This window comes from Chroicocephalus ridibundus, chromosome 18, assembly GCF_963924245.1.
Source record: "Chroicocephalus ridibundus chromosome 18, bChrRid1.1, whole genome shotgun sequence".
In the NCBI taxonomy this organism is placed as follows: Eukaryota; Metazoa; Chordata; class Aves; order Charadriiformes; family Laridae; genus Chroicocephalus; species Chroicocephalus ridibundus.
Genome location: NC_086301.1, coordinates 1,914,634 through 2,202,991, shown reverse-complemented (window position 1 = coordinate 2,202,991; position 288,358 = coordinate 1,914,634). Strand labels below are relative to the sequence as shown.

General features: G+C 43.3%; 1 protein-coding gene and 1 long non-coding RNA gene across 3 annotated transcripts in view; both read left to right on the top strand.

The window, feature by feature from the left end:
• PTS (6-pyruvoyltetrahydropterin synthase) overlaps nucleotides 1-2,924 on the top strand; it is a 4,887-nt gene extending 1,963 nt beyond the window's left edge. Inside the window, exons 4-6 of the mRNA XM_063355231.1 lie at nucleotides 758-814; nucleotides 1,135-1,205; nucleotides 1,715-2,924. Coding sequence (XP_063211301.1) covers nucleotides 758-814; nucleotides 1,135-1,205; nucleotides 1,715-1,856 — 270 coding nt within the window. The 3' untranslated portion in view covers nucleotides 1,857-2,924. The remainder of the gene's footprint in view (nucleotides 1-757; nucleotides 815-1,134; nucleotides 1,206-1,714) is intronic.
• Nucleotides 2,925-77,271: 74,347 nt separating this feature from the next.
• Nucleotides 77,272-279,337, top strand: LOC134525008 (uncharacterized). 2 transcript variants are annotated; one of them, XR_010073662.1, is made up of 4 exons: nucleotides 77,272-77,386; nucleotides 186,702-186,768; nucleotides 245,039-245,150; nucleotides 278,589-279,337. It is a non-coding gene; the product is annotated as an uncharacterized LOC134525008 (long non-coding RNA). The 2 variants fall into 2 exon arrangements; XR_010073663.1 differs by lacking the exon at nucleotides 278,589-279,337 and adding an exon at nucleotides 255,474-255,898.
• Nucleotides 279,338-288,358: the final 9,021 nt, after the last annotated feature.

Below are 288,358 nucleotides of genomic sequence, written 5' to 3'. Positions count from 1 at the left end.
AATGTATAGGCTCTGGTCAGACCTGTGGGGCACCTTTGGATCACTATTGAGCTAAGGGAGGCTTAGCACTTCCAGTAATTGATTCTCTCTGCTGTTTTATCGAGGTATTTTGCTGCAAATATAAAAGGAAATTCTGCTTTTGCAGTCGTTTTTCACCCTTCATCCTGTCATTGGTCTGTGTATTCTGCAGAGTGAGTTGTTCAGACTTTGGTTTTGATGTTTTCCGAACAACTTTTTGAAGATTTCCATTTCATAGGAAAGGGGGGTTCTATTCAGATCTGAAACTAAAATTTTGAAGCCTCTTCTTTCTCTACGTTCGCCAAATAGGCTGTGAGCTACACCACCTGATTTTGTTCCTGGAGCTGTTCCTTCTCCAGATGGGAGGATGCCCTGAGCTCAGGCTGGTCTCTGTTTTGTCCCTGGTTGTTCAGCCCAGCAGTTTATGCCTGTTTTCCTGCTTATGGTCATGCTAGATTGTTGCTTGAAGACTGAGTGTTTCAGTGAGATTTTCGTCCCTGGTGTCAGCTTTTAGGAGAGAGTGGAACCACTGGAGTTGTTTGTATGCTGTACCTAGCCTTTGGGAACATAACAGGAGTAGAGTTGGAACTCAGCGTGTGAAGGTGGAAAGATATTCTTCTTATGGCTCAGATGTTGTGAGCGCACAGATACTCTCAGTCAGATTTGTACAGGCTCACGGCAACCTTGGTAATAAGGATGTGTAGCTAGACTACTAAGCTCACTATTGTTTTCCCTGCAGATTGACCCAGTCTCAGGAATGGTTATAAACCTGACAGACCTGAAAGAATATATGCAGGTAATAGCACTATTTTCCTACACATCTCCTGGGAGAATTGGTTAGAGCTTAGCAATTTGTCTAGTACGAGGGTGGAGACACGGTGAGTTGATGATGGTAGGAAATAAAGAAGAAATTAAGGAATGATTTAAGACTAAAAGGCATTGGCATTGTGATGGGAGGCAGTACCATGTCTCCAGCTAGAAAGTTAACACGTGGGTGTAGGGCTCTTATTCTTTTTTTACATACTGTTGCCTTGCTCCAGTCCCATTTGCATGGTAATTTGAACGCTGACTCCACTGACCAACTGTCCCAAGATTGTCACTGTTTTCTTTCTGCAGGAGGCAATCATGGAACCGCTTGACCACAAAAACCTGGATAAGGATGTGCCATACTTTGCTGAGGTTGTGAGGTGGGTGATGGAGACTCCTCGGGGCATTGACTGCAGGGTCAAAGAACAGTCTTCAAGGCTTAGTGCTACCTCTGAGAGAGCAGCTTTGATACCTTTGTGTGTAACACACCCGTGACACATAGTGGTGCATGTCAGGTGCTGGATGCCTGCCTGCCTTCCAGCCCTGCTGCTATGCAGCCTGCCTTGCTGTGCCGGGCCGATGCAGGTCTGCCGGGGCACCTGCCATCCCACATACACAGGAAGGCACCACTTGCTCACACGCGAGGAGCCCTTTGTGGACTGCCACTTGTCACGCGAGCAGCTTGGGGAGACAGATAGGACCTCTTAATTAGACCTTGTTTAATCCATGTTTGATGGCAACAGTTCAAGCCCCGCTTACATTCAGGGTCATCATGTGAAAGCTGCCCGCATGGCTCCCTGTGGCCTTTAGCATCCCCCCTCGCCTGCTCTGGGTACAGTCTCAAATATCATTACTGTCAGTTCTGAATCTGCTCATGTTTCACTCTTAGCACCACCGAGAACGTTGCAGTATTCATCTGGGAAAACCTCAAGAAGCTCCTGCCTGTGGGAACTCTTTATAAAGTCAAAGTGTATGAAACAGACCAGAACATTGTCGTTTACAAAGGAGAAGAAACAATCTCTGAGAAGTGAAATGGGCTTCAGCCCAACTGGTCAGAAACTCTGCTGCATAATCAGATCAGTGGATTACTTCAACCCTGCTCGCTGTATTTCCTACATCTGGCTATTGGTTATTATTACATAAGGACAAGAATTCTTGCAGCAATCTAGCAGTTTGGGTTCTCAGAATTTGTTGATTTGTTTGCTTTTTCTCAAGACATTCCTGCTTTGCCAACCCTAACTGCCAAGCTGATGTGAAATTTACAATTCTGCCATGTTAAATAAAGCAGCTTTCTAAAGAGGAGGCAGCCTGGCAAAGTGTATATCCTGTCCAGTCACAAAAGGCTTTGATTTTTCTCTAATTAGACATTGGATTCATTTATGATTTTTAATAGCTTGGGCTTTGGTGTTGTTTTGCTTCTTGATCAAATAGAGAAACATTCTGGAGAATGAGGACTACACAATTCGCTTTTTTCATTTTTCTTCTTTTTTTTTCTTATTCCTGTGCTACAGGCTCATTTCTTTTTGCGGCTAGCTGGTATTTCTCCATGTAAGGAAATGGTATACTAAGCAATATCTCTTGCTACAGGAGACTTTCCATTCTGCATCTGATCATGGACAGCTGAAATAGGGGAGAACCTGTGGTACCTTGAGTCCATATCCACTTGAAGCCCCCTGAAAGCTTGTTGGCACAAGTAGCCAGATCAAGTGTGGTTTTCTTAGGGAAGTTTTGAGTTCCATAGGAACAGGATCAAACTCTGTCCTTTCATCTTTCTGGAGAAAGCAGTCTGCTCAGGTTTGTGCTGTGATGATCATCAGTTACTTGGTATTTTCATCATCAGAATGCGACATTGGGAAGGCCTTGTAGAGAAAAGAAGCACTTGGTATGCATCAGTCATCAGGGCTGCAGGTTTCTGCTGTCACTTGCAGATTAGGAGATGCAACAGTGTTTGGCATAGGTTGTTACAAAAGGATGAGGCTGTGTGATGAGTTTAAATGAACACTAACCAGGTTATTCTGAAGATTCCTGAAATTGTAGGCATACTGTGAAAGCTAAGTGCTGGAAAGGGAGTGCATGTAAAACCAGTTAGGGAACAGTTGCTGTATAATGCCTGTGGTTAAGAGCCATAAGATCAAGTGATAGTACTGTGCATGATTATCACATGAGCAATGTCCTGAAGAGTAAGTAGGTATGCCCATGAAGAATAACTTAATGCATATCATTAAAAAGTGATATCCAGGGTAATAATTCCCTTGCTTTACAAGGAAGTTATGCATGTGAATAATGGTAGCAAACAGCATCATTCAGAAAGGTTTAATGAAGCTTGCCTAATAGTTAACCTTGGCCACAGTCTACTACAGGCTGAGGGTGAAGTATCCTTCTGTAGCTACCAGTTCTGCTAGAAAGTAGTTTTTACTCTTCCAAAAAATACTTTGACTCTTTCTTTTAAATCGTGACTGTTTTATGTGAGGACAATTCTGTGCTGTCTCCTGCATTGATCCATCTTTTTTCAAACTTTCTGGATGAGCTTCTAAAAGCGAATGGTAAGAAAAGGATGGAGATGAGGGATATTCCGACCTTCCCTCTGGCAGAGGCAAAACCTCTGCCATGGGATCTCCAGCATTGGGGTTTTGTTTCCCTCTTAGAGATAGTGCTTTGGTGAATAATTGGCTGAAGGTTCATTCCAGTGTCACACAAGTAGAGAGTGCTCCATGCATCAGAAAAAGGGGATGCACTGTTGCTCCTTCTCCCTCCTTTTGTCCCCCAGATGTGGAACCAGTCAGCTTTTTTCAGTGTGGGCTCTGGCCAGGGCGGTTTTGAAGCTCTTCTGAAGGCTCCTGCTGTTCTGTAGTTCACTAGTGTGATATGTCATTCCGATTTGCTAAAATGGTGTAAATCATACTGGGTGGTAGCTGATGATGATGATGATTCACAAAGCATTTGGTGTCTTCAGTGAGTCATGGAGACTAAAATAGATCATGTGGTGTCTTTATCAGAAGGGTAATTATCTCTTGACTTTGTTGACACAAAAACATGCAAACAAATGGTTACATCTATATAGCACAGCCCTTTGCTATTGTTGGGATGAAGTCGGGTGCTAGGCTAGAAAAAAATAGCCCACATTCCTGATCTTTTAGTGCAGTGCAACATATCCCAGACAAAGTCCCGCAATAGCTTGGGCATTTATATTGCTGTGTTGCATGTTGGAGATGTATCCATATCCTTTATTTTGATCTCTCCGGTTTAAATGGCAGCAGATCTGAGGAGATGGATATAAATTGGTTGACTGGGTAGTCGCTTGGGTGAAGGGGGTTGTCAGTATCAGAGCTGGAATTGTAATTGCCTACATCCCAATAAATTATAGTGTATTCTGTCCCTTCTCCTGCTTAGTGGGGTCTTGATCTTCATAGGTACACATGAACTCCATGCAGAGAAGTCTCTGTTGGAATCAGCCTCCAAATTCACAAGTTAGGGAGGAAGGAATTTACTAACATAATTAAACATTAAGCATCTCTGTGCTGTAACTTAGTTACCGAGTGATGAAATTGTTTGAAGGATAACTGTTCAGGGTCCAAGACAGCAATTAAAAGGACAAAGCTGGTCCCAAGCAGAGCTAGTGTAGGAGCAAGACTTCCAGCTTTAGTGCACATAAATGTAAATAGCAGTATAATGATGCCAAGACCAGAAAAGTGTCGTGTTGTGTTTAGTAGGGAGTGAGGGGGAGGACCCAGTTCTGCCTACCTGTCACATGTAAAAATAAATCATCAGGTTATATAGAAAAGGAGGAGTGCCAGGGCAGGGACTGAGTGAATGGGGAGCCTGTGCAAGAAGCTGACCATGTCAGTTCTTTGCACTGCGTTTATGTTTGTGTTGTGCTTCAGCTAACAGGACCATTTAGTTCTGCCAGCTAGAAGCAAAGCAAAGTTTGAGGCTGCTCAGTTTCAAAGGAAAGCTGTTTAGCAGCAGCTCTTCTTTTTTATTAATTGTTTCTAGGGAGCATTTTCCCATTCTGCCTCAGTGCAAGGAGAAAAAGTCATCTTCTCCTTTCTGCGCTTGAAACACAGCGACCACAGGAGGACTGTGGGTTCAGCCCCAGCTTTTGCGGTGTGGGGAGTGGGAATTGATCATTTTCCCATGATGTCTGAAATGATGAAACGGCGCAGAGCAAAAGGGACTCCATTACAAAAAGATCAGCAAAGCGAAAAACAGCAGCTAGGACTAAGCCAAGTTCTGCCACTCAGTCTTACACGCCACTCCCTAGGCTGTTATTTATAGTTCATTGTAGCCCCAACAATGATAGAATTCATAAATAATCCAAGCATCGCTTCTGATGTGGGACTATGTGTGGAGCCCCCCTCAGGAGCCGTTCCTCCAAGCAGACAATCGTCAGTATCTTATGATTACCAAATTGAAGTTTGCCCCTGTAACATGGCCCATCCCTGTCTCTGCCCCAGAGCTCCCAGCCGAGAGCTGGAGGACTGACTTGCTGGCTAACATTTTCCTAGCTGCTCACTGCACGTTCCTCGTTTCCCGGGGGCCCTGCCTGGGGTGGGTGTCTGCAGAGACACAGGCCCAAGATGGGAGGAAGCCCCGGGGCCCTCAAAGCACAATTCCCTCCTCCTGCAGGCAGTCATTGTTTAGGCTGTCCAGTAACGTGTCAAACTGTACTTTTAGAGCTCATTAGGATGTTTGCTCCATCCCTGGCTCTAACTACCAGCAGTAATTAGTGATTGGGAGGCCAATTGAAAGTAGAGCATAAGGCCACAAGGGAGAGTGGTGCTAGTGAAAAGAACAAGTGGGGCAAGAACAAGTTAAAGGGCATTTTGTGGCGCTCACCCTGCAATGAGCATTATTTGTCCTGTGTACTCAGTGACGCCAGGGCCTTGGGGAAAGAGGGTATGGTCATACCACATATGTACAAGGGGAGCTGTTTTATGGCAAAGACATGGTTTGGGCCATTTTAGATGTTTGCGTGCTTTGCCCACTCCAATGTTCTTTTTATTGGTGTGGGTGTCCGTAAGTACAATAGGGTCATTAGGAAAGCAGGCTTTTACTCTACCAGGAGTAGGACTCGTTTATTCAGACACTGATGAAGCACTGGTTTGGAAAACTTGACTGCTGGTCTAAAAGTTATGTAGAAATGTCTGTGGACGTGGCAAAGGACTAAACAATGCTGTCCCAAGACAAGGGACCTCTGAGCCAAACGGTCCTGCTTCAGATTTGTAGGTATCATCTGACTCTCCCTTGCTATTCCTATCCCTCCCCAATGGGCTGCTGAAAGATTAAACATTGCCATATTTCCACCAGAGAGGGACGGGTGCAGCCAACAAGAGACACAGGGCTAAAAACTACATCTTGTTCTGCACAGTGAGATTTTGGAGTGATGTAAATTAAGAAAATAATGCTTAATAATGATTGTTGTGTTACTCCCAGAATGAGTGGTACACTTTGTCCTGCTCTATCTACGGTAAGATATATTTATTAGAACTGAAATCTGTAGTCCAAGAAGTTGGGGTGGTTCTGCTGATATTTTTGAGACAGTGTGCATCATCTGGGATAGCACAACAGCTATTAAAAGATCAGGAACTACAGGAAGTCAGTGGAAGGGTGGGAAAATTTTTAATGGAGATTTATCAACTTGCTGTAATCACTCTGTTAATTATTAGTCAATGTTTTAAAGCTAAATACTTCTAGTAACAGATTTCTACTCATGGTTAGCTCAAGATTTCATAGATGTGTCCTGAAGGACGGCTTCAGGGCTCATCTGATAGACCCTCAGAGCCACTTTTTCTCTGTAGATGGTGAAGCAACTGTCAGATGCCATGTCATTGACTTCATACCACCCTCCCCCTGGCAGGCCCTCTCAGAGGTTGTTCCAAATGTGCAGAGCAAGGTTCTATGCTGTGCTGGAGAAGGAACTGAGTGATTTACAAGACCAAAGGAAAGAAGTGTGTTTGTCTTAGGCTATTTCAGGCCGTGGATCAGACTGTCAGTCCCTGTTTGCCACCAGCTGTGGAGTCTTTCAAACAATGACCCAACATTTACCCAGTGTGAGACCCAGAGACTGTCACAGGAACAAAGGTTGAACTGAGTCACAAGATTTTGGGTCCTGGGTGAGTTGCAGCTAGCAGAAGGGAGTCCAGGACTGAGAGACCACAGAGCCCCTGGATCCAGCGGACCTGGCTGACTGGCAACGGTGAGCCTTGACCTCCTGCACCACAGCAGTGCACTTTAATGCTGGCTGCTCTTATGGGCGGCTCTCTGGCAAGTGCTGGAAGTGGGTGGGGGACACAAACTGTCTCATTTGCATGGACCTTCCTCATGTCAGCCTATCTGGCCATGCATGAAAGCATTGTGGCTTTCTCAGAAGTGAAGACAGGCTGAAGAGCTAGAGAGAGAGCTGCCAAGGGGGCATTTTCTAGGAGAAAGGGTTGTCTTCTATGTGATGACTCATTTGTCCTCTGCATGCATCCACACAGCTGTAGGACCTCGTTGCTCTCTGCCATATGTTTCTGATGCAGAGCTCACAAGTTCAGCAAAATACTTTACATCCTGACCCAGATTCTGTGGTGGAGTGGCTCCGTGGTTGCCTTTGGGGCAAAAAAGGCAGACCTGGGCAGCTGTCCTGGTGGCAGGGCCAGATAATATGGCATGTTTTTGTCTCTTGGGACAGTTAGCTCTGAGTCAAAGGAGGGTCTTGCTTTGCTTGCACTTCAGGGTGCTAGTTCTTTTTTTTAATGTTATTGACAGCTACTATGTTTGGCTTTTTTTTTTTGTTATCTCCAGCAGTTTCTCGTGTTTTAGTCTCAGTAATGTCTTTTACCCACTGATGTGAGCTTTTGGGTGTTGCAGGCCTCACCCATTATTTCCCTTCGTGCTAAAGCAAGGGAGTTTCCATATTTGGGGTTCATATTCCCAGTTACGATGCAGTACTCTTTGCACTCCTTTTCCTGGTTATGTTTATGAAATAAGTTTTACCAGGGAAATTAGACAGGGATGTAAAAGGAAATGCTAGTATTTTCTGCTGAATAGTGTAAAAGTTAATGAGAATGCTGCTGCTGCAGCTTGTCAATGGGACAAAGCCCGCAGGAGTTCACCTCTCTGGAGATGAACTGCACTGCTCTGAATGCCCTGCACTGATGCATAGTATTGTAAATGGGAGTTCCCACAAGGATATTTAAAGGAATTTCATACGTATTATCCAGGGCAAAGAGCTGTAATCTTATGAGACAGATGTATCAGCAGTGAGATTAAAATTGAACAGTAGTTTACAGCACTAATTAGAATTTTATTGTGTGTTGTGTACTGCAGTAGCAGAAGGTACAACATATTCAGATCTCTGCTAATTTCCCTGTCTGCGAAACAGATGCCAATTTTAATAGCTGGACCCTAAAAATTTATTTCTACTAAATTCTGTAGAAACATTCCCTTAGGACATCACTCCAGGCACTAGGTGGTTAAAATTTTATATCTGAAATTGTCCTTGGGACTTCTGACTTTACAAACCAATCACTGTACAACCCACCAGGAAACAGGAAAATCAGTGGAGATTAGTATGAAAGAAGTGAAAGTTTACACTTGCACTGAGAAGCCTAACAGTATGAGAGGGAGGAGTATCTTTTCTTTGATGCGAACCATGGCTTTTTGAGATAGATTAGATTTGAACAAGCAACAGAGTTGAGTAAGGTGCTCCCACTTTAAAGCAAAACCAACCTTAGCAGGTGGGGGAGAAGGGGACTGATCTCTGGAGTCAACAGTTACAGACCACTGTTGAATCACCTTGTGTTGGGTCCAAGGATAGGTGTCAGCAAATTTGCCACTGCATACTTCTCCCTCCTTGGTATAAAGCTGAGCACAGCTATTGCAAATTGTGCCTGTCTTGGTTTGCACCCATGCCTCTGAGTTGCCAAACTGGTGAGTGCCAACCAACTCAGGCTGATGGGTGGCGTCAGCTCTGAACAGCTGCAGAAACCAAAATGGTCTAGAGAAGGTGGGTGGGGTGAAGGCAGGACTACCTGATACCATGCCCACCTTTTGGGAGAGGCTGAGGGGGCAGACCAGGGTACCCGCTGCCTCCGCATAGGGCTGAGTACGGGCAGCCAGTCCCTGTCCCGGTAGCTGCCTGCAAAGGGCTGAGAAAATGGGACAGTGCTGAAGAATGGATCAGATGCCCAAACCAGGTGGAGAAATTAGGTAATGCAGTGGTTGTATTTAGTATTTCCAAATAAACTGCACCTCTCAGTTTATTATTTTCCTTCCTGGCTGAGAGGGTGCAGAGGTTCAGGAGGAAAGAGCAAGCGTCTGTGTGTATGTGTATCCGTGTCTGTGTGTGATGCTGGGACCAGAGTCTATTGGGGCAGCCTGACCCTGAGCACTGGAGCTGCATCTTGGGTGTCCTGAGTTGGCTTTACACCAATGGGAAATACCCAATGGGAAACAGAGCCTGTTCCAGTGTCTGAAGAACCTAATGACTCTTGATAAGCATGAAAGATAACACAGCTTTGAGTCCTTTCTCCTTCCTCCCTTTGAATTGTATGTGGGCAAATACTCTTTGGAGGAGGAGGACTCTGAATGAAAACCCTGCGGGCTTGTTTATATGCTGAGTTGGTTGCTGTCATCCCTGCTGGGTACATACACTTAACTGGGCCCAGAGAGTTTGCACACGGTGATAAAGCAGGAGCTTTTGTTTTAAAGCTTGCTGTCATTCCCATAAACGTTTAAGGGCAGATAATCCCTTGGCTTGGAGCTGAGGCCCTGGAAAGGCTCTGGCAGGACCACCACTGTCCTTCCTTTGCCCTCATTGCTGTCTGCGGTGGTCAAGGGCTGCCCAGCTAAAGCACAGTCCAGAGCAGGGCATACAGGCACGTTGCACCCGCTCACCCTTTGGCCCTGGAGGGCGCGTCTGATGCTGTCAGAGGAGGATAATGGAACATCTGTTGAAAAATCTGGGTAACAAAAGCAGATCTGTGAAGCAAGACAGGCTTATTTGCATCGTTTATAACAAATAAGAGCCAGGTATTTTCACAACTGTCCAGTTTTAGCTATTAATTTTTCAGACAATTGTGTAGGAAGAAAAAAATCCCCCTTGAACCACACCTGATGTCTGAATGCCTGAGAAATACAGATGGTCAGGGACAATTTCATGCTGTTGTGCCCAGGTCCTCTGTTAGTTCTCAGGAATATGAAGGCTCCTCTACTGTCAGGCTCTCAATGCTCTGGAGTGAACCTTTCATCACTTGGTAGTTAGAACTCATTCAGCAGAAATAAGGGCTAATTGTAGGCACATCACAAACTCTGGGCTAGTAAGGCCAGGTTAAAGCTAGCTCTCTCATCCACAAACATTAAAATACTGTTACAATCTGGAGCTCAGTCTTCTGAAGGGTAAACAGCAAGAGGATTAGTGGGGCAGGGAGATGCCTTTCTGACCCTGCCCTTCACCCTGTACAGGATTGCAGTGTACAAGCCTCACCTTTATTCGTGTCTTTATGTGCTCATCTGTGGGGTCAAAGCCAGATATTTCACACTATTTAGAATCATTTCAACCCCTTTGCCACATCACAATGAAGCCAGGAAATAATGTTAGGTGCAAGGGCCAAGTTTCATTCCTTAATTTATTTAGATTAGTTTAAGAAAAAAATTACTTTCCAGAAGTTTGAAAATTCCCAAGTAAACACTATGCATATAAAAATACAAACAATAATAATAAAATCAAGACATTCAGTGGCCCACACAATCTTGCCCTACAGCACGATCAGCTGTTGATTAAAAAATGAGAATAAAAAATACCCACCCCGCCATTCTAGAAAGCCAGAAGAAAACCAGAGAAAGTTTATAAGACATCCACCGAAATAACAAAATTTAGGGGATGCCGGACCTAATAACAATGTGGAGCACAAATTCCCAAGTCCTGGGCCTTTATGGAGGATACCCTGCCAGTAGGATCTCCAGCTTGTCCTGGCGAGGGGGTCTCCTTGCACCTAAGTGGGTGCACTTATTTGGTCTGTGCTTGCACTGGAGGTTTTAAACTGGCTGAGGCGTGTGAATCCTAAACCCATAATTTCTCCTCCCGGTCTCAGTTCTGCTTCCAACAGTTTTGGTGAATATACTGTGGGGGACTGTGCCAGGCTGTCACTGAGGCACATATGCGCACACACAGACACACACAAACGCATGCTGTGAGTGCAGGTCTCAACCTGCACAGCCAAAAGCAGACCTCTCCTTGAGCTTCTCAGCAGACCCTGGTACCCTGGTGAGAGGAGGGCTTTTTGCCTCTCAGCATTTTCATGCTTTTTTTGCGCTTCATAGAACCCCAGGCGATGAGGAAGGAATTAATTCACGCAGCATTCCTTTGTTAGATGGGGTCTGCTCTTCACCGTGTTATGCTTTTCTAGCTGAAAAGCTAGAACAGAGTGATCTCTGACTTGCTTTGAAACATTTCATGTTGCTGAGATTGCTGGCCCTGGGCGAGGGGAGTAAGGGGAGGATCAGCTCTGTGATCAAATAGACCTTTATAATTTAATGTAGAAGTGCAATTACCATCCTAATACACAGAAGAAGTGAACAGTTTTCCTGAGTAGATCAGCTGCCTGCCCTTCTATGCATTCTGAAGGGAAGGAGGAGAGGTGCAGCACAGCTGGGTCATCTTCTCTTCCTGACTTCTAGGAGAGCAGTTTACTTGTGACAAGGAGCAGCGGCAACTGAATGACAGCAATGAAGAAGGAGCTGCTCTGAACCACGGAGACGGAGTTGGGGGTGGTGGTTGGTGGTGCTGTGGTTGTTTCTAATTCTGAAATGGAAGGAAACCTCCAGGGTTTATTAGAAGTCCAGAGGACCAGCTGAGCTACAGACCTACTCCAAGAGGCTGCATTTAACTCTGATTTCTCAGAAATGAGGGGTCAGACCCATGGTAGGGGAATGGGATGTCTGAATACATCCACTGACATCAATGGAGCATCATCAGCATAGGCTTAAGGCACCTCAGTGGTAGAGGATTCTCTGGAGTACCAGAAACATTATCTGTGATGGCAAAGCCACAATTTCCACTTTGTATTTGCATGACAGACTGAATAGGGGGATGAAGCCTGTGCAAGTACCTGCAGAAATAAATAAGCCTGTCCTCTCGTTTGTAGCTGTTTATTGTTCCTTAAAGCAAAAAGGAAGCTTGAAAAGGTTTTAAGTTCAATGTTATAACCTGAAAAACCTCTAGCTCGCTCTAGCACTCTAGTGTCTTCGCCTCGTCTCCTGCCTGTTGGAGAGATGAGGTATTCTTCAGCTTTAGGTACACCGAGTCCATCTTTCCCCTCCCCCAAAACACCAGAGCACAAATGAAGCCCTTGCTTGATGTCTGTTTTCACCCTGCTGTTTGAACTGCCCAACTGAAGCTTATTTACCTTTGTTCAGAGTCACAGTCTTGAACTCGGTGGAGTTATCAGTGAAGACAATATACACCCTGTGGAAGGAGGGAAGGGAAAGGATACAAAGGGGGCATTAAGAGCAGATAGAGACAGAAACTATGAAGTCAGCCTGAGCTCACTTATATTGCCCTTCAGCCATATTGCACTTTATTTATTTTTTTTCTGGTAACATCTGAAACACTGCTTCTTAGTTACACTTTGGCTGCTTTTCTGCCCTTCTCTGGACGGGATAGAAATGCCTTGTAACAGGCTGGCCATATATTGTGACCATCTGCTCCTCATAATTAGAATCACTATTGTCATGATCTATTGCATTCTTCATTCCCGCAGATAAGGCCAATCAGGCTAATGGCTATGGTTGCCTTTGACAAATATTTCCCACTGATGCAACTCCATTACTGTTAGTGGAAACAAGAGGGGTGACCAATCCATTCATTTCCATGGAACTAATCTACATCGCTACTAATGTGAGCAAGTCTTTAAACTACGAGACCATCCCTGGGGTGACCTCTAGATATAGCTTTGCAGAAAATGTTTCCATGGTATTTTCAAGAGAAAATCCGGAGAAGGCTCAAGAGGTTTATTTCAACACCTGCTTTAGAGGTGGGCTCTTGGTTCTGGGTACTGCCTAGAACTTACACAGGCAAATACTGTCCCAGCTGAACACTTAAAGGTGTAGTATAGTCTTACCTTATTTCCGTGGAAGATACGTTACTGTTTGGAGATGTCCAGTTTGTTGCCTTCTGAGTGGCATTTAATATTGCTGTGTCAATAGCATTGCAGTTGTCCTTGTCTTCCACCTTCCATTCTCCAATGGAGTAGTTTTGTGGGGATAAGGCTTGCAGTAAATATTTGGACGCAGTCTTGCTGTCAGTGTGGTTTCTGTTGTCCCTTATTGTAACTGGAAACAGAGCAAGTTAGACAAAATAAGTTGCCTGTTCCTTAAGACAGCCCTCTCCAGACTCCATGCCTTCAGAGTTTTTCAGACGAGGAAGTATTTGCTCGCAGTGCTCTCTCTGTGACACAAGTGCACTGGAAGCCTGCAAAGAGAAGGTGATGTACTATAGTCCTCCCCCAACCACAGGAAGAAGAACCCCCTTATCGGCCCCCTCCTTAGTTAGGGGATAGACTAGGAGGAACTCCTCAGTCAGCAGATTCAGCCCCTGCTATGGTGGGTACCATATCTGTAAGCCAAACCAGAGGTCCTTGTGAGTTAATCTCTTCTGGATTCCGTGCAGATGGCAGAGGTGGAGAAGCTAAAGGGGACAAGCTTTTGGGCAGTCAGTTCCTCCCATCTTCCCTTAGCTGAGTGTGCCAGACCCCACCCTTTCTTCACCACGTCTCTGCTCCGGGTTGCTGTTTCACAGCTGTGACGAGTCTGCACAGTGTTGCTGCATATCATACTTCTGTTGCAAGCAGAAGTTGGACAATAAGCAAATGAAGCAAGAGGATCTGCTTGCCAGGAGCAAGCGACTCCCTGGCTGGGTCTCCCAGCCAGCCCAGGTTGCTGTGTGTGCTGTACTGCCATGGCCCTGTTGGCCCTTAGCACCCTTCAGGTCAGGACTATTTCAAATAAAAGCTGCCAAGACTGTCAGAAGCTACAGGCTGATGCGAGTGCGACAAACTTGAATTATGTGCTCAAACAATGAAATAACAGCAGTGAACAAAACACCCCTCTATTAAAAAAACACCCAACTTCAGTGGATGCACCTTGGGTGAGATCTGAAGGAATCTGTGCCAATTTTACACCAGCAGACTACATCCTCCATTGCAGGGAGGGATCAGGATGTCTCTCCTCCACTATTTTCTCAGCATTTAGGTTTTGTTGAACCTCAGGGCAAAGGGAGATTAGTTGTCAGGTCTGGGAAGCGGGGTCAGGCTGCCATTTACTCTGTGGCTACGTCCTTTGCAGTATTAAAAGCCATTGTCTATGATTGATGCTGAGGATCTGTCACCAAAGTAACCTTGTCTTTACAGCCATTACTACTGAGAAGGGCAAATTCTCAGGAAGAAGGAAAGGGAACAAAACCGCAAAACAACTTTCCCCCAAATTCTGTTTTCAAGAGCATTCAAGTCCTTCTATGCAAGTTTAGGCAAAAAGATTAGGGGAGAAAAAAGACCCTAAGGAAAAGAGAATTTGGGACCAACCCTGTAGACATGAACATGAAATAGGAACAAAGAAGTAACAAGTAGTGCCATTTAACTATCTCCTGCTTGAAATAAAAATAATAATAATAAAAAAAAGTGTTAGACCTCACACATTTTAAACACAGCTGAGAACAAAACAAGACTTGAGGAGCCAGCTGGGTTAGGAGCAGAGGAGACATATGCCTGTGCAGTGTGTAAACTGAGATCTAGACAGAGATGGCTTACCTAGGTACGTTGTGTTTGCCTTGTATGCCTCAGGAGTTATGATCACAGTGAAATTGCTTGCAGATGCATTGTGGAGCAAATTACATCTGTCTGTCTGTGTATATGCTGGGATGATTAGAGTCCCAATGAAGACGAGTTGCACCGAAAAGAGGAAAGTTGCCATGATCCACTTTGATGTCTCTGCTTCATGCACCCACACCTGGGAACTGAGAAAGCCTCACACTTTACAGCCTATTTATACTCTGTTTTTGATGAGGTAAATGCAAATATTGCATCCTCCCCATCCAGCTCACATGTACACACCCCCAATGGGAGGTTTCACTCATGCTTTTAGAGATTACTTCCTTCTACCTGCTTAGCCTCTGAGTGAACTCAATAAAATAAAGGGGTGACCAGCTGAGGGATTAAAATGGACAGTGTGCATGTCACTCAGGACCCAATGGTCTGGAAATCAAGTTTCTGCATGCCTACATTTCTTGAGCTGTCTTTGCATGGTGAACACCATGTTCTGTCCTTGCATGCTCATAGTTCCTGTAATGTCTTGCAGAAGCCCACGTTCTGGAAATGTGGAGGAGCATTTGCAGTCCTGTTTCCCGCCCTGGGCCAGGCTTTCCTTAAAGGCAAAGCAACTCCACAAAGTGGGGAAAACCCAGCAGGAGTTCATCCTTGCAGAGATGTTCAAATATAGCCTCCACTCCTGCTTGGAGAAAGCTGGGTAGTGAAGGGCCAAGAGCCTGTGAAAGGACCCTGGACCATAACTCCCTTTCATAGCACTTCACTGATGAACACAGCATGTTCTTTTTAGGGGGCAGATCATTTATGTGATTCTTCTCAAGCGGCATCATGACAAGTCATTTTGGCTGTACCCCTCAAATAATATTATATGAAAAAAAGATTGAGTTTCTCTTTTCACTCCTTCCTCTTGCCTGGATTTCCCTATTCTCCCCTGCAAGCCATTGGCTGGGGTTTCAGAAGCTGATTTTGCAAGTGCTCTTTGAGTCTCTGGGGTGCTGCTGATGTGGAATGAGTTATATCAGTGCTTGTGAGAAAGGGAGAACTGCCCCATTTCTGTGAGCAGGAAGGGTTCCTCCCACACGCTTTCTGCCTTGTTGGGAAAGGAGCAGTGGGTGCAGTCCAGAGCAAAACCTAGGGTGTGTGATACCCAGTAATTAGAGATGGTGATGATCCTGAATCAGTTCCCCTGAAACAGAGATCACTCCAGATGAGCTGGATCCTCAAAAAGGAGAAGGGTATGGCCTTTCTTTCCCCCTGTCTGCTTTACACTTGCAGGCATACCATTGTCAGTCCACAGGAAGCCCCTGGAGGCATTTTTGATGCCCTCATGCTTTTGTCAAACCCACCTGCTCTGCTTCATCCCAGACTCTGCTGAGTCACCTGTGTGGCTGGGTGAGTGGGAGGTCTGGATTTCCCTCCCTGTGCTCATCTTCCCTTTTTCCAGCCCCAAAGCACCTCACCCAGGCAGGCCTCACCACCCTGCCAGTGGCCTGCAGGTTTAGAAAGAGGTTGTTGTGTTAAATGTTTCAAATAAAAAAGTTGAACAGAAGTGGGAGAAAAAGGGCAAATGCGAAGAAAAGAATAGGTGAGTTCAGGACAAACAGTAAAAGGAGAGCAGCAGGAAAGAGGCTAGAGAAAGAGAGCTGATACGTGTTTAGTGATGGTAACATTGGTTGGAGGTAAATTTGACCCTAAAGCAGAGGGTGTGGAGAAACTGAGCTTTTCTGGCTTGTTAAGTTCACATAAACAAATACTCCTGCAGGGCCTCATTTCCTTGTGGTTTTCTTCCTTGCCTTCTGCCCTACTGTGAGCTTCTCTGGACAGTGTCTGTGGCTCCACTGATGCCCAGCATCAGTGGGCAACACAGTGCTGAGTTCAGAAATTCTCTGCATGTTTCCCCCAATGCAGAGAAGCAGAAGAGAACGCTCTAAAGGGACCGCAGGGCTGCAAGTCCCCAGGAAATAGGAACTGTTCTCCTCCACTTCTTGCACAACCTTTTCTGCAACTACCTTAAGGAACACGGAAAGTAAGTCAGCAAAATGAGAGCAAATGAAACAGGGAAAACGCAAATAAAAATGGAAGCAGAGGATTTTGCAAGCACAGCTTCACTTCTGATGCTATTTGCCCGTGGCAGTTTCATCTGAATTCTCCTTGCAAAAGCTCGTGTCATCTTTCAGTTGGTGAGGATGACTCAATATCACATCACTGGAACAGAGTTGAAAATAGGTATGTTTGCCTCTCAGAGAGAATTACTTTTGGAAAAGAAAAGGCAGGATGGGATTGTTTCATATACACAACAAGGAAGACTCTGCTACAAAGACTTATCCAGCGCAAAAGAGATCTTTGTAAACGATGATGCAAGTGACAATTTTTATTACGTGATGTGCACTCAGTGGAATTTTTCAGTTTTATTCCTTATTGGTTCTTGAAGAGGTTGGACTTGCCATGGGAAAGCAGGAGCTGAGGCCTGCCTTTGGGAGGGGATATAGCCAAAAAGCTCTATCAGGAGGGGATCTCTCCGAAGCAATAAAATATTTTTAGCCCAAACGGTAACTTCATAGTCATTAATTTAGCCAGGGATAAGCCAACGTAATGAAGCAACTCAAATGGGTGTGAAGTGCAATGGAGCAAGGGCAGGGAGTAGAAATTACTCAGGGAGACTCACATGCGTGTTACAAAGAGGCATTTGAATCAGAGGACTGATAAGGAATCTGAGCTTCCAAAGTACCCAAAATATTTGGGCAGAGCAGTAGGACAGATGGAGCAGAATCTGGCAGGGCCTAGACTGCTCAGCTGTGCTCAGAGTAGCATCGAAAAACACTCCCAAGGAGCTGCAGGACCCTGACCAGGGCCAGCGGGAGCCTAGCACACCTCATGGCCCCTCTGGCTCTAACAGAAACAGAGCCAGGGTGGGGAAAGCAGGAGCTGGCCCCTTCCAGGCTGGCAGCTGAGAAGTCTGATTTTCAAATGCCGAAAGAAATACAACCTCTGGGTGACAAGCAACCACTGGGCTCCCCAGCCACAGTTCTAATCTGCAGTTCATCAGTAAACTCAAGGATGGTTTGGAAATCATTTAGGGGTGTTTCCCTGTCTCCCACCCGCACTACAGGTGTTATGCCGTATGGAATGACTTGGGGTTTATTCCCGCTTGGCAAGCAGACAGAAGTTTTTCTCTTGTCTGTCTTTCTCCTTGCTAGCACAAGCGGTGTGGTTCCTTCACTATTCTGTCTTGTTGTGTATTTGTGGGCAAAACTTAAACTGTGTGTTCCTGTCGATGCCATGCTGGGTGGAGGTGGGCAGGAGCAAGGAGACCTCAGACTACAGTACTCACCACCACCACTCACGTGCTGAGGGAGCAAGTATGAGCACGGAAGACTCAGACTCCACATTGCATTTCTCTGTATTCCCCGGGGGAGTGACCCATGAAGTACTTTAGAAGCTGCAGCCCCCATGACTCATGTCTTCCAGTGGTTTCTGAAGGCCTGAGATGACGATCTGGCACCTAGGAGTTGGGAGGGAGGTGTCTCAGCAGCTCTCTTGCTGTATACAACCAGACTTCTGGGTCTGCTCGTCCCTGGGAGATGTCAACACAGCTCTTTGAGCCTCTCAAAAGTCTCCATCTCTACAGACCACGAGCTCCTGGAAGCCTGATGCTATCTCATTCTATCAGCGGGGCCTCATGGTGCTGAGCATCACCAGGAATGGGAATGGAGGCAGCCTGGCTCAGCTCAGCTGTACTGACTGGTGCAGACTGTGTCTGGTCCAGGCTCCCTTTCCCTTTTTGTCTTCCCCAGAGTTAAATGAATCTTCCTTTTTGTGGGTGGAGGACTGGAGTCCCCAGGCAAACAGCAGCACTTTGAATTCAGGGCTCTGCTTCAGGAATGGAGGTGAAACCCTTCAGTGTATTGGCTGAGAGTTAACGGTCTGGGGGAGACCAGATGCCAGGAAAGCGAAACCTTTTCCTCCCACATGCAACCCAGTAGGAGAAAACGGCAAGTGAGGGGGTGTCTTTTTGGCAAACTGCAGCAGTCTTGCAGACAATAAACAATTGCATGCAGCCACCTGGTTCAGAGCGTGTAAATGGCTCAATTGGATCAGGCTGTCTCTCTGACACTGTGGTTGCAGCAAGCAAAACTGTTTGGGTCAAGCATAGGCTAAGCAAGGGGCAGGGCAGGGTGCTGAGGAAAGAAAGGAGCAGAGGCAGCAAACACAGAGAGTTCTGTATATTCCCTGTCCTGCTGGTGGATGGGACAGTTTGGTCTGTGCTGCAATTACTCTGCAATTACAACAGGGCAGCGCAGCCTTTGCCCCAGCACAACACTCCCTCCCATGACTCGGGCATCCTCTCCACCTGGCTGCTGTCCCTGCATGGCAGAAGGGGAATCTCCCCAGCTCAGGGCAAGGATAGGTATGTTTCCTCTGAGCTCATCTACATGGGTTTATTTGCTCTGGGTGAAGGACTCAAGTCAGTTGAGATTTACTGGTCTGTTTTGCAAACTGTTTCGTAAACGTAGGACATTTTTTACTGCTTAGACTGCTGAGCTGGACTTAAAAGATTCCTTCTCCTGCACACGCCAGTGTGGGGTGACTTACCACTGCTGGGATAGGCTCTGCACCTCTGGTCTGTCCACGGGCTTTGGAGCCACCAGTGTCAGAGCAGTTCTCTGCAGCTTCCAGGAAGCAGATGGAGGGCCCTGTGTCACACACCACCTCCTGCCTCCATACAGGAGAGGAGAGAAAAAGAGAGAGGGAAGGGAGTAGGGCAGGTAGGGCCTTGTGGCTCAATGGAGTTGCAGGTTGGATGAGGAATGCACTTTGCATCAGGAAGGAGCTGGGAAGCTGCCAGTCCCCCCACGTGTCCCAGGTTTGCTGCAAGGAAACACCTCAGTCCTGGTCCTCTGCCAGCTAGGCTCTCAGGGTGTCCCTGGCATGGGACTTCCCACAGACAAGCAGCAGAAGGAACCTTCAGTTTTAAGGCACTTTATCCTAGTCTGTTAGCCCTGAAGGGGCTTTATCCTGGCTTGAATAAGAAAAGGTGTATTGTTCTCTGCGTTTGCCTCTGAGGGATAAGGTCCTAAAAGCCTCCTTGTTATCCACATCAAAAGGGCTGTCTGGCTGCAGGGAGAGAGAGGGCAGGTTTGCTCTAGCAGTTTGCAAAGGAGGCATCTGCTTTGAAGGAAAAACATTTTGCAAAAGGGCACTTCCCTAAAGTGAGCAGTTTAACAAGGGAATTTTCCTGCTTGGCCTCCATTGCTTCTTTGTATTTCCTCGTGTGAACTTCTAGCCCCCTGTTCTCTCCTCTAGTGGGTTTTACAGGTAGAGCTTCCCATCCTGTTGACCTTCTGGCAGCCTGGCCCCTTCTTCAGGCAGCTCCCTCTCCTCCTGCCCTGAACTCACAAGATGCTTCCTTTGAGAGGGTGGGAGGCAATGCAGGGTGGGATTGCCTGGGGAGGCAGGGAAGGGTGGGCAGACCTTAGTATGTTTTGACCTATGAGACAAAACATGCATGAAGTTACATCTCATCATGCAAGGCCTGTTGCTGAAGGGTATGTGTAGCACTTGGGTAAATGGAGCCTGGTCAGTCTGGAGCAATAGGCTTGACACATCCATATGCAAATGGGCACTGCTTGCTCATGCAAACCTGCCTAAGGCAGAAAGGTGAGACAGACCAGGTGCAGGAGCTTTCCTGGCAGGTATGGAGGGGTCGCTGCAAATCTCTTGTTTTGCACTGTGGACAGCCCAAGAAGTTTGTTCCCCAAACGATCCTTGATCACAAGAGATAGGAGAAATAAATAGCATCCAGGAGTTTGTTCTCTCTGAGACTTGAAGGTCTATAGAACAGTGACTAGGTTTACTTGCCTCCTCTACTTCCTCTCTCCCCAAAATGGAGATGAGGTCTCTGCTCTCTCCTGCAGCCCACCCCGACCATAGTAATTCCTGTCCTCTGTTTATGTCTGCTGAGCCTTTCTGGAAAGAAAGCCTTGTTGGCTGTCCCGACGCCACTACTGCAGTCCTTCCTGTTTCAGCATTTGGATGCTTCCCTGGGGTTTACACTGCAGTCCCTTCTGTCTCCAAACCTGTCCATGGGAAAGGGAGAGAAATCTGTCCAGAACAGTGCAGGTGTTCCAGTGCTGTCTCTAGCCAGGTTTGGTCTGAGGACAGACCTGGTTTGGGGTGCAAGTACTTGAGGCACCTTCTTGGGGAACAGAGTTTGCTTAGGTGGGATCCGAGCCCTGCACATCCAGAGCACAGCAGGAGCTCAGCTGGCAACACGCCCCCGTGTCACATGGCTTATTTGCCTTCGGAAGGAAGTGTGTTTGTATAGAAGCATTATCATGCAATGCAGAGGGTACACCCCTTTTTGCAGGCACAGGCACAGGCAGCTGTGAGAGGCTCCCGCGTTGCAGGGGGTCTGCAGCCCCAAGGGTAGGGATTTGGGACATTAGCCCTTGGGAAAAGCAGCTGATGGGAAAAGGGTGCCAGATGGAGACAGGCTGCCCAGGAGATGGCAGCAGCTTTCCACCAGCTGTGCCTGGGTTTGCTGTCCTGGTTCTGGTGTGTGCTGGCACAGGGCAAAGAAGAGGGATGGGTAAAAACCTGCCCTCCCTCTGCCTGCCCCACTGCAGAGGGGCTTGGCAACCACTCCAGCTAGGCCCAGCACACCTGGGAATGTGGCCACACTGTAGATGGGTGCTGTCCCTAGAAACTATCTTCTGTTCCTTGGTGGCTGTGTGGAAGCCTACACAATTTGTTAAATTAAATGTTAACCCCAACAGTGAGTCTCTGACGCAGCTCAGTGAGAGGAGGTGTGGAGAAACACTCAGCCCGCACATTTGCCCCCACATGCTGGCTGCTCCCTCTCTGTCCTGTGGCAGGGGGAGTTGAGGTGCTGGCACAGAGTGGGGAGCAGGGCAAGCTGCAGGGAACCTGGGTGCCAGGTTGCACCATGGCTCTGATCCGGCCCCACTGGAAAGCCATTTTCACCTGTGGCCTGATTTGCATCTTACACACACCCTGTCATGCAGTGGCAGGAGCAGGCAGCATCGGGCTGGAGGAGGCAGGGAATCTGACAAGCCCAGCCATGACTGCACACAAACAACCCTCGGGAAGGAGCAAAGGAAAAAGAAAGGATGTCTCTTCAGCCAGTTCTGCTTCTTGTGCTCTCCTTGTGTGGGCAGTCCATAGACCTCATGTCATCCATATCCACATTTCCAACAACGACCAAATCCCTGAGGTGTTGAGTAGGGTGCAGGGTGGAGTTGGGAAGGGGGATTCCTATTTTGTATTCATTGCAGGCTCTGAAGGGTGCTGTGGTTGGGTTAGGGGCTGAAAGGGTTAAGAGGGCTGAGGCTGAACTTCGCAGGTGTGAGTGCTACTGAGAGCATAAGTGGGGCTGGGGCAGGGCGGTGTAGTTTCTACCTCTGTGGCAGTGGAAGAGCTAGAAGTACTGGTTCCTGTGTTGTCATGGTAAAGGTGGGGGGGAAACATGGTATGATGGGAGGAAGCAAGAGGGGCTTTAAATGAGAGGATATGGCTGCAGTGGTCTGGGCATTGTAGTCTCGAGATGGAATTTGCCTGTCTTGCTCCTCTGCTCTTGCCATGACCAGCTTTGCCTTCAAGGGCTGGGGAGGAGAGTACCTTTACTAGTCACTGTGGTCCCTTCCTGCCTCCCAGGGGTGCATCCCTAAGTTTATTAACTTCCCTGATGCTCAAACTTCAGGTGGAGGGAGCAAAGTGGGGTATGCATAGGGAGGCAAGGTGGTGTGGGAAGCTGTGTTCATCTGGCATTTTTCTGTTGAAAGGCTATTTCTGGAGGTGGTAAAGAAGTGTCAGAATGTGCTGGAGATAGCTGAGGCCACAGCGGCCAGTTGTGGAGATGTTATAGGTCCCACGAGTTGGCAGGACCGAAGATTAGTCCAAGGACTTGCCAGCTCTGCCTGGGAGGCTGCTTCGAGTCTTGGATTTCGTAGCACGGTTGCACTGATGGCTTTAACTAGACAGCAGTGACCTCTTGTGAGAGCTGTGAGGATTACAAGCCACCCTGGCAGCTTCCTAGGCTTGCTCTTTCCAGCCCGGGAGGTGGTGGCTGGATGGAGAGCCTTCCTCCAGAGGCTGGTGCTCCTTGGCTGCCAGCTGGCAAAGGCTTTGCCAGGCTGGACAGCAGGCTGCAGGCTATAGAAGTGACAGGATTGCTAGGATGGGGAGATGGGGAGGACTGCAGGGGCCTGGGGGCAGCGTCTGGGCCTGAGGAAGCTCTGCTGCAGAGAGCATTGCTCAACCTTTTGGGTGTAAAACATGTGCTGAAGTCCTGATCCTCTGCTTAGGAGAGGAGCAAGTTAAATAGCTTAGGTACAAACTGTTGATCCTGTTTGTATCTGCCTGTAGGAAGAGCTGTGTGAGCAAGCGCAAGTCCCTGGCTTGGTTGTGCTCTGCTTTGCCTTCTAACTGTGAGCTCTCAGGGCAGGAATTGTCCTCCCAAACACGAGCCTTAACTCTGAGCTCATTCACAGCTCCAGATTTGCCCTCTGTGGGCACAGACATTTTAAAAACCTGTAGGGTTTTTCTGCCTTGTTACCTTTGCTGGCAGCGCTTGATAGGGCAGATGGGTCATATCAAAAACTGATATCTGAGACAGGAGACAGCACCTGGAAGAATGCCTGATGCTACTGATACAGCTGCAAAATTGAAGGTGGGCAATGAGCAATTTTCCTGGCTTCAGATCAACTCCATCTGGTATGTGGGGTCCTGGATAAGGTATCTGCAACTTTATCCCAGGAGGGTGGTTTCTAGCTTTCTGGTGAGATTACATTTATTTATGGCTGCTGCATTCTATTATACATTTGTCCTTCTGAACTTTATCAACAGGAAGATGACTTACAGTGTGAAAGGATGTGTCCAACCAGTGGTACATGTTTAATCATCACTTTCTAATGGTATTTGGGGATTTCCTATTTAATCATTAATTAATGTGCCTGGCAATTAATTCTGCAGGACTGTTGGTGCCCTGAGCACTGCAGAGTGGATTCTGAGCAGACCTTTCTTACTTTTGGGAAATTCCGAGGGGTAACAAAGTTGCTGTAATGAATTGCAAAAGACGCCAATTTCTTTCCTGGTTCCCTCTCACCACAAGTATGAATCCTTATTTTTTAAAACAGGACATGTGCATTTCACTTTTTGGTAGGCAAGCTGTGAAGGGTCAGGCACTGCAAAGGAAGGAAGGGAAAGAGAAAGCTCTTGCATTAAGAAAAGCTGCTACAAGTGGATTTTGTCTTGCATCTCTAGGCCATGACACTCCCACATCCTTGAGGCACTTCAGGAGGAGATCTTATCCCTGTTTCCCCACCCTAAGCCTCTGTAAGTAATGCAATGTGTGGCCTGTGCCTGGCTGCATGAGGTTGGCCACCTGGGCCATGCTCTGATCTTGCAAGTGCTGAGGTTGATGTATTCCTGGTTAGTGACTAGTGAGCAATCTATTCTGCAGTTTTAGCTGCTAGGAGCCCTTAAAAGTAAGTAGGTTAACAGGCACTGAGCTTGTGGAAGAGAGAGGGCTGCGTAATGTCTACTGAGAAAAGTGCATGCGTGCAAAAAAGTACAACGCAGAACTTGGCTCTTTTATTCATGCTTTGATAAAATGCTTCCCTCTGTCTCAGTGTACGTTGACCTGATCCATTTGTGTTTGTGGCTGCCAAGTTTGCACTGACTGAGGAGAAGAAAAAATAGAGGAGGAAAACTATTAAAAATGCTTCACTTGATTTGGGGATTCAGCACTGTCTTGGCTTACTGCCAGCTTCAAACACAGCAGCAGAGCCTCTTGTGTTTAGCTCCAAAGGAGTCCCTAATTAGTGGAGAAACTGCAAAGCTCTGAACATGTTTGGGAATGCGTTAGTGCAGTGGCCCCCTGAGGTTCGTTAAACAAATGAATTCAAAGCAGTCAAATAGCTAGGATCTTCAAAGTGACAAGGACCTCGGTCCCAGAGAAGGCAGCACAGCCATGAAAGCAAGCTGGCATTGCAAATAAAATGTTTTCTAAAATGGGTGGAATAAAGGCACCCAGATCTCTGCAGCACACTGGGGTTCCTGGACTCCCAGGCTTACCATGCTGCTCAACGTGAGAATATACATCAAAAATCCACTTAAAAGATTACTATTTAGTCTTAGCTACTCCTTCTCCTACAGCCCTCCTACCCACAGTCCTGCAGACTGCCTGGGCATGGAGCTATTTGTGTATATCTCCAGCAACAGAACTGATCCAGAGGTGAGGGAGAGCATATTTGGATGCAAATTATGTTTACATGCAGGTACTGATACACATACATACATACATCTGCCCAGGTACTGGAGAACAGCAAGGTCAGGGCTGGCTGTAACGGGAAGCACAATCCCTGCCAAACTATTTTAACAAGGGTGGCAAAACACTTATTGGCGGCAGTCTGTGCAGACTGGCACAAGCAGCCTGGTTCTCTGTGTGCAGTGGGATGGGCTCTGGTAGGTCTCAACGATGCTCCCTTGTTTGAGGAGTTACCTGTCCCACAGGTGCCCTGACTTTGAGACTCTCAAAGACGATGAGGAGCTGGGGCTCAGTGAGGTGGATGTTTCAGCTGACCCCACAGCATGGGCAATCAAGCTGAGGGAACAGAAATGTGGGGATGCTGCTTCAGCTGCAAAGGATGCAGCACTTACATCAGTGCTGGTCTTTGTTAGGAACATTTAAATAAGCTTAATACTCATCTAATTTGCTTGAATGGTGTAACAAAATTGTCCAGCACTGCAGTGATACTTTTAATCTGTAGAGTTTGAGGTGCTTTACAAAACAGTGAGCATGAGTCTTCCTTTTCTGCAGCTAGTGAAGCAGAGGCAGAGAGACAGCCAGCACTCGAGACAGCAGAAATCTCTATGAGGTGTGTATTATTCATTGGTCCATATGATCACATAGGTATTGGTGATTTATTCCAATGTAACCAGATGGATTTTTAAATGACTGAGGCTCATCAATTTATAGACAGGCCTGGACTTAGAGTCTTGCCTGTGTTTATATTCAAAAAGATGTAAGAAGAAACAATGCCAGGATGAGGATTTATAGATGCATAGATACAAAAGTCTTAGACAAGACCCGAAGTCTGTGCAAGACTGGGTCTAGTAACATGTGACAGGTATTAATGAAAATGTCACTACACCCAAAGTCAAACCAGAGGAGGAATTGCTCACGCTGATATAAAAATAGAAAACAGAAAGGATGAAGCCATAGACAAAACAGATTTCCTGGGGTACTGTTTCGCTCACAGAGTAGGAGGCATCAGCATTTACAGCCCTACCTACTTTCTGTGCCAGGTGGTTTGAACGTCCCTGATGCTGGCGGAGGCAGTGGGAGGCAAGGAACAGCTAAGTCAGCGAAATGAGGGGCTACAGGACCCCAGTGGCATTGGTGTAGGCTGAACTGGACAGATCTGCGGGAAGCGGGAGCCTCATAGGAGAAGGACATTGCTCTGGGGCTAGTCGGGAGGCTGATCAAAGACTTTGTGGGAAACTATGCCTCGCTCTCTTCAATCGTTCTGAATAAACACCTTGCACATGACCCAATTATTTAGAAAACAGAGCCTGTTTCATAACAAGTGTCCATTCACAAATGGTCTCATGCAGATGAGACTTGAACAGCCAGTGGCAGTGACACTTCTAAGGTAAGGCTGCAGCATTATGTTTGCATGGTGCAATATGAAGTGTTACCCAAATACCTCCAGTGCCTCCAAGGCACAATTACTGTTTCAGTTCCTTGCCCCTACATGAGCTGGGATTTCCATCAGTTGTGGTTAAGTATCATTCAGATGAAGTTTAAACTGTGTTAGGATGGAGAAGAGTGGGGGGAGAAAAAAAAATAAGTAGAGAACAAGGAACTGTTCTTTCATCAAGAGGGTACTAGGTTATTTGCCTTGTGCCGGGTTTGGACGCACACTTCTCATTTACTCTGCTACCTGCAGAGTTTAAAGAGTATTTTTAGTCTGTGGGGATGGAAAAACACGAGTGCCAGGACTGGAGAGTGGTCCCTGTCTGATGATGACTGCCTTGTGCAACAGTAGCATGGAGAAACTCAGAAGGCTGCAGCAGCTGCAGTGAAATGTAGCACAGGGCATTTCCCAAGGGTGCTGTGCTTATGGCTGTAGCAGAGGGAGGGCTGAGGTGGGTTGACTGCATGCAGCCTGGTCAGCCTTTGTCATCTCAGCCAGTCTGATTGTACTAAGGTCTGGGACAGGCTCTCCCTCACCAGAGTCCAAGTGCCTGGAGCACGCATGAATGATGTGGATGACTGCGGAACAGGCTAATGGTATGAGCAGATCAGCTGAGCTGTCAGTGATGGATGCAGGCCTAGGGTGGGAGAGACACCATGGGAAGAAATCCCTCATCAGGGGGAAATCAGAGAGCTGCTCTTGTCTTCAGTAAATCTCTATTGACCAATACCAGACTGTGCAATATGAGACATCTCCCCCCAGGGATGTGTCTGTTCCCACAGCTGCTCTTCCAGCAATCTTTTGGGCTCTGATTCAGAGAGATGTGTTTACTCTCTTCAGAAAAAATGTATCACATTCATATCCTTGCTTGCTTCTGCCCCCCTCTGTCACAGGATTTCCCAGCATCTCAGACTATGTGAAACACATCCCTTCTTCAGATTGAAAAAAGGGTAATTTTCTACTAGGGCAGCAAGATGCACAGTGCAGATTACAGTACTTGGTGGTGTTTTGGAGGAATGCTAGCATGTTCCTCTTACCATCCGACAAGTTCTTATTGGTGCATGGAAAGGATGAATAATTGGATTTCTGCAGGGGGTAGGCACATGGGCAAGCTTAACCCTCCACGGCTGCCCATCTGCTGCAGGGCAACCTGGAGAGGTCCTGGCACTGGGGGCAGCTGGCTCATCACAAAAATACCCCCAGTGGTACCACACAGAGAAAAACCTCTTCTCTTTGCTGCCAGAACCAGGAGCTCTGAGGGATGTGAAGCATTGAGAGGAGCCCTGGGTCAGATTTGGGGCCAGGGAGGAAAGGCAGGACATAGCCAACTGAGCAAAGGTAAGTGCTGCATGGACTAGCCACTCCATCTCTGCTCGTGTTTGGCCTTCTAGGGTGGCTCTGGTACAGGGCTAGAGAGTGTCAAAACAACCACTCTGGTTACTCAATGTATTAAAAGGGAACCCATCCATATCTTCATAATTTGGGTACTTTTTTTTCATAGTATACAACAGCATAAACCCCTCAGGATATACAAGAGTTAGCTGTAACCTGATTAGCCCAATCCCTGGCAGTGTTAGCAACACCTAGTTTACCTTCCCGAAAACCCATAGCCTGTCTCTGGGTTGAATGCAGTGCAAGATGGAATATGAGTTGCAACGATGTGTCTTCTTTTATGGTTTGGCTAAACACATTGCAGCTGATGAAAGCACAGTCATTTCTTTAAATTGTAGTTTAACCATGAGTAGCAAATCAACCTTCAATAATGGGAAGTCCAGCATGGGGGACCAATATCACTGCAGTATTTCTCAGCTCTCCTGTCTTCTGTGAGTCTCTTCTGTTTTCTGCTTGGGCACTGCAGAGCCTGACAACAATGATTGAGTAAATTGCTGGAGCAGAACAAAGTGTGCTCCCTTTTCCAACCAGAGAACACCTCTGCTCATTGTTGATAAATTGCATGTAAATTACCTGCTATTTCATAGGTGCTAACATTAAAAAAAGGTACAAAAATACTGTACCGCCCTGTGAATAGCAGTAAGATGCTCTGTATTCACTGGCTTTAAACAATGATGTTTGAAGGCTCATTTGAGAAAGATGCTGTGTTCCAGTGATACTTTCAAAGTTACACAAATGCAGTAAGGGCAGGCTAAAACACTTATTGTCCCTCTCCTGTTATTTCGCTTGCTGTGTTTACTTAAATTGGACACCCGTGGGGGTGAGGAGCAGTTTTGTTGGCTATTGGTACAGTACAAACCTCTTGTCAGTATTAATCCTTGTATTCTGTGCCTGGGCCGGTACTTTGGCAAACACCTTACTCTGCATTCATTTATTCACTTTCATTTATTCCTTCTCCCTCTTCTTTCCCTCTCTCCATCCATCAGCACAGTCCCATGCTGTTGAAAAGAAGTAACATGGGAAACTGAGAATTAATCCCAAAGCCTTTCTTGATACTCAATGAGCAGTGAGAGGCCGGTGATGTGCTACAGCAGGTGAACCCCTGGTCTCGGAGCCCCCTAGATCTAACCAGCATGTACAGCAGGTAGAGAGGAGGTTTATATCCACAGAACAGTAGTTTTGCTATCTTCAGAGAGAAAGCCAGGGCTCTTAAGAAGCATGGAGCCTGTCAAGTCTCTGATGGAGGAGGGCTCCAGCACAACAGACTCGGCTGGGCAAATCCAGACATAAATTGTAGTGATGAGATTTACTTGGAGTGGAGGATGTAAGGAGGGGTGCATAGAGCTTGCTTTTCACCACATGACAGGAGAACACAGTGGACATCTTGCTTGATTCACATTTCAGCTTCCTATCGGGAACAAGAATTGTATCTGTTTGCATACTTCCTTCTGGGTTGACCTGGATAACAGTGAGGACAGGATCCTAGGCCTTTATGGAGATCAGAAGTCCTAAAATTTCCTGGCTCTATTAGCAACCAATGCACCGTGTGAAACTGACCCTGATTCAGCGAATCACTTATGAGGTGTTTTGCAGTTTTGTACTTCAAGAGTGCAGCACTTCAAAGGAGCCTAACATGTTTAGGTTTAACTCTTAAATTTAGTGTTCCTGAAAATGGCATGTGCTCTGATAAGCAGGCTTTGTGGATTCTGTGAATGTCTACTCTGTCATGGAGAAACTTTTTCTTAAATGTTTTTATTCAAGAACCCCCACCAGATCAATGTATTCTGCTCTGTGAGCTCTGCAGATGCCCGGAGTTGTGCCAGTGCCAGCATACAAATTGAGGAAATAAACAGAACACAGCTGCCTTGTCCCGATCAGAGGAAGTGAAGTTATTCAGTTTGCCCTTTATCATCACCTACTTGTATTATTATGGTAAACACGAAAAGTTTCTCCTGAAGTCATTGTGTTAGTTGCTGTCCTGAGAGAAGTAAGGCTTGTCTTTTCCTTTAAGTATTTCCATCTGAGTAAAAGAGATACAAAGGCAGAGAAGACTTCTATTCTCACCTTCTTTTGCAGAGGTGGAAGCACGGGGTAGATGGATTAATTGATGTGCCATGGCCATAAAGGGGGTATATAGCAGAGCCAAGAATTGTTTCCCAATTGCCAGTCCTATACTTTAAGTGCACAGCCAACTTTCAGCTAAGCTCTGAGCATCTTTAAGCACAGCAAAGACAGTTGGCAGTTAACCTCAACAGTAACAACCATGAATAAAAAGGAGATCTGGCTCAGGAAGAACACCACAGAGCCTAAAGCCAATTAAAAAAAATAAAATACCTCCACATTTTGCACAAGAGAAGGACCTGAGCTGACTTCACATGAGAAGGACACTTTTGCCACTTTGAAACCTGGTGAATAATTAGAGAAGGGACTCCTGTCTTTCACTGATTTTGGGGGTTGTGGGATTCCCTAGCTGAAAGACTTGACCTGGTCTCTCTCCTGCTTTTTGGCTGGCACACTGTGATCAGTCTATTTGCTCCAGTTCAGCAGCTCTGGCCAGTCAGAGCTGGCTGTGGCTGATCCTTCTGCCTGTGGGTAAGATTTAGCATCTCCTCTGAAATAGCAGCATCCAGGAATGACAAACTAATAAACAGTACTATTTGGAGACCACATGTGAGCACCAGTGCTCAATTTATCAAAGGTGAAGAGGGACCAGAGTTAATTATATACCAAGAATTATATTAATATAACATAACGGGCTTTAGTTAAGCCTCTCACAGCCTGGTTGTTCAGTGCGCAAGTACTGGATGCTGTTAGTTCTCTGGGATGCAAATCTGTCTGACTTGCTGTCATGTCCTAGTGGAAAGTAAAGAGCTTGCCTTGTCCCAGGTTTTCTTTTCTGTTTGCTTTGGCCCAGGGATTTGCAGGTAAATCAGCTCTTTCTCATAGACATGTTTATTTAAATTTTAACTCTTGCCATTTCTTCATGTTTCTGTAATCATTACTAAGCTGCTGCTAGATGCAAGCTTGCTTCTTGGAAGTTTTGTTTAAGTGCAACTTCTGTCCTGAAGATACTGTGACTTTGTTTTCTCTGTCCTCACAGGCATCTTGTCTCTACTGCCTACCCCGGTACTTGCACTGACCCGTTTCTGAGGATAGTGGGTTTGTTTGCATTAAGACTTTTCAGTGCTGTCTGCTGGAGCTTATCACTCTATGGGCTCACAGTGGGGTCACGCCCCGGGCTTAGCACTCTGACAAAATACTAAATTACTGTGCCTTGCTGTTTCTGTAGAGCTCTAAGAAGGGCTACTGTAAGATTCCTGCTGGAGGATTTAGGGAGGAAGGTTTTGTTTCCCTCAGAGGGCAATGATTTCCCCAGATGAGAATCCTTCAGAGGCAAGGCTGGGGGACAGAGTCAGAGACAACCAGCTGCACGAATGGTAACCAAGGTGTCATCCTACATAAATCACTCTCCTAGTCTTACTCTAAATATACACAATACTTAAATATTGCAAATCTCTGCCAATCCTTCAATTTTATAAACTCTGCGGATTGATTTTTGCAATGGAATCCTCCCACCGCCAAGATCCAAGTTCATTTATATGAATTACATAGTGATTGATTTAATGACCTACTTTGAGTGCTATAAATTCCACAACGTCCATGCAATTTATTATTTAAATGCCATATAAATCATGCAGGACAGAGAAAGGGGAGAATGTTTGTGGAAGGGAATAGCTGGCGTGATGCCTGACCGGGAGGAAAACAAGGCATGGAGTCAAAGTGGCAAGCTTTCTGCTGTCAAGTCCTTTGCAAATCCTGTGACTCCTTCCTTCTCAATTTCTGCACATCCAGGCAGGCTCCTGCCAGGTGCTCTGGCTATGAGATGCCACTGCAGATTCAGTGCCAAGCCGGGTACTCTCAGGAGCTACCAGAGGAGAGAAGTGTGGCTTTTCCTGTATGCAGGAGGCCATAATGGAAGCATAAAATAGTCGATAGCCTCTGTGGCAAGTGTAGAAGAGGAGGAGTATGAGGAGAGCTTGTGTGCAGAGCAGCGCATGTGCACAGAGGAAGATGCTGCTTGAATGTAGATATTTTTTGATTGGTTCAAGACTCTTTCCTAATGCAGGAAAGGGCTGAAATCAGCATTTTTCTGCACTTGTACTGAGATGTGAGCCAACCCCTGTTCCCATAAAATAGCCTGGCTTAGCTCCTGTTTCTTGCAACAGCTTCAAGAGGAATTGTTCAGATTTCTTCAGCTAAATACATTGCAAGGGCATTGATTTACTCTAAAAGAACCTTAATGGTTAGTCAGTGAGCACAGAACACTAGAGAGGAGCCCACAGAAAAACATTAAAAAGCAATGTATGGTCTCATCTCAGCTGTATCTGAACCTGTTTGCCACCTTTCTTCTTTCTCACTCTTACGAAATAAGAAGGTGGGAACACATTCATATAGATGAAATTAAAGAGCTGCTTGCAGATACATCTCATGTTGGCAGTTGTGTGCTGGAGGAATAGCCTCCATCTAAAAATGCTCTAAATGGTTGCAAAGAGCTCTGAAAATGCGAAGACCCTTATAAATTATAATTATTATTGTTGTTGTTATCAGGTCTGCAGCAATGAAGCACATACAATTGGTGGTGAAGCTCCCCAGATGCAGACTAATGCAAAGGCACAGCACTCTCCTACCACTAAGTGGGTATAATCAGGATCAGTTCAGCTCAGCTTGTGGTCCCTTTGGTACCTGGGGCCAGACCTCGTGCTCTTGTGTGGCACCACCTTCTTTCTTCAGGAACACTAATTTTGTTTTTGTTAGTTGAGATACCTCCTTTTATGTACCAGGTCAAGAAAAGCATCAGACTGATTTTTTTTTTTTTACTCATGCACAAACTCATCGTAGGAGGAACTTTATGCCCTGGAGACCTTGCAGTCTCACTAGAAAAGATGAGTGGAAGAGGACTCGCATCCAATAACGAAGAACATAGCCTCCTAGTGACAAAGTCAGGAGCAAACATCCTGTGTGAGTCCAGTGGACGCTTTTGGACTGTCCAAAAAAATTCATCTTAAGTCAGCTGTCCATACATCTATTAACAAGCCTAACTGCATTTTTTGCCTGGGCTGCTGTGGTGAGTTTCCCTTCATGCCCGTTGAGTGCTATTGCCCCAGTGCAGGGATGGTTGGCTGCTTCTGTTGTAGGGAATTGTAGAATTTGCTTCAGCTGCTGAAAATTATCAGGCATTTGTCATTGAAATAAATTACATCATTTAAAAATGAGTACATTGCTGGTAACCACTGTTCCTATCGAGCTGTGCAGCCCGATTCATCTGCCCAGATGCAGCTTGAAGCAGTGTATATCTGAATGAGAACCTGAGGGGGTGGAAGTTGGCAAAAGCCCATTTCATTAGAGACATCATATTTGGTCCTGTCTCAACAAGCTTTTGTGTTGCTCCTTGGCATGCATTTCTTTCTTATCTGCCCACAAAAGACTTACTGGCATGTTGAACAATCTTTGGCTGTGCTGACTAATTGCGTGCCTTGTAATGCTGCCAAATGCAGGGTACGGTCTGTGTGTTCACATATTACTATGATATGAGGACACATTTACCTTGTTCTCAGGTAAGTAGGTTGCTGATAAATGTTTTCATCACACCTGTCAAACATACCTTTTTTTGTTCTAAATACAAAAAAACCTGCCCCTTCTTCAACCAAGTCTTCTCTGTGGTAACTTTATATGGTAACTTCGTCGAGAAATCAGGGAGGCAGGAAGACCTGTGCTTAAAAAGAGCAGAGGAGAGCCAGAAGGATTTGGAGATATTTCAGCCCTAATTGGCTTTTTCATTGGTAAAGATCAATTTGATGTGCTAGAAGATTTTCCTGGAAATACATCTATTGTAATCACTTCCATCGTGAGGATTTCTCAAGTCCCCCAAGGAAAATGAGCAAATGCTTGTGTATACATGTCCAAGCTCAGGAGCTGGGCTGTGTCATGCTCCATTTGTGTTGGGCTTACTCTCGAGCATATGCATTGCAGTGTCTTCTACCCTAGACCAGCAGTGGTATGAGTGGTGGCATGTTGTGGGATGCTGCTCTTCACTGACAGGGGATTGTCCCTGCCACCTTCCCAAAACCTAGCTAGGTGTACAAAGGTAAGATAGCCTTAGCCTGGGTGCACCATGGGAATGTGAAAGGGGAGCCATGTGCTGCTGAAACCTGGAAGTTTTCAGCTCTCCCTGAAAGAGGCCAATAAATATAAGAGGCTGCTCAGAGCTGTGCTGCTGGTAACCTCTGAGCACAGCCTGAGGGATGGGCATGAGCCTCCTTTCCTTGAGCCTTTACTTAGGAAAAGTAATCATTGATTTCGATCAGCAAGTTCTTAAAATATTAAACCAAGCTCTGAAGTGTTTCCCCCTGCAGCCATTCAGTTTGGGGAGGGGACAGGTGGAGTGATGTGAAGGAAAGGTTTGCTATTTTAGTGCCAACATGGCCCAAAGGCAGATTGATGCTTTTCCATCAGCAACATCGGGTCTATGCAACAGGTGCCACCTACCCCAGTCATACTCCTCCTGCCTTGGCATGAAAGGCCTTTAAGCAATTACTAGCCTTTAACCTCTTTCACCTTGCCTTGAGAAAAAACATCTGCACAAAATGGGCAGCAGGAGGTAATTTCACAGTTTGACAGCCATGACTTGGGAGACCCCCTGCCTCCTCCAGCTGAAGTCAGGATGATAACAGCCTTCCCTTCTTTGAGGGAAGTGAGAAAATATCAGCGCTGTCTTTATTTTAAAATTTGCTCCTTTTTCCTTTCCCCATTCTAATAAGAACTGCTGCATGGAATCAGATTATTCTTCATAACTGTTCCATAAAGCAGTCTGATGCCAGCAGAGGGCTATATCTTCCCCTCTGCCCTCTCCGCTCCTGCTTGCACCTACGTCTGATTTTGACATGAGAGAGTAAAGGTTCACTCACCAGGCAAGAGCATGTTCAGACCTGGAAGACTAAATCGGGGTATTTCTCTCCTTAGTAGCACATAATGGAGCTAGCTGGTTTCTTGCAGCGTTTAGCCTATCTTTACAGGAGATAAGGCCCTTAAATTAACATCTATATCATTTTATACCTTAGCTAGCTCCATTCTGTCTCACCAAACCTTTTCAAGCTTCTTAGATCTGGAATTTGAGGTAAATGGTCTGAAAATGTGATAGAGAATGGTAAAGACTTTTGGTCTGGCATGAAGCACAGCAGGTTGCATTCCTACCAGGGTAAATATGTATTTAAGCCCACCCACTGATTTCTTTTTTCAGACCGCATAGACAGAGTTAGTGCCAGAAAGGACCACTCTGCTGCTGAAGACGACCTGCTACAGAAACAGGTGGGAGAATCCCTGCCATGGGATCTGCCTGCCAGTTGCCAGGCGAGTTCTCCAGCTTTTGCATCAGCCTGATTTAACAATCGTAGCTTTGCTTATTCCTAATTATGGTACATGTCATGTAACAGCCAGCTTGGCTGCATTTAATCACAGTACACCTAACAGCATTGCCCCTTCTGCAAAGGAGAAAGAAAATACAAAATGAGTACAAGTGAGCAAATGTCCAATTATGTTGTCAGAGGCCCAGGTGTGAAGGGATGCAGTTTTTCTGCCTCCATAATTTGCATTGCGTGGAGCTGACTCTTGTTGCAGAGCTGGATGCAGTATCAGAGACAAGATGGGGAAGAGGTATGGAGGAGGAGACCGCCTGGCTTCTGGAGTGAGTGGCTGTGAGCGCAAACCAGCTCAGCAAAAGGACTGTTACCCCATGAAGGTGATTTCCCATTGCTGGGCTGCCTAATTCGCACATGAGTGCCTTGGAACAGGGGCTGTCACTGTCTGTGGCTAAGCAGATAATTCTGCAGATAACAGACTGTCTTTTCAGCTCTCTATCCACTTGCACATATTTAATTACATAATAAAATGGTGCTTCTTTATTAGAGGTACTTTTCCAGGGGAGGAAGGGGTAACCCGGCTTTGCTGGCTGTTGTCATTCCAGCAAGTGGCAGAGGCTGGTACGCTTCAGCCAGGCCCTGGGGATGAGCCAGGGTACAGCTTCCAGGTTGTTCCTCTGGGCAGCGTGGAACCCTGAGCAAGGCAGGAGCCATTTCTGTTCCCCAGCATGTCTGTGCCGGTAATGTTCTGGGATAGGTGTTATTTGCCTGCCTTAGTGGTGTCTGATCCCCCAGCTCTCACTGAGGAGAAAAGAAATGCAAAATCATTTGGCAATTTTCAGTAAAGTTCCAGATAATAATTTGAAAAAGGCTTATGTTACTTTCTGGCGGAGAGATGTCCCTTCCTTTTTCAAATGTGGAAAAGGTGTATATATAGATTTTGGCTGTTGTCAGAGCTGTTTCAGTATTCCACACACGGGCAGGTGGCTTACCAACACCTTGTGAATTTCTTTGAAGCCTTGCAATATTTGTGCGTTGCATCTCTTGCTTTGCAAGTCATTGCTGAAAATACAGGGATTTAAAAGGTTTCTAACCCTTATGACAACAGAGAAGAGCAGAGAATGCAACTTTCAGGACTGGAAACCAAAAAACAAATACAATTAACTTAAACTGATCAAGTTTGTTTGTGCGTGTGGTTTTTTTTTTTTTCTTAAATCTCCTGGTGTGACTTATGGTGTGTGAACTCCTGGGATTAAGGATGTTTCCAGGAACAAACAGGAATTTTCAGGCAGATGATATTTATCTTTGGGTAAGGGAATAGCACAGTAAGGAAGAAAAAAAAAAAAAAAAGTACAGCAAACATGCAAGACAGGCTGTCTCCTGCCTGGCTGATGGCAGCTCTGAGAACAAAACACCTGGTGAAATTAACAGAGGTGAACTTAGTGCTTCAAAGGAATAATGTTGAGATCCCCTCATAAGCTTGGCTATTATAACCCACGTTTGGCTATTCAGCAGTTGTTTCAGACAAAGTAGTTATTGGAGATGTGCGAAATCCTGGTGTGATAATGAAGCCTATCACATTTCAGCAGTAAAAATATAACCTGGCTTCACCATGATTGTTAAACACTCTTACTTGGACACTTGTTGTTTGCCTAAGGCTGTTACTGAGATTAAAGGCATGCTGTATTAGTTGCTGTCCCTTCAGTGTGTGTGTGTGATGTACAGTAATGGAAGGAATAGAGCATCATTGCTGCTGTTGTACTCTGAAGGAACAGGAGAAAGGCTTTGAGTTCCTCTAGTCGTTAAAGGGTTTCACAAACAGTTTGGGATCCTATTTAGGCACTAAAATCCTTGTGCAACTTTAAAAAAAATATAGGCACGTCTGTCTCTACAGAGGCTCTGGGCACTAGGCTATCTGAAGCCTGACTGTGAGTGCTGAGTGCTGACTCTGCACTTGAAAAAGGACAGATGAACTGCAGAGGACACCAGTAGCAGTGCCATAACCGGTCTCCTCTTCCCTATGTCTGTTGGTTATGTGAACATCAGCAGCTTCCATCTATCTTTTATGGGTGCCCCACCAGGATTAGGAGATTTCTGACCTGCCTTCACCAGTGACCACATACAGATTTTTCTCACAACTCAGAAAGGTACTTTTTTTTTTTTTTCCTGCATACTTCCCTGGGGCAGCTCAACTTCCTTGCTGTGTGGTTTGTCCTTTTAATGCATTCAGCTGGAGGAAAATTGTTCCTCTGTACAACACGGTGAATGCGTCATTCAGTTTAACCTCTTAAGGACTGGCTACTTCAGGATCTCTGTCCTTTGTTCCTTATCTTGTTCATTTGTCTCTTGGCTCCCTCTTCTCTGTTTACCCCTAAATCCAGCAATGGTCTTAGGCTAATGATTGTGGTCACAAGCTGCCTTAGAAGTTGCAGCTTGGAAACAAAGATGGTACTGAAGGAACATGCTAAATCAAAACCTGGGAAGGAGATCTTTTTATCCTCATTTTACGAAGAGGAATCTGAGGCTCTTCTCCACTTCTCTAAAGAGCACTGTTTTGTCCTCCATATTAAATAAATGGAGCGAGATGATTTTTTGTATCTTCAGTGAAGTTAGTTACCCTCATGGAAATATATTGACCAGGCCTATCCTGCTTGCCTTGGTTAGGAGTCTAAAGTTAGTAGGAGAAATGGATTAGGTAACATGACCAAGGTCATCCTGAGAGCCTTTAGCAGAAATGAGAACAGCTCCCTCCTGTCCCTGCTAATGGCGTATACTCAAAGGTCACAAGAATTTTTTTCTGTTTTCCTCTGCTGTCGTCATAGTTTTTAGTTGTATTTCTGCACTTTTGAAGACTGTTAATTAGCTCCTTTCAGAGCTCTGCTCATCACACATGGATTTTCCCATTTTAGCACACTGGTTATTATTTCAGGCTAGAGTAATGAGCAGAGGGAAGAAGATGTCATTTTAATGTAGGTTAAGTATTACAAAGTCAATAGTGGTTTTTTTTTTGTAATTACAGAATATAAAGAGGACAAATGGCTAATTGCAGAACATTAAGAGGACAAATGAGTCAAAATAGCTGAAGTTTGTGATGACCTATGCGAACCTTATTTTTATTTATTTTTAATAGAAAGTTACTTTCCTAAGGAAGTTTTTGGCACAAAGAATGTTCTCCTGTGACCAGTGGGCAGAGTCAGTGCAACCGCCACAGATTCTGTTACTCCAGATCTTTTTGTTTTATCTCACTGCAATCAATGGAGGAATTAAGCCCCAGTGAGTAAGAAACTACAGTCTGGAGTGAGTTGACGGTGAAGGATACAGATGATCTTGCTGACAACACTGAAGATAAAACAACAGATGAGATCAAAGAGAAACTGGAGGAAGGATTCAATGCAAATATAAAACCAGTTCCAAAGACTTTACACATCACCAGGAAAAACCTGCAAGCAACTGACCCAGATTTCAGGCATCACAAAACTCCTGGGGTGTGGGAATAGACACGTACTTAGTGAAATCAAGCAAACAAAGGAAGAAAAATCCCAGAACTTTTTCCGCCGTAAGGGTTTGTGGCTTTTTTTTTTAACCTTAAAGCAATTAAAGTTTTGCCAGAGATAATTGTATTTTCAGGAAAATGGTTAATGAACTGGATAAACAACAACAGCAGGAAGTGCAAAGCCAATAACTGTCCAGCTGTGATATACAGCTCTGTGTCTAATAGCAAACCCAAGGACTTCTATGAGGCGATACTGTGCTGCAGTCCCCTGGGTGCTAGAGGGGTCTTCGTCTGCAGCTGATTGACCCGAGAGACTGACACTGAGATACACAAATTAGATTTTTTTAAGACACGGGACAGGGTTTCTTTAAGGGCAGTTTCACATCCACCTCATGGAAAGCATGTTTGGTGCAGAAACAGGGGAAGGGGAAATATAAAGAGAAGACCGCACAAATGAGAGGATACATCTGCACTGGTTTGCATGCACCTTTGGTGCAGAAAAGCATGTCCTTCAGAAATGATTGATGGCTGAGTGTCACATATGAGCTTGCCTTTCAAGCCCTCTGTGCAAGATGCAGCTGAAACCGCACTGTTTGACTCGGATGGCAAGCAATTATTTTTGATAATGGAGGGGAAATCACTTTCCTAAATGGAGTGTGATAAGAAGTTCTTTTGTGGTTCTCTTTTCCATCTGCATAGTCTCATAATGGAGCAGCAAAGTCTATTGCAGCTTGGGGTCAGTTCTTGTTGAACGAAATGCCTCTGAATGCCTGTTTGCTATGATGAGGAGACAGGAGAGATACAACTGATATATGGGCAGATGAGATGACATCACACGAAACTTTCCCTCAGAATCTTCTAGCCAAAGGAAGTTTTCTTTTACTTCTTTTAAGCTGTGGAGGAGAAGGAATTGCAGTGTGGAGACTAACAGACATCAGGAATTGTCTGTGGGGGGGAGCTACCAGCAAAGCTGGGATGTGCAGAGTCCCAAGCTGATGGAAGTCTCCTGGGCTGATCTCTTCTCCAGACCCACTGAGTATCCCCTGTGAACATCCCAATTTGTTCTTCCCAGCATGCTCTCCTGGGCTTCATGGCCAGAAGGAAGACAGGACAAAACTCCTTACTCTTCCCTGGCTGCCAACTTCTATTGTTAAAGGAAATAACCAACACAAAATCCAGGGTGTTTGAAAAAAGAGAGGTAATTTTTAAGCAGCAGTCTTAAATATTAGGGGAGAAACAAATTCTGATATCTGCTGTCTGTGATGGATGGATGAGAGTGGGTCCGCTCTGTCTTGTGCACCAGTCACAGGTTGGCAGGCTGCCACAGTGGCAGCCTTTTCCTGACAGCGCCTACGATGATGCACCTTCCTCTTAGTTCAAACTGTTTTCTGATGGAAATTATACAATGCAGAGAAAGCTTTTGACAAAGTTAGGTTTCCTCAGAGCTGCATGGTAAACACCCTGACAGTTTTATTGGGTGTTCATTCCTGGAGACAGGACCTGGGTTGGGTTGTCAGCCCAAGTCTGATGTAAATTTTCAAGACAGCCCTAAACTACAGGAGTCAAGGTTTCATCTTGGAAAAAGAGACCAATGTTTTCTGACTCTATGGCTGCTCCTGCCTTCAACCTGGAAGAGACAGGCAGCCTTGCATAAACTCCATGTGATTAAACCTTCCACCTTCTGACTCCCCAACTCTTTCCAGAATGCCTGATTTCAGACTGAGAGAGATCACTGGGGGATGGATGTGGCCACATGTATTTTCTCCTTTTCTTGCTGCTCATTCTCTCATACAAAACACGTTAAGTTTCAGACTCTAGGTTTAGTAGCTGATCCAGAAGTTCTGGAAGCTAAACTGTCAGACTAGCCATCGCTAGGGCACTGCCCAGTGCTCTGAAGTTTGGTGTCACTACACTCAACAGACGGGCTTAACTTTAAGCAATCATTTCAACTCAGAGATTAGAAGCTGTTCAGAATCAGTATTCTGTGTGTTGCTGGTATTACCTTTCCGCAGGCACAGTAACAAATAGAGTCGCTGTGTCTCCTGGCATGGCCCACAGCCTGATTAATAGGATTATAAACAGCCTTGTCAATGACAATGGGAACAAGCCACCTGATAAACCCAGGGTAGGGGCTGCCTGCAATCTGGGCCTCAGTCGAGACTCTGAAAGGAGGGGATATTTTTTGTAGAGCTGGAGGAAGGGATAAAGAATTGTTTTAAGAAAGTAAAAGCAAAGCAGACGTTAGTGGGTGGGGGTTTTTGTTTGTTTGTTTGGGGTTGGTTGTTTTCTTTTGCCAGCTAACTGTATGCCTCTTGCCAGAAGAATTTGATTTTTGTGACTGACCTTTCTGCTGTAAAGAAAGAGGAGAGTCTGGTTTTCAGAAATAACAACCAAATCTCAGGTTATTTCTTTCTACTTTCCAGTGGACATTTTCCACCCCTCAAGCTCCCTTGAGAAACTGTCCTCCCCTTTTTTGGTAGAACTAATTTAGGATTTTTCAATCTGCTTCATCTGGGACAAGGCAGCTGCTGCCAACCACAGGCTTTCAGTGCCCTGTGACTCATGGCTCCAATCAGTCAGAAACGTAGCTCCTTGGCCTCTTGCTAGTCTCAAGGTGTTTCATCTCCTTTAACCACATTAGTATGGCCCTGCTTTACAGTGAATGCTGCTACTGAAATACTTGGCTGTTGGAGACAAAGCATGGGGCCATCACAGGCGCAGGCAATGCCAGTCCTCATTTTTTCACACTTTTTACTATTTTCATCTCCTCCTTACAGCTCTCTCCATTTTTGGTAATGTCTTTGGAGTGAGGAGAAGTAACTAGACCTGCTTTAAATGGAAAAAACTCCATGCCCTCTGGTAAAGCCTCACCTATCTTCCTTCAGGAGAAAATATCGACCAAAAGGAAGCGTGCAGCTATGAATTCCAAGGGAGGTGCATCACTAACTTCTCATTTTTTAAAAGTACTTGATAGTGCAGGACTCAAACTAGTTCATGCCTCTGTAATGCTACAGGCTGATCAAACATCATAGAAGAAATAGCATCTGTCCCAAATGTACAGGACAGCTGAGTGCTGGAACCTGAAAGCTGACTAGAAATTGCTGCCTTCTTCCTGTACATCTATGCCTAGGTATTTCTAGTTAGTTATACCAGCTTTCTGGAAGGTCAGTCTCTGAAGCCCATATTCATTATGGATGGTGCTCCACAAAGGCTGTACTGAGATCAACAGAACTGGTTTTGGACAGAGCTATATATGCTGCAGCACAAAGTTATGGGAACCAGGCTGAAATTCTGGCTCATTGGAGTCGATGGGACTTTTGCCATTGGTTTAATTGGAGCCAGAATTTCCTGCCGCTAACAGTGTTAAAAGCAGGCACTAATCCAAGGGCATGAATGCAGGGGTTTGCTAAAGCATTTATTTTAGCAGCAGGGCCCAGGTTTGCTGCTGCAGGAGCGCACTTGGTGCTGGTGTATCTTCCCAGGGACTGATGGGACGGTGGTGGCGTGAGCCAGTGTTCCCTGCCCCCAGAGAACAGTTGGCAGATCTGTTTGTGAAGTTCTCCTCAGACTTGGATTTTCAGATGGAGTCTCTGTTTGTTTGTGGTGGAGCGTTCTGCCATGTCTGGGGAGAGAGAACAGTGGCACGCGTAGCGTGCTCCTGACGCCCTTTACAGAGAAATCATAACGTATTAGCTACGAATCTGCCTGCACTATGTTTGTTCAAGTTAATAAATTATGCCGGAGAATAAATAGATGCTAAATTACATCCTGGCCTGGCCAGAACTTTCATTTTGCCTGTCAGGACTGTGTAATATTAATTATAGCCTGCCTCAGATGCCCTCAGGGAGAGCTGGCAAACGGCTGCAGCAGTCATCTGTGACTCTCCTAGCTCTTATTTGATTTTTCATTTAATCAATGCCCAATAAATCTGTAATCTCCTGAATCTGGACATCTGTGTTAAATGTATCCCAGGAGTGACCTAATTAAATTCCATTTTACACCATCCCATGATGGGACCGGACACTTGAATTTCTGCTTTTGTGGCATCATAGTAATGGGGAAATTTCCCCATGCTTGTCAGTGACGTTTGTGAAACCCAGAGACACCCTAAGAAGAGGATTTGGGGAATAAAACAGGACAAATCTTTTCAACAGTGTTGCTAGGGTTGTTTGCTGCCCGCTGTACACTCAAGGTGCTTTGCTTGCTAGGCACAGCTGCAAAAACACGTCCACTGGAAAGTGCTCCAAAGAAGAGCTGCTGTTCAGCTGAGCACATCCTGTACTGCAGTGTAAAGTGCAGCCCTTTCCTGTGAAATATCTATCCCTCTGGCTCGTCAGGGGCTGTGGGTTGTAGAGCCACCACATTTGTGTAGTGCAGTGAAGATGAGCCATTCCAGCTCTGGTTTTGGGTTGAAGCACTGTGTTAGGTTTGATGGTCATGTAATGATCCCTGCAGAGCAGGCCTGACTTCTGGAACTTCTCTTTGCACAGGTCAATAGCATGTTTAAGCAGGAGCCATTCCAAGTGCTTGCAGCATGAGGAGGCTGTTAATCTCTTTGAGGTGACCCACTAAAAGTGAGCATGACACACACTTCATTATCACAGCTTATGCAAGGAAATGATGCTTTTAAACCCAGCATAAAGACAGGGGGATGGATAGGCAATGCTTAGAATTACTGCACTGGGTCCCACGCCCTGCTTTTGGCAACAGCAGTAGTGAATATTTAAAGATGAATGCAAAAGCTTAGAGTATACGTAGTGCTGCTGCCAGACTGTTAGCGTCTTAAGGACTTCTGTGCTGGAGGGCACCTCTAGACCATCGCCTTTAATAGTTACTGATGACCGATAGAACAACAGACAGATTTCCTGCTCTCCGGTAGCTCTCTATCAGTCCTGACCACAGTGGCCATGAACAAAGGCATTTTATCCATGACTAACTTACTCCTCTCGACCTCTTAATCTTCAGAAATGCATGTTCTGGATAAAATGGATTAATAGGCCATAGTTTTCGTTTCAGATGAACAGGCGATAAATTGTTATGCTGAGGAATGAGATTTGCTGTTTGTATATGGTTGGTAATACAGTTTAACCTTCCTGTGGACTATTTTGTCCACTGAGCATTATCGGCATTAGAAAGAACAGATTTCATTATTTTATGGGTTAAGAATCTGATTTGTTTGCTTTGTGCTTCTTCCAATAAACTTTGTTTAATAAATGCTAGTTGTTCTTAATGCCTTAAATTAATTACAGTCGTTTTCACTGCCCCTCTGTATCTATGCTGCAGAAGAATCACCATGGCAACTTGCTCACCAGGGTGAACAGGCGCATTCAGTATTTCCTTGGACCTGATGGTTCACAGACAGCTCTGGGCCCAGAGACAGGACAGGCTGTTCTCTGCTCTCTTGGCTAATGGTTTGCAGGGTGAGGAGCCCAGAGGGGCTCAGAGCAGTGGGGGATGAGGGAGTCTTGGTGTTCCAGTATGAGCTGGGAGCAGCCCCCAGGTCCACCCTGCCTCACTCCGGGCCTCAGTTTCCCCTTTTGTAAAATAGAGGTGAACCCAGCTCCCTCAGGCATCTCAAATGCTTTGGGATCCACTGATGGAAAGAAAAATTGGTTTACTTCTCTCCCTCTGCTTTTGTGGATGGGATTGATTCTGTATGAGCTCAGGGCCCTCCAATTTTCCTACCAAAGGAAGCACAGACATCCCAGGTCCTAAGAGTTTGCTTATATCGGCAAAGGCTGTCATGCACAGAGGCCTTGGGCTTCTGGTTGGTATTGCATGGCCAGGAAAGTGCAGCAGAGATGCTGGAGGGCAGAAAGCAAGAGGAAGTTGCTAAAGCGAAGGAGGGAGAAGGCTGTGTGCCTGGTCTCTCTTGAACCCTGAGGGAGGAGAGGGGGGCTGGGGTGTGCAGGCTGGGGATGAAGCTGCACAGACTTCAGTTGAAGACAAAAGCATCCCACCTGGACCTGGGGGAAAGTAATGAACAGCTACAGCGTTTACATTTCTTAGGCGTGCTGCATCAAAGAAACCTAAACCTGGACTGTGGCTGAAAGGCTTTGCAGTGCGCATTTGCTCCTTGACTTGCAATCATCTGCTCTGTTTCCGCTTAAATTACACCTGCACACACTCTTTGATTTTTTCTCTTTGGAGCGTGCGCTGTTAATTACTGCCTGCACTGATTGCCCTAGGGAGACCTGGCAAATGGCTAGCACCAGGTAAATAAAGGCCAGGTGCCGGGATGCGAGGGCAGGCTGGCGGTGGGCTGGGTGCCTGGGAGCGCCATCTGAGGGCTTGTGGAGCTGGCAGAACTGGGGGCCACTGCCATTCCAGCACTTGGCGGAGGCCTCCATCTTTGGGGGTTGGACCAGGCGATCTTTGAAGGTGACTTCCAACTCAAACCATTCGATGACTCTATGATCTCTCCCTGTCCACAGCTCTGCTTCCAGGGCAAGCTGCCTTCTCCAGGCGGCCCAAGCGGAGGGCGGTGGCGGGCTTTCCCCTCCGTGCCAGCAGATGGCAATCCTTGACCAGGCAGTGCGCGGCCGGGCCGCCAGCCGGGGCGGAGGGGCAGGGAGCCGGCGGTCCCCGGGGGCGGGGAAGGGAGGGCGGCGAGCGCGGCTTCGTGGCAGCCCACATCGGGACCCTGCTCAGCCTTGCACCTAGCTCAGCCCAGGGAGCGGCGCGTTTTGCCAGCTGCTGGGCCGGGAGTCTGAGCATCCTCTCAGTGACGGCTGAAGCAAGCCCCGTTCTCGCTCCATTTTGGGGTATTGATCGGAGGAAAACCTACGTCGCACTTTCTTACCGATGTCAAGGGGAAGGCAGCCCTTCTCCCTTCCACCCTCTTCCCTGTCTACAGGGCTGTGGAGCTCATGAGGATGAGAGAGGTGTTCCTCCCACTGCTTGTGTAAATCGGCCCCCTCCAGGCTGTGACAACCCACATCCAATGGCCGGAGTTTCTAGTAGCTCCTAAGCAAGGGATTTGGTGGGTCCCAAGTAGCACGGAGAAGACTGGAAAGAGGGGGCTCTCAGAGATGCATGGCGTGGTTTTTTGTGCGACTGTACCTTGCAGCAGCAAGCAGCCAGGACCACTCAACAGCAGCGGCAAAGCCATGCTCCCCCGCCTCCTCCTGCTCTGATGGGGGTGGGCTGCAAGGGTTGTCTCTCATGCATAATTTACAGCTTTGCTGCAGCAATTCTGCAGCCGGCTTTGAAACTTTAATATGAAGGGAAGAAAGGCTGTTATTTTTTGCTCTTCTCGTATGCTTTGGGCAGGAGCCTTAAAGGGACAGAATTGAGATTAATAAATTGGAAAGAAGGAAAATAAAGCGACAGGTTGTCTGCAGATGTTTGAACAAACTTTCAGCGTACAATTCACCATTAGGGAAAGGAACAGCCAGGGGAAAGGTATAGGCGGTCAAGAAAGAGGGCTTTGCTAGTATGATGGGGAACGGGCAATTTGGGACCGTTACTTCAGTTCCTTGCTCTGACACGGATATCCTGCATGAACTTGGTCGAATCCCTTAGCCTTGGTCTGCCTCCGTTTTCTGCCTGTGCGGCAGAGGCACAGCCCCTGCCTGCTTGGAGGGCACTGTGCTAAGGAGTGCTGCCTGAGTCGGCTGTGGGTTCCACATGAACAGCAACTGTGGCCCAGAGCAGGAGTGCTTTTGAAGTGGGCAGTTTATGTGAGATACAAAGAGGCAAGGATGGGGCTGCTGAGTCACGTTAGTGATTAGACTGTACTGGTTCTTATACTGTCCTGCATTTACCTTCCATAGCGTGGGTTTCTCAGTTCAGTAGCTCCACTAGCTGGGGGAATATATCCTCCTCTTCCTTACTATTTGGTATTTCTTCATGGGCCAGTGACTCTGATATTCAGTGCTGCTGTTGTTGGGAAAACTAAATGAAAACATAGGGCAACAAATCAAGGAGCAATTGCTTCAGCGGCTTTTGATGAACTCTTTGCAGCTGAGCGTGAATTTTTCCAATGACTAGCAAGCACATGCATTTTTCCCATGACATTTGTTGCAAGAGGTACAAAGTCTTAAGTCTTGCAATTATTTTGTCTCTAAAAATCTTACCTGAAGCAGGGTAGGTTTTCCTTCTCCTGACAGCCACTCTGAATTTGCTGACACACATGTGAGCCTGGGAGCCCAGCTACCCTCCCCCCCCCAGCTTTGGTATTTCAGGGCTAGCCAGAACATCACCAGGGCATTGTCTCTGCCATTACTCCTCATGAATGTATCGGCAAAGGCAGACTCTGCAGCTTTTCTGCTAGGGAAGCTCACTCGCCCAAGAGCTCTGATGCTCTTTCAGGAGCACACAGGAGATTCCAGTTTCTTCAAAAAAATTTTGTATTGGTGGTGTGTGCCTGTGCGCTTGGCAGGAGTTTGAGATTGCTGGAGGTTACCATTCAGGTACAAGAGAAACAGCACTAACTACATTTTTAAGCAGTATTTGTACGGGCAGGAACATGGCCTAGAAATCTAATTGAGTCCAATATTTTGTGTTTTCTTAGCTTCAGAAGAGGGATGAATTGTGCCCTTTTCTTCTATGAGAATTTTCAGTTCTGGGTTTCTATGGTCCTGTTTAAAATGGCCTCCAACACAGAGAGTGAGTCTTTGCTGCAGATTCCATGCCAGGAACTCTTTTCTTGCTATGAAAAGCAGTATATTTTTAAATTGACTTGAAAGCGATTGGGCTCTCTTATTTTTGCTCAGCCTGTGCCTCAAAAATATTCATGAATTTTACACCAACATCTTGAAACATTTCTTGTCTCATTACATTAAAAACATTTTCCAGAGAATGTACAGGCTGTAGATCAACCATTTCTGGTACCATTATAATTTAAAAACAAGTAGGTATTGTATAACAGCAAATGTCTTAGGTAACTTCCTTCTGACAAGAACCCTCTAAAGGCTTGTCTGTCCAGGTTTGGACTAGCAGGATGGGATTCTTCTTTTGACAGATTTCTCTTACAAAACATTTTCAGTAGCATTTTTTATCTTGGTCCTTCTGGTTTTAGTACTGTGGATAAAATCTCCCGGGGTATTATTATGACTTGTGTGCCAGACGTTTGAGTCAGACTTTGATCACTCTGCCTGGAAGAGTTGAAGAAGTGGGACCTTTTTAACAGGTGGCAGAAGAATAGCAAAGGCATTAAGCTCTCATTCAAGTAGTCTGGAAGAAGAGGGGTCAGGCAAGTGTCTACAGAAGGAACCAGTAGTAGCAAAAAGGGAAAAGTAGGAAATCTACAATGCTGTCAGTGATTCTGCAGCAGATATGACTTTAGATCCTTAGGAGTAACAACACATTTCAGCAGCTGGGAGGAAGGTCAACCCTATCAAGTCACCTGCTCCACCACTGGATGTGCATTTCTCCAGCTCAGCAGCATGCAAAGCTCTCTCCTCAATACATGTGCATTTCAAGATACGCTTGACCTCCTGATAGCTCACTTAGCATGATCTGAAAAAACCCCAAACCTTCCCTTTTTTCTTCCTGGTGAAACAAGTATGGGAAGGTTTTTCTTTTTTTTTTTTTCTTCCTCTTCCGCCCCCCCTTTTTTTTTAAATTAGTGTCTAAAACTGACCTCAAAACAGCTGAAACACAATATCATCAAATGCAACCCTTGGTTCAGCTGGAAGTGATCAGCATCTGCATTTATTGCTAGGGAGCCACTGCCCTGGCTTTGCTTAGGAAACCTGACTGTTGCATCTAAGAGCGCCTGGATCAGCCCTTGTATGCAGCACAGACATGGCTGGTAAGTGGATGGTTTAGGGGTTTTATGCTGTCTGCAAGGCTTCACTCATCAGTCAGGAAATTGAACAGGTTAGTTCTTTTTATCAGCATATCTGAAAAATAGGCAAAGAAAAATAAAATCACAGAATCAAAAAGCTCAAAAATGAGCACATCTAAGAGATAAAAAGTACTTGGCTGCATCTCTGTAAAGCTACTTTTGCCTTGCTGTTTGAGACACGTTTCACAGGGCTTTTTAGAGCTACTTGTCCTTTAAATCAGCTCAGAAAGAAACTGATGCCAAGACTGACCTGTGCTTAGGGGAGACAGTCAGTCCCACAGACTGCATCTTTGTACCTTTTCTTCTTTGTCAATAGTTGAGATGGACTCCTGTTGTTAATGCACATGCTCTGGTGATGTTGGTCAGCCTTCATTACAATTTACCTACAGTAATAGGCTGTGAGTTTGATTATGTAAATTTCTTGTAAGTAGCCAGTGCAAATAAACCAGCAAAGTGTATCAGAATTTGCATTAAAAATATCCTAGTCATTAAAGTTGCTTGCAATTTCCTCCATGATCCACGGCTTTGGAAAGCTTTTTACCCCCCCCCAGTCCTACCAGTTAAAAGCATTTTCTGTCTTGGAGCCTGAGAAATGATCAGCAGAAAGAAATTGTTACTCTTAAGAGCCTTATTGCTTATTAATGGAGGTAATTAAATGGATCTAACTAAGCTGAGGATAGCATGAAGCCTAAGAGTGGATGTATAAATATTTCCTGCTCTGAATATTACACTCAAATTAATAAAAGAATTGATGTAGACAATGGCTAATGTCTGGGAATTGCTCTTGAGACTGTAATGAAAACAGTTGCCTCCTTTAAGCTTCCTTTCACTGTAACACAGCTAAAAATAGCCCAGGTTGATACTTGCAATAGAGCAGCTGTTGTGCAACAGCATTAGATGCGACAGAAACACCCAAAATAGATGAAGGGGTGGAGGGCTCATGCTGCTATCCTGCTTCTGACATAGCCGAAGGAAAGCAAATAGCTGTAGCAGAGCAAGGAGATGAGCTCTGCAGTGGTGCAAGGGAAGAGTTAATTGCATGGGGGAGTTAGCACTGTAGGGTGCTGTATCCACAGCACCTGGGATGGTGAGCTGCTCTGGGATGCTGCAGTCACCGAGTGGGGATTTTGGGAATTCTGGAATGAAAAACATCTCCTTTGCTCTCCTCTCTGTCTAATGTGGTGTTCGTTGGGCTTGGGAATGCGAGGCTGGGAACACAAGACAGGACCAAATCAAGCAAACACAGTGGGTGTGTTTTCTCTCTTGTCCCTGCTAAACGTGAATGAAGCCCAGCTCCCCTGGGTCTGAGGAGCAGGAAAGGATTTGAAACAGAAATATGATAGAATGTGCTTGAGTGATATCTCTGTGTAAATAATAAGAATACAAAGCATGAATGTTGTATTAGTGCCATTTCTGGTGAAAGTCTCCAGGGTTTCCAACTTGTTATAGAACAAAATGGCTTGGTGTTTGCACAGCAGTCCTGGGATGCAGCCCAGGCCTGCCTGCCTACCTCCTGCAGTGTGTGCAGCAGAAACGTGCCCCTTTCTGTGGCAGCTGCATCTTGGAAGAAGTACCAATCTGGCCTGGCTCCCCAAGAGGGTCTCTAGAGGTGGGTGTGGAAGGGCAACAGAGGTAAGGAAGATCAATACTCAGTCAATAAAAGCTAAGCTGGCCCAAAAACCTAATTTCTTTCCGCATTGCTGGACTTCTGCAAGGCAAATGGGGACCATGTTTTTTCCCCCCCTCTCCAAAGCCCCTGGTGCTCCTGAAGCTGTAAGGTGTGGTTATATCTTAATACCAGAGCCACATGTGCGCCAGAAATCAGACAGAAGGCCAAATGTCTTCCTCCCCCTGGCCCCTAGAGATGACTGCTCTCCAATGCTCCGCTACTGGGAGAAGGCTGCTGTGAGCTGATTTACTTTTTATTTTTTTTTTTAAAACCAGGACAGGATTGCTCAGAAACCACGGCTGACCTGTGGGTCATCCCTGTGTGAGGCAGTGTAAATATGCATATGAATGCATGATCTCAGTGGAGTAAGTGCTGGCTGAGCCCACCAGACAGGGTAGGGCTGGAAGGGGCAGCGGGCTGGGGGTGTTAGTATGTACATGGCTGTCTTTAGGTCATGCGGGAGGCCCGTGGCAGAGGTAGGAAGTGAATCCAGTGCTGTGCTCCCCACTCAGGTATTAGATCTCTTTGTGGTGGGCATAAGTGTGCGCTTGAGCATTGTTGCACCTACTGTGGTCTGAGCGCTTGTGTGAAGCTGCACTCACCCTTCCTCTAAGAACAGAGGCAGAGGAAGGGAGCTGAATTTCAGTCTGCAGGGGGAGAAGCGAAGCGAAGAGTCTGGGTTCGTCTGTGGGGAGGTGGTACTGGGAACTCAGAGCAGCCAAGTACGCTCTTGGGAAGGTCTGCACAACAGGAGTCCTGCAGGACTCCCCATGGAGGTGGGGAAATCATAAAGCAAAAGACACCCAATCCATGAGAAAATTGTTTAGGGAGGGTTTACTAATGACTCATTGTCATGTATCAGTTACTGTTAGTTTGTTCTAGTGTGTAAATTAAAGGTATACTTTGTGTGCAGCTGTGTGCATTATTAAGGAGCTGGAGCATGTGAATTTGCAAGAAAATGTCAGCAGCTCTTTTGCATCTGTTTACTTCATTGCATCTTGACTCTCAGCTCCTAAGTGAATGCTTTGTCACTTGCTACCTGTATCAGTCCCTCCTTGTTGCACAGTGGGAGCCCTGAGAGATGATACAAACAAGGCCAGGAGAGCATGGTCTCCAGCAAGCACTCTGTTTGCTGAAGACAAATGCCCTTCTCTCCTCTCTCTGAGCCCTGGGGCTGGTTCTCTGAGCTCTAACTTAGCCAAGCCTTTGTATAAAGTGTTTATAGTCTGATATACAAGGCAGTGAAAGCTGTGCCAATTGATTTCTTGATAACACTGTCTATTAATGTGTGGAACTGAACAGAAACGTTGCTCTTATTGAGATTGAACACTCGCATCTCACTCCTCATAATTTTGTACCATAATCTAGGAATGATTTTTGGGCCTCTCAGAGTACTGCAGTCTCTGGTGCAGCTACTGATAAGACATCTGCTCTATGATGTGTTCTATAACAAACAATTCATTACTGCAAAATGGACTTGCAATCATTGGCCCAGGAGCTTTGAGTTTAATATGGCATTCTGCAGTCTCACAAATCCTGCTCAGCTCTTGGGATTATGCATCACGCTTTCTATTGGTTATGAAACCTGAACTTAAAAAGACAACGGATATTTAACATGTTTAGTAATTTAGTTGACATATTTACCTCTCCTGAATTAGTCCATTTTGGAGACAAACACTAAAGAGCACAGGCTTATTATTAGAGATCAAAGTAGAGAGCTGTACTACCTCAGGAAATAATCTTCCTGGATGCTTCTGCCCTCACATTCTCATTTGAAATGTCACCGCCGGTATGTGGGGCTTGCAGGGGATTTGTTTGACTTCTTGGCACCAGGCCTGCTTCCTTTGGTCTGACCGTAGATCTTATCAAAAGAGAAGGTAGACAGCTTTTGCAGGGAAAGTGGTTGTTGCTGGACATTCACTGAAGAGGAGGGAAGCAGATAAGGATGATTCTTGCTTCCTCCTCCCTTTCCCTCCTTCCCAGCCTCTTCTTTTCAGGAAGGTGACAGCTCCCAAACTGAGAGTCATTTCCCTAGGGAAAGCTCACTCTGCAAGTAGCCGTATCTTACTCTTCAAGCTGGAGACGTGGTCCCCTGGCTGTAATCATCCACATCAGTCCCTTAGAAATGAACTCTCTGAACTCTCCCAAAAGTCCCACTAATTGTTACTTAAGCAATGATTGTGCACGGCTACTCAGACTGGAGTTTTACCACAGCCCTCAGAAAAAGACAGCTTGGTGTTTGCTCTTTTTTTGCTTGCCCTTTTCTGCTGCTTTGTGCAATCTGCTATAACTGAATGGCATGGTGGTTTGTTTGCTCCACCCAAGTGACTCTGCTTGGCTGGAGCTTCGTTGTAGCCCACTGAATCCAAGCACATCCGAGGGCTCTAATAATATCACAGAGCTTTGTGCATTGCTCAAAATCTCAGCTACTCTGTGTCATTGTGAGATATAGGCACTACTGATTTCTAGAGGCTGTGATTTAATGTGAAGATGGGGGACTGGAAGTACTAAACAATAGCTGTAGTTCAGTCTTAATGCAGCTCACTCCCTGTGAGGATGGAAAATTACAAATAAACTTCTCATATTGGCAAGAATAGCCCCTAATCCCAGGAGATTTACTTAGTTACAAATAAGTATTTAATGCAAACTGTTTCCTTGCCACCGGTTTGTTGGATTGGAGCAATTTGTTTGTCTTGTTGTTTTGTTTTTTAAATATGGAAAATGATCTGTCAGAGGAAGCAATGGAGGTGTCATTGGCATAGCAAAGAGGCTGGTGTCTTGGATGATCCTCGCTCAGAGCCCCAGGGCTGTCAAGCAACTGAATTGTCTCAGTAAGAAGGGAATTTAGGATATCAAAGACTCACCTGACAAGGGGACGGTCAGCTCCAAGTATTTTTATCCATGTTGTTTTGAACATGTCAGAATTGTTATTACTTGGTAAATCTTTGCTACTGTTTAAATAAACCTCCAAGCAAGGTCACTGCTTGCTAAATGTTCAGGTGTTTTCCTTCCACCCTTGATTAGTTCCTGTGTCCTTTCACTGCTTAAAAATGAATAGCAGCATTCAAAACCAGGTAACATCTCCACTGAGAGGGTTGGGATGGGGCAGCTGGGAGTCACATAGCCCAGTCCTTGCTCACACAGATTTGTGATACCAAAACAGAGGTTCCTGAGGAAATTCTCAGCTCCAGTAATTAGAAACATACTGGTTTCTAGCCTCAGTGGTCACAGCTTCTCAGCTAGTATAATAAGGGATTTCCTGGAGTCTTCATCCAGCTTCAGCAATGGAGAAAGTCAAGGGAAGGAGCATGCAAGGAGATGGTATGACACAGGACATGGCACAGGTATGACATTCTTCTTTGCCCATCTCATGGCCAAGAGCCTGATCTTGTGCCAGACGTCAGGGCCACAAAAAAAGCCATTGGGCTCCTCAAGTCCTAGGGGCCAGCAGGTAGCTGACCTTACTTGCAAGAAGCAAGTTAAGTGCCAAGTCTATTACAACAGACCCCAGATGGTAACAAAAAGATCTCCAAGTTTCTGATGCTGGAACAACTTGAGTGCCAGCTGCAGACATGGGAAGTGCACTGTGCAGACATAGCTGACATTGATGCAGCCCTATGTTATTAAACTCTCCTGACATCTTCCTTTTCTCTATGGAAAGCATTCAAACATGCGAGCGACACTGCACTAAAACAGAGGGGGGAGCACATGCTGCGACTGGCGCTGGCTCACCACCTAGCTGAGTCAAATCCTGGTGACTGTATTCATTAAGCTGTCCTTACTTCCAGTGAGATGCAATTCCTTTCCTGCCTGCTAGGTCACTGCAACAGAAACCAGATCTGTCAGGAGCTGCCACACAACAAAGGCAAGCATGATGAATACATATTAAAAATAACACTGGAAGCAATTAATGTTGGGTCCAACACAGTCGTGGCTGCTGCATTAGCACAGCTCATATTGTAATAATTATATCCACTGCTCAGACAGCAGGTTATGCTACCAAGGATCCCCTCGGGCTTTGCAAAGAAAATCACGCTGCATTTCCCAAATTGCCTGACCCCCATTGCAGAACTGCTGGTGAAATACATACATAGGCTTGCGGTCATAGCTTATTCTGCTGTTTGTAATTGCTTTAGTGTCACCTAGGATGCCCTTACTCTGCTTATCCCTTCCACAGGGATTGTTGTTTGACTGTGGGTTTGTACAGCATCTTGCACAGAGATTCTGATCTCTGAGGCACACTGTAGTCAGAGTGGCAGAGCAATAATGAGAAATAACACAGCTCATCTGAGTATTTGAATAATTCTGGGCCCAGAGAAACTGATGATAGCGACTGTCACTGGTGTTTGTTGGCTTGTGAGCAGCCTGCCTGGGTTTGCAGTAGTGGATGGAGAAAGGTGTCAGTGCGATTGTTCACCATTGCTGAAATGCAATTGACTCTTTGGTGGTGCTTGGTGTGTTATCCTGCACTTGGTTGTGAAGTCAGGGTAAGTGAAAGACCTGACCTCACACAAGACCTGAATCTTTCACTTCCAAAGCAAGGAGTGCTTACCAAACCCAAACATCTAACTTTTACCCAGTCTCAGTGGGATCCCTCAGCCCTCCAGCTCCAGCCTGTTTTACCTCATTCCTTTTTGATGCTTTCCCTCTTGCAAAGCCTTTCTTGTCATTTTTGATCAGCTGAACCCAAGGTCTTATGCAGCAGCCTTTCTAGTGTTTGTCTTTGCAGCGCAGACCAGGAGTCTTGGCCCAGTGTGCTGAGAGCCCTGGAAACTCAAGTCTTAATCTATGAACATCCTTTGGAGACCCAGAGAGGAGTGTGAGTTATCCAAAGTTCACAAGCTCCTTTAGGGAGTGCTAGCCAGACTGTTTTGTGCCTTAGTTCTGTGTTTGGTAAGAAAAGAAAGAGGAAAAAATATTTCTGCTGTGCAGCTGAAGGTATATCTGAGAAGGGACTTTTCTTTTGTGACTCTGTGGGGTGGTTTTTTTTTGTTGTTGTTTGTTTGTGATTGTTTTGTTCGGTTTTTTTCCCCATGCCTGACTGTTCAGGGACCTTGTAAAGTCAGGCAGATTTGTGCTGGCAGTCTTTCAGTACCCTGCACAGCCAGTACGCCTGCACAGATGTGTGCAGTGGCAGCCATGTGCCTCTCTGGAAGGGTATGGTTTCTAGCTGGACATGAATCATAAAGAATAAAGAACCGGACCCCAGAACTTCAGCCCTTACGTGGCCCCTCACACCAACAGCACATGAAGAAAAACATCTGATTCTCCCTGTCAGGGCTTCCAGAAGAAAGCCTTATCCTCCTTTTTTTCAGAGAACAGAAAGCAGATGGAAAGAGCCAATACAGTAAACAGACAATATGGGGAAACTGGAGCGTAACACTGACTGAGGGTAGAGGGCTGGGGGTCAACAGAGGTGAGGCCTTGGATGGGAAAGGAAATAATCTCTGTAAATGCCAGGCTCACCATTACTCTCGAGTTATATTTGGTTAGACAGCCCCTCACAGAAGTAGTAATAAGAGGAGAATGGAATAAAAATTCCTCCCACAGTAGCTTCTTGACTAAGATAGCAAGTGACTGAGCTGGGATGTGCCTCTGTAGCATGCTTCCAAAGTGTTTATGTCACCCTGGAAATGGCAGGGAGTTGTAGTTGACAGCAGCCTTGCAGTGAAAGGCTACAAGAGGTGTGTATACAGATGAATAAATGCAGGCAGGAATACATACATACTTGTGCGTCTGATTGCAGGAGTGCAAATGTGCATACCACTACACTGATGGATGTACTGGAGGGCACATGAAGTAGCAAGAAGCACGGTACTGGGTGGTACACAGGTGGGAGGGGGGCTTGAACATGTGTGGCTCACTGTGCGGACGTGTATCAATGTCAGAGCAAGCAACAGTGTGGGTACAAGCCTTAGTGAGAAAACAAATTTCTCCCTTGGCACAGTGAGGTCTGAACCGCATTCCTGAATGTCAGCCACACTTGCCAGTTACCTCTCAGACCAGAAGGAGAACAGATATTTTCTTTGCCAGAAATGGTAATGCTGAAAAGCCTGAAAGGCATAAGGGAAAAATTTCTGGGTTTGAAAGAAAGTGCTTTGGAGGTGTTGGATGCCTTTTTGTGCTGGGGCTATTAGCATTGCTTCCCTGGCTCTGCACAGGGTGCCCCCTCCATGGCCCCTGGTGTCAGCAGGCTGCTGAAGTCGAGCAAGCCTCAGGGAGCGCAGCAAGAACTGGCTCCTAAATATTTACTTGGAGGTGTAAATGTGGTTCTTCAGCTGGGACCTGGCTCTGTTACAGCCCAGTGTGGCATGCAGGATCTCCAATCTGTATTTGCAGAAGCGTGGCCATCCCCACGAAATTACCCTGAGGCTGTGCCAGCGTCTCCCACCCGCCCTGCCCTCATGTGCTGTACCTAGGCAGAGGCAGCAGGGCAGCCCCGGTGCTTTTCCTGGTGCCTGGAGCACGCACCTGATTCTGTCACACTACTCATAGAGATTGTCTTACTACAAAATCAATAGGTAGATGTTCCCTGCTGTGTGTTTATGCTGGGGCTGAAGATAAATCTAACTCATTTGGACAAATACACAAGGGAAAAGAATTTAGAAAGGAAAAATGCCTCGGTGATGTTCAGCTTAGCTTGTTGCTATGCAACATTGTGCTGTAACCATAGCAACTCCCAGAGAAGCACCTTGTACAGACCTTTTCTTCTGATACAGGCTGGAAAGAAAACGCAATAGAAATGCTGGGTGCCTCTCCACATTCGGGCAAGCGTGGGATCAATACCCCAAATCTGTTCCAGTATGCTGTGGGTTCACTTTTGCAGCTTGTGTTCCGAAGACTGGTTATTTTCTGCAGTTATTGTTTCACAAAAGGGTTGGGTTTCACTGCTTTCTAGACTGGAAGGATTTGCATTAAGGGGATCTGGACAGAACAGCAATAAAACTGCTGGGAACCCCACCAGACAGTAGCTACATGGAGCTACGTTGTCCTGTCAGCAGAATAGCAAATTTGATCTATGTTACTAGTCCTGGTAAAGGAGAGAGAAGCATGCCCTTGCCTAAGACTGTAGCTGCTCCTGCAGGGTCAGAGCAATTGAACCTGTCAGAAATAAATACCATCTAGTCTTACCACTATCAGACTCTTATCGCTTCCCCTGGGGGAAATGTCCCCAAAGGCAAACTCCAAATGAAAACAAAAAAACCTGTGGAAAATCAGAGATGGGAATGAGTTAAAAATAAGGTCTTCCTGAAAAAGCACAAAACGTGAAACCCTGCAGATCTTCCTTTTCCTGGTCTCCAGTCTGCAAACTTGGCTGGGGCGGAAGGTGGGTAGTTAGGTCAGCTCTTCACATGATAGCTCTCTCACATGATACTCAGAATAGAGAAGTCTCCTTTGCATCTTTCTGAAATGAGGTACGTGCCAGAATGCAGCTCAAGGCACATTGTGTTTTAAAAGATGTCGTAATTATGCTTTCTCACTGCACAAGGAAGGGGAGAGTTCTTGCTCCAGAGGTCTAATGCTTTTAGTTGGAGGGATGCACAATCCACAGGATAACATAACAGAAGGTACCAGCTGGATGCGCTACTGCAGAAGAGATAATTAAAGAGATTTTAAAGAAAAAGCAGCTTTCAGGAAGAACCAACATAGACAGAAGTAGGAGGCTTGGAGCAGAATATGATAAATGTTTGGGATTAAGCATTAAACCCAGAAGGGGAGAGTAATCTGGATCGTTCCTGAGGAGTAGGAGTGACTGACTGTCCATCTGGAGTGTTTCATGGGCACGTGGATGAAGTGAGCATGTTTCTGTTGGTAGTGCGGATGTGCTGATAGCATGCTAAAATAAGGATGTGTATCCTTCAGCCATAGCCTCTAAGGGGATCCCAAAACCTGTTGAAAGATAAGAACTGTGGTTGATAGGGCTAGTTTAACCAGCCAGATTTGCTGGCTAGGTTTATACTAGCTCATGGATTTTATTCTCCTTTGCTTTAAAAATTATATTGGGAAGTTAGCTCTGTAGTGGAGAGCAGTAATTACCCTCCAGGGAAAAGAAAAAGCCTGAAGTGGTTCTCCAGATGCAGAGCTGAACAGGAGGCAGTGATGAGCAGCCTTGGCTGCTATCTAGCCATAGGGGCATGGCGCTTTGCGTGAGCCCAGATTTGGGCAGCGGAGCTGTATGCTGGTCCCCTGTTGCTTCACCTCAAACTGTGGAGGCTGAAGTTGATGGGGTAGAGCAGATGCCTGACCAGGACCACAGCATGGTCACTCCCTGCTGGTAGGAGTCCTTTCAAGCTCAGCCTCATCAGATGCTCAGAAACATCCTAATTAAATGAACTGCAGGTGCAGATGTTGCTAAGCAACGCCATTATCATGCAGCAGCCATCCCATGCTCTCACCTGCTGGAGCTGCCTTCCCTCTCTCCCCAGGCAAAGTTCCCTCCTGGTTGACATAGGAAAATCTGCAGGGGCAGGTTCGAGGCAGGGGCTATTGCTTGCGTATGTCCAGTTGAACCCTGTTAGCTTCAGTTTCCTTGAGAAACCCCAAGCAGGGAAACTGCTCTTTGACTAGGGTAGTTTGCAGGTGCTTAAGAACCAAGCAGGCAAGCACAGCATTGGGCTGGGAAATAAGCAAAAGCTGCTGAGGTACAACAGGAGAGCCACTATGAATGTGAGCTTGGGTGCAAGACGTTGGCTAGAGGTGAGCCTGGGAAATGCACCCATTGATTTTCCTGGGCAAAGGCTAGAAAAAATTCAGACAGCATCTGGAGAGCAGTCCCCTTTGTCTTTCTCAATGCACTGCACTCATAGTTCATTAAATGCCTTCTAATCTATAAAACCTGTTAGTAGCACACTTGCAGTTCATCACCAGGCATTACAGGGCAGCCCCGGCTGAGTAGCAGGCTCTCTGAAGGGCCCCTGGGATGGGGGTATAGTGAGATGTGTGCCCCAAATGCACTGCCCTGTAGCATTACTGAGGTATCGTCCTCCTATGGCATCCTTCACTTCGTCCCATGGAAGGGTTGAGTCAGCAGCAACACACTAATTCCCTTTGGTGGCTTTCTGCTCAGTGAAAGCCCCAGCACTGACAGGCCTGGAATAAAGCTTCCCAGCCTCTGAGCAGGAACAAGCCAGTCAGTTGCATTGCTGTTGTGAGCGCTTGTGGAGTTAGCTCTAAGGTAGCCCTGAAGAAGGGGGTGGGAGAGGTGTTATCCTCTGCCCCCAATGCCCCAGGTTGCAAAGGATGGACTTCAGCAAAAAATCCAACCTCTTTTACGTCACAAGAATGGAGTTCAAGACAAAAGGCAGCTTAGGACAGCTGTGAGGTTATGTGGCAGGACTGACAGTCAGAATACCGCTGCTACTGCTGGTTCTGCTACCTGCCTGCAAGCAAATTCTCTTCTGCATCCCCCCACTTCCTTTTCTGCCAGCTTATTTGCTCAGGACTGGCTCTGAATATTAGGCCTATTCACAGTTAACCCAATATTCCCTTGAAGTCAAGGAATTTAAGCTTCTTCAGGCAGTCCTCTGAAGTCATAGGCCATGGATCAATTCTGACCGAAGATCGTACTTTTAGATAACACCTGTAACAGGGAGTGCTCATGTTTATCCCACTACGTAGAGGACAGGCTCCCACTCTCCTTGCTTCAGGAAAAATGGTGAGGTTCCTGCCCTGTGTCCCGCATGTGAGGAGAAGCTGTGCTGCTGGGTAGGTCTTGCAGATGTGGATGCCTTCGCCCCCAGCCAGACCCTATGTTTCACCTGTTAGGCAACCTCTAATGAGGTGCTTTATCTTTCCGTGCCTTGTTCTTCCATCTGAAGACTCAGGGTAGAAGTGCCAACCAAAACAAATTGCTTGGGGTGCCCAGGTTCAAGAGCTCAGTCTCCTGTTGATACAGGACGAAATGTTGTCTCTCCTTTGAAGTGCTGTTGTGGTAGATGTGAGTTCTGAGTTTCCTTCCCCAAACCACAGTTTTCCACCACTACTTCTGCCATTTTTTATGGCAGATGATATTTAGTCATTAACTTTTATTACAATAATAATTTTTTTATTAACTTTGAGGGAAGACTGTTTTCCAGGTGATCATTCTTCCACAAAGTTCCAGACCAGCAGTCCACAGCCTCACTCACAAAATTGAACTTCCTTATGCCAATATTTCACTGGCAGTAAATCCACCCATGCTACCTTGCCCTGCTTCTGAAAAGCCATGAAATTCTCATGCATCGTCAGTGAAATAACCACAGTAAAGAGACATATTAAACACAGACTGAAATTCAGTCTGAGACATTAGCGTTGCTAGGATCAAGATAATCAGTTATTGATAGTAAGAGATTTGCAACATTCAGTGAACAGCTGCTAGCTTAAGTCTTAACAGAGAACAAGTTAGAAAAGAAGCAGGTTTCTTTTTTCTTTGGTATTTGTCCACTATCTATAACATTCCTGAGTTTCTTCCAAGCTCAGGGAGAGGAGAGTGGCAGAAAATAATCTCCTCTTCACCAGTGCTCTAGGCCTAACTGTAGAGGATGGCAGCACCCAGGGACTCTGCTTGTGGCCTGATCTGCTGAATGTTGTCTCTACTTGAGACCTATTAGCAGAATATCTGAGTGCCCACCAGCATTGCATTGAACAACAGAATAATTGTCCCCTCTTCCTATCTTCATTTCCCACAGGGGAGAAGACTGCGGTGTGTTTGCTCAACTGTTCTGTTCACTGTTGTTTACAAATAAAAGTGAGGTCAGAAACTGTGCTTTTTCTTCTCTTGCTGAAAGGTGTTGGTGTTTCTTGGACTTTATAATTGGTTAGTGATGAGAAACAGTACATGTCCTCCAAATATAGGTATGTTTGTGGGATTATGATATTCTTAAAAGAAAAATCTCAAAGGAAAGTAGACACAGAAAATATTCTATGCAGTGAGAATACCATTTTCTCACTTTAAGCACAACAATAATAAAAGCAATTATGATAATAGTTGAGCTGCCCCTGTTATTTGCATTATGGAATCATTTGCATTAGTGGAGCATGCCATGCTGCGGAGTGATGCACGTTAGCATGAAAAGATGCAGTCGGTGCACCCAAGACTCTACAGTCCCAACAGGCAGAGGAGGGGAGGGAAAACAGTGATGCAGGCATATACCAGTCTCTATACTAGGTTGACAGCAGAGCTGAACGCTGATTCTAGCTTTACTGCTATTTGAGGTTGGCAGTAGCGCTCAACATCCATATTTCTTCTCCCTTTTGTTTTGACTGCAAAGTTGTGAAGAGATTTGTGGGGTCTTGTTCATTGTCTGGTTACAATTGGGTCCTTCCCTATATGTTTGTGTCTTACCACAACTCCCTGCTAGTTTGGGGTTTTGTGCTGAATAAATAGTGCCTGGGTATTTGATTTCTTTTTTTCTTTTAAACACGTTTGTGATGACAAAAAATTAAATTGCTTTGTGATGTTTGACAAATGTAATTTTTCAGGTTTGTTTTTTTTAACCATAGAGAAAGACTGCAAACTAAAAAAACCAAACCAGCCATCAACTCCAGAATGCAAGAAAGTACTTGACAAAAGTACATTTTATCAACAGAATGAAATTAGATACCTGTCAAAATACATTTGTTCTGAAAATAACTCTTCATACATTTAATTTTCCTGCATAAATAGATATTCATCTGCTCTATTCTGTCTGTCATTTGCTACTCGTGATCCAGCACTGACTGTGGGAGGGAAATATTTAAAGACATTTCCAAAGCAATAGGCAGGCTGGGTTTATATCATTTCCTCTGGCTTTCTTACCATCGTTCACTTTATTACGAATGAGAAGGGAAACATCTATTTAAAATCAATCCCATAATATTGTGTTCCAAAACATTAATTCCTAAATGCAAAATCCTGCTTGGTTTCAAGCAAGCGCTCTGTCAAATGAACAGCTCTTTTGATTTTGCTTTCCTAGGCAGGGCAGGGCTGCTTTTGGTGGCTAAGGAGAAAGGGAGACCCAGGATGGCCTCTGGGGAAAGGACTGTTGAATGGGAGCAAGGGAGCATTTGAAGACCATTTTCTAAAGGCTGGGTGCTCCCAGGTCTGTTACACTTGATTTGTTCGGAGAGCTGAATGCCTTTTGGTGAAAGACAGCCTGGGAATGCTAGAGATACACACAAAACTGGAAAATTAATTGGCTCCAGGGGGGCAGGCAGTCCTTGCTGTTCCATGGCTGAGTGTAGACCTGAGCAGCCCCTGTGTGCTGGGAGCTCAGCCATCTTGCCTTTGCCCAGGCTGAGGGGATGCATGAGGATGATGGGAATCTCCCCACTATGAATTTAAGGCTGTTTCTCCTGCTGGGAGCAAACTCGCATCCCAAAGGTAGAAAGGGTGCGCTGCTGTTGCCTTGCCCCTATTTTGCCTGAGAAGAAGCACACAGCTTAGGGCTCGATTCTTCTGAACAGCAGCATGTTTATTACTTCTCCCTCTACCACCATCTTCCTTTTAGCTGAACTGAGAATTCAGGCAAATGTTGTTACTTTCCTGTATGTCGCCTCTGTCCATGTTCCGGTTTTACTTTTCTGTAGCATTTAATAGAGCTTTTGCATAAAGGAAAAAAGGGATAGATCCGGAGCTGGAGAGAGGCGTAATCGCATCAATCAGTTGTGCTGCCTACATCACCGATACTTATCTTGCTTTGAAAGCTTCCCTAGCTGCCTTCTTGCCAAAGTGACCTATATTTATTTGGTACCCTTGTGTTCTCATTTGCTAGGCATAGGCACCAGCAAGGACTTTTCTGTCTGTCTCCCCCTCCTTCCCTCCCTCTCCCTCCTTTCTCCTCATGGTGTTCCATTTCTGAATTTGTATTTAAATGAAGTGGGAAGGTACAGGTGGGAACTGGAACTGTGTCCAGCACAGTAGCAGCCCATGCCTTGGTATGCATTCGGTCTAAGATCACAGGCCAGAGGCAGCCTAGACGCTGCTCCGATGCAAGACGCACACACTGCACAGTTGTCACTGCTGTGTTCCCTGGGGGACAGCATCATTCATCAGCATTTAAGCCTATCTGAGCAGTTTGCAAAAGTGAGTCTGGGTGAGTTCTGGTCCCAAACACCTCGCAGTTCAAATCAACAGGGCAGACCCTGCACGGGGCAGGTGAGGAACACATACTGCAGTGTGCTTCTGCCACCAGGGCAGGAATGGTGAGCGAGCCCTGTACAGCTCTAGCAGAGTGCTGAGGTGCGGAGAGGGACAGCGGAGGTGCAGGGTGGTTAACACGGCAGAGCCCAGGCCAGAGTCCAACTGATATAGCCCCGTTGAGCACGCAGTCTTGCTCTGTAGAGGTGGAGGAGCACTGCAGCAAAAGCATCATTAAATACGCAATTTGGAGTTGAAATATCCTTTATCAGAAATTTATAACTCGCATTAAATGAATCCATTCAGGTCCCAGTGAGAGTCCTGGCTGAGGGAGGAGATCATTCCCCAGGTTTATTTATACAGTTTGATAGCTTTTATGCCAGGTTAGTAAAAAAGAGTCTGTGCCAATAAAATATTTTCTCTGCTTGTAAAACTCGAGAGTGTTTTATCTGTGATGCTGAAATTTTGCTGCCCTTTTAGCTTTTTATGGGAAGTGGTGTCGGCAGGCACCAGAGTGGAGGGGAGGCCTGGCTCAGTGGGTCTGCATTGCACACAGGTGCCTGTTCTGCAGCCTCTCTCCCCAGGATCTCAAACCATCCCTTGGCATGTGCTGTTTTATCTGAACAACACTTGTTGTATTTGAGGGCTGCTTATGTGGGTGTGAAGAGTGCCTAGACAAATTAATGGAGGGAAAACTCATCAAGGTCTAATCATTTTCTGACTCATCAAAAATCCCTTCACCTGTCCAACACAAGTATATCGCCTGGAAGGCAGGAAGTAAAGGAGGTGAGATGCTGGGCCCTGGGCAAAGTCTCACTCTGTATTTGCCCTAGTCTGAGACCCTTTCTACAGAGGCAGGCATTCAGCTACATGGACTGTTGCTTTGTACTGATATGGCCTAGTTTATATGCTTACATTCATCCACTTGACTACACAGCTTGATGAAGCTCTGCAAGGTTTTCATACCAGCTAAGATGTGACAAGCAGCAACAGTGGTTTCTTTCTACTTGTTAATAAAAAGAAGAAAAACAAGTGGGAGAGAAAGAACCTGAAATTCCAATCCCCACAGGGCAGATTTAGTCCTGGCTCTCCCCAGACTGGGTTTACTGCTTGTGTAATGAGCACGCTTTATCATGGTAGTGATCGTGGGATAATAACAGCTCTAATGACAGTGATTCTATTGTAGTACAGTTTCTGCTGCAAAAATATTGTTTTTATGAAATTTACTGTGACTGGATTGTATCTGGGGAAACATTGAATAATAGTCCACAAAGTGATGCAGCAGGATGAGATAACAGAGCCGTCTGCTGCTGCTCAGTTTTGTGACCACCCCATTGTGGTCAGACCAGAGACCCGCACCTGACAGATGATGCTGTGGCATTCAGGAATAGGGTTCTTCCCCTGCTGTCACACTGTCTTCACCTGTGCTGAAAACTCATTCTCAGAAAGCATTAGGAAAATTTTCCCCCGGCTTCGAAGAAGGCTTTCACCTAGGAGAGAATGGCCTGCTCAGCAGCTGCTTCTACATTTTCTGTTCCTGTTAGCAGCCGAGGGACCTGCTCTGGAAGATGTCTCAAAGGCTTAGTGTCAGCATTAGTTTAAGTAGATAAAGGAAGTAGGTGTGTTAACAGTGACAGTATCCAAGAGAATGGGTTACAGGGAAATTTGTAATTTGACATGCTGTTATGTAAGAGGTTTTGTTCACGCTTCACCCAGATACACCACTGAAAACAGATGGATTAATGGAAGCATTTATCATTTATACGGAGAAAAATAAGGTGATCAAATCAGAATGAATTTTCCTTTCCTTAGAGATAGGAGAGCAATTACAGGACAATGAGTCTGCGGAGAACTGAGAGGGGCTATTGTATCTACACAATAGAGAGCAGAAAGAAAACTGAAGGAAAAAAAGAGCCAGAGGGGGAGACAGTGACAGAGAAAGAAACAGAAGAAACTATATTATCTGTGACAAGGACACAATGTAAACTTGCAACATCAAAGCGACAACAAAGGCATCACAGAGAGGGAATTTAAGCTGCAATACCTGCTGATAAGAGAGAACAGCGCGTGTGCTATGGGGCTACGGGAGCCCGCACAGCACGTGGTCCACCCCTGCAAAGGCAGGTGCCGGCAAGGAATTAATGCTGGCAAAGTGTTCAATCAGCTCCTGTGAGAGACTGCAAAGGATGTTGGGCATTCATGAGGAGCAGGGAGGGGGCTGCTGCAGGGAGGAAGAGTATGGGAAGCCTCTGGGCCCTGGCAATACCAGCTTTCTGTGCAACCCCAAATCTCCTTGGGATCTTGGAGTACTCTTGACTGCCTGTATCTTAAGAGTGATATTTTCCTTGCAGAGAAAAGCAGCATGAGGCCGAAGATAAACCTGCATTGTGGAACCAAAAGGAATAAGTCGCCACTGGCCACTTTTTTTATCTACGCTGACAGAGTTTCCTACCTTTTATATGTTGCTTTTACACCCTAATTAAAATCCTTTTGCACCTGTCAAAGTCTAATGCAATCAAAGATAAAACTGAGACATTCATGGCATTGGCTATCTGGTCACTGCTTAGGAGAACAGAACCTAGGGATACACGTTGCCTTTTCAAATGTGCAAGAATTTCTAACTTTTCACCATTTCCCATTCCAGGCATCCAGCTTTCTTGTAAATCCTGGAAATGTGGTCTAGATGATTAAACTAAAGAAACTCATAGGAAATACAAGTATTTTCTAATGTGAGTGAAAGTTAAAACATAATGTGCTCCAATGCTGCTTTTTGTTCTGCAAGCCATTTCTTGCCATCCATTCACCCCATGAAAGAATCCAGGAAAGTACAGTTAACGTAATGAGCCACAATTTCTAACTATGGAAAGCAGTCACCCACAAAGCAAAACCCAGTGAAACGCTGTATTACCACTATTTTGGTCAATGCTTGAACCCTTGAGTTCTGTGCACAACAGCCTGTGCTTCAGGCTAATAGCTGGATGCAAGCGCCCCAATCATTTCACTTTCAATGCTTCCTAATTATGTTTAGACCTGTTTCCACAGACTTCAGTGATATTTAGAGAGAACAATGTGGGGTTTGCTATGTCACAATGAATATACCGCTGGGCTGGGTTATCTGCTTAGTGCTACTCATGTGGTTTAACAAAGCAATGAGTCTGGCATTACTTTTATTTGCTCTTACTAACAATGCAAGTTGTTCTCACCACCTCAAATATGGAGCTGTGTAATAAAAGCATGAGGATAGGGCAAATATTCTGTTGGCTTAAAACAAAGCAAGAGGTAGTCCCAAAAGGGGAGCAGGGAGAGATTGTTGATGCTGGTGACTTGGATTTTACTATAAAACAAACCTGGATTAGGGTTGACATTAATCAGGCTTGTCAGCAGGGATCAGCAGATGCGTCTCCATGAGGATGTGCCCTGCCCTTCCAGAGGAGGAATGCGGTATCTGTGCCAGCTCAGCCTGCCATGCAACAGGCAGCTTGGTTTACAATTGTCCCAAGCAAAAATTCTATGGGATAATGAGGAATAGCTGATGTGAACAGAAAGGAAAATGAGCGTGAAGCAATCTGCAGTCCCTACACAATGGCTTCCAGGATGGCAACTTTGCAGACACTAATAATAAGGGGAAAACAAAGTATACAGATAAAGCAGTCATCTCCCAAAGGTATTTAGGAAAGCAATGACATTTAACAGGCTCAGTGGTGCCAGCAGAGCCATTAAAAGTTGTTTATCATGCAAGCTCATCCAATGTTCTGGAGATTTTGGGTCAGCCATTTAGTTTCCGTGAGAATTTGATTTCAGGGTGGTGAGTTCACCTTGCAATGAGATTTGGTGGTGTTGGTTGTGTGTTTTGTAATGGCTCTGAAAAAAAAAAAACCTTGAAGAAGCTATCACTAAAAAAATCATCTGACCATTCTGAGCTCAGCAGGAAAGGGTGACCAAGTCTTCTATTATTGATGAGAGAAAAAGGGAACAATGCAGCAGAGCCCTCAGGAAGGGTGTTAAACACTTTATTTCTGCACACTCCAGTAGAACTGGTATGAGTGTGGTACACCAATATTTAACTGGCTCATTTTCACTGTTCCAATCTGCAAATCCCCATCATAGATGGCAATAAAACCTTGATGTGCCCCAGTACACTTGTTCATACTCTGTGTCGGGTAAAGTTCCACCTCATCTCCGAGCTGTTTTTTGTAACAGAGAACCTCACAGTCTTCCAAAACAGGCAGAAACAAGGCAATATTTTTCATTATGAACGACAGCCAAATTAATAAATTAGTGTGCTCCTCTACTTGAATAGCTGGCTGAAATCTTTAGTGTTGTATGTTAACTATCTATATATGCATAAAACAAGCTGTTTCCTAAGGAGGAGTGACAGTGCAAGAAGGGGGCAGTTCATCAAAAATTCATCCGGGATATTCTTCTTTGGTACTGATGTAAAAGACATTGTTGGACTTTCTTACTTTGTTTCTTACTAGTCCATTATTTCTCTGCAAGGAATCTGGCAGGGGACCATTCCCTTTTGTAAATCTGAGCTGATGGCAGAACAGCAAGCAGGGTAGCTTAATAAGTGCACAATTAATAACTGGAGAGGTAAGTCCTATCCATGCATCACTCCGGAGAGGATGGGGCTGCACTCATTCCAAACCCAAATTACACTCTGGATGTTGTTCTGGATAACTGGGTAAGTGCAGTCTCCTGTGTGTCTCAACATGTGTCCAACATTACTGTGGGCACGGGGATGCAGCTCCATTGCTCCAACCGCGGACAGAAAACAGTCCAGTTCCTGCTCTGAAAGGGCTCAGCAAGTCTCCTTTTTATATAACCTCTGGCAAATCAGCAATACCACAGAGACCCATATATATCCTTTGCTGATAGATGATCTGTTTAGATCAGCCCCATTGCCAGGGCCAATATCCCAGTGGAGCATTAGCAATGCCACTTTTTGAAACCTACTGTCTGCCAGCAGTGCCGTTGGTATTAATAGTGTAGCAGCATGGTGTTTTGGATAAACAAGGTATTTACAACTCCTATTACTCCGTGGTAAACCTCCAGGGTTGTTTTTCTGCATGCCTTGAAGCCAGTCAGTGGAACACACTGAGCCTTTCTCCAACTGACCTCTAATTACAGTCTCATTATTAAAGGCTGTTATTATTCAGCCTCTTCCCATTATACTGCTCCTCAATTACAGAGGCTTCCTCTTAGCTTCTATGTCCCTTGCATTTGCTTACTGCCATTTACCAAGTATTTTCAGGTGTGAAAAATACATAAGGCCCCAGATGGGTAGATTTTTTTTTCCCCTAATTGAAGCCAATGCAATTCCATTATTTTTCAGATCAAAATTGCAGGCAGGTCTGGAGAAAGATGACTGTAAGAAAGGATCACCAGGAGTCAGTAAAAAAGCTTGGAAGACCATTTCTCTTAATAGCATGCCAACATAGAAACCCCACTGCAGACAAGGTGGCAGGAGTTCACTCATGGGTTGTAATGATGGAATTTTAGAGAATTCCCCACTAAATCAGAAAAAAAAAGTGGAATACATCAGCCTTACCGTTCCATACACCTAAATTATAAGTCAGGTGCTCTTGAAATCACTGCAAAATAAATGTTATTTGTTATTGTATTAACATATTACAATTATGCTTAGCAGTCCTGAGCTCTGGGAAAGACATCTCCCTCCTTCATGGGCAAAATGCAGAAACAGCCCCAGCCCTGCAAACTTTAAAACCCACGTAGACAAGATAGAGAGAAGAAAAAAAATACATATTTTACAAACACAGAATTGAGGAATGAATAGACAAAACATCAGCTGGCAACAGGTGAACTCCAGCAATTTAGAGAACATAGTGTGTTCCTTAACACGGCTTCTGGAGCTAAATGGTTCCACCGTTAAACACACAGTTCTCTCTAACGACTGTGAGTGAAAGCACATGGCAAGTCAGAATGGAGTGCCAACACACTCTTTGTTATAAAGTTCATTTTTCTAACTATTAAAGTAATAAGTATAGCAAATCTACTCATTGCCAAAGTGCAAGGATCCCTGTAAAACCAATTCTCAACAAGTAGGTGCAAAATAACTTATAGCATAAATATTGCTTTAAATGGCACAGAATGACAATGACTAATGACAGATGATATACATATTAAAAGACTGATTATATTTGCATCTATCATGACAGTGAAGTGTGCAAGCGTCTGAACCTTCAGCAAACCAGACAAAAGAACTCTGGATACTGCTGAGAGCCCTGAGTGGCTCACAATCTCTGGTGGGCAGCTTGGCAACCACACAGACGTAGAGGCAAAAGGACTGGTCCTTTTTTTTTTTTTTTTTTTCTTTTCAAAACGGCAGGTTTCTACCTATAGTTTAGCAGCTGCTGGGAGAAAAAAAACGTTTGTATCTCCTCTTCTATCCCTAGAACGCAAGATCGTTCCAAAGTGGACTCCTTGGGCTGCAGCTAGAACTGAAGATCACGTGCATGTATTAAACATGCATATTCGTACTATCCCAGCAAACTCAGTTTGCTTCTTCCAGCACAGAGCAATGGTGTGCAGCACTCATGTGAGCAGACATAGCTGCAAGGCCTGCTATGCAGGCTACCTGCCGATGTGTTGTGTAATGTATCTCACTCAGCAGGCATGGAATGCATGAGCATAGTGTACCTTCAGGACCACAATGGAGGTTGTTACACTCCTCCTCTCTCTTGATGAAGGAGTGTAGCTGATGTAGTGTAGGTAGCTTAGAAAAGTTGTTAACAGTCTTCCCTGCCTTGAAAGGGAACAGAAGTCTTTAATCCTTGAAATTTGGCATGAACTGTGAAGCACAACCAATCCTGAGCAACATTCTGTGAGGTCCTGACACTCTCTAAGAGCCTTGCTACCTTGCTGGAGACTGTGCTCCCTTTAATGTCAAAGCAGATGTGCTTTTCAGGAAGTTTGCAGCCCTTCTCCAAAAAGACTGCTGTTGGGGGTGGGTGGGTGGAATATCTGTTGCTGTCACCCACATTAGCTTCAATGAGCTTGTAATCAGCCACTGGGATGATAATTGGGCTTTGCAGTAGGTATTTCTTGATTACAATTTGCCTGATTCTCTCCACGGCTTTCTAGTTGTGAGCCAAGTACTCTCAAACTTGCATGTGTTTTAATTGCTTTGTCTTCCTTCCGTGGCTATCTGCCCTGGAAATGAATACCCTTGTCAAAGGCATGTTATTGATGTGAGTGACTCTTCTCCTTGTCTATGCATTTATTTAACCTTACTGTGAGAAATAGGAGACTGTCTTATAAAACTAGTTCAGTATTGAACACATCTTAGCAATGCCAAACATATACGCTTAAAATATTTTTATGCAGAATGAGGTAACAGGGTTGATGGGAATTCTTGGGAAGGAAATTTGCTCTAGAGGTTAGCACATGAAATGAGAATTTTGAAAGATGAGTTCCACTCCTAATTCTGCCACTGATCTAGAATATGAGTTCATCTCCAGCAAAACTTTCTGTGTCTCCTTCCTCCCTGACTCATTGTGTGACCCAGCTATTTAAGTTACAGGCTCTTCAGGGAAGTCTCCTGCTGTGTTGCCGTCAGCAGCCTGAGTGAGACAAACCTCCTTCCCCAGATTTTTACCTCTCGTATTTGTTAACCCACTAAGAGATAAGGGCTTGTCACAGCCATATGCTCATTACTCAGTCATCTCATTAATTACCACCAAAGCACCACATTGCAACTTCTTTAGCACAAATATCAGCTGTAGCCCCCTGTTTTACTGCTGCTCTGTTTTGTGAAATTGGGCAGGCCTTTTGACCTGTCTCACCCCCTGAAATTTGGCATAGTAATTCCATTACAAAATTGGAAGCAATTTCTCTGCTTCATGAAGAATTCATTAGCTAATGTTTGTAAAGTGCATTAAGCAAACAAGTATAACGCCACTTGCACTAGTTCATCATGTTGGCTTCTTTCATCAACACAATTAGTTCCTGCATGGTTAATGTCACATTACCTGAATGAACTTTCAGAGTTTACTGATCTATGTCCTTATGCCCAGAGTAGTCCATGAGCTTTCCCTTAATTAATTTCATATGCTTGCTTTGCAAATGTTTTGATTTTCTGACAGGTTCTCAGTTGATCCCATTAGAATTTGAGTTACCTTCCAAAATTGGTTAGGGAGAAGATGAGAGAGAGAACCTGGCAGCGGTTTGTTGCAGCAAGAACAGTTTTGGACTGTTAGTGAGATTTCTGACTCCTTCCTAATCCTGATTCAGAGTCCGTAGTGTAGCATGTGTACACTCTGTACTGTGATGGTGGATGTGAGTGATCACTTGCAGATGAAGGTATAGGCTACCCGGTGTTTCTCAAAGTCAAGTATGTTTGCACTTGACTCAGGCAAGGCTCGCTTTGTTAGTGGCACGATGCATCTCATTGGGAATGAGGTCTGGACTGTATTTCAAAATAAAAGCTGTAATTACAATTGGCATTTCTGAGTCTCCTGCCAGCAGCAGCTGGCTGCCTCACTGACAAAATGCTGTTATTTGTGACACCGGCTGTGTGTGGGATCCATGGAAGTGGTGCTTAACCAGGTGCACCTGTTTAGACAACATTCGACCAGCTGTTAGCAAGAATTCCTGCTCTCATTCCTGTGCCCTTCCAGCATGATGAAGGATGGAAAGAAAGAACCTCACACTTGCCCAGTTGCCCTCCTTTAAAGGCTGTGGTGTGGACCATAGCATCAGCAGACAGTGCTGGGGTGCTGCTGCAGGGCATGGATTTGGTGCGGTGTAGCCTAGAGTAGGACCCAGATGTAATTAGAATTTTCCAGGGCTGAAAAGTAGACCAAGATGCAAGCTTAAATGAGGCACAAGCTCCTCGTGCCTCTGTTGCCCAGAAGCACCTGGATGTATGATGCACCATGCATTGCCAGCTTTATTAGGATGGGGATGGACCTTCTGTTTCAAGGCTCCAGAGACATGAAACTGCATATTAAAATGCTGCTAGTTTTTGTAGCCATCTGTTCCCAAGGGCAGCCCTTTGCCCCTGCCTCTATTGCACAGATAGTTGCAGCAAGCTTTCCCGAAGGCAAGTGCTCTCACCCCCTGCTCCAACCAAGACAGTGATTGATGACTGGCACACAAAAGGAAAGGCAGCAGAGGAAGTACTCCAGTCAGTGAAGCCACAGGAAATATGTAAAGTAATCCTGGATTTCTCTACTTGCCTTGCTGATATCTGGCTGATATTTATGGCACACAGTGGAAGCAGACAGTTTACCCTTTAGTATCCTTTAAAGGCTTTATGTAAGTGCCTTTGTGCTCACTCTTCTGCTTTACCTGTCTGGGTTTTCTTCATTGTGACAATTGGATATTGGTACCATCAGGTATCTATGGTATCATAGATGCCTATATAGCAAAGATCAGGTTGCTTTTTCTCCTTGTTCTTCTCCCATAGAGGCCAGCAACCCTTATTCCTGAGCACATAACTGCATCTCAAGCAGCTGCTGCTTATGAAAAGGTGACCATCATGTGCTGTGATTTGTCAGTCCAGGGCTAGAGGCAAACTAGAGCCATATTGGTGCAACAGTTCACAGAGCACTATATGAGTTATTGTAGTTGATCATTATTTTCCCTCACCTTTGGAAAGCACATTTAAACCACCTTCATAGCTATAAAAGCAACACCCAGTAGAACAAAAAACATATTAGTAATTAGCATTTGCATAGACCTTTCCAGCTGTGGAGATCATGTTTTGTAGAGGTGGAGCCATTTTTTTCAGTACACAGGCAAAGAGGTTGAGACAAATGGCCTCATACACTAACCCCTTTCTGTAGGAAACAGAATTCACTTCCCTTGACTCCCATTCCCATGTATTATCATTTATTTTCAGTAATAATCATGCTAATTCAAACTATGCTTCTTGCATCGCCAAAGCACCGTATCTCTCTTATGCTGTAAACCTTTTTGCCTTCAGTGAGGGAAGGTGAGGATCTGTGTTGAACTATGAACATACAGTCCATTTTGGGAGCTTTGCATTGTATTGCAATTTTTGTTTTGAGAGTCACCTTCACACCGCATAGCAACCTGTGTGAAGGAGGGGAGCATCCATTTCCAAGAGGGGCTGTGACACAGCAATCTTGAGCTATTGTCTCTGATTGTCTCCTAGTAACTAACTGACCCCTGGAAAAAACAATCTCCTGAGAAGCCTGGCTAAGGAGTTGGTTGGAGGCTTTCAGTCTGAATATCAGGAAAAAGGAGCATGAGACCGCATACGTAGAAATGCTCCCTGATAAATTGAGAGGTTACATTTGCAAGCTCTGCACCTGGCTGAGGCTGAGTTGTGTTTCAGAGGGGGGCCCTGCCTAGCCTTAGCCAAAGAAAACCCCTCAAATGGGTGAGGATCAACTGCAAGGATGATAAACCTCAAATGTCTTGCTTTTCAAGGACACTGTAGCAATGGGAGTTGCTGTAGATTTGCAGTCATGTAAAACAGATGGGAGTTTTGTGCTCTGAGGAAGGAGCGTGGCCATGGGGCAGATGGATCACTCTGATGTCCTTTAAAGGTATGGATTCTGATGGGATGGCATTTGGGGAACAGTTAATCAGATGAATTCCACAGCAGATTTTAAAATAAACAATGTGATAAATAAATTAACTTAATCGCTTGCTCAGCTCCAGTAAGAAGCAAATGCACAAAATCTGTGAATGCTGCAGGACAAAGGGAAAGCAGGAGGGAGACATTTCAACATGGTGTGATGCTGCGGCAGCTTTTCTATTTGGGAGATTTAACAAATACATCAGGATGGTTCCTTGCAGCACACCCTGTGGGTAATAGCGCTGCCTGGGTTCCTGCTCACAAATGGATCATTCCTTTCTGTCTCTGATATTTCTTTTAATTGCTTGCCTGCCACTTCTTGCTGGTGCTCCCCAGGCAAGGCAGCGATTTGGGGCAGCTTCTGCTTTGTGCACTCCTTGGGGGGCAGTCAGTGAGTCACTAGTGTGTGTCCAGCTAGACATTGTGCAATTGCCAGCAATCTGCCAAACATCTTGCCTGGGTGCAAAGATGGAGGAGAAGGGGACAGCTGGGCTGAGAGGGAACATCTCCATGCTGTACACACAGCAGCCCTTTGCAAAGCTCTGATTCCCTGGCATCCTTGCAGACAGCGGAGCATATGTGCACACCTAGAGATACTGGTACCTCGATTCCTCTTCAGTTCCTCCCCATGGGCAGACCAAGTTTCTGATAAGACTAAACCTGACAGCCCCCATAGTATTGCACTCACTGTGAGCATGCTCAGATTCCCACGTGGGACATCTCCACTGCGAGGACAGCAATCCTAAAGCTGTAGGGCTAGGGTGGCCCAAATGCCATTTGCAGTGGCAGAGGAAAAGCAGTAAACACAGACCCAGCAGGATCTCTTCAAATGGGTTTCCATCTGACCTCCAACATGGCTGTACTGCAAGGCCCATGGCAGGAGGAGGCATACGGCAGCAGGCACAAACCCTGCTCAGGGAAGCGGCTCTTCCGGCAGTGCTGCTTGCAGGTGGAGGTCACAGGATAAGCTTGACTTGCCAGCTTGTTTACATCTAAAATTAGAAGTGAAATGAGAGAATATTATGCTTACAATTTCCAGACAATTAAATTTAAATATAGTCATTTGCTGTGGTGTTCTGCAAGGTGCAGTTCAGCAGAGCTCCATTAAACAAGCAGGGGCGTTCTTGTCCTGCTCCAGGGGAAGATACCATGTGTGACCAAGAAGCTGTCTGGCCCTGGGGATTAATGACCCTATGTAGTCTGAAAGCCAAATTTGGAGGAGAGAGAAAAAACACTGACTTCCCCGCCCCCCCCTTCTTTTATTAGACTCCAAATAATTAACAGACAAATCCTGCTCTGTGGCTTAATGCTGTTTTGCAACCCAAGTGGGCCCTGAAGCAAATGAAATCCATGACTTGCCATTCTCAGTTCCCTAGCAACAAGCCAAAGCACGGAAATGTGTTTGGCCTTATCACAACAAGATGTTAAAGCAATTAATATTCATTACCAATGTCTTCCTGCATTGGGAGTGAAGCCCCCTGCTCAGAAAGAGCAGCGCTGGTGTAGGGACAGACAAAATCATGTTAGTCTGAAAACAAGGATGCGCATGCCTGCATAAAGAGGCATGTCTGAATGTGAGAGCAGTCACACGCTTGCCTGTGTGCACATGTGGAGGCTGCACCCTTAAAAATAAGGGCTTTCTCTAGCACAACAAGCAGGTGAGAGGTGCTGTTGTGCATGAGATAACAGACACATTTGAGGGTTAAATCTTGTGGTTCCACGTGATTCTGCCAAGCGCAGCACCCGCTAAATTACTTTTTCAGTTTAAACCAAGCTCAGAGAACAGATTCCTTAAGCTTGCAGAAGAAACTGCCACTCTCTTAAAATCCCACACACAGCTGGTAACCTGATCTGGAACTGAGTTGTTCCATGCTGTGGCAGCAAACCATCTTTTGGGAACTAATAACCAGGGATAGATGGGAGAAATGGAGTGCTTTGGCTGCCGGGGACAGTGAAAAATACAGCAGCAGCTCATCACTTCTGTGGGCTGGGCTGGTGGAAGGATGGTGAGGCAGCAGAGAACCAACCTCTTGGTTAAGATAATAACATTGAGAGAAATAAAATCAAGTCACCTGTGTGGTACAGAGGTATCCTTTTCAGGGATGAACTGATTGTGACAGCAGCAAGCAGCAGGAGTTGTTGAAGAGAAGGCCAGTGACCGAGTCTGGAATGTGATGCTGGCATGAGAAGGGCGGGCTGTGTGTGTTACATGGTGTACAGTCCCTAAAATTTTACATGTGTTACAGTGGGTGTAGTTAGGTGATTCTGTGAGACAACGTGTTAATTCTTGGCTGCTGCAGTGAAAACTCATTCGTTATCCTGCCCTGAGATGTGCAGGTGGCTTTGCAGGGAGATGGATAACCTGACTGAGAAATGCATTTTACTTCCCTACGAAGGCTTAGAGCTAACAATAGTATATTTTTTTCATCAAAATTCCAGGAGAAAATTGGAGCATGCGAATGTTAATAAAACAAACAAACAAAACCCACAGGCCACCTGATCCATCTTCTCTGTCTCGTTGCTCTAACTCAGGTTTTGCCTAGTGCAGCGCTGGTCTATATGCCATCCTCATGGCTGCAGTGGGTGGTATTTCTAATGGCACAATGAGAACCCTCAGCAGCAGATCTGCGTAAGCCCCAGCCTGTTTATAGCCCTGTGCTTTGGCAGTGTTTCCACTTGTATAACCACTGAAGACCTGAAGAAAAGAGTGGGGAGAGTCAGAAAAAGGGAGACATGTCCCTCTCTCACATATTTTATTTGACAGTGAAATTCCTAGATCCGTTTTCATGCTGGTACAGGAACAGGCTCTGTCATCAATCTGAAGCCAAGCAGGGCCCTTGTAACATGGCAGCGTGCTGCAAATTCCTGCTAAGCCTCAGCTGTTTAATCCTGCCCCCTTTTCCAGCACCAGGTGCCATCAGCAATGGCACAGCAGCAGTGCTGACACTTAAAACAGGCAGGGACACCCAAAAGTCTCTTTCTGTTATTGACTTGCTTGTTCGATTGCTACAAACGCAGTGAGTTCAGGCCTCTGTGCTACAGGCAATGCTGGATTAAGGGAAAGGATGGTCACCTTTGTTGCCTGTATCTTTTTGAGGATGAGAAGCAACTTCACATCTCCTCCTGATATAATAACAGTCTCTGCCTTGTCATGTCAGCAGAGTAGGGTGCAGGTTAACACACATTTAATTGACCCCTGGCTCACTAATTGCTTACAGGGGGAAACAGCAACAGATTTAGAATATTTAATTAAATGCTAAAATTTGGTAGCAAGTTAATTAACATGTAACATTTCCCTCCCTAACAAACACGTCTTAAGACAGGGTAGGCAAGGCAACATTAATTGTAACAATTAATTAGGAATTAAACTGATAATGGATACAGCTGCTAATGATTAACAGCTAATTATGTCAAGCACTTTAACCGTTCCAGAAAAGAACTGAAAGCTGGTGAGAAGTGGAAAAGGTATAGCTAATTGGCTTTAGCCTTCCTGAGACCTTTATAAGGGATGGTTCCTAAGGGTGCTTGTTCTGCTGCTTCATCCTGTTTGCAAGTAGTCTGCCTGCTTGGGCCTGGATGTCTTCACTGCATCAAGAGAAGATCTGCACAAGGTAGAGCTGAAGTGCTTGTTTTAGTTTTGTGTTGCCTATAAAGTAATGTCTTTAGTATCTGTGCTATGCAAGCATGTTCGTTGGTGCACAGCTATGCTCCGAAATGTGAGAGTATGAGTATTAAACTTGAGGAAGTATTGTATCTCTAAGGTATTGCAGACTGCGAGTAGTCAGACTGTAAAGCTCTTCATATGTTTTGTATTGTGGATGTGCTTGTGTGGTGTTTGGGCCAGTGTGTCTAGGGTGCCTGGAATGCGTCCCAGTGTTTTGTGCTATAGTAAGTTGAGATCCCTAAGAGTTCTCCCTAACGTGTCCCTGCTGCTAGGAGAGGGACTCTTACGCACTTGTCTTAGTCTCCTGATATATTGCTATGGCCTCTTTCAGTCTTGACCAGATAGCTACAGTAGTGCTGTTGCTGTATTACGGGGATTTGCTAACCACTAGATTGGGGCTAGGAGGTATGTTATTGGTTTGTAAACAAGCATTTTCTGAGCTGTAAAATTAAAGTTACTCAGTAGGGAAATTACTCTTTTCCAGTCCTTTTTTGATTGGTCTCATGTAGCCCCAATTAGCTGAGCAAGGCAATCCAGTGTCTCAGGATCAGTGTAGGCTATTGTGAAAGAAAAGTGTTTGCATCTTGTGTCTTACTCTTACTTTTACCCATGTAGACTTAACCTCATGTGAATGGACGTAAATTGTCTCAAATGAAGAGATAACTCTCATTAGAACTGACCTCAGAGAAAGGAGCAAACAAATTCCCTCTGATCCTAGCATCTATGCCTTGCCACATGGCTAGAACAGTCCTGCTCTCCCCACCTCGCTCTTGGAGGAGAGCATAAATGGATGGTGCTGTGGTGTCAGAGTTGGAGAAGAAATAATTACCTTCTGTAGAGAGGAAATGGTCGAGGGTGGGAAGAATAGAGCACTGGATAATGTGATGTTCAGAAGCAACTTATTGATTGGTATTGTGGGGGATTGATCAGATCTTGTATGTTCCTATGTCACAAGTAAAACTGGCACACGGGAATCTCTTTGGGTTACAGATGGTTGCTAGTGGGGTGTGAGAACAATTGCTGTTCCTGTTATGGCAGAGCTGTGCTGAACACTTTTAAACACTCTCATCTGTTTTTACATGCTTATGCTGGGCTTTATTGGTGCTTGGGGTTGATTGATAAACTCCGGGTTGAGGATCAGGACCACAACAGTATGCTTTTTCACATAGGATGGACCCGAGACATGGCGAAAGAAATTCTAAACAGTTTTAAAAAAAAAAAAAAAAATCAAATGGGGGGTGTACAGGGAATATAAAGGCTTATGCTTGTAGCTGCAAATCAAGCTCCAGTAATATGGAGGTACCTGTGATTTTTTTTCTGTGGTGTTTCTAAGAAATATTGTTTCAAATGGAGATAAGTGGGCCAGGAATACACTCAGTCTATAAACTAGAAGGCAGATTCTAACAATTGGAAGTTCTGAGATGCATGCTATAGGGATTTTTTGGGATGAAGAAATTCAGCTGGGTTCCAGGTAAGGGTGGAAATTATGTGACAAGTGAATTAGCAAGGACTGTGAAGAGATCCCTTACAAAAGAATGTGTTTATCAAAGGACTTTGATAAGGGAAATATGTAATCTTCTTGATCCATGTTTGGAAGACTTTCAAGCCCTCAGTTTTTAGAGGAACATCAGCGGTTTTCATTTTGTTTTAATGGGAACAAATGTTTCCAAGAGGCTTCATTCAATGTAAAAGCTGCCATTTCTCAATACTTTGTTTCTTTTTGGTTTGGAAAAATAACAACAATTTCATGTTTTAAATGCTTCAGGTCTCTGCTTGCTTCTAAAGTCAATGGTGTATCCAATGCTGAAAAAGCAGAAAGACTTGATGCTTAAGGACAGTAAAAGATTCTGTTGCTACTGAGACTGTAATGTGTCCCCCATGGAGGGCCTGACCACTGCCTGTGCCTTTAAATTCATTTATAAGGGTGAGAAATAAATCTGCTTCTGTTCCTGTAGCCATGACAGAGCAGAAATTCTTCCACTGCAAAAGCAACAGTGCTTTTAAGTGTCAGGAGAGCGAATATTCCAGGCTAGATGTACCAGGGATGCTCCAAAGCTGTGGCTAAATTTGCTACTCATGCTCTTGAAAAACACAATTGCAAAGAAAATAAAAGCACAAGGCCTTAATGTGTTATTAAGGCCTGGTATAAATTACAGAGTACCATTGAGACAAAACATTAAATAATAGATACAATACAGTGGCAGTTTTAGGAAGACAAATTGTCACAGAGGCTATAAATAAAAGGAGTATGTGAAGTGCTGGCACTGTCCCAAAGAATAGCTCTGCTGCTCAGGCACAGAACAGCAATATTTATGTCTGTTAGTTCATAGTTTGGGAGTGTGTCTGCTGGAGGAAGCCTGCTCACTTCCAAACAGGCTGGTGGTATTATGGGGAAGGAGAAAGAGGCAAATGGCAGCTCCCAGGTACTGGCACTTGGTTGTATGCTGGAGATTGCCCCTGTCCCTCTGGGAGTAAGTGGGAGAGGTGGAGGACAGAGGGGACCAGAGAGGGCAGGATAAGATGCTTGCAGACGGTCTCTACCCTGGCTGTCAAAACTTTGGTGTTCCACAATGTGGGAAACTAGCGAGGGTCATCACGACATAGGCCTCTCAGCTTGTACTGAAGATATTGCAAGCCAGTTGTTTTTACACTGCTCTCAGCCCTTCTCTGTTTTGGGGGCCTCTTGTTAATTTTTGCCCGAAAGTACCATAAAAATAGGTTCGTCTGATATTGAGAGCTTTGAGTCCCTCCTGCTGGTCTACACAGGTTACCCCTGACAAGTGTTTCTCTAACTGTTTCTTGGAAGTTTGACAGTCTCCCCAGGCAGCCAGTCTGACACAGAAAATGGTTACTGCAATGGGTTTCTTCTCATTTTTTCCTGGGGGAAACATTAAGCTTTTCATTGAAAGCATCTCTCATGTACAAAATGTAACATTTTGACTAGTCTGGGCCGCAGGCTGACCTTAGAGCATTGTCCTCTGGGTTGAACAGAATGCCTCACATTGTGGTTACCCACTTGCTTTTCTCTTGCAAAATAACAGACTGTCAGCAACCCACGGTTGTTTTTGTGTCATAAAGAAGCTTGGACTTTGCCAGCACAAGACAATGAAATGCAATAATTCAAGCTGTAAAATCCATCTGTTTGAGCACACTGAGTTTTTCCATGATGTGGAATTGCTTGTGCTCTCCATTTATATTTAAATTCATGCCTGTGGAGATACCTTCCTTTGCCAAAGCAGCAGAGTCTCTAGTTGCTGGAATGAGGAAATAGCTGCATACAAGCACTTTTCAAAACTGAGATTAGTGGTACAGGCCATGCATCAAACTTGTTCTGCACCATCAGAAATGCAGATAACTTAGTTGCTGCTGTCACTTCCAAGGTTTGCAATGAACCTTGGAAATGTCTTGTAGGATTGTAGGGAATTCGGGGGACCACTGGTGTGTAGGTAGTCATCAGTTGGTGTTCACTAAAGTTGCTGGGAGTTGACCTGGGAGTGATGTGCAGATCCTGTTTTTTTTCTATCCTTGTTGTGTTATGTGTCTGGGGGTTTACCACAAGACAGTAAAAGCAGTTTGTGTAAGTGAAGAGATGTTAAGTCTCCAGGGATATTACTCTTCCTCAGATGCAGAATCTTGGATGATAGCTCATGTAAAATTCCATGGTTTAGCCTGCTCCTTAGTGACAATAACACCATTCCCTGTCCACACTGATGTTCCTTTGAGCAATTCCAATTGAGCATCTGAGGAGGACCCTGTCTGTTTGTCTGCCTTTGATCGCCATCTGTGCGTTCCTGAGTCGAGATCTGGAATCCAGTTCCCATCCGTCTCTGAGTCCAGTCTGGGACTTCCCCAGGGCCTGCTGGTGACATCTTCCTGGCAACTTGGTACAGTTTTGTGTATATATGTACATAGTGTCTATTTCATTATTTCCTTTTTATTTTATTATTAATATTTCATTGAAGTAGTTTAGTTTTTTCTAAACTCATAAATCTCTTTATCTCTCTTCTTCCTGTCTTTGGAGCAAGAGGTGGGGGGAGAGCATCTGTTGTCTTGTCATTGGCCAACCAGGCCGAAACTGCAACAAAACCAAAATCTGTGTGGCCATCAGACAGGCCTGGCTGTGTGTGGGAAACCCAAAATCAAATCATATTGCACTTTTGAGCGGTGTATTTCTTGAGCTAGAGAGGCCATAAGAGAAAGCAGGAAAACATTGATGCTGGTTCAAGCTGCTTTCACATTAGTGAAACTGTGCTGGTTACAGTGAGATTACTCATGGTTTATGCATGGGTGTAGGAATAAAGAGGTAGGCATAACAGCGGCTTTGAAGCAAAACCTTCCTTTGGTTTGGTAGGCAATGGGGGATCAGCTTGCCAGTGGAGGGTATGTAGCTTCCACTCTGTTATGATGCAGCTGAACTCCTTCCTGCACTCCTTCAACTGAGGCTTCTGTGGCTCTGCTTTCTCCAATGATCTTGCAAATCTACAGAGGCATCATCAGGTGGCAACTAGCAGCTGTAGGGTGGCTAGTTAAGATTCCAGGAGATCTGAGTTCTGGAGCATTAAAAAATAAATACATTCAGCTACTTTAATACAGCAAAACATAAATAGCTCTCAGTGAAGCAGGAAGGTAGCATCATGTGGAGACCTCTCTCCTTAGGAATTACATGGTTTTGATGATCTGTTAAGGATACAAAGCAAAACCTTGAACACATTGCTCTTTCCTCCCTGTAATACTCCTTGCTTGTAATTATCTCTCTTTTGCAAGCACTTGAATTTCTGGAGAAGCACTTAGACCAGAACAAGGAGAATAGCTTTCAGTCGCTCTTTTGATGTTTTTTGTCAGTGATGGACTAGCTCTCAGGTAGGAAGGGGGCAAAACCAGCTTGCAACTGTCTTTGAGGTTGGAGATAGACCTCAGAATAAAGATGTGCAACTTCCATGTTTCTTGATGTACTAATCTATCAAGATTAGAATAACAATTAAAACCAAACTTAACACTCAGTGTTGGGTTAAAGGGAATGTAGGTTTTTTCTTCACTGTTCAAATGGAGGCACAGTTAAAGCAGTGATAAATAGAAATGGGCCAGAAGAATTATAAGGCTCATCAGACACAAGTTTGTCAGGGGTGTTTGGAGAGGGAGATGAGGCTGCTTCATGTAATGTAATAGAATGTTTCCTTGTGACATTCTGTCCCATCTGATAGTCACAAGCCATGTGCATGGGCCGATTTACACGTGTGACTTGGTTTATCTGTCGGTGATACCAATAATCAACAGCATTTAAGTGTGTGGGGCTATGTTGCCTTGATGCAGTGTGCTCTTATGCCAGGTTGGGATAGGACTCTTCAAGCAGTGGTTCCTCAGACTCTTGCCGAGGCAGGAAATTCTCGTCTCTTCAGCTCCTCTCAAACTGAAGTAACCACAAAAATGAAAATAAAACCAGAAAAAAGCATTTCTAAACTCTTTATTTTGCTAGGGTAGCGCAAGACAGATGTGTCTGGATGCATTCTGGTTCCTGTTACTGTTTTCCATTTTAAGTGGTTTGCAGTGAGGGTATTTAAAAGAAACCTTTTCCCTTCCTGCTCCCAGCAGAGCAGATCCGCATTCCTAATGAACTTTCCTGCTGCCAGAGCTGTGTTGCAGAGAGTCATTACTGCATGAGCGATTTCTCCTCATACGGAGACTCTCCATTAAGATGCAGTTTACATAATAATTTTAGAGGCATTGTGAGCCACAGTGAATGTTATGTGCTAGCCCTCTTCAAAGCAAGGCAGACATCAGCTCCTTGGTTATGTCTCCTCAGATGACATGTATCTTCTCTGTGTGTGTATAAAGTTTCCCTTGTCATTCTCTGTTACCTCGCTCGGTTCTGTTGGTAAAGACAACATCTGTGCCTTGGACTGTTGGTCTGAGGCCTTTATATGTATATGGGTAGACAGAGACTTTCTCTGCAGTAAAATTCTTGAAAAGAGCAATGAAACGGGTATGGTTTCTTGGCTTCAGCCATAGAAAATACTTCCATTCCTTGAACTGTATGTGTTTAAACAGTAAAATATGTAACTCAGAGGTGAATGTGCAATAAAAATAAAAGGCGGTATGGTCTCACTTAAAATAACTTTGGTTTTCTCTGCCTCTGAAGTTGTTAACATATTTGAGGATGCTTTGTGGCCTTGAGCTTAAAGTTGCCCTCCATTTCATCAATATAATTTAGAGCAGAGATGGGATCACTGTGGATATGTTCATGCAGAAGAAGAAAATATTTGTGGAACATGAGCTTAGTGGAGCTGGAGTAGGTAATACTGGCAGGGAAGATGCAACGGCACAATGCTAGGTGTGGGTGAGAAGTGCAACTGTGCCAGTGGAATCACTGGACAGGTTATACTTGGAATACTAACGGTGTGTGACACTCTGTCTTTGATGCTGTTATTTGCATTGATGAGGCTGGAAGTAGCATGGGTATGCCAAATTATGCCATAGTTACAGTTTCTTTCTCTATCTCTGTATGGTACCCAACATAATGTAGGCTGCCTTGGTGCTGCTGCAATATTAAAGTGAAATAATACCATGAATAATATCCAATTTACTCATCCCACTTAAATTTAGTCTTGTTTAGTTTGATGAGTTTGACCTAATGGTGAATGTCATGTTTCCTTTTGTGGGTAACATATCGTATAGGAAAGAGATGATTTGCTCTTTTAGCACTTACTCTTTGGGAGCCAGAGTACAAAGCTATTCATGACACCTGCTGAGTACATCAGAAGCAGGTCTTAGATAGCAATTGTTCTGATTTCTGGCTCTGATCTTTGGAGAACAAAAAAAATAAAATCACCCTGGTAAAGTTGCAAATGCTAACACAATGATGTAACTTCAATAAAGACCTCACGGACTTAATGAACTTGGGTGATAGCTGGGTTGCCAACATTGATGTGATTTTGGGACATCTTTCTATCTCTAAAGGGTTCCTTGCAAAAGCTTCTTCATTACGTTTATCTGTCATGTGGCAATCTCTGCTACAGAGTTACTTCAGGGTGTTGGCAAAACAGCGCAACTCACACTTGGTTTGTGTGTATCACGTTCACTCTAACGCACCTGATGGCAACCTCCTGTCATTACTTGCTGACATGTTTTCTCTCAAAGCGCTGAAGATCCTAGAATCAGACCAAACAGGGGATCTACAAAGAACTTTCAAAAAAGAAAAAAAATCTTGTTGCAAACTCCATGTTCTCTTTTAATATTTCCTCCTTCAGTCATCAGTGGCAAGTCAGCTTTCTGCAGGAGTTAAAACCTATGATCAAAGGGGCATTCTGAACTCTGAAGGAGGAATATCACATTCAGGTGACAGATCAGAGGGTGGTGCCTCTGCATTGACTCTGCTACCTGGCACCCGGCTCTCTTTGCACCTTATCTTCTGTTCTATTTAATTTGTGGAAAAGAAATTTGCAATGTAAAGTCTGAGAAAGCAAAAGGAGTGGAACAAAACCTAAGATGAAGTTTTAACCTTGCTATGCTTACAGAGTACAGAGGCAGGTAAGCCCCACAGACAGAAAAGAAATGATCGTTATATTAAATCAGCTGCTTCCTGATGTGGCATTTTTCCCTTGGTCTCTTTGCAAGCATTTCTAGCAGGGATAATCCTGAACTCTGGGTTCTCTGGGATACCACTTAGCTGAGGGAGTCCGTAACAACTTTTTTCCGATGAGATGCATATTTGGTACTGAAATACTTTCAGACATAAAGTTCTTTTTATATATGTATATATTTAGTCAGAATTTGTGTGTATCCTTAAATAAAGCACAATGGTTATTTTCAATAGTCTATTACTGAAATGCTTAGCTTTCCATTTTCAAATTACTTTATCTCAAAATTCTGTGTAATTTTATTTCTGCAAGGTAATTAAAAGGTTTATGATCAAAAGGAACATGCCTTACAAAAAGGACTCAGCCAAGTGATTTTTCATTAACTTATGATTCTTTGTACACCTTTAAAATTGACCTATTTCCAGATCAGGATATGTTCAAATTTTTTTATTTCAAAATTGCTAACACACCCTGGAATAATAATCCATGCCTTTGGCCAACTAGTTCTCATATGCAGCATAGAGACCGTTTGCAAATGTCTGCAGAGTCCACAGGGGAAAACAGATGGGGGCAGGCAAGAAGGAAGAATAGGGTATATGAATGATCTGGGAAGAACAGTGCTGCATGCACCGTTTTGAACATGTAGGGATTTCATACTCTAGAACTGACGGTCTAATAATTTCAGGCCTGATCTAACACTCCCTTTATAGCAGCTGTAGAGGATTAACCTTAATTTCAGGTAAGCAGTATCTTGAAAAAGATTATGCAGTGCTTGTGTTTCTAGGATGTGGGGATGTATACGTACAGGGGTTTTAAGACTCTCTAAGGGCTCAGTGCAATGGGAGCTGAATGTGAGAGGGTGACAATTAGGCACTGAACAATGTGTAGTGGTCATTTTACCAGGTGGTGTCAAAAGTGGGGGACAATATCCTCTATAATTTGTGCTTTGGAATAGTGCCCATGCTTACAGGGAGCAATTTCTCCCTTTAGGAGTACTGCTTCCCCCCCTGCCCCTTCATGCCCAGTTTGGGCCCCTCTTGCTGCCTTTGACAGCATCCTTGCAGGGCTGCTCAAACTGGAGCCACTTGCAGGCATGGATTCAGGACTCATGCTGATGCACGAGGGTTTATTTTTAAAGCTATGGATGTTTGCAATTATTTTAAGTGTGAACACATGCTTTCCCCTTGTGAAAAGAAAGCACTAGCCCTTAATGAGACTTATTCTTCCAAGTCTGAAATAAATTAAACATGGCAGCACGAGCTCTTTCTGCAGTGATGCAGTGAAGCTGTAAATATTTCTGAAATGATCCAATTCTTTTATACTTTTCTCCAGGCAGTAGCACTTCCAAGTGTGTTTCCCTTTTAAGGCTCCTTCTCCACCCAAATTCCTCTTCCATGCAGTCACTGGTGTGTTTTTTGTACGCTCTGTTGGCAAAACCCAAGGTGTTTCCCCCTGCACTCAGCACTTTCACAAAAACAGGTTAAGAGGGAAGCTTGAGGCCGGAGCCAAGAAAGGAGTTTCATGATGGCTTTAGGGACATGTTGGTTGATTTCAGCCTGAAATTTCTCTCATATGTACAAGGTCTCTGCTCCCGAAGCTGTAAGGATATTCTGGACAGGAGGCAGGGTTGCTGTGTTTTGCATGCTTTCTCTTCATTCTCAGCTGCCTGAGCTGCAGACAAGATTTGAGACTGTGGAGGATCCAGTTCTTGGGTGGTGCTCTCCCCTAAGGCCGCAGCTCCTGAAGGTGGCATATCTTCAGGCTGCAGTGCAAGGCTTAGCCTCTTGTGCTCAGGAGAGGAGGTGGTGAAGAAGCTATGGCAGAAGGCTGAGCACCAGCCCTGAAACTTTACATAGCATGTGTCACCAACAGGGATGCCTATTCAAGCCTGGGCAAATCACTTAAATCAATCTATGCCTTAGTTTCTGGTCAGTAAACTGTGGTTAAAAGCTTTCCTTTCGTTGCTGTTTCGGACTGCTCTAGCTGTGAACACCTCAGGGAAGGAACTTGTACCACAAACAGTGACTTGCTGGGAAGGTGACAGTCAAGATGAATGTAAGCCAGCCTAGGGAGCTTAGAAGTTTGGCTTGTATTTCTCCTCCAAGTCAGGAAGGCTCCCAGGTGTTTGTACATTTGGGGTCTGTGTATGTGATTAGATGTGGTGTTCATCCTTGTACATGAGATGCCTGGAAAAAAATTGCTCTAGTGCTCTCTCCCTCCTGCTGAAAGGTCCAAGGTGCCAATAATTGTCTCAAGCGTCAGCTATTGTCAATAAAAGTTTAGGTTGTCTTGAGTAACCCTACCACAGGGCTCAAGTGCCCATTGTGGCTCTGAGTAGCAGAGATGTTCCTTGTGAACAGTGAAAAACAACAGAAGTCTGAAGCAATATGCAAAGATTTCTCATTACGGGATTCTCACAGGTCTTAAGAGTGAGCTTAAAAAAAGACAAACGACTATTTCGCGAATGTCTCTTGCTTGAAGTGAGTAACTTGATTAACGCTGGGGAAAGATGTCACCTGGTGGAACAGATGAAGTGTGGTTTTTAGCAGGGCCTAACAAACAGAAGGAACCCCAGATCCACTGCTTTTTTAACATTTCTGGTTCATACTTCAGAAAAAATGTTTCCTTTGGGCTTATTAGCTATTAATTATGTGTCCTTAGGGTATCCTTTTTAAAAAAAGGTTTTAATGGTTTGATTTTAAGTGACTGTTAAAAGTACACTGTTGAATTAGGTTTTTATACTATCCTGTATAACAAGATTTGTGAGTTAGTGTCATAGAGACGGTTCTTTCAACGCCTGCACAATTCCGTAAAAATTTTGCCTCACTTTGCTAAGGTTTAACATGGGATAACAGTCCCTTCAGGTTTACCTACTGAAGATTGAGGCGTTTTTAAAGACAGATGAAACATTGCTATAATACATATTGAATTATTTATTTCCTCTCTGTAAAAGTAACTCCCTCTGTGTGTAAATGATTGCTAAATTTAAATTGTCTGGGTTTTTAATGAATGGATTTTCCATTGGCTGTATTGTGTGATAAACACTTGCATCCTATTGTTGCTTTTGAATTTTCATCATATTGAAATACTGATTTCTAGATCAAAGCTGAAAGAAAAGCCACCTATTTCTGCCTTATTTTGGTAGAAAGCATCACTGTTATGTGGGTTATGATTCTTCCTACTTTCTAAGCAGATTTATTTCAAAAGAATTTGAAGAAAAGCTTTGGTCAATATTATCTTTGGTTAGGCTGTTTGTTGCAACATGGGAAATTGTCAGAGACCCAGTGAATGTGACAGGCTGCAATCAGACCTAGCCAGCTGGGTTTATATGAGCAGTGCTGGTTGGATCCAGCCTGGGGACAGTCAGTGGCTCTGACACAGTTTTATGGCCAGCCAAATTACACCTCGCCTGCACTATTAGATGTATGGCTGCATCAGAGGTAGCTGAGTATTTAATCAACCTGTAAAAGCCATCAATTTTTCATCTGCCTCTTCTGCTGTAAGAACTGTAGGAACCTTCTTAGTGTAATAATCTCAACTCAGACTTTTTTTCCTTCTAGGGACCACTAAACTGCTTTAAGAGTCTTTTCAGTTTGGCTTGTCCCTACTTGCATATAACCCATTTCTCTTGGCTGACTTATTGTCTACCCAGCTCAGGGGCTGACCTCATGTCTCTGAATTGGCTTCTTCCTCCATGCCCAGGTGAAATCTCCTGGGGACGCTACTCATGCAGAGATGGTCAACTTGTTGGAGAGCAGTCCTTCTGCTGGCTCAGACTGACCTTCAGTCAGGTCTCGCCTGTTGAGATGCAGTAACTGGAACACTTGCTGGGAACTGTACTGTACTGATTTTTTATAATTTGGGGCCTTTTTTGCAAACAGGTGCTAATAATTTGGCACTCAATTTCCATTTAAATGGAGGTGTTAACCTCAGGAGTCCCATGGAGGGCAGCTGGAGAGTGAAGTTAAATACAGTCCTTATTGCCACACCGTTTTACGCTGCTGGAGGTAAATAAATCCTGATACCTCTTAATGATTCATTTTCCTTGTGATGCTTTTGTCCCTCTCCCACCTCCCCCCCACCCCAAACAGGAGGAAAGGGGCTTAGTGTGCACTTGCTGCCCTTATTTCCTTGTGTTTTGTCTTCTCTCTGGGCCCAAACATTTTGACAAATGTCTCAAGATGTCTGAATCTTGTGAAGAGGCCATCAGTGTCCAAGGTGGAAGACTGTATCTGTGACAGTTATGCACCATTCTCCAGTTGGATGCTACCAGGGCTTCTGGGAAACCAGTTGTCATTGTTAACAGCAGAGAGGTGCAGGCTCTGTCTGTGTCTGAGAAGCAGAATGGGCAAGTAGGTAAAACAGATACGGCTGCCAGATCAGGAAACCTGGGCTTAATTCCCAGCTCCAACTGGCAAAGTCATTGAGGACTTCCTCACTTACAGATGAGGAAACTGATACAGTATGAGAAGGATAAGAACATTCCTCTCCTTTATAAAGCCTAAAGAGTAGGCTAGCCTTTGCTTTTAGGTCGTGTTTTGTTCCCCAGTGTGTATAACCTACAAGGTGATCCTGTGTGTGGATGTATGCTGGATCCTCATGCCAAGTTAATCAGGGTGCCATTGTCACCCGCCAGTCTCAGAGCACTATTGCTGCTGCTTGTGCTTTCTGCAGCTTCCAGACTTCCCCAGCCATGCTCCATTCACACCGGTATTCATGTTCCTCTCACAAAGCTGCTGAAATGAGCAGTCGGCAGCAGCATGTGCAGCCATGCTGCAGTGGTGGCATCCCAGGGCAGAAGAGTCTGCCATGCTAAAACCTGGTTAGAAGAGTGGCAAGCATGAGTTCCCTCCCTCCAGCATCCCAGGATATTCAGTGCTCAGGCCTAGTCAAACCATGGCAAGCACAGATGGTATCAAAAGGAACTGCAGGAACTTACAGTCCTTGTGCCTTTTTCTGTTCCTATCCTATGTGCTCTTTCTGTTTAGTCTGGGGGCATGATGGTGGTCTAGCTGACCTTGGTAATTCCTCCCAGCCCTGTCTTCTGGGGATCTGAGATCCTGCCAGCCCAGTACCCCTCTCCCATGAGGGGCTTGTCCCACAGAGGCAATTGATATAGCTCTCTGTGCTTGCAGCATCCGTAAGGGGCAAACTGTACTCTGTATGTGCCAACGTGTGGGCAAATCCCACATTCTAAATAATACAAACTAGTATCTCCACTTGGGTTCATCTGTGCTCAAGGGAGCTTGCCATTTTCCTTTGAATCCCTTGGCAGATGTTTTCTAAAAATAAGATCCTAACTGAAGCCAGCTGTTCTGCTTGGTCTTTCCATTGGTTTTTTCATTCCGATCAAATTTGTTTTGCTCTGGCACAAGTTCCTGTCCCATAACTACTGGCTTCCCTGACACAGATGCCATGTAAGGAATTAACAAACCTCTAAGGAAAAAAAACTGGCTCCAAACTTGATGGTTGCTTCAAACTGTAAAGTTAGCTTGGGTGTGTTAGAGGCTTCGGTTAGAGGCATGAGTACTTGTTTTTTCCTTTGCTGGTTTCTTGCACTAGAGATGTAACAGTCTATTTTACACAGCTGAACCATGCTTGAGTTCAGCTGTGCAGGCTGTAAATGAGTGCCTCACACCTGTCTGAATCACCTGACCCTGAGCCCCAACTCTTGCTTGTGCTTGGTACAAAGCCTGGGTTCAAGAGGGACTGCTGTCCACCAAGTTGGTTACAAATGGCTGTTCTGTGGGGAGGAGGTGGCTGTCAGTCCTCTTAGGTGCTGGTCCCATGGTTTACTCGACCCAAATAAGGTAAGATAGCAGTGTAGAGAGAGGGTAGAAGGAGTAGGCTCTGTTCCTGTCGGGAAGAGGACTCAAATGATCAATCCCTGCCTTGGCCCAAATAAAAGCAGTGTCTCAAGGGGGAAAACTGAGCCTTCAGGCTGTGAAGGTTGGAGTGTAAACCTTTCCATCCCTGTAGCCCTGTTAGAAGCTGCCTCCAGTCTGTTCCTTTAGGGGAACAGTTTCACTAGTTCCTCCACTAGTTTCACTGCTTGCAAGGTCTTGGCATGGCCATGCTTCCTGCAGAAGTTTGAGACAGCAAAATCTTTGCTGTTAAAACCAAAAGACAGCTGGAGCCAGGGCCATGGGGCTGTGACAGGCCTTTGTTGGGTTTTCCTTCTGGTCGCGTGCTTTATTCCTGGCTGTAGGCTGTCTGTAATGGATGGCATCTCAATGTGAACTGCAGGGTGTTGGCAGGCAGGAAAAATGCACTCATTCCTGGTACAGCTAAGGAAGGAGTGTGGTTCTGAGTTTGCAGCAGAGAAAGCAGTGCAGAGAAGTGCCTTTTGAGTTCCTATGAGGTCTGATATCTGTCTGTGAATAAAAGCTTTAAGAAATCACAGGATGTTCTTGCTGTGAGGAGCTGAGCTGTCCGTCACTTTGATGCAATGAGATTAGTGACTAGGTTAAATGGAGCCAAGGGAGCCATTGCCATTTGAGGCAATGAGATGCGGTGATCTGCTTATGGAAAATGATGATGGGTATTATTTTTAGTGCAGGAGCATTCTGAGGCCCTGATGCACCAAGTGTTACACTGAGCCAAAAGACAATCACAGTCTCCAAGAACTTATGGTCAGTCCTTACAAATATTCTGTCAGATCCCTCTGCTTGCTGCATCATGACTCTCGCATGTTTGTGTTCCAGACTGGAGAGAAGGAACTGGTACTGACAATGCCTTAACTATTGTCTGTTACGCCCTTGCTTCCTCTGTTTGCATTTTCAAGACACAAGCTGCAAGCTGTTTGTTTCCCAGGCTTCTGCTTCACCTGTCTGGCTGTGAAGTCAAGCAGACTGGCTCATAAAGGAGTGCTGGTAACTGAACTCTGAGGAGCTTCATCTAGCAGTGGACAGCAGGGAATGGTGCAGCTCTTAGCTGCTATCTGTTCAGTTTTGTACTTGGGGCCTCTCTGGGAACTGGGGTGGTCTCCCATGCATTTCGTGTGAACATACTGAGGCTGGAACAGCTCTATGAGCTACTTGCATTATCAATGATGGCTGATCTAACACAGAGCACCATTGTTTCTGTGGCATCTGAGCTTCCCATGATTGGTCTGGTGGCTTAATGCCCTTCCGTTTTCAAGTCTGGAAGGGACCATGAACTCTGGCTAACTGTAAAGTGTGGGCTGAAGTTTCACGTTGCTACCTGTATCTTGAGCTTGTGAAGGCTGCAGAAAGTGAAAGTGTGTGTGTGTGTGAAACCCCAAACGTTTCAAAACGTCAGTGGTAAAGGAAGCCCCAGGTTAGTTTTCATCTGTTCTTTGGGTGACTGTTCGAATTGTATCACTTCACTCTGAACTGGCTCACATGCTTCTGTTTGCAAGCCAGGAAGACTTTCTTGCTTCATTAGCACAAATGATCAGCTATTGACACAGTGCCCCTTATGGACTTTAATGTCAATTTTTGTTGGGATTATTGATTGTTAATTAGTCACTCATATTGTTACTAAGAGGAAAACCTTTCACTTGGCACCAGTCATCATTGACTCAGCTTTTCTTTGAAATCCGTGTGAATCAGCTTAGCAGATGGGTTGTCATTTAATATAAACAGCCCCCTTGTCAGCCATTTTGCAGACTATCAGCAATGGGTGGTCCAGGGGTGAGCCTGGAGAGCATGCGGCCACCCCTTGTGGACTTCACATTCACGTGGCACTGCTGAACATGTTTTGCATCGCATAAGGAGGTAAACAAGAGTGGAACTGGGACTTCAGCTCTTTCTTGAAGGAAAGCTTTTCCCCAAAAGAAATTCTTGAAGCTTTAAGACAGCATCTGCTTGCAGCATATGGGAAACAATATCTAGGACTAGATTGTGTTTAAAGAGCTAGGTTACAAAGTGAGGAAGGTACAGAAGCTTTCTCACCCCTGGGTGATGCTGCTAAAAGGCATTTTACTAAGATACTTTTGGGATGAAAACTGACTTCTGTATGAGAATGAAATTTTTGCTACGATTTTTTTTTTTTAGGGAAGTTCTTAAAATTATTATCAGAGAATCTCAATCTTGGGTAATGTCATTACAACCATGTCTCAGCTTTTAACTTCCCAGTTTCTGAAAGTGGAAACACTTCAGCGACTTTTCTGCATACGCTCAGCGCATAGTCTGAGGTGTATAAGCCTCCAGGTCCCCACTTTGGCAGCAGTCATTCCCTGGGCAGGAAGGACTCATATCATGTTGTTTCTCAGGAGTCAGAAATGGCTTCATGCTGTCTCCTGTCATCCATGGCCGTTTCTATTTAACCCTACAAACATCAGTGAATGAGCAGATAGCTAATAGAAGCTTCCCCCTGCATCAAGAAAGTGCTGTTTTTAAATAGAAAAGGACCTTTTGGGCTACAAAGGACTGTGGAGGAAGTCCTCCAGGAGGCATGAGACAGCATTGTATGCTGACATCCACTGAATTGATTTTTATAAGTGGGGCCCTTTAACATCTTCATTTTTAAACACATTTGCACTGTTTCACAGATAAAGCCTTGGGAGCTTGGTATGCAGCATCGTCTGTGACACTGTAAAATCCATCAGATAGAAGGATTTTGGCAGGAAACCTTTAAAAACAGCTCCTGAATTGAAATTCTCAGACATAGCATTTTTTTTTTTTCCCCTCCTCAGCAGAGTAAAAGGGAGCTTTGATGTCAGAGCTGAGGACAAAACAGGCAGGAAAGTGTAAAGAATTAAACATCTTGACAGTGCTCCTGCCTCTCCCAGCTGCAGAATTTGGTGCACTTCGCAGTCTTTTAAGCCTTTGCAGCCCCTTTGGGTGGGGACAAATGAAGTTCACTTCGATCTGAGTCTGATAGTGACAGGAACTGGATTGTACCACATGCTTGTCTCGGGAGATTCCTTCTTGCTGGTTCTTGTCCTGCTGACTTTGGAGAAAAAAAAAAATGGAGACAACACACCCTCAGGTGGGATGTGATGTTGGGACAGCTCGCGCAGCTCTGGAGAGAGCTCAAGTCTCTGTATCTCTGCCTTTTATCTGATCCTCAGTGCTAGTGTTCCTGCTAGTTGTACCTCAGAGCAGGGCTGCAGCTTGAGAGTCTTCCTGCAGTGCTTTTCATATGCTTGTCAGCATTAGGCATGCCCACATAAAAGGCTCAGCTCTACTGGTGAGTTTTAACTAGTTTACAAATGCCATGATAGCAGCAGATGGGAGTTTGAGTCTGCAAAGGGTTGAGCTCACTCTGTTTTCAAGATAAATCTTAGGGACCCTCATGAAATGCTTTATTTGTGATTGCCTCACATGACAAATGTTTGCTCAGTAGCTGGTTCAAAGACAATGTTGTAGGAGCAAATCAAATGTTTTCCAATAACAACCCCTGAGACAAACTAGTTGTTATCAGCCCCAGGCCTACATGATGCAATTAAATGGGACCATGGCAGTCTGTACCTTGTAGTGGCCTTCTGGGAACAGGTGAATCTAATTTTATTAGGTTCATTATCTTTTTCTCAAGAATTAATAGCTTCTGAGACTCTTGGCCTAATGTGGCTGACTTCATATTGTAATTGAACAGCATCAGGAAAATCGTTGCCTTGATCAAAACAATCCACAAACCCTCCTCACCTGGTAGTGAGGATGTTCTGTGTGTGCATGAGAGTGAGTTGACTCTTTACCTGCTTTGGAGGGCTGCTGCTGCCCAGATTCAGCACAGAGCTCTCTGTAGGGTAGGGCACTTAAATATTTCTTTCATTTTTAAAGCCTTGTGGGACAGCGTGCTTTGCAACTAATGAAATTGGGGCAGTTGAAATGGCTGTCTTTTGCTTTGCATGGAGTATGTGGGAGGAGCAGTTTTCTTACAAATTTCCAAGCTATTGCATGATGCTAAGGTGTCTTTGGCTCCTAAATGATGTGATGTTTGGTTACTGATAAGACATGAACAGATTTCACCATGTGTGGGATTGCCTGAAACTGCATGAGCTGGAACTTCTGAAGCTTATTTTCACATAATGAAAAGCTGTACAGAAGGGCATGTGTTACCTTTCAGGCAGGCACATCCTTCCCCCATCCAGGAGAAGGATTCTCTGACTCTGTGTGTTTGCAAATAGCAGCACTGAAACCTGCTTTCTTATGGCTGGGATGAGTTCTTGGTCCAAACTTGCAGAAAGGTAACTGATGCTCATCTGTGGCCCACTTGTCTCTTGCTGACCTCCACTTTCCATTAACTTCACAGCCACTTTATGAGAAATATAGCTCTTGTCTAGTGACATGGATTTAAACTTAAAGACACTTTTCAGGGATGACTGCGTCCCAGCCTAGATATTAAGAGAGCTGTCCACTGAGTGCACATCCTCATTGCAAGGAGGAGGGAGAGAAACCTCTGTGGGGCAGTGTCTGCACCTGTGAGGAGCAGACTTCCTTGATGAAAGGAGACATCAAGGGGTTCAGTGTTAATCTGGACTGATTTTCAGCATGCTCTATTGCTATTTTAGTGCAGCAGCACCTGAGAGCCTGACACTTATGGACAAAGAGGCGTCTCTGCCCCAACAAATGCAGCATTCATGCTAGGGGATGACAAGTGACTCCAGGCCAGAGATAGCAGTTCACAGCTGGCTTTTAGCTAAATGTCCACAGCAGCACATCTATGTTGTGTGGCATGGGCTCTGACAAACACTCTTCCCTGTGTTTCCCTGTGTTCCTTTAATGCCTCCCTGCAGAGCAGTAAATGTGAGGGAAGATCTTGCCTGTGCAGCAAGCCTTTCCTTGAGCCTCAGGGACATGTGCATCTACCTAAGGCAAAGAAGTTTGTCAAGTCTGAGACAAGCCAATAATCTGTTCCCAAGAATTTCACTATGCAAAACGTCACAAGCTGCAATTGGATATCTGAAATCAGATTAGGGTGAAGCCAGGCTTTGTACATCCTTTTCGTTGAACCCTCCGAACTGTTTGTTAGTTCTAGCCCATTTGGGAAGAACTGCTTTGGAGTTTGGAGTCCCTCTGTGTAGATTACGTGGGGTTGTGATAAGTTGCTGTTGCTGATTATGCTCTATAAAGAAGTTCTTGATTTTTGCAGCTCTGAGCCTTTGGGCCAAATTTAGCAGCATTCTGTAGTAAAGGAATGAGTATCTCATTGAAACTGACTTTAAGGGTTTTTGCCTGAACATCTGGGTAGAAAAAAAAAATCAGGAATATTTATGGGAGTGCCAGGAATGGAAGATCTCACTGACACTGGAAAAGTGAAGGCACTGATGAGGGAGAAGAGCTGTGCCTGATGAGTCATGGGCCAGGGGAGCAAGGTTTTAAAGGGAACAAAGTGGTTAAAAGACAACAGCAAAAATAACTACCAGTGAAGATTAATCAATTTTAATGTCTGAAAGGGCTGTTACATCATCTAGGCTGTTCTGTTTCACACAGATTTAGCCCTGCCCTGATCTCAGTGCAGGTGTCTTCCAAGGAGGCACTTAGGATCCTGACTCTAGGATCTCAGCAGCAACAGAACCCTCCAATTACTACTTTGGGCAGCCTGTTCCACTGGCTGACTGCCCTCATTGTAAAAATGGCTCCCTCGTTCTCTTCTAAGCTTGTGTAATTCTGCTGTCCAGCTACTGCTTCATGTGAGGTCTGATCAGGGAGCATCCTGGTGTCCTGCGCTAAATAACCAAGACATCTGGTCCAATTTTTCCCGAAATAGCTCCAAGGCCACTGTTGTTGCTTTTTAAGATCTGTCTCCTGTGTGACCAACAACTCATCTGAGTAATGTAAAATTCTCTTGTAATATCCTAGAGAGCATCTGAGTGATCCATCATGAAATAGTCAGGTTTTCTTCAGACCTGGTATAAAATGATGATGGCACTCTCTCCATTTGACACTATAAATACTGCTGTGATTCATGCTCTCTTAAAATATAGCCAAAATTCTGGTTGGCCCTATGTAAAAACTAAGATGGCATTTCTGTGAGCCCAGTGCAGAGGAAGGCAGTGCCTCAGGGTTTGTCAGGAAAGAATGAGAAAGGAAGTGGTTACTTCCTTTAAGGTTAAGCATCCTTGAGCTGTGGACTTAAAAGGCCGCAAACCCTTTGCCATTGAGACCCTGGATAAAAAAAACCCCACAACTCTCTGATTCTGTAGAAATGAAGCTTTGCGATTTAGTGATGCTAAGCAGCAGACCTAATAAGACAGTGAGATCAGAGGGCAAACTTCACAAATTCCTAACTTGGGAACCAAAGAATTCAGATCTAAAACTGTGGAAAAGATTGTTCAGCAAACAAAATCAAAAGATAAGCCATGCCATACCACAACAGGAGTCTGAAGTTCTGGACAGAAGCTTGGAGGCCTTTGCTGCTCCAGGAGAGCTGTGCAGAGGGTGGTCTGCCCATAAACTCCTGCAATGAGCATGTCAGAGGCAAGGGGAAGGTTAAACTGGCAAAAGTGTTAATTGCCTGTGACACTTGGCAAAGGCGATCTGGATGGCTGAAACATGCTTTTGCAAAATTGGACCTTGCCATGCTACTATGCACGGTGAAGGATCCCTTTGCATTGTTGCTTTATAATGCTTCCCCAAATTCAATTGTGTAACTTCAGGGATACTGAGCAGGCAAGGCAATAAAAGTAAGTGTTGATGGAGCACACAATGTTCACAGAATCACAGAATGGTTCGGGTTGGAAGGAACCTTAAAGACCATCTAGTTCCAACCACCTCCCACTAGACCAGGCTGCTCAAAGCCTCATCCAGCCTGGCCTTGAACATCTCCAGGGATGTGGGGCATTGACAGCTTCCCTGGGCAACATGGTCTGGTGCCTCACTACCCTCACAGTAAAGAATATTTATTGCAGTAATGGCTGTCTCTGATGCCCAACTACTTGTACACTTCAGCCCTGCGGCAGTGGACAGCCATTGTGATTCCTAATCCATTCCTGATTTGGAGTAGATGGAAAATGCAACTGATCTGCCCCAGAGGTGCAGGGAGGTGGTGGGCCTTGGGCTCAGAGCTGGCGGCCACTGGGTGGCAATGTTGCCTTGCACAAACGTCGAAGGAATTGCATTGATCTGGGAGGTAAAAAGGGGCTGCTACCAGGGACAGAGGTTTTAAAATGGCACTTATGCTGGATTTCTTGTATCACTTTGGCTGGTTCCTTCTGTCATTAATGAAGAGAGGCATAGCATGTACTTGTGAGTGTTCTCCAGCAAGGAATGGCGGCACATGAAGCCTTCAGCTTGGGCGTATTTGTTATGAAACAGGAGACTGTGCCATTTTCCCAGCTCACAGTTGACAAAGATGTGATCAGCCATTCCTCAAGATTAGAGAGGAAGGCTTACGAGCAGAAGGTAGTTGCATCCCAAACCTCCTTTGCATTCTTAGGTGTAATGAGATGACCTCAGACCCTGTTTTATGGTCCATTTTGCGTTGCGGTGGGTAGTCAGAGGATAGAGTTGCAAAGACTATCAGCAAGGGCTGGGCTTTGCCCTTTGTTCCGTTTTCAAGTCTGAGGTGGTTAATGTGAAAGGGAAAAGTCTGAGAAACACCAGACAGAAGATAACATGCAGAAAGAATGGAAAATGACACTTACTTGGACTGTGCTCAGAGTTTGCACGTCACCCTCTCTAAGATTCAGTTTTGAACCTCCTTCACAGCATAGATACAGCTCGGGGGGACATCTTCTGTTCTGTTTCGCAGGACCACGATGACAAGTCCAGAGAGTTCACAAGGGGAGAAAAATGAATAGGAAAACTTTATGTGAGATCAGGAAATGAAAAGTCAACCACTTGACCTTTTTTGAACTTATTTGAAATCTATCAGGCATGGAGAAAATTGAGACTATAACTCAGGTTGCTCCTATTGGTCACATTACCATTTCCATTACACTGGGCTTTTTGTCTTAATTGAGTTGGAGCCTGTCCTATGACTAATTGCCAGGTCACACTGGCCCTAAATTAAAGAACAGGGGATTTTATTTTACTTTTTAATAACTTGGAAGTCTAGTTATTTCTTGCAAAATTCTGTGTGTTTTTCCAGGAAGGTAACTAGCGTACCAAGCTCAGACCAACGCACATTTTTATTATTGGGATGGTTATTTATATTCTAGTAGTGCCTATGCATAAAATGGCCCTGGAGGCTAGTCTGAGCCCTGGGAGGTCACAATATAGGCAGGAAAAAAAAGGCAAGAAAGCTCCTTGCAAGTTTTTAAAACAGGAAGAAGAGATAAGTAAAGCTAACAAAGGTTTATCAAGAGTGGACCACATCAGACCTCTCCTTGTGGTGTAGCAGGCCTTCTGCACAATGCATAGCTTTTGAATTCAATGTGCCTTATGTTCTGCATGACACTTTCCCTGAGCTGCTGTTAAAAATATAGTCCAAACAAAACTATGCAGAGGTATGCAAAAATGGTTCGTGTGTGAGAGCAATCATCAACAGTTTCCTGTAAAAGTATCACTGCTGGATGCTTATGCCTAGGACATTGCTGTGAGGCTTGGGGTGTACAGCCTTTTTCGGTCCTAGTGACATCACTCATAGTGGTATTGGTAATCAAGCATGCCTCCTATCCTAGAGCTCCAGGGAAATTTCATCACATGGGATGCTGTAAGGGGCCTTGTCATATCTAGGCACCTCTGAAACTTCCTTCCCTAGCCTCAACTCCTCTCTTGCACCAGCACCAACTAGTGACTCCTTGCCATCAAATTCCATCTGAGATGAAGGAGCTGTGGGAACCCTGAGTTCACTGTGGCAGGGGCTCCCATGTGCTCCTCCCATATGCTGGTGGTATCATCTCCCAGAGGTTGTTCCTCATCAGGTGAGATGCTAGGGTGAGAAACCCACAGAGAAAGAAGGGCTCTTTCTTGTTGGGAATGCAGCCTTATGTAAGACACAAGCACAGTAGCTATACATCAACCACCTCTGCTGTGAAAAGAAGGTGGCAGAAGGGAGTTAAGCAAGGGCTAGACTACAGGATTTGGAGAGATTCTGCCAGTCTGTAACTGGCTTCACCTGCTTCTGCACTGAGCAGCCTGCAGAGTGGTGACACAAGTCATTGCTATGCTACAGAGAAGTCTACACAAACAGCTGGTTCTTGCTGCATCCCTCCAGCCTGCTTTGCCACCGGTGTGAGTGCTTAGTTGGGGTTACACTTCTCAGAATAGCCCTGATATTAGCCCTAGTTGGATGTGGATGCTACTGGTTTGACTCAGCTAAGCCTGTGAATGGCAGGGTTTATTTTTATTGTGAGCCTGAGACGCAAACAAATAGCGTTATGGTTACACATACCACAAGCCCCTGCCAGCCCTCCCTGTTACCACTGTGTTCACGTCCTTTCCAATAGAAGGGAAGCTGCATTTCTTCTATGGTCTTTGTTTCTATTCGTTTTCTCTGCTAGTATATCTAGCTGTTCCCTCAATAGATTGAGATGAATAGTAACATCACACCCATTAAGATATGCTAAATCCTTCAGATTGTGAGAGGGTTTGAGATCACTTCGTCAGGTACCGATAGGACAAGCTAGAATGGGAATAGCAGTAGCTGTAAAAGAGTGTAAGTCCATCTCCAGCAGTAGGCAGGGAAGCAAGGTGGAAATGCAGCTTAAGTATGTGTGTAATATGTACAGCAACACTAAGTTCTCTGGTAAGTAATCTGCTAGCTGGACTCACAGCAAGGAGCTTTTAAAGGAAAAAATGAAAAAACAAACAAGGAATCAAGTAGATGGTGGGTTCTGTTCATAAATTAAGTCTGGCCTGCAGAATGTCTTTAAATACAGACCAATGAATAAAGTCCAGTCAGGCAAAGGGCAGTGGATGGGGGAAGCTGCTTAACATGAAAAGGGACTGTTTAATCCAGTGATATGGATTGTTCAGTTCATTAAACAAATACAAGGTCCCTCAGTTCCCTTGGTGGCATCCTTATGCCCCTGTGGGGGTTTCCTGCACAGAATGGTTACTGGGTCGTCTGTTGGAGAACAAGAGCAGGGCTGAGCAGTGGGTGTTTGTTAGTGTAGAGGGGACTTGTGCTGGGCTGAGGCAGAGGGGAAAAAAAAAAGGTGCTTCCTTTGTTTTTATTTATTTTTCCCCCCTACTATGTGTATGTGCTCTGGGGTAGGGCAGCAATAAAGCAATACTCTAGTACCTCTTCATCTGCAACTGGAAAAGCCTCCTGTCATTTAGTTTGTTGCTAAGGAGGTTTCAGTTGTTGCTTTATGGGAGGGACACGGTGGTGAGGTGAGCAGGGTCAGCAGCTGGAATAACAAGGGGCTAGAAGCAATAATATCTGGAGTCTTCCATTTCTGAGTTGCCGGTATGTGCCCAGCTCTAGGCTTGTCTATGGCTTAATGGTACTACTCTAGACCTGGTCATATTAACCAGAGCAAGAGAGCACCTCAGCTTCTGTCCTGGCCGAAGGTCTGTCCTTACCGCAAAATGAGTCTCAGCAATGGATGCAGCTTTATCTGCAATGTGAGGAACAGGAACAGATGTCTGAGCTCTGTGACCCAGTGTTTTCTGACCCTTGTCCTTAGCTCAACTCAAAGATTCGTACTGCACACAGGAAGAACTGACTATTTGGCTATGGATTGTGTGACTCTCACAGGAGCTGTCAGCCTGTGCTTAGACCCTTGCACCCACTGCCATGATTGGCTGTTACTAGCCCAGCAGCCAGATTTTGTCATCCTTGAAACTTTTATTTAGAAGCTCTAGCCCAAAAGCTGTTAAGGGTTCATTTTTTGACTTTTCTCCCATGCAGTTATTCTAAGCCCTTGGTGCTGAAGTATGCTGGACTGCACCTTCACCTGCTGCTGAAATCGGTTATGGTACAAATGGTCTGATGTGCAATGCACCCTGAGAAAACAGGACCCTGAGTGAGAGGCTTGGATGTTTTGCTAAGGGGGTGCCTTAGAAGTGACTGATGGGGGGAGATAATTATAGCTCATCAAGGCCTTGCAAAAGCACATTGAGAAAGTTGCCTATTCTGTTTGAACAGCCAATTTGCAGGAGCAATTGCTGCCACAGCAGGGAATAAACTAGGTGAGCAATTGTGCCTTCCTGTTCCTAACATATTACCCTTATGGTTCTCGCCTCTCTTCCCTGACACTGGTTATCTGTACTAACAGCTACACATCCATACTCTAGCTGTCTTGGCTGATGTATAATGAAGCCATTACAACCTCTCCCAAGGAAAACTACTGCTGTATGCAAACTTTGATGGAGGTCTTGCTGGCAAACTTCATGCCTTGGCAGTGAAATTAACAAGTGATGCTGTTAGATCTGTGGTCTTAACTTGATGAGGAAACTAATATTGCAGCGCTGTCTTCACGAACAAAATTGCTCATGCTGACCTGTGAAGACATAGCTGTATTCTGATATATGGCTGTGTGTATTTCGCTTGATGCATCATTATCAATACTTGGTGGCATGATGAAAACTAAAACACTGTCATTGCTCAACCACTCTATGTTGTGAAGGGACATCATCAAAGAGCCTCAGTGGAAATGATTCTAATGTGACATTGCCTGTGACTGGCTTTTTGTTGTGAGTTCTGTGAGCCGTATGCAGAGGAGATATAAAACACAATGGTTATATCTATAATATTGCATTCAGGTTCACGTTTTTGGTCTAACTATATTGCTTAGAATCGTCTAGGCTGGAAGGGACCATTAAGATCATAGAGTTCACTATCTGTACTGGCGTGGAGTGAAACTGGTGGCTGCCAGTTGAGGAAAAGCAGGCAGTGACTGGCTTGTGTGTGAGTTCTGACACACATACCTCATGCCCCTGGTCTCTAAGACTTTGACCTCCAGTAGAGTTCAAAAGCAGCTTTTGGTAGCAGTCTGCTCACTTCAGGGGGATTTGTCCAAAGCCTGCGAAGCTCCGTGGTAGAGCATGGGTATCTGTTACAAATTATTCTTTCTTTCCAGCCCTCATCTCATGACTGCTGGGACAAGAGAAGAGCAGTTTCATTTCCACATTGGCTGTAGCTGTAAGACAAGAAGGAATCAGTTCTTGCTTCATGGAGTCCCTGTTGCATGATATCTCTGATAGCACTTTGTGGTGTTATTACAACTCTGCTAGATTCTGTCTGACATACTCAGTTCCCTGGTGTCTTTGGGATGAGCTAATCCCTGCTGCTTTGAGACTTAGCAGACCTGTTTATTATCTGGGAAAGCCTGGTGTTACTTTTGGTCTCAGCCTTGCTATCTTTAGTTCTCCATCGGGAGAAAAAGGGAAGAAGTGTGCAACTGAAGATAGGGAGGGGAAAAACCCACCTTCCTGGCAGATTAGCTGCTGAAGATCTGCCTGAGCTGTCCAGTTCTACCTGGCACTTCCTCCTGGGACTTGGCTGTGCTACAAAGCAGCAGCCACCGCCGCCTTCAACCTGGTAAAGCTGGTATTCAGGTTGTTATTAACCTGATTTTCTAGAAGTCACTCTAAAGATGGAAGAATAAGTTAAGAGTAGTATTTTTCTCTTGCCAGTATTAGGGTGAGTCTTGCAGACTGGTTGCCACAATGAACAGCAACATGACAGCTTCTGCATGGGACAAAGAGGTTCTCTGCTCCTTATTTCACCTGCTCCATTAGATTTCATTAGGTATTCTCCCTCTGGGTTACAGTTTGATGCAAAAGCTGCTGCTGTACCTGGATAAATTACTCTGATGGTAGCTAGAAGCTATCAGGAGTGCAGCACAGACAGGCAAAGGAATTTCACATGGGGAAAGTTTGTAATCTTCTGCCTCTGAAGTACATTAGTAAAAGATGCTAAAGTGAGCTATAGGCTTCTGGACCCCTTGCTGCTTTCTCTTCTCTACACACCATATCTGTGAATAAGATTTGGCTTCTCTCTTATTCTGGATAATGTCCCACAGCGTTACCTATGAGATGTAGGCCATGTGGCTTAGGTATTGGAGCAGCAGTTTGTGGGCTGGGATTGCTATTCAGTGCTCAGCTTAGGGATTTTTACCTTGCAGGCCACTACTCGATCTTGGAGGCCAGCCTCTGGGGACTCTGGATAAATGCCACATGCTGCTCAATTTGCCATGGTAGATGAGGGCCTCACCTTGCTTCAGTGTTCAGAGCTCGGAAGCTGCTCTCTGTTAGAGGCTGGCCTTCTCCTTGCAACTCTCCATTTGGCAGTCATGTTTGGCACCAGAGTACATATGAGGGCAAGAGATAGCTATTCTTAGTAAGCCCATGGTCTGAGCAGGCAGCTATTTCCTACCTACACACCCCTGAAGGCTTTGCAGTCAGTCCCATTGCATTTGTGTTCCTTACCAGAAAGCCTGTCATACCAAGAGAAAAACGCAGGCTTCCCTAAGGCAGGATTGAGCCTGCAGGAATGATCGTTATCTGAGTGCACTTGTTATGGTTAAAGGGCCTTGTCTCATAACTATTCTCGCTAAATTACACATTCATTTAAAATTATTATTACAAAATGGCTGTCTAATTATTCTTCCCCTTTGATTATTTATAGGGCATTTACTTTACATTAGTTGTGGCCACTAGGATAGGTTCCAGGTTTAGCAGCTTTGGAGCAAGGATTGACAAGCCCTTTTCTATTGCTTTTGATTAGGGAGGCATTACATTACTTCTGGTGGGAACTCTGGGGGAGGAGGGGATGGGCTGCTTTCTGGAATGGGGGAGAGATTGTACTGAATTCTTGCTTCACTGCTAAGTGCTCAAAGATGTCTACAGGTAAATAGTCTGCTTAAAGGACACTTTTCAGAAACAGGATGCGGTAGGACTCCACTTCCTTTAGTAAAGGCCAAAGTGTCAGTCCCCCTCAAAAGATAACACTGGGTATGCAAAATACTCTGGAGAATGGTCTGTGAAGCTGAGGTAGGAGGGACCTCACTGCCCAGGGCCAGCAGCAATCAAGGCGGGTAGCTGGAGATGGAGACTGTGGTATTGGGGAGCAAACTTCATTGCAGAGATCGGGACTTGCTACTCTCAGTACTAGCAACCTTCAGACATAATTCCCAGAGGAAGGCCATGCCAGTCAGTCAGACCAATGCTCAGAGTTTGTGAAGGTCTCGTGTTCTGCCACAGACCTCCTGTAGGATCTCATGCAAATTATTTAACTTCCTAGTGCCTTTTTTTATGGTCTACAAAATGAAGACTCTGCCCTACTCTGCAGAAGTGTTGCAAGGAGAGTCTAACTAATATACACAAGGCAAGCTAATATTCCAAGGGAGGGGAGGGCTATATATGTCTTGACTAATGAACATCTGTCATCTTCAACACTCAGAAAGTTAACAGTGATATAAAACTGTGAGATACTAATGCATAGCCAGATACTTAAGGAGCTATCTACCTACTCACACAAAACAAGCTAGCACCTGCTGTGTGAAGTGTGGGGGCCTTCGTTCTGAAAAACAGATATTTATTTTTTTTCCATAAAGGATGTTGCTTAATAGATAGATGCAGTCATTTTCACAATTAGGCAATTAACTATGCCATTAAAAGTGAGTTAAGCTCATTGAACCAACATGAAGAGCACCAAAAAAAATTGAAATTAGAGATCACAGACAGGCAGCCCAAGGCAAGGTATGGGCTTTACATTCCTAATGACTGTGCCTGTCACTCTGGTACTTGTGATGTGACAAAGAACTGACTCTCTCCAAACTTCTTGGAACGATATCACCACTGACACCACTGCAGCTTTAGCTACTGAGACATCTGCTGTTTTCTGGCACTTCACTCTCAATGGCAAACAGTTGGTATGAGAATCCTTGATTCAAAGGACAGAAGAAAACCAAACCAACAAACCCGGATGCTGGATAATGCCTGTTCAAGCAACTTTCAATGTTAAGTGTACTCTCTTGAAGCTTTGAACTGTGGTTAGGCCAAAAAGTCATCTAGCCTTCATCATATTGACATAGGAACCTAGGTTTGCTGTGCTCTAAATGGAGCTATAATGAAATCATGCAGTTTCTGTTATATCTGAAATGATCTACCTTCTAAAGGGCTTTGATCCCATCCTAAGAAGATGAAATAGCCGTGACCAAACGCTTCTGACTTGGACCTTATTCTTTGCTCTCAGGATGTTGCATCAAGAAGCTTTGCAGTGCTCCCTCGCACTTCTTGCACTGCCCACTCCTGTTTGGGGCGAGGTTGCTCACAAGCTGGCTGCACTCTGTACAAGATAAATGGGATGCATTTTGTTGGTGTCAATGTTAGTATCAACCTTGTCCCCAGGACTGATGGCACAGAGCATGTTGTTCAGCCTGCTCTACCTCCTCCTAATCTATTGTCTGCGTCTCTAGCAGGTCCCTCTGCTTTGGGATGTGGCACCATCCATGCTCTCTGAACTTGCTCCCCGCCTTCCTGCTCCTCCATCAAGGTGACATATCTCCTACTCCAGCCACTTGTCAAATCAGAGGAGGATTTCTGGGGAGCTCTCTGAAAATAAAAATGAGATCAGATTTGGCTAGACCCTCCTCTGGAGCTGATCTTTTCTAATTATAGCAGCTAGAATAACAAACTGTATTGGAATAGGCTTTCTACAGAGCTGTGCTGATTTATACTAGTTGTGGATCTTGCTCCATGAAGATATCCTGAGTATATATTGATTAATATGATCCCAGTCTACAAGCTCCTGAGCACCAACTATTTTTTTCATATAATTTATTGATATTCACTTGAATGAAGATAGGTCCTTTATAAAGAATAAGACTCGGAAAAATAGCTCACCATATAAATCTTGCAGAAGCCACTTTACCCTTTACTGTTCCCCAGACTAGTGAGTTCAGTCTGTATTGGGTTTGCATAGCAAGGTTTTGGTAGTGGGGGGGCTACAGAGGTGGCTTCTGTGCCACTGTGATGAACTGACCACAGCTCCCATTGCCTGTCGCCCTGTGTCGCTTGGGAGGAGGAGGTAGAAAATTTGGGAGTAAAGTCTGGGAAAATGGGGGGGTGAGGGGAAGGTGTTTTTAAGATTTGGTTTTATTTCTCATTATCCTACTCTGATTTGACTTGTAGTATATGAAACTAATTATTTTTCCCCTAGTGGAGTCTGTTGTGCCCGTGATGGTGATTGCTGAGTGATATCCCTGCTCTTATCTCAACCCAGGATCTTTTAATTCTATTTTGTCTCCCGTGTCCAGCTGAGGAGGGGGATTGGTAGAGTGGCTTTGGCAGGCACCTGGCATCCAGCAAGGGTTAAGCCACCACACAACTTCATAACAAAGCTTCTCCCACCTCGCCCCCCCCAATTTTTTTTGTCCTCACTGAAGCTATACAGAAGCTAAGTGAAATGCTTAGAAACAAGAGCACGGTCTGTTGAAAGTGAATGTGAGTAAGCAAAATCCTCTGCAAGAAAAAAGGTCAAGAAATTATCAATAGAAATGTCTGTCAAGGTGGCAACTACCATAGGTTTGATTTCTATGAATATGTCTCTTCTGATTAGCTTTAAGTCTTCGATCTATTATAGAAGTGTATTGTGTTGGAAACAGTTCTCCAAACTGATAAAACGCCTTATTATTTCTCAGGCCCTTTATGAGAGTCAGGGAATAGGAATGTTTTGTATCTGGGATGAACCATGGCCTCTACTCTCTTGCCGATGCTTAGGAGATTGTTCTCTCATTCGGACACACTTCAGTGGATGCTTTTAAGTAATCTTTTTTTTTTCCTTTTCTGTCCATAGGTCTTTTATATGTATTCTTTTTTTCCCTCTTCAAACCTTAAAGATATTTTTGAAGATACAAGTTTATTTGTCTCATGCTTTTTGAAACGTATATATCAATTTTTGTTCAATTTCCCTAGCCAGCCCAGTTTGCACCTGAGGTGAACTGTATGGATGAGTAGGGCCAGAGAGAGAGAATGATGGATCACTGAAGAAAAAGATGAGATAGAAAGCAGATGAGACTCCCAGAAGATTTAGTGTCAGCTCTTCCATCCTTTTGTATGTAGTATGAGCAAGTTATTCTGAGCAGGTGTAAAAGACTGGTGCTGACTTCACACAGTGCAGTCAGAGGCATAGAGAATGTGTTATCAACACAGACAGGTACTTTTGATGCTATTTATACCTTATTGACTTCCCTCCAACCACCCACCTGGTTCTGGGTTTGATGTCGAATTTATCTGAAGTATATGCCTTCTTCATTTGCATGTATGTGTTGGGGGGGAGAGGGGCATTTTGGGGGCAGAAGCAAGGAAAAAGAAGAGTAGGTCACAAAATGATAATTAGGAGGTGCTGAATTCCTTTACATCTGTTTGTCTGGGAGGATTATATTCTTGTCCAGGTACAGTAATTTTAAGAGGATTAAGATAACTGGATTTCTTCCTACCAGGTTTGCCATGACGATCTGTAGTTGCTGGCTACTGTGTAGAACTTTTAGCTATTTACATTCCAGCACATATGCTGGGATACCTGTTTGCTAGATGAGAAACAGCACCTGGGTGAGCGTTTCTGTTTGGGGACTCTTCTGTCTGACAACGACACTGGCATAATTCACTTATACTGGGGTAAAAGTGTTTTTTCTGGCAGGTGTGGACTGTTTTGTGTGTAGAAATGTTATAGACTGCATTGGCAAAATGTTTTAAATTCATGTATCTGCGCTAGCAGTGTTTATTGGTGTGCTTATGCTATCAAACACTTTTTTGGCATGAACTTGTCTTGGGATGAGTCTCCAGCTCACCATTTTGGTCCCTTTGAGGATTTTCCAAAGAACTTTTTTCTTTCTTTCTGAGAGATAGGGATGATTATCTGCATGTCAGGTGAAAGTATCCTTCTCTAGCAGATCTGTTGCTGATTTTAAGGTGAGAGGAGGTAAGCTGTCACAGCACGCTAGCATTGCCTTGGATATGACATTTTAACAAAGCTACTGTAGGTTCTGTATGTGTGTTTTTGTAACAAACTGATGAGTATGTTAATTTGATGCAAATTCTGTCTAAATATTTAAACTAAAATCAAAACAAGCCACTTTCCCTGTTCCATACCAAGTATACAGCTTAACCATGGTATAGCAAACAAATGTAGGAAGTTTGAGGTGGGGTGGTGTGTCAGAAGGGACACTTTTGTTCCATATTGAAATCTTGTAATGACTGTATTTTGTGATGCCTTGTTTATGTGCACTTTTACTCTTTTATTTGGAGTCTGTTGCTCAGAAGGGAGGTGGGAACAGAGGAAGAAGAGATCAGAGGGTAACTGTAGAGTGCATTTGCCAGACTCATGCTTGTTGGCACTGCCTGGTGGTGTGCATTTGGCAGAGATGTTAACTACCTGCTCATACAGGCAGAAACACATGCACACACAAATGAGATCACGGGCATCTCAGAAATTTGCTTCCTTCCAGAGAGGCTTTTATATTAACCCCAGGGAAGAGAGGCTTTCTTAAACAAAAAACTATAAACAGGTTATGTTGTAATAAGATGCTTGTTCTCTCCATACCTACAAATATGGTGTTTAAGGAGCCACCTCAGTTCTGCATCACGGCCAAAGATGCTTACCTCTTACGTAAATTTTGTAAAAGCTTTGTTTTTATTTGAGGGGAAACATTTGTAGTGCTTCAGTTTGCCAGCGATTGCAGCAGGCTAAGAGCTCTGCCTTGCTAGCAGCGTCTGCCTCCAGTCAGCTTTGGCTTCATAGCAGGCACAGTGAAAGCAAGTGAGGTTGGCTGAGGGCACAGGCTGTGTCTTAAAATCAGAGACTCTAAAATGTGTGGTTTGCTTATCATAGCAAAATGAAGACTGAGTTGGGGTGTGATTCCGTATTTATAAATGTATCAATGAGATAAACGTGGTTGATTCTGTCCCTTTTCCTACCATTTGTTCTGCTGGCAAGAGTCTGATGTTGAGGGAAGGAAAGCTTCCTTTTTGTTTCTATTACTGATTTTTCATGTCTCTCTATCAGTCCAGAAGCCCTGATTGCTAGGCCTGGCTCTCCAGAGCCCAGATCTGTTGCTCCAGCTGTTATCTCACAACACAGATATTTGCTCCATCTATCCATTAGGCTTCTTTCCTCATAACTGTCCTCTCAGCTCCTTTTGGAAAAGTTCATCTGTCAGGACCACTTTCTAATCTGCTCTGCAGCTGGCTGGAGTTGTGGGCAAACACTTGGTATGATTTCAAACTTTCACTTGAAACACTGGCTTGTTTGTATACACACCTTGTTCATACAAGCCTCTACTGTCACCTGGTGAAACAAAAACACAAACAGCAGACCCCGGGATAGCCCCAAAAGGCAGGCATGCCCTGCACCTTTTAAACTCCTGTGGAACAGGAGTGATGAAGATGCCCCTGGACGGGATTGCTTTGTGGCCAGGCAGGACACAGGGCCAGGAGACTTCTCTCTACCAAGTTGCTGGCTTCTTACAGTATTGCAGCACCTTCACTTCCCAGAGTGTCTGCACTCCGCGTGTTCAGCAGATCACATATTCAGCAGCTACTGTGCACTAAGCAGCAGGTTTTAGGGGGTCCTGGAGAAGGGGGATGTTAAATGCTTTGCACCCTTTCATCCACAGAAATGCAACAAACCAGCTTTAGTTTATTCAGCCAGATGACTCAAACTTAATTAACCTTGAACTCCAGTTTCTGTGCGAACTCTATCAATTTATCTGCAATTAACTCATGACTCTTGCAGAATTAATGGTTGTTCCTTGAGGGGGAAAAAAAAGAAAAAAGCATGGAGTCCTGCTTTTTAATTCTACGGCTTAGCACACTGCCAAGTCTTGACTCTTTCTTCTTGTGGCTACTAGCAGCAACAAAATCTCTTCCTTTGTTGGGTTTTATTGTTTATGCTGGATTGAGCAATTACAAAGATGTAAGAGTTAAGGCTGCAGGTGCATGATTGAGTTATTACCACTTAATGAGTAACTGTGTGTCAGATGAGGTGCAGTGATTTTATGGGTTGTAACGTTGGACAAACACAAGCAAATCTGACTGAATTTTGCTTATGAGAAGAAAGGTTTAGTTAAGTTGAATTATCATTCCTTTGCCATAGACTAGTGAGGTGCACATAGACAGGTACTGAGGTTTACTTAAGGTATTCTAATTTGTTTAGCTGGATGCATGTCTGTCATGTGGGCTTTCATATAATGGTGTGGATGATTTCCTAGGTAGGATTTAGTCTTTGTGATTGATGGAGAGACGAAAGCACTTAACCTAACTTCTTTGGACAAGCTTGAATCTCTTATAGGCTGTGTGAGGCACCAAGTTTCAGAATTTACACACCCGAGTTAAGCATTGTGATGGGGGAAAAAAATAAAATGCCTTCTAGCTAAATTTTGATATTGCCTATTGTGCTTTTGAAACTTCTCCAACCAACCCCAGCAATGGATTTCTATATGTCTGCATATTACTGTTAGTATGCTTGTTATTGCAAGCACCCATTGGTAAGAAATTATGGTAAAATTAAAGGGTTGGGTTTCTTTGCTTGTCTTCAAAAATCATCTGCCAATCAAGGTCAGCCAGCTGGACACTATTCATGCAGCTGGTGTAAGGGAATGATTAATGAACTAGGTCACTCAGTTTTAATTAATTATTCCTCACAAGAAAAGAACCAGGCCCCAGCCCAGCGTGTCCAAAAATGCGCACCTCTGTATAATGTCTCTCACTGCCCTCGCTATGATGTGAAAGGACATTTGGGAGTTTCTCCCAGGAAGGGAGAAATAATTTATATACAGGATTTTCAAGACCCATGCTTATATGCTTGTTTTCCATGTAGCTCAACAGCTAGTAAGCAGCACGCGCATAAAAGTGTGTCCCAATTCATGGTAATGGAACTATTCAGGAAGGTTCTATTTCAGTCTAAAAAGCTTCCTTTTCTTTCAAAGCTGTTCCCTTTGTAGTTAGGAACTTAAAATGATAGCAAACATTCTTTGTGCTTGTTGTATATCCAACATGTGGCTGCAAAGGAACAGCAAAGAAGCCAGTGAATGTGATTTAGAACAGAAAGACTGTAGGTCGTGCAGAAAGAGCTAACAGGAGCACGAACCCCGGAATCTACCTTTCCTTCCCATTTCACCTTCCTGTCTCTTTACATTCCGGTCAGAAGCTGAAAAATCAGGGTTTCAGTGCAGTTTTGAGATACTCACGTCAAGTCATCTTTAATGTTATTTATCCATTATAAAGTTTTTGTACTTAACTTTCCTATATTGAGTCAAAAAAAAAAAAGGCAAGAGAACACTGTAATACAGTGTACAAATCTTATATGTGCCTCTTCTAATCCCTCCCTAGCTTTAATTGCACTTAAAACTCTAAAAAGCATTTAACTCCCATCATAATCTCAGTGTTACTTCTATTTTTTTCTCTGAGGCAATGAAGATTCTCCACCAATTGTGAGGGTCATGGATGAAGTTAATCTTCTGATCTCGAGAGAAATTAATCTTGTGTGTTTTTCTGCTAATGGGTAAAAGTGGAGATAGTTCTAGGTAAGAATGTGTGCAGAAAAGAGAAGCTTTTTCAAGGATAGTCACAGCCAGGTTCCAAGCATTAGTCAGAAAGACATGCTGTTTATGATTTTTGTTTCTTGTAATGGGTTATTTTCTTGGTTGACTCAATTTCTCGCTGTCCGTTTTGGTTATCATCTGGGAGAAAACTTTTATTGGTGATTCATTTTTAATGAAAGGAGCGAGCAGCCAAGACTGTACTAAAAAAATACTAGCCACCCTATCCTGGTGGGGACAGAGCTCATGCTGAAGACATAAATGAAGAGATTAATAACTATGAGGGCCATTCATACTAATCAGCTGTGGTAATAGGAGTGATACACAGAGGATTCTGTGCTCCTTGGCCATGCATCTGAACCCTCATCAGATCTGCTTCTACCTCCATGTCATATTAGATGAATATGTCTGGTGGACCCATAATACAGGCAACTGGCAGTTACAGGCACCTACTGAGAAAGGCTTTCAGATGAAAGCATCTCTGAAATGGATTATTTTCAGATGCTTCAGAGTCCTAAAAAAGACAGGCCTATGATGACCTCTTATGCATAGACTGGTGCTTCCAAAGGCTTATTAGCTGAAAAGCAGCTTCTGTCTTTGAGGTGCAAAGCAATTCAGTGGCTCACTTAGCTTCACGTTTCTCAAAAATATTTGGTTCTGTCCAAGTTCATTTTTAGCTGATTGCCATTACTCATGCCTTTTGAATGAGTTGGCTGCTGAATGCTGTCCTCTTCTGTGACTATTATTTGATAGGAAACAGCTAAAACCAGTTAATGCCCTTTCAGATTGCAGAGCAGGTTCTTGGTGTTACATCAGAAACTAAGAAGGGAGGGGAGAGGTTAAGTAACCTCCTAGGCAAAAACCCCCACTGTAAAGCCCCTCATCGAGGGAACACTTTATACAGTTAACTTTCCCTTGCACACATCCTTGTTGTCTGATTGCATTTACTCTCTTCCTTGTGATGCTGAGCTATATACATCCTTTTCCATTGTGGACATGTCCCCATCCCACATCACTTGGTAGTACTATCTCTGTACCTGTAACTTCGTGTCCAAATGTAAAAATCATAAGGAAGGTCCTTTTATCCTTCACCCACCTTCATATCTTTGTCTGGCTGCTTCACTGTAATGTATGAGGTAGCCTCTTCACACTGTGTCTAGCTCCAAGATTTTGAGCAGTTTTATTCCCTCTATCCCATCCAGCTGCTCCCAAGCCTTTTCAGACCCTACCCACTTAGCAGTGTACTCCTTTAAATCATATGGAGCTGACTTAAACTAGTGCTGTCCCAGCTCAGATGAAAAAAAAAAAAATCATAAAAATGGCAGTACAACAGGGGAAGTCTTTTCATAAAGTTCCATTTGAAGCATGTCAAAGCCTCTCATCCAAGATGTTGTCATGTAGAGTCAGGTAATGTGTGCTATATTTAAATAGAGGAATATTTAAATAGAAAATAGAGGAAGTTTTTCTGTGTGATTACCATCTGTTCTCCTAGTCTCTGACTCTGTGCTGCTGCCTCAGCTTTGCTCTTCTGAATTCTGGTGCTATTTAGTGGCCAGGGATTGTTTGTTTATTGTGCCTTCACATTTAGTATTGATTAAATATTTATCAATGTTAAAAGAGACTTTGCACTGGAAGGAAAAAAAAATGCTGTTTTCCCTGTGACTCTTACGGAGTCTGTTGAGGGGATAACGGATATAAATAGCAAGAGGTCCTGATGGGCTTTGCCTGCAAGAGTGGATAGTGGTCTGCTGTGGATGTGGTGTTTAGGATATATCAGTTAAGCCATTTTGTATAGCTGATGGGTTTGTGCCAACATGTCTGGAAGTAAGGATGGAACACATATGGTGCCAGCCACACAAGCCAGATCCTGAGCTGTAGTATTTACTGAAGAAAATGCAGTATTCAGCACTATTATTTACACGGTTAACCAGACAAGAAACACAAATAAAGGTTTTGCTCCTAGCAAAGTGACTGTGGCTCCAGCTTAGAAGTTTTCAAGTGTTGAATTTGATTAAAACATTGTGTTTGGATTGGCCTGATGCCATCTCTGGGTCTCTCAGTCTCTATAGGGAGATCTCTGCAGATACCAGTTGAACTGTTTGGTGTATTTTGGTATTAAGTGCTTTGTGCCTTAGCAGGAACAAATTATTCTTTGGAGTCTCACGGTAAAAAAAAAAAACAAACCCCAAAAAACCACACAACCCCCCCCCCCCCCACAATAAAACAAGCACCACCACCACACCACCCCCCCCCAAAAACCCCAAAAAACCAACCAAACAAAAAAACCCCAACCCCCCCAAAAAAAACCCCAACAAAAAATCAAAGGACTTTTAAGTGAAGGGAGCCCTGCTTGTTAGAGGAGAAGCTGAGTCCTTTTGTTTTTAAGCACAGTCCTCTTGAAAGAGGGTAGGGACGGTTTGCAGGCTGCTCCCCAGAACCTGTGCAAGGCTCAGCTCACTGAGGTTTACTGCTCCAAACACAACAGCTACAGCAGAATAATATCTCTTACTACACGAAGTGTATGCCCAGCACAAGGAAAAACAGCCTTTGCAGGAGCTGGTTCTCTGCGCAGTTAGGAAATTCTCATCAGCCAATCTGCCCTGCCACAGGGGCTGAAAGGGAGTGCTCTGGACTGACAAATTCAGTTTGGCTGCAACTTTTATCTGCCTGTATTCATGGCTAGTAAAAGTTTGAGTCCCTCTTTCTGTGGCTTGGGGATTGTTTGCTTTGCTTTGCTTCTTTTAGAGTTTTTTTTGTTTGTTTTGGTTTTTTTTTCTCTTCTCTGGCCTTGGCAGTTTGGTTTTACTTGAAATAGAAATATCTGTGGCTGATCTCTCTCTCCGGAGATCCAGGCCTGTTTATTCTCTCTTTCTGGGCTAGATTGAGAAACTGCTGTTCAAGCCAGGGCACAGAGTCCACAGAGGTCCTTAGGTGAAGTCCTGACTCCACAGAATCCAAATTTAGTTATTTTGTTTTTAAGAAAGGAAAGAAGTAAAAGAAATGGAAATGGGCTGAGCACTTTTTCTGCTTGGTGTTTGTTGTTCCTGCTGCCTTGATAGGGAAAGTTTGCCCCTACAAGATTGTACTGTTCTTACCTTGACAACTCACTTCCCTCCGCTCCACATCTCCACCATCCCCACTGCATCATATCAAAACTGCCTGGGGAGTTCAAGCCACGTAAATATTGTTTCCATAGGATTAGATTAGTTATATCATTCTTGCTTGTCATGGGTTGATTCTTTCTGAAAGGTCAGCCCTTTGGAGTTGTTTGTGCAAGCCAGAGATAATGGAAAGCATCATGCTGTGAGTTTGCGCAGGCTTCTGTGTGGTGACTGGGTCAAACAGCCCCATGTCACTGAGCCCCAGGGAAAGGAAAGAAAAAAAAAAAAAAGGAAACAAGCCCCTAACATCACTGTGTCTCAGATGGTTGGTGAATGTCCATTCTGATGAAGGGTAACACAGGACCATAAGATGGTAACACATAACTATAAGATAACACAGGACATCATAAGATGTCTTTAAGAGCTGTTTCTGACTTGAAAAAAGTGGAAATTAATTGGAATTAATTGAAATATTTTTCTATCCAATAAATTTACATATATTTCTGCAAACATTTTTATGATGGTGAAATTAGTATCCTTTGCTCTTTAGTGAACAAAGGATGTCCTGGTCCTGTCTGGGATGCTGGTGCCAATAAACATTCATAAATCAGGAAGACCCAATTAGTTAAGCCAAAACTTAAACTCTAAGCGAAGGTTTCTTGTACATATTCAGGAATATAAGAATTCTTATCACACTGACCTAGTGCACAAAGGACAGTCTAACAAATGGAAAAAAAGCTAGTCTTTAATCTGGGTTACTTTCAGCTGAGGAGTCCACGGGAAACAACAGGAAAAGCAGAGACACTTGAATATATGTTTGCATGGATCCATGTTCTGAGTAGGCTTGTGCGACAGTTACCAGATGCCTCTGAAATCTCTGGGTGACCCTTGCGTGAAAGGGAGAGAAACACTCTTTTCAAGAATTCAGCCATGTAACAGTTCTCATTCTTGTAGCATTATTCATTTGAGTCTCAAGACTTCCAGAATTAACTGTTAGGGAAATGATGCTTCATTCAAGAGTAAAAATCCTTACACTTCAAAATCAGTAGTATCCTTCCAAAGTGGAGTGACACCCCTTCTTGCTGGTATGGTGTTCTGCTGGGTCAGAGCAGTCACCTGCCTCAGTTCCCTGAGGTACACAAGCTCTCTGCATCTGATTTGCAAACACTGAGCATCTGGGTCTTCAGTGGACTCAGCAGGAGCTCTTGAAGGGAGACTGAATGAGCATTCAAACTCTTTAAAGCATTACTAGCTTTCTTATTTAAATACTGAAAGTGACAAAATCTGTGTGATGTGACAAGGGCAGTGCAATTCTTCCTACTTGGTAATTAGGAGCACTGGGTAATTAGGGTGTAAATAAGGGGTCTTGTGCTGACAGTCACTGATCTTACTTAAGCACCATGTTTTGCATGCAAAAGCTGTTAAGGTAGGGAGGAGGCATTCTTAATGTACCCGACTGCACTTTAATTGAGGATCACTTTGCACTGGCTTAAAGTCAAAGAATTCTGTTTCAGTATTCAAGGCTGTAACGGCTTTGCAGACCAGCTAATGGGAAATTAGAAATAAAAATGCAAATGTAACATTGGAACAAACACTGTGTGTAAGGCTACCGGGTGTTTGTTGTGCTTCCTTTCAGAAGAGATACATTGGAGAGAAAGCTGGGGTGTATGATTCACTGTCTTAGCCCACCCAGGCAGCTGTGTTACTTGACCCAATCATTACTTTATCGATGCTCAAATGAAAGCCATGTGTAAACACAGAAAGCTATTTAGATGGGGGGTGGGTGGGGTGGTGGAATGAGCATGCCTAGACAAATGAGATCAATAGGTTCACTGCATGTGAAGAATATCCACAGCTGATTAAGATTAGCACAGATTCACAGTCTTGGCCTAAGGTAGTATGGGGAAGTTGAAGCAGGGCCTGCGGGTCTACAGTATTGTCTGTGCAGTCTGGTTATAGAAGTAAGTAAGTTAGTTCAAAAGCTGTGACTTAGATTCTTTTCTCTAGCACTCTCTTCTGCTCTTCATAACTAAACATTTTGGCTTCAGTTTTTCCTATCTGCCTCTATATACAGCATCATCTTTTACTTATTAAGTTATGCTTTGATACCTTTCTTACCTGCAAGAACCTCCAATCATTGCATTTCTGTTTACTCCTCTAACAGTTTACTCCTCCTAGTTAGCCATTTAGATGGAAGTTTGAAGTCTCTCAAAGTAAAGTGTGAGGAGGCTGGGAGAATATTGCAAACTCACAAGACTTGGAGAAGAGAACCCAGGCCTTGGACTTCATAGCACAAGGCGAAACAGGTGCTTGCCCCTGAGTTACATGTGTTTCTTTGAAATGGGGATTTTGGGAAAGAGAAAAATAAACTAACATTCTCTAGTGATCAAAGCTATGAATAGAGATTTCTGAATAATTTTGAATCTTCCTCCTCTGTTTTTTTTTTTTTATCAATTGATTTACTCAGAGCTGCTGCCCTAAAGGCTAATGAGGCAGTAGAGAGATTTATGGATGATATTTTCCTAGCGCTGATGGGACTTTTATAATGCCTAATTAACTTTGTATCAAGGCATACCAATCCTCCTGAAATCTGAACTATTGCGAATTCAGTTCCTATGAACTTATACTCAGGACCTACGAAAACTGAGTGTTTGCTTCTCAAACTTCTACTTTCCTGATTACCTTGTCAGAGCTCAAGGAGACCACCCTCACTGATTCTAGGACTAGGCCTTTTGTGTGCAAAGATTTGGAGCTCTCTGTATAAGATGTCATCTTATGATGAAGAGTTGGGGGAGTGTGTGAAACATGAAATTAGTTCTGTGGCTGAGGCTGAGAACAAACAAGTGGCTGCTTGGTAGAGTATGTGTCTACTTTTAGATAGTGTAGGGGAAAGACAGAGCCAAACATAAACAACTTTGGGAAGCCAGAAATACTTTCAATCCCATGAAAAGAACAATATTTGTGGAAAGGTTGGCTAGCCTCTTGCTGTATATAAACTATGCCCTACTATCTCCAGAAGAGCAATATAAGCATCTCCACACAGTTTGTTTTTAAATTCAAGCCACTCAGAGATTTGAATGATGCTTTATGGCTTTGGCTTTTCTGATGGAATGTGTCTGTTTTCAAAGTATTGTCAGGAGATACAGGCCTTTGGACTTTGAAGTTGATACTGCAACTAAGGCCATATTTATATAAAAGTAAACATTTGGGATGAGAACTCAGAGCTTCCTCCTTTCCTGCTGCTGATGTATGAGACTGGTGCAGCAACAAGTATTTTGCTTTTTACTTCTGAACTTGGCAATTGAGAGGCTTCTCTTTAGCAGCATATGCTCAGGGTTAGTATAGATCACTGATGTTCACAAAAAAAGCGCCTGCCACAGTGGTTGCTCATGTGGTTCTAGGCATCACTCCTGGCAAATTCCGCAATCCCCTGAGGATGCTTGGGAGATGACTGCAAGAGTTCACGCTCAGGGCACTTCTCCTAAATGTTATTTAGAAGCTGAATTATAGTAGCTGCTACAATCTGTCATGTAAAATGCTACAGAAGCAGAATAAGGAATAGTCTCTTCCTCAAACCCTTTGCACCTTATACTGTATCGAGAGGAAGGTGTAAGATGATTGAAGCCCTAAGGAGAGGGAGTTGGCAGGAGGGAATTGAGATTCTGGTTTCATGAGTCTGAATCCCATGTTCTAGCAACAGCTGTGCTACACTGTCCTTCTACCTCCACTTGAGTTTCATTGGAACAGGAAGATTATCTGGCCCTCAGTGTCTGTAAACCAGGTAGTCTCCACTTGCCTAGATCCCCTGGATATGCCCAGCTGGAGTTCTGTTTGAACACATTCAGGCCATGCTTTCCACTTCTCTTGAAGTACTTAAAATGTATTGCCTCTTGTGATTATCAGAAAGTGGTGTACCAAGCTAATAAGCTCTTTCTGAAAGCACCATTTGCTTGCTTTCACTTTCAAGTGTTTATGTATTTTCCAGGTTGCAGCTCAACTCTCTGTCATGTCGGAAAGTGAGAGGTAAGCGTTTAGAAAAGTAGCTTCATTCTCCTCAGCAGGGAGAGAAGTAGAAAACCCTTAACTCTCCCATGAAAGTGGTCTACCTGTAAGTGGAGCTCCATCTGAGGGCGCACTGCACCAGATAAACCACAATGCCAAGTAACTAAGCTGTCTCAAAGAGAAAGGAGGCTGCAAGGATGGGAGAAGCACTGAGCCCCAGTAGTTCAGGCTGCAGTGTTTTCTGAGCGTGTTGCTTTCCTTGGGGCAGGAATAGGAGTCATTTCACACTTAGGCCTCAGCTGGCATGATTTACTCTTCCTTGTAGTCCTGAGGGTGTCGTTGTAAAATATTCCACTGCCATTTGCATGTATCATCTGTCCATGCTGGAGAGGGGAGCTATAAACACTGGGTAAGGAGAAATAGTTTATTGTCTTACTCTGCAAAGAGGAAACCAAAGCAGAGCATCAGGTGTCTGCTATTAATATGGCCTTGGAGTAGTAAACTGCTTAGTGCTCCAACTTACAGACAGTGGCAAAGATGTATATTTCGCATAGCTCTAGCTTTTCAAAGAATACTGAATTAATTCCCACCTTATTGTAGCACAATAATCACAGGATATGTATTTCTCTCAGTTTCTGTGTAAATTCCAACCTCTGAGATTTACACATTTTGTAACTCCGAGGAAGTGACCTACAGTCCCTCTTTCAGCATCGGAAGTAGATTTTTTCAATGGGTAAAAATCACCCAGGTTTAAAATTTTACTACAAATTTCCAGGAGTTCTGTGAATCTACAAATGTGAACCCGCCGGTCTGGACTACATCCTCTTAGTGTCTGTGTGAGAACCTGCAAGGGGCTTCTCCTTCTGGACCATTTTTTATAGAAGTGTGAGTGAGTTTGGGAGAAAGGTTGTTACCTGTTGATGTGACCTTCAAATGAAGAGAGGGAACTGAAGGCTTGAGTACAGGCTGAAATGTCTTATTTCATGAGAGAGACACAAGAAAAGTTGAATTAATTGATGTATAATTCCCTAAGGCAATAGAATTTTATTAGAGGAAATGACTGCCAAAAAAAATTTAAAATCTTAAAATAATGAATACCAGCACTTCCAGTTTTTAAGTGCCATGAAAGATAGAAAAGGAGGAGAATTTATAATCCACAGCACAGGAGCTTGAATTTAGGGGCTGTGTGTTTTATTCAAGGTATTGAACAAGCTGATTCTGAGAAGCAGATATTTTATAGTTTCAATTAGCACAGATTACTTTATTACTTTCTAGGCTACCAGACAGTAATTATTTTTGTGATGAGAAAGCTTTGCAGGTTTTCTAATTTGCACTGTACATACAGAATAAATTTCAACAGTAAACTATACTGAAAGAAAGTCAGATTTTTAAGAACTTAGTCTCTCAGAACGAACGGATAGTTCAGGAATACATTGTTGAAAATTAAGAGCATGCAAATCTTGTAAATGTAGTGTCAGGCAAATTAATAGTGTTTATAAGCAAATAGAAAGACAGCATTTTAAAATACCTTTAAGTAGGGGGTCTGGTAGAAGAATAAGTGGAGCAATGTGAGTGTGTGATACTGCCCTTGTTAGAATGTATTCTGAAAATGAACCAGCACAAGTTAGAGGAGTAATGAAACTGTTTCAGGCACTTGTGCCTGAACTCACTCAACCTGTCTAATTTCAGATGCTAAAATGAGGATTTTAAGATGTGAGCGTAGTGGTTTCAGGGTTCTTTAATGGGTTTATATTTATATCTTTTGATAAGAGTAGGAATGTCCTGGGTCTAAGCATTGGCCGTATGCTTCCCCTTATACTGGAAGACTTGCTTCTTGTGCTGGGAAGTGGAAGGCTTACACCACCTAATTTGTATCTGCTAGTACAGGCACCTCAGAGAGGCTGTTGGGATGTGACCAGCTGAACTCTGCCCTGCTAAATCTGAGAGAGAGGGCAGCTCTCAGAGCACAGATGGTAGATGCTTTTAAGGATTAATATAATTTAAAATCCATTTCCTCTGTCTTCTTGGACAGCTTTCTGATTTTTCCATATTTGCCCAGTTAAAAGGAGAAGAAGGAGTCTATTTGTTTGCCACACGTGTTACATATTACATGCCTAAGAAGGACAGAAAATAGTTTTAGTAATTATTAGGATGGTTCCTGTGCTGCTGCAGCTGTACAGAAACTCTGAGACCGGCCTCCCACTGTGCTAGATGTTGTGTGTGTGTATGCACGCGTGTGTGTGTACATGCATGTGTGTATTTCATGACAGACAGATTGGATAAAAACAGATAGGACAGAAGATCAGAGTGCCAGGTAACTGGTTGAAAGGGATCTCTGGTGATCCCTCATCTGCCACTTGGAGTTCAGAGATGCCTTTGTCTATTTTCCTTCCTTGAGGAGCAATAAAAGAAAAAGAGGTGCTTTCAGTTATGACCAGTGACAGGACAAGAGGCAATGGCCACAAATGGAAACACACAAGAGGTTATGTCTGACCATCAGGAAACACTTTTTTACTGTGAGAGTGAGTGAGCGCTGGAACAGTTTGTGCAGAGAGGTTGTGGTGTCTTCATCCTTGGAAATGTTCAAAAGCTGACTGGACGTGATCCTGGCCAACTGTCTCTAGATGGCCTGGCTTGAGCAGAGGGGTTGGACAAGATGATCTCCAGAGATGCCTCCAGCCTCAGCCACTTAGGAACTCAGGAAACTAGCTGAGGGAATGAAAGCTTTCTGTTTTCTTGAGGAATAGAAGATCCAGCACTGTCCATTCTGCAAGATGCTACCTTTACAATAGAGACGCAATTTCCGAGATGCATCTGTGACCAATCTACTGCAACTTAGCAGACATGAGAGAAAGGGAAAAGTGTTCACTGAAGGAAGTACCAGTCTTTTCTCATGACAAAAACTATCAGTTTGAGGATCTACTTTCATGATTTGTACTGCAAGGCAAGGTAACAGAGAGGCTGGCCAAGGTACTTCCCAGGTGGTAAAATTATAACTCGGGCTTCCCAGTGTATGCGCTTACAGATACAGCTACAAGCTATGTATGCTGGTCCACCAGTCAGACTGACACTTAATGTAGCGACACAAGTCTGTCTGCTTCGCCCTGTTGTACTTCCCAGCTGTGGGAGTGCAGAGTTGAAGGGTAAATTCAATTCCACAGACTCGCTAGCAGAAAATGGCTAGTGACACAAGTGTGATGGGTAAGGGGCGTCACTAATTCAAAAACCTATCAAGAGATCTGAAGTCAGTTGACATACACTTGGCAGGTGAAGTGGTTTTTGTCTCTAATTTCAGGGGACCAGGATGACTGATGGAGCACTTCTCGCTCTAATGGTACTCAGCAGCATAGCTCTTTCTTGTGCCCTGTGCTTTGCATAATGCTGGGAAGACAATGAAACAGAGCTTATCAGGGATCCGCTTGGATGAATTAATCTGAACTGACACCTATCTCCCATCCTGATGGCATGCCATGATCTAGCCTGCTTTCACACTGGCTGACAAACATAGATGTACCAACAGGGCTGGCAGTGAAAAAACAGATCCAGCCAGTGACGTTTTCCTGCAAGTTAGAGCAATTAAAATAGAAAATTCTTTAGTATTGTTCTCCCTCTATCTCAGTTGCCTTTGAGAAGAGGCCGGAAGTGTGAGGCTGCTACACTTCAATACAGAGAAAGCAAACTAATTTAAAGGGAGGATGATGAAAGGGAAAGCAGTTCTGTATGGTGTTAACTTTTTTGCATCCCCTTGGAAGCTTTTATCTTTGGAGCAATCACCGTTTCTCTTTACAGTTGCGTGATCAGGATTCAGTTGAGTTTAACAAGCTCGTGCTGTGATATTGTTAGTGAATTCATAATACTGTGTATTCCAGGGTGCTATCTTCAAGACTAATTGATAATAAGTTTCATACACGTGAAGGATTCCAGCCGCCAGTGCCCATCTAACACTGGCAGCTTTTCCACTGCAACCTCTTACTGTTGCCATCAATAGGAAGAGCTGTTATCTACTGCCTAAGTGAGAAGGGGACTGCTGCTTCATGTATTCATCTCTGCAAAGGACTTTGAGCTCTTCAAAAGGAAGGAAATATGAGACTATAAAGTTTTATTTTGTTATTAACACAATCAGCGAGGGTGGTAAATGATTTAAACAAAAACTGCCAGAAGAAAGTGATCTCTTGAACTCATCACTTTGAGATTGAATGCCTTGCAGGAAGATCTGCTCTGGTCCAGCACAATTTGTCAGGTTCAATAAAGAAGTAACTAGAAGGAATTATTTGCCCTGTGTTAGATGGGAGGTCAGCTTAAGTGATCTGATAGTCCCTTTTCCCTCAAAATTGCTGACTTGTTTTCATAAGGCCCACAGCAGCAGCAGACACCTACACAAAACCAGCTGCAATTAAAAAGCAGTACTTGGGAATATTTTCAGTAGTTCCTCTCTTTCTTTTTCTCTGCAATATGAACTTACTTTTTCAAAGTGGAGTTTGATTTGCTTTGCACTGGTGTGGCTAGGACAAAAAAATCAGTTATGTTTGTATCTAGGATCTCTGGCAAGAAAATGAAAGGGATGTCTTTTGCAACTCACTAAGGGGCATTGACAATGATGCAGCCTCTGATGCACTGAGATATGTCTTTCACTACCACTGTGTAACTCACTGATTTGATTATCATGAGGAAAACAACAAAGAACTTCGGGATGCAGAGTGTAAATTGTTTAAACAATAACAGTGGCCCTTCTCTCAGACATTGTAGTGGGCTTTCAGAAATAACTCATTGGAGCGTAGGGAAAATATGGGCAAATATATAGGTATACAAAAAACTTCTCTGCAACTAAACAAGAAAGTGCAGAAATGGGGGGACCTGAGGACTGTCCATCACTTTGGTTCAAATAGATAGTCAAATAAAGTCCAGTGACATCTTTATAGCCCTAATGGAAAATGGTTTCATCTGGAGAGTTTATATGTCTATGCAGTTCTCTTAATCTGATTATGTTTTTAGGAACACAGAAAATGCCTTTTCACTTAGAACTGTAAGAAAGAATGAAGCATGAGTTCTCCCAATCATATTTATTCTCCTGTGGAGCTGGAAGCCTCAAGCTGTAGCTTCTTATGTTCTGTTAGGCAGTGTTGTGATAAGGTCTCTGATGCTTGCTGGAGTAAGAAAGATGCCTGTTCCATATCACAGCTATCTCATCTGTATTATTAATTTTGTGCAGTGTTGCAAATGGTCTCCAGACTTTCTGATTACAATCTACTGTGCTAGCTTAGGCCAGTTCTTCATCATTTGAAGAGGATTAAGCAAACAAGCAGTGCCAAGACATTAGTCCAAGTTGGAGGCTGAGAATGCTAAGGATGGAACCCCTGCTGGCCATAGTTGAAAGGCTGAACAATTATAATTTCTTGGGGAGGAGGTGGAAAAAAAATGCAGTTTTAATAGGCTGTCTTTGTGACTGGGAACAAACAGATTTTCTACCAAACCCATTGAAGATGTCAAGATAGCACTAAAAACACCTTCTATTTCAGAATGGTTTTGATTTTGATTTAATTTTGGGGGATGTGAACAGTCCCTGAGCTCAGGCTTCCACAATCCTTTGAATAGTTAAAATTCTTAGTTTTCATTAAAAAGCAGTAAATTACATTTTAAGTAGTTATTTCAGGGAAAATATTTTAAATATACACTTAAAGACTCTGAAGAATAAGAATCAAAAGTGTGATTTGGGAACCATGGAATTGGAGAACTGTTCACCTACTTACTGTTTGGTTTTTTTTAAAAAAAAAAAAAAAAAAAAAACAAAAACAAACAACCCTGATGAATGTTAAGTCAAGTCACCTTGTTTTCAAGGTCTTTCTTCTAATGTTTTGGTGCTTGATGTTTGCGTAATCTAGGCCTTCAGAAACTAAGATGGCTATAGGTAAAGAAATCAAAGATGAGACTGTAAAAGCCTTGGATAAAGTTTTTCTTTGGTGTTTGTACAGCATGTACAATGATGCAGTTGTGGTTCATAGCTGCCTGTCCAGGTAACTCTAAAATACACATAATAACCTTCAGCTGCCCTCAATGCTGTGTTTACAGCCCACCTGTTTTAGTACTGCCCTTCCGTGTTTCTCTGTGCAGGGATTTCCATCTATACACAACCGCTCCCCTCAGAATAAAATTAAAAAACCCCTCATTGTGGAGCTTCAGTGGCATTTTATAAATCTCATGATCCTGCTGCTGTGCAGTCAGCTCTCCACTGTGTCTGGCTTGATGATAATAAGCAATACCTCTAGAACTGTGATTGCACATCCCTCTGCAGCACTGACTTCCCAACTTCTCTAGGGGCACTAAGGGTAGTACTGATGCACAAACCAGAAGAAAGTTTCCCATGGGAAAGAGAAATTTAAAAATTTCTGTGTGGACTCAGAATGAAAAAGATTCAAATTTTTTGCAGTACTGAAGTGTGTGTTATTTCCTTTCTGAGACACCTCATTGAAATGTTGTTGAAGCATTATTTATTAAGGAGCAGCAAACATGGAGGTATAATTTAATAACTATAAATATACTTTAAAATATTTTAAATTAAAAAAATATTCCCACAAACAAAGTGGGAAGGGGGAGAAAACTAAATGGAAAAACTGGAATGTATCAAAGCCACATATGACTTTTTAATTTGAATGATTTCCAATTTTTTCCATAGAAATTTGAAATGGATCAAACATTTATATTTCAACAACACCCTATTTTCTTCTTGGAAATAGTTTGGTTGAGAAGAGATGTTAGTTCAAAAAAGACAGGACTACATGTTATAATAGGCATTACAGCTGAAAAATCTGTGCCCTCTTTTCTATGCTCAGGCAGAACCGATGTTTTATTTTGCTCTAGTACCAATCCATAAAAGTGTGATTAGGAAGTCTGGCTTCAAAGCTGTTATTCAGCAGATGTGCCCATTGTAAAATTAGATATCTCTTGTTTATTCCCTGTCTGTTGTTTCCTTTCTAGCATATCCATTACCCATCACCACAATGCAAACATGAGCATGGCACAGCAGACGGTGCTACAAACACCTAGGAAGAATTCATTAGCCCTTTCTTGTGGTAGAGAATGGAGCCAGAACAATTGTATCTGCTCTTCTGGTATCTTGCGGCTGCCCAGTGTTGTGCTTAGCTGCTATTCTTCTCCAAGTAAATATGATTACTCTAAGTGGAGCATTAGTAACAAAGGTCTCTGATTCTGCATGGCAATCACGTGCAACCTTATCAGCCCCTTTCCAGTGATTATTTTCCTGTCCCAGAAGGTCATGACTTAATCATCATGAAAATCTTGTGTGGAAGGTGTTCCTTTTCTTGGCCCTTTGGCTCAGTTATGGGTTTTGCACAAATAGGAATAAGTGAAAAAACCAAACACTGAGGGCTGTGTCTTCATGTAGTAAAACCAATATGGTTCCACTTATTTCACAAACTATGGTGATTTACACTACCTGTTTCTTCTCTGGTGCCTCTGATGTGGTTTTAATACCTAAGCAAAATAAGGAAGAATAAAGCAGGTTTATCATTTATGGGACAGATGTGCTGGTGGTGATCTGGCCAATGATGCCCGTGTTTTCCTCATTTATGAAATAGAGCTGAATTTGCAAATAGTTCTGGTTCTCCTAAAACTCCCTCACTTGGCAGAAGTACCACTTGTTAAAGGAAAAGTAGTTACCTAGCAATACACACCATGCAGGCCTGGACTATGGGTTGGAATGCAAAATGCTACTGTAGTAAAAAACCTAAAAGTCACTAGGCAATATTAAGTCTCCCCTGTCAAGGCTGCACTGGTGAGCTGAGCTAATGAAGCTGCCTATGAAATGATAGGAGCAGGGCGAGGATAATTTATCCTCATTATTGCTCTGCTCTGCATCTGGCAGTATGTCAAAAAGGCTCTTCTGATATTGGCTCAGGAATGTGGCTGCTGATGCTAGGAATAGTTTCTTAGGCCTGCTGGGACAAAGCCTGAACTGTGCACAGGGCTGATAGTGGGCTCCCCGATAGCTGTGCTGAGCAAGCAACGTGCTGTGAGGAGAGCTGTTGTCATGGTAGGTTGGACTGTTCCAGTGGTTGCCACTACTGCTGGGCACAATAAGATGCATGGGAACTAGAGACTGGGAACTTTAGGCTTAGCTATAATATTTACCCCGAAAGACAAAGCTTTATCCATCTTTCCTGACTCTGGCAACAATCAGAGCAGATTAATTAGTAAACAAGGTCTATCAGTATCAGCGGACACCAGGCTCTAAGCATGCCCTTTGCTATTTTCTCCCTCACCCCTAGTTTAGGGGACAAAGTAACCAGGTGTGAGATGAAAGCAGGTGCTGTTTCATAGCTTTTTGGTGTGTAGAGCTATTCTGATTTTAGCACTCTGAAAGTCAGCTGCCTCATAATTAAGGCTTTGAGCTGTTTTTTCTTTGCCTTTCCTCTCTGAGGTCACATTTACCATGAGGAGAATAAATCAGAACACTCCCAAGATAGACTCTAAAATTGTATCCTTAGAAAATGCTGGGTTTAAAATTACTGTGGTCCTGAAGCTCTTCCCCATGCCCTGCCTTGATTTCAGTTAAGGGCTGCACTATAAATAAATACAAATAATGGTGAATCTCCAAGTAATATCGTTCTATCATATAGCATAAGATCAGAAAAACAGATCCAACCCTTTGGCTGACCCTGTGACCCTTGATGATTTTTCAACATATCAGTGAGACTTCAGTGTTACATGCCTCTTCCTGCCCACTGTTGAACTTGCTAAATGCCTTCATTATTGATGCTTGTTTGTGCTTCCCTGTTACTATCAAACTCCCTGCTACCAAGTGCAGACAACTTAGCTGAGAGGGTCAGGAATAGAGCTTTAGACCCTTCTATCTCGAAGGTCACTGGCACAAGCCCTACAGAAATAGCAGCAACTGTAAGTCATTTCAGCATTGCTGTGATCCGATAGCTTTTGTCACTGTGTTACTCTACTCCAAGCCAAACCAGGGATCCAGCAGCCAAAGAATCTCAATAAATACGAGTTCTTTTTTCTATATGGCAGAGAGTACTGAAAAGACTTTCACGCAGGACCACTGATATTGGAGTTGCTTAGTCTAGAGACTGGGCAGAAGATGATGGTACTCAGATAAATAAAAGGCAGTAGAAAAAGAGGAGTATATATTGCTATTTGTGCTAGCTAGAGCATAGCAAGAGCTTTTGGCAGCAGCGGCTGAGGCTTATATCAGAGACTGGGAAACTCTTTGTCTTTGCCAATACTAGAGCTGAGCACTGGGATGAATTGTTTAACCAGGGAACAGGAGGAAGTGGGTGAAGGATTATCTGCTTTCAGTTAGCACAGCATCTGGGCCATCAGAGAGGGAACAGAGGTGTCTGCTTCTGTGTTCCTTTCTCTGCCTGTTGTCTTGGATGAGTAATGCTTCCTGCTGCCTCTGTGTCACTGGAACATTGATGCTTTGCAACCTAGAAATTCAAAGTGCTGTGTAAAGTACACTAAAGCTAAACAATGTAGTAGGTAAAGCCGAGTATATCCTACAGCCTGAAGTTTAATCTACAGAAGCATGTTTTGTGCCATGAGTAATAATTTATTACCATAAATTACCAAAATAGATGATGAGTTACCTTGCATTAGCACTGCATTCTTCAGTGAAATTACCAGTTCAGCCATGGCGTATAAACATATTTCATCTCTTCTTCCCAAAATGAAAACAGTAGCACCTTCTTATGTCTTAATCAAGCCCTCCATTAATCAGGATAACACACCATAATTGTGATTACAGTTAGAAATCAATTAATGCTCACCTTAAAATAAAGAGGGAAGCAATTAATGTAGCTGAGCCAGTATCTGAAAGAGGCAAATATTTTTAACAATACCAAAAGTGTACTCTTCATTTTTGTGTATCATTAAAATCACACAGAAGCTGCCCAGAAAAGACGCTGAGCTGGATCCTGTCTTTCCTTATAAAACCTAGATGTATCTAGAGACATTTAGGGCTAAGCAGCACTGCCTTGGCAAAAGCCCAAGTCCAAGGGGATGGCTGTTTCAAGCATTGCTTTCTGCTCTAGACTTTCTCCCTTGTTCTGCAAGTATTAGCACAGTAATTGAGGCAAATTCTTCCTGTGCTGCCTCGGTGCTAAGGGTGATGTGAGCAGAAATGAGATGTATCCAGGTGTCTGTCGTTGCCCCTAATCCTGTAGGGAAGAGCATTTTGTCAGAAGGGCAGGACATATTGCATGCTCACACTTTCCCACTCCCACTGGTCTCACGTGCCAAGACATGGCTGTGTGGTTTAAACATTGTCCTTTATTTACAATGGCAAAACCCAAGCAGTGAACATGCTGCATTGAGCCTGTACTTGAGCTAAATTGCAGGTGGTTCTTACGGCACAACAAACACCTTTATTCCTATGGCTTTTCTTAAGCATCTAACTCAGATGTCTAATACTGGAACAAAGGCTTGTTGCAGGCCAGCAGGGAGAGGCAGGTGTCATATGTAGGCCCAGAAATGAAAAGCCTGAATTTTGCAAACGAGAGTTCTCTCTAATGGTCCTTGCAGAAGTACTGCACTATGCACAGCGCTCTCAACTAGGCAATGGTCTCAGCCTTTGTCGGGCAACCATTTGTGTGCCTTTAAAGCCCTTTGGTCTCCATAGCATCTCAAGCCCTGTTTTGCTTTGTAATCAAATGGACATTTTTGTTGTCTTTTCATTTCCTCACTTCAAAACATTCTGGTGCTGCTTCCAGAACAAACAATTCCATAACTCAGGAATATAAACATTCCTCAAAGGCAGAGAGATTAGTTTCTGTAGCTATTAGAGTAAAATGTGAAATGTGGGTTTTGTCTACCCTTATCCCTGGAACTAATTCTGTTTTTGGCATCATGCTTCTCTGGTTTGGTTGTCAATTTCTGCAGCCTGATTAATGTTCTGGTTTTCCAGGCTCAAAATTTAGTTGAATCTTTCGGTTCAATGTAAATATTTTCAGTGCAAAGGATTGGCACCATTGGTAGTGTGAGACTGGGGTGTCATAACAGGCTTGAGTAGATGTTTATGTACTTTGTAGCAGCTTCTTTTCCTTCTTGTCCAAACCGCTCTAACATTCAGTCACCAAGACCATCCTTCCTGCGTGTGCTCAGCTATCTTCGTCTCACGACAGGCATGACTTTGACACAGAGTGTGATCACCCAGAGAGTGTACAAGAGGAGTGTATTCCTCTTTCAGCCCCCCTGCTGTGGATGAGCTCTGGGGCAGATCTTCCAGGATCTGTCTCTAATTTTTTGGGAAATCAGTAGCTGAAATGCTTAGAGGCCCCCATTGTCGTTCCTATGCTCAGAAGAAAGGGGAGTTGATGGTCAGCAGCAAAACAATGTGAACCCCCTTCTCTTGCTGGGAGTAACTTTCTGGTCGGAAGTGGACTGGTGCAGATAGCAAAAGAAATCACTATTTTTGGATTTGCCAGCCTTGCCCACTAATAACTAAGAGGCAAGAGATGATAGTAGTTTCCCTGAGCCAAGGACTGTTCATCCTTTCTGTGCCTACTAGCAGCATCTTCCTGTCTTGTGCTAATGCGCTTGTAATAAGCTCCACAGGCAATAAGCTGACCAGAAAACATAGAGCCTGAGAGAAAAGGTGAGCTGGCAACAAGGCTGATGCAGAGAGAAGACATAGTTTGGGACTGTTTTTACAGGGTGAAGCTATTTTCTTGTGCTTCCTCTTTTCTTTTCAAGTAAGCTCCCAAAAGCAAATTCGGTTTAACTTTCAAACCTAGACTGATGAGCAAACTCCGTTTTGTTTTCCTCTCTAATGTCTCTCCTTTTCAAATATCGTTTGCTTCCGTTAGGACTGCTGTTGCATGGATAATTTCCCCAAACTAAACTACCCCTTTTGGCCTCTGGGAAGTGCTAACGAGTAAAGATTGCCCTACCAGCAGAACAAACATCTTCTGTCCCCTGCCAAAGAGCCAGATGGAGGTAGGCTGTAATCAGGTCACATAAGAAAAAAGGGTAACTGAAAGTCTTGGAGGAGGCAAGAATGGGGAAAGGCTATCACAGCTATTTTTTGATTCTTAAAGAGGAAAGATTAATTTAGATCTTCTGGTGTACACAAGGAAAAAAATCTGTTTGAAAACAAAGAAGCCCAGTTCTGACTGTTCTTACAGTCTTTTTCATTAACTGCACTGATGAAAGGAGAATGCAAACTGCTTCTGCATCATTACTGAGCACTTGTCTTTCAAACAAACAGTTCCAGACACAAGGCTTTGTTCAAAGTAAAAAGGGAAGGAGCAAACTCCCTGGATGCAATAGAAGCAGATATAAATGCAGTATCTAATGTGACTGATTAGGAAAGACAAAAGTTATGTTGCCTTGAAAAATAGTGTTGATGACTCACTGTAAAAATCAATGACGCATTATCACCTCAGCCCAGAATAAAAAAATGTAATTTTCCAAGGTTTAAGAATTGTGAGTCAAGCAAGATCCTTTCAGATTGAATGTTATCACTCTTAACCAGGTTATTTGTAAAGCAAAGCTTATCAACAGCTCTGTCCTGAAGAACCAACCACCAACGTGTTGCAAGCTCCCTTTCAGCTCATGTAAATTGATGAATGGTGCCATGGATAGCAATGTGATGGAAGACAATGCTGCAAGTTAGAATTATAGTGATGGGATGGCATGAGGAAAAGCTGTATTTGCAGAACAAAGCAAGACTGAGACACACTTATGTGATGGGAGAAAAGGTTGGGGTTTGAGAGGAGGTGTGTTTCTGGAGCTCTGTGTAGGTGTTTCATGTTTCCTTTGCTGTCCTGCAGATTGTCATCTTAAGACTGCTGGGTCTGTTTTCAGCAGTCACTTGTGTGGTACTTTCTGTGTTACCACAGGAGACTCCGTCCTATTTTCAGCTGGTTGGGGAAAGATGAGCAGAGCGTGGAATATAAAGTGCTCCCCCTCCCTGAGTTAAAACCCACCCAAGAGCAAAACCAGATTTTATTTTTACATGAAAGAGCTTTTAGTGTGTAAAGCTGTGGGGTTGGTAAAAAAGCAATGCTTTAAGAAAGCAATTAACATTTGACAAGATAGAATGGATGTGCAGTTCTCATGGCAATGATGGGAATTTGCAGGGATTACCTGAGAGCATCACCTTCTCTGGAGGTTTGTCCTACTTGCACAGACAGGGGAAGCCCAGTTTTCTAAGCTATTTTTCAGTGAGAAGGGTGAATATCATGGGGGCTGAGTCCTAAAAAGTTCTGCATCAAGGGCTTGGCAGTCTAGAAGCACAGAGCCTCTAGCTGGTTAGCTGTGTGATTTTTGCATGGACTGGCCTCTTTACTGATGTATTTGCATTGGCTCTTAGCAGAGATTGCAACAGATAGCCCTTAGGAACAGTTTTTGTAGAGCAGACTATGCCTTGCCCTAACTGGATTTATCAAGTCCTCCAAAGTCTTGGAGGCTGTTATCTCCAAAGAACAGTCGCATGCAATGACTTGACAAGGAGACCTGACAATAACAGTTTTCTCTAATACTGTCTAAAAATCGAGAGATTGAAGAGTTAAAAGAAGGAAAATGGGAGCTGACATTGGTAAGAATAAACTGGAGAGAGTAGAACAAAAAGAAGGACCAAAAGAACCACATATGGAGTGAAGGACAATAGACTGAACAGGGTCAGGGATGCTGAACTGTAAAATAGGTGAGGGGAAAAAAAAACCCTATTATTTCAGTGATCTGTTTTTTTTTCCACTTGCAAGTATTTGAATCTGGAAACATGGATGTAAGACCAAAAGTAACCTAGGAAGAAGCTAGAACGGGTTGTGCAATTGAAAGTATTACAACAATTCACGTATCACATCTTAAAGCTCAAGTAAGTTTAGAATAATTCTAGTTACTGTGATAGAGACAGATAAGGGAGTTAAAGCATCAGGTGGTAACAGTGCTGTGCAAGCCCTTGGATCTTCAGCTAATTTTCTTGTTTCTTTTCTCACATGTTAGCCAATTTTACTTTTCTGACAATAGTTGATTGAGCTATGTACTTAATGAAATGCTAAATGGATGGAAAATGCTAAAAATAGAAGTTGAAATCTTGTAGAAGTAGATATTAGTGAGGTCGGGCCTATTCAGAAGCCAGTTTCAGGAGTTACTAGTCTACTCCTGCTCATCCATTCATCAAACAGAGGTCCGTAATCCCCATATTGTCATGAGAAACATGTTCATTCTGACACAAATATAGTAAACGAAGTGATAACTGACTCAAACTCATTAGGAATGGCACTGTCTTGTAATGCAAATGAGTTGAGGAAGCACCTTTTTCTCTCAGAGCAGTGAGAGTGAAGACACCGTAATAGAGAAAGGTATTGAACTAACCTTTCCCCTCTAGTATTTAAGTTTAGCTCACCCTCTGACCAAAAGGACTGCAAATCAATTAGAGCTGACAAGTCCAACTTCAAGTGCATCAGCAGGGCAAGTGGTAGTGTCTCAGCATTAAGAAAAATCCCCCAGCATTTCTGACCTTGGATGAAGTAAAACACTATCTGCTTGTCAGCATTCAGGGTTCACTCTGCATCTGCAGAGCTGTCTGTATATCAATTATGTAGCACAAGCCAAATAGGGAAAAAATGTGTATTAGTGTGCATCAGAATTGGAGAATACTCAGGCTTCCTAAAGCTTTTTGAATGAGCTGCTGGATTGCTTTGGCTGAGACATGGCCACTTATAAGCCATTTGGGGAAAGAAACTTAATTTACAGCTTTGCTTATTTCCATCCTTCCTGTAAGAAGGTGTATATAGAATTTCTATGCTGCATCCAATCTTAGATCTCATTCCTCCCTAGGAAAATGATGTTTGTCATGATGTCAAATGTCAACGCACTGAGGCATTGAAAGAGTAAATGGCATGGATCTCCCTGAAAAGCATTGACTGTTGTGCTAGGGAAACTCAATTCCAGTGTTCCTTCTTTTGCAGATTTTTAACGCTGAAGGTATTATAGTGGAGTAGGAACAGGTCAGCAGGGGATGGAAGCATAGATAGGAGAGTTGAAAGGGTTGTTAGGCCCATTTATTTATACCTCTGAGGATGGTTTGCAGTAAACTTTTCTCAGCATCTCAGGCAATAGCTGTTCTTCCTAACATTTCATTTGAGGATCAGATCAATTTTATTTTCTGAACTCTCTTCTACTCAGGCTGAGGTCCAGGCTATGTAATTCCTAGTTTGACATCTATAGAAACCTTTCTGAAGTGCTTCTGTAAGCATAAATGTGACTCTTGAAGCATAACCAGAGTCCATACTTCAGTTCCAGACATACTGTGTCAAGGTAGCTCATCAGCATGCTCCAACGTCGTCTACTCAAAAAGTTTTCCCGAACTTAATTGCATCCACTCTTGCTTTATCTTGTTCCCTGTCCAGCCTAATCCATTTCTCTACTTTTGGTGTCTAGATCATTCACATTCATCAGGTTTGCCTCTTCGTTGATACTTGTTGGGTGCACTGAAAGATTTAATTTGCCTAATAAAAAGCAGCCTCCCTTGTCATTGGTACATTTGATCTCTTTCATTTTCCAGTGCTAAGAAGCCTTGGGCAGCACGTAGACTTTCACCTGGATTCACTCCATCTATGCAGCCTCGGAGGGATTAAAACCAACCTTTTAGTACCAGTTGGGCGGCAGAGAGAAACCACAGAAGGATGACAAAAAGGGAGCACTATGTACTCCTGCACAAAGCAGATGCTTCTACATGAACCGGACAAAGCATCTGCATCTGTCCCCACCTTTATGTTTACGTCCTGTTTCAGAGAGTTGCTCATTGAGGTCAGGATGATTGTTTTAGCTCTCTGGTTATGACAAATTGCTACTTATTGGTATCGTTCTGATGAAATAAGTAAAGCCTTGAAGAACTTAAAAATTCTATTACTTTTTAATATGAGTAACTTTAATAGAAAGGCTTAAATGTTTCTTTCTATTGCAGTGCTTCAGCATTTCTATAGTCATAAATTCTTCTCTCACCAGTCTGCTATTACCGATGTATCAATTCTTTCTACTTCTCTGAACACTAAAATTGAAAGAAAACAAGGTTTAGGCTTTAAGTATTTTTAATTTAATGAAATTCAGCTTAAAGTTGTAGAAAAACAGCTCTCAGCACGAAGTGCTCCTGCCTTTGGAAAGCCCTCAATAAACCAGAGCAGCAGGATGGTCAGATGCAGGACTGCACATCTGTGGGGTGGGGTTTTTTTCCCCAGTTTTGTATTTGTGGCTTCCTCCCTTGTTTCAAGTCACCACCTCTTCCGTGTTAATTCTGTCTAGTTGAGTTCATACTACATTTTATCTGATGTAGCCCTGCCTTACTCCCTTGAGGGGAGGAGTCATGAGGCAGAGGGGAATTCCACTGCTAACACGATGGGGTAGTTTTCAGCCACTGTTCTTTCAGACACCATGGGTGTAGCCTTGGAGCTCATGAGCAGCTCAACTATAGAATCATAGAATCTTCATGGTTGGAAAGGACCTTTGAGACCATCGAGTCCAACCATACACACACAAAAAAACCCCCTACAATCTCTGCCACTAGAGCATGCCCTGAAGTGCCACAACTAGACGTTTCTTAAATATCTCTAGGGATGGTGACTCAACCCCCTCCCTGGGCAGGCTCTTCCAGTGCCTGGCCACTCTTTCAGTAAAGTAATTCTTCCTAATATCTAACCTAAACCTCCCCTGCCGCAACTTCAGACCATTTCCTCTGGTCCTGTCGTTATTCACCTGGGAGAAGAGGCCAACCCCCACCTCTCTGCACCCTCCTTTCAGGTAGCTGTAGAGGGCAATGAGGTCTCCCCTCACCCTCCTCTTCCCTGAGCTAAACATGCCCAGCTCCCCCAGCCTCTCCTCATATGCCCTGGTCTCCAGACCCCTCACCAGCCTGGTCGCTCTCCTCTGGACACGCTCCAGCACCTCAATGTCCCTCTTGTACAGAGGGGCCCAGAACTGAACACAGCGCTCGAGGTGAGGCCTCACCAGTGCTGAGTACAGAGGCACCATCACTTCCCTGCTCCTGCTGGCCACGCTATTCCTGATACAAGCCAGAATGCTGTTGGCCTTCTTGGCCACCTGGGCACACTGCTGGCTCATGTTAAGCTGCCCGTCCACCAGCACCCCCAGGTCCTTTTCTGCTGGGCAGCTTTCCAGCCACTCTCCCCCAAGCCTGTAGCGTTGCTTGGGGTGGTTGTGATTGAAATGGAGGACCCGGCACTTGGCCTTATTAAACCTCATACAGTTGGCCTTGGCCCAATTGTATTTATAATAAGTACTCAGATAAGAAAGTATTTATACTACTACTTAATGAATGTAGGAGTAAAGCACAGGGAAACTGAAGTCTAGATTCAAAGAACATCAACATTGATGGTGACATTCACATTTGTTAGCTCTTAGGAATGAATGAGGATACCCATCTTGAACTAGTGGAATGTAAGTGCCTTTCTGATTGTACCTACTTCTTAGAAAACATCTTGCATGTGAGACAAGTTGTTTCTTAGATCATCTTTCCTCCACTGGAAATGCTGAAAGTTCAGTCGTTGTCTTCCTCTTCTTACCTGTATTCATACAGGTGATGTTCTGTATGTCATGGAGAACTAAAGGCAGGTACATGAAATTACAAGGAAAGTGGCAATGAAATACCTGGTGGGAGGGAATAACAGACACTAGAAAAGATAAAGCACTAAGCTGACAGCAACAGAAATGCTTTCCTGCAAATATAGGTTGAACAAGTAAAACTTCAGAGAAGTTTATTTCTTCTCCCTTTGCTCAATGAGGGTTTGTGATCCTGTTTACTCTGAGCTGAGTCTTGGAAGGTGGAATCCACCTGGTAAATGGGAAGGCAAATAGAAAACTGAAGAAACTAAGACTTATATGTCAGATTAAAAAATATTTAAGGTCAGAAGCCTTAGAAGAACCAGTTCTTTACTACCTCCTCTCTAGCTGTTAATTTATTGTGCTCCTAGTTCTACTCTGCCAGTAGTTTTCACAGCGCTTTCTGCAACTTCCACATCATTCTTAGTGTATCAGTGTCATCAACACAGGACAGGTTTTCCCTGAAGGGGGTAAGTACAGTGCTCCAGCCGTGAGATGCCACTTAGATGCCTACACTAGAACATCCACCAACTGTCTTTGTAGAAATACTTTGCGGAGTTGTTTGTTGAACTTAGAGAAATATAAAAGCAGACCTGTAATCCCGACTGGTGGATGTGTAGAAATCTTGGGTGCATCCAATCTCTGCCAACTACATGCTTATTCATTCCACCTCTCCATTACAAGAAGCACTTTGACTCCTCAGTAGAGCAGTGCAGATGTAGTGTAAAGAGCTCTGAAGCTGGGAAAGGAAACAATTAAGCAATTGTGCTAAACTGCTGCTGAGGCAGAAAGATCCTATTGCATTCCATGTCCTCCACTGCAACAACAGAGAGATGTGATACAAAGCGCTAGGAGCAAATAGTTTATCTTGTGGTATAGACAACAAGCCAAGCGTGATGTCTGCAGGAATGGCCAGATAAAAGCTTCAACTTTTACATGAGTAAAGAAGTGAAAGAAAAAAAGGGTTTGCTTTCTTGAATTCCCTTAGGATTTTTTTGTGTGCGCTTTTTTGTGTTTTGAAATGCAAGTGTCCGGATCTGAATTTATAGGGCTAAGAGGTGTTAGTCTGAATGAACATGAGAAAATACAGGAATGTATGCGTTTAGATGGCTTTGGATAAACATTCCTGGTAAGGGAACTGGACTTAAAGACTCAGGGGATCTTTCCCAGCTCTACAAGCATTTCTTAGCAGCAAGAAGGCCACCGTAGGTTATGTCTGCACTTTGAGAATCTTACCAAGGATTGAGGCCAATGTGATGGTGAGCATAAATTAAACCATAAACTGTTCCCAAGACTGCAAAATAATTATTTTTAAAATGACAGGGTAGATAGAGATGCACAAGATGGAGATAAAGGGATAGCAGAAAAGCAGATGTGTTTCAGTGAATTTCTTCAGTTACTCATGTTGCAGAAAGAACACTCAGGACAAATGTCATGTATCATAGCCTCTTCTGTTTCAATAATTTTTATTGTTGTTTTATAAAAATCATCGTAGTCCTTAGGAGAAGCTCTGAGCTGGTGATTTCTCACAGAATATATTCCCCATGGTTCATTTAGAGGCATGGATTTACACCTATTCTTCACATAGATTTCAGAGGAATTATAGTTTACGTAATCAACAAACGAATTGTCCTATTGTCACTGTGCTCACAGTGTGACTGTCCTGGCACTGGGAAAACATTCATTCTTTTATTATTCTTGATCATTTGAGTATTTTAATCAGTCATGAACTAACACAAAATGCTCTCAGCAAGCAATAATGGGTTTAATAATGATGGACACAATGCTTTTCCCTTTGGAGAGGGGTCATGGAAAGAGTAGTTTATCAAGCAGCCTCTGTATCTCAGTAAGTCTGCATCTACATGTAGTTTACAGCATCTTTGGAGTTGCCATATGAGTCTCTGAGGACAAAGCATGCGTCCATTTTGTGTAATCCTTATCCAGCCTCATTCACTTAGCAGACATTTTAGATAACGGGACTTTAGTAGTTCTGTTGCTGAAACAACTTTTATGTGGAGGAACCTGGCACTAAATAAAGTGCTCCAAGGTGCTCAGTTGAAAAGTTAATTCATAAACACTAAAGAATAGGCCACAGTTCTGACTTAAACCTGAATTAACATCTCTGCTGGAGCTTGAAACCTAACATGATGCTCACACAGCTGTGGGGGACAGAGCAACCCCAGTGCACCTGTACTGCTGCTGAGCAGCCACCCTTGGTCCAGCTCCTGGACGCTTTTGTTAGCCAAAGCCTGAGCACTGGCAAGAGACAGACACTTTTACAAGAAACCTTTTTTTTAATGACCTAGGAAACCAGCTACTGAATGTCAAAAATATCAGAGCTCAGGAAATCTCCCTGACTATATGCTGTTGAGAGCTGCTCTCAGCCAAAGTGATGCACTCCACGCTGTTTTGCAGAACCAGGTTTTTACTTAAGAGAGAAAGAAGACAATAGCCGAGGTTTGTGACGTTGCAGAATTAGGACCCCTCAGAAGGCTATGGAGATACTTCAAAGCAACAGGAAGGCTGCAGAACTCCAAGAGCCAAATTATTAGCTTGTATCCCCGAAGAGGAGCTTAGAAGGAGCTTCTACAAACACGGGGATTTTCTGGATAGGTTTTTGATATAAGCTTATTCACCTTGTAAGGCAGGCTTGTTCTTTACTAGGGAGCAATATTTTAAAAACTCTTATGACCAACCCTCCCCAAAAAAGCAGATAAAACTTTCGTCTTTGATCAAGCTGAAAAGCAGTTTCAAAAATTAAAAAGAAAATGGGTCTTAGATCAGCACGTTTGATCACAAAGTGATTGTTGTTTGCTTTGTTGGTTTTTAATTTGGGCATTCTTTAATACTTTCTGCTTTGACTCAGGCCAACAAATACTTGAGATATGTAAAAATCTCTACTCCTGAGGTTTTGTAAGAAAACTGTAGACAAAACACTTTCAGAAATGTTTTGAATACTGCTGATGGAAATGGATGAGAATGGAATTTCTCAGAATGGTTTTACCTGCTAGAGGTCATAAAACACCTAGAAAGTCTAGAAGGTCTCACCAAAACACTTGCAGAACTAACAAGCCATGCATGCTAACAAATGTAGGGGAAAACAGTGTAAGACGGGTTGTAATTTTTTTTCCCCAATAAGATTAACTGGTCCTTAGATTTTTGTTTCTGTTCTCTCTCTCTCTCTTTTTTCTTTAATGTAACAAGTTTTGTGCCCTTTTGATTAAAAGGAGAAGCAAGGAATTAGCTGACCTCCCCAGCTCTTTCCCAGCCCTCCTGGTGCTTTTAAATCTGATTTTAAGTATCTTCAGTCAGAATCGCATATGCCCTTCATGTGTCCATGTATGAAAGTGCAAATTGCTTCCAAGACTCTGTGAAGTAGCTGAAGGAACAAAAGGAGGGGGGAGCGTGTGCATGGAATGTGTATTCCCAAACACAACATGCTAACACCTAGTTAACAGGAAAAAAACCTGTGTCCAAATGACAAAACCAGCATGGAAGCGGCTAGCAGTGAGTTGCTGATGACGTCAATGTTCTTTCTAATGATGCTGGAGATGCAGACTCAGAATTCATGTGGAGCACTCATGAAGGATGCTCACATGTCAATTAACACATGCAATGGCATCATTACCAGTTTAACCAAAGAGTCGCACAAGTCATGCACCTTTCTCTCTGCATGTTAGGAGCAGTAATTGAGCAAATTAAATCATCATGAGGACAGTGTACTATCAGGTAATGCAGGATGCAAAATACAAGTCATTATCTGTGGCCAGTAGGAGACAGAAAACTAGGACAGAGAAGAGGATAGCACATGGGAAGGAGGAAAAGAGGCCGTCATGATGGCTATCTGTTCTGGTATATGCGGACTTGCTCAGATCTCATTCATAAACTTGCACAATGTCCCATATACACACTCACCCCTATTTGGTCAGCTCCTTTTTGTCACTAATTAAAACTACCAAGAGGAAATTTGTAAGAAAGCAAGCAAGATGTTTTTCTGATCTCAAGGGTAGGAAAAACGATGCCCATATCAAGATGGGAGCATTGCATCTAATGGGAAGCATCACAATGTCTTAGATTCTATAGAAGACCCGTTTGAACGGGAAGGTACTGAGAGGCTTCCTGCAGATGTATCTAGCCCCTTATTCTGGACCTCCTCCAAAGCCTCTGTGTCTTGCGGTCTGCCTGAAGGCCTCCTAGTTTTGCACTGTCTCAGACTAGGAAGGGGTTAGTTTTGTGGCATGAGCTGATTGGGCACAGGAAAATGGGGGCACGAGCACAGCGAAACCTAGTATGCTTCTGCTAACCCGATTGGTGATGTCTATAACAGAGGGAAGATGCAGTATCTTTTACCCATGAAACAGGTGGTGTGCTTCTGGCTCTGCTGCTTTGGCTACCTACATTTCGTTTTGCAGACATGCAATTGTAAGCATGCGTGACAAAGACTAGGAAAGAGTGACTCTGAAATGGAGATCCCTGCTGTTTCAGAGGAAAGAGACAAGCTGTGACAGGGGTCTGGGGCCACCTGAGAGCCTAGCAGCGTGGTCAGAGAGAAATTGTCTCTTCCTTTTTCAAGGCAAATACTGTGACTGCACTATAGCCACCAGACACTGGGGCTTCTCAGAGCCTCCCAGATGCTTAACTGCTCAATCCCTCATTTTCTGCCCTCCTAAAATGTCACATCTCATGCAGGTGTCTCTCTTCCTTTGCTCCATATCTCATGATCCGTAACACTTGTTGGTCCAGAAGGAAAAGCAAACCTTCAGTATTTCCATGCCTACACTTCAAAGTGTCTCTCTGCATGTAAAAATGCTATGCTCTATAAATTGACAGTCAGCAGCTTAGCATCCCCTGCTCTGATATGATGTAAATCTACAAACTTTAACCATCAAATTATGGAAGCTCAGCATAAGAAACTATGGCTGTTCTGAAGCCATCATGACCCTTGATGCATCAATCTTTGGCAGAGGGCCAGCCTACCACTTAGTGCAATGTTTCTGGGAAAAAAGGGGGCTAAATGACATTTTTCATATTGTATCTATTCTTTCCCCTTACTGTAGCATGATAAATTTAACTCTGCTCTAGGCATGCCAATCCAGGCTTCACTTTCCATTTTCTAGCTGAGTTTTGGGATTGTACATTAATTCAGAAACAATTAAATAAAGTCCCAGTGTTACCTGTTAATTGTAAGGAATGGGGAGTTATTTCAATAATTTTACTATTGTTGTGTTCTGGTTTTGCAACTTTTTCTAACATAGTTGGAGATAAGGAGGAGAAGAGAGGTGGACGTTGTTTATAACTTTTGAGTGCTCAGGATGCTTAAATAAATGAGAGAGGAGTTAGCTTGATATGAGCATGTGCAAGACTGACTGGCTAGATCTGAGCACAGTGTGACGCTGTGTGTGCAAAGCCCTTAACTTCTTGTCAGTGCATTTCATCAGTGAGCTAGTTCCCCTGCTTGTGCCTCTGTCTGTGTCAGTTCTGCTGCAAGCCCCTGGGCTGTGCAGTTGCTGAGCCAAGTGCTGCTCCGGTGGCCTGATTTCCTCATGCGAGGTACCAGCTGTTCCTCCAGAGCTGGGGCATTTGTGAAACACAGACCACAACGTGGCTTTGAATGGTCGGATGTCTTATTTGTATGCATAAAAGCAGACTGGTGAGAATATCTCCCAAACTCAAAAGGGAGAAAAAATTTCCTTTCCCATGTAACGAATTTGGAGAGCTAAGTGTTTGGCACACACTTCCCTTAGCAAAGCGAATAAAGGAGTATCCAAAGGAAGAATCCATAGCAAGAGCCCAGAGCTCGGCACTTCTTAAAACCCGTGGTGTTTTCTGCTCATTGAAACAGCCTCTGCTTCAATGACGTTTGTGCTGTTATAGCATTAGTGCTCAGTAATAAATATCAATGTGCATAAATGTTTCGTCAGATAGGAATAGGAAATAAAGGTGTTTGGGGGAAATCACAGCACCCAGGATCTTCCAAACCTGTCGGCCCTTTTTGCTTTAAGACTTAACCCTAAAAACTTTGTTTTAAAATTGCACTCACTATGTGGTACCTTTTTTGAGTTTCTGTTCCATTTGTCAAGTTTAGCAGCCCATTAGGGTCTCTGGCTTTTATTTTGACTTGGGTGATGAATACTGTAAAGAATTGTGAGTCTATATTGCTACTAATAAAAATTATAGTGTGAAGGCCACAGCAGATAAACCCTGTCCTTTGAATGGTGTGAGAATTATGCAAACAAAACATATCCTCAGGTGATGATTTAGCTCCAAGCTCAATCATGTAGTGCCCAGCTTTGCAAATGATATTTTGTTACTGGACCAGTGTAACAGGATATAATATTGATGACATCAGAATTGTTCACTGATACTCAGCATATTTGGGGATCTCTCTGCGGCAGTGTGTAGAGGCTGAGTCATTAGGCAAAAGCACCCTCCCACTTACTCTCCCCGTCTGTCTTGCTGTACTGTGCTGCTTGTGAGCAGCAGGTGGGGTGAATTCTGTCCCCAGACGAAGCAGATGGCACGGATATTCCTATACTGTGAGTCTTTTACCTTGACTCAGTACTTTTTTTCAGGGAGAATAAGGGACAAGGAAGAAAATCTCTCCTCTGTTTGGCTGTTCATTTTGGTCTCCAGTCTCTTTGCAAAGCTACTGCAGTACTGTACTACCTGCGCACTTCTCTAGCACACTTTGCAGCAGCGTTTCTCTTGTCTTATCTAAGCAATGGATTTTGCTGTATTGCTATTGGAGAGGTTGCAAGCACATATTTAAACTCTGAGATCACCTGTTCTCCCTACACAGCATTTGTGTGTGTGTGACTTCTTTCTCTGCGGTCCCTGCATGTAAATATTTAATACCCGTAGTGAAGCAATGGTACGAATCCATTTAATTAGTCTAAATGCCACCATTCCTTCTGCATGTTAGGTGGATTTGCAGGAATAAATGAGGCATTGTATGCTGTTAGCTGTGGTAAGTGGGACCTGTGATCATGTCAAGACCTGGCTCCCTTGCTACACAGGAGAACCCTCTGGGTTCAGTGGCTGCAGCACACACTGTCACTCTGGTGTGGGGTGTCATTGCCCTAGAGCACTCTGTGCAGTGTGAGTTACTGTCTTTGTTCTATCAACGGACAAAGCAAATTCGTTAATACATTCTTGAAAATACAAAGTCTCACAGGATACTGTTCAGAGGGGCTCTGCAGAATGATCTCAGTCAGACATTGAATAGCAAAAGCAGGTAGGATCCTTTACCTGTAAATGAAAACAGATTTCTTTTTCCTAAATCTTAGGTCTAGGCTGGTTCAAATGAGATCACAAAGATGCACTGTAACCAAGCTATGTGCATTTCTAAACGCATTTTATTTCATCAAGAGCTGTTTGCGAAAAGGAGAAATGATGCCTGCACTCTCTTACAAATCCCAAGCTATTGTGTTTTGCTCAGTTGCCCGTAGCTACTTAAGCATCTGATAGCTTTGATGTGTATTTTAAAGCCCTGTGGGAAGCAGTGCCATGCTATTATAAAGGGCACAGAGTAGCTTCTGCAGGGTAGTGCTTTTCTCGTCAACTCCATTCTATTTTCAAAATGTGCTCTCACCCCTCAGGGAAATGTTAGGCCACCTGCAAATGTGCTAGTTTGCTCTATTTCATTGTTCCTAACATTTTTAGTCTAGTGTGGCTCCGGTGGGTTCTGGAATGCACTCTCATCATCCGGTTATATAAGCATAGCTGGATCTGAGCAGGCTTCCCCTGCATCCACTGAACCACAGTGATGATGTGCTGGGCTTATTCAAAGGCAAAATGGACAAAACACTTGGAAATGTCTGGAAGAGATCCTCTAGGGATGTGCTAACACAGATATATGACATACTGTAATATGCATGTGCATTTGTTTTCGAGGCTTCTGCTAGCTTTGGCTCATGTTTCTAAGGCTTTCATCTGCAGTTCCTTTGAAACACCAGTTGTTGTCATGACACCGAAGATGCTATCTGAATCGGGCTGAATAACCTTCTGTAGTTCCTATGGTAACTGGATGCATTCTTGGTTACCATAGGGAGTTGCTTCAGTTTTAACAACACAACAGAATCAGGTGTACTATTAAGAAGACAGGCTCATTTCAGTTAACTGCCTTGGGAACTGCCAGTCACATGGTCCCCATCACACAAGCCCACACAGATATTTCATGTTGCTACCTCCCCAGTGAAAAGGCAGACCATAAACATCCAGTGATTGTAAGTAAAGGAATAAGGAAATCCCATTGACGTTATGTGTAAAGATATGGTGAAATGTGCCATGAAAGCAGAGGACCAGCTTCCAGTTAGAAGTACAGTGCTGAAAAGGGAAGAGGCCACTTCTCTTTCATGACTTACATCGTAGTCACATCCAGCATGTCCCTATCACAATGGTCGGTAAATTTGGTGTATGTCACAAGCGTCAACAGAATGGAGTTCTGGTGAATCATTTCTATTTAGACAAGCACCTAGGTAATTGTGGCAGGTGAATGTAGCCGTGACACACTGCTAACAAGTCTGACAGTGGTGCTAGTTAAATTACATGTCATAGGTAGGATACAGACTACAATAACATGATCTTTATTGAAAAGAAGGAAAGGGCCATCTGCAAGACAGAATCTAGAAGCTTCCAAGAAAAGTACAACCTCCCACACTCCCCCACGAAAAAATAGAGAAGAGAGAATTCAAAGTGGAGATGATAAAGCAGATGATGCCAAGTGCAGGCATAGTTAAGAGGACTCAGGTTTGTACGTCTCACCTCCACTGTAAGCTGATAATTGAGAAGGCAAATCCACTTTCTGCCAGCCTGAGCCACTTGCAGGATACAGCAGGACAGTTAGATATCGGGCGGGGCACCAATGATAAGTCACTAGCTTTAAATCATAAAGCTGGGCTGCGTAGAAATAATCTGTATTTACCTGCATCCTCTCTTTTTCACATTCTTTCTTGTAATAAAGTAGTAAACAAGCACCGTCCGGAAGAAGAATAAAGGCAGATCCTGAATCTCACCTTGTTTTGAGGGGAAAATGTGATTTTATGGGAAAACAGCTAACCATATAAACCCAGTTCATTCTCATGGAGATACTGGATGGAATGTCTAAGTACAGTAAATTAATATAATACTACAGCCTTTAGTAGATCTGGTTCGCTGTATACCTCTTCAGGATCTGGCCCATGAAGTTCCATTATATATGACACTTTTTAATCTCCTCCAAATGTGCTGTCCAAGTAAACATCTGTATAGAGCCACTCTGTTCAAATGAGGCTCCGTAATCTCCAACTTCATAGTCCTGGAGACCAACTGGATTTTGTCTCCTGTTACGTTTGTATTCAATCTTTTTAAAAACATTAATACCCTGGGTATTTAACTGGTTGTGATTCCTCTAAAAAGCATTAAACTCAGCTGTGTAAATGTGCTCAGCTCCCTCCTTGTCCTGGGAAAATGTGTTTGAGCTGCACCATAAATTCAGAGGTTTTCCTGGGCTGCTTAACTCCTTACCTCTCAATTGACATCCTCCACAGTTTGGATTGGTAATGTTCTGCTGTTGCCAGGAAAGGAAAGATAAAAGCAGAAAGATCCAGCAGTCAAAGATCCCTGAGGGAAGGCTGCTGGCTCTTAGTTAATGGTGTTAGAGCATCATTCTGAGCCCGTGCCCCCGGCTCCTTGTGTACCAAGAATACTTGTGTTACTTTGGTAATCAGGCATAATTCATGCAGCTCGGTCTGTAATTCCTAGAGTGCTCTTCTCTGATGCAATTGTGAGTGAGTCTGCAGAGAACTCTTCCTGTTTGCATTAACTCACTGATTGCTGGCACTTAATAAGGAACACATAGCTTTGAAACTCCAGTAGATGTGCTAAACACAATGGTAGCTCTAGATAATGCTTTCTTCGGTGATACATTTACCAGACAAGACCCAAGTCTCAAAGATTTGGGTAGCTGTCAGTTTTTCAGCAGTTTCAGTCATTTCATAGGAAAAGTCCCAGTTTTGAGGGGAAAAAGTGATGAGGTGGAAGAAATAGGGGAGACCCTGGGACATCCAGTGGTATTAAAGTAAGGCACTTGGCTGAAATATGGGATGACTGGATTCAAGACCCTATTCTGGATGATGTAAATATAGTGCCTGATTATATAATTGCATAGTCTGGAAAAAATGACCAAAATTGATGTTTCTCCACGGATTAGTTACTGTTACAATAAATAGGTGACCAAGCCACAATCTGGTGGTAGAGGTATGCAAGAAGGATAAAAGTTGTGAGAAAGGAAGGATTCTCTATCCTCCCATTATATATAGCAGCCTATTTTTCTATGTTCACGTGTGGTCTATGGCTGAAGTATTGTCATGGTTTAACCCAGGTAAGGAGCTAAGCCCCACACAACCGCTTGCTCACTTCACCCTCAGTGGGATGGAGGAGAGAATCAGAAGGGTAAAAGTGTGAAAACTCATGGTTGTGCTCACATCTGGGTGCTATGTTGAGGTATCTGGCTGTCTGATGGCAGAAGGGACAGGACACAAAGATGGTCTGGATACCATTGCAGAGAGAGGTCCTTTTTTTGGAGTAGTTGTTCTTGCCCTTCAAATGAACATGGTGGATTGAACAACCAGAAGGCCTAGGTAGTTCAAAAACTATACACGTTTATTATTCCCTTGGCTTTGTGAGACTTATTTACTTACCCTCTGTAGTCCTTACAGGCCTACATCAGTCATGTCATTCCTCTCTCCACCTTTGGCACTGACCTTGATACAAGGCATCTGTTCAGTCTCTGGTACATAAAACACACTTGTATGGCTTTTGCCAAGCTAGAGTTTGAGCTGCATCTCCAAAGTCATCACTATCCCTGCACTGTTTTAGGCTTCTGCTGTTTTTCTGTCATTTGGTCCCCTTGCCCATGTGATGTTCTGAACTGGACATATTGCAGCATTCATTGCATTAGTATCAGTCCTGTATTAGTAAACTATTTTCTGTTGTACGTGCCTCTCCTTTAGGAGATGATTTCTGAAGCGGATCTCTTAAAGGACAAATCATTTATAGCACAGATGCGCATCTAGATAGGCCCCAACGCCCTGTGACCCAGTGGCTGAAGGTCAGCCTGTTTTGGGGAGTGACTGGAGTAGGAGGAAGTTGTCCATAAGATTGCATGGAAGAAGATTTCTGATAGTAGAGGGGTCTTTTATGTTGACAAAGGAAAAAAGGGGTGAAAAGGCTGCAACATAAGCTAGACAAAGCTCCAATGAGGATGGTTTTCAATTATGTGAAATCGTTACATAGGAACCTGAAAATGTGTTTTCCTTCCATGAGGAATTATGGTCTTGACACTGGATTTGCAGGATGGATTTAAGCAGCCTGAATTATGCAGCAGATCAGAAGAAGTGGTCAGAATGATCCTTTCTAGCCTTAAAAATCTATGAATTTACAGCACCACAGAAAAATAGAGGCTCTCAGGCTTGCTCCTGATTTTTCAGAAAAGCTTTTTTGTCCTGGCCAGTTTTTTTCCCAATGCTGTTTTCTGCTTTGCCTACCCACCTGACTTTCCCTTTTGGAATTACATAAGGAACAGCAATGTTTTCTGATATTGTTCAAAGCTAGGGCTTGTTCATTTCTTCACAGGAGTTTCTGTGACATTATCTTTACAGTGTTAGGGAGATATTTTTACAATCGTTGCACATGCTTCTCTCCCAACCAGTTGATCTAATCTATCAGAAGGGGTTTTTTTTAATCTTTTGTTGGAAAAAAATTAGTAATTTTCTCTGCATTTTCTATCTTCTTTAAAGACAGGGAATGAATGACTGTCACAGAATTGTAATAACTAATCTCTTCTTTTCCCTTTATGTTAGGTATTATGATTAATACTTATCAGTCTATTGTGCCTAGGAAATTAGAAGACCTGAAGTAGCCTGACAGGACTGAATGTTTTATGTACATTAGAAACTTGGCTTAGGGAAATTTGTATCTTGGTCACAAGCATAAGAAACTGGAAGTGATTATGCAGAAGTTTGAGAACTATATTTCAAACTAATTTATTTTCTTCAAAATAAGCACTATAGAGATCTAAAAAAAAAAAAAATGCATCTCTTATTCCACAGAAAGGGCAGGAAGCTTAAAGAGAATCATACCCTAAGCAGTGATCATTCGTGTGCATGCCATAAGATAATTTCCTATGTAGGGAAAGAAACTATGGACTCAAGATAAAATTCAGCACGTATCTCCAAGGATAACAGAGGGACTCTGCTGAGCCTTCCATAAGGGAGCAATGCATCATGTTTGTGCAATATTTGAGCCCTTTTCGTTTCAGTCAGAAGTACTCCCCGCTTTTACAAGTTCTGAACGTTTCTGTCTCATTAAAGTTCTGACTTTTTTTACTTGCTCTCCACAATAATTTACTCTAAGCATTGTGCTAGTCCTTGATATAGAATCAAAATTGTAGAATAGTTTGGAATGGAAGGGACCTTGAAGATCATCTAGTTCCACCCCATTGCCATGGGCAGGGACACCTCCCACTAGAGCAGGTTGCTCAAAGCCCCATCCAACCTGTCTTGAGTACCTCCCCATCTTTCCTGTAGGCCCCCTTTAGAAACTGGAAGGCCACTACAAGGTCTCCCCAGAGATAGGGCAATTCGAGAAGACATTAAATGTGTATTTAACTGGAGATCCTCTATACAGAAAGAAGTTATTTGAAGTTATTGTGATTAAATAATGTATTTTAGTCTTCATCAACAATTAAATTTCCTTCACAGAAAATACCCAAAGCAAATGTTACTCTAAAATTGTTTAATTACTATTTCTTGCACTGAGTTATTTGTTGTGAACTTTCTGTCTTTCAGCATCTTCTTCTGGTAGATGAAATTGCATTTTCCCACTCAAATGATGTACTGTGAATGTAATCAGCACTTTCTGTATTTAGAACAAATCTTGGGTTTTTTGCATTATTAAAGTGTGATAAAATAAGAAAAATGTTTCTCGGGAATCCAAGCATGTTTGACTTTTCTGATTCTTGTTCACAAAGGCCATAAATGCTTTTCAACACAGTGTACACAGTGGTGTACAACTATTTTCCAACTACAAAAGGAAAAGGAATCTTGCTTCAGTACCATGTCTAAGTAGGCCCTCCATAGACTTGTCCAACTGGCCCAAGGTGACAGCTACTCATAATATGAAATATATTCAGTCAACAGTATCCTAGGCTTTGACGTAAAAGGTTAATATTAGCAAAATGCACCAATTACCTTTAGGTGGAATCTGTTGGCACACAGATAGAAATAAGTATGAAATATTCATTACTGTTTTTGTGGGTGTATAATGTAAATTAGAAGAAATAAGAGAACAAATAAGTAAGAAGTCCAAAGCTATGCCTGGAGTTCATTCATTGGCGTTTGGGTTTCAGTGGCTTGCAGGATTTTAATATGTATTTGGTGACCAAATTTCCTTTCTGTAATTCTTGAAAACAAACTTATTTTGAACATAATTTCTTCGAGGGGGCTGGGGGAATCTGATATCTGGACTGAGGAAGCTATGGTTTACTTCCAAAAGTCAGTCTGGCTTCTCCCCCTTTCTGTCTTGCAAGCTGAGAGTCAGAGATGGTGGTTGTAAGTCTAGCACATATTTCATACTTGTAATGAGACTTTTGACCTGTGGGAAGAGAAATGTCATCTCCAGAAGACCAAGTTTAAAGATGGGAAGGATGGCTGTAATAGTAAGCCTCTCATCATGATGTCTCGATTCTCATTTCTGATGCTGTCTGAAACTCACTGGCTTATCGTAGGAAGGTCATTTAATCTGTGAACAAAGCCTACTCTCTTAGCTAGGACTTCTGGATATTACTCGTGTATAAACAGCCATCTTTGTCTGGAAAACCGGTATTTAAAAAAAAAAAACAAACCTCTTCTATACGAATGAGTTAAAAGCCCTTTTTTTTTTTTTTTTTTTTTCATGAAGAAAGATAGCTTTTAGCTGCCCCAAACTAAGTCAATGGCTTCCAGATACAGCCTCATTCCAGATACCAAACAGAAGTGGAAAATTTCCCACCCTTCCAAAAGAGAGCCAAGTCAGTATAGATCTTAGTGGCTTGATGCAAAGCTGGGACAGGATCTATTAACTTATATCAGCCGAAGATCTTGTCTCTTACTGCGCTGCAGAAACATAGGACTGCAGCTTTTGGTGCTTAGCTAAAGGACTTTAGCTGAAAGGAGTTTATTTTTTCAGTGGTGAAACAAGCTGTCTCCCAGACGTGCTGTCTGACATTGATTAGACAATAGTTGTGCTGAAGCCAGTACATTCTATCAAAGGTTTTGTGCCTTCCTGTAGAGCAGGAAATGTAAAGCACTTTATGTGTAAAAAGAAATATTAATACTTAAGCTAAAAGTCACAGAAAAAAATATCTAATAACCAGAAACATCTTTAGGTGCATATTCTTTTCTCCTGAACTTGCAAAAAGTTTAAGGGCTCTATGTGTCTCTTGCAGTTATTAAAAGAAAAACACTTAAAGCTCTCTAATGTAGCACAGACACTGTTGTGTTTGGAAACAAGAAGTGTTTGATCACTGCTGTGGGAAAGTCTTTGTCTTGGCTGCCTTGCGCCAGTCTAGTATCAAAGCTGGACTTTGACTGCTTTGCTTGTACGCGGTGCTTGGGAGTCTATTAGTGAATCAGTAAGAGATTCACTGAACAGCTACATTTTATGGCCAACTTTGTTCAGTACCAGATGCCTCATACAGGAGGTTAATGATTCAGCCAGCCACATCTTGACTTCAGTGAGATCTTAATAGGATTTCTTTCTGGATGATTCAAATGTTTGAAAACCCCAGATCTGCCACAATAACAACAGTGTTCACCTCTAGTGTCTTCATCTTGAAAGCATCTCAAAGACCATAGCAAAACTTCAGAATACACCTGTGACTTAGAAAACTTTCTTGAATCTGCTCCTTGTGTAATCATCAAAGGCTGAGTCTTGATCCTCTTTATGCCACCACTTTTGGGCAAGAACTACAGATTCATGTCAGTGCAAACTGGGCTCCTGAGCCTATCATGTTCTGTGATAGAGGAAAAAAAAATGTCCTTGAGATGTTTCTTGCTATTCCAAATGATTTTTGAATTCCCAAAAAGTATTTGCACACGTGTACATGCACACCCCCAACTATTGTGCTTTTTTTGCAGCTCTTATTGCTGTCAATAGGCTTGGCAGAGAGAAGAGAATCATGTAAATTTGTGTTTTGAAAACATGGTGAGACTTCTTGGTTTGCATTTTGCTTTACAGTAGGAGAGCAAGCAACCCTTAGTGGGGCTTGAATCATAAAATCAGCACAAGCTTCCCTGTTGACCTCATGGATTTTCAGGTGAAACTAGCAGAGTAGAATAACTCCTGCCCTAGCCAGCTTTGCAGCACCCACTACAGAGACGGGCCACTGAGATGTCGGAGAGCACTGCACATCTAATGACAGCACAGTGCTTCCCAGCTCTCCTGGCTCATGCCCCCTCTTTGTCCTCACCGTGCTTTCCAATTAGACTTCCACATTGATACTTTTTTATGTTCAGCCTTAATTTTCTCCATTATCTCCCATGTGATCTTTACATTTGGATGCTATCATAATGACCTTTGACTGAATCTCTGTCTTAATAACATCAGTATGTTTCTAAGAATTGTCTCCTTAGACAAGAACCTTCTGCTCTGGACCTTTATAATGAATAATAGGAACAATTTGCAAGACACAAAGATAGCGAGTTATGAATCTTACAGCATAGAGCAGATACAGCTCTGCAAGATAAAGCTGATGAAAAGGGACAGATTGTCCATTTACTTATTTTTAAAGGTTTGTTTGCTCTGATGTCACATAAGCAATGATCAAACACCTGTTTTTGGGGACTAGCTTATTCATTCCCTTATCTTCTCCTTTTACTATCTCCTTCATAAGGCTTTTTACACTACTTTAATCTGTTTATCAGATTGAATTTAGGTTAACAGAGAAATGTTTAACAGCAGGGTTAAAGAAGATTTGCTACCAGGTAATTTAGTATCCATCATTGCAAATGCAGTCTGTGAAGTATGTCAGTAGCGACAGAGAAAGGGGAGGAAATAGGATAACAAAATTCAGAGGAAAAAACATGTATTTTCAGCAGGTGAAATAGTGGCATCTTCCTTGCATTGTTCTTTGTGTGTTACACAGAATGCAAAAATGGGCCTGCAAGCTGGTGTGAGAGTCCTCTTCCCGTGGTCTACCAGAAGGGTGCTCTGGCAATCCACAAGACCACTGCAGACTTCAAGCGTCTCCACATCAAAATGCTGGATGCACTCCTACATGCTGGAATCTTGCACAGATACAGGGGTTGGAAATTTCCTTTTTTCCCCACCTCAGCTCCCTCTGCCTCCAGCACAAGCCACTTAGAACAGCTCCCTCTGGCAATCTTTGGAGACATCTCCTAACCCCACCCTGAGCTTAGACCTCTTTAGCTGCTTCTCCTATGCTGTTTTCATCTTTGGCTCCATGTACTACTCACACCCAGAAGACTGCTTCCTAGCCAAGCTTGAGGAGTTGAGAAATAAAGTTATTGATTCATTGATGCTTGATTTATTGATGCTTGTTTAGTTGGAACGTATCCACAGAAGAAGAATAACTGCAGATAATAGAAGTCCCAGTGAATAGCTAGGCAGATGCATTTGTCATGGTGAGGAACACGCTTAGTTAGTGTGGAAATCTATAGGAGAAATCTGAAGAGGAAATCAAGGTTATTTAGAGACAAGCAACAGATTTGTGCACACATGCAAATAGATTTCTTCCCTGATAAGCACCACCTCCTCTGTCTGTTATGTGACATATTTCTGTTACTCAGGCCCTGAAAACGGTTGTCTATCAAGTGTTGCATCTAAACATGCAGCGGTATATCATGGGTGATTGGCAAAGGAAGCTCTGTATTTCAAGAATGGAAGCATACTCCATGTGCCATGGCTTAGGGATTTCCCAAGATTTGCAGTCAAAATAGATTTGATAAAAATATAAAAAATAATTACTCAATGGTAGAATCAGTACCTCCAACACACAGAAAGCCCAGCTTATTTTACCATGTCTTAGAGCAGCATCAGATTGAAATGTGCTTTCCAATGCCAATCATGTCATTCAACTGACCACCCTGATGTTACTTCTGTTTTGAACGTGTTAATGACAGGTCAGGTTTTTTAGTCAAACTATTTACCTTGCCTAGAAGCCCAGGAAGCCAAAAGCAGACCAGTTAGGCTTTGAAAAAACAAAGGTGGGAAAATCCAGGAATGGATGTCTTTTGCCCTGTGCTTTCTAACAGAGTAATCACTGTATCTGCCCAGCTGTGTAATTGTAGGAGTATTTCCTGTTCATCCAATGTTATAAACTAAATCGTATTCTCAAGGAATAAATGTGGATTATTTTTTTTCCTGTATATCATTGCCTTTTCCTTGTTCCCATTCACTGAATGGATTAGACTTCAGCATTCATTGGTGTAAGTTGCCAAAACCTCAAAGTGTAAGATCAACTTGTCAGAATTAAAATCACCTGTCTTGGTCAGAGGCAGCATATCCTGTCCCATGTTTCAGCATGCTTATAGTAGAGAAGGTGGCTTTGCTGAGTCTCAGGACTCCCTGTTTGATTCAAGAAGTTTCACAGTAAGAACATAGTCATAGTGTGTGCACATAATTCTTTTTAGGTGACAGTCCAGGCTGTTTCAACCAGTATTCCAGAGTAGTAAAGAGCAGCTCAGAATTGCATCTTGTTGATTTTTCTGAGACTTTGGGAATTCTGGAACATCTGGCATCTCAAGTTTAAAGGCACTAGATCTGTCTAGACCAAATATGTTGGCTGTTCAGAAAATGAGATTAAAACTAAATGAAACAAAATACAGGGGAATCCTGAGGGATTTCTCCTAACTTGCGTTCCATTTTTTCTCTGGCATTTGATACCCATGTGTTTTAGAGTGGAAAGGTGGCTGAGTGGTATGCTGCTGGAGAGCAATCCTCTCCTGCCTGCACAACACGGTGGGCAATGGCCCACTTCAGTCTGGGAAGGGGCTGAGGTGATGCCAAACAGAGAGGCCCATCCCAGCTTTTGCCTTCAGTTAGAAGGAGGGTCCCGGGTCTTGCAGTGTTTTCTTGTCAGCCAAGCGCCCAGGGGCTGACATGGCTAATGAGTTGGATCTTGGACAGCATTTTATAATTTAAAAAAAAAAAAAAAGGAAAGGAAAGCATTCCTGTTCCCTATTAAAAAGGCAATATCAGCCTCTTTTATGAACTTTATCTCAGTGCACTAAAGGCTGCTTTTAAAGTGCTAGTGTTGTTAGCATAGACATTGTGGTGAGAATTAGCAAACACCCCATTTACAAGCCATTGCCTATTGCATCTTTATAATGAGATTTAACAAAACCGTCGGCAAGTCAAAATTAATGCAAATTAGTGCAAATTCACATATTCCAAAAGGATTAGAATACCATTAATGTGGGTATTAAATATTTAAACAATATCTCTATGAAAGAATTATGAGCCTTCAAAGCTTGTCTGTGTTTTATGATGATATTAAAGCAGTTGTAATGACATCTTCTATGCTGAGACTAGGAATTATCTTTTTTTAAATATCAGACGATGATCATGTCCAAAGCCACTATTCTACCCACAGGTTATGGTCTTCCTGTCTGTTGTTGGACAGATTTCAACTCAAGTGGATGTGTCATGTTAGATGAGGCAAGGGTGAACCATGCATCACTGTGAACATGCCCGCACCTATTGAAAAGCCAAACAGAATAAATAGCCTGAGCTGTCGAGAGTCAATCTGCCACTGGCTTCTTGAGTCAGAGATCATCCATGCATGTGCTTTATGCATATTGTAGGAGTCAGCCTGCTGGAGAGCAGGTAACTTTTTCCTGGCAATAGTAGACCTTGTCCCTACAAACAGTTTGAAGATTTATTGTGCCCAGTGCAAGCCTCCTCAAACCTTGGCTTCAGCTGTCTTCCTCTGCTTTGCAAACAACTGCTCGCCTTATGCTTGATCTCTAAAGGAGTTCTTCAACCAGAGCTTTGTACAGGCAGAGGTGAATTTAGTGCCAGCTGCTGGCACAGCCGGGCAGTAAGAATGCTTGTTCAGTCTGGGGGTTCCTTACTTGCGTAATTAATCTCATCCATGCTTTATTTATATATCCAATACTCAGTCTGAGTTGTGTCTGACTGTGCCTTCCTATCTATGCCAAATTTAAGCTTTGCTGTCCAGCTAGTGATATAATATAGTCACATTCTATAACCAATTAAAGTTAAGTGAAAAGTTCAGATTTTTTTTTTTAAATACTTCAGAATAGCTTGATGGAAACAATGCTTTGCCCCTCTGAATGCCTTCCCATATTCAGCTACGACTACTAGGAGCGTGAGCATGAACGGAAGTATCTTCAGAATGTCTCAGCTGATAGAATAGTTTGCAGAGAAAGGCTGTCCATCATTAGTCCCCAAGACAGAGATCAAGCTAGTTATTTGAATGGTATATGTAAAATTAACATGAACTTTAGAGATATCTTTAGGTTGGGAAGTTAATATTTAAAACTTCTCCTGCTTTGCATAAGCACGATAATTCAGGAAAACATAACTCCTGGTTATATATATTTGGCTTTATTAAGTCTCAGTTATTTTGTTTGGTTGGAATATTATTATTTTAAATTCTTTAGGCAAAACTTTTTTGATTGATTTAAATCTGCTCCTGAGAATTCTGACAGCACAAGGAAGGGCTGAGTGACGCCAGGGACTGTTCGTGTAGAACATCCTTGTTGTGATGACTGATAATGTTGCAAGATGGATTTGAGTCTCACTGAAGACTCAGTCTGTTGTGACTATGTCAGACCTTTCTCTGACTCTCCGCTACAACACGTAGGCGCTCATCACAGTCTCAATTCTTATTCTCCAGGCACTGTGTGATCTAAAAGGATAGCTAACAGGTCATTTTAGATATCCGAGATTGTTCCTTCACCTACTATGGCATTTCTAAACCCAAGAGGGCTGTGACACGGAAGTCTATGATGGGATCTTATCAAAGCTTTCTACTCCTAGTGTAAAGCGTGCTTCTTAACTGCATCGTTGCCATTTCAAGCATAGCACCATGTGTGTTAAACAAAGGAAATAAAAAAAAGAAAGTGCAGGAAGACAGCAGTGAAAATAATAAGCTGCCTTATTGCTCTCAGGGAAAGAAGAGAGAAGGGAAGAATCCACTTGTGTAGCTTAATGCATTTTTTTAAGGAGCTCTGATACTACAGTGGGGAGGATTGTATGGGAGAGAGTCACTAGCAGACACTGATCCAAAGCCTGTTAAAGTCAGTGGTAAGATCTTTTATTGATGTGAGTGAATTTTTATTGCGGCCCTTGAATCTTTTCTGGCAAGCCGCTTAACTCTGCAAAATGCTGAGAGCTCTGCAGTTTGGAAGCGCAGAAAAACACGGTGGGCTGAGATTAGTTCAAAAACAACTAAATACATTGTGCCTTCTGTGCCTCAAACTGTTGCTTCTTCTGACAGCTTTTTTAAGTGTTTAAAAGAAATGGGTCCTGTAGCTGTGGTTTGATTCAGTCGATTGCCACTGAAATGATGCAGGTGAGTAGGTAGTTTGAGTTGCCCTGAGATCTGCTCAGCCCAGCTTTGCACGGAGCTAATGCAAGGCAGATAGGTGACGGTTTAGCAGATGTTGTATTAGCCCATGACTGATGCTTTTCAAGAACAGTGCCTTACTATGCTCAGTAGCTGCTGATAGTAGGACATATTGTGACTGTAAAGCACTGGCTTTAATACCATGTGAGTCATTAGCGTTTCTTTACTTGGGGCCAGTAGTTTTTGCTGTTTTCTCTGGAGAACTTGGCAGTCTACCATGTCACAATATGGATGCAACGTGGTAGGGGAATTGGCTGTGGAAGAGAAGAGTAGGGAGAGAGCAGTAGGAATTTGGTATGAATGCATGGGGCTGGCTTGTTAGCATCACTGCAATGTCTTTGTAAACCATCCTCTTCATAAGAAGATAATTTCATTGTGTTATTTTAAAAGCTAGTGTGTGAAGTGTGAAAACCCACACCTGAAAACAAGGATAGTCCGGACTGCTCAACCCTATGACTGCCAGAAAGACATGAACTGCAGGCTTGTGTTTGTGGGCCCTAAACAGTTTCATTAGGGTAGACAAGGATTCAGACATTGCAGTATTTCTTATTTTCATTTCTGACACTAGTACAAAATAGCGCAAGATGTAGAACGATACGACCTGTCCATGCGCTTCAGCTGCTGAGTTTTTTTTACTTGCTTAAAGATGGTCAGATGCTATGAAAATCAATTGTATGACAAATGTCATCAATTTCTTGATTTATTCCTTTTAATCAGCAATCTGTTTTTTGTAACTCCAGGAACCATTAAGTGACCAGTACATGATATAATGAAATACAACATGTTAATGATCCCCGACATCAATTTAACGAATGACGGAACTGGACCACAACTCTGTTTGGTTTGGTTGTGTTTTGGACTTAAAATTTATTTTCTCTGTTTAATAGTTGCAAAATAACTAATGATGAATCAGTGCATGACACTCCTGTTAAATCCTTGATAAAACCTACTATAATGCCTACGAAGGATATCAAGCTCAGCTAAGGTGCCAGAAATTATAATTATTTCAGCTCTTGCATGAATAATAGTTGCTAGGAGGCTAAGCTATAGATCTCTGTTCTCACTGGGCCAGCTATAGGTTTCCTGTTCATTAGCATATCCACAAGTACAGAGAGCAACTGGGAGTTGGGGGATAAAGCAGTAATGACATCTGAAACCTAGACGCAGTTATTTACTATAATGTCAGCTGTAAGATTTTATGTGATCTATTGAAAACCTTGTGGCAAATAAAGACAGAAAACTGAAAGGTTAGAAACAAAGTTTCATGTAACTCAAAACAATTACATAAATATTTATTTGTGCACATCTGTTCTTCTTGTGGGTGGATTGCGTATATGTCCATTAGCCATGCCAACACCAGTGACCGTGTCTCTTCCCTTTCTGCTTAGAACAAGCCCCAGAGCTTGTCAGTTTTTTGACCACTGCTTTTTTTAATAGCGCAGTGTGCAAATTCAGCAGTGTTTGGTTTCAAGTCAGACATTAGAAAAAGGTTTCTAGCTATAGGATTGTTCAATTGTCTGAGGAATTGGTAGGATCTTTATCACATGAGGTAACGGACTTTCTCAGGAATGGTTCAGGGAAGGCTGATCCTGCCTTGAGGCAGCAAAGAGACTAGATAAGCTCTTGCAGCTCCTTCTTACTCTAGTTCCTATGAATTTGTTGAATGTTTGTTGAATTTTCTCAGTTGTGTATGTCAACTGAAAAATCCAGTTCTGAACCTTGATAAATAGTGTGCCCTCACACGGAAGGCGTTGAGTCATACCCAGGAAAAACAGCCCTGTTTTCTGTAGTGATGGCAATTTTAGGTGCCATAGAGGCAGGAAGCATATTTGGACAGGATATTTTTGCTTTGCAAAGTTTGGCAATTGGATTGGGTTAAATTTTTTATTGCTGTTGGTTGATCCTACTGCATAAAATCTTGATGCAAAATCCTTGATGCTTATTCTTTGCCTTCTGAAACTTGATTCCAAAATGTGAGGTTAGCTGCATTTTGTTGGTTCTCGTGTGCCAGACAGGCAATGACTGCTAATGCAGCTGTGAAACAAACACAAGTGCTAGTCAGCAAAATGTCACTCCTTCATTTGAAGGAGGGGAAGTTACTCAGATGACTCCTCTCAATGAATCTATCTCAAGTTGTTCTGCATGTCCCAGAGGGGAATTACTGGAAGCTCTGTTTTCGGGTTTTCCCAGCTGAGACAAGGAGGAGTACAGATAATTAGATAGATTTCCTCTCCTCTGATAGGCAACCAAATTTCCATCACAAGGGTTTTTGGTGAGTGTGCAGGGAACTTGCTCAGACTAATCTTATGAACCTGACTTTCTATGCTGCTAAATCTCAGGGAGCTCACCCCCTGCCTCAGCGTAGCTTGTTGCACTGTTTCTTCCTCCACAGCTTCACGGATGCAAGCAGGGGGGAAGGCACCCTACGCATGGAAACCGTCCCCACTGGAGAACCTCTGCTGCTAAGTGAAAGCATGCCTTGGATGCTCATGCAGCACAGAGACCAGAGCAAAGTAGAAGGTCCAGGCCAAGAAAGGGTATGAACAGTTGGGTGGTCACTCAGTTTTTGTAGGTGAAGGGTGTGTGGATACTTCTACAAAGTTGCAGTCAGAACAATGATGGCTCAGGAGCGCTGGATGCTCAGCAGTCAGGTTTCTCGTTTGCAGTCCTCTACAGTGCCCCATCTGCCCAGCAGAGGATGCATTAGATCTCCATGGGAATGGGTAGCTTTGCTGACAAGTCAGAGAAGCAGCGACATTATTCTTCAGTTTATTCTCATATTATTCTCCAGTGAGCCTCTTGGCTTACCCAAGCTATTTCTGAGCAGCACTTACGTGACCCCAATCTTCAGGCTTATGATCAACAGTTGCTTTTACCTTTTATGTCACTTTTTATGGAGACCTATTTGCTGGAGACCTTACATTCGTGTCTTGGGGTATCTGCACTATTCCTCTGCAGGCTGCACAACTGCGTAAGAAAAACTAGGTCTGAGGAGGGAATGTTCTGTGTTTCTTCCATCACCTTTGCAGAAGTGATACCACTCTAATGTCTCTTATTCCCCTTGGTTTTCTTTTCTACTATTTCCTAGCTGATCTTTACCACTAAAGCCTGTTGTGAGGAGCCTTTTTGTGCAACTGAGAGCTGTGGGCCATTTCAAGGGTTTTCTCTGTGCACTTTGCAGTACTCAGAAGAGGAATACATCAAGGTTCTTCAGGTCTTCTAGTCTCCGGGTTACTTTTTTTTCCTCCCCTTGATTGTTGTAGATCAGTCTGATTTGCAAGTAATTAAATGTTTCTTCCAGGAGCTGTGCTGCTCTGGCAGATGCATTCACAAAGTAAGTTTAGAAAACCTTTTCCGTGCTGGCACAGTATAGCTGCTGTAATATAAGAAGGCTGAAAATTGGTAGGACCTTCAGTGGGATGTGGGTGGGGAAGACTTCTGAAGCGGTTTCTTGATGTAAAGACCGTATTACTGTTTCCTATTCATAGCTAAGGTAGTTGGGTGCTTGTGCTCTGCCATGACAAGAGGGCTGTTCATTGCCGTTCTGACAAACTCTTCGAAGTGTAACTGATGTCCTGTGGAAGAGCTGCCATGAGAGCTGTCTAGAGGAATTTTTGCTTGATTGATCTGTTTTGTAAAGAAGAGAATATTACTGTTGCCGGATCTAAGGATCCAAAACCTAAGTATGCTGTGAAAATAGAATCGAGTCCTCATACCTTATTTCTATCTGAAAAAGGAATTGAATCTAAGTCCCACAACCATGCAAAATCAGTTTATTTCCCTGTCCTCAGTAGGTATGACGAAACTCAAACCTTTGTGATGAGTGAAATGGGATCCCAGCTGAGTTGAGGAATGGGTTGTGGTGCCAGAGGTGAGCAAAACTCATATTGCTGGCAGCTGCTACTTCCTAGAAGGAAGATGCTCTCCCAGTAGCCCACCAGCTCTGGTTACCCATTTCCAGTACAAAACAGGACTGTACATAGAAATAGTGTGAATTTTAGCAGACTGTCAGTGTTGACTACTATGCTATTTTTCTTACTTGTTCCTTTGCTTTCCTGCTGTTGATGCAAAGTTGTTTTGCTTTGTGCATATATATATATATATATAAAAAAGCCCATCCAAAATAAACTAGGACAGTACACACTGCATTTCCTTTGCTTTGATCGGGTTGTAGCTTCTCTAGAGCTGTCCTGATTAAATCAGAGTGATAATAAATTGAAAGGGCTTGTGTCTGATTTGTAAGACTTCAGGTGTTTAAGAGGGGGAGAAAGAAACATCCAAAGAATTGGGAAAAGATGGGTTACTGCTTCATTATCAAGTAATACTGTCTCTTGCTAACACAGAGAGGACATTGTTCTAGGGATACGTGCTATAGGATATTCTAACTAGGTGAGAAGTGCCAGTTCTCCATCCTTACTAATCTGTTTCTTGAGCCCAGTATTTCACAGTGAAACACTGCTGTAGTGGGGAGATCTGCAGGGAAATGCAGGGCCTGGGACTCCTTGCGTCAGCATCTGGTGCCCCTTGGCTTTTCTAGGAGAAGGGCATTTTGTTCCCAGCATCCATATAGCACTCTTGGTAAATGTATGATGACTGCAGAGAGGATAGCTGAGGCATAAGCATCTGGAAGGATTGGGCTCTGCAACGTTTGGGACACTTTTCTCTGCAGAAATGTTACTGTCTTTCAGACTGTTCTCTGCCAAGGCCCCCCATGCACTCAGCTTCCAGTGAGGACAGAAGGCTGAGGTGGCATTGTGTCAGCTCAGGGAGGCAAACGAGTGGGAAGTACTTGTCAGGAAAGAATCTAAGGGCTTAAGCAAGTACTAAAAATCAGCTAAAGTCAAAGGTACAATCTCTGCAAGAGCAGATCCCAGAGTACCTTGACTGTTCCTATTAATAACCATTACATCTGCAGAGGAGGAAAATAAATCTGATCCCACTGAGGTTTTTCATACTGTAAACATCAGATTTTTGTTCTCTGTTATGTCTGTGTTCCAAGTAGTAGTCCTTGGCGTCAAAGCTGCAGGGCTTTCTGCTTTCATCCTGCAATGTAGTTCCCCCAATTACATGACCGTGTCTGCAGCCCCCTGGTGTACCCATACCCAAAAGGGGTACAGCACTGACATGCCCTGCAGTTAGTGGGCTCTATCCCACATTTGACACTCATTGCCAATGGGAAATTCAGGAAGACATTATTGTATGCAAGCCCTTTATAATTAAATGACCACTGTGCAGCATGGCAGGAGTGTGTATGTAGATACGTCATAAATGTATATCGAATCCAGTATGATAGACAAAGATATCCAAAACAGAGCTCATTATGTGCAGAATTTCACATGTGTTTCAGGTGAACATTGCTACTTCGAGTGCCTAGGAGCTTTGAAAAGTGCTCTCTGTTCCTTCTAGAGTAAGTCTCTGAGGGCTGCTCTTTTTACACATCAGCCAGCGTCAGTCCTATATGCATTGTCTTACAGGCAGGTGTACCTTGTTACCACATTGCTGATTAATAATTTTGGGCCAGTGTCTTAGTCTTCATATGAGACCTAGAGGTTGATTAATGTCTGATCTGTAAATATTTGCTATCTTGAATCTTTTATAGCATAAACCTGTCAAGACCAGTAAAACCTCTTTAACTCTGCTTCACAAGTTGCACCACTAGGAAAAAGCTAGTGCAACTGATCTAGGCTTTAATAACTGAGACCTCTGCAATGCACAGGTCTTGCACAAGATCCCATCTGACTAGACCTGCTATAATGGTGAAAAAAACCTCTAATGATATTTCAAAAATCTGTTATACAACTAGTATTTCCCCCCAAACCTAGCAGCCTGTGACAACCTTTCCAACTGGATTTACTGTGGGATAGAAGATTAATCTCAAATTCATCATTTGTCATTCATATATTTTGCATGAAGAGCCCAAGGAATGTATATATTCAGCCCAAATGAAATTCATGTTGAAACTGATGAGCTTTACTAATTTCATCCTCATAAACTAGCAAACACTCTAGAAAATTCAAGCGTGGTGTGCACTTCTCTGTGTGTTACCTGCTATGTGGTGTCAAGACCCTGAGGATCGCTTGTGCAGTTTTTTTGGGAAAAGCATATTGTCCATGTGTAACTCATACTGGGATAATCCATGCAGAATTGATTTGTCAGTCTACATAATTACTACTCTATAACGAGGTACACCTCCAATGTAAGGGCCACGAGGATGATCAGAGGGCTGGGGCACTTCTATGAGGACAGACTGAGAGAGTTGGGGTTGTTCGCTCTGGAGAAAAGGCTCCGAGGAGACCTTATAGTGGCCTACCAGTATCTTAAGGGGGCCTACAAGAAAGCTGGGGAGGGACTTTTTAGGATGTCGGGCAATGGTAGGACTAGAGGGAATGGATTAAAACTAGAGATGGATCGATTCAGACTGGACGTTAGGAAGAAGTTCTTCACCACGAGGGTGGTGAGACACTGGAACGGGTTGCCCAGAGAGGTGGTGGAAGCCCCATCCCTGGAATTTTTTAAGGCCAGGCTGGACGGGGCTCTGAGCAACCTGATCTAGTGAGAGGTGTCCCTGCCCATGGCAGGGGGGTTGGAACTAGATGATCTTTAAGGTCCCTTCCAACTCTAACAATTCTATGATTCTATGAAATGATGCTGTACACAGCATCCACATTTGGAGCATTGCCTCACAGAATAACCTACAGAGGGAAATGGCACAGCCACACTGGAGCATCACTGAAAACTGTATTAAATTCTGCACAGTGCTCAGGGGCATTCATCCACACCCTAGGCAGCCTACTGACTTGCAGTCTTGTAAAAAGAGGTCTCCGAGACAGGCAGACAACAAATTATCCTGTAGCTTTTTTAGGTGGCCAGGTTTTAGCTGTTAATGGTAAGTAGTGTTCAGGAAAAACTCTTGATACGAATATAAATATTGACCTTGGAAGCTTTCCCAGAAAAAAAAAGAGAAAAGCTGAGGATGAGACTTGCCACTTGTGTAAGTCTCTTGAATCTATGGCCAGTACTACTTCAGTATCCCAGTCTCATCTCATTCCTTCTCCTAGCAACTAGTTTTGTGTCCCATTGCTCAGGAAATACCTCTGCATACAGAACCATCAAGAGGGAATGTATTGAGGAAGTTCAACAGCCTTTCCATTGATGAGAGTCAGCTTCTGTAGCATAAACACTAACAGGACTTTATTGCTAGGGTCCCCAGGCATTCTGCATGCAGACATGTGAGGACATGAGCCAAGTCTGTCCCAAATCAGTGCTTCTCCACCACTGCTCGTGCCCATAGCCACATTCATAAAACATGATACAGAACATCTCAGGACAAGTACAGGTCTCTGAAGTGCTTTCTCTCTTCCTCCAGTGATGTTTTGTTGGCAGACAAACTTTTTATGGGGAGATTTGTCCTTTCCTTAGTGGATAGGATAGAAGATCACTACCTCGGGTCTCTGGGTTGGTGCAGTAGAATCTTTCCCTTCATTCCCACAGATACATCGCTTTAATTTTTGGGGAGAAGACTTGTCACTTGTGGCTTTAATAGTATTGCCTTTACTTGAGCAAGATCTAAAGACATCGAATTATAAATGTTTTTAGCAGTAGCCAGCAGTAACTGTCCTTCTGGCCACGTGACACAGGATAGGCAAGCTGTGACACTGCTGCTCCCTGTCTTTATAGAAATGGAGGGAGGAGTACTGATAACTAAGTGCCCCTAAAACAGCTCTGTCTCCACAGATTGTGAACAGACTCCTCTACTGCTGTCTCCAGGTTTGCAGGTGTTTGTGCTTTAGCTTCTTGGCAAAAGGTACCCAACTCAGAGCTCAGGGTGACAAGGATTTTTTTCCTTTAAAGCTCCTGAGTCTTTTTTGGTGGCTCTCCTCAAAGCAACCTGCCTCATTTGTACCTGTCTATTAGCCAATTAGAGAGATAGTAATTGGGGATTGCTTGTTGAATAGAAATATTCAGCCCTCTTTGACACTGCTGCCTAATAGCCTGCCTGCAGGCACCACTCCAGCCTGGACATAGAGGCAGGGATGTTAGAAATCCTAGATTCAACTGTTAGTCACTAATCCTAACTCCAATATTAGTCATGTCTCTGAGCAGGTAATTACAGTACCTATCTGAGCCTAAAAGGGTTGCAGGTGGGGAGAAACTGTGTTCTCAGAGGAAAGGAAGGAAGCTTTGGGCTAAATTAGTTCACTGTGTTAGTGCTGTTTGTACAAAATGGAGGAGAACAGAGGGGTGGCTGAAGGACCTCAGCTGCCCACCCTGGGCTCATCTTAGGTGTGTTTTTCTGTTGGTCAGAAACTGCCTTTTAGCCTGGGTTCTGGCTGATAGAAAAATTTTGTTGTTGCCCTACTACTAATGTGAAAACTAAAATAAACTGAAAAAATCTTAAACAGAATCACTTAATCTAAAAAGAGATTAATACAATAAAAAACTGTTTCCTGAAAAAGTTTGAATTGATCTGTAACAGGCAGGCAGGAAAGGTGCAGGAGAAAGTCTGAACTGAAAGGCGCATTGGCTCTGTTTACATACAGATGTTTGTTTTGTAGTGGAAGAACAAATCCAACAAGTGTATCAACTTGAGTCAAAACAAAAGGATGATTGTCAGCAAGTTTCAAAATACGATTTAAACCTAAGGTTTTTATCTCAACCTCATTGCAGAGAAATCATTTATTAATCAGAGTCCGTGTTTCCCTAGAATTAATTTTCTTTCAGGAAAGACCCCCTTTTTTTTCCCTACAAAAGTCTGTTTGCGCTAACATTTTGGGGATCTTCAGGAGTTTGTGCTGCTGTTGTGCTGCAGGTGCATGAGTACTTGAATCCAAAACTGCGGCTTCCCTGTGTACCCTGGCTTCAGCCTAAATGAACATTCTGTTATTCGGCTCCTTCATGTTAGTGCTCAGTGCGCCTACTTGCTGTAATGAACTGTCACTTTTGTCTGTTAATTGATTGCCTTACCATCTAGCCAGGTTATCTTGTTCTGGATGTAATGGCTTTTTTTTCCCTTTTTTTTTTTTTTAACCTCTTGTTAAGAGATTGTCCATTTTAATGCAGCACAGATGAGACATGGGGTAGTGTTAAGCTATTGACAAAGTGGTAACGATTTTGGGTGGTTTTCTAGAGGTGACTGTTGGAAGATTATTCTTCTAAAGAAAATGGCATGTCAAGGGGCCTTTGACTTTGCCCCGGTTCATCTGCTGATTGCTGGAGTCTTCTCTGTGCTTGGTAATTTGACCTACTTTCCACTCAACTGTCTGTCTTTGCTCTTGTCTCACTTTCCCCAGTTTTGCTTTGATGCATCTCCTCACAGACCCAGATCCTTCCCCATTTTCAACATACGGGCCTCAGCTCCTCCTTTCTGCACTGCCTGGGTCAGGTATGCTGTGCTCCCTTTGCAGTTTGTATCATGAGTAAAGCCCTTGCTTGATTTGCATATGCGCAAGTACACAGGTCTGTAAAGCTGCTTTAGTTTTTATTCCCCCCACCCACCCCTTTATCTCCTCTCAGCAACACGGATTCAGCTGAATCAGTTTCTTGCAGGAGTGACGTTCCTCACTTATCATGATGCCCTCATTAGTTCTCTGACAGGGCGTCTACATTATGTCTGTTCCCACTTCTCACCTTCCCCCAGTGCACCCACACGCACTTGTTCTTGAATGTGCTGCTAAATATTTCAGCAAGGTATTACAGGCAGTTGGCGGCAACCCTTAGAACTGCAATGCGCCATGCTCTGGCTCAGACACTCCCCAACTTTTCTGCAAAACTACTGGGAACGGAGAGGAGAGTGGAGGAGGAGGGGTGCAAAAACAAAGATTTGTTTCACTTTCAGATCTCTACAGCAACCAGGAGGACAAAGGCAAAATACCTCTGGGACAATGTGTAGGGAGTTTGTCCCCATTTCCCTTCTGCAGAAAATCGAATGCAGCCAGCACTGCTCCCTTCCCAAGGCTCCAGCTAGCCTTATGGTACTCTAAAGGGCATTGTGAACTGTGTATTTCTCTGCCAGGAATGGGATGAAATCTGCTCTTGGTATCTCTCAAAGCAAAGTGAGGGCAATTACTCAGTGATTTTGGATCCCATACAAGGAGTTGATTTTACTGAGCTATTCTTTATTAGAATATATTTGCACAAAGTTAAGGACTCATGAGCCAAAACCCTGCCAGTGATTTCAAGCAGCCAAGACAGGTAGGTAGGAAAGGCAATGTTGTATAACCTGCAGCTTAGGCATCTAGTAAACTGAAAATAGTACTGGCCCCTATGCTCTCTCTATGTGCAAATCTGCTCTGCCCAAGCCTAGTCAACTAGTCAGCCCATTGGGAATCAGTCTTCCTCATGAGCCACAAACAGAACCAAGTCTGGTCAAGTGAGGAGTTGCCTTGCAATTCGCTTTGAATCCAGACACTGTCAGCTCTGCTTGGAGGTGTGACCAAATTGGCCATGGTCCAGGTAGCATACAGAGGGGGCCAGGTGACTTCAGTTCATCTCACCTTTGTGACCTCAGTGCACCTAACTTTGTAAAGCAGGTCTTGTAAATATGCTTAAGTAAGACTGGGTTACATGGTTTGCTCAGCCAAGACCTCCAGGGGTTGAAGTGGTGTGCAGGGCAAGCAGCTGGGAGGGTGCAGGAAGGCATCCTGCTGGCAGGCAGGTTGTCAGAACGCACCAGGAGCTGAGATTTTCTTTAGCTCTAGACCTGACAACCTGTCAGTGCCAGCAGGCCTCCTCTCAGGGGTAAGGGTTTGCAGAGCCATCCTTGCACAGTAAGGTCTGCTCTTCCAAACACTGTTGCAATCTTTAATAGCAGTCCCCTTCGGTAAATAGCTTTTCTGATCAAATGAATTATATGACTGTCAGCTCACACAGCAGAATCCTGTCTAGGACTCTTTCTGTTTCTCTATCTAAACACCCTCTGCTATTAATAGAAAAAAAAAAAAGTGTAAATTTCTCCACAATTCTGTTTATTCCTGTCCTTTAAATCCTAGGAGTTTTACAAATTATAAGCAAACCCAAAGCTTTGGCTGGTAGCCTTTTTAAAGTTCCCATTTCTTGTACCAAGCTCTGGACAGAGTTAAGTTTTTTGCTAGCTCTTTGAATAAAACCTGCTTCTTTTAGTTCATGTTTACACAGTGCTTAACAGAGGGGTTTCTAGGCCCATTAGGGACTTTCAGGTGCTGCCACTGGACAGATGAATGAATTAATTCCAGCATTCAGGAAGCAAAGAGTTAATCTGCTCAGGAAAACATTACAGAATCATCAACAAGGAGCTAGAGGAAAGGTAAAAAAAAAAATACTGGAAGGTGACTGAGCAGGAAGGATGTGGATTAGAAAAGATGGGAGGGGAGCTCTATTCATTTATTGGTGCCTGGAGGGTTTGCAGCCTTGGCAGCAAAATTACTAAAAGCTAAAGAAATGCTGAGCTCTGCCCACACTGACTGTGATAGACAGAGATCTGGATAGGAATAGATGGGATGGGTATGTGGGGAGGGCCTGTTGCTCCCAGACAAGAATACACGAGAAAAAATCCTATGTGAACTTAACATGTGACTTCTTGAAGTTGTATCCATTTAGGTACCTCTGGCCCACAGTACCTCAGAAAGGTGGTCTTCATGGGGTTTCTTAAGCACTACGAGAGGAAGTACAAGTCTGTACCTACATCACCCCATCACCACCCCAGAGCTTTGCACGTGACTGCTTCGTATCAAGCCCCCGTGCCTTTGTGACACTTACCTATGCTTTGCTCCATAGGGACTTGCCTGGTTTGCAGAGTGTGCTCTACCTGCCACTTGACCTGTGTTTCCCCCACAGCTCGCTCTCCACAAGACCCTCTAATCTGACCTGCAGGGCGGTATGCAGGGCGCCTTGAGAGATTATGTAGTCATGAGTGCTGTCCCTGGAGCATGAAAGCTTGAACTTTGAGGCATGGCTGAGAGATACTTGCTCTTTGGACTAAGCTTCAAGAGGAGTTGAAGCCTGAGGTCCAAAAAGGAGGGCCAGGTCTCAAACAAGCAGACAGCGTGATGCTTCCAGAATCTAGACTGCAGCATTATTCAAAAGCATTGCTGTGGACACTGGAACAGTAGAGTGATACCATCTGTGAGAAACGGAGGGGACAAAAAAAGAGCCAAGCAATTTTACCCATCCCACATGATCAAGCTTACTCAGTGTAGGTTTCGAGGACCATAGGTGAAGTTAATCTGCAATGTTGCAGTGTGATACTATAGGTCTTTCTATCAGTATTAGCACATCTACCCACAACATGAATATTGAAATCACTAGGGCCACTCAGAGTCATTAATCTCGCTTCCCCATTGTGGACAAAAGATGTTCTATTCCCAGCCACAAAAAGGCTCTGCAGGGATGATTGAGTTACTAGAGTTGCTTAAAAGCTGCCTGCATCAGTGAAAGCTGACTGACAGGCAGGGAGGGGAGGTCAGAGGTGGAGTTCATCACCTCTCTAACAAAATTAATCAAGGGGAGAAAATCGGAACATGTTTGCTATTGAATGCTGAGTCAATGCTCACCGTGTAAAGCATCTTGCTGTCGTCCCGATTTAGAATCAGATGGAATGAGAAAGACATGGGAAGAGTCTGAGGAAGGAGAAAAATCCCTTTGTTTCTGGGGAGGGAGGAGAATGAAAGAGGGAAAAAGAAGGATTGGTTCAGAAAAGCCATAGAAAGCAAAAATTATTGTCAGATCTCCCTGCTACTTTAACCTTTCATGAGGTCACTAACAGATTTTAAATCTAGTGGAGAGAATTGGAAAATGAGAGAAACAAATACCGAAAAAAATCCAAAATGTAAATCATATTTTGCCAAAGCGATGCTCCTCCCTTTCTTGGTAATTGCCCAGCAAACTTCGAAATATCAGACTCTGATAGATGAACCACTTCTTTTTCATTCCCTACTGAATCCTTTCCCCTCACGTTGACACTAAGAGACCCTGACTTACACGTGCCAGACAGCTGCATCTTGCAAGGCAGCCAGTCAGAGCCCAGTCTGGCGTGTACTAAAGTCCAAGGTAGTCTCTTGGCTGGCTGCTTTGAAATGCAAGCAGAGTCTCAGCTCTGAGATAGGCAGGCGTTTCATTGGAAGGGGCAAGAAATCTTCAGAGGATCTTGCCTCTGGGGAAATTTGTTCAGCAAGAAGTTTGACTTTTAATGGGAAATGTAGGAACAAAACATCGAATAGAACCTTCTAGTAAACCTTGCTGCAGTAAAGTAAGAACCTTCTAGCAAACCTTGCTCTAGTAGTGCTGCACAATGCTGACAGCCTTGCTCTCTGTAATGGCTATCCAGAGCCTTTTTGCATCCTACTGTTGTTCATGCTCCAGGTTTACTTTTCCTCAGTGGGTTTCCCAAGACAAAAAATGTGCATTCTTAAAGAAAAAAAATGAGAAGAAAGTAAGCTTCTGCTTTGTTAACTGATCAGGCTCTCTTGAATGTCTGGTTTTTAAAATGAGAAGTGTATTCCAAGCCTACATGCTGACTGCCTGATGCTCAGGTTAGATTGTCTGATTCCCAAAAGCTACTTGTCAAAATTATCAAGACAAGGGTAGCAGGCCAAACTACAGTTAATTTGATAATTAGACAAGCATGCAAAAGTCTTAGTGTTTTCTTCTCCTTTTAAAAACAGTTGTGCATGACTCTTGTACTACTGCATTCAAAAAAACTGCATTTGATGAACTTTTGCCAAGCTTCGAGGCTCTGCTTTCAAAACAGAGCACAGTGCCAAGAACAGTGCTGCAAGAGCTTTTTAGGTTCCTTTCAGTAGGTAGCCAGCCATAAAACAGACTTGTTGCAGAAAAGCAAAGGCAAAGTGAAGGCAGAACAATGTGCCTTTCCTCACTTTTCCAGGAAAAGCTGTCTTTGAAATGAAGCCACATCTCTTGATTGCACCCAGTGGCTGAAGGGAAATAAACTTGGACAAAGACTCCATTTGGGAGCTGTTCAAGTTGGATTTTCAGACAGACTGCATGTTGCTTGAATTTATTCTTCATTCCCTCCTTGACCCCACCATGAAACTTGACAGGTCTGCTTAGGAGATTAGTACGGAATGCAGCCTCCAGCTTGAAAACGCTCCTGAAGTCGGATAAAACAAAGCTTGTTAGAGCAGAAAGGAAATGACCAGGCCTTCAGTATTCGAGAGGGTTTACATTCAAGTAACTTACTGCACTGATAATATTTGGTAGAGCTACTGTAGTACTGAGAATCCAGTGGAAGAGCAAGGCTTCGCTGTTGGTCTTTAAGCAGATGATGCCAATATTTGGTAGAGGTCATAAATCAGGTGTTATCATAAGGGCAAGGAAGACAGGGACCTGGACCGAACTAACGTGCATTGGCTGGAGTTACTGAGCTAAGGGCCTCTTTCACTCCAGCTCAGCTCGGCATTGCTACTGAGGTGGTCACCTACAGCCCTGTGAAAAGGCAGGGTGAGATGAAGGAAAGGGTGTGGCTCTTTCTGGCTCTGCATGAGGGACTAAGCCAGGTGAACCTGAGTTGGTCGCTCCTCTTGGTGGGATGGCACTGACATTCATTGTAGGTGGCATCCATCAAGCAGACAGAAACTCAGACATTGCTGTCTGGTGAGACTGTCTACTCACATGAAGTCTAGTTGGATGGAGGCAGCATTGACTTACGTGTTCCTTAGGAAAATACACACAGTGGGGCCATACAGGAAGGTATTTCCTTTCATCTACTCAAGTAGCACTGAACAACAGTTATCGGGATTCAGCCTCCTGCCCCTGAACTGCCCAGTTCTACTTTCACTTCTACGCAAGGCATCAGATTTACCACTTTGCTGGTTTTATCTTTGGCAGTACAGCCAGAGGTGAGGAGAGGTGTAGAGTAGTAAAATACTAAAATATGTTTTTCAGAATTTATACTGAGAAAATGTATAGCACTATGTTATAACAGCTGGAGCCAATACTTCACAGAAGCGTGAACTCTCTTGTTTTTTCTGCTAGTGGTTTGCTGCACAGAGAGGGGGCAGGGGCTTCTGTCCACGTGCAGATGAATAGGAGGGATCAAAAGAGTGTACCAGCTCTTACTAGTCCCTGGAAGAAAAGCTCAAACAAAACCCACCACAACTATGTGTGGACAAGGACTGAACCTAAATCTTGCCTGTGAAGGGCCCTTCGCCTTTCTTGCTGGCGCTAGAGGAGCAGCTCCAGCAGCTGGCAGCAATGGTAGGCTCTTACCCTGGTTGTCAGGACACTAGAGGGAGAACAGACCTCACCAAACAAACCTTCCAGGGAGACAGGAATATTTGTGGAAGCTGCTATGTTTGTTTTCCCATAAGGAGTCTTTGGACCATTGGCTATTATTTCTGCTTTTAGGACCAGTAACTCTCCTGAATGCTCAACCAGTAGATTTGGCCCTCAGTGATAACAAAGTAATAATATACTGTGCTAGGACTCAGCACAAACATGCTATTTAATACCATAATAAATGGAAGTCTAGAGAATGTTTACCAGATATACAGTCTCTGAGATGTTGCTTCTCCTGTTGCTATGGTTACTATAGTTGTCTGACAATATTAGGAGGAAAATGTTCACATCATTTCCCCCCCCCCTTGTTTTCCTTCTGAAATAAAATATGATACCTGAGAATTAAATTGATCCCTGATATAACTGCCGTTCCCTTTCCAGTAAAGTACCCAGGATGCCTATATACAGTGATGTATTTTTCCTTTTTGGACTTACCCAGGCCAAAGGATTACCCCGAATTCCCTGTTTACCACTGTTGCTCTCTCCTTAACCCTTTGGCTGCTGTGTGTTCCTTAAGAAGGATCATGCCAGGTGTAGGGGAAGAAATATTATCTGAGTGATTGATTTTTTATATATAAGGTCAGCTTGATTTAAAGGCAAAATTTTAAACCAGTGTGTCTTCATTGGTGCTCAAAGGAGTGTGGGTGCTCTCATTTCATTTTATATCTCCAATTCAAACCAAGTCAGCTGGGAATCATTTTAAGAAAAGTGTTAAACTGAGTTGCCCTGTTGTAAAGACAAGCATAACCATAGTAAATGGAGTTTACTCTTTCTGACTTTGATAAAGCATAACACTTGCCTCTTATGGACCAAACAAAGAATATCCTGTCTTTTCAGTTACTCTTCCATCCTGTGGGTCCACCTGGCATCTGTCACTAATGCAATTTGAATCAGCCTGAGAACTGATTTAAGCTAAACTGGTACAAACTTTCTCAGGTATGTGAGGCAATGGTCCTACTATTGCTGTCTCTGGAGCATGATAGACTGATTGTGTTGGTCCTGATTACACTAAGCAGCTGAGGTGGCCACGGGTCACAGACACAGAATAGGTCTGGATATCTTAAAGGGGAATTCAATATACTGTTATTTGTGTGTAGCAAGTGACACCATGTGTGTGCTCTTCACCCTCAGATCTCTCTTACCTCCTTTCCTACTGTGTTATGCATTTCTCTTGGGCTGCATGTCCTGGCTCCACTCTCCTACACTGTCTCACCCACTTCTGTCTTTGTGGACTGAAATTTTCCAAAAGCCAGAACCTCACCTACTGTGATAAGCTCCCTCTTGGCTCTGTTTCTGGCGCAAAGCCCAAAGACTCCAAATTAGTCTGAGATTCAGTCTCCTCATCCGACCTCACCAGTGGTACAGGAAGAAGCACAGGAGAAGCCAAGTGCAGGGATGGAGGCCCACACGGACTGCAGGAGGGAAGGATGATGCTGCCCTGAGTGGAGCTGTCACAGGGGAGTTTCCCTTGTGCTCAGAGACTGGACTCCCACGCCAGCAGAAAGAGCAGGCTTAGTTTCTCCACTTAGTTAAGTAAAATTAATTTTTCCTTTTCTCATTGGAATTTGATAATCCCAAAAGTTTCAAGCACTGAACATTGAGGTAGAAAACTTGCTGACTGCAAAAGGCTATTCGATCCATCCTACTAGCTGCCACTTTTAACCCCCCTTTAAAAGCAGACAACAGACTACAAAAGTAACATTTATGCTTTCTTGTTTCTCTTCCCTAAATCAGGAGTTCCATTTTTGCAGCTAACTTCTGAAATGGGGCTAAATGATATTAACAAGCCACAAAGCTGGGGATGGGGTTGCTTAGCAATACAGCACAAAGATGTCTTTGAATCCCTGCTGAGCTCCAACACTTCAGCTCAGATGAATCTAATGTTACTGTCACAAATTGGCACGTAACTCCTTCAAGCATTGTTTTATGGTTAAATTTAAATGTTAAACATTTAGATACAAACATCTTATACTTAAAATTCCCAGGCATTTCTTTTGCTTAATCTTTGTCCTTTAATACTGTAGGAGTCTGTTCCACAATGTATTCCTTCCACACATATTAAATAACTGAGGCAGCAACACAAGATTACAAATACATTGATATCATTTTTACCTTTGCTGACTGCTGCAGCAAATTAAAATCACCTACTACTAATGATAACCCTAACTTGTGGCTTAATGATGCCATGAACACTGCAGCTGGAGTTTTTGGTGTTTGATCGAAATATCCACTGCTAAAGCTGGTTCAGGAAAGAGAAGCAATGACGCTGAAGGTAGAGAAAGGTAGAAAAAACCAATAAAAACTATTAAACACACCACACCTCCTTTGTTCCTTCTGATAATCCTTGAATTCCTTCTGCCTCAAAATCAGGTTACTAAAGATGGTAAGTAAAAAAAAAAATAAGAAAAAATCCTAAGTGGTTCACTTTTTAGTGGTCACGGGAAAAAGATCCAGGACTTGAGCAAGTCATAGTCAGATACACAACTTGCAAAGAGATGACATCAACACAAGTTGAAAAGCAGACACCTCAGAAACAAGGTATTGCTGCTGTACAAAAGCATGCAGCTATATCAGACATGAGGTACATGGCATGCACGGAAGAGTATTTTTCAAATGGAGCCATTAGAGAGAGTTTTTGAAGAGTAGAACAGAGTTTTGCAACTTGTAACCTAACTGAAGTGCTGGGCAAAACAATTCATTGGTAAGGAACAGCATATTGGCTTGTGAATTAATACATACACGCAGAGCTGCCTGCACACAGAGAGTGTTTCTGGCTTAATGTGACACCTAATAGCCAGGGTTGTATATTATTATATGATCACACACGTAAGATGAGACTTGGAATGTGATGTGTCATAGACTTTTATTGCAAAATATAATCTGGATAGACAAGACTAAAGGTCAGAGAAAGAATTTCTCGTTTCTTCAACTTGCCAATGAGAAAATAAGTTGCGTTGATGCAAAAGGACCTTTAAAAGCCAACGCTCAGCTGGCGGATTCTGGGATGGCTGATTTTAATCCTGCCTGCAGAGAGATGCTTTCTGCTGTCTCAGTGGCTTCTGCTCACTCTTTTTGATTTTAATTTACATTGCACAATTTAACCATTATTATAGGCCCTTCAGGCTATTTATTCTTTGAGGATAAAAGATGAATGGAAGCAATGTGTGCTGGAGCTGTTGTAGCTTGCAGACACTCTGTACTGTTCTGGCTGCTGTATAACAAAGTTAAAGACTGCTCTACATTTTGAGACTGTACCAAGAGAGAAGGGAGGGTAGTCCGGCAATTGGATGTGAGAATAGGCATTTGGACATCAGTCTGTTCTGCTGCTGCCCTTTTATCCTACCTGTTCTTTATCCATCATGTCAGCTTAGCAACCTCATCTAACGCTGTATCTGGTTTTGCTTTGAGCAGGGACTTGAACTAAAGATCTCCAGAGATCCCATCCAGCCTAAATTGTGCTATGATCCTAGGGATCATTATCCTAGGGAACCTCCAGACCAGAGAAAGCCTTCTCTTTTATCTCTATACAGGCCCATACCATCAGTTGTCTCTAGGTGGTCTCGGATACAAGACCAACCCCTCCATCCCTCCACAAGCAGAGGACGCCTTTCAGGTCCCTGCAGATTACTCTTTGCTGTCAGCTCACAAGAGATTTGACCTCCAGGGACCCAGTCCTGTGGCTTTGCTTGGTTGTTGCCCTCTATCTTTTGCTTTGAGCGAGCTGTTCTTTGAAGGGGAAGAACACCATACCAATGTCAAGACCACTTCCTGCAGCAGGTCTGCTTTCTCCACCTCAATGCTAAGCCCTGTTTAGGGTACAGGCTCTAACAGGGAAAAGCTACTCTGATATGGAAAAGTTGTTTGCAACTTCAATCTTCCCCTTCAAATCTATCCGGGAAGACTCTATATGAAAATCTGTTGTATTTCCCCTCCGCCCCTTCCTGTGATATTTAAGCTAATAATATTTCTTGAAGCAAAGAGAAAGGTATTTTAATGGAACATGCTCAGCAGATGGGATTTCGATGGCTCTAGCTGATCTAATTACGCTCCACCTCTGCCATACTTCTATGTCAGATTTCATAGCCTTACATATTTCTTGTAAATTTTGTGATTTTACAGCCCTAAGAAATGAAACAATAACATTAATTGATTTGGAAAGTTGCCCACTGACTGCACTAATAAAGGTAGCAAGCAGCTAGTGGTGTCAGTAAATGAACGCTAAGAGGAACAGAGAAAATTAAAGTCCATAATTCCAATGACAGCCACTAACTCTTATGACATCAGCACCAGCCCCCCTGCATCTGGCCAAAACACATTTCCCGAGAAACCAGAGATTCAAATTCTCTAGATGGTTAATTTCAGTAGGGATTTCTAAACCATGACATTTTTCTACAAGCATTTTTTCCTCTGAAAACAACAGATGCAAGTGAAGAACACAAAGCGGGGGAAAAAAGCTGTTTTGATGAGTAGGCCTCAGAGAATTAAGAGCAAATCTCTAAGTGGGATCACTTGGCCCATGTGCTCATAACAGAGCATCACTCAACGCCTGAGCTGATTGTATATCCCACAAAACCATTCCCCTTATGCTTTCTATCAGTTTTGCCTTTTCTTCTTTAATTAAACAGGAACATATGCTGAATGTCCATACTGTAACAGCTAGAAACCAAGTGCTTGGCCTGGGTAGAAGCTATCAGCTTTGACAGCGGACAACCCCTAAGTTGCAGGCTTTGTTCAGCAATCCAGCTTAAATAACCTCCATTGGCAGCCAGCCTCAGTGGGGAGAGGGGCAGCTAGGGGACTGAGTGCCATTTGTAGTGGAATGACGCCACCACATTACTTAGCCATGCATCACTGGAGCTTTTTATTGCAAGGAAAGCTGTCAACACTGAGCCAGAAGTGTTAGGAAGGCCTTGTAGTCACCAACATCACTCCGCAAGACCTTTCCCTTGCCCTTTGCAGCTCTCCCAGCCCTGACTTGCAGCTCAGTGTATGGATAGGAGCCCGTCATCCATTTTGGGCAGCTGCTGTGAAGCAGACCACAGATGCTGGGCTCCGTAATTGATTTATTTCTCCTCAGCATGTCTCATGGAGGCTCACAGTGAAGTCTTAGGTTGTAAGGGGAATCTGTTGGCCCCCTTGACAACTGACATGATGGAAAAAATTGCCATGTCACCACTTATTAGGGACAGCATATTTCCTCACTACTAGAGAAGACTGAGACTAAGCCTGAGAAGGTCCCATCCGATCACCAGAGAAGCTGGGATTCACCTGGAGCTGGTGGCCCTGGGCTGGGTGGTGAACGTTTGGACAGATATGCTCTGCACCCAGGGGAGTCTACTGGGACGTGTAGGGTATTACAGCATGTTTTCATGCTTGACCTGTTCCTCACCCCTCTTTCTACCAAGAGACACAAGGAACAATGTGCTCCTTTCTAAGTGAGGATGCCTTAATATTTTTGGCTGCTTCACAAGGGATGAGATCACAGAGGGAACTCATAGAAAACAATTCCTTTTCTTCCTAATTAGAAAGCATCACTATCTCTCACCCCAACTAGGCATTTCTCTATGTCTGTTCAAAAACACTTGCTTGTTCTTGCAAAGCCCCTTAAGAAAGTCCTGTTTTTACAGACACAGGACTGGGATAAGCTGGCTTCAGTTACACCCTCTGCCACTCTCTTTGAGTGACTGCGAGGGCATTCTCTCTCTCTTTGTCAGGTCCAGTGCACCCACCACTACCTCCTTCTATTAACTCAGACTTCTAATGCCTCCGCATGCTATCTCTTTTCTCTATTAGACAGTAAGCATTTTGGAGATGGAGGGTGGGGGGCAAAAGGAGCACATTGAAGTCTGCATCTCAGTGCGGAAAGGAATAATCACCATCAACAGACCAAACAGATTTAAAAGAGTCTTTGGTATCTGGAAGCAACACTAACAATCTTTAGCGTTAGCAAAGGATGACTCTCTAGGAAGACCAACAGCAGACTAAGTGCTAACGGTCAGACGTTAGAACTGCAATGAAGAGAGGCTTTAAAAACACAGATTGCCCTGGGAAGAAATATTTGCATAAATATTTTACTTCTAGCAGATGTCACATCTCCCCAAATCCAGCCCTGCCTGGGAAATGAAACGAGCTTTTTTTGCATGCTATGCACAGCCAAGGTAATGGGAGATTTTCTGCTCTAAATAGAGATAGTGAAATCTTATTTGGCAGGTGAAAAATTGCCTCTCCTTTTCCTATAGCTAGCTTCACTATCACGATTCCTAAACGGGGAGGGTGGTTTTGTATAGAGAAATGATCTCTCTCACCAGAAAAGCGTGACAGTGCTTTAAATATCAGGCCTAGAAACTCATATGTAAGAGGAGTGCAATACAACATAGTAAATTCAGATTAATATTAAGCAGAAGCAACTAATGCAACAAACTCTAATACTGTATTTTTCCCCAGAACATTCTTTTCTCCACTTTATTTTTCTTTTCCTTTAGTTCAGTTTGAATCCTTTTAAAACAGCTTAGATGACTCTTTGCAGACGAAAGAAATTATAGATTTTTTTGGTACTTGTATTTTTCATGTACAAGTGACAGAGTATATTGCCCTGTTGATACATGTATAGTTCTAAAAATCTTCCAGATAATTGTGTTTTTTGAAGGAACCATTATGAAATGTGTTATTCGTATTGTATATGTCTTGGAGTTTCAGTTCTTCTCTCCTTTCTAAGTTTGTTTTTTTTTTTTTTATGGGATTTTAGCCACTTCAGAATTTTTGTTTTGAATTTCAATATGGTTTTAATTAAAGTAAAAATGTTAATGGCATACAAGTGTTCATACAAACAACAGCAATAACTCCCCCAGAGACTCACCTAAAGAAAGAAAGAAAGTGCATTAGATTGCAGGGTGTGCCTTTACACTAAAATACGCTGTGTGTGGTGTTCTCCCATTTTATTTCTTCAGTTTTAACTGGCATTCACATCCTTAGAATAGACTGGGACTGAATGTTGTCCTCACAGAGAAACTTTGTCAAAGTCTGTTATCTGGGAGGAAAACAGGCCAATAAATGGGAGTTCTGCATCACCATGTTAAATTGCTCAGCGCTATGTAAACATGACAGGGGGCATATAAGGAATCATAGAATCTTCATGGTTGGAAAGGACCTTTGAGATCATCGAGTCCAACCATAATTGTTGGAAATTGTAATCAATATGCCAACACACCTACTGTTATTTGAGGCTGCTCAGACTGGGTTTATGTCTTTTGCTACAGTAACTCTGAAGTCTTCTCTAATTGCAAGATTATAATCGCTTGGCATCAATAACATATTAATATATTTTTGTGTACAAAGCAGCTCTTAATAATTACCCCAAACCTTAATTTGCAGAGACTCGATTACCCTAGCAGCTCATTGACATTGTTAAGGTTAATAACTCAGTGATTCATAAGACAGGACACATTGGAAATAAAATCGATCATAGTAATTGTTGCATCAAACCATATGAACAACAGGCAATGTGTTATTTAGCAACACTGAAGTAACAACTTTCCCCAGTGCTCAAGTCTCTTGGGAGAACTGCAAGGATCAGTAGCATACTGCTATAAATAGGTACTATTACAGTGAAATTCAAGCAGTTTTGAATGTGACAGTCTTGCCTACAACATGAGGAATTTTGCGGCCTAGCCCCTGTCTCTGTGCAGGAAGACACAGATTCTGAATCTCAACTTTGTTCTCTCAGGGAAGTAAAATCTAGACCCATAAGCCTATGTATCTGAGACCCATCTCCTGTGCTGTAATTACCAACCTTAAGAGAACACAAGCAGACACTGCTGGTGGCCTCATAAGAAAAGACAACTTTTCTCACCTCAGCCCTGGTTGTCTGTATTGTGTCCCTTCTGCAACAAATTCCTTGGCAGGAAAAATCATACAGATTATTAGTGGAGTTCCCCTAGCAGTGGCTTGACCCTTTGCTCAGAACATACCCTTAAACATTTATGCTTTTCCTTTGCAGAGCTGGAGTGAGATAGGACTGCTCTTCTTTCTCATCATCATTACTAAGTAAAGGAGCGATGGTTTTATGTATGCGTTGCAGTGATTTCTCAAATGAATCTTAATCACATGGGCTAATTAGAGCCTGTGTTTGTTAATCAGATGTGAATAGCAGTCTGATTTCTCTATTTAGATAAATGTCGGCTGGAAAAACCTCTTGGCAGATGGGCAAATGTTTGCTACCCACCAGTCTAAGTGGGCATTTTAACATGTTGCAAACGTAATTTCATAGCTAATTAGGGAAAAATGAAAACAGCAATTCTACTGTCCACCATAGGATCCCAGACATTTTTCTAAGCATGATGGGAGGCAATAAAGTGTTGCATATTAAGGTGTGCGTTTGGGATTTCTGGTTCCTCATTAGACTAGTTGTCATGAATTGTGCTAAGTTAAATTGTGCTAAGATGACTGCCTAGCGCGCGCTCTCCCACAAAGTAGGTAAGAGTGAGGTTTCCTTATCTCACTGCAACCCAGCCTAGTCCTCTCTCATGATCATAAGAACCAAGATAAATAAACGTAAAGCTTTGAGAGAGCAGCTGCAAATGGGAGGTTGCAGCTGATCTTGTGTCTAAGCAAACTTTTATCCAAGTTTATAATGCCCTCAAGTTCTTAAAACAGGAGAACAGGTCCTCAAGGCTCTGTTGCTAGGGGAGAAGACAATGATAGTCCTTTCTCTTCTGACAAGCTTTCCCTTCCTTATGGACCTCATCTGCTGTGGTGGGTTGACCCTGGCTGGACACCTTCCTTACTGGGTCCTACAATCAACAGCATTGGCATCTGAAACTAGAATGAGATTTTGAGTATGTTTAGGTTCCCTTGCCACTATCAGGAATTACCCTGAAGAGTGCTTAAATATCTCTCTTAATAATTGCACTAAGTTGCCTGCTACCAATACTCCTAGCAGTTCCTTTGCCAATAGAAGTGCTAAGTATCCCGATTTTATCGTGCATACCTATGGATTACAAATAGATCTTATTAACTGCTCGGAACTGACACATCTATTTGAATAAAGGGGCTCATTTCTTTGCAGGCAGTAGAACAGTCATCCTGTTATGCTAATAAATATAGGCATTTGCATAAATGTAATCAGATGTTGGGTCTTACTGCATATGTAGTCTGGCATTAGATGCTTCGATCTTGGGTGCTTGAAGAACCTGCTCCTGCAGTGAGGCTGCAAGGTCATTCTAGAAAATAGTTACCAAATGTTTGAACTGGACAGGGACGGTGAAAGAAAGAGGTGAGAGACAGTTCTTCCAGAAATCAATCTCAGCTTCTACAGGGGAATGGATTATAGAGACACCATACCATACCTTTTGGATTGTATTGTATTGTATTATACATTGTATACATTATGTATTGTATTACAGACAAGAAAAGGTAATTTTCTCAGTTTTGTCTGGAAGAGCTCTGTTTGTGCTGGACTGACCCTTTTTGTGAATAATAGACCATGTAGTATTACAGCTTTGTACATTTGTAAAATATGCAAATGCAGCACCCCAAAAACCATGTGGCATCTGGCACGGGCATGTGCTGTCACTGTATGTGCAGGAGAAAATAGGAGGGGAAAGTTCAAGGTTTACATAACCATTTATGCTGTTATGGTCAATAAACACTTTCCTTTCAACTTCAGCTAGATAAGGAAACCAACAAAACATTCTGCAAATTTGAAGAGAGAAGCCGCTTAAATGCTGGAAGGACTTGTGATGACCATGATCTTCTGTAAAACACAAAAAGATTTTTGTCATGGAGAGCTCTGTATCAGGTTGAACTGGGGCAGGTTTTTTTACAGGGCAGAAAGGGATGGAATTTCTGCAGCCTCCCTTCTTAAGCTGGTTTATGGCTGTCAGTGCTAAAAAGATATGCCTTCTTTCCTAGCTGCAACAGTATTAACAGCAAATGTATATATCTCTGCCCAGTGTTGCTGCTTCCCTCCTATTTCACTGTGTGCTTTACCCTCCAACAGTAATGAATTTGCTTTCGGAGGGCAGAAAAGTGCTGTCTTCCCTTTTTAACACACGTGCAAATGCTCAGCAGATGTCTGCTTCCCTGTGTGAAGCCTTACTTAGACTGAAAACTAGCATACATTGCACTTTAATAAGGGGAAGCTCATTTAGTTTGAGATGCATATAGTTGACAGGTGAAGTTAAGGTATACTTTCAAGACAAAAACAGATACACCTTTCATGCAGACTGAACCTTAAGCCACATCTCCCACATTGCTTAGCTTCAGATCCCATCTGGACTTCTGGCTCAAAGCATTGCTAATGAGTCCAGTCCTTTCCCTCCCTCTCTTCCCTCCCTTGCTTGCCAAAGAGGGGCTTGGAACACAGGGCTGTGAATGCAAGGGCTTATGCAAAGTGTATGCAGTTCTTCAGGCAAAACAGTCTGAGAGCTATTATTTATTCATTTGAATAACACTTTTCATACATTTCTAAATGCTTTAGAGGCAAGACATTGCTACAGGTTCACTACCTAGGGACTCTTCATGCATTTTCAAACCATTTATTCCTAACTACAGTTTATAAAACTCTCTTAAAAGTTAAAAAATGAAATCTGGCACCTCTCTCTTCTCACACTTCACCATGCAATCAGTTGACCTAGTATTGCTAGCTTGCTACTGTAGGGTTGCACACAAAGTCTGAGGTACTGGGATTGATTACATTAATGTGGGAAAGGTAATATTGGTACGGTAGTATTTTCTTACTCTTGTTTACAAGGTAAGGAAGCTCCCAGGACAGATTCTGATAACTTTGTGTGTGTCACGTAAGTACTAGAAATCCCAACTGAGATGAGGCAGACAAGGCCACGTGAGTACTCATGCAGGGCTGCAGCCAAGGTTGGGGGAAGATCTTTATCAGCCTCATTGTGTGGTGCAGCCTCCCTTTACACCCCAGCTTATCATGTTCCAGCTACAGCTCTTTCTGGCACTTCAGACAGAGATACCTTCTTGGTATGAATGTGTACTGCACTAACCATCCTGACCAGCCACAAGGGACTTAGGTCTCTTGGAGGAGAAATGGTGCTTACAAGAACCAAGCACAAATAAATATTGTTAGTAGTACAAAGGGAGTATAAATAATGAACAAATTATGTTCATAATTCATGAATTCATATCATTCATGAACAAATTACACCTCTTTCCAGAGCTGGAGAACCACTTTTCTATCATGTTCTCTTCCTCGGCACAGTGCTGCTTCTGTCTAATAGTTCCACTTGCCTCCCCAAAAGTAACATGGCTACAGTCCTCTTGCTTCCCTTCAACTCACTGTGAGGTTTTCTAATTAACACATTCCTTTCCACGTTGGTACCTTTCCCTGGTATTGTTAGTTTTCCATAGGTATTAAATTCCCACATTTATCCTCTTAGGGAGAGTTTAACCAACATGCTCTAATAACAGCAGGCTGGCCTGCTTGCTTAGAGGGTTTTTTTTCTCTGCATCTCTGTCTTTTAGGTGCCAGGAACTTCCCTCCCTCTTTGCCTTGTGCCTAAAAATAGCTAAATATAGCTCACAGACCAGAGATAGGCTCTGCCAGTTGCTACTAGAAACTCTTTGGCATCCGAAAGAGCAGGCAGTTGCTTCATCAAGGGTATTGGCTCACAACCATGCCTGTGAGTCTCTGAAGGTGCCCCTGCCTTCCTGATGGATTACCTTCAATTCACAGTTGTGTTTGAGCATTGGAATCCTCTGCCTCTGGTCCTAAAGCAGAGCTAAGAGGGTGAATGTGCTGACAGTGTGCTTCTGTATATTGCAAAATAGTGTAAGAAAACTCAGTTCAAGATCTTGTGGAAGAGGAAGGTGATTTGATTTTTATACAAAATCTCTAAGCATGTTGATCCACTCTTAGAACTCCATACTTGTAAAGCAAAATATATGTGTCCAAGCGGTCTGGGCAGGATTGCTTGTGTGCAGCATAGAAGCTGGGATGCAGGCTGCTAAATCTGCACTGTATCTCTTGACTGGTGATGGCAGACTAATTTTTGGTTGCATTTTATGCCCTTTTGCTATAGTCTGTCTTCACGTTGAGCTAACTTGAAAAAGCAACAGCATTTGTGATACGCTGCAGCCTTTTTTGCCCTCCTTCTGTTGTCAGAGTGCAGGTTCTGCTGCTGGCAGTCATCTGTGCTGTTGCCTTAGCAAGGTAAAGGTCTTTGGGGCTTTTTGTCTGAATGGAAACAGTGTCCTTGGTTATTCATACAGGCCATTCTTTAAACCCTCAGATGTACACCTCAACTCATACCCATCTTAGTGCTGCTGCTACACTCCCTACACATACACCATAACAAATCCTTAAGCCAAAACTTAGCAGCATCTTGACTCAGAGGCAACAGGGCCTGCAGAAAATTGGCTGTTGCCACTTCCAATTTTTCCATGAAGTTAGCATGGCAGAAACTGCTGCCCCAGGAGATGACATAGCTACTCTGCTTGTGCATGGAAGGCAGAGCTTGTAGAGCCATCTAAGCAAGCTCGCTGTCTCACTGGGGTGTAAAAGGAGACGCAGTTGGTAACCCAGCTTGTCCAGTGTGCCAAAGGCTCCTCCCAACAACGTACACTCCTACTGCTCAGACATACCATTAAGGCCTGCTGCTGCTTTCATTACTTGCTATTACAGTTCCAACACATGTAAGCCAACTTCAATGTTAGAAATGCTCCCAATCACCCTACCATGCCCCCACCCAGGTTTTGCTAATTAGTCTTATCAGGTATTTCCCTCATGAAGGTTTTCTCCCAGCATGCCCCTCTGTAGCCAGCCCCTTATAATGACCATAGAGGAGGTCCTAGGGGCCTTAGTGGCTCTATTTCAAAAGTAGCTTGCTGTGATGCTCTTTCTGCTGTTTTGTTTTCTTTTTCCACGTGAACCTTGCTTTCTGTTTTGCATTCATAGAGCAGTCAGGACAATAGAGCAGTGACCTGTAATGCAGGTTTTAGCGTAGTCCAGATGTTAAACAGTACCTTGCTCCTCTTTTTTCTTTCCTAGAGATAGCCTGTTTTCATAAAGGCAAGCAAAAGGCCTTCTTTTTCTGTATCCTGCTTAGTGTCAATCTTCAGCAGCCTGCAAACGCCTTTGAGCTGTTTTTGATAGCTGTGGGGATATACCCATTTCAAGGTAGAAGCGTAGGCTTAATTTCACCTTTTGGAATTTTGCATCAGTCTCTTCCTCATGTTTAAATTCTGCACCTAGTGGAAAGGGTTGATCAGCTAATGGGGAAGAAGAAGCAGTGACAGCAAGATGGGTGATAGCTGTAAAAATGAAAATTTTATCAGATACGCAACCCCCTGAAGCACTTCCTTTCTACTTTCTACCTACAACTTTCCCTTTCACTACTCACAGTCCTCTCTTTGCTGGAGGACTAGAATGGATGGGCCCTCCTTATTCCTCCAGGTGGTGATTCCTTCTCTTTAGCAGCAGGTGAGCTCCTATTTGATATAAGTGCCGCAGTGGGGTGCTTGTTATTGCAATGTGATATAGGCTGCCCGCATTTATGCATCCCACCTTATGGTAGTGGCTGAGGTACTCAGTGAAAGGATTATAACTGGCTTTTTGCATTTCAAGTTAATTGGGGAGAATATGTGATTAAATACGTTATAGGAAGAAACTTCTGTGATGAGCTTGTCTCATGCAGAAAATCTAATATGGGACCTCAGGTTCTTGAAATTGGCACAAGTGACTTATGGGTGGACAAGAGAAAATGTGTCTTACATTTGAAATTTTGTTTATTTTGAAGGGACTGGAAATCACCAGTGATGCTCAGACATGGCAGTAGTTTTACTCCGGGACACAAGACACATCAGGTAAGGAGAAAATCTGTCTTTGAAATTTTGTTTCTTCTGAAGTGACTGTAAATCACACTCACATGTGGCAGTAGCTTGGGCTCAGGAGAGAGCCGTTTGCTTTTAGGTGCTTGAGATCACTAGCCTTGGAAATGTCCATCAGTACTTAATTTTCACATTTTCTCTTGGTAGGAGGGATAGGGAACTATAGCTTACAGCATAGCACTTTTTGCCATCAATTTTGAAAGTCCAATAGCTTTAGGACCTGATTTTTGCTGGTGAGGATTTGATTGATTTGATCTTTTGTGCCTAATGATATCTTAAGTTTTGCCACCTTTCTGTTATGTAAATGCTTGCTTTGGTTAGCTGAGAATGTCTCTGCAGCCTTCTCTGTGTGCTGCTGCTGGGAAGGGCAGGCTGTGCTGCTGTCTCTGTCCTCTTAGCAGGACAACACCTGTTTTCTCTTGCTCTGATGAGGACTGTGGAGTTTAATTGTACCTTGTCTCCGAGGTGTTGAGGAGATTTATTTATCAGCTCCTGTTCTGTGTGGTTTTTATGTCCTAGGGAACTCATGAGAATTTTTCACAAAAAAATTTGAGAGGTTGCTTTCTCAGCCAATGTGTTTTTGTACTGCATGCTTTAATTTAACTTTCCCCCAGATGCAACTTTTCTTCTTTTTGCAAACTCCAGTGAAGAATGATGATGTTATCGGGAGATGGGACAGGACTCACAGAAAACAGAAAAGGAATTGCTAAAACGAAAGGAATCTTGGTCTATGACTGGAAGGCTTCTTGCCCTCAAGCAGACTTGGGATCTTCTAGCTGCTGGCCTGCAGAGACAGCTCTGCCAGCAGGAGCTGAAAAGCGTTCCTGGAGAGATGCCAAAGAGGTGGTGCTTTGGCCAGTGGGTAAATAGAGGCTGTCAGCTCCCAAATCCCCTATCGGATTCCACTGCTAAGTGGATTGCCAGAGAAATAAATCAGAGGAAGGGAAATTCTTTGAGAAAGAAGAAGGAGGATTTAATGCACTTGAACTATTGCAGAAAAATAGTACAAAACCAGCGCTGTGAGGAAGGGTTGCTGGAGGAAAGTCTACTCATAGCCTGCTCTTTAAATGTTGTCAACTGCGGCAGTACCTTATAGGTGATATGCATGTTGCTCTGCCAGGCTGATGGGTGAGAAATCTTCCTTCTGCAAACAAGAATGTGGTATCAACCCAAGCTGAGACTTTCAGAGTGCGTATATTTGTTTTAGGGGAGAGAAGAGAGGAAACTTGCTCCAAAGACCTCCTATGGGGAAGTCTATTTACTGTATCTCAAATCTATACTCTGTAGGGCCCAAAGCGGCTTACAGGATGACGCCCTGAGGACCTACAGTATTGAGTCCAGAGCAGATTTTGGCTTCAACAGACACTGTCTGTTGTGGCTTGTTGGCTGAATTTTGGATATTAAAAGCATTTACTTCCCTGTTGTTCCCCCCCCCCCCCCCCCACAACTCTTCCTGTAGCAGTTACAGGTCAAACAATAAGCGTGTTATTAATGTATGTGAAATAAAAGCAATCCTGGTCCCTGTGTCCCTACAGAATTCATTTCATACAGAGCCTGATGGAGAGGTAATTTATCCTAGAAATGATGACTTAAAGTTTGGCCATTTGATATAGTTCCAAGAGGCACACAGTACATTTGGCTTGGAATTAATGCAGGAAAGGACTTTCAGACATTTTAACAGGGCAGAACACTTGAAGGAACTGGAAAGTATTCTTGAGAACATTCAATGTCACCCTAAATTAAACCATAAAAAGTAAGTGCTTTTTAAAAGCAATTTTGCACGGTAGGGTCTGCATTGTCAGAGCTTTCTAGTGATTTAGAGGTTCTCCTTCCTTGTGACTCCTGCAAAAATTCAAAAATAGGGAGTCTGGCTGCTGTGAAAAATACCCTTGTCTTTAAATTTAGAGGAAAAGCTATATATATAAATGTGATAAACATCTATAAACTAGAGCCCATAAAACTGGGAGTCTGACAGCAGAGGTGTGAAGCACTGTCATGTAAAGAGCAAACCAGGTTTTTAACCCTTTTGGTTTTGTGTGATAAAAAGCATAAGAGCACTAGCATAAAAGTTGCTAGTGCTCTGATGCTTTTCCCTGGGTCTTGTTTGTGGTACTTAGTTTTTTTGGAGGATCACACTGAATGCAATGAACCAGAGAAAATCCCATAGCACAGAAATGGCTCATTTGTCATGAAGCTACTTTTTCCCTTGGTCTTTCTATTGCATCATTTGAGTCACCCTCAAAGCTGCCACTTGGTTTCCAGCATTTCCTGAGCACTCATGAAAAACAGTAGTGCCAAGGCTCAGCAGGCCATTTCATTGAAATAAGAAGGAAAGATGAAATGGAAACCTGAAATAAAGTGGTGTGGGGCCTCACCAAGCTGCGTTTTGGGAGTTTGATAATCCAGAGGTGGATTTTCCAGTAAGATATCCTGACAGGAAAGCTATTGAAACAGAACTGACAGTCTTAGACTTGTCTTTTCTGTGACCCTTTCCTGAGGACGGGCAGCTGGGAATCTTGCATTCCTTAAGGCTGGGAATAACAGGAGGGAAGAAATCCACTGGCAAAGACTTAGTCAAGTACAGATCCTATAGCTGCACTTGTGAAAGTCACTGCTACATTTAATAGGCAGATGTCTAGATCCGTTAAATCTTCTTGAGGCTTAATATGAGCAGGGGCCTTCCTGATTCTCTTTTCCAGGGAAGACTGCAAGTTAAGGAGAAGGAAAATCTGGTTAGGAAATGCAGTTTTCTGAAATGCCTTGGTCACCCTAATCACCAAGTGTTGTGCAGGCAAAAGTGCATGCCACGTGACAGGCAGTGATTCTATGAATGGCCTCCAAGCTTGACTTTTGTGAGAGCAGTGGTTATGTTCTGACACTGATGGATGAGGGTTCCGATTTAAGTACTCTGGTTATGGTGAGGCACAGGGACCAGCACTCCTAGGATGCTCAGTGCAAGCAGAAATAAAACACCTGAAGAGTGCAACAGACTTGTTTCCCAGTAAGTGCATTTTGTGCCAGAATATTGCGACACTAAAGGCCATGCGTGATGCTGTTCATCTGTAAAGAACTGGAGGCTTACCACCACTTTGCTTGCTCCTGAGTCAGGAAACAGAAGGGAATGGCCAGGAGTTGTATTTTTCTTGAATGACTGTTTTCGGTATGGTCTTCGTGAAATATTACGTTCCATATAAGAGTTGAGACACATACAGAAGACATCTCAATGAGTACCTTTTCCATTGTTAGCCCTTAGCTTTCCCCTTCTCATACAGGTCAGAAGAAGGAAGTCTAATCCCTTTTCAATCCCTCTTACTAGGAATTGGGGAAAGCTTATTTTTTCAGTATTTTAAATCTAGGCGCTGGAATAAATATACTTGTATAGTGTACGGTAAGACCCTGCAAGTATCTTTTCCATGAGAAATCAGGCTAAAACCACAACCAGACTTTTATGACTGTTCTGTTACTGTTTACCTATTCAGACTAATTGGACTAAATTCTCTGGAGGAGGTTTTTGTATTTTCGGTAGCACTGAAGATACTTTTCCTTGATAAATGAATAAATTACCCTGTAGATGTATCCTGAAAGTATACATCTCTATCTTATCATTTCCAGTCTTTCCTCATCTCTATTCTTGCCTCTAGGCAATTGCACTAGATCTCCAGCTTCTCTCTCCCCCTGACTTCCTCTGGTGTTTTAGCTGTTCCAACTCTTTACTCCTTTAGTCATACTTACTGGCTTGCGTGACCAGACATGCAGACTGCAGAAAGCAATTAAAGCATTTTCTTGACAGCCTGAGAAATTATATCCCTAGCAACTTCATCCATTAATACTATATCCAAAATAGTCACGAGGACACTTTGCGAATAAAACATCGTAAAGAATCTCTATAAGAAGGAAATATCAGGCTTTTCTAAATCGGTCTTCTGGGAGGATACGCTGTTAGATGGGACTCTGTAGCTGGTCAGTTCCTGAATGACTTTGTTGTTCCTTGCTGGGAAGTGGTAGTGCCTTTGCTGCTGATGCACGTCCCCATATGTGCCTCCTTACCAGTGCTTGCATTCACCTCCTCTCTTAAGGGTTCCTGAAGGAAGGGCTAGGAGTCCTCTAGTTCATCGAGTGCCCTACAAGAGCCTCATTCATAATAAACTGCTATAACCAAGAAGCCCCTGCCTTGCCATCTTCATTTATGTAGCTGCAGAATACAGCCTATTCCTGCTGAATGGCAGCATCCAAGAGTCTGCGCTCTCTGCTGCATCCCAAATATTCAAGCTGGGAGCTCTAGGCCTCCTTTACTTCCCTTCTGTTACTGCCTTAGCCCTCTCTAGAATCAAAGGCAAACATTGGTAACAACTCATTTTTATGTGGCTCAACAACTTCTGTTAAAGTGCTTTGTTTCTCTGCAATAACAAATGGAGACCATCACAACCCCATGTCCTTACACTTTGTTGTTAAACGAAGAGTTTGTCTCCTTTGGTGACAGGGCTTTGTTCAAATATATTATTATAAGCATCTAACTTGCCTCGTTGGATCTAGTCACAACGGCCTAAACCACCCTCTATGGCCAGCATCTCTCTCCCACTGCCTTTTACACAGTTTTCTTATTCCCTTCACTTCTCTGTCATTTAATCTGCTCCTGACCGTCAAGTTTAATCCGCTTTTGCCTCCATTGTCTTTGGGTCAGCTCTTAGTAGCTACAGTGCCACCTCCCTTGCCATTCCTGGGATACTAATATGAATGGAAACTGGCTCATATGTGGGACAACACTAAGGGTAAGCTCATCAGAGGCTTCAGTGGGTTAAGAAAACAATGTGGAGAGGAATTAGTGCAGGGCAGCAAGACGCTGGCCTTTCCCAGAGTCTCAATTGAAAAGCCCTTTCAGAGCCATTTAATTTCCTCTGTCAGTGGACGGACTGGTTGACTCAGGGGACAAGAGACTTCTTATTTCTAGTGTATACCTTGTTGCTCTGGGTCAGCTTACAGGGTTTAAACTTTTCTGAAAATGTGCACGCAGACAAAAAAAAAGCGGGGGGGGATCATCCTGGTAAATATAATTCCCTTCCCCATCAAGTGCTTAACAGTGAAGGACAAGACGCAAGCACAGCTGAAAAAGCCTTATTCTAATCTCTAATGAAGGGGCCTACAGGAAGGATGGGGAGGGACTCTATCAGGGAGTGTTATGATAGGACACGGGGTAAGGGCTTCAAACTGAAAGAGGGTAGATTTAGATTGGATATGAGGAAGAAATTCTTTACTGTAACGGTGATTAGGTGCTGGAACAGGTTGCCCAGGGAAGTTGTCAATGCCCCATCCCTGAAAGTGTTCAAGGCCAGGCTGAATAAGGTTTTGAGCAGCCTGGTCTGGTGGTAGGTGTCCCTGCCCAGGGGGGTTGTAACTAGATGATCTTTAAGGTCCCTTCCAACCCAAACCCTTCTGTCATCAAGCTAGCAACAGGTAGGAGGAGTTCCTAAGCACAACAGTCAAGAGGAAAAGAGAGTAAATTTTTTATATCTCTAGTACTTTTGTCATGTCTATTAAGGTAGCTCTTAATTGTTACAGTAGTAGCTATGCCTTACAGCTCTGCCACTGAATCAGGATCTTTTTCTGACTCAGTCTCTAAGTCCCAGCTACATGTAGGCTGTGTAGCAAGACAGCTAAATTAGTGCAAACTGGAAGTGTACATTCATGCTTTACCTGACTGTAGATCAGGACATAGGTAATCAGGCAATCTGCAAACAACTGTGGAAACTGAACATTTTCCAAAGCACTGGCATGTTGCTTATCTCATCTCCTGTTTTTCTGCTAAGTGATCAGCAGTGTGAGTGCTCCCCAAGCCACGATGGTCGTCAAAACAGGCTGAGTTGTCAAAACCCTGGTAGTAAATGCTTTAAGTACATTCAGAGAGAGAGAATGCCCTGGGTACAGCCTTGCTGTTACTATTCTTCAGGCTGTTCTGTGATGCAAGATGCCCTTGATAGTTGCTTAGTCTCTTGCACTTGTACAAAAAAAAAAAATAAAAACATCTGACAACACAAATCTTTGCAAAAGAAAGACAGCAGGAGTCAGGGAAGGTACTGCATGCCTCTGGGTTAGAAAGAGTCCCTGATGAGGAGTGACTTCATAGCTTCATTTAACCACATGTTGCTGAACTCCATCTGGAAAAATCATTGGGTAAGATTTTCTGGCCTGAGCTACTGCAGGTCAAGAGATCAGAATAAAATGATTGCAGTTGCCCTGTCTAGCTGAAGTGTCTTAGAGAAAACTATGAAGCAAGACAGCATCCAGTCTCTGCTTTGTGAGTGAGCCAGAGAGCTGTAAACAGATGTGGGGATCAGGCTGCAGTTAACATCCTGCTCTGCTGCCACCAGGCATACAGGAAAACCATACAATTGACTAGTTATTTTAACAAGGTAGTGAAGGGTAAGCAGAAACTCAGTAATTGACGTATAAAGTATTGAGATCACGAAAAAGTCAAATTAAAAGCATAAATCAGGTACCTCATGGTTTGATCATGAGGGCTGGCAGAACTACAGTATCCTTTACAACAGCAGATGTCTCTGCAATGGCAGTGCCTTGAAGGATCTTTTCACTGGAGGAATTGAGATGAATTCTGGTACCCCAGACAAATCTACACAGGGCTTTTCCTTTTCCTTCTCCTATTGGCTTTTGTGAGCATCTTAAATTAGACTCAGCACTTGTTTCCCTATCAGGAATGAGTCCGAGGATGGTGTCAATGGTCTATGTTTTGTGACAGCTTTGCAATGTCTTGATTGCAAAAGCTGCTTTTTTCACAACTTCCTAGATCTTTGGTTCTGGAGCTTTTTTTTGGAGGTGAGCAGAGTAATCTTCTGTCAGCCGTGCAACCCTTTTTCTATTCAAGGTTAAAAAAATGCCCAAACCCTTTTTTGTATTCAAGGTTAAAAAAACGCCCAAAACCCAAAAAAACCAAACTAAAACAAAAAACCACCAAAACAAAAACGAGGCATATACAGGAGAAAAGAACGAGATAGACCTGACAGCCACATCTTACCTTGCCTATCCTGACAAGAATTTAGCATATGTTTCATTTCTGTCCCTAAGGCTTTCATGGAATGACAGCTTACAAGATCCACTCTGTTTTGCTGTGCTCATGAGAGGTCTCTTATGAGAGGAAACGGACTCGGCAATAGACAAGCTGCTTTCTGTGTGTCCTTCTTATGGTGTGGCAAAGTATCCGGCAGTCAGGCACTGATGGCTAAATACTTCCAGTAAGGGAGAGGAAGGTCATGTTTTTTGAAGCTGTCATCAGAAACCACTCCAGAGAGTTCTGCAAACAAATACCTCTGCTGAAAGGTGGCGATTAGAAGCATGCTTCTTAACACAGGAACACTGTTGGCCACCCGCAGCTCAGTTTACGTTCCTTCTCTTTTATTTTTTAATGATGAGCAGGATCTAAGCTGGCTCCATACTTATAACAATCTCCACTGTAATCATCTGTTGGGTCTGAAAAAGTTGTGGGTAGAAAATAGCTGTAGAAGCTGTAATCCAAAGGTCATATCCCTGCAGTTTGCTCACTGGCACCCTGTTGCTATCAGTTTTAAGCAGTCTGGTTGCTGGGCTAACGGGAGGCCCGGCAACTGTTGGCTTGGGGACAGTGTCAGAATCTTTTAAATAGCTCTGGTCAGATATGGCTCCTAAAATACAACACAAGCCACCAAACCTGCCACCCTCAGGAGACTTAGCATCTGGATATGTTTCAGTCGCATTGCTGTGGTTAAGCACTCAGTGATAAAAGTATTGGGTAAGGTTCCTCCTTCCTCATCAGAGCTTCATAAAACAACCCACAATGATACTCATTTAATACATCACATCCTGCAGTGTAAGGTACATTTAAGAGCTGTTTATGAAGAGTTCCCATCCCTCATATTTATTACACTGTCTGGCTGCAGAGGGACCAGCCAGACCTGTGCAATGGGCACTGGTGAACTGTATGTCACCATACAGCATAGGAGGGGCTTCAATACCTGGCAAACCCTGAACTGCAGATTCAGACAGAGCTGACATTAGAGCAAGGAAGAGAGGTAAATGCTGAAGTGTCAGGCTATGCTATCTGTAGGGTGGCCCTCCTCACCTCCACCATCTGCAGGAAGCCTTTCTTCTCACACCATATGTCTGTTTGCACCAAAGGTGCAGCAGAGAGCTCCATTCTGGGGAGAAAGAGAAATGTGTTAAGCCGGGGAGGAGCGTTCTCTTACAGCTGCTCTTTTAGAAGATCTTTTATCTAGATTATTTATTATCATATTATTTAATGTGAAAGGCCACTTCAGCCCTAGGCTCTAGCAATTAGCACTAATAGATTATTACACAGCAGAGGCAGTACATAAAGACAGTGTTCATTATGTGCAGACACGTGCACCACAGATTTATCTGCTGTCTGCCAACCTGCCACTACCAACGAACAGCCACCGCTGTGTTGCAGGGCCATTAGACGCCTCAGACACTCCTGCTCAGCACTTCGGATGCGGTCATCTGAACAGTCAGCTCTTTTGAAATATGTCTGTATATTTTGCCTTTTACACACCCATGCATGAGTGCACACACACAGAGTAATAGGAAGCCCTCACCCAGGCATAGTTGGATTCCAGATAGCATTTATTTATTTTATATAATGAATAAGGCTACCAATACATGTCAAATCTTGCTTCTCATGCTGCTCTGCTTGGCAGCTCAGACACTGACTGTGTTGGGCACCACCAGGGGGCTCAGAGAAATATTTTAAGTGCTAATACCCTCGTTCTAGGCAGAACAGGCTGTGAAACATATGGAAAAGGGAAAGAGCACTCACAACCGTAAATACCTAGAGTGCCTACTGAAGTACATCAGTCTTCCCTTCTCTAGAATTTAATTTCAGCCTTGTGCTTACCTGTAGAAAAAGAAAGTGGCATTTCATCCCTAAGACCTCCCTTCTAGCTTTCCTGTCTCCTTGATGATGCTTTCTGCTGTGTGTAGGTTGGTCTACTGTACTAGCAACCAGATACTTTCAGCAAGAACCCAGTTAAGGTCTGAAGCAGTGGTCGGTGCTGGGGGCAGAGGGCAGCAAGGGCTGTTCCTGCAGCCTGCCGTTGTGCTTAGCATGTAGCAAGGCTAGGGGGAGGGAACTGGAGCACCCAGACTGTGAGCTAACTATAAAGGACAATTCCAAGTACAGGTTTCTCTCCAGTGACTTGATTAAGCCTTGTAAATTCAGCTTAGAAAATTAGGTAGGATCTTCTCTGTCAGGTTGCCTGGCTTTGTGCAGGAAGCAGTGCTCTTGGTACCTCTGGTACCTTGGTATCTTGGTACACCTCTTGGTAGAGGTGTACCAGGACTAAAGAGGTGGCCTACTGCAGGCAGTGCTGCTGTCGCCACTGAAGACCTCTTCCTCTGCCTCTGGGACCATGTCACCACAGACTCAGTGCTGTAAGCTGCACCTGGGTGCAGTGCTGGCAGCTGATCTTCTAGCAGAGGCACCTGGAAATAGCCTCTGGAGACCAGGCTCTTTCCTTATCTTTGTATTGGAAATACGGTTAGTTGAATTTCCAAAAGCTTTTGTATCTGAGAAAAGCACGGCAAAATGTGCCAAAGCCACCTTCTCCTCAGCAGCTGAATTCTTTTAGGCAAATGTCTCCAGAGCTTCACAATGCCCAGGGTGGAAAATGAATAGCAGCCAATTTGAAGTGTTTACTACACTGGCTGGCACAGAAAGGCTCTTTCCCAGCTCTGCTTTGACCTGCTTATTGCTCTCTGTTGAGTGAGAAATCCATGCATGGGAACACTAAACAGAGTGTAAAACAAATGCAATACTAGAGATCCTTCCTGCCCCAGAGAAATATGGCACCAAGCAGGGAAGCAGCTTGCAATGTGCTCTCAGGATAAAATACATCTTTCTGTTGGCAATATTCATCAGTCACACATTCCTTGGCAAGAGAGAATTAAGTCATAAACAAATGAAGCAATGTTGTTGGCTGCATTGGGTAACTCGGGAAGTACTGAGGGAGGACTTTCCTCCGACAAATTCACTGGGGAACTAAATTCCTTTCATTCCCACTTTTCAGGCACACCTCTTCATTTTTGGATCCAGCAGGATCTGAAATGATTCTCATTGTGCATTGCTGGAGACTGTGCGAAGAGAAATCTACTTACTCCAGCTGAGCCAGTGCCATGGATTTGGCCTTGGCTGGATTTTGTCTGTCTTTGGAACCTAAAATATCTGGGATAAGATTCCCACTCTGCCTGCTTTCATGCCCCAATGGGGTCTTTTTGCTTTTGTAGTCTATCCTTCTCTCACATGGTCCAGAGAGCGTCAACAGGAGCAGATACTGCATTTCAACCCATTTAGCCAAATCCTGATAAGAATATTTCTTGTTTTAATGCAGTTTCTATTCAGTATTATTCCCCCTCTTATCAGCTGGTTTTGTAACTGTCAGGATAGCCCTAGTTCCTATGTTTGCCGTATCAAAATCCCACACTCCAACACATGACCATTTGAGAGCAGTGATGTCCTGTTCCTAAAGAACGGAGGTAAGCAAGTGTATCTCATCTTTACAGACATTCAAAGAGGGCTGTGTGAGGCAATGCCTCCATGGCTTTCTGAAGATAACAGGGTTTCTTTCTTATAGAAAGGAATTTGGGAATTACACAGATCATTTAATTTTCTTCTGCTTGATGTTTTGTCCAGGATATGCTCTCCTCTTCACTCTTACGCATATACCCCTCTACAGAGAAAACATAATAGAAAGCAGCCTAGGAGAAAAAGCTGAACATTATGTGATTCGGAAATCCTCGGAGAATAGCTCTGCTTTAACTGCAGAGTCATCACCAGAAAAAAATTGTAAATCATTCATTCTCTGCCTTTCTCTCAATGTCTTTCCATTTAAAAATATAATTAGATCAGCATGTTCCTTGTTTTTGATTTTAATTATGTGTCTGGAACTGCATTGTTAAGGTTGTTCGATGTCAGTTTCTACATGAAAATAACTCTGTTCTATACTGAATATCATTGTACTTTATTCCATTTTAGATCAGGGAAACATATTCTTTTTTAAAAGATACTATTTTTACTAGACTTTTTCCCAGGGATTTCTCTCTAAAGAGGTTCATATTATTTACGGAGAGTTTGATAACATACAGACCTTGCAATCCTCAAAATTTCTTGTGTTTAGAAAGAATGGATGACACCAAAGTTGAGCAAAGCATTTTATTTGCTAATTTAGTTATTTAACATGCAGTAGGACTTCACACCAGCAACTCTGACCTGACCTGAGGGTGTGCAGTATGAGGAGCTGCATAAACACAGAAGGAAAATACATGCAGTTCCTGCCTGCATATAGAGACTAAAATGTAACAAACTACAGACATTATAGGTATATCCAAAGATACTTCCATAAAACTGTCCTGCAGACTTCTTGTTTGCTTGTTTAGATGTGTTGATAGAGACCTCAAAAGTTATTGACAGAAGAAAAGTTGCTTTGTAAGTAATCTGAATCTGTAAGTGTATTAGACATAGCAAAACTGTGATTCTAAAAAAGTAAGAACCAAGGAAGAAAGGCAGGCTGTCACAGTGTCTTGTCTATGTTATGCCAGAGGCAGCTTTTAAGAGGAGCAAAGAGTCTCTTCTCTCTTCTTTTGTTGTTTTATCCATAGTGATCTGGACTGAGCTAGGATGCTGAGGTGGGATCCGTTGCTCTGGGTGTGGAGGCAAGCAGAGGAGATAGGTGATATAGCTGGTGGCTGAGAAAGATCTACCATCTTCTTATTATGCTTTTCTCTGATTCTCAAATCCCTTGCCTGTCTTCAGTCCTGCCCTTGTCGCTCTCCCCACCAGTGTTCTCTGAAACAAACAACATCAGGCTCCAGGCTTGCCTGTCTGCCATCTGAGTCGCTCCATGATTCAGTGGGCCTAACTCTCCAAGTTCTGCGCTATACTTCGTTTGTTTTATGCTCCCTAATGGAGTTCAAGCCAGGTCAGCAGCTACACCCACAATTAAATGCGACACACTTCATGTCACCATGGAGAGTTCTAATTCTTTATGAAATACCACTCTGTACAGGGCCCCTTTGGAAGTGGCATACACTCAGCTTCCTGGCCATCTGGCCACTGCTGTCTGTGGATGTCGAATAATGAATATCATCTGCACAGTTATTTTAAAAACTGCAGGCACACATGACCATGCATGTAACTGCAGTTCCCTGAGGGCCAGAGACATAGCCTGAGACAGTGCTGGTGGCTTTGTAGCCTCCAGACACCATTGTCACATAACCAGAAAGACCCAAATCTTATCAGGTTGCTGCAGTGGATATAACTAAACCATCAGCCTTTGCATCCCTATGGATAAAACACATTACAGAAATGCTAGATGTCTCTAACTTCTAAAACCAGGTTCTTCTCATTTTGCATGCACAAGAAAATGTAGAGCTGCTCTGTTCCCTAGAAAGTATGGTTGTGGTACAGCTACAATGGGGAAAATTGTCAGGGCCTTCTTGGATGCATGAACTATAAGCACATAGCAAAATTCTGTGCGTCTTTGGCTGGTACATCTGAGTATCTTTGAGCTACAAACTCCATTAGTATTGCAAACAAACAGTATAAGGAACTCTGCTTATGTCTTGGGCTCTTTGGAGAAACACAGTTTCAGTATCTTAATCTCAGACTGCAGTGCCAGTCGAATCACATTGAACTCCAAGAGCAGTGAGGGGGTAAAGGGTAATCTCTTTTAAAATAGACTGATCAATAAAACCTGCAGACCTGCCAGGTAAGTACTATATCCATGTACCAGAGTCCTGTCCTCTCCAGTTCCATTCCAGCCGGTCACTTCACAAGTCCCCATGCTCATCTTACCCTCTTTGTTATGCAGCTGGCACATCTAGTCTATTAAGCAAAGAAGTGCTTTATTCCTTTGAATGAGAGTTGCTCCACCTGCTCATCTAGAGTTTCCCCTCTGAAGCACATCCATGATTTGCAGGGAGATAGATGGCACTTTGTAACTGTTAATTTAAAGAGCTTATTCCAACATCGCCCAAGCAAGGTAAAATTTTCATCACTTACCTTGTGAGAACCCAAGGAACCTGAGGTGATTAGGGCCTCAGCTCAAGAAAGGTGTTTTAACTTGGGTCTGACTTCAAGAGATTTGGAGAGACTGCTTTAAAGCAAGGTGTAATAAAGGAGCTGTAAATGAACTGCGCTGCGTATTCAAGGATCTGTTATTTGTTGCTGATGACGATGGTGTATTATTTTTTTTTAATTTAAACAAAAAATCCCAACAAAAACAACAACCAAAAAGCAAACAAAAAACCCAAACCAAAACCAACAAACAGTAAAAGAGTCAGAAAATTTTCAGAGAAATGGATATATGCTATTAGCTGGAATTGGTGTCACAGCCTTTGTTCGGATGACACAACTCTTTGGTCCCTGAGGGGCCTATTCTGCTCCCTTTGTTCTCTAGTGCAAGAAGTATAAATGCTGGTCATGTACTAGTAGATCTTAGGACCAAAACAAACCCATTGGTAACCTAATTTTCAGCTCTGTCGGAAAAAGAACACAGGATCCTGGTGTGATCTTTCTGCACAGTTTCAAATTTGGGACCATTTTCATGTTAAGCAACCACAATAGCTTCTAAGTTACAGAGCCAAGCTGGGCTTTGGAGAGGCCAAAGAAAAGCTCATTTCTCGCCTACATAGTTTCAGCCTCTTTCCTTTGCCTTATTATTTTGATCTGTTCATTGCAATCAGCTCTCTGATGCAGCTGCCCAGTCTCTCCATCTGTCCTACTATGTGTCTGCCTCGTGCTAGTTTTTCCAGAAAGCTATCTTAAGCATATATATCTTAATGTTTTCCTCTGCATGACCCCAGTGTTGTCTCAGATCTTTTTCTTGCTCTGTGGTGCTGGTTATATGCAAAGCCCTTGTTTAATCCTCATAGCTTTCACAGCTTTGTGTTTCCTGAATTTATCTGTAAACTATCAAAGGAAGGTACATTCTCTGACTTGGTCACTTTCCCTCCTCTTCAGTCTCTTCAATTTCTCTTCTTTACAGAGAAATATGCGAAGACTTCTTCCTCAGAACACACGACCTAGGAGATATAATAATAGTAGTAGGAGGCATTATAGGAGCAAAAAGTGAAGGTACTCAGTAAGAGCCCAATGACCACTTGTCTCTGGAGTGCTTCTAGTTTAGGTATTTATGCTTTGCAAAGATAAGAGAATCAATTGCCACTCATTAGCAATTCCTCTCACACCCTCTGAGGTGGCTGGACAGGACAGTGAGATGCCTGAGATGCTGTGGGCTACTGCACTGAGCTGCACTATGTTTTGTGCCCAGTCACTAACATTCAGAGCCGTCTCCCAGTATTTCATTTCTTGTTATCTGCTACTTAGAAACAAAGTCTTTCAGAGCCAGGGCTACTTGACTCAGATTTTGTTCAACAACTAATGAAACAAGTTTGCTTTGGATTCTCTGGGTAATAAACGTTTACATGGACTTGAAGAGAAACCTCAGTGGAAAGACTTAACTAAGATCACTTGATTAGAAGAAGCTCTGGCAAAGCAATCCCTGAACATGCAGGTGGAAAGGTAGTGGTAGTCTCTGTAAAATGTTCTCCACCTTGTTGGGGTAAGAAGGAAATAGGAGAAACCACTTTTGGGGCAGTGGTTATATTATCTCCTGCCCTGAGGGTTGCTCCTTGGAACTTGCTCTAAGCCTTTTCCTGGAGCTGGACCTAAAAACATAGTCTAAACAGAGATTTGCATTGAGTTCATAGCATTTACCTCAAGCAGCAAGCATTGTCTGTGCCTTTGTGGCTGTCGGAGCATATAAGGTCATGGACCAGTACTACCCCAAGTAACTAATACCAAAAGAGAGGTACGCTATGCAGTACATGGGAAGCTTCTCAAATTTCTCATAGCTTCTTTGGAAACAGCACTGTTAAATTTGACCTGTCAGGTAGTGTTGATTCTTTCATTCCTCCCTGGCATTTTTTGATTCCTCCCCTCCCTGGTTTAACATCTGTCTGCCAGAATCTCTGTAATAGCTGTTGAGCCTGTGGAGATTTATAAATGAGAAGGTAAGAGGGAGAGGAGAAAAAGAAAAAATATTTCTCTTGATATCTTCTCATCACATATACAAAACAGGGCTCTGTTTTGGGGTCAGGTTCAGGTGTCTGACAGTCTTGCTAAACGTGAAATTTTACTAAGTCAACATACGTAAGTGTGAGGCATTTCCAGAGGCATTTCCATGCTTCTAGAAAGTACGAAATTTTCCTAATTGACAGTTAACATAAATTATCTGGTAGCTTTCTCTGCAGAATGACATACATGAAGCTTTCAATCACAGTTAGGCAAGGAACCTTCCACTTTCCCTTCTGGTCATGTCACAACAGCTAAATGATTTGGTGTGTCTTTCATAACAATTCTTTCCCTAGTTTGTTTTTCCTACTCTCTTATTGCCCTAGTAATGAAGGCAAGTTTTGTTCCTTTTTGTGATGAAAATAGTTGGGAACAGAGTTAAAACAAAAAAATTCTAAGTTTTTCCAAGGAAGGCCAAAGCAGGACAGTAAATTTTGCTCCTGTAAAATTTCTTGTAAAGCAAGAAATTTTGCGCATGCAAGGAACAATTCTTCAAGAACCAGGTACCTCCACCTTCATAAATTTCTGGGTCACCAAAGCACTGACATGTGAAAGATCAAGTCCATACAGGGTACAATAGTCAGAGACACGTAAATGCTTCTGCAGTTTCCATTCATCTGTCACAGAAAGCTAAACATAATATTGTTCTTTTCTACCTATATTCACCTGCAGTCTGAGAGCTTGGTATGGAAGGGACTAAACCTTTTTATGTAAAAAAAGATTACAATTCTGCCACTGGAATTTTTAGCTCAACTTTTATCCTGGAACAGAACTGCAACATGCAAAGGCAAAATGTACAGCTCCATGGGGCAGCTGCTGCTTTACATTACAGAGTGTGTCTGGGAATCATTGGTGTACATGACAGAGAGCTTCAGGACCTAAGTCCTGTTTGCAGATTCTTCCCCACCCCCTCTTGTTATAAGGAATTCATTCTACATGGCTTCTTGTGTTACAGACCTACGTTTATTTCTTCATCTTCCCTACACTCTGAACAGTACTCCCCGGTGGGGATTAACCATTCTGCTTCTGCAGCAGATCTGCTGCAGATCTGCTTCTGCACCTAGACACACGTAAGTCTATGGGGCCAGATGGGATTCACCCAAGAGTACTGAGGGAGCTGGCGGGAGAGCTCACCAAGCCTCTCTCCATCATTTATCAACTATCCTGGTCAACAGGGCAGGTGCCAGATGACTGGAGGGTGGCTAATGTGACGCCCATCTACAAGAATGGTCGGCAGGAGGATTCAGGGAACTACAGGCCTGTCAGCCTGACCTCGGTACCAGGAAAGATCATGGAGAGGATCATCTTGAGTGAGCTCTCACGGCAAGTGCAGGGCAGCCAAGGGATCAGGGCCAGCCAGCATGGGTTTAGGAAAGGGAGGTCCTGCATAACCAACCTGATCTCTTTCTGTGACCATGTGACCCGCCTTCTGGATGCAGGGAAGGCGGTGGACATTGTCTATGTGGACTTTGGTAAGTCCTTTGACACCATCCCCCACAGCATTCTCCTGGAGAAGCTGGCGAATCATGGCATAGACAAGTGTACTCTTCGCTGGGTTAAAAACTGGCTGGATGGCCATGCCCAGAGAGTTGTGATTAGTGGGGTGAAATCCTCTTGGCAGCCGGTCACCAGTGGTGTCCCTCAGGGCTCAGTCTTGGGGACAGTTTTGTTTAATATCTTTATCAATGATCTGGATGAGGGGATTGAATGCACCCTCAGTAAGTTCGCAGACGACACCAAACTAGGTGGGAGCGTTGATCTGCTTGAGGGTAGGAAGGCTCTACAGAGGGACCGGGACAGGCTGGATCGATGGGCCAAGGCCAACTGTATGAGGTTTAATAAGGCCAAGTGCCGGGTCCTGCATTTCGGTCACAACCACCCCAAGCAACGCTACAGGCTTGGGGGAGAGTGGCTGGAAAGCTGCCCAGCAGAAAAGGACCTGGGGGTGCTGGTGGAACCAGCTTAACGTGAGCCAGCAGTGTGCCCAGGTGGCCAAGAAGGCCAACAGCATTCTGGCTTGTATCAGGAATAGCGTGGCCAGCAGGAGCAGGGAAGTGACCGTGCCTCTGTACTCGGCACTGGTGAGGCCTCACCTCGAGTGCTGTGTTCAGTTCTGGGCCCCTCTGTACAAGAGGGACATGGAGGTGCTGGAGCGTGTCCAGAGGAGAGCGACCAGGCTGGTGAGGGGTCTGGAGACCAGGGCATATGAGGAGAGGCTGGGGGAGCTGGGCATGTTTAGCTTGGGGAAGAGGAGACTGAGGGGAGACCTCATTGCCCTCTACAGCTACCTGAAAGGAGGGTGCAGAGAGGTGGGGGTTGGCCTCTTCTCCCAGGTGAATAACAACAGGACCAGAGGAAATGGTCTGAAGTTGTGGCAGGGGAGGTTTAGGTTAGATATTAGGAAGAATTACTTTACTGAAAGAGTGGCCAGGCACTGGAACAGCCTGCCCAGGGACGTGGTAGAGTCACCATCCCTAGAGGTGTTTAAGAAACGTCTAGATTTGGCACTTCAGGGCCTGCTCTAGTGGCAGAGATTGTAAGTTGTTTGGTTGGACTTGATGATCTTAAGGGTCCTTTCCAACCATGAAGATTCTGTGATTCTACCCAGACATGCAGCATTTCAGAGCTCAGTGAAGTTCCCCTAGAGGAGAAGCTGGTGGTCAGGTAATGTCCTATAATTGTGGCAGTCTGTTCCCAAAACATCGGCTGAAGCTACAGAGTATTGCTCCCGAGTCTTCTGATAGATATAGCTTCAAAGAGACTAATAGTTAGGAGAAAACTTTCTCGACTGCAGAATATCTGAAATATCTTGGGTATCCTGTGATATCCCCATGTAATACAAAGGGATAGGAGGAAAATCTCTTCCTTCCCTCCCCTTACATGTTGTGATGCTCTCCTGAGCAAGAAACTTTCAATGAAAGAAAGCACCAAACTGAGTTCTGCCTGACCGGAAATGATGCAGCATGTTTCCTTTGCCCCTTCTCCCCTAAAAATGAACCAAGTTCAAGGATCTCAGTCAATGTGACGTACCTCCTCATCACAGCCACAACTTTTTAATCTCCCTTTTTGTGATGTTCTATTTCCAACAGCAAATGCTTTTGGAGCAGAGAACTATTAGCATCCCCTGGAATCCAAAAATTGCCTGAACTTCAGCAGAAAATCAACGACCATTCTCTACAGTGCCTCTGTCATTATTCTGAAGGAGTTTCAATTTACTGATGTTCTAAAATTCCAACGAGTAGCTTGAGTAATGTAGAGTAGGTACAAAGCTCTCTTTCCCTCCTAGTTACAATGCAATATTATGTAGGATGTCACAGGTACAGTGTAACAAATTCTTGTAAGGAAAGAATCAGCAAATTTTAAGGGTTAGGAGTAGTTTGAAAAAAGGTAGCAGCTGGAGAAACACCTTTTCCGTACCTGTGCTTACTAGGAACAGTTTCAGACTTAGGAGTAAAAAACTAGGCTTCAGTAAGTTAACACATAGCATGACTGCTTCGTAAGACAAGGCAGTAATCATCTGAAAGGAGCTACAAAGGGAAGTAGATGTCTGATTTATTCTGATTTCTTCCAATAGGAAAAGGGGGTGAGAGCACGGTTAGTGACAAACTAACCCCGCAGCTTTCCCACTGTTTGTTGCAACACACACTAAAGCCATCCTCATGGAGCTCCTTGGGACTCCACTCAATGCAAGACCTCTGATGCAAGGTCCCTTGAGCAAGTGTGTGACAGCTCATTACTAGCCTACAGCTCCCTCTGAGGAGAATGGAATACCTTCCCAGGTCCAGACTTGGTTTACTGAGCTGTCATTTCACAGGTTATCCTGTGGTCTAACTCTGTCTTCTTGCTTAACAAGCTGCATCTTAAAACCATAGAATAAGATCTTACTCTCAGTAATGGAAAATTTAGCACTACCACTTGTTGCTTCTTTTTGGGCAGAAAAAGAGCTCTTCTCAGTTTCCATTCTATGGGCCACGGGTTAGTAAAGCTATAGTGCTTATGCAGTAAGTCTGTGGAGAACAGAGAAGACTAAACAGGTAACTGTCAGATGAGCTTGCTTTACTGCCTTCTGCTGCAGCGGATTAGGCTGGAAACAGCATACACCAAAGGACAAAATCCTGATTTCTTAATACTTTCCTCCCAGTCTTCTGTAAGACACAGGCAGGGAAGAAAGAGATCCAAGATACTCATGTCTGTCTACACACTGTCTATTATTGACTTACTTAAATATTTACATCGTGGCTTTATTTTGTTTACCAAATACTGCTTGGCGGCTCCAATTTATCAGACCAATCTTAGCTGCAATGGGAACTGGCAAAGGCCTTATCATTTAATTTTGCTAACATCCCTCATTTCTAATTTATACACCCAGCTCTATGACAAATTGAATTTGTGTAACACAGTAAACAAAAGGGCTTCTAACTCTAGTTTCCTGTAATGGAATAACATTATTGGAAACACACATTAAGTGGAACAGACAGACCTGGGGAAAGGGCTCAGCTTCCCAGCTGTAATTCACATAGGGTCCAACCTGGTTATTTTGCAATAAAGCTAACAGGAATTTGCACTGGTGTAATTATTCATAATGATATTAGCTATTTCCCAAGCTTTATGCAGCCTTCTGGAAGGAAATGAGGAAAAAAAACCCTATATATACAGGGAGAAATTAATAGGTGATTCAGTATTATTCTGAGCACCACTGGGCAGAAAGGCGGTGATAGAAAGTCTATCAGCTTCTATGACTACTGGACTACTACACTGGCTACTATGACTGTCCCTGTCAGCTGGGCTGTTTGTCATCATGGCTAGATATTTAACAAGCAGCAGGCTACTGAAGACGCAGTGTTAGCCACTGGCACAAGAACATTGAGTAAATATACAGTTGTCTGGCAGCTTTTGCTATAGATGCAGCCCAGCGTGGATTGTCGCAAGAGGAGGCAATCATGGGCTTATCTTTCCCACTGGAAGATAAGGCTGTGATCGCTTCCCCAGGAAAAGGCCATTAAAGGAAATCCCTGGTGGGTCTGTCTTTTCCCTAAATGAAAAATTGCTGTGAAACTAAAATAGATGCTTCTGACTCTTTAAAAAAATCAGCTCCTCATTAGCACAGCTGAAGTGTAGGGAAAGCCAGTGGCAAAGATCAAAGCCTTCCATGAGTGTGTCTTCAGGGTCTCAACAGCTCTCATTCTCCAAAATGTGCCCATATAGCGCCTGACACCAGTCTCCCTCTGACGGGCCTCAGGCCTAGGTTCCTAAACTCTTGCACTTAAAATAAGTACTGCTGTGAGGAGCATACTAGTTTCAGGTTCTGACAGGTCCCTCAGGAGCATTATTTGGGCCCAGATGGGTTGAGGAAAACCAAGGCATGTCTATAGTTGATGGAGGCAAAATGTAGCTAGGCCTCCGTGTCTCTCTGCAAAAACACACAATGCCACCTGAATGCACCCATATGGCTTTCGGCCACCAAGCACTCTCTTCTGTCTCCGAAAGAGCTCCCTCCATGCTCTTTCCCTGACAGCAATTCATGCTGCTGTTCCATTTATCTTTCCTCAACAGAGTGTTTTCACCCTCCTCCTGTGCTCAGCCTTTTTATAATACCTCTGTTTATTATTTTTCTCTCCCCTGGGAACAGCCTGATGGTGGCTCCGTTTCCTGAGAGTGAATGGGAGTAGCTCTACTGGCTTCCTGATTTAGCACCTGGAAACAGGGTCTGGCTGAAAGCCCATGTCACTGACAGCCCAGCCCAGAGCAGCGCCTGCCTGCTGCTGATTGAGCTGGCAATTGTGACCCTAGGACACGTTTTTTTCCCTGTCTTCCTCCCATTTCTGTCAAAAACCTGAGCTGTTCCCACCCTCTAAATGTGGATTTTACAGAAGAGAGAGAGAGATGCTTGTCACTTCTTTGCATCCAAATACAGAATCCTGGGAGACAAAGTCTAAAATTAGAATGCATCACAGACAGCAACATCTGAGTAAACTCATTTAATGTTACTCCAGCAGTGGCCCCTAGGGAGGCCGCAAATATACCTGGAAGCAACTGATAATAAATAACATATGAAGGTAGAAACAAAAATAAGGGAAATATTCTTTTCTATTCATGCCCAGTAGAAGCTTTCTCCCAAGGCAGGTCTCTTGATGGTTGAGGACAGTGCACAGCTTATGCTCTTGAAGTGATATTTAAAGAAGTAAAAACTTATGTGTTGCCTGCAAATAGTAAGGGCGTAATTTTGATGGTACCTTTCTGTATCAGATTAGGAGAGTATCACAAATTATCCTACCCTGGAATTTAATCTTTTCTGGGTTTTCTTCTCCATTTGAGGCATTGATTTCAAAACAAAAGGAAAAAAAAATCCCAACAATGGAGAAGTCTTCCCGCATATCAGAAAAACAAGATGTTCCTTCTGGAATTTGCATGTGAAAATTTTATATAAGAGTTTGCTTTTCAGACGGTTGAGGTAAGAGGAACCTTTGTTTTGACCCAGCGTGGCAGCCCCATCTACCTAGGTTTGTCTCCTTCTCTAAGCTAGGCAGCAACGTCACTGTGGAAGGTGATACTGCAGGTAAAGTCCTTGGAATAATGTTCAGCTGTCTGAAAATCCACAAGCATTCCAGGTAGAGCAAAGGAATGCTTTTGTGATTGAAGGCACTAATCTGGTGTTCAGGAGCCCAGTGTACAAACCCCCACCTCTCAGTCAGATATTCCATGCAAACTTGTCGAAATCTTTCTGAACATCAGTTCCAAAGTAGAGCAAACAAGTTATTCTGTCTCCTACCTTCTCATTTAGTTTTCTGCTTAAATTGTTAAGATGCTTTGCACTAGTCTATATTGATGTGTTTGGGTACCAGTTATTATACCAGTGACCCACTCCAAGTTGAGGCTTTAAATCACCACTGTAATACCGAGTAACAACTCCCCCAACCTAGCCAACAAATCGAGACAAAACTATGACAAGGAACTCAAAAGGGAAAGGGGAGTGAGTCAGAAAAGTGTCAGGAAAATGCTAAAACTGTTATCTGTAACAGAAGCTGAAAATGAGCTAGCCTTTGGATTACAGAGCAATTCAATCCAAGAAATGTAGCGCAAATGTTTCTTTTTTACGCCAGGTGAGTAACAGTGTCCTTATAGGGGTAGGAAAGTCTGTATGGATGGCAGCAGCTCAGGCTATGCCAGTTAGGGACCTGGTTCTGCTTCCATGAGGTTTCTCTTTATCTCTGTGGGAACACTGCTGTCTGCAGCTGTTACCTCCAGTTTTCTTTGGAGCATTTAAGAGGTAAATCAGGCCTTTTCTTCGTTTCCTTCAGTGTGATTTCTATCAGTAAAGTTCTATTATTTTTTTCTTAATAGCCACTCAAATATGGATCTGTCCCCATTTTCTGGGTGCATGCATGCTGGGAAAATGTATTCACCCCTGCTTGTGCCAATTCTGCTTACTCCCTGCTTCTGAAAAACTTGATGAGATCCTGCCTTTGTTTAACAAGTTTTGCGCCTTTCTTATCGATAGATGCTTCTATGCTATTAGAAAGCCAGTCTCCACCCAGCTTCTGTCTGCTGGTGAACAGAGACTGGATAGGTCCCCTTGGACATGTTCTGGAGAACCCTTATGTACCAGCTTTTGCCTTGCTTGCAGTAACTGAAATGGAGGGCATGAGTGGCCGAACACAGAAATTCACAGAGATGTCCAGATGTTTTGCAATAGGATGAGACAGTTCGGCTGAGTTCAGAATGGCATTTTCCATTGAGCCTCAGTCAGGTTACGCAACTTTTTATTTTGCTTTACTTCAACACCTTCTTCAACAACTTGAAAAACAAAATAAATTTCAGCTTCCCCCATTTCCTTTAATCACTTTTACTTTAAGGGTAGCTGCACACACAGATTGTATTACAGCATCTTCTGCAGTTTATGTTTCTTCCAGTGGATCATTTTCCCACTGTGTTATATTTTTATTAAACAATAATCCCTAAGAAATTTATTGCTTGGAGCAATGGTTTGTTAGTTGGAAAAGCTGGAAAGTTGCTGGAAAGCAAATGCAGGAGAGTTCCATTTTTATCATCTGTTGACAAGACTGGATTGTTAGGCTGATTTTTCAGGAAGAGTATTTCCTAAAGACTGTAGCTTCTGGTCTAAAGTAACAGCAAGACTATGGAGGAGGTTTGGGGTGGTGGGTTTTTTTATTGAGAGAGAAGAAGAGCTGTGGGGAAGCTGAACAACTGCTTTGGAATTGCTTTCGGTTAATCTACCTACCTAGTCCAAAACATGCAGACATTTATATTTTAACCAGGCAACACTGTAGTGCCTTAACTGTAAGTTCAATACACACCCTGACTATAAAAGTAAGCATCCAAGGCACATCATTCTGCAAAGATCAAAGCACTCTCTTGCTAATGTGTATTTTGTGGGTCTGCGTACCATTTAGAGATGTGAGGGTAATCCTGTTCCCTACTGAGTTTCTGTTTATACATGTAACAGCTAACTTGGATTCTTACTAGAGAAAAAAAAAAAAGCTGGAAACTGAGAAAGATGGAAGGATTTGCTCAAGATGTCCACAGAATGGCCAAGTCCCAGTCTAATGCCTTGATGAATCCTTCAAAAGTAAGAGCCAGGTGGCATCCTTAGTATGTTTTCTGCAGTTCATATGGGTCATCTGCAGATGAAGTTGAGATGAAGCTTTCATCTCACCGTCACTCAAGGACAAAATACTGACCCACTCTCATGCATAAACACATGCATGAGAACGTTCAGATTTCTCTCTGGGGTCCCCATACAACTAGCATCTGCCTAACAGGTTTATTGAAAGGCCTCTGTTTTACTTTTAAATAGAGTTAAAAGAATTCTAAAATTTCCTACCCTGCACCCCTTGGCTGACTTCTACTACTTCACTAGCTGGCTTCATTACTGAATCATTTAGCATCGTGCTCAAGGTTAAAGCTATCCTTTCATCCACTACTGGAGGATGCTGAAGCAAACCATCATCTAGCCTAGCCCTGAACATCGAAAACTGCAGCAGCAGAAGCTGTCAGATGTTAAATGCTCAACTTTAAAAGTATCGCCCACATAGGAAAGGGAGGCAAAGGAAGGAGGGTGGGAGTACAGTGCAATTTACTGAAAACTCACAAAGAGACATAGATGCAATCATGCTTCGGCAAATCTAATTCTTATAGCCAAGCACAGGTGGTTTAAAACCTCTTGTCTGCACCTCAAATCCATGTTGTTCCTAGAAACGGACTGACATCACCCCTTAATCAAATCTCTCGACAATGCAGGCTGTTACTGCAGTTGTTACAGAGAAGATAAGGTTCCAACCAAGTTATGCTTGAAAGCTACATGATGTAATTGCTGATGTAACATTGCTTCTTGAAGTAAGAGAGAGAGAATTTTTCCTCCTCTCTTTCCTCTGGGGTTTGCAAAAAGCAATCACCTTGCATCAGACACGCAGGCTTTCAAACACAGGCTTTGCAAAATAGGTTTGGGTTGCAATTAGCACGTGTTCACTGCTCACAAGCTCCCTCTTTCTAAGCTGGCTCCTGGTCCATGATTCCTCCTCTGTCACGTGCACTCAGGCTTATTTTAGCAGATCTGATAACTGCAGATTATAGCAGTTCAATTAACAGATGACAGAAATTAGAAACTGGCTGAGCCATTCTTACAGCCTTTCTGTCATTCTGGTTCAAGAATTTCCCCCCCGAAGTTACACAGTCAGCTCTCAGTTGGAGGAAATCCACGACAGAGACAGCACTACAAGACTGAGAGTATTGAGGCATAATTTATGTGCTAAAACCAGCGTAAGAGTTTGTTATAGCCTGAGCGAAAGTGAAGCAGCTGATAGCTGTTTGTTAGGCAGAGAGTCTGAACTGCAGTTCTGCTCAGGCCTCAATAATGTAGTTCATTCCTGGCAAGAGTATAATCTACGGCCAACCTGGCGCCTGCCAGCTCCACACCCCTTTCAGTGCTGACTGAATGTGAGTTGCTGGTGTGATTAGAACCAATGCATGTGAAATTGCAATGAGTCAATGACACAGTGCTTGTACTTGCAGCAAAAGACAGTTATAGCCAAATCCAAATGTCAAGTCAAATGCTACCTTCAGAAAAAAAATCTGCCAGGAGCATTAGGTATGATGGCTAATTTAAAACAGAATTGGACCATTATATGTATTATTATCTCTCTGGATGACAGTTGGAAGACAATGACATTTCTCCTTTCCTTAAACTGAGGTTTTGCTCTTAAGATAGTTAGAAAGGGGTTCTATTTTTGGACACATAAATAAATCGGTTGCTTTAAATGATGTTAGCTGAGCGGGCTTAGCAGGCCTGCTGCATTTGCTTCCCCTTTTGCTGCTACATAGACAGTTGGAAATGTTAATACACTCTCTGGAATGAATTTTATTATTGTCAGTTGCTTGTGGAAAATCCTCAATGTTACTAAACTCTTTTGTTACCACCTACTTGGAAAACTTGGAAGATTTACTTTACATAAGGGGTTCCTGAGCCTACATAAAGAAACGATACTTTTGTAGGGTGCATGTGTACAGGCATGCACACAGCCACAGAGACATACTCAGAGACACACACCTCTGACACACAAACAGTACTTTTGGAGTGGCTGCTCTTTGTCAACAGGCAACTTTCCAGTCTTTATCAAACTCCCAACTTCCAAGAAATCAGATGCTTGCAAAGTTAATTTCCCCCTCATTTCATTTCCAGAGTGCTCTGTGATTCCTCAAGGTTTCATGTCTCTCTGTAAGCATGGTTCTGTGACGTGGGCCAAGGTAACTATTCGATTTATGGCAGGCCACGAGCACTGGGAAACAAAGACGGTTTGGAGTATTGCTTTCAGTACGTGTGGGGATTTAGGCAGGAGTCTGTTTAAAGATACTCCAGTGCCACTCAGTTGCTGTCAGCTGCGGGCTGCGTACCGACCACATGACAGCTGAAAGCTCTAATGCTGTATGTGACACACTACTGCAGAAATAACCACAAGATTAATGAACCTATTGCAGTTGTTTGATATTGTTTCTTCCAGAGGATGCTGGTTTGCAGTTAGAGTACTGGATTATGCCCTTCCTGATCTCTGTTACTTTAAGCAAGACACGCACATCTCAGTTTAAGGCTCACGTGAGTTTATGAACACATCTGATTGTTGTTTCAGCTAAAAGTGAAATGGATAGAGATCTCTTTAAAAAGTCAGAGGAGAATCACACTACCCTGGCCAGTATTTTCTCTCGAAAACCTGGAGATGACTGTAGCTTTGTATGAAGTGTTGAATAGCTTGTGTGGTTCGCTAAATGTTTTGGGGGAGGAGGATACACACAGATGGGATGTTCCAGAGCAGTCAGGGATCCAGAGAGCTCTTTTGACTTGTATAGACACTTTGCTCCTTAAGGATTCTGATTTTCCACCAGTCCCTACACCTCACTAAACTGCAATTAACGAAGCTGAGCAATGTTTTTCCTGGAAACTGTTGTCAGCCAGGCTCTGGCAGATTTTTTGCATAATGCTTTAGTCCTTTCTTTCAGGAGATATAATTTTTTTAATGATACTGTGCTTGGGTTTAGACAGGCTGTGGGCCAGATGTCACTTCATACAGCCCTCCCATGTGTGTGTGTGCCGCTTTTCCCATTGCTTGTTATGGTCTTTCCATTGTCGACAGCTAGTTGCTTCTCTGCTTTCGGCTCCTCCCTTGTGTCATCCATGGCAAACCACTGAGCCTGTCTGCAGTTGCCTGTGGTCTAACACAATGTTATGAGGAGTGCTCATTACTCTCTACTTCCGTCACTGCCCGCTTACCACTGTCATGGGCGTTGTTTAAATAGGTGGCTCGTGTCCAGCATGTGCCCATTTTTCTTCCTGGTTAAGCAGCACTATTTATTTAGAAACAGAAGTTTCAAAGCTAGCCGGAGTCCACCACATACTATAAGGTTTACATTCCCCTTATTTACATCTTTGTTGGCAGCCATTAACAAATCCCAGTGTTGCGGTAACTCTTTTTTGAAGAGTGGTGAGCTACCACACGGATATTGTCTTTGTTTTAGCAGATTCTGTTAGCAGATCTTCTTTAGCAGATGTTGGCTTTGTCTGCATGCTTTCAGGTAGCTGTTGTTACATGATCTAGAACCGTTTCCCAGTGAAGACTGCTCATCAAAAGCAGAATGAAACAAAACCTTTGCTCTTTCTTTTGAGCAAACCAATTGACAAGGATTTGTGCAGACCTTGAGTTCAAGAGCTGTTGCTAAGTTTTATGCTAAAGTCTGTGCTGAAAGGTGAGATTTCTTGGTCTTGCGTAGCAGAGTGGCCCATTCTCATCCCCAAAGCATAAAGCATTAAGATGGTCTGCACATGCAAATGCTGCATTCCCTAGCCAAAAGCAAACAGCAGCTCTCTAGAGGTTTACAGCAGTAGCCCATATAAGCTCTATTATCAGTTTTTAGGCAAGGCAAAAGTCTTGAGGAGAAACACATGATTATTATACAAGCAAAGGAGCTACAGTCAAGTCCTTTTCCCTTTCCTACTGGTGTTTGCACTGTGTTAAGCCCAGATGAGGAGGACTACTTCCATGCCGTGATTCAGCCATGGCAATTTCCGTGAGCCAACCCTGTTTTTTATGCCTTTTTTGAAAGAAAGCACGGATACCAGGACAGAAATAGGTTTCCAGAAATGGCTTTGGGAAAAGGTTAGTACTACTTCTCAATGATGCCTTTTTCTGTAGAATCTGTATTAGCCAGGGAAGTACTGAAACATCTCAGATAGGGAAGTTTTACCTAGTTCTTTAAAGGATCTCTAAACACTTTGGGGAATTTAAAAAAATAAATGCTCCTGGCAAGCTCAGGGATGTTCTGCTGAGCATCAAAAAACAAAAGATAAGCACTGGCTAATGCCTTGTAGCTCATTTTGCATCTATCACAATGGAGGAGGGCAAAGGGTTAGTGGGAACTGATTGTAGTTGCAGGTTTCAAAGGGTGTGATTACAATTTGTTTCTATTGTGAAAGCTCAAGTTTGGAAATAATTGCTTTGTTTAACTTCAGCTCTGTTCCTTTTGCACTGTGTTTAAAAACACTCAAGAATATCTTAAGAGCTGCATATTCATCAGTAACTGGCAGAACGACCCCAGTAACATAGGACTAGCACTCCTGGACTCAGACTGTTTTCTCTGAGTCAAATACAACCAAGACCTTTACTGATAGCATTTAAATCTGAAGTATTTAGGCATCAGACAGCCCATCAACAGCAATGCAGGGTAGCTAGGCTAAAGACATAAATAGAATTAACAGCCCTAATGCAGTAGAATCATAGAATCTTCATGGCTGGAAAGTCCAACCATACACACACCAAAAAAAACCCTACCACAAACAAACAACCTACAACCTCTGCCACTAGAGCAGGCCCTGAAGTGCCAAATCTAGACGTTTCTTAAACACCTCTAGGGATGGTGACTCTACCACGTCCCTGGGCAAGCTGTTCCAGTGCCTGGCCACTCTTTCAGTAAAGTAATTCTTCCTAATATCTAACCTAAACCTCCCCTGCCACAACTTCAGACCATTTCCTCTGGTCCTGTCGTTATTCACCTGGGAGAAGAGGCCAACCCCCACCTCTCTGCACCCTCCTTTCAGGTAGCTGTAGAGGGCAATGAGGTCTCCCCTCAGTCTCCTCTTCCCCGAGCTAAACATGCCCAGCTCCCCCAGCCTCTCCTCATATGCCCTGGTCTCCAGACCCCTCACCAGCCTGGTCGCTCTCCTCTGGACACGCTCCAGCACCTCCATGTCCCTCTTGTACAGAGGGGCCCAGAACTGAACACAGCACTCGAGGTGAGGCCTCACCAGTGCCGAGTACAGAGGCACGGTCACTTCCCTGCTCCTGCTGGCCACGCTATTCCTGATACAAGCCAGAATGCTGTTGGCCTTCTTGGCCACCTGGGCACACTGCTGGCTCACGTTAAGCTGGCCGTCCACCAGCACCCCCAGGTCCTTTTCTGCTGGGCAGCTTTCCAGCCACTCTTCCCCAAGCCTGTAGCGTTGCTTGGGGTGGTTGTGACCGAAATGCAGGACCCGGCACTTGGCCTTATTAAACCTCATACAGTTGGCCTTGGCCCATCGATCCAGCCTGTCCCGGTCCCTCTGTAGAGCCTTCCTACCCTCAAGCAGATCAACGCTCCCACCTAGTTTGGTGTTGTCTGCGAACTTACTGAGGGTGCACTCAATCCCCTCATCCAGATCATTGATAAAGATATTAAACAAAACTGTCCCCAAGACTGAGCCCTGAGGGACACCACTGGTGACCGGCTGCCAAGAGGATTTCACCCCATTAATCACAACTCTCTCGGCACGGCCATCCAGCCAGTAGTATGTCTGCTGAGCTCTTCTTTCAGATTTGCCTGCTTCTAGGAAGGTGGAGTTTTTAGCTATAATAGTTACTGGTGGTTTCTGCAAACATTGATTTGCTCTGATGAGTAGAAAATACTTGTCATGTATCTTTTTGAGATATGCCTGACATATTTCCTACAAAGGAAACAAGTAAAACTTTTGAAACCTCATTCTGGCTTAAAAAAATAGACAAGTTATTCTTGCTCTAAACCTCAGTTTGCATTCCCTTTCCACTAGGGCAATGAAGTAAACACATCATTTCCTGATTAATTTTGTTACTTTGGTTGCTGACTGAATATTCACCTGTGAATTTTGCTTTCTCCCTTCACAGTTTACCATTCTACTATATTCAACAAAGCAGTTCACTCCAAGTGAGAGTCATTCCTGTTCATTGCCCCAGCAGAAGGCCTGCATGGTACAGGCGTACAGTCCCTAAATACCCTTTATAATTAATTTCACTTAAACCATCAACTTAGATTTGCTTGTTGGAAAAATTAAAATAGATAAATCACTGCCCTGCATTTTTAAAAGAGCCAGTGCAAACTATTCTGTTCCAGATGATCCTGCACCCCAGCATGAGATACAGCCAAATCTGCTGTCACAGAGACTTCTTTCACGCAGGTTTGTGCTGTCCCTGCACCTACTTCATATGCTCCTCTAGAAGCCTAAAATCTGTTTAAAATCTCAGTCAAAGCTACCATTAGAATTTGCAGTTCTGCTAATAGCCTTTATCCCCTCCCTCTGTTTTTCATTACACACATGGGGACCCAGATTTTATTGTTCTACGTCTACTGTGTGCCAGTGTCTCCTGAGTCCTCAGTACTTTGGCCCTTTACCCATCTGGCTGCCTTCAGTTCTATGCAAGAGATAATGCTTAGGGGCAGAGCAGCTAGGTGCAAATGACTGCAGCCCTAGCAGCTGTCTCAGTGGATTTATCTGTTTTCTTTGCTGTTGGGCTTATTCCCATCACCAAGGATTCTTTGGTGCCGAGGCTACAGCACTTGCTTTTGCAAATTTAAATCCCATTCTCCAGCTGAGTGTCCAAGAGCAATAAAAGCCAGCAGCGTCAAAAACGATTAAACACCTTTCTGCAGAATGAACTCTGATTGCATAGCAAAGGTGCAAAATGAATATTTAAAGCAAAGATGAAAGCCCAGCACCAGTCTTCTGCTGCTGACAGGCTTTACAGCAGGATGACAGGCAGAAAGCTGAACTATAACCAGTGCAATGGGCTCCGCAGCAAAAGGTTTGTTGCTGGCATCTGGGGCCACGAATGGCTTTCCTGTAGCGTTAACCACTCTGTGGTGCAGTGCACCATGTGCTTCAACATACGCCAAATATTAATGAAGGCTCAAGACACCTCTCATTTATCTCTGTTTTGCAGATGGATAGGGTAGAATGAGACCTTTCAGGGACTCCCTCAGGGCTTTGCTGAGGCTCTGCAGCATAATCAAGATTAAAACACTTGCAGTTGTTGCATCAGTCTGCAACTGTACTGCCCTGCTGGACCAGGGAACAGAACCTAAGGAGTCTAGTTTTTCAGCCTCTAGCTTTTCAGGGCTGACTAGACACCCTTGCTTATAAAGAAGGGTAATTTTGGTTAGTCAAAGTTGTAATTACTTCTTTACTGGAGCATTTTGCTTCTCAGGGTGGGGGCACTTATGAAGATTGTTTCAGGCACAGTGTTTGTGTCATTCTCTGAAGCCAAACTGGAAGTATGTCCCTACTTTGCTTTTACTCCTATCATCCATGCCAGGGAATCTTTAATACTTGATCCTTTTTGAGGACAACCTATTTCTCCCTTCTTGTGTTCAGAGGGAAAATAAAGGCTTCTTTAGGATTCGTGCAAAGCAATCATGTGCATTTTCAGCACCTAGGAATCCCCGATCCCCAAGAGAGATGCCTAATTAAACATGAACTCGCTCGTTCACCCAAGTTCCATGGCTCAGCTACTATCACCCCGCTGTACCACTGCAAGCCAGTGTCTGCTGCATCACAGAGAAGCTAGTTAGAGATGAAGAGAAGAGGCTTTCTTGCCTTTGATGTTCACACATCACAGCAGCCACTCTTAGACCACTTAATAATTATTTTTGGTTTCTGTGGATTAGGACTATCAGGTCAATGAAGTTTCTTTACATCTTTTCCTGTGAATGGCCTGATCGCATTTGGTGGAATATGTATGGCAGTGGCTCTATTTAAAGCACAGATGCTGAAGACAGACAAAATTAAGTTGCTAGGGCAGGGTATATACTTCCAATAGAGCATGTAGCCAGATGCTCGTGCTGCAAAGTCAATGTCATAGGTGTCAGGAGGTCAAGCTACTACAGACTTAGCTAACCCATTTCTCCTCTCTGCTCAGTGTCTGTCTGCTGTCATTTAACACGTTTTGGTTGTTCCCTCTTCTCTGAGCTGCCACCACTCTGGATGTAATGAAATACCTTTTGAAAAATGAAGTTCTCACTATTTAAAACTTCAGCAAAAACTCGTCTGGCCATGAGTCTCCCATAGTCTGCCATTCCTTACCACAGGCAGGCATTTAGAAAGCTTCTCCAAGCTGGGCAAGCAGAGTTTGTTCAGTAGGCAATATTGTACTGCCCTTCTCTTTTGTCCCAGAAGCAATCCTTTAAGATTAAACAGGAAAAAGAAAATACAGACTGTAATTTATTTCATGTAGTTGCTCTGTGAACTCTTTTACAGAGCTGCCTTCAAGAAAAAGAGCTGAAGCCAGAGAGAAAGGTGAGCAGATAGTGAACATGCACACACCTACACATAGTTTTCTAGTCAACGTATCAGGATGTTCTAGGAAAATCCCAATCCCTTATTTTACGGCAATGGAGGCAAGAAACATGCCTTACAGGCAGACTGGCAGCATCCAAGGTAATCCTGAAAGGATCTGAATTGCTGTGGCTCTGTGGGATTAAGCATAAGTAGCTACCCATTTCAGCCTGGCTCTGCTCTCCACTTCTCAAAGCCACGGTGCTCTGGGGCAATGCCAGTGCCACCCAGTAGTATAACAAGCACCGAGGGTGACCCTGCTTGTCCTGCAGCGTCTCATCACTGGTAACATCTGTCTCAGTCGCAAGGAGGAGCACTTGGCCTCACTTTAGCTAATAGAGATGCTGCAGGACCCAGGGAAGTATATTAGCCGGTCACTTCCTTTCCAAGGTCTCGTTCTTGGTTTATTCACTGCTGATAAGAAGCTTATTTCATCTGAGTACTGTGGGCTGGCCAGTTCACTTTCATGAAGGAGTACCTAAAATAAATGTTGTAGCTGTCTACCTAAGAATAGCTATGTTGCTATAAGGTATCTTCCAGCATACTCTGGAAGAAGAGTGCAGATATCCACAGGAAGCCCCAGTGAGCCAAACAGAGCTTGGAGATACATCAAGTGAAACAACCTACAGAAGACATGAATGAAAATGAGAGAGCAAGTGAGGGTGGAACATAGGAGCTTGGCCGGCAAGGTTGATGGGTAGTTAGATCTATCCAAGAGGGAAACAACCTTCATCCCCAACACATATAAACATATTTAATTTTCTTAGTCAAAATCTGCTTCATTTTGATTTGATCATAGGATGTTTTCATTGAACAGGCCAGGTTTGCAAAAAGAAAGAAAAAAGAAAAATGAAGACAATTTTAAATGTTAGTTTTCACCTAAGTGTTCTACAGGAACTAACATACATTTAGTGGCCACTCCTGAAGGTTTTTGCTGGAACCAATTCTGCCTGCCTAGAGTTACAGTAATACCTGGACTGAAAGGCTGGTGGGGAGGGGGAGGGAGAAGAAACAGACTGTGCTTCTTGCCTACACTTTGAATTTTGGCCAAGAACATATCTGTTTTACTTACATGTGTTGTTAAACAGGCAATACCTCCCTTCAATGTATTGGATTTTTCCATAAGGCACTCATGAGAGTATTTAGACACTGAAGAGCTCAGAACTGTTTTCTTTTCCCCTTTCCTGTCTCCCCCTGCGCTGTTTTCTCTCTTCCAGTGTGTGTTCCATCAAGGTACTGTTTTGATTAACTGGAGAAAAGGCCTGTAAACATTATAATATTTTAACTCCTTCATGCTCTGTCTATATGTTTACATAAAGCCTATAGCAAGGAGATCTAGTTGGGACCTTACATGACTAAGTAGTAAAGAGTTGTTTTCTCTTTTTGCCATCTTTTATTCTCAGTTTTTTTCCTTTAAACTCCAGTATACTTGTACAAATGAGCTTTGTCCAAACTGAGTTACAAAATCCTCAATTGCTTTAGGGTTCATGAGTGTTTGTAGGCTATGAGCTGTGCAATATTTTCTGCTCCATTTGCCAAGGGCTGCAAAACTGCAGTCCACCCTGTTAGGACTTACCTGTGTAGAACAATCTCTCAAAATATTAAATTAATCCAATATTTATTTCCATATCCATATTGTTCTGCCCTCTAAAACCTTAGACAGCAAGATGACTAACAAGAAATGTATACTTCCTGCACTTGATTACAGCTATTTGGAAAAAAGATAGTAATGAATCACTGCAGCCGTATCATAAGCCACAGGGAATTATATCTGAAACATGCAAAGTTGCATTCCAAAGTGAATGGTCTATTAATCCTAAGCTTTTTCAATTCCTTTAAAGAAATCTTTCCTACTTTCTTCCTATTATTATAGCTGTACCTTTCAGTTGTTATTACAGAACTTAACCCTATTATAGAGCCCTTTCTGCCAACCACTCCAGTCCCTTGTATACCAAGGGTATCTGTATGTAACTGCCTTCAAACAAATGCAGGGATATCCTTTCAAAACATCTGCAGTCTTCTTTGCAACGCCTGAAGAACACAGTCCTGCTCCAGGGAAGTTTCTGGATAACAGTGCTGAAGGTTTCTGGTGCGGCATCTCACCGTTACATTGTGAAGTTGGCTTAGTGGCTTTGGAAGACTCAGCCAGAGAATACGGGGGGGTGTTGTCGTTTGTTTGGTTTTTCGATTCTTCACCTGCTGCATGGCTATATGTGCCCACTAGTGGCAGGTTCAGCAGACACAAAGAATGGAAGAACCATTTTAAACTTCCCCTGCTGAAGCCAAAACCTGCCATCAAAGCAGGTCGACCAGGTAGGTGTTATGGTCCACATGCCTAGGAGAAATATGCACTGCTTTTGCCTACATTCCTCTTATCCAGGGGTCAAGTAGAGCATTTTAATCTCTAAGACTGATCAATCCATCACCAACTCCCTGAATGTATGCTAATGAGAGAAAATTCAAGGAGCAAGTAAACAGCAGAATGGCACTGGCAGATGCAAAAACAGCAACTGTCTTTTGACATACTAATCAAATTATGAGGCGTGAGTTTCTGTTTGAACTAAGGAAAATAAATACTCTTAACCCAGAAACACTTAGGGGAAAAAATGCCAAGAGACTCATAAAACCATCATGCAGTATTTGCATTGATAATTTTAACTGGCACTTTACAGTATGGCATTTCATTCATGTGCTCAAGGCAAAAAAAATTCTATCCCCAAGTCAAAAAACATTAAAGTAAAAAATGGATTTCAATAAAACAGGATATAAAAACAAGAAATAACGGTAAATGGAATTGAAAGCAAACTGCATAAAGCTCCAGAGTGAGCCTTTCCTTTCTATTCCAGAAACTTTACCTCTAGCAGCTGCAATGTGATCAGTATTCATACCTACTTTTCTAAGAATTTACTGCTTATGGTAATATTCAGGGGTCCTTCAATCACAAGCATTTGGCTGTTCATTTCTGTATCTCCTAAAAATTAGCCAAGACCCAGGTGTTAAGCCTTTGCCTTCTCACCATCTGATCTACCAATGGTGGAATGAACAAAATGACAACTTCTAGCTTGCCTAAGTGATGAAATATGGGAAGTGGTATCAGAGGAGTAGAACAGGTAAGAGAGAAAAAAACCCTTGCTGAAGACAGAAAATGTGAAATGATTCGCATTCCAGCAATGAGTTTTCTCCCCACAGACACAAATGTTGGACTTCACATGACTGCGAAAACACTGCTACTATGTAAAATTTGGCTCTGCTATGAAAAATGTGAAGTGATTTTTCACTATGAATTCACAGTATCGCCAAGGGGGAAAGTGCTCTCTTTCAAAGCTTTGAAAAAGCTAAAAAGAAAATTGTAAATTTCACCCAGAATCAAATAAACAAACAATAAAAACCATTTACATATGTGACTCTCACGGAGCTGGCAGACTTGGGTAGTTCATACGCTGTGCATTAGTGCTAACGATGCCACTGCTCTATGCTTCATAAGCCAAGGGACAGACGGACTGAATTTCACCAGGGTAAGATTCCCCATTTTTCAGTCAGTGGCATAGAAAACTACTTTTCTGTCCTTCAGGACCAAGCAACTACCAGAGTGGGGGAGACATGAATACCATCTAGTTTAATAGTCCATCCCCAGCAGCAGCAGCCAGGACCAGCTGCTTTAGAGGAAGGTGCTTAACAATTTGCAAACGGCAATTGTGGACGGTTTTCCAAAGGCAAACATTTCTTCTCTGGAGTTAGTGCCAAACCTGACACAGGTGTGAACACACAAAGCTGCACACTTTTCAAAACTCTCTGATCCAGCTTTGTTCCCCCTTCCTGGCCTCTTTAAGCTGTAGGAAGATTAGGGCTTGGCCTTATCCATCCACTTGGAAATCGATCTAGCATAGAGAAGTCTGCAGCTGGTGTAAGGTCATTGAATTTAGCTGCTTCCTTAGCTGTCATATCCTGACTCTGCGTAGGGCAGGGTTTCTGCCACACTCTGACTCTTCTCTAGGGTGCCTTGCAGCTGAGTATCGCCCAAAGCTGCCCCTAGCTGTCTCTCATGGGAGATGAGGAGGAGATGGGGAGAAAGAACAGGGAGTTGCACTACCTCACTCTTCGCTGCACTGCTGGGACCTCAGCTGCGATGAGGAGTGTTCTCTTACATGTGGGTAATTGTACCAGTCTACATGGTACCTAGGTGCTAGCAAAGTACGTACTGAAGGGAGACTCTCTTAAGAGAAGATGATTCCCACCTGTTGGCTTAAGCTCAATGATCCCACCTCCTCTGGTGCTAGTTCTCTTCACACTGCAATTTTGCTTTTGCCATTGAAAGAGACTTTTCCAGTGCCTCTTACATCAATGGCTGAACAGTTCCCTTATTTTCTACAGTTGAATATAAACTATTTCCAAATAAAGATGGCACATATTCAGCCTTAATATGAATGATTACTTAGCTGGAAAGGGAGGTGTGAGTGTAATGGCGGAGGGGGAGAGCGAGCAGTAAATGGGTATCTCACACAGGGAGAAAACAGCTCTGATTTCTATTATCTCAGTAATAAATGGCTGTTTGACATTCTTCAGTGTTACTATATATGGTTTGATATTACAATACACACTGCGTAACTCAGTTACTCGATGCAAGAGGCTGTGTAAGATATGTGAAAGGGTAATTTCTGCAAGGGACTCATCTCTGTTGCTGTCATGGATTTGCTGAAGAAACTGATTGGCAACCAGTTGTCAAGGGGATGCTTTTAAAAGAGTATTCATTTAATATTTTATAATTTTACGTGGATCAAATAGAATGCTAAGTATAAAGTCACTGCTGCTGTTAGCCTGTTAAAATGAGCAGAATTTATTGGAAGAGTATGTTAGATCCTGAATTAAAAGAAGTGGATGCTTTGCTGGGAAAGAATTGCTTTTCAACTTGACTATTTTACTTTCTTTTCCATCTAAAGGTGTGCTAAAAACCAGAAATGAGAGGCAAGATTGAAATGCACTCTATTAGCAGATGCATGGGAGATCACGTGTTTCTTGATAAAATGCTGTGCCTTGCATGGCATGCCTTGGATATGACATTTAAAAGCTATAGACGACCCCGTGCAAAAGAAAGGTGATATGTAAGATGGAAATTTTCTGTAATTACTAAATGTGAGGGGTTTTGTAAGCAACCTGTTGCAATCTTTGGTGTTTGGTTCCAGGAGTGACGCTGTAGGGATAGACCCTTGGGACTGGTGCTCAGCCACATCCCTAGTCTATTGTCATCCTCATCTTTCCTGCAGATAAATAATGATAAAAATGTTGATCTACATGGGCCCTAATATGGATTCCCAGACATTGGTCATTGATCATTATTCTTTAAGCCTGGTGGGCCGGCCCATACAGGAGGTCCATCCTTAGCTTCTAAATACAAATGCTGCAAGAGACAGTGTAAAAAGCCTTACTAAATAGCATCTTCCTCTCTTCTTTTAGCCTTACTGTCATGTTGACACTTTTCTCAGCACCCTTGGGGACTCCCACCCAGCACCATGAATTTGAGTACATCCAGTTTCTCTAAATAGTTCCTAGCTTGTTACTCCCCCATGTTAGAGGAGATAAAATCAGTCTTGGTGTTTCCTCCCCAGCTAGCTTGACTTATGGGCACAGGCAGCAGAGTCTGCTTGGGCAAACATTTAATCTGGATTGAGGATTCCAGGTTCAGGTCACAAAGCCAATCCAGGCATGCGTCATAGAGGAATTGTCTTCTTCCTGTCTTCCCCACACCATTCTATATTTAACTTCCCAAGGCTCATTAACCACAAGCCTGTACCTTGTTACCACATCAATTCAGAGGAGTTATTTTTCGGCTGCAGTTATGCTTCAATTTGAAATATTAATTTCCTTTAACGCTTGCCCTATTAATCACTTTAACAATCAAATTAAGACAATTATTTTAATGAGTTAATGGATTATATGGAGCAGATGATACACATTTATAACCACTATGCCAAAGCACTTTTATAAAAGTAAGCCTCGTCAATAATATATTAGACCATAAATGCACTCTTATAGGGTCAGGGGAAGGGATGGGAAAGTGTTCTATTTGACTGATTTAAATATGTCTGCCTTATCTCTGTGGGAGCTTTTATGTGCTCTGGGCCTATTAAAATCAAGTGCCAGTCATCAAAAGGAAGAGCTGTTATTTTTTTCTGGGTTATTACTGCTAGATGGCAGGGTATTCTCTTTTAGGTTGCCTCTAATCTGGCTGCTCTGGATATGTCATCAAAATGAAGCTTTTTTACCACGCGTTTCACCTGTTTTCTCAACTAGATGCTGCATTACAAAATTCCACCATCTCTCCCTTGGTTCATAGCTCTCTACTCCTTGTGTGGAAATTTTGGGCTGAGGAAGTGGGGAATTATTCAGATATAGAGTCCTGACAGCTTTCATATTTCTCTGATTTCTTGTGGGATTCTACCCTGCCAGGGCAACTTAGATTGACATTTGCAAGAGATGGAAAGAAGCAAGGTTACGAGTGGAGGGATCAAACCCAACCTGTGCAAGAACATAAAGAACATGTGGCATGTGGACATGCTTTCATCCCATAAGTCAAGGTGGGTTTGTGTATGCTAAGTTTTTGTAATCGATGCTCATAAGGAGCTGAAGAGCTTTAGACAAAAATGTTCTTGCCATGATGGGTAGAAGCCATACCTTTTAAAGGCTTCAGTAGCCTTCAGTTCAGCATCTGAGAATGAAAAGAACAGGAGAAAATCAGCCACTTTGAGGCACTCTAGTTCCCTGCTTCTCTCAAGTAGAAATTAATAATGACCTCTCTCGTCTTACTGTTCCCAAAGCTGGGACTGAGTGCAGAACACCAGCATCTAGCATTGGAGCTGAAACATAATGAGGGAACTCAAACTGAAGGACCTTATTTCCTTTGGACCAATTTCTGGGCCCAAGTCTTCTACCCACAAGAAGCAGGTACCTGATTAACGGAAAATGTACTCTTCTGTGTTGGGTATATTCGCACAGGGAGCCCTGTGCCACCTAAGAAAATGGTGCCCTCATCAGAACAAACCCTGATCAGGCCTCATCTGGCTGAACTAGGGAAGCACTTGCATCAGGATTTCCAGACTCACAACACTCAAGATAGAAAGCAACTGTTTAAAATGTCTTTCTAATGGCAGAGATATATCAACAAGGCTTTGCTTTCTGCAGCTGATTCCTATGATTGATCATACAATTTCATTGCGCAAAAATCCATCTATATTCCTGAAGCAGTTTCTGCTAAGATAATACTTCAGTTATGTGGCCATCTATACCAATAAACTCTGGGGCTTACAGATCTATTGGAATCTTTGCAAGGGATGTGCCGCGATGCTGTTGAGACAAATGACATCTTTCCAGTTCAAAGCATTGATTTCCAGAAGTCAAGGTATGTGCTTATGGGTGGGATAGGAATATACATCAAAAAGACTAAATCAAAATTACCAGGATGAGCTGGGAGGAGCCGAAATACATGTTATAGTGACCATAGTTAGAGAGACTGTTTTTTTCATGGTGGATGTATTTAGGATGCACATATGGAAGATTCAGTTGACTGTCCTTCAGAGAGGAATAGCAGGAATAGGAAACTGCCTGATTGTGCACACTTGGTGTGTAAGGACCCTCGGACCCATCCCTAGCTGCTTTTTCACTTCTCTCCCTGTGAGAAGTGACGGTGTGTCCACTGTGGGCCATAAGGATGACCTCAGCTTATGCAGCCTCGCTGCTAATGACACTGTGCTCTGACTGTGGACATCTGTGTCACAGGTGCCCTCGTGATGCTGTGATCAGCCTGGCACTTCACCTTGCCTTTGGACAGGACAGGTCAGGTGTGTGACTTCCTAGACAGCATTTGGATCCTTCAGAGTTTTATTAGGGTTTTTTTATTAGTATTTTTTTACTGTGAGGGTGGCGAGGCACTGGAACAGGTTGCCCAGGGAAGCTGTGGCTGCCCCATCCCCGGAGGTGTTCAAGACCAGGCTGGATGGGGCTCCCACCTGGTCTAGTGGGAGGTGTCCCTTCCCATGGCAGAGGGGTTGGAACTAGATGATCTTTAAGGTCCCTTCCAACCTGAACCATTCTATGATTCTATGATTAGCATTCATTTTAAATTAATACTGGGGAGATGTGATGTCCAAGATCTTAGGTGTTAGTTTATGAGTACAGAAGTTCTAAGCCCTTAAGGTAGTTCATTAAAAGTCACAATCATCTTTTTCAGGTTGAGGACTGGGAAGTATATCTTTCAAAGCTACTATATTCAACACATAATTTAAATTCTAATATAAAACCGTAATATGATTATATTCAGATACATTTTATTTTCTGCTTTCTTCTTTCACATCTGTTTCAAATCCTGGTTACTTTAGAGTAACTCTTTAATAGCAGTATCATTTTTATCTAAGCAAAATTTCGTTAGCACAGAATTCTCATTAAAAAGGTGTCTGATATAAAAAGAGAGGACGAGAATGTGTAAAGTGCAAATCATTGCTGTAGTTTTCTTCCAGATTGGTTTGCACTCTAAAGAGATATCCAGTACTTCTACTGATACAATAGTGACCAGCACCTAATAGAATATTTTGGGCATCTAGTTTATGGGTTCTTCCTTCATGTCATGTACTTTCCTATCACAGGAACAGAGAACCAGAAGGGGCCTTTTATTCCATTAAGTCTAGTCCTCTGCTAAATCTAAACATCATTTTTCTCAAGTGGAAACACTGGCAATTCTCACAGAGTCTTCTACCTGTCAATTTTGATGTTAAGATTGTACCTTAGGGCATTCAGGGTGCACGGGTACTACTTAGGTGGGCCTCCTTGCCCCTCTCAGCTGTAGGTATCAGTAACATTTTCATGCCAGATGGAAGTTCTGTGGCAACAAGGAGTAAAGACACCTGATTAGTCCCACGTTAGCAGCATTATTAAAAAAGTAAGGAAACAAATCCTAGAAGTTCTCAAAAGGAGGAACATTAATCTGGTAAATAGAACAGTGTGCAAGACTGGGGATGTAATTATGTTTTAAAACAGAGATTCAAAGTCTACGGTTACAAACCATACATCTATTGCTATCTGAAGAGAACAATCTAAAGGTGTTTTTTCTGCAGTGCTAGTACTAAATGTGGCACAGAATATTTTTTTTTAATTTCATTAAATTCAGATCTTGAGGTACCTATATTTGACTTCTAAATTGGGTAACATGTCACTTTGACACAGAGCTGTTGTGAGTGTAATTCACTCATTCATTCTGTGGTGGAGGCACGCCAGCATTAAAAATTTGGGCACAGAATCAAATTAAAATGAAATGGGCAAAGCTGTACTCTAAGAATCCAGAAATACTATTAGAAAGCTAAATGCATTCAATGCTGTGCTTTTCACTTTCTATCCCAAATGCTTCCTAACGTCCTACCACGCACATCTGCTCAAAGACACTATTTCCATGATTTATATATGTTTTATTTTTATTGACACTTGTGCAGAGCTCCTTGCTGAAATAAAGAAGATAATAAAAAATTATCGCCATGTTTACCACAGGTGTAAGTATAAAACCCCAGTCATAACTTGCTTCTTGCTACGCAAAAAATTCAAGCTGATGCTTTCTCATTCTTGGAGCTTATTTGCATGGTGTTGGAAGTTCCCTGACAATATGGTTTTCTTCAATTCTCTCTAGGGCCAAGATGAAGTCAAAATAATTCCTCCTGCCTTTTAATCTCAGCATTGTCTTGCTGGAGTGAAGCAGAGAAAGGCAAATTTTATGGTCTCATGATTTTACTTTACTTAAAAGACAGTCTTCACCGTGTCTTCCGGACTACCACAAATTCCTATTACTAGAATGTTAATGCAGCAGTGCAATGCAAGTGATCCAAATTTGAGGATCTGGGAACTTGGTGTAGCATCTGTGGACCACAGCTCAGGAACTATTCAGCTAGACAGTCCGGACACAATATTACCCTGGGATCAGCGCCCTAAATTCGATTCCCTCCTGAATGATGTTTCTAAGAAGAACAGTGATATTTCTTCACAAATGGCCCATAATCATGTACCATTCCTGTCCTAAAGGGAACAATGTCCACAGTCAGCACAGCAATTCCCCACGCTATGGAAACGGTGAAAAGGAGAAATACACCTCAGGAGAAAGGATATTTTGGTGGGTCACACTCTATACTTACAAGCCAGGGTCAGAAATGGGTTGGAGACCTTTCTCTTCATGTCAGCTTGAAGGAGGTTGAGTGAGGACTCAAGATGGTGAGGCTCTAGGACAATAATGGGGCTGTGCAAGAAACATGAACTGTTTTCAATTTACGTCAGGGACAGTTAAAGTTGACTTGAGTTAGGTGGCAACAGATGAAGGGACAATATATGAAAAATCACAAACATTATCCAGGATATGAAACTGGTGTCAAAGAGCAGGAGCGGACCCCAGAGAAAGGAAAACGCTGGTCCCAAGAATGACCCAGACAAGCAGGATGACCTCTTTCCAAGGAAGTGAAGTCCCTCACCGAACGTTTTAGATGAGCTGTATTTCCTTGTCAATTAAATTCATTCATGAAGAGCCTTGTTCTTTGGAAATCATCACCATCAGAAATCCTCAAATATAAGCTATCTTACTAAAATAAATTATTAGCAAACTCTCTCTTGCTTGCCCACTACAAGCACGCTATTAAAGAGGCCTTCAGGCTCTCTCCCTTTTTATTTTTCCTTGTGATTAACTGCATAACAAAAAAGCTATTAAGTGGGTATAAATTTTATACAGGTCCATCTTAATGGCAAACCATTAAAACTACAACAATAAACAAGGGCCATATTTTTGTGGAGCTTTAAATGTAGCGTGCATATGCACTGTGACTGTTCCAACTCCACTGTTTCCTCCCAAGCCAACAAGCTGCCAGGAGAACTGGACACCCCCAGCTCCTGGCTTGTAGACGTATACTAATGCTGGCAGTGCCCTACACAGGAGTCTGTCCCTCTTGCTTTTCCTTTGCAGGCTTCAGCATTCTCAGGGATCAAAATTAAAAGTAGCACTACAAACAAAGCTTCAGCCAGGGAATTTTGTTCCTAGGTCTTGCTGTAAAACAGGGATGTTTTATATTATTGGTACCATTTCTGCTCCTGTGATCTGGTTCAATTTTTCTAGAAATGAGGACAATTCATCAAACTGAAGAACATTAGCAAGGCTTAATACTCTTTCAATTTCAGCAGCACAGGGGGCTACTTAAAAAAACCTGATAAATGTAGGTACAGAGGATTCCATGTGTCCGAAGTCCAAAGGTTAAAGCAGGCATCTGTCACAATGACTCTGCCAGCAAACACATGTCCGCATCTTTTTAAAAATATCACCAATAGCATCCTGGAGCCATGTATTTAAAAGGGCACATCACAGTTCATTTTGTCTTATTGACATAAGAACTCCAGTGTGCCCAGTGACTGAGAACCCTTAATACAACACAATGGACTCTGTTCACAAGGGCTACTTTTACCATGGTCAGTGTTATGGAAATTCATTTAGGTTTTTGCTTTTTCTAGAAAACATTTATTTCATAAAATTGTTAATAAATCTTTTTCAGATTCCAAATAGGCAAGACCGAATCCTTTGCAAATGCAGACCTCATAGCGATTTTACAGTAACTGATTGAATCCAGTAATAAATTTTGGAGGGAGAAGTCACTGACCTTTAGAATAAAATCCAACACCTCTACATCTCTTAAATTACATTCCGCGGTTGTCTGCAGCAGGTGGCCTAAGGCTGCTGTCTAAGAGCTGCTGATCATGGAAGATTTTGCTCTCAGGCCCGGCCACTCGCATCAACACTCCTGGTTGTATCTCACAGTCACAGAATCACACAGAATCACAGAATGGTAGGGGTTGGAAGGGACTTCTGGAGATCATCCAGTCCAACCTCCCTCCCAAAGTAGGGTTACCCAGAGCAGGTTGCACAGGAACGCGTCCAGGCGGGTTTTGAATGTCTCTGGAGATGGAGACTCCACTGCCTCTCTGGGCAGCCTGTCAAGACAACAAAGCTGCTCTAACCAGTACATTAAATGCTGGATTCTTTCTCTCTTCTCTTTTCACTAAAGCTTGACTTTTCTTATGCTGTTGAAGATAAAAATCAGTTGCAGAAATAATGCCTCCGCCTGTATAATGGCTTATGGAAAGTTAGTAGAATGCAAAAGTTCCATTGAGCTGATGAGCGACATGCATCTGTCCCTACTGCGTACAAAGATTAGCGTGCAGGAAACAATACTGGAAATAAGGACACACTTATCCAGAAGTTCTCCTTCAAAATAGAAGCAACTTTTCCTATTATTCCTGTTGTTATTATAGTCTGCATGCATGCTGATGACCCATGCTAACCATTTCATAAAAATAAACTTGTGGTCTGAAAATACGCCAAGTCACCTTCTCACTCTGCTTCAGAGAAGACCTTGGCTGTTATGCTTGGAGACACATATATAGATCACTCGTCGTAATTTCATTAAGGCTGCAGAATCTTGTTATCAATTTCTCATTTAGTGCAATTTACAGAAAAACATGTTAGGCTAAAATCAAGCGGAGAGCTTTTTTCTCCGTTCTTTTTATTGGTAACTTTCCAATTAGAGTTCACAGTTCAACTCAAGCTGTTTGACTGAGTGCTTCTTCATCTGTAACAGATCAGTCTGTTGATGAGTGTATCCCCACTGGGGAAAGAGCTTCCCAGAAAGGCACTGCTGGAGACAGTAATTCATAGAAATTACTCAAAAAGGTCATTTTGGCTAAATACCATCTCATAAACTAAAACTGTAATCATCCCACGCTACTCCTATATATGGTCTTAGAGACCCAGCCTCCATGAAGCAAGGAGGTATCTTTGCCATTCTTTCATGGGCTCAGCCTGAGGCTCTTAATACAGAGCTTAGTAGCTAATAGCTTTTCAGGGAATCTTATGATAGTTCAGATCCTCTTGGAAAGGGCCTACCTGTGAATATAGGCAGAGGTTAATTTTATACTTGAGGCACAGGCTAGAGGAAAAAAAGAAAAAACAAACACAAGTTAGGCTTATTAACATTCTTGTCTCTTACAGCTTTTGCTGGAGATAGTCTACAGTCTGCTAAGACAACTGTTTTTGGTCTAAAGAATAAAGCATAGCTTTGCTTTAGTATGTTGCTAGCTCCTGATATTTCTTATGTGGTTCACAGGAAACTCAGCTTGTCTTCATGTACCTTTTGCAGTCTGCAGATAATTTGTCCTACTGATTTGACCTAGGTTGAAGCTCAGGCACGTAAAAAGTGAATTTGTTCCAAGGCTAGAATCAAAAATGGTCTTGGAACGTAGGAGCCCATGGACCTGAGGCAGATAACTTTCTCTTATGAAAAGACAGACCACCCGAAACTCCTATTATCCTCCCTTGAAGAACTGTGGATGGTTTCTATGTTTAGCAACAGAGGAAATGAGGCATCTAGCTGTGGATTAAGTCTAGAAAACTGTGGCTTGCATCCAGGAACACAGGGAGACAAGGAGTACAGTTGAAAGAGCGCCTTGGCTAGAAGCCAGAAGAATTGGCTTAGATTCCCCAGATAAGGCATTTCTTTCATTATTTCTGGACAATTTCTAGATTTAGATGCTGATAGGCTAACAGCAACTCCAGTTCCTCTGCACCATGTTTCACATTCATGTCACATTTTTTATTTTTGTCCTTTTTATTTTTTCCAACTGTATCAGTTCTTCTCAGTGGGGAAGGGAGCGCTGAGTTGACTGATGGGTTTTTCAGCTGAGTGTTTCCAGAGAGGAGCCAGCATCTTGGAAATCTAAAGGAAGGAAAATGCTCATAAATTTAGGGTGCACTGGCACTTGACATTGTACATATGTATGTATGTAACATTTTTTTACCTTTTTTCTCTGCTACTGTTAAAACGTGAGTTAAGTCAAGCAGAGAGAAATAATAGGAACTGTGAGCTTTGGTCATGGTTCCCCTGATTTTACTGCTCTGAGCTTAAATCCACAAAGCATTTATCGCAAGCACACAAATACCTTTAAGTACCGGCACTCTGATCCTCCAGGGTTGGTCACCATCATCCTGCACTTCTGCAGGTTTTCTTGAGGACTGCGACCTAAAGATAGCATCCAATGCAAATATGCTCTCCGAACCTTGCATGAGTGTCAGAGAGGATGCAAGAAGCAGGACCGCTAGCATCACTCCTGATACTCTGCATCTCTTTGCAGAAGATAGGATATAGTCAAGGCCTCGAGCTGATTTTCCACGGCCAGTCAGTCTGAAATTACTGTGTGCATTAACTCCAGCATTTTCATGGCCTCATACTCACTCAGCCCCGATGTCAGTCGTACAAGCCAGACAATCTGGTATTAGGTGCTAGTTAGAGAGCAGTGGACATCCTGCATGCTCCTAGAGAGTTATTTTGACCAAGGAGCTGCTTTTTCTTCTCCGTGACTGCATTTGTTCATCTGTAAAATGAAAACATCATTAATGCACTTTGCAAAGCATCTAAGATGTCCTGGGGAAGCATGCTTTAATAGGGTCAGGTATTAATAACAGAACTGAAATACAACTACCAGATCATTCTTGCATTAGGAGGCAGTTGTTAAGTTTTGGATGGGAATCCTCCTTTTCAGATAACTTAGATTTCTTCTATTTCTAGCAAAAGTACTGAAGAGCTACTCCAGAAAAACACAATCTGACTAAGCAAATGTTCTCCCTAGTGTGATGGTAGCATCCACGACAAATTTGAAAAAAAAAAAAAAAAAAACAAAACAAACCACAAGCAAGGCAAGCTCCATGGTCTCTACAAAAGCTGTTTTCTAATAAAACATTATCCCCTCAATAAATTAATTTGTATGCTTAATTTGTTCAGAGAAATAATCTTCAGCATGATCCCTTAAGGACTTTGCCATAATCTTCTTTTATTATCCCTTGCTCGCTGATAAGACCTGGAGCATTTCCTGCTCAGTTTTGGGATCGATGTATAGCAGCATTCATGTTTCTTTTGGATCAAATTGCCACAGAGTCAAAGTCGGTATGCTGGTCAGAGACGCTTGTTTCAGCTAACTCAGCAGAAACACGTCAAGGAGGAACATTTGATCAGTTCAGAGAGACTAAGGGATTCTTGGCTCCATTTTTGCCACTGACAGATGAAGTAATCATAGACAAGTCACTCTCTCCCTGTTTTCACATTTGCTAAAAAAAGGGTAATAATTCTGGATACAACTCAGTTCTTTATAGAGGGGCTAGCACAAGACTGAAGACCCATTTAAGATCTCACATAAATCCATGTACTGTCTCTCTGTTTCAAAGACAATTTCACCTACTGAGTCCACTTCCCCTGGACGTTGTGAGATGGGGGATTTGCTGTCATGTGGCAGCTGCACTGTTTTAACTGAATGTAAACTATTGCACTAGTTCAGTTAAACAAGCTCAAGTTGTGCACAGCGTTGTTGTTTTCAACTTGGCTTATGCTGTTTCACCAAACAAGGCTACAATCAAACCTCTTCAGAGAGATCCATTTCTGCCAGTGAGCGCGTTGCCCCAGCAGATACCCAATACCCTCCCTGTATCAGAGGCGAAGTCCTTCAGATCTGCAGGCAAAGTGTCAATGCAAGGACTCCCTAACCTGCTTCAGAAGAAACCAGCTGTGGGGGCTCAGGTCATCAATGTAGTCAGTGTAAGCCACACCAGCTGATTTTGCCTGTAGCAGTATAGGCAGAGTTACATAAATTGCCCTGCTGGTAGACTAACAGGCTGCTACCTCTGGCAGAGTACTGCTGGAAAAATACAGAGGCAATGAAGTTTTTCAACTGGCAAAAAGGTTTGCAGAGTGAGTATCTGTCTGACAGTATTTGCTCTTGTTTTAGACTTTGCTTGATGGCAATTTACATTGCATTTATATGAATGAGCTGAAATGATATCAAAGGAGTTTAAATCTCCCTGGAATTTTCATATGCGCGTAGTTGTTCCGGTTTGACTAGACAGCGATCCAGATAACTAAACCACGTTTGCATGTAATACAGTTGTTCTTATTATCGCACTGGCACCTGTAGGCGTGAGCCAGGGATTAAGGCCTTATTGTGCCAAGGTGCTGTTCAAACATATGTGGCAAGTAGGTAACAAACAGGGGGCAATTTAGTTATCAGACAGCCAAAGACATTTTACTTAGAGCTGATGAAAATTTGGAATTTCCACTGACCAAAAAAAAAGTCATCAAAATCTTTTAAATGCTTTTAAAAACAAAGAAAATCTTATGCCAAAACAGAAAAAAACCTTTCTTCTCCAAGTATTTTGGACCTGCCACACTCGTAATTCTGTAGCTGCCAACAGTGCAAGGCAGTAGGTGCTTGCAAACACCACCCTCTGACTTCAGAGAGCTTTGCTTATAATTTTCCATGCAAGAAAGCTGAAGATAAAAGAAATCAATTTTCTGTAAATGGATCTGCAAGGCTCTTAATTTTAGGGATTACAGGCTTTCAACAATGAAAAGAAAAGGAAACGGAATGATCCATATCAGGCTAAGAGGAGTACTATCCTTGGAAATACACAACAAGTGAGAGGAAAAGACTACGTCAGAAAACAAGCTCTTCTCAACGTGTTACAGAATTTAGATCAGTGTTTATTTACTTACACGTGTGTGAGATGACACAGTTTCTAGCTGGAGGGTATGGGAGCTTTCCTGCAACTAGCAATAGGTAGGAGAACAGAGGAAGCAGAAAGAAATTAATTTCACTATGAAGCTCAAAAGCATTTTACCAGACAAATTCTGTCAGTGGGTCTGTAGGCTACCAAATAGTCTCCCATTTGATGATGGCGCTTGAAATCATCTGACTATAATTTGTGGGAAAATATAGATGCTGATCGAACAGGATTTATACAGCTGCTTTCTTGCCTTTTTTTTTTTTTTTTTTTTTTTTTTTAAAGAAAGCAATTGTGTGTCTGATGCGCTGGTAGCCTTGCGGAATTGTTCCACTGTTCGTGTTTGCCTTTTTGAGGGAAACCAGAAATCCTTGATTTGCTCCATTCCCTCTAGGAACTGGCAATAGGTCAGCTCTTTCTGCAGAGCCAGCACAGGTTTGTCAGAGCACACGTTTCCAGCTGGGACCAGAAATTGCCAGGCTTTTGTGCCCTGTTTTTACTTGCCAGAATAATGTCAGGCTGCTGATGGGACCATCTATAGTAAAAGCTCAGAACTAATTTCAGTCAGCTTTGGGTTTGTAATAATGTGGATGCTTTGCTTTGCTGTATTTGCCTCATTTTCTTTAGTTAGAGATCAGAAAATGTCTAAAAGTTGGAATAGCTCTTACAGATGGACTAATTCTCTGGGTGAACCCCATCCTGGTCCCATTACACAAATCCTGAAATTACACAGCTGTAGTTTGACTCTGAGGAGCTCTCCCAGAGGAAATAGGAGGGCATGGGTTAAGCAGCATGTATCAGATAATTTGTGAGGGGTAATACCTATTCATTGTTTTGGGATTCTTGAAGCTTAGCTAATGTTAGATGAGCCTCTATAGCAAGTTCTGGGATTTTCCAACTTCTGCTTATATTATGGCTTTTACTTCCCATCTCAGATGAAATCAGGAAATGCTGAAAATGACAAGACACAAAACCAAAATTTGTTGCAAACCTCCACATGAGTTCATTCTGAATCACTGCATGTTATTACCAAAACAATTGACTCCTTGGTAATTTAAGATCAGATTCAGCTGTTCTTACTTAAGCTCAATATTGTCTTACTCCTCTCTGATGAAACTAGAGAATACAATTCCATTGCACCTGAATTAGAACAGCAAGTCTTGCTTTTAGTAAGTTATACCAAAGCAAGAAGCTTTAGAGGATTTTACCAGCTCGGGGTTAGCTTCTAAGGACACCTAGCTTTTTGAAAGACTGAGATTTCATTTATATTATGTGTTTACTTCTCTGAAGCTCCTTGGAAAACCAAGGCTTGAAATCACGTTTGTATTAAAACATCATGTGTAAAGGAATATAAATGCAAGTGATTTGAAGATATTTTAAGACATTTCTTTAATCTCTTAGTTGGAAGACTGTTGGATCATAGAATGGAATGGAAATACTCTGAAGGACTCTCTTGTAGGAAAAGTGTGATTTGATATGCTTATGGTGTTCCATGAAGATCGTTTGATTCTATTGAAGGCCATGGGAAAGTGGGCAGGTTCATCTGTCTGATCCCTTAGCAGTCCATGTGAAGGCAAGAGGCTGGTAATGGGTTGCGCTACAGATGAGAGCACAAAGCATTTAGGGATACCATTTTATCAATGACAATCAGAACAAAATACCATTATGGAATGTCAAAGTTGTGATCAACGTGTGTTTACCTTTCCCTCCTGGGTAAGTGTACTTCTGTGTATCTAAAAACTTCCTAGTAATCTACTTGCAGATGTCAAGAGAATGGTCAAGCCATGTCTGCAGTATCCATATTAAGTATTTATTGACTATTTATAAATGAAAGCTGGCGGTTTAATTTGTGTAAGATAAACTGTTACATAAATGCTAACAGTAAGTGCTGGGAGTATTTGATAAAGGCAATGGCAGAGGAGATATGGACAGGACTGCTCAGCTAGAGATGCACACTTGTGGTGTGCTGTATTGTCCTTTCCCAAATTTTCCCAACTCTATTCCCAGTATTACCCATTGCCTCCTGTAAAAGATTTGCTTGAAGGTTCATCAGCAGAGCCACCTTTGTTCCTTCTGATCCCAGGGAACTTAGTCTCCAGTACTGCTTCTGTGGATTGCTCAGCATTCAGAGATGAAACCTGCTCTGTTTGTTATCTTGACAAATGTAATTAAAATCGAGGTTAGCAGGTCGTCTGCAGGCAACCTGATTCTCCTTCCCTCAGCCAACGTGAGTCATTAACCAAAAGAGCAGCAAGCAGATCATTCCCTGGCTTTGAAAGCTGGAGGACTAAGCTATTACATAGACAAGCCTTAAGTCACAGAGATACCAAGAGCAGGCTTAAACTGTCTTTCCCCCCCGCCCTAAGCTAACCCTTCCCCTGACAGGGAGCGAATCCATAGGGGAGAACGGCCTTCTGCCTTCACTGATCCTGCCTCACCTTTATTGTAATGCCCTATGTTTTTGTTTCTAACTGAAGCTAATTATCTTTTCATAAAGGTTAATTGTTCCAATGAGTTGAAGGAGAGTCAGCAAATACCTATGGGAAAGTAAGCGCTAAATGCATGACTCTCTGGAGAGCTACTCATACAAAGCACTATGAACTCCCTAATGTGATTTACACAAAGACATTGCAGCTGCATTTTCTGCGCTACCCTAGGCCTGTGTTTATCTCTTCCCTGGAGTTTCTTTCTTTTGCCCTGTTCTTCTCCATCCCCCTGTGCTGCTTCTCCATGACTGCCTCTGCTCTCAGTACGCACTGGATATTTCTCTGTTTGTTCTTTCTTTCTCTGTCACTCTTTAAAAAAAAAAAATCTTCCCACTCCAGGACCGTGTATCAGATAGCCTGTCCTGGGTGGGCTTTTACCCAACCCTTCCTGTCAGCAGCCAGTCTTCCCTGGGTTGTCTTTTTTGCCCTCAAGTTGCGACAGGGGAGGTTTAGATTGGATACTAGGAAAAATTTTTTCACTGACTGGGTTTGTCAAGCATTGGAACAGGATGCCTAGGGAAGGGGTTGAGTCACTGTCCCTGGAGGTATTTAAAAGACATGTAGATGTAGCACTTAAGGATATAGTTTAGTGGTAACTTGGCAGCACTAAGTTAACGGTTGGACTTGATGATCTTAAAGGTCTTTTCCAACCTAAATGATTCTGTGATGTTCCACCTGAGGAGAAGGTTTCTTCAAACAGTGGAAAGACAATTTCCCCTCTTCGTGTGTGTGGGGGGTTGGTAGTTTGTTTTTTTGGGGGGTGATTGATTTTTTTCTTTGTTTGTTTTTAATTTCCATGATGAGTACAGTGACTGCTAAAGTAGAAATAACACAGCTTTACAGACCTTTTGGCAACAGTAACTATGTGGAGGGAAAGGCATCCTTCAAGTATCTGAGGGAGTGGGATTATGATTGAGATGCACATACAGCAGGGTTTTATTTTTAAACCATTTATACTGAACTTTAAAAAATTATTTTAAAACATAGCTTTTACTGGTGGGAAATGTACAACCATGAAGGAGTGGTGAACAGGAAAGAAAAAAAAGCTCAGGAGAGGAAAATACCACAAAATACGTCTAATTTTCATTAGCATTAAAAGCTATGTATAAGGCAATGCTTACTTTAAACTATTCTCAGAAAAGTCTAACAACCTTTCAATTTCAGGTGTCTCCATGGCAAATATTGTGTGGCTGGCAGAAAGCAGTAAGGACGCTTTTTTTTTCCTCTTTACAAAAGGGAGATACAGAAAGTCTGTTAGTGACATAAGCAGGAATTGAGGACTGTCACCTCAGCCTTAAGTATTAACTGATTTTTTGGGACCTCTTTGGAGATTTCTTTGTGACCAAGGCTACCCTTCTGGAAACTAGCTAATCATTCCACTTCTAAGCGGTTTTGTTATGAGGTTTGATGAGCACATCGGAACATTTCCTACTAAAGTTTGTTCCATTAAACTCATCTTGAAATAATCCCCTAAACCAGTTAGTTTTCATTAAATATAATGGAAATGAAGCAGGGTTGGATGGAAAACTAGTCTTGTATCCTGTGAGTAATCCACAGCTCAGGCAGAGATAGGAGCTTGGAAACTCTAGGAATTCAAGGCCAAAATAACAACGGTAGGGCTATCAATTTCTCGGTATCCAGGATTTTTTTTTAACAACTTCATGGCTGTTGCATGAAAGGGGCTATAAAAGTGTAAATCCTGACTGTATTTTTATTCCACATGTTGAATCATAATGTCACACAAAATAAAGTGCTCAGTTAAACTCTGACTGGATTAATACCACAAAGGCAGCATGCACTTGTGCATATTTGCTGCAAGGCAAACAAGTATAGACATTAAGGGAAAGTACAGTATCTTCAGGTTTTCATCTGTCACGAAGCACCAGGAAACCCTGTTCACAAAAAGATAAGGATCAATGGAAAAAGTAAGGTGGACCATCTGCAGTCATTCTAGGCTTGGGTTGCCATGGTGACTTGAACCCAAAGCTCCTGGATGTATTTGATTTCTATTATAAAGACTCTGAGTTGAGCAAAGCAATTATGATTGATTTTTGGCCTCCAGAATAGCAGAACTTCCCAAAGCTATACTGCCTTTATAAGCAGAGTAACTGTGAGTGCCCCTGTTTTTTCCCCTCTCCTGTGTGTTTCACCTGCTTTTTTCTTAGTTTGAAACAGTCTCTGATCCATCAGCAGGCAATTATTACTTGTTTTCCTATCATGTGCAAATTAACACCAGGACTGGCTACCACAAACAACTCCAGCAGCAGGGCATATTGGGTGTGTTTTTGGGGAGTCCACCCCATGCAAGGGAAGGCACAGAGGAAGGGAGGTGACATGTCTGATATGCTACCAAGTATCTGAGAAAACCCGGCAGCCTGGGGCTGGCAGGATGTAAGGGGGAAACCTACATCGAAGACAAGAGGAAGAGAGGGAGAGATAGGGAAGAAGTTCCTAGAAGAAGTAGCAGCATTTTAAACAGTTACGTGATTTCTGCAACAGCCACGGGATGAAGACTATCTATTGCCAAGGGGATTTGTAACTACCAAGAATGAGCATAACGGCAACGTGGCCTGTGTTTCTATATACATGCTCTGCTGGCTACACTTTCTCTGCTCAGTTGCTTTTCCTGTACTGTCTGGTGTTGCCCAGGGCTGTCCGCTTGAGTTGTATAGATATTATCAAGCAACCAGGTCTGCGTAACACTGTGCATCCCCTTACAGAGATACCACCGTAGGTCCTAGCAGCAGTGCAGTTTCGTTAGTGCTGCTTCTCTCTGGAGTTAATTAGGTTAAGTGCTAGAACAGGTCGTGGTTGCAGAGCTAGCTCCCTTACAGACAGCTTACTTGTCTCTGTACTGCTCTGGCTGTACAGGGTAGTGACACCTAACATACAAAAGAAAAGTGGCAAGTTGCATGTATTCCAGCTCACTTCTGGTTTCAGAGAGGCTTGTAATTCCAGTGCACCTCCTATACCTGCCATGCAGAGATGAGCTTTATCTTCCCTGATAAGAAGATGTATCTTCTTTGGCTCTGCCTTCTTTTTGTGCTATAGGAGGGGTTAGAAAAGAAAGACACACTGCAGACTGTGAAAGGTTTATCATCTTTGCACAGATAGCTTTGGAGAAGCCCAAGCTGTGCCACCTGCAGCGCACTGAAGCAGTCTATGAAGTGGTCAAGAAGGTTGCCTGCTGCATTCAGCCACCTCTGCACCACTGTTATTACTCTGAACTCATCGATACACCTGAACCAAGGTGGGACGATCAGGAAATCTCCCACACTGGTTTCTCAGTCACAACCAGCATGGTTTTTTACTGCCAATTAATTTTCTTAATCTATAACTATAATCTGTATACAACCCAGGCGTATCCAGCTGTCAGAGCTAGTAGACTTCTGTTCCAGCTCTAGCATCTTTATCCCAGCAGGTTGTCTTGTCTTGTCATTTGGCAGGACTTTCATCCCCTCTGCAGATAGTTAGCATGTTGGTTTGCTTAGGAGGAAAACAGATTTTGCACTGATGAGAGGGTGCAAAGAAAATGGAGCCAGACTCTTCTCAGCAATGGTACAAGAGAAAATGGATAAAAACTGAAACACAGGAAATACTGACTGAGCAGTAAAAAAAAATAAAATATATATATATTTACTGTGAGGGTTGTTGATCACCCAGAGAGGTTTTGGAGTTCTGTCCTTGGAGATAAGAAAACCCTGTCTGGACACAATTCTGAGTAACCTGCTCTAGCTGCCCCTGCCGGAGCAGAGTTTGGACTAGATAATCTCCAGAGACCTCTGCCAACCCCAGCCATTAACCAGGCACAAATCACTGACCTCAGTGGAGTGACAGTGCTTCTCACTAGTTGGCAAGCTGAGCAGCACCACAAGGGCAGGAATTGGAGTCTATTCACTTGCAGAAAAAAACCCATAAAAACGTGCATGGTACTGCAAGCAGCATGCTCCAAGGAAAAAGAAGGCACTATGAAGGGAACACTTACACTGGTGTTAGGCTTAAAACCAGAAGTCGTCTTCTAAATCCACCAGAGCATGCTCCATAATGAGAGCATCCCACATCCCCTCTCATTGCCTAGTCTCATTTGGGTGACAAAGCTATCAAGTATTTGGAGGGGAGGAGGTGATGTAGTGGTGTTTCAGTCATGACACCAACCAATCTATCCCAGCAATAAGGACATCACTGTGATTTCATCTCACTATAAAACAGATGCCATCTGGGCTACAAAACAAACAAGCAGTTCATTTCAACAGGAACTGAAAGAAAGGAGAGGTGGAGCCTATAGAGAGCAGCTGGTAGTGCCACTAATGGTCAGGGAGCTCCTTGTGCTATGAAGCAGGTTTTCTTCCTATCAGTTTGTTTGTTACAGCAACAAAGGCTTCTGCCATTCTCCCTCCAAACCCACAAGGCAGCCAGTGTATGGGCAAAACTCACGTCAAGAAAGGTGACTGAAAAATATACCTTAGGTTTCTGCTTTGCTGAAATGACAGCAAGTGCTGCTAAGTTTGAAGGGAATGCTGACATATGACATTAAGTATTAGGCATGACGGGCCTGGAGTCCAGGTTCCTGGAGGTCGTCATGTTATTATACTACATTTCAACTCTTCTTAACAAAAACGTAAAAGAGGAGAGAGAGAGACACAAAAGAGAAGTTGTTTCTAGCTTCCAGGACTTGGAAGAGAATCCCAGATGATGTAGTACACATTTCATCTGCATTACAGCTGCTCTCTTTTTTTCTATTTAGAGGTCAAGAAAATACGTTTTTGAATCCAGGGTCCGAGACAGTTGCCAAGGGGAACTCAATATTCTAGAGGGAAATTGTTATTACATTTGCAAAACTTGAGGTTTCTGTAACGACTAAATGTAAAACAAATGTGACATAAGGAGGAGGAAAGAGTGGGTGGGAAAATGAGGAGATGAAGTAGACAGTCAAATCAGGGTTTAGCATGAAGTCCTGAAGTCAGCAATATCCGTTTACAGGACAGAATTTACAACATTGGGTTCCACAGAAGGCACTTGGGGAGCTCTGTGCTGAAGGACTCCCAGGGCACGGACTGCGTGTTGGTCTAGTTTTGTGTGGCGCAAATGTGCTTGGCTCTGCTGTTACTAACAGTAAGAATGAGAAGCCACGATGAAATAATATTGGGTGTCACAGACTGAGACAAGGGGCTATTTCAGGTCAAAGTTCTCAAACGATGCTGAGTTCCTAAATATATCAAGTACATTTACACACTGTTTTGCAGACATGAGCTCATGCTGCTCGTGTTCCAGATTATGAGCCTGCCGCAACGCACAAATTAAGCAGCTACATTCAAAGGTACTGAGCTCACACCAATATTCCTCATATGCAATTCTTGTTCTGCAAACCGTCGCAGGAAATGCTGTCACTGCTATTTATAGACTTATCCTTAGTTTTTCCATTTCCAAACAGAAGAAAATGAGTGGTTTACAAATAACTGAAAGGATTAAGTCTTTTATGATGAGAAACAGGTAGCGTTCCTTGTGCAGCCATACATACAGTCCACCCACATATATAGTGTGCAGGCACTGAGCTGCTCTGGACAGATATTTGAGAATCAAGAAGTCAGAAGTATATATAAAGCTGCAACAAGGCAGACTCTAATTTGCGCCTGTTTTAAGGTATGTGCCAATAACGGTGCTGTCCAGCAGCAAGGGAAGAATCACGCCTTGCAGAGTGGCCACCCACAAGATGCAGCAGCTCCAAAGGAGCAAACCTGCCCCATCTGGCTTTCTGCAGCGGCCCTTGCCTGGGGCTGGGCCTAGTGGCACAGTGCTGTTCTGAATCATAATTCTTACTCTTCCCAGTAGCCTGTGTGCTCTCATATTAGGTTTAAGAGTCAGCAGTCCAGGTGGGACTACGCAGAATGAAAGCGTGAACAGAGAACTGGCCCTCTGTGCTTACTGTGACTCAGAGCCCGAGAGCTGCGGCAGTCTTTTCCCAAAGGCAATATGCTGAGTGCACTACGGTATTTTCCATTTTGTCACGTATGCCTCAATTGATTTTTCACTGGCCACAAATGCTCTGCTTTGGGGTTGTCATTAGCTGCAAATTGATTGGGTTTGAACATCAGCAGGGAGGCTGGTACCGCTCCCATCCACCCCCCAGGACTGCTCTAGCTCACTAGTGGTTGCACGTGCATTTTGCAATTTGCTTTCTTTAGCCTGTCTTGAACTGGTTATCATGACCTTCCTGGTAAAGACGACTGTCCCCATAGTCTCAGCTCTCAGACAGAGGTCTGTTACTGAAGAGAGCTGATAGAAGTGTTTCAGGAAGGGCTTATGTGAATATTAATGCTGGCAAGTGAGAGGGGTGCTCCCTCCTGCAGTAGTTTGGGTGGTGTGACAGAGATCATAGGGCCTGCTGCTGTGTCCTTGGATGCTCGTCCTTCTGACATGGGCTGCGTGAAGAGGCTGAGATTTTTTTAATTATTTTTTTTCCCATTTTACTGTATACTCCAACGAAAGCGTCTGTCTTTGTTGAAACCGATGTGTTTTAGAAATATGTGGCAACTCTGACAACACTTCACATATACACAATAGAGGCAAAGTGCCTTAGCGTCAAAACATCCTGTTGTGACGTTTTCGGAGTAGTTTGCGGGGTTTCATTTCAGAAGGTTGTTTTGAAATGAAGGTTTTTTTCAACATCAAAATAATTTGAAAAATTTGACAGCCTGCGCTTTGTTACAGTAGATTTTTTAAAAACTCTTTCATTCCTTTTATGGAATGTGTACAAATGTGAAAGGAAATGGAAAATGAACCTCTCTTCCCTTCTCCTTGATCTGGAGGTTCCTGCATCAAAAAACATTTCTTGTTTAAATCTTGTTAGCTATTCTCTAATACTAAAGATTTTTTCCTCCCTGTGTCTCACATTACAGACTATACCATTTATGTGGGCAAATTAATCTCTGGAGCTTGCAAGATGCAAAGAAATATTTGACAGCTGGGAACCAAAGAAATTAAGGAAGAGATTTTGCTACCTAAAACCAGGTAAGTGTATGATATTGTTTATAAGAATGCCAAGGTCAAAAAATACTGCATCTTCAAGGATCAAAATACCTCTGAAATCTGCCTGTGACTTGCACAAAAATCTGTAGTAAGGCTGAAAGCTGGAACCAGATCTTTCTAAGTGCACAGTCTTAACCAAGCAAGCATTAATCTTCTTTTGCTCATATGCATCAATAACCTCAGGCTACAGATAAAAATAAGAAGACACTTCTCTCTAATCAGAGGCACTAAGGAAAAGAGCTATCTGCTTTACAGAAATGCTACAGTCAGTGGCTTCCCTGGTTCATTATTGCAACACAGCAGGTAGTTTGAGAATATTCTTTCATAGAATCATAGTATCATCTAGGTTGGAAAAGGCCTTTAAGATCATTGAGTCCAACTGTTAACCTAACACTGCCAAAACCACCACTAAACCATGTCCCTAAGCACCAGGTCTACCTGTCTTTTAAATACCTCCAGGGATGGTGATTCAACCACTTCCCTGGGCAGCCTGTTCCAATGTTTGATAACACTTTTGGTGAAGAAATTTTTCATAATATCTATCTGAAACCTCCCCTGAAGCAACTTGAGACCATTTCATCTTGTCCTCTTCATCCTTAGAAGGGGTTGGCTGCAAAGCTTGCAGTGAGGATCAAGGGGCCACATTCACCTCTTGTTTTCACTGGTATCCAGGGAGAAGTGGGAGCTCTGCACGTGCAGTGAGCTAGCTCCTTGTGGGACATGCGCAGGCCTGGTACTCCACATGCACCTGTCTTGCTCTTTTCTAACTACAGTTTTTCATTCTGTTCTCTCCCCCCGCCTAACTGCATACATATTGATTTGTCTTCAAAACAAGGCATGAAAAAAATCCTCAGAGGTGACATAGTGTCTGCTCATTGCAGCTGCATAAAATATTTCACCCATACAATTGCACAGGTGGGTTAATTTTAAGCATGCCAACCAGCAGTTGAGTAAGGAGACCAAAGAACAAAACACAGGATGTTTGGTTTCTCTTTCACAAGGCTTCAAATACCCAGTTACTTGAAACAAATTGTCAAAGGCATTTTATGACACAGATAAATATTTGCAATATAAAATCATAGCTTGAATCCTTAACTTGCGTTATCACCAAAGCTGACACAATTCAATGCTTAGTAAAATCCAGTTAAGCCCAGTCACCTTTCTGAGGCTAGCGCCATGTATTCTCTGGATGGTACACATTAGGTCATGCTAAACCGACAGCTCTGAAGCATGGAGACATTAATTTGTCCCAAGAATAGACACACCGATATGACCTGTGCCCATCCTGCCTCTGGCTCTGAGCATCAACCTGTTTGCACAAGGCCAACTATGTGTTAAGTGAGGGTTATTGGCCAGAGCTGAGTCCTGACTGTCTGTGTGCAGACGCACAAGACAGAGCCTAGTGGGACGTAACATTTTTATGGAAGGGGCATTAAAAGGTTTCTGGAGAAGGAGACTGCAAAACAATTTAAAAAAAAAAATCCCATAAAGTTTCAGTATTTTTGATACAACAGTAAATTTATAAAACGATTGACCGGTTATAAATGCAAAGAAATTAATGTATGGTTTTAAGTTAGAAATACAGGATAGGTAATACTGACCCATAAACGCTTCATTTGGGCACAGAGAGACTACTAATTCTCATGATTCTTCATACCACAAGACAGAAAAGTGATCATTCAAGTCATGTATGATGAAATCTAATGTTGTGGTGTAATTTCTTCCCATCGATTGGGTCCTACCCTATCTGGGATGATTTATAGGAATAACTAGGGACAGGAACTTACTGCAGTATTGCAAGGGCCAGTTAAGTTTATGTGCTGTACTGATGTTCAGTTAATAGATTTTAAATTATAGTCTGTGTAGTACTCCTACTGACGCAAGCTTACCGTGAGGGTCTGAACAGAAGAGGTAGGTGGTGGAGCTAGTACAGCTGGCAGTCACCTCACCAGTCGCATTTGGATCACTTGGGTATGACTAGTTGTCAGCAGGAAAACGGAACAATCAAAACAACTTCCAATCATAGCAAAAAAGGACCACAACTCAAGGGTGTAAATCAGCACTGTGTACTTAAAAAGCAATGGTGTTACACTGATCTATGCTAGTGAGGGTCTGGATCAGAAGGCAAAGAGGTTAATATTCCTTTCCTTTAATAGAGAGATGAAATACAGAACCAGTGCTCGGGTGTCTGGAGCAGTTCACTGTTCAGAGAAACCAAATTCCTGTAAGCAGACCTGAAAGATGGCATAAAATTTACAATCACTGCTACCACCGTCATTCACGCTATTATCACGCTCTGTGCCTCAATGGAGACAGTTCTACAGTCAAACAGGGTCTTGCTTCTGCTTTCTGCTCTTGGTTCAGTAAAGCTAAGACATGGAGGGCCATAAGCATTTATAGAGAGGCAGAGGCGCCAGCAGGGAAGCTGGAGAGAAGAGAATGACTCTTGGTTCCATTCGTGAGCTGGGGTTAACCTGAAAATGATACAGTCAGAACAGTGCAGCCTGCAATGGTACATTTGCATTTCCATGGGAATCTCATCCCTCCAGAACAAACACAGAACCCAGGGGATGACACCGCAAGGCCAACAGATATTACAACAAGGCAGCGTTATGGCTGGTGCTCACTTCTGGTATATCACCTGCAATTACAGGAGCTCAAGATCGCTCTGTGATTCATTGTGTAGAAGTTTTCAACATGGTGCAACCAAAACTAAATAGCAGTTCATATTTTTTACCTGCAATTCTGTTGGGTTTTAGCCATGCTGAATGCATAATTTCTTCTATGTAGCAGAAGCAAGAAGCTGCTTGTTTCTTGGAGGATTAGGTGTGGAAGTTTTATTTTTCTAAACGTTTTGTTGAATTTCAAAAAGAAACAATCAATTAAATCACAGCAAAAGGGAATTGTAGCAAATGAACACTTGTGCTCTGACTAGAAAGAAACAAGGCTTCAGTTCATGGATCACAGACAAGAGCTATGCTTTTTAAGAAGTTCCAGTGACTCTGGCTGCCATAATTCTTGGATTCCTGTGTTGGAGGATTTTTTTCTTCCTAACTTAGACATTGAACTGAGCTTGCTCTAGACTCAAAAGAAAGATATTTTCTCTGAAGGTTTCTTTTGTCTTTCTCTCCACTGACAAGAGAGGGAAATTCAAGTAACCACGTTCCTAATGAAGGCACTTGGGTCACAGCTCTGACACCTGTACATTACTCGATCCAGATCAGTCATGGATTTGTATTGCTTCAAATTATGAGATCAGTCTAGAGTTTAGGCTAACTATTGGTTTTACATCAGTCAGGACCAACAGACACAGACATAGTACAAGTCATTAATAAGAATATCAATGGAGAAATGCCAAAGGTGTCAAAAGTTGTGCCTTACACTGCAGTAAATGATGGCACAAGGTGCGGAGCACAGGTGAGAAGGGCTATTTGGAATTGACTGACTTCTGCACCTTGTGCATTCACCCATGTATGAACACAAATTGTGTATGTCCCTGGGCTTGAGAATGTGCTCCAAGATATGTCAGGCAACTTGGAAACAGCAGCTGCAGTCTTCAGGCACTGCAAGACTAAGCTGAAATCTGGCAAGTATTCCTGTTCCCTTCAGGTCCGTTTGGATGGCGTCCAGGGAGGGTCTGCCGCTGCTCCCAATATCTGGGAAAGCATTGGGCTATTGCTGAGGAAGCTGTGGTTTGATCCATAGATCTGATGCAGATTCCTTTTAAGACTTATTGCTTAAAAATCTGTGTCTGTATCATTTCATTTATTAAGTGAGGATCATGCTCTTTCCTTTGTCTGTCCTGCATGTTGACAGTGCAGAAACTATCTAGATTCATGCATACACACAGCCCACAATACAAAAGGCTCTCATTTTTCTTTGTAGCATTAGGAAATATGGAAAATATGTCTCATGGGCTATGATTCCCACCTAGTACTGGTGCTTTTCCCAATCAAAAGGCCAACAGAGAAAAAGGAAAGGCTAGTGTTTTCTTATTCTTCCAGTTTTTCTGCCCCATTTTCTCTGCCTTTGTCCCCATTTTTGGTATAGCTTTTCTCTTGATATCTTCTTTGATGACAAAAACAGAATTTCAATTACTTTTGCTTTGCTTTCTCTCTGTTTTGCTACCTGTGGCTGTGGAAATCAGCAGTACACAACCATTCAGTTACATGATCTGAATGATTTTTTTGGAAACAAAAAGGAGTACGTTTTTCATTAGTTGCCTGGTCGCAGCCGCAGCCCCTGCCTGTTCTAGTCTGGGCATTTGAATACATTATTTTCGGAAGGGTAGCGTTGAAGAAGCTGTCAAGAAAGGAGTGATCGTGTCTGGCCAATAGTCGAAAATGTGACCCTTCAGTCACATGCATTCAGGGCAGTTTGGATCCCAGCGATTTGGTGGCACTTCATAATAATCTTTCCTCAGGATTAATAGTTATGCTGAACTATTTTTACACTTAATGCCACCATTTTGCAAAATGCCATTTCCTTCTCTCCTCCATGCACAGCCCACACATACCCAAACATCCCCCTTATAGCCATCATCTGTCAGACATACGATTAGCCTGACAGTGTGCACACATCCATACATTCCAAAAGGGTATGTTTGCATTAGTGTTTCTTCTAGTACTGAGTCAACCTAACATGCTACAGAATCAGAACAGCAGCATTTTGCACAGAATAAAATGCAAGAGAGAATGGCATCTTTTAAAGCAATAAGTGAGGACTGAGAAAGCTCAACAGTAGCACCTGCATACTGAAATATCGCTGCTCTGCATCCTGGCTAGGCAGCCATGCTTAATCCCTGCATTGTTTCAAATGTACAGCACGCATCAGTGTTCTCTAGCTAGGAACAGCAAAGGGAAGGATAAAAATCAATCCACGCTGATTCCTGTATTTCTTTCTTCTCCAATGCTTATCTCTCTTTGGGTTTAGTGGGTTTTTTCACTCTCCAGAGCCTTCTGCTAATCCTCCAGGCATGCCTTGCAAGCTCTACTGGTTCCACAGTCCAACTCTTCCTGCTTCGCAACAGCTCTGTCATTGGCAATAATGAAAACAACTGCTTTCTTCCCTCTACTCAGTGGCCTATCAGCTGAAGTCAGTGAAATCTCCAGGGAAGCCAGTTGGCAGGACAGCTGCAGGTTCTGCTTCCTTATTTATAGAGGCATCATTCAAGAGGATTAGGTACCCAGTTCTGGAATGGGGCATCAGTCTGCCCTTTCTGGCTCTAAAGGCATCATGCCTTGCTACAGGTCCTATCCGCTTACAATGGAAACCAGCTGATGAACCTGGGAACTGCTTTGTTTCTGACTCTCTTTTGTCCTGTGAAGATAAGAAGGGGTTAACCTTTGCAGGAGGCAAAGATTATTGCTTCTTCATTGTTCTGTCAGTGAAGCAATGCAGCATTTACAGTTCCTGGCTGTAGTTAGACCTCTGAAAGATATGGCTGCTACTCAAAGATCACAGGTAGCACTCATCCATCACCTGGAGATACAGTAAAGAGAGACAGGCCAATCTGTAGTAAGCAAGTTTATTTCGTCTCTTCTGACATCTATGGATTAAATAGCTGCCAAGATGATACAATAAGGTGCTTCACCAGGAGTTACTTTCTGAACTCATCAGGAATTGATGAGATGAGCGCATGCTGAAGCTGTTGCTGGTCCCTGTCCCAGTGGCCGCTAATGAAGGAACAACGGTGAGCCTTTACTGTGTGTTGGACTTGTGTTAATACACCAGGATTTCTGGCTCACTAGCAAGAAACAGAACACAGAGAAGACTCACTTCATGCCAAGGCTTCAGACAGGCGGTATGTGCCCTCCCTTCCCCCATCGTCATCTGTTCCCGAGTCGATGGAGGCAGCTGCTGATCTGGATGAATGAGCCAAATTCAGTGCCAGTAAGGGAAGCGTCTGCCTGACTCAGGCCACCAAACAGCATCTGCCACTGGCGTTGTTTCTGAACGACGTCAAAGAAAGGATGAGACCTGAGGGGTGAAGGTTTCATTGTAGCCCCTGAGGATTGTCTTATTTGCCTCACCCCAGCAGCACTGCTTTACAGATACAACTATAAACAGCTACTGCACGTTAAGAATCAAGCTAGCATGTCTACCTAGAGGGTAAATGGTTGGTTTTCCCCTCACACACTCCCCAAAGGTAGCAAAAGAGCTGCTTTATCTGCAAAAATCAGGTCACCCACCGTGCTCACACCTTTGTTTGACTAACCTTCCTAGGTCTGGGAAATAAGAAGTTCAGGGGTTTCCCTCAGCACAATTTTCCCATGGCCTCAAAGGGCTGATTAGGCTGTGCTGTTTATGTAGGGCACAGAATGGAAGGCAGGTAGGTGGAAAAAAACCCACAACCCCTTCTTCCAGAGGCGCTGTGTAGCCCTCTGGGATTTCCCACCACTAGGGAGCGACCTACTTTGATTATCCTGGCCCTGATTATCTTCTAAGCCTCCTTTTACATTAGAGCAGAGTAAAGAGGCCGGTTAGGGTGCAATTCTTCATGGGATGCCTTGGCACATCCCAGGAAAGATGGAAAAGAGAGCACAGCGGCAGCTAGCATCTCAGTAGCTCACAGACAGCATGCCGTCAACTGCTTGAGGGGGTACAAATCCATTTTTGTCTTTTTTTTGGCCCTGAGAAAAGAAAGAAGAAAAAAAATGCAATTTACCATTTGTCTGCATCACTTCAAGCAAGACAGTCCATCCAGGCACACAGTAACTTCACTCACAATTTCAGGCTCAGAGCCAGACACTTCTATCCAGGCCATCAACGCGTTTTGGATGGGGAGTCACAGTGGACAACAGAGTCTCATAGCTATTGTGGGCTTCATCATAAGGTGTCAGCATTAAGCCTTCTCACTACCTCATCCCCTGCCAGAAAAATAATTTCCTTGCATGGTGTCTGATCACCCAAGTGTCAGAAACTCAAAGGCAGTTCAGAGATAACAGAAGTCAGTGCCGTTAAAGAGACTTTCCATCCCGTGCTAAGCTTAGTCAAAATTAACCGGGCCTGAGGGGTCAACTTTTTGTAAACACGTTTAGGTACAGTTAGATATCTAATTCCCAGAGTTGCCTGTGAAAAACTCACCTAAGGCTTGTCTGAATCCTTAGGTACTGAAATACTTTTAAATAACCATTCAAAAATCTTGAATTCTGTGGTCAGATAGAACACTTGAGCTGTCATTTACAAATCCTGGGTTTTTTCCTAATAATGGGATTACTGGAGAAGTTTTGCAGTAGCTTTGAGAAAAGTCAGTCTTTCATAACCATATTTTCATCTCTTAAAATGGGGGAGGGATGTACAAAAAAATCCATCTTATTAAGATAGACAAAGTCTATTTGCGTGAAGAAACTGAATCAATTTTCATTACCATCCCATACACAAACGAAATATGACAAAGGGATTCATACAGTTCAGTCACATTCAAGTGACATTGATTAGTTTGCTGTTCTGTGGATTGCACGCAATTTCAAGGGCTGTGTTGGTTTCCTTATGGTTTAATGGCAATTTTAGGTAACCTTGTTCCTTGTGTGGTTGCTTTATGTCTAAAATATCTGCAATACCTGCTGGCAATATCATCTGATAGATGCCTAGAAACATTGCTTAATTCTGTTAAGACACATGCTGGCATTAAACAGCAGCAGAGTTCGCCAGGAAAAAGAAAGTTGATTGCAGTTTGCAAAGGGAGTTGCAGAATGGCTTGCTGGGTGAGGATCTCTTTGCAGGGAGATGTGGCTGGACTAGCTTTCCTGAGGGCTGTTGAAGGACTATGGATTATGGATACGAGAATCAGCTCCATTCACTGTCTCTGTGAGCTGCGCAGCGAAGTATGATGTGCTCTGCCAGAGAGGCGGAGCCGTCGGGCAATGAAAGAGGAATTAATACAAGGAAAGCTGTGAGGGTTTCCCCAGGTTGAAAGATGGGTTCCCAAGGAAACTCCACCACGTGACCATGTGATAAATCTCCTGGGATATACGTGGCATATGCAGTCTGATGTCTTCACTGCAAGCTTGGAACGTGTGGCCAGCAATTGCTCGTGTCTGCCCCAGCACAGCAGGAGCTGAGATTAGCGGGCGCTTCCCAAAGCTGTTTTTCTGGCAAGTTCAATTCCCTGACCCCTTCTGTGAGAAAGCTTCACAGATCAAGGAAGCAGTGTGCCTCCCTCTTCAGTGCCAGAAGGATTCACATGAGGGAGAAATAAGCAAACTGTCTTGCCAAAGACAGAGGAGAGAGGATGGAAATTATTTTCAAACTGTATTTTTGCAAGTGCAGGGAGAGGCTTTCACTGCTCCGCTTCTGTGGAGCTCCTCGCTGCCAGACTCAGGCCAGCTTCTGAAACTCTGCCGGTTAACACATGAGCAAAAAATAATTTTAAAATTCTTTCTGGCAAAGAAATGTTTTACTTTGTCCTGTCAAATTGTAATCAGATCTCAGGAGAGAATTAAATGTGTTTTGGCACACAAAGAGGTCAGGCTGCATTTTGATGGTACTGCTTGCACTTTGTCCCTCAAGCAGACTGAGCATTTGGAAGAGCAACACAATTTATTCCTGAATGAGAGGATGAGAAGAACATTTGGGTTTAACCTCTCCATCAGCAGACGTTTTAAAATACTCCTGGCAAGCTGTTCCTTTCTGAGAAAGGAAAATACTAGGAGTACTTCGCAAAATATCAGGAGTTGGTGGTACGCTGCTCTTCCCGGGATCTAATCACTGTAGTAGGTCAGCACAAAGATCAGGAGAGGCTGAGGTCCCTTGATAGGAGACAATACCTGATGTTTCAGGTAACCCGTCCCACAATGTGATTATGCATGCTGCGAAAATCATCATTCAACCCCTGCCCAATGAGGTGGCATGGGGAAGTGCAGTACACTCTTTTCCAGCCCTGGCGTGAACACCTGCCAGCAGTGTGCAGGTGATTTACTGGATTTACTGATGTTTGTAGGAAGCTCATGGGCACACACCAGTGACCTGAAAACAGGCCTCTCTCTTCATCCCCTCCCCAACCTCCCCCTCCATGCCATTCAGACATGAATGTCTGAATCTCTGAACAAATCTCTGAAAACAGAGATTTTTGTCCTTACATGGATGCAGGGGTGGGTGGAGTCTGGTGGGAGCCCTGCTCAGCATCCTGTCCTGTGCAGCGTGGGAGCACTTGCACCATGTTCCACAAAGCTAATATACTCCACGTGGAACCATACTCAGTTGGCTTTCCTCAGTTGAGGTAGTGCCTGAAAGGAAAAAAAGTGAAGGGAGTGAGCAGAGAAAGCGTGCAGGAGTTTCCTGCTCTCTCTTCTTTTGTTTATTATCACCTTCCTTTAACACACCCAGGCTGTCCTCAGGAAACTTGTCTTCTCCTCCACCATCCTGCATAGTTTGAGGAGTAAACAGTGCATCGGCTCAAACTCCAAAAGTAAGGAAAAATCTGCAACACATGGGCTTGCTAATTACTGAGAGCCTTGAAAAAAAAGCTTGACATTTTCAGGCATTGCTGAGGGCAAGGTGGATGCCTGCTCACCCTCTTCTCCCCTGGATTTTTAGGTGCAGACCATGGTGTGTATTTCTAATGTCACTGGGCTATAAAAAGAAGTGTATGCATCACTCCATGGCTCCTTAGGAGTGAATAAGTGATCAGATTGGAAGTGTCATCCAAGACAGGCTCGTGCAGCCAGACATCACTGCTGCTTCAACACCACCACAGATCCCACAGTGTTGAAGAGGGTGACATATCTGCTGTTTGCAGATGGGTAGGAGGCATTTCCAGGCTGCTTTAGCGTGTGAGCGGCAGTAATCCTACAGCATCCCTGAGCCAGACAGTGCTGCTGGTTTATGCAACATCATGCCTTTGGGAACTCACCCAAGGCATGCTTCAGAAGCAGAGGGACTAGAGAAGGTCAGTGGGCATTTCTGTGTCCAGTATGGTCTCTGAGGGCAGGAAGACAAAAGCACAGGTAGCTCAGGGAGTGCATTAAGTGAACTGTGTCTCTTTTAAACACAGTTTCGTCTGGTTTGGGACCATCTAGGGCTCTGTCCCGTGAATACCATCCTGGCCTGGATCTTCAAAGCCCAGTTCCAGAAGGTACAATGTGAATTTCAGCTAAAGACATGGAAATAAACCTCTTGCACCACATTGCTTTGAGGTCTTTCTCCCACAGCAGTCTTTCAGGGAAACTAGAAGATGGAGCTAGGATTTAATCTGAAAATGATAGGGTATGAATCTACAGGTCACCCTTGTAGAGCTCAGCAGGTGGGACATCAGCATGTTACTTTCTCTGTAGCTGAGTTCTGTTTTATCCTCTTTCTCTGCAGAAGAGATGCTGGCCCCCCTTTCTCTCCTTCCAGCCCGTCCTTCTTACTAATGCACTGTAGCCCATGACCCCTTGGATAAAAGATGAGAATACTAATTGCTTGGAAACACTTCACAGAAAGTGGACGTTAAGTGGACTAATGCAGAACAGCAATGGAAATTACAACATGGACATCATGAGAATCCATCAAAACTAATGAGATTAGAGCGGATACCACAAGAATTCGTAATGATCTACTCTGTGCCCTAAAATTTTTGTCACTGCATCTGAGCCATGCTCTGCTCTTCTCCTGCCCTCTGCTTGCACACTTTGAAGAGCACAGACAAGGGAGGACCCCAGGAGCCTTTCATCCTGCTCTGTACCTCTCTTATACAACCCTTGTTTCTAATTGTATGCAGACACAACAGCAATGGCAATGACTTCATGGTGAACACCCCTAATGAATAAATCATCCTAATTTCAAGGCAAAGTTAGCACAACCATCCACTGTGTCATTTCCATGAATCTCAGTGATAAAGGGCCATGCTTGTTGAGACATTGCTTATGCAAATGCAATACAGCACTGATGAATGTAAGCAAAGTCCTACAGTGCCAGGACAAGGCAGGCCTGTGCCAAAACTCCTAGGAAGCGGCTGTTGCTTTGTTCAAAGGAATAAGTGATGGGCTGGGGCAGTGAGGCGCTCAGGAGCCTGGGACTGTACTGTTTGGTTATTTCAGATACAAGGTTATGGTCCTTAATCTTTAGGAACATGGTTTCGTACCAAATATTTCTGATTTATAAGCAGCAATGTCTCTCTCAGAGTTCTTGGAAACTGTGATAGGGGAGAGGGTATTCTAAACCAGGATGATCCAAAGATCAGCTCCTTTATGAGGAGATAGCAGCCTATTGTGAATTCGGTGTAAGGTGCTGGAAAGGACCACGATACTTTGGATTGCCTTCATTATTCTCCATAGCCTAATCTAATTTAACACCTCACAAAGCAGGGCTTTGCTGAAGAGGTAAATGTTTTCAAGCAGATCTCATGATTATTGTGTCTGTGCTGATATTCTATACCTTGATGTTACTGTTCATATTTTCTAGAAGCCTATAAAAGAGGTCTAGAGCCAAACAAGGGTTAGTTCTGTGGTGCTAGATGACTTATGGGTGAAGTGTAAGAAAAGGCCCTGCCACAAACAGCCAGAAGGGCGAAATAGCTGCACAGGGGATAGGACAGCAGAGAAAGGCAGAGTGATTTCCTCAAGGTCACGCAAGTCACAGCACAAAGCTGGGAATAAGCTTGATGACTCACAGGGAAGTGCAGTATATTGTCCTGCTGATACAGAAGTCACTGATATCCCTGACTAACCCACCACATGAAGAAATTATTTCATGCTCTGGAAGTCTCTGGCACCAAGTATCAGCCAAAAAAGGTCTAAAACACCGAAGTAATTCAATATATGCCACCAAAGGTTTTCTGTTCCCAAAAGGTGCCAGGCGCAATTGATTTTCTTTTACAGTTGCTTTCTTTGTTAGATGATGTCATGGATTATTTATCTCTGAAGGCATTAAATGATACAAAGCACTTGATGAGTCAATGGGAAAAACAGTCTTCAAGACTAGCTGGTGCAAGAAGAAAGGACCATAAATTCCCTAGCCTCAGTGTTTCCAAGACTTGAAAGCAATTGCATTGCTCTCATGCAGCGAATGCAAGGAGAGTTGCTCTCCCACTGCTCCCAACTCATGCAATCGAGCAGCTTCAGTGCTTGGTATTTGGGTTTCAAAGCCTACCAGTGTCAGCCGTTGCTCTAGAAATCAGCACCTGAAGGCTCCTTGGACTGGTGCTATTCACGTGTGCCTCAGTGGGCCAAGGCTGGAGCAGAGGTGCTGTTCCCTCTGCAGCTGAGCCAGTGAAAGGCATAATTTTCCCTAGCGCATAACACTGTTTGAGTGCTTGACCTACTAAGCTCTACGTTGTCACAGCGCATGTTGGTACCCCCTAACATATTTCTGTATTTTATTAGGTTCGTGCAGTCCCCCTTTGTAGCCTCAAAACAAAGCAAAAACATGCCTGAAGCACACTGATAAAGGGCTTTTGAGTGGAGACACATGAATCATATGCTATTTCACAATTAGCACTTTAATTTCGAACATTAATTAGGGTGCTGGTGTTTGGAGAGTTTAGATCTCGTCAACCCACTTACATTGTTCAGAGAAGACCTAAAGAGATACTGAAGTTTGCAAATAAATCAAGAGGAAAAATGAAAAGTCAGTACCAGCTGGAGCCCATGAGCTGAATACTGGTCACCTGGCAAATGCTTCACAAAAAAAGGCTTGCTTACTAGAGCATGGGAAGAAGCAATATTTCAGTTACAATAACATGACTCAAAACAAATATAAGTACACTGAAGAAAGAGGGTGGTTTCATGTGCAAGGCACAGGACAGACTAGAGATGGGAATCCACAGCCCAGCTTTGGTTCACCAAATAGTTTTCCTAGGCACTATCACAGTTATCCTGTCAAGCTCTAACATCCTTTAAAAAACAACATTATTCTTGTGCAAGAGGAAAAAAATTTACTTATTTGGAGGTGTAAACACAATAACTAAAACCAAAAGTCTGTAAAGAGGCTTGGATGTGGATTCATTATGAATACATTCTGATGAAATGAGATTTACTGGCTCTTCATTACATAAGGAAGTGGAATGAAATCTGGAAATAAAAACAGATGGAGATCGGCACATCCCAGACATAATATAAACAGGAGTACTACTAAGCAGTAGCTATAGGTGAAGCAACAAATATATTTATCCTAAGAAATTAGAGACACTGAAAACACCTGCTGCTTTCCAGAAAGATAAAAGCCAAAAGAAGATAATCCCTCACAAGCCACAAAAAGACAAAATGAAATTACAAAGAAGTCATCTGAAAAATACACCTTCATCATGGCAACAGCAGCATGGCCTTGATCGTATTCTGAGGACCACCTTGTATATCAGTCGGAAGATAGCGAGGACATCCCTGCAGCAAGAGCATCCAAAGTAGGGTTTGGAATACAGATGACATGTTGTGTTTTGCAGGTTGAATGGGAGTTTTAGGGAGCAAGGAGGACTTCACCAGGTCACACTTACTACAGCCTTTCTGGCATGTAAAGGAGGACTTTCCTCTTTCAAGTGTTTCATCTCAGCATGCAGGAGGCAATACGTCTCACCTCCTCCCCTTTTTCTGTCCCCTGGCACAGAAAAGGCAAAAGACCAAACCCTGAGAGTTTGCATTGGAGACCACTGCTGGAAAATGCACAGCAGACTGGAGAATTGCATGAATGTGATTTATTTCCCTTTATGTCAAAAAGAAAAAAAAGCTGCTGTAGAGTGCAGGGTCCTATTACTCAGTACTCTGCATGGTGTTCGACGTGATTTAAGTGGCAGAAACCTTAATTGGGGCTCTAAACAGGCTTCCTAATAATGCAGTTCAAACTACTGGGAAAGACACATTTGTCTGGTCAAAGCAAATGGAATTTGATTAGTTTCCCTGAGGGACCCAGGGAGTAAAACAGGAATGACACGGAAGAGACATTAAGTCCAGCAGGACACAGCTGGATTATTCCTCTCATATCCTTTATATCTTTTAAAACATCTGTCTAGACTGCAGTGAGCCTTGTAGCTTACAGATGCAAATGATAAATTGCAAGTGAAGTCTGTGGAAGAAATGAAAATTGCAAGCTAGATTCTCCCCGGGAAGGATCAGCACAAGACCAAACCCATCAGTTTGAAAGGGTTATTTCAGGTTCATGAAGCTGTAATAGAACTCGGAAGATCTTAGGAGCAAAATTACACTGGATCATGATCATTTATGGAGGCAAAAGCTTGCAACGTCAGAGCTGCCTGGTTCAAAGCATCTGTTTGGAGAGGCTTTGTGGAAACGTGTATTTTATATATGACCTTTAAAGCTTTAGCGCTGACTGTGCCCAGTAATGCGTTCCAGAGCATCTGTAGTTCCCTCAGCCAGCAGCAAGCAATACATGGGAAGCAAGCAGAGGAAAAATACTATGTTGCTGCAGTACTGGGAAGAATAGTATGCAGATAGTGGAAAGCAACCAGCTGATGCCGAATCCAGCTGTGTGGAACGGAGATGAAGCTGATGTAAAAAGCAAGCTTTATGGAGAAATTGTTTCCTTGAACGCTCATTGATAGGTTGTCTTTGGTTTGCTTCGCTCGCAAGGGACGCGGGACACATGGGACGTGCGGAGGCTTCTCTGAATGGGGGGCGCTCCCAAGCAACCGAGCCCGGGGCCGCTGATTGGATGAGACGGAAAGGGGCGGAGCCTGCGCCCGGCAGCGCGGGAGAGTTAAGCAGGTGAAAGCAATCGGCCCAGCCGATTGTAACGACGAGCCTAGCTATTTTCCAGCAGCAGCATGCTGACCATCCTCCAAAAAGCAATGTCATCTGCTGCTCCTGAGCTGCTAGCACCTGGTAGAACCAATGCAGCCACGCAGACACGGCTCCTGTTCCAGCATGTGACCACCCAGGTTTCTGGCTGTGGGATGTTTGAAGGGATATCTGACTCCAGGACTGGTTCCTCCACCAAAACTTTGGGGTTTTACACCATGGAAGAGCCTTCGAGACACAAGGTATGCAGGGGTCTGATGGGGTGGGGAAAACATGTCTTTGGATGTAAGCTGGAGGGACTGATTGTGAGAGCTTTAAACTAGAATCAGTGGGGGAAGAGGGTACTAGCAGGATTGCAGCAGGTAAGCCAAGGGCTGGCATGGCATTGCCTGAGGGTGGCAATGCTAGTGGGAATATTCACACCACTCCTGCGAGTGCAGAGGTCTCAGGAGTGCATCTGAAATGCTTGTACACCAACGCACACAGTATGAGAAAGAAACAGGATGAACTGGAAGCGTTGGTCAGCTCCCAGAGCTATGATATCATTGGTGTAAGTGACACTTGGTGGAATGAGTCCCATGACTGGCGTGCTGAGATGGAGCGCTACAGGCTGTTCATGACGGATAGGCAAGGCAGGCAGGGTAGAGATGTTGCACTATGTGTAAGGGAGGACTGAGGACTTTGGGTTTGTCTAGCTTGGAGGAAAGGAGGCTGAGGGGTGACCTTATGGCTCTCTACAGCTTCCTGAGGAGTGGAAGTGGAGAGGGAGGTGCTGAGCTCTTCTCCCTGGGATCCAGCGATAGGATGCCTGGGAACGGTTCAAATCTGCACCAGGGGAGGTTCAGACTGGACATCAGGAAGTATTTTTTACAGAGAGGGTGGTCGAACGCTGGAACAGGCTCCCTAGAGAGGTGGTCGATGCCTGAAGCCTGTCAGTGTTTAAGAGGCATTTGGACAATGCCCTTAATAACATGCTTTAACTTGGTCAGCCCTGAAGTGGTCAGGCAGTTGGACTAGCTGATTGTTGGAGGTCCCTTCCAACTGAAATACTGTGTTCTATTCTGTGCTTATTTCTTTGGGTAAAGGCATTGCAGTCCTGAAAGAGGCAATTTTATTGATACAAGCACTCTTCACATGGGGGTGACAGCTGAGGGAAATGCAGGTTAAATCGATGGTCTTCTCTGGTAGAAGCAATAGCAACTACTTTGCCTGTATCACTAATATAAGCCAGAGGCCTCTTCATAAATGCACAGCTTTGCATCTTTCTCAGCCTTGAAACCAAGATTTGTACTTATTGGTTCAATTCTTATTCTCTTCCCAAAAGTTTTCTATGATCTTGCTCTGCAAAGGGAAAAATGAGCAAAACAGTGTATCTGATTTACTGTCTCCAAGAGCCTAGTTACTAATGCAAACAGGCCTGTTTATTTTATAAGTGCTTGTACACATAATATTCAAATCAAATATTGGTTCTGTAGTAGGGACTCATAATGGGATAGTTTTTTACTTGATAAGTAGCTGAGTTTCTGTGGGCATTCATATCGGGCTCCATAGAAACAAACCTAAAGTAAATATTTGGCCATCTCACCTGTGATTTTGCCTGCTTCTGCAATAACTCTTGAAATGCAACAAATCGTGCAACCTGTTGTGGTCTTCACCTTGCAAGTTTTTATCTCAGGCGGGCATGGATGGCAACAGAGTCTGAGGCAAGTAAAGTGTACAGTTCATTCCTGTGCTATGTTAATGATAAATCAAGGAACAAAAATAGAACACAAGCAAGACTGAAATCACCAGCTCAGCTGCCTGGAATAGTGTGTTTCCAAAATACCCCAGTTCCTCTTTGAGCCAGGACAAAGATGCTTTAGATGCTTTTGCTTTTCTCCTGCTACTCTTTCTTTTTTTTTTTTTTTTTTTTTAACTGAGGTACTCAGATGTTCTGTCCAGAGAAATTTCACTCTTCTGACACTGTCTGTTGACTTACGCTCTGTTTGGGTTCCTTGTGCAAAAGTTAGCAGCAAAACAGTTCTATAATTGTCTGATACACCAACTTACTAAAATGCGTGGACCAACATGTTAATAAAAAAAATACTGGCTTAAAAGCTACTTGGCCTTTCTTTAAGGATCACTATTATTTTTCCTACACGAAAAAACAAGCTCCTAGAGGAATCTAAGGACTGCAAAGAAATGGGCTGGAATTAAACTACAGGAGGTTACAAAGGGAATCTGTTGTTGCCCTAAATTGCTTCCTCATTCCTGAAGATTGCATACATTAGGCTCTCTCCTCCCACTCTGCATCTATTTTTCTATACACGGATATATAAATACAGTTACTATTTTAACTGCCTTATAAATACAAATGTTGCCAATTAGCCAATGGTTTGCACAATGCCTGGAAAATACAAAATCAAAGTATTCATCCAAATCCACATATGGACAGATCCTTAGTTGGTGTCAATGCTTGCAGCTCTGTTAATTTTTTTGGACCTGGGCCACTTTTTGCCTGCTAAGGGTATGGCTCAGGGGAATCCAACTGAAAGGCTCTCTTTAGCTTCTCATAAGTTACAGATCTGGACTATTGCTCTTACAAATGTTTTAAAAAAAAAAAAAATAATCTGGAGTACGTTAGATGTTGGGACTGCTACTCTGGTAAACAATCACATGTTGGAATATTTTCCTACTACCTCAAATCCCATGAAGCAGAAAATGCAAAGCCCGTTCTCTCTCTCCTGTTTATGTTGGGAGCAATAACGCTAATTTTCAAATTTAATTTAACATATGTCTGAAAGTTGCCTGATTGCCCCAGACAAAAATTACAATTGGCAGCTCCAGTTTCTGGCATGGCTGAATTCAGAGTGGACTATCTATGCAGATCAAAATATAAAGCAGCACCACTGGTGAGGCCTGGAATACAAGTTGTTCCCGGACATGTGCCCAAATCTTTGATGTGTAATCACAGCATAGGTCAGGAAAGCGGGAAAGGAGCAAATTCAGCTACATATTTACTAGGAAATGAGAAATCACTCTCAAGCATGTGACATTACAGGGCTGAATCAAAATAGGAGTTTAACAGAAGATTAAATTTGCAGAAGCTAAGATTTAAATCCATCAAACTTTAAAACACCTGGTCAATTCAGATGCTGTGTGTCTTTCCTTAAAAAGAATATTCTCAAGGCAGCATAATTTGGATAGAGCTTGTTACTGGACCATGAAGTGGAAGTATTCCTGCCTGGCTTCAAACATCGGTTTTGCAATTGTAGGAACAAATGAAGTTGAACACTAGCTGAACTCACCAAAGGGCATTTTAAAACCAAGAGAGGAGAGAAAATGAAACATAGAACAACAAACAGAAGGATAAATAGTAATCATGCCAATGAAGCATGAACAGCCACCCACAATGATGGGTGCTCCCTTGCAAAAAAACATCTAAGATAAGAATGCAGAAGAAAGAAGAAATTTTTCCACGCAAAAGTTAGTATTGGCATACTGGGGGAGGCAGCATACCACATTGAACCAGTTCTCTCATGAGTTAAGGGAGCCCTCTTAGAAAGTCCCTCTTCAAAGGATCAGATTTTGGATGCAGATATAAGCAGCTGGTTGTAGAAGAGCCCCAGGGGTCACTTGGCTTTGCAGAATGGTGAAAGAAATGTAAATGGGTTTGCTAAACATGAAACTGTCACCTCTAAGGGCTTTTATTAATTAGTCTATGACTCAGTTGCTGATGTGAAATAAATAAATAAAGCCCGCTTAACATCATCTCTTGATTTTGCTTTTTCCACCTGTAGTTTCTGGAAATACCTTTGCATGAGGACCTGTATATTCCTTTCCTTGACAATTTTGCCTCAATTGTATTTTCTTGTAGGCACTAAAGCCAAGGGGAGTTAAGAGTCCTTGATGTTGTGGTGAATCTTGCTCTCTCTCAGGAGGTACCTCCACAACCCTTGAATATGAGAGGTTTTTCAAATTCTTAAATGGATGTGCCCTAACATCATCCCTGTAAACAGGGCAGATTTAGTAGTGGAGCTGGTGCTAACAAGATGTCATTGGAAAAAGGGGAGGACAGAAGCCTGCAAGGATTTATATGAAATGTACTGTGGTCTCAAGGATCTCTTGTTCAACTGTCCCAGAACTTACCTGGACAACAGGATGTCTCTGCCTTCTCACTTCCATGCCCCAGTTGGAGCTCACTGGGCTTAATTTTTCTTACTGAGTTCCAGTTTAACAGGAGGAGCTTTTATGAGCTAGTCATCAAACCAAGGAAATTAAAGTACCCTCACAAGCCAAAAATTACTTGCTTTCTGTAGAGTTAATCAACTTCTTTTTCTTTGGGTAGAGTCGTAATTTGGAAACTGCTTTGAGAAAGGCAGAGTTGCATGGGAGGGGTGGGGGGAAGGGTCATATCTTCAGCGGGCATAAATCAGTAGAGCTCTCTTGAGTCAGGGAACCCATGTTGATTCATGCCTGCTGAGAATCAAGGCATAACTTCTTTGAATGCATGAATGCACTATTTGTAATCAGCAAATAAAACCCTGTTTTACATAAGAGCCTAATTCCTATGAAGAAAGAATGTATGAGGCATTGAAAACTTTTTTTTTACGTTCCAATCTCTGTTATTTGGAAAGCACAAAAATTAGGTTGTATGCAGTATATAATTTATTAAAACAATTTTTACTGACGATGCAGTCTGGTCTCAGGGACAATAATGTTGGAAAGAGAGGTAATGGAAGCTTTGAGAAGAAGAAAATCTATGACCCCTTTCTCAAGACTGTGGGGCTCTTTCATCCCTCTCGTGGATGATATATGGGGCCTGGCAGACTACCACTGCAGGCAGCTACGCTTCCTCTTCTCGCCCAGAATGGAATAACCTGGGCCTTTGCAGAGTTAAAAGCTTTGGGGATGGAAGTTTGATGAAAGTCTCCGCTATAGGTTTGTGACCCAGGTAGGGCAGATACTGGTGTTATTTCTATTATAAAGAACTCTATACAACTATTTGTGTGGGCATAGGCACAAGAGATGCATTGTTTGCTCACTGTTTTACAATTGGAAGCATGTTGCATCAGGAGCCACCAGAAGCAGGTCTTGGCTCAGATGGAAAGGAGGTAGGAGACAAGTCAGTGTTTAAAAACCTGAAGAGGAGTAAGGGCCATAAAAATCCTGATGCTCATTTTTAATGCTGCAGCTTTGGGGCAGGTTTTGAAGACTGGACCCCCTGTATTGTACTGCAAATATGCATACATGTGTTGTGATTAAGGCGCTCTGTCTCTGCATATGCATGTTTATTATTAGTTATTATTTATATGCCATCAGGAATGTATATGGCACTCCAGAGACATATAAAACAAGCTGTTATCTAAGTGCTTTGTAAGGCTCTTTAAGCAACTAATTTGGAAATCCAGCTTTTTAGTGCCACTTTTTAACGACATATGCGCTGATCCAATAGAAATCATTTGCTTTCCCATTGAAATTTTGTGATGGCAGCTCCAGACTGGCAGTGAGCAGGTTTCAGGATGAAGTATTCCACGGGAGTCTTATAGGAAAACTCTCTCCCTGTCCTTTTTTCTATTTTATGAGATGATTTGTTTATATTACCAAAGACCTTGAAAGCCAAAAACAGAGATAGATTCCTGTTGTGCAACGTACCAAACATGCACAGCGTAAAGACGGCTGCAGTACTAAGCAGTGGAGAACTTGTAATGCGTTTCTGTTTGTACTGGACTGAGTCACCAAGATGACTCTGTCTCTCTAGGTCCGACTGTATCACATTTCAGCTGAAATATGAACAAGAGATCAACCATTTGCAGATTAAGTGGTGAAAGAAAACACCTACGCAGAGCATGTGTCAGAATGGCTCTATCAGGGACTTAAAGTCGTAAGATTCCCAGGAGGACTATTGCTGCACATGCAATATAAATTATACAAGCCACCGGCCATCCAGCTTGGAAGCACTTCAAATAGCTGTAGCTGCAAACCCCATTTTTACTTCCTTAAAGTTCTGGCTGGAAGTCTGAGAGAGGGACTGTAAAGTGGTGTATTCAGCCCCTGGTCCAACTGGAAGTGCTTGGAGACCTTGGGCAGAGCAGCAATAGCGCGAGGAGGCACAGGGCTCTGAGCACAGCCTGGGAAATCACCACAGAGAGAAAGAAGAGAAGAGGTCCCTGTAGCACACTGTTCCTGCCAGAGAGGGGAGAGAGCTTGCTGATACACTCTTTCCAGGAGCATTTTGGGGGATGTTTCAGAAGTGGTGTAACAGAGGAAGCCCAAGGAGATTTTACAGCCCCAGCACTGGAAGAAAAGGAATTCCCACTACCTTTAGCAAACTGCTGGCAATTCCTATTTTGAGAAAAGTGAAACAAATAGGGGATGCCAGGCAGATGTGCAGCCAAAGGATCTGATTAAACAGTGTGTGCTTGCCACTCCGTTCCCTGGCTTTACATCAGACTCACACCAATGATGTCAGTGCATTTACCCCTTGTTTATAGCAGCCCTAGAGGGAGAAAAGACAAACAAGCTGGCTTCCATAAATCAGCCCAGCCTCATTAGCTCTCATCAACTTGCTCTAACATGTCCAGTGAGTATTTGGCTTAGACAGAAGGTAGGATTCACAATATACAGGGCAGGATTTGGCAGTGAGGATTTTCAGGAGATAACAAGTCAAAGCTCTATTCCCACAGAATAAAGCCTGTCATAAATGCTGGCCTGTTTTTACTGTCAGTTACTGATTAACGCTGTGATTGCTGTGGCCATTTGCTGTGGCTCCCTAGGCATTGTCCACTTGCAGACTATTGCAATTACAGCTGGGCAAGAGAGGGAAAGTATTTTTTGCCTCCACTGCTGAGAAGCTTTTAAATTAACTCTTTTTTAGAAAAAAACTTGCACCAGTTTTTCGGGGGCGTGGGGGGGCAGCAGGGGGAAGCATCTGTAAACACACGATCTGTTCTTCTGTGTGTCAATGCCTGCCTGCCCCTCCTATGCAGGGGAAAGCAGTCCTGTGAGAGCTGACATTACTGGACCCTAAAGAAATTACACTGGAGGCAGGCATGTTTGTTCCTCAGTCTTTTTGCTGATGGATGAAGAAATCCATCTGATTCTGAAAGCCGGAGGAGAAATAAAACAGCTTTATGGGGTATCAGACTTAAATCTGGTGGCTGTTGATAAACTATTTCTCCATATCTTTTCTAGCTCTCGGCTTCAGGGAGATATTTAAACCTAGACTGGCCGTGCTGCTGCTGCTATATGAGGCACTGGCCTCGCAGCTGGCCTGGGCCATGCAGGGAAGCAGGTTTCAGAGCAACACAGGGCTGTGCCTAGGGATACCAGAGGTGCTGTGGGGATGGAGGATTGAAGAGGGCAGCTACTGTGAAGGCAGAGATCCGGGTGCTCTTTGGGAATTTGGGAAAACTGGAGCCCTGACAGCATTGAGAGGAGTATCTGAGGTGACAGAGGGGAGAGCGCATTTTGGAGCAGTGTTTCTTCACAGTGTGTGCATGGGAGAAAAAGGGCTGACTCTCATGGTCCCAGTCCCGCCCATCATGGAAGGCAGCAGCTGGTGAATGGACAAGATGTAATGATGAACTTCTGTCTCTCTCTTTTCTTAGGGAGTCTGAGCTTGTTGTCCCAATGTAGACCAAAGGAAAGCCCCTGGTGGGGCACATAATGTGGCCCTGTTCACAGGCTCCATGGCTCAGGCTATCCTAGGAAGAGAAACTAGCATGGGGCGCTCTCAGGTCCCACAGTTGTCTGACATATGCCTCAGAAATACCAAAGTGTATTTTACCAGTTGTACAGTGCTGCAATTCCCACAGAGAAATCCAAACCCTGGGAGACCTTAATCCTGCCAAGGCCCGGAAGACACAGGCTTCCTTGGAAGGGCTGTTTCCCCAGAGGCTTCAATGACAGACCTCCTTCCTTTGTTTACAGAGCATCCAGCAGGGATGCTGCTCTTGCATTTGGGTGATGCCTGATGCCACGGTGATGGGCAGCAACGTGAGCCCAGCTGCATTCAGTCAACAAGCCTAGAGCTCTGAGAATAGGCAGCTCTCTGCTGCAAAGTCTGCAGTGTTACCAGTCCAATGTATGCAGATACACAGGCATATCCAGGCACCTTAAGAGGAGGGGGGACTGCTCCTATCCTGTTACTGGGGAGAGGTGCAGAGAGCAGCTCAGACTCAGAATTGGTCCCTTTCTCTGTCCTCTGATATCCTCTGGCTGAGACATATCTTTGCCATTCCTGGCTTGAGGTCAGAGGCACGCAGTGAGCGGGAGGGAGGACAGTATCTCTTGGGATATGGTCCAGCACACTCTCCTCATTTACTACCCCTCCAAGCAGCCATCTCGGGAATCCAGCTGGCAGCACAATGGCTGGCTGGAGAAGTGAGTTTTAATGGGGCCAAATGAGAGCTAATTGCGTCTCTGCTACAAAGCACAGGAGGCTCCAGTGGAAAGGTCAGGCTGTTAAAGGCTCTAGCACGCTGGGTAGGTAGGAGCTATTTTCAGTCAGATAGAGAGATTCCAGCACATCTCTTGCTGTGTTCTTGTTTCTATAGCAATACTGGGGCCAGGCTGCACAGGGCTGTGCAGGGACTCAGGCAGCAAATGGAAATACAGCCCCATACAAATAAGAGTATCGCTGCTCCAGAATACCTGTCCTGGGGTATGGAAAGGTCTTGGGAAGACACTGTACACTCCGTGCTAAATGCTTGATGCAGAGAGCTGTACTGAGTAAAGAAAAATTCTTATGCTATAGTATGAATAGGAGACTGCAGGAAGGCAAACCAGGAGGGGTCCCAGAATAGAAATAAAAATGTTAACTAGAAATAATATGATCCCTTCTGGTGTTTGTTGGGGTTTTTTTAAAGATATTGATGAATTTGATGCTAAGGAATTAATTTGCTGAATAATTTTATAGGATGGTCTGAACGGCCCACAGAAAAGCAGCTACAATATCCCCAGGAAACATCTTTGTTTTCCCTTCCCTTTTCTCCTCCCCTGTCCCTTTTTTTGTTTGTTTTCTGGCATGACTCAGCAACTGCATAACACGTTAGCACCCAAGCATCATTTGGGAAGCTTTAAAAGAAATTGGGAAAGCTGACACTTCCTTAGATATGTACAGACGAAAAAGTCTGTTCTGTTATCACAGAAAATTCAAACTGTGCTGGGTGCTGTGCATTTACATAATAAGAGACAGTCTCTGCTCCTAAAAGAACATAGCATGCAATTTGGAAAATCAAGTAGGACTGGGTGGAAAGAAGTGCTGCTATCTCTGCTTTTTCATTAAAAGATTAAAGCATGCTACAGGAATGCCACATAATCCTTAAGAGCACTCACTGCCACCCCCCAGAAGCAGGGGACTAGGGCCCCCAGTTTCATGGGTGTCCCGTCCCCTCGCCTACGTGAGCTACCTTCCTGTAAGCTGCAGTCCCTGTGCTCTGTATATTTTATTAGGATGGTAGCATTCCCTTCCTAAAGCAAACTGATGTCTGAGTTCTCAGTGCTTCCTTGGCATTAGCTGCTCCAACTAGGAATTAAATTAAATCCTCACATTTTACTTGAAAGTCAGATGGAGATTTTATTTATGTCTCTTTGGTGGGTTGGGTTTGGGTTTTTCTGGTCCTTACAGTTATTTCCCATTCAGTATGGGAACTGGCATTGTTTTCCCAGCCGGACAATACTGCAGTCTCTGTTCTCACATGGCTTTTTTATCATCTCTCTCTGTTTCCTCCTCTCCCTCCTTTCATGAACTGTCACATTATGTTTTGTCACTTCTCAGCAGTTCAGCCCTCAAGTTCAAACATATCCACACACCTAAGGACCTTAGAAATCAAAGATAAATTTATCCTAAATGTCTGGCTTTGATGAACATTCACCACTAGACTGATCACTCCAGTTTCAAACCAGTATCCTCCTAGCCTTGAGGCTACACACAGAGAAAGTCCTCAAGAAATCCTGAGTAGTGACATTTGTTCTGCTTTAGGCTAGCACTGCCAGTCTCAAACCAGCCATGCTGAGAGACCTGGGTCTGTTTAGCCTGGAGAAGAGAAGACTGAGAGGGGATCTCATCAATGCTTATCAATATCTAAAGGCAAGAGGATGGGGCCAGGCTCTTCTCAGTGGTGCCCAGCGACAGGACAAGGGGCAATGGGCACAAACTGGAACATGGGAAATTCCATCTCAACACGAGTAAAAACTTCTTCACTTTGAGGGTGACAGAGCACTGGCACAGGCTGCCCAGAGAGGTTGTAGAGTCTCTTTCTCTGGAGATATTCAAAACCTGCCTGCATGCAGGTTCTCTGGTAGGTGAACCTACCTTGGCAGGGGGGGTGGACTAGATGGTCTCTGAAGGTCCCTTGCAACCCCTATCATTCTGTGATTTGGTATTTGCGCAATTACACACAAAACAATTGAGAGCATAGCCAGTGTTTCCTGCTTCTCTCTCCTCAGTTGCTGCAGCTGGTCCCTGGGATCAGAAATGCATTAAAACAGTGGCCTTCATTGCTGATGCTGGTTAATTACGTGCCCTCGTTATATCCCTGAGGCTTGAAATAAATATTTTTCCATGCCTAGCAAAGCTAAACATAGCATTATGCTCCATTCCCAGCTGATTCCCATTTTAATTTTGCCTTCAGCAGTGCTTTTCTGTTTCATTTCCTTGTAAACACCAAGCACTTTCGATGATTGCATAGGGGAAGTTCGCTGATGTTGGAAGAACCTTCTTTTCTTCTAGCTTCATTTCCCAGGGGATCACAAGCAGTGCTCCAAGGCAAGCACTGCACAAGGAGATTAACAAGAGCAACAGAGGAAGATGCTGGTGATATCTAGTGTGCGTGACATATGAGGAAGAAGAAGGTTTATTGAATAGTTCCCTTGCCTACTCTTGCCTTGCACCAACTACCCATAATATGACTAGCAATATCGACACGTTCTGCCTATGAGAGAATAACAAACATTCATGGAGCAGCACTGCAACAGCTTCTCTTTCTCACCCCTCTTAAAATCCTCTAAGCGTGACATTTGACAGCCTTTTTTTGTTCTCCAGGGTTTAGACCCCAGCATTCCTCGTTATGAGACTGTTGTCTCAGAAATGTCTCTTTACTTTGTTTTACATATTGTGCAGTCAAAGTAGCAGACTTATCAGCTTTTTGACCACCTAACTGTCAAACCATTAGGAATGTGAGGAAATCAGCCCAGCTGGTCTTACAGCATGGTTGAGACAAAAGATAACTTTCATCAGAAAGCACATGGAGACCTTCTCCACAAATCCAAACCCTTCTTCAGTAAGAATCATCCCACCCTAATAAATCTGCACCTAAACTACTTAACAGGATTCCCTCTACAGCCAAGAGAAAGAAATAGACCCTGAGGAATGTTTTTAGCTTAATTTAGATGCTTGCAGATTAGGTGAAATGCATCTTAGAAACAACTGCTTCTCGCAACTGAAAATAAAGAGTCCAGACAACTAGCTCAGGTGGAGACATTCTGTACTGTAAACATCAAGAGCTCAGTGCCATCCCATTACAGCTGTCCTGGCTTTGCAGCCCGTTGTCTGAGGAGTTCATTTTTTGTAGCAACTCCAAGTGGCTTCTGCTTATTTGCAGGCTGTAGTGATTTTGCTGCATTTTGCAGGTATTTTTCTAACACTACCATCCTCTGTCCAGGAACTGTCATTGAATTTTAGTTTCATAAAATGAGAAGAAAACAAGAGAAGATGTGCATGAAGCAACTTCTTCAAAAGCATCTTTCTGTCCAGCACTGTGCTAAATATAAACATTCTTAAACATAATGCCAAAATGAAGAATAAAGCAGGAACGCAAGGATGGCCTGATGGAGCATCCCTCTGTTTCTGAGACATTCAAAACCGGGAAAGAAGCACCAAGCCCCTCAGGACTTACTTTTTGCAGAAGGATACTAGAGAACAAACTGCAATGCTTTGGAGAAATGCTCTTGCATACACACATTAAATAACACAACATAGGCTTTTGAACTTCATTTCTGCCTCCGTTCTTGCCCTCCTTTTCAAGCTGGGTTTGACATCTTTATGTTTCAAGTCTGCAGGCAGCTGGGAGCATCATCTGCCAGAACGCTGCTCTGCTGGTCTGCAACGAGCATGGCAGAGCCGCATGTCTGCCCAGACACTTCCCTGCTGTGGATCTTGGGTTTTATGTTTCTTTAGGTCTATTTTTATTATTGTCACCATTTCTCAGTCATTCATTCATTCATCCATTTGAAAAGATGACTCAGCCCTCAGTCTGAATTTGCTCTTGCATCCTGGCCTGAACTCCCATTAATCCTTTCTCCGTGTCTTTTACTCTCAACCCAGGCCCTCAAATTCCCTAATAACACATTACCAACATTAGTAGAAACAGACTAAGCTTTCCTTTCCTCCCCTTCCTCCCCCACGCCTTTTCTTTCCGGAGGAGATAAAGCTAAGTGACTTGGGTTTCTAGTTCCTTTTTTCCTAATGCATATACAAAGTGCAGTCATCATTAGGAGATAATTCAATTAGATAAGATCAGCTATCAGAGCTAATAAACCAATACAAAAATGAGCTTGCGCCAGCCCTCAGCAAAGCCAGAGGAGGAGGCAGCTTCTACCCTGTTAATTAGTTTAAGCAGATGTGCATCTGTGCGTCCCTGGTGTGAAATCAATACTGGGCAGCCCTTGTCTGAGCCAGGTGTCCCTCTGCCAACCCCATGGGGCCCACCCTGGGCTGTCCAGCCACTCGCCAGATGTAGCTGTGTCTGCCCTGTTGTCCAGCCTGTCATTTAGCCTTGCCTGGACTGCTCTTCCACCCTACACGGCTGCCTTTGTTCTCCTTGAAAGCAGATTTTATTTATGGCGGGTGCTAAAGCAATATTGAATCCCTGCAGGGGCTCATCTCCAGCTCAAGGAGAGTTACATGGAAAGGGAGAAAGAGAAATGTCCATCTGCCAGTAGTGGATACAGTCAGAAGAGGCAAAAATGAGTGCTGCCTTTTAAAACATTTGCAAAGCCATGCCTTCTGGGGTTTGGTTTTGCAAAATAAAACCCAGGGCTGGGTCACTTTGAAGGCACCAGAGTGCAGCACAGAAGTGAAAGGATGTTAAAGAAGCATTTACGCTTTTGACCTGCATTTACACTTTAACGTATCTATCTCATTCCACATAAAGTAATCTGACTGGGCTTCAGTAGCAATGTCTGAAATAGGAAGCAAGAAACTTCCCGGAAATATAAAATACCCTGATTTAGAAACAACAGAGTAGAAAATACAGTTGCATTGCTGTGGCTGACTTTCTCCAGAATAAGGTACAAGTGAGTAAATTGGGCCACTACTATTATTACTGTTGATAAAAATGCACCTCCACGATCCCAGGCAATGATGAAAGAACCCTCTGGTAGAACGTGGCGGGTGGGGGACATAGATAAGGTGAAGGGGACTGTGGAGGTGCTGCTCCTTACCTGCCCTAACCGGCTCCAGAGAGCTGCATGTGCTTGAGAGGGTCCCTTCCTTCTGCGAAATTACATACTTGTATCCTGTTGCTCCCCGTGTTCCCCTGTGTCCTAGTCTCAAGTTGTTTTAAGTTGGGTTTTAACTGGTATTGCCCAAGTCCAGCCTCCTTCCAGTGGCTCCCTCCAGTGGCTGGCTCCAGAAGCTGTTTTCCTGCAAAAACCTTATCTTTGGGAACCTCAGTTTATAACTGCTTGATAAACTTCTCTGTAGAAACATGCTGTTGGTTTCCTTTGTGTACTCAAGTCACAGGATGCAGAGGCAAGCAGCTCAATGTTCACTCTGCAGAGCAGAATAGATGATCTAAGTGGTACTGGGAGCTGACACGTAAAATTTGCACAGAAGTAAAACAACAAGCAAAGAGTAATAAGATCCAAGAGCAGATCTGCTCCTTTACATCCTCCACATCACCAATAAGAGCGACTGGGAGAAAGGGAGTGATTCATGTACTTGAAGAAGAGGCAAAAAGTGGAAGAAAAGTAGGTAGCGATGGGAAATGAAAAATCCGCAAGCCATGATTATGATAACCAGGCACACTGCAATTCTGATCTGGCTTCATCTGCAAGGAAAAAAGAAAAACCTCAGCCCTAGGGGGATCTTTATCAGCAATTGAGGTAGGAAGAGCAGGTCAGCCCAAAGCCTAGGGAGGAAGGCAGTCTTCACTTCTGCATTAGCCCGAGGGACGCAGACTCAAAATACCTCTTCCTCCTATTAGGAAAGAGTTGGGCCATGTGTAGAAGAGTGGCTTACCGTTCTCATGTTGCTCAAGACCAGTATGGGTCACAGAGCATTCCCCTCCTGCTTAAAAACTGAGCAAACAGCACTGATTGCGTCCTAGGCATCTACTCTTAATCTGGGAACCTTGCATTTCCATGGTGCAGCTGTCTGCTAGGAAACAAAACCCCCAAGGATCCCCAAGCAACAGTAAGTTGAGCTGTTTAATTGAGCCTCTGTAGGCTGCACTATGAAGGTGAAAGTGTTGCAAGGCAACAAAATTTCTCACCAAAAGCCCAGTGCTTCCAGACTCAGATGGAAATATTCATGAGCAGCCTGACTCCTAGAAGCTCAGTGAGAGCCATAAGGGGTGAGATTGGCCAGTATCAATCCATCTGACTTTCTTTTTTAGCCTGGACTAAACTGCCTTAGAACAGGTGAAAGCTGAATCCAAAGGAAATGCAACATCCCTAGTTTTGCTCTATGAAATTTCCACCATTTCACAGAATGCAGTTGGATACAATGCAGATGACTCCTCAGCTGGAAAACAAGGGCTATTGCTATAACATTTCAACTGAAAGAAGAATGCCCTTATCAACTTGGCTGTTCTTTAGTCACAGGCAGAGGAAATTGGCAACGTTGATTCATTTAGCTCAGGCACATTCGGGTCTAAATCAATCATGTCAAAAATACATCACCTGCATTTTTTAAAAAGGAAAGAGAGATATAGACTACAAGAATAAATCACAGCAGAATGGGGCTTGGTTTGAAATAAACCTATCATTTGCTTTGAAAGGATAAATATGTTGTTCACTTTGAACATTTCCCCAATATTTTACAGATGACTTGGCAAAGAGACTAGGCTTAGCTTTGAAATGGCCGTTATCTCAAGGTCAAAGAAATGGGACTGAGAAATCAAGGGGGCAGCAGGAGGCTGGGATCAGAGCTCCCCCTTTTCCAGACATAGAGCTCCCTCCTAATGCTTCTCAAAGAGGCTTGAATGGCACCTTCTCTGGGGGCAAGGCTTAACACTGGAGAGAAGGGGATTGTTTCCTCTAACACTGCATGGAAATGGTTGCCCATATAAAGATAGTCTCTCTTGAATTCTACCAGCCTGGTCCTGCAGACACCCAAACCACCTGCTCCAGTGATGACTCCCCCAATGTCAGTGAGTGTGTCTCATCACAAGGATCAGTTTTCAGGCCAAAATAGCTGTAGTGTGATTCACCTCTGCATGTCTCCATTACACAGCAGTCATACTACCAGAAATTTAACCAAAGCGTAACTAGCTGAAAGCACGTTCTTTTCCTTACAGAAGCAATGGATGCAAAGCGATGGTCACAAAACACTCCAGCAGACATGAAATAGTAAAATATTGCAACTACTCATGTTTCGTCAGAACTGAGACAATGTAAATCACCACAGCTCCGCTGATATTACTGCAGTTCACCCAATTTACGTCAGCTGAAAATCCAGGCTCAAGTGTAGATCCCAGGGATCTCTTTGTTATCCAAGACAGAGGATCCAAACCAAGTCTCTTACTAGGTCTGGATCTTCTCGCAATCACAGAATATTGCTGGGTTTCCTAGTCCTGTAGTTCATCTCACTCAGACATTTTAGTGGCAAATCCCCTCATTGCCTCAAAGAGACATTTACTTGGTTTTGTATTGCTTGGAGACTTGGATGGGCCCAGCCTTCATTCAGAGAGTCATCAAAGTGCAAATTGCCTGCAGTTCAAGCATACCCCCATCCATTTCTTGCTTGGCACCGTCAAGAGCACAGTCCATGTCCATGTCTTACATGAGACTTCTAGGGAAATGACACAATAAGAGCAACCCATGGTGAATGTGATACTTACCTCTGGTTTTCTCCTGTGTCACATCTTCCATCAGTAATTGATACGCAGGCTTTATTTTATCCAGAATATTTGGAAGAATGTTGCCTCCAAGAAAAGAGCAAACACTTCTTCCAAGAGTTACATTTCCAGAGCAGCAACTTGCTGGGAAACTGCTCGGTTTCAGGTATGTGAGCCTAATTGTCAGGTAGAGATTTCCACATGGATTCAATCAACTGGCTCTGGGAAGAAATATTTTCCAGCTCAGCATTCCTGTAAGCTTAGGAAGAGTCAGGGAGCTCCAGTGAGAATACCTCTAACATTCGTAATTTCACAGATGGCCGAGTATTGCACCAGAAGAGACTGCTTCTGTGACGGACGTGCTCTGTTAGAACTTGTTCTTCTCTTTCCATCTAGTTCAATTGCAGAGTAAACTTTGGAATAAACACCACATGCAATTGCAAGAGAAAGATACCGTCTTTATAACTTAAGCTCCACTTACACTCTAGTTCTCATCTTTTCAGTTTAAGGGATATTTCTTTTGCCCCATTGCTGCCAAGTTCTTCTTTTTAACCAGTTTTCTCAATTCATAAATGGAAAATAAATCATGAAGGCTGAGTTAGCCTCGACATCAGATAGCTGGTTTCAGGATGAGTCCGGAATCAAAGTGCTTGCAAGATCTAACTCCACATAGTTCGTGTTTCCCATTTAAGTAGCCTGAATTTACCTGAACAAGTGATTTTACTGCAGAATATTGCTTATGATCAGTCCCACAAACATCCTTCAGCCCTGCATTCCAACCCAAGAGCAGCTGAGTTTCCTTCCCTCCCCAGATACCAGTCAGCATTAACATATCACCGGCATAACCAGCTGCTGGCTGGCTGGCATGAGGTGTCACGTCATTCGCATTGGCAACACTGGGTAGTGGCACTTTGGAATATTTGCAAGGCTTACCAGACTCCAGCTAATCTCCTGCTGCCTGGATCCCACCGCACTTGCAGCAGACTTGAAAACCAGGCAGTCAGTGCGTGCAAATAAGCGTAGCATCATGATTTTAAATGGGGGCCATATGTTTCTTTGACCAAGCACATCTACAGTCACCTACAGCATTGTATGTCCTAAGAACCTAAACCTCCACCTAGAGAATCTTCTTAAATATTGTGGAGCTGCTAAAAAGTCTGTATTGTCTACTACCATAGTTCAAATAAATTCGTTCAAATATAATACATTTACTAATCAATAATGCATTTCATTATATGAGGCTAGTAATTCAGATTAATAAAAGGATTTTGGAAAGTATAAGACGTTCCAGCAAAGCTGGGAAGATGCCTGTACTTTCCTAATATCTTGGGTTAAAGACAGGGAAATTGGGAGGAGTGAGAGCTGAAAGCTTTTCTATCACCAGGGTGGCATTTTTGTGACTGGTACACTTGTTTACATCACACTGGGGAAGGTAACAGATTTGAAGGTGTCTGATTATTTCCACTAGTGGCCTTAGCTAACTTTCAGCTATCATGCAGAGAGTAATTCACATTTGTCAAGGATGGGAATTCATGAGTTTGATGCTTTGTATTACACAAACCAATCATGGATAATTTGTTTCCCAATAATAGTACAGTCAGACAAGATTATCCAGGTTAATTACATCAACAGATACTGTGTAAAAATCTTGAACCATGTTGGTCCATGGCAGATACAAAAAGCTCTAGCTCATCTAGAACTATAGATTGGGAAAAAAAGAAAACACTAGTAAATCATTCCATGACGGACAAGAGAGATGTCACCAGTGCATAGCACCAAAGTGCTGCCATTAGTTCATAACTTTACTAACGTCTCAAGGAATAGTAAAAATTGTCACTTCGTGCTGTTTAACTAGCAGTTAAACAGCTGGGAGACAGCTGAGAGAAAATAAACGGTGGCTTGCAAGAATCAACGTAACCCTTTCATTTCATGAGAACAGCCTTTGGAGAATACTGTTTCTCTCAAGTATGGAATTCACTGGGGAAAAAGATTTTTAAGTTATTGGCCTACTAACAATATACTATACAAGATAGTCTTTGGCACAGAGATGATATGCTGAGTGAGAGTCTAAGCCAAAAACCGTATTTCAAGGTAAGGATGAAAAAAGCAATGGCTGTTTATCATCTTATTAATTAGGGAAAGTGAATGTGAATGGTGCACTGTGATATATAAGGTACCTGTGACACGTGTAAGATGACTTGGAGTGGAGATCAATGTGAGGGAAATCCAGGCAGGAGGTGGGAAGCATCTGAACAAGAGCTGTGCAGCTTGTCTCAAGATTCCAAATATTTCCAAATCATGAGAGTCTCAGGTGGGAGTCTGCACTGGACCGTGCTAAGGAATATGCATCTCTCCCCATCAAGTAACAAAACAGAGCCTTTGTAAAGATTGTAAACGGTGAGTAAATAGAAAGGACAATGTCTTCATTTCACTGCAATGAAAACAAGGGGTGCAGTTGCGCCATCTTCCTCAGTGAGCATTAGATGTGCAGTCTTTCCAGCTTCAGGACTGCAGGGCAGCATTTCCAAATGTCAAAGAGGAGCTCTGCACGGGAAAGGTCACAGAAATGGATCATGAAGAAGGCTCTATTGGGCAGGGAAGGAGTGGGAGTGAGGAACTGTGTTTTACTGAGCATTTGTGGGGCTGTTAATGGTGTGTAAACAGAGCACAGTACAAATCTGTCAAAGTAACCAGGCCTCTTGTTTCAGGACAGGAGAGAAACAACTGTGTTCGGGATTTCACTGCCAGCAGCAGCTGTTAGAGAATTTCATATCTTTCCTGAACTCTTTCTCTATCAACACAAAGCAGCTAACCCCAAGCCTGCTGTTCAGTCAAAATCAAGCTGTCTCCTCAGTATGATGGGACTCTGCTTTCCAAGGGCATGAAGAAACACAAACATTATGAGGCATGAATTACTAAATTTTTGAGCTGTATTCGGGTGAAAAACACATCTGTTGTGGTGACCATTTTAATAAGTAATTTGCATTGATGAAGACAGGCCCATGCTGTAGAAACAGAAGCATTTGTAGAGGCAGTTGTAGCAAAACACAGCAAGCTCTGTCAAAGGAATCAATTCATTTGCTTAATCATTATATTACTAATCAGACGGAATTGGTGCTGAGGTATTGTCATATAAGGCATGAGGGTACCTGAAAGAGTTGTAAAAATGTACTGTGTGCTGAACCGTGGACTCTGCAAATGAAACATTTCTTTTCCAGTATAACCTCTACTGGTTTTCTGGTGCTGGTTGTACAGAACAAAAGCTTATCATTTATTAAGCAATAGACCTTGCTACCATACTAAACTAGACCTTTTTCCCCTCTGAACCTCTCAGTTCTGTATGATACAGGGGGATGTTTTGGATGGGGGTTTCAGAATAACTGATTATTTGTTGGGAGTGAGGTGTGGATTTGGTACCTTGGATAGAAAAAACAAGGCAGAGAAACCCCTGGGAAGAGTGCCTTTATTTTTTTGTGTGTTTGTCCTTAATTGAAAATAAATTTTGAATAGGAAATTTTTAGAAAGTGGTCTGTGTTTTTCCTTTGAATGTCATCGGACTGACTTGTTTGGCCAGACTGGCTGCAGTGCTCTGCCACTTCCAGAATATTGTAGTTATAAATGCTCACAAACCTCTGTAACTTTGTACATAATCTACGCACTATGACAGAGAAGACCATGGCTGAACGATGGTTTCAGTGCTTTGCTCCACAAATCTAAGAAATAAACTGTACGTGATTGTGGGTACATCTCTTCAGAAAGAGTAGAAAGGATGTTTTGGATAACACAGCTTCTGCATCAAAAAATGTAACATTTCCAGGTTTTCCTCCTTGAAATTCATTACCTTTTATGGTCAAGTGAAGAAATTCGGTCTTTTTATCAATAAGACATTGGGATGAAAAAACTAATAATCCAGATATGTGTCTCCTGCAAAGGCAAGCATAGTCTTATCATATGGCAATGTCCATAACTAATCAACGGAAAGACTGAAAGTACTGCAGATTGAAACCTCAAGGAACATCTTAGCACAGCTGCATACAGGATTTCTACGCATATAAAGAAGATATTTGATACCATGGTGTAAGGCAGTTACTACTCCTCACAGAAATAAAATCTCCAGTTACCCAACTTCAAACACCATAACCTTTTCTAAGCAATTACCTGAAAGCCCCCATGCTTCACTTAGGGAGTGAGTCTGCAAACAAGCTGATATCATTTATTTACTATTGATAAGCTTTTTCTTTATACATGATCTGAGGAAAATAATAGAAACTATGTGGCTTAATTCGGGCATAAATAAAGTGTGATTTCCACAGCATGCATTTATTAAAAGTAATTAGCAACACAGTAGTGGCTGTGAAGAATGCTGATTCTGTTCTAGGGACTGTGGCGCACAGATTCCTGCATGTGAATCCTATGCAGAGACAGGAAAAACTTGTTCACAGGGCACCCTGGTGTTTTTTGAAGAGCTCCCACTTAGCTCCTCATCTTGTTTTGGCCTCAATACGTGCTCTGAGATTCTCTGTCATAGCTGTGCTCCTTTCTCCCCATCTCCCTTGCTTCCAACACCAAGAAAACTGTTTTTGTCCTGTAGCTGCCAGTAATTTTGCACGTGTGATGGCAGTTTTGGCAACTGAAGCCATGTAATGGTTGCAGGGTTTTCAATAAGTGCAGTTTTGCCTTGCAGTGACATAAAAGCAGAGGGGATCTAGGCATAGCTCCATGTCCCGAATCTCTGCCATTCGTCTTCCATCAGTGCTAAAGGAGGCTGCAAGGTAAGGCTGCAAGCACAATCCCCATACTTTGGCATTGATTCTATGAAATGAAATCTGACAGTTCTTCCTAACCAAGGTATATTTCTTCTTCTTTTTTTTTTTTGTTTTAATCAAACAGACTCTGTTTCTTTTGAACACCTGGTTGTGACTGGACATCTTTCACAAGAAATGTATTTTCAGTGGGAAATTCGATTTGATCTTCACAGTCTATTATTTTGCTAGAACTGATTCTCCTCTTTCTCAGTTGAGTCCTGTGTATAAAAAAACTATACTGAAGTTAGTAGAGTTTAGCTGGAGTACGCAATAAAAGAATTGGTCCTTAAAATCTGCAAACCTTTAGGCCACCAAGGTGCTTGATTTTCCATTTCATCAGCATAGAAATTTTGCTTTGTCCTTTTCTGCCATGCAAATTCTGCTGGGTCTATTACTGCAGAACAATCTTCCCTTTTTTTTTTCTTCTTCCAAAAAGGATATGCATCTCATAATTAACAGGATTAGAAGCTAGAGTCCTAACAGCCAGCTGCCATTATAAGAAGGCGATCTAGGTTACACTGTCCTCCTTCGGATTTTCCTTAAGAAAAATAGAGAAAAATTCCTTAAGAAACATATTTGAAACCCCTGAGTAGAATGAAGCCTTTGGATCAGAAATGGGTTGTGTTCCAGGCAGTCTTTTAACGAGTACCAGCAAGAGATGACAAAGTGGTAGAGAATACAAAGCACTGACTTCCACAAAGTATAATAATGGGTTATTCTCAGTGTCTCCAGCAAAGGTGACCGGAGTTAAATGTTTCTGGTGAAAAAAGGCAATTTACGAAAACATGGGCAAGGGAGATCCCACCCTTTGCAAGTAAAAGACAAAAGCAGGCAGTCTGTAGCTGATACATGATGCTGGGGGCGAGGAAGGTTTACTTATCCATGAGGAAAGCACAAGATCTCTGGAGACACAAGCAATGTGAAGATCTTGCTGTGCCTGCTCAGGGGCACAGGAGAATATTGCCTTTGAACCACAAGACTTAGCAGGATGACATCCTTCTCATCATCTCTGTTTGTGGTTAGGCAAATAATTACCCCATTTACCGCTAGACAGGCCTAGCTGGGAGCGAAAAGCATTAGTCAGACCTTAACGAGGTGAATGTTAAGAGAAAGTGCACTCAGATGCACAGCTGATACGCAGTCCACCAAGGCAAGGGACATAGGCAAAATCAGGCAGACCATGCACTGGGAGATAATCCATTGAAAGCTGACAGAGCACAGGAGATAGCAGTGTACAGGGATAGCTTGCTGTTGCCTCCTGCCAAATATTCCCACCAGTTTCCAAGGGAAAATTCCTTAGTGTTAGTATGTTATTTGTGATACATTTTGATTCAGCTGGGATTCAGATGATTACGTTGAATCCTGCTGCATTCAGCCCTGTCACGGACATGCACATTTAAGGATGATCTGGTTCTCAAGTGCTTTCAGTCAAAGTGGACAGAAGGAAAGTAATTATCCCTGTTTTACTGATAAGAAACTGAAGTGCAGACACACAAAATAACTTGCCCTGACTCATATGGAAAAATTGTGATAGACACACAAAAAGAACACTGCTCTCCTAAGGCCTAGCTCAAGACCTTAGCCAGACACCAGCCTTCTGATAAAGCTGGGGGAAAAAAGTGGCAATAACCTGCTGCGAAGTGACATGCTAAATGACTGATACCACTGCAAACAAATAACTACAGCATTTTCTCTTCCCCTCAGAAATAAAGCAACACACGTGGTGTGGGGGCAGGGAATACCAGACAGGTTTGTACTGACTGTGCACAGACTCCAGTGAGCCTCTAACTTTGGGAAACTGATCTCGTCCACAGCTGTCTGACAACCAGGCACCAAAGTCAGCAGGGGGAAGGATATTTGCTTTAGTACTGGCCTTGAAGTATTTTAGGAATCTTTTTGGCAGCTTTGCAATTTTGAAACGTTTTCACGTTCCCCTCTTGCCTGAACTCTTTACTTGGGCTGCAGGGTATTCAATATCATTTTAGCCTGACCAGATTTGAAATGGAAGAGGTTTTAAATCCCAAAATGCATAGAGAAAAGCCCTAGCAAGCCCCTCCAGCAGCACAGTGGTAATGCTTTAATGATGCACGCTCATGGGTGTATGATGACCCAGGTCCCCAGGGGCTTCCTTCAGTTTCCTTTCACGAAAGCCCATGCTGTGCCAAGTGGAGCAGCCTCACTGTTTGGATGATGCTGTCTGGGTGATGCAACCAGCATTGCCACACATCATTCTCTTCTCTAGGGACCAATTTGTTTCGCTCCAGCTTCAAAGCACTGCTTCATTTAGACAGGCAAGGGCATTAATTAGAAGCATGAGTCACCTGAAGCCACCTGGATCTGAAGCAAAGGCAGCTAATAGCAAGACCAATGCAAGGTTACTCAGCTGCTGGCAAGCTGCAGCTGGGTTACACTTACGCTCTCACCTGACTTCTGAAATGTTAGAAGCCAAAAAAAAACCCACAACCAAAAAAACCCTAACCTGGAAAAGCTGTGCTTGTGCCCTGCCCTTTGTTACAGGCTTCCCGACAGACAGCTGGAAATGCTTAAATAAAAGGTGAGTTGTAGTACTATTCACCTTTGCTTCAAACAGCATTCCTGGAAAAAATGAGAAGTGAAGCAGTGGAAGAGTAGTATCAATGGTAAGCAAAAATAATGCAAATTCTTTGCATCCACTTTGTGGTACTTAAATCTGTGCCTTTTGTCCTTGTGGATAGAGGTAACTGCTGTACCCAAAGGTCTGCAAATTTGCAGAAACATTGTGCCAGAAATAACATGTGCTGGTTTTGATTCCTGGTCTTTTGTTTCAAACATGAGGTCCTTCTTTCTGTATTGCTAGGAGGGCTGTTCGTTGTTGTCATTGCTTAGGAAGTATCCAAAAATTTTGTGTGAAGTCCTGCCTCTTGTTTCAGACTGAATTACTTTGATTATATCTTTCGTACTATCTATTTCTCATTATTATTGTGTGTCTGTAGGCTGCAAGTCAGACACTGGCTTCCTAGGGTACTAGGCGCATGTAAAAAGAGAAGTATCCCTAAAGAAATGGATAGACTGAGCCTTATTTCTGCTTTCAAAACTCTAACAGAATTAGAAAATAAGTTTTTAAATGTTTCTTCTATGAACCTATGAAGTGTATAGTTCACAGATACATGCAGCTGCCATGTATTCCTGCTTCTTTGAAGGTTCAATGGGGCATGGAACAGATCATGGAGGTTTATCAACCTGACTTGAAGCTAGGTTGTTGTCTTTTTTCCATGTTTAAAGCTCCAATTCTGTGTATGAGCTACAGTAGTTCATCCTGGCCAAAAATACCTTAAAATCTCCCTGAGGCAGCCCTCTAATTGAGCCTCTTCTGCAGGCACAGTCTGTAAGTGGAGAATTTCTGGAAGCCTCCAGCAAACTCGAACGAAATAAGGAATAGAAAGCAGACATCTACCAGCTCAGCTCATTCCTAATAAAGTATCCAGTCAAGTACAGCATGTACCTCCCTCTGCAAAGCAAGTTTTTCCCCCTTCCTTTCTCATGATGAAAGGGCCCACCCACAAAACCAAAACCAAACGCTGCCTTATTTGAGCACTAGCAGGCAGCAGGGAATGACACTTCTGCCTGATTTGACTGGATCTTTGCAACGAGAAGCACAGGGAAGATTTGGGAAGATAGAACTGCACTTAAAGCCCTCTTTTAGAGATGGGTGCTAAGTGAAGGATCCAAACCCAATTTAGGAATGCGTGAAAAGTCTGCAGGACATGATGGGCTAGGGAAGCTTTACTTATACGTGCTTGTTCGTCTGTTACATGAACACTTGAGGGTGAAACAAAGACCAAAGTTGATTGCTGAACTGATGTGAAATGGATCTGCTGGAATAGCTGTCTTCGTGTTCACTTACGGAAAAGAACAAATGTTATTGAACCTTAAAAACAAGCCTGACCAGCTCTAAAGAGATAAAATGTGACTTGGGTACCAGCGCACAGCCCTGCTCTGGCACAAACCAGGAGACTGTCAAGCTGATTAGAGTTTCAGGTAAAGGAGGCTTTTAAAAGATTCCAAAGTATAGGAAAGGAGATTCTTGAGCAACAAATCCTTCCTTGCAGCTGCGTGCTGATAATGTCCTTTCCTAACACCCATCTGTATTTGCATCTCTCCATAGCAGCCATGTCAGAGCCCCAAAACCTTGATAAAAAGACAGCTGATGCAGCAGGACCAGATCAGGAGAGACTCTGAGCAGCTACTGACAGGGTAACAGACTGCATAGTGTGAAGTGATGACCCCTGGCCCTCTCATCCCTCCAGGACAGAAAGCAAAATAGCTGGTTTACCTGGCGCCTGTGCTGCTGCTGGCCTGGCAAAACATTTAGTCGTTCTTACTGTACTTGTGTTGGGGAAGTGACTGGCAAACTACAGTGTTTCCAAGGAACTTAAAGATTCTTTCATCCTTTGTGGAAGTTCATCCATCCTCCTCTAGGCTAGCCAGATGAGATGAGCACAAAGCAAAATTATTTCTGCAAACTAGGGACCTTTCTGGCCTGGTCTGAGTGGAAACTACTGCCCTTTGTATGCAGTAGAGTCTTGTAGAGCTACCCTGTGCCAGTAGGGCTTTATCCCTGGCTAAGCCATCATGAACGGTCTTTAGCGCCTCTTTTCAGCTTGGACCTATTACCAACAGGGAAAACCTGATTCTGTTCAGTGGAAGAACGGAAACGGAATGAAAGTTGTAGCTGCTGAATTGGGCTGTGCCCAGAGCCATATAGCACAGCATGTGCATAGAAAGTTCCGTCTGTCTGTTGATACATGCACACACTGTGCGCACAGGCCCCCCTGTGCACATATGTTTTGATCTTAGCTTTGTACTATCAGCTCCAGGAGTTGGTTCAACAAGCTCTGGCTGTGTTTCCATTCAAATGCTGTACAAGATACGTTCTAATACAAAGTCTGTGTTTACAAGAGGAAGATGAAAAGCCAGGGGTAGTTTTAATTTGAGGTCTAGCCCTAAATAATTCCCCTAATCTGTCAAACCACAGATTGTGAAACATGAAAGCGATGAGCCTGAAGCGACCCAGAAGCAAATCAATGCTTGTGCTGAAAGACCCCAGAATTAAAGACAGGGAAAGCTCAGGCATGTCAGGGTTAGGCTGGGACTAACAGCATTGTCAGAAAGGTCCTGACTTCACAGACTGGAAGTGAGGGGCAAGTGGGCAGTTCCTGCAATGTTGTGGGGTTTTTTTTTCCTCTGTGGCAGAAGGAAGGATTTGTGCTCTCTCTCAGCAGCAGAATCATGAGGCCACAAATGATGAAAAACTAGGGAACATGTGAAGTAAGAACCTCACTTAGCAGGAAGGAGTTTGGCAGCACTGGTGTGAGCAAAACTGCTCAGTTAGTCCACCCAGGCTTTAACTTGGTACTCTTTCACAATGGCTGTCACTGTAGTAACACAGGAAGCATTACACGAGGTATTTTCAGAACCAGAGGTTTAATGTATCATTGATAAAGAAGAAATATCCACAGCCACAAAGGTGTGGGAATAATTTGGAGAGGTGTGCTCTTTTGCAGAGACCAGAGCTGCCATCCACAGCCCCACCTACACCCTACTCCTTGAGACATGTTCCAGCTCACTTTTCTTGAAGGAAAGGTTTCCTGAAGAAAATATCTTTGCTTCTCTTTTAGGAAAAGGAACTAGAAAAGAAGCTCTTATTAGCCCAGTCAGTGAAGCAGATCTGGTGTAATTCACAATAGGTGTAACACCACAGCCCCCACTGGCACTCAGGGAGCCAAGCTGATCTCTGCCTGCAGACGATCTGGCCAGATACAGCCACTGCAATTCCTTAAGTTTGTTTGTGGTTCTTGCTGTTTGTTCAGGGCTCCAAGTTATCCTCTAGCAAGAGAGACTTCCCACTGCTTTCTGGCTCATTTTCTATCCCACGTTCCTATCTGTGTGTTTAGCACTCTGTGCTGTAAGCGATTATCAGTTTGTTTTTTGATTAACAAGTTTGCTTAAGTTAAATGGATGCCAGGAAAACCGATGTTAGCGTTCTAGGGATAAAGGTGATGCTAGGTGGAAATTCCTGTTCTCCTCATACCCATGACTATTCCCGGGGGCGGGGGGGAGGAGGAAAATATCCCTCTTTTCTTATCCAGAGACTTTCAGGAATCTACAGGAATGCTTTTTCATTAGTTTCTCAACAAAAAAAAAAAAGCCCAAAGGATCAATTCATGTACTTCTGTTGTCCTTGAGGAACAGATCAGATATGTTTTCCTCTCTCAGAAAGAAACAATTCAAACTTTCTGAATCTTCTTCTGTCTTACAGTACCTTGGGGGATGTTGCACCAGAACAATGTTGCTCTGTTTTCAAGATATACTGAAAGGTTTTCTAGGCATCCGAGACCCATGTTCAAGGTGCCTTGTTTTTACTCTAGCTTTGAATTACGCGCAAGCATTTCTACACCTTAGTGGTGGAAATGATTGTTCCTTTCCTATGCTAGAATGAAGTGGGTTACCACTGGTGTGTTGTGCTCCTGGGATCTCTTTGAATGTAGGGTCTTGTCCCTGCCTGCAACAATCTGACTCTTCTCTGGTGTCTGCAATTGCTTTAGAGCAATCCTGCTGTGGAGATCACCTTCCAATCCAGTCCTGGTTTACCTCTTACAAATTTCGTTTGCAGACTGCAGCGAGCTTGTCTTCCTTTAAGCCTGAAATAATTGCACAAGTGCAGACTTCACCCTTATCACCTTGTATATTCCTTCTTCTTGTTCTTTCCTTTTTTGTAATAACTTCTCATTACAGAAAACAGAGAGAGAAACTGGGACAAGGGGAAACTTGAGTCCCATGTTTACCTACTGGTTGCTTGCTTTTCTAAAACCTACTGTCTGGCACCTCTACTACAGCTTGTTCCTCACTGGACTTTGATTTAATCAGGATGTGTCGCTATTGCTGGGAGTTATTAGCCATTTCACCTTCCTGAAAGCAAGAGCTTCCTTGACAAGAGCCTACTAGTGCCACGTTTCAAAGGCCTTTCAAACAGCCTTTAGTCCACATAAGACTTGAAGGGTGAAAAGGCAACAAAAAGCAGCTAATCCACTTAACTTCCAGTGGAAACTTCACCAGCGAAAACAGCAAGTTATATTTCGGAATGACTTCTCTACCGTCAGATACTGGGGATTTCCAACAGCTGCATAGTCCTCCCTGCATGTGTTTTCTAGTAATGAATACTAACGATCCTTCACTTCTATTTTAATTGCCTGCCTATCAAGCTTTGTTAATCTTCCCCGTTTTCCTTAATCTTTCATCAAGTGTCACTTTTTTTTTTTCCTGTGTTTCTTCTTTGTTGACAAGGCATTTAAACATTTCGCTAGGCAGGAAAAAAAAATTAAAGGAAGGAAGAAAGAAAGAAATCCTCCCCTTTGCATCTGGAATGCTCATTTTCCAGAGTAGAAAATAAGTGGCTGTGATATCTAATTAAAACTAATAGGTTAATTAGAGAATATTTAGATCCTCATCCTTCCAAACCAGAAAGACTGTAGACTGCTTCAAAGTCAGACCGTAATCTAAACAATACTTGCAGCTAAGACAAGATTTCTTCCAGAAAGAAGCTAACAGCATTTTAGTCAGAAATTAACCAAGTGTTTGATCTGTATTTTGCTGAATGAGAAAGGTTTTGACCAGCAGAGAGACAGAATCATTGC